This window comes from Jaculus jaculus, chromosome 7 (assembly GCF_020740685.1).
Source record: "Jaculus jaculus isolate mJacJac1 chromosome 7, mJacJac1.mat.Y.cur, whole genome shotgun sequence".
NCBI lineage: Eukaryota > Metazoa > Chordata > Mammalia > Rodentia > Dipodidae > Jaculus > Jaculus jaculus.
The window spans coordinates 121804095-122074138 of NC_059108.1; the positions used below are offsets into that span (position 1 = coordinate 121804095).

The 270044-nt window shown below is 42.1% G+C and overlaps 4 protein-coding genes across 14 annotated transcripts; 2 read left to right on the plus strand and 2 right to left on the minus strand.

Moving 5' to 3' along the window:
* The first annotated feature begins 2972 nt into the window (after positions 1–2972).
* On the plus strand, positions 2973–101678 carry Pals1 (protein associated with LIN7 1, MAGUK p55 family member). 9 transcript variants are annotated; one of them, XM_045154526.1, is made up of 18 exons: positions 2973–3060; positions 3414–3483; positions 16606–16683; positions 48100–48201; positions 52089–52181; positions 55681–56219; positions 71087–71295; positions 75386–75463; positions 76502–76648; positions 78780–78941; positions 79344–79421; positions 86053–86236; positions 87320–87391; positions 87722–87793; positions 91284–91451; positions 92075–92277; positions 94327–94437; positions 98229–101678. In XM_045154526.1, the coding sequence occupies exons 6-18, from the start codon at positions 55853–55855 to the stop codon at positions 98403–98405; spliced, it is 2028 nt and encodes a 675-aa protein (XP_045010461.1). In that variant the 5' UTR covers positions 2973–3060; positions 3414–3483; positions 16606–16683; positions 48100–48201; positions 52089–52181; positions 55681–55852; the 3' UTR covers positions 98406–101678. The 9 variants fall into 9 exon arrangements, with proteins under 9 accessions (XP_045010461.1, XP_045010466.1, XP_045010460.1 ...); XM_045154531.1 differs by having other exon boundaries at positions 55932–56219; XM_045154525.1 differs by lacking the exon at positions 48100–48201 and having other exon boundaries at positions 3414–3525.
* Positions 101679–104652: 2974 nt separating this feature from the next.
* Atp6v1d (ATPase H+ transporting V1 subunit D) lies at positions 104653–123138 on the minus strand. Its single transcript, XM_004649270.3, has 9 exons — positions 122909–123138; positions 117542–117659; positions 112812–112891; positions 110924–110991; positions 110082–110126; positions 107062–107165; positions 106470–106536; positions 105564–105642; positions 104653–105327 (listed from the first exon to the last, which is right to left on the minus strand). The coding sequence occupies exons 1-9, from the start codon at positions 122947–122949 to the stop codon at positions 105186–105188; spliced, it is 744 nt and encodes a 247-aa protein (XP_004649327.1). The 5' UTR covers positions 122950–123138; the 3' UTR covers positions 104653–105185.
* Positions 123139–123508: 370 nt separating this feature from the next.
* Positions 123509–144911, plus strand: Eif2s1 (eukaryotic translation initiation factor 2 subunit alpha). Its single transcript, XM_004649271.3, has 8 exons — positions 123509–123666; positions 128588–128829; positions 133455–133534; positions 135695–135846; positions 139578–139684; positions 140902–140999; positions 142416–142559; positions 144369–144911. Exons 2-8 carry the CDS (start codon positions 128589–128591, stop codon positions 144492–144494), a joined length of 948 nt encoding a protein of 315 aa, XP_004649328.1. The 5' UTR covers positions 123509–123666; position 128588; the 3' UTR covers positions 144495–144911.
* Positions 144912–147565: 2654 nt separating this feature from the next.
* Positions 147566–176265, minus strand: Plek2 (pleckstrin 2). Of its 3 annotated transcripts, XM_045154477.1 has the most exons (10): positions 176179–176265; positions 167947–168111; positions 164411–164592; positions 163382–163473; positions 162929–163116; positions 162609–162710; positions 152791–152874; positions 150661–150872; positions 150112–150190; positions 147566–148686 (listed from the first exon to the last, which is right to left on the minus strand). In XM_045154477.1, the coding sequence occupies exons 1-10, from the start codon at positions 176218–176220 to the stop codon at positions 148648–148650; spliced, it is 1185 nt and encodes a 394-aa protein (XP_045010412.1). In that variant the 5' UTR covers positions 176221–176265; the 3' UTR covers positions 147566–148647. The 3 variants fall into 3 exon arrangements, with proteins under 3 accessions (XP_045010412.1, XP_004649329.1, XP_045010413.1); XM_004649272.2 differs by lacking the exon at positions 150661–150872; XM_045154478.1 differs by lacking the exons at positions 150661–150872; positions 152791–152874.
* Between the last annotated feature and the right edge of the window lie 93779 nt (positions 176266–270044).

Consider the following 270044-nt stretch of genomic DNA (forward strand, 5'->3'; position numbering starts at 1 on the left):
CCCTATTACAAATCTGCTAAAGTCTCTCACAAGGGAAGGTTGGGGCTTCTCAATGAGACTTTTTTAATGTTTTATATTTTATTTTATTTTGGAGGCAAGCCCAACAGACTGCCCTTTTAAAAAAAAATTTATTTATTTGCAAGGAGAGAGAGAGAGAGAGAAGAGAACCAGAGAAAGAATGGGCGTGCCAGGGCCTCCAGCCACTGCAAACGAACTCCAGACACATGTGTGTCCTTGTGCATCTGGCTTATGTGAGTATTAGGGAAATAAACCTGGATCCCTTGGCTTCACAGGCAAGTGCCTTAACTGCTAAGCCATCTCTCCAGCCCAGACTGCCCCCCCCCTTTTTAAATGCAAGAGTGAGAAAGAGAGAGAGAGAGAGAGAGAGAGAGAATTGGCACGACAGGGCCTCCAGCCACTGAAATTGAACTCCAGACACATGTGCCCCCTTGTGAGCATTTACAACCTTGTACACTTGTGTCACCGCATCTGGCTTACCTGGGACCTGGAGAGTCGAACATGAGTACTTAAGACATTGAAGGCAAGCACCTTGACTGCTAAGCCATCTCTCCAGCCCCAATGTTTTATTTTTTATTTATTTATTAGAAAGAGAATGGATGCGCCAGGGCCTTCTTGCCACTGCAAATGAACTCCAGACACATGCACCACCATGTGCATCTGGCTTATGTGGGTTCTGGGGAGTTGAATCTAGGTCCATAGGATTCACAGGCAAGCACCTTAACCATTAAGCCATGTCTCTAGCCCTTCCATGACAATTTGATAAGAGTCATATATATTTGCTTCTGCTCTTTTTCCAGAAGTTCCTATTCAAAATGATCTCATACCTGATCTGCAATTCTACATGCAATTCCTATCCTCAGCTTGACTTCTAGTTTGTTTCATGACAGTGAAACTGACACAACGAAAAAGTTTTGAATGCTTGGTTCTGAGCCGGTGGAAATTTGGGAATTGGTGCCTTGCTGGAGAAGGTGTGTTTTGGAGAGAGGGCTTACGGGTGTTATAGACAGCTTCCCCTTGCCAGGGTTCAGCTCACTATCCTGCTGCCGTTTCCACCTGCTGTGACCGAGGTGAACCCCACTCTCTGCTCATGCCATCCTTTTCCCTGCCATCATGAAGCTTCCCCGTGAGACTATAAGCCAAAATAAACAACTTTCCTCCCATCAGCTGCTTTTGGTCAGGTGCTTTCTGCCAGCAATGAGAAGGTAACCACAGCAATTTGAACTTCATTACAAAAAATTCCAACTTCCAAATTTACCTACTTCCTTCCTCCAGAGTTAAATTTCTCATGAACCATGTTTTATTTATCTAAACACCTTCAATCTGCCACAGGGCTACTCAGAAAGGTATAAACAAAAGTGTGACAAATGACTGACACACTGAATATTGAATATCCTGTCTTGAGGTTATAATTCATTTTGTAATCAACCCAGGTATCTTATTTCTATGTACTGCCACTCAAATTTAGGAAAAGGATTATGCCCGTTATGGTTTGAATATGAAGTGCCCCTCCTCCCAAATTTTACGTGTTGAAGGCCTGTCCCTTGATGGTGGCACAGCCTGGGATAGAGTGAGACCCTACCTCGAAAAAAAAGTAAAAACAAAAAACAAAAGACAGTTTAGTTATGTAGATTTGAGAGTAGTCATCCATCTGTACTCAAAGTCTGTAGAACACTTGGTGGCAGGAGGAATAAGGCCTTTAGTAGTCCTTGGCTCTGTCTTATTAAACACTAATAACTTTGAGAACCATTTGAATAGACTGCTGATTAGACTTGAGGGCGATGATCCAAGAAGGGTAAGGACAAAAAGATCCTGAGGAGCTGGAATGATGGCTTAGTTCAGAGCACCACAGTCCCCTGGGGACTTTAACAACTTTCAGGGTCAGAGGAGAATAAGGGATCGGTGGAGAATAAGAGGACGAATGCAAGATGCAAAGGACCTGAGGATATTGAGAATGATGATTCAAAGACAACCAAACCCGATGTGAGGAAATAAAGACATAACTGACTTTACCAGGAGGCTCTGAGAGGGTGGGTTGTCTATTCAGTGTGTCCTGGGGGAAACTCAACAGGCAGAAGTCATGGATTGGGGCCCGATAGGACATTTACAAACAGAACTGTCAAGGCGGGATAGGAGGCCTCGGAAGGTAAAGTTCTTGTTATTCCAACAGACTTCAACATGGACTTCTATAGGAAGCGCTGAAGCAAATGAGCTGTACAGGATTTCTGCTTGGAGCATATTTCAGGCTGCTCATTCTCTCGTTCAGTCGCTTTCCAGCACCTTCGGTGTCGGGCCCTCTTCCAGGGCCTAGCGCGAGGTGGGGAGGTGGGTGGAAATGGGTGGGCGTCTGCCATGTCGATCCTCTGCTTTGTGAAACAGCACCATCCTTCCTGGCAGGTTTTCAGGAGCTGCGTTTGGAGTGGTCTCGGTGTGGCGGGGGAACCCATCCAGGTCGGAAGACGTGTGACTCGACAGGACGCGAGGACCTTCCCCGGGAGCTGCCACCTAGGGCAGCAGAACCGTAGTCTACTGACCGACTCCCAGGCCCAGCGGGTTCCCAGGATCCCGCGAGTCCCAAGGCAGGGGCGCTTTCGAGTTGGCGGCGCGCCCGTGCGCGCGCCCGAGGGCCCACCCCCCCTTGGAAGGGCGGACCAATGAGCGGGCGTTCTCTGCGCGTGGGCTTCGGGATTGGACGAGCCGCGCCGGGGGCGGGGGTGGTGGGGGAGGAGCCTGGGCTGGGCGCGCTCGCTGCGCCAGTGTCCCGCGGACGCGTGCGCGGTCTCGCGTCGGCCGCGGGGTGAGTGGTGGTGTGTGTGCGTGTGTGTGTGTGTGGTGGGGGCACCGGTCTCGCGCACGCGCGCTCCCGAGGTGGAGTTGCTGGAGGCGGCGACGGCGGCGACGGAGGAGGCTGGCGGTGGGCAGGGGGGTGGGGCGGGGACTAAGGCTTGTGAGGTGGGGAATCGAGAGTTTCGGGATCCTTTATCCGCCGGAGGGCTGGTCGCCTCTGCGGCGTTGAGGAGCGGCGACCGCCGGAGCGCGGAGGTAAGGAGGTGCGCCCGGCGCGGCTGCGGGTGGTGCTGGTGCTGGAGGTGGAGGTGGAGGAAGAGGACGAGGAGGGGATCGTAATCAACAGGTCCCCGCGAGCGTGGCCCGTCCCCTCCCTTCCCCCACGCGCCGCGCGTCCCCGGGGCTGCTTGGGCGCGCTGCCCGGGACAGCGGGATCGGTGGTGGCCGCGTTAGCCCAACCTTTGTCCGTGCGCGCGGCGCGGGGTGGGGGGGGGGGACGCACCGTGGCGCGGTGTCGGAGTTAGGAGCCCGGGGACTCCCCTCCGGGCGAGGTTGGGGAAGCAGCCGGGGAAACACACTTTTTTTTTTTTTTTCTTCCCTTTTGCAAGGAGGAATGTGCTCGGCGTTCCTGAGCTTGAGTCAGCGCCTGGGATTCCAGTCGTGGCGTTCTCTAAACAGGTCTGCTGCAGTTCCTGCTTCCTTGTGGCTTGACCACTTGCTGTAAGAAAATCCAGTGTCCCCCGACACTCTTTCTCTCCCTCCCTCCCCCTTTCTCTCTCTCTCTCTCTCTCTCTCTCTCTCTCTCTCTCTCTCTCTCTCGTCCTTGTCACCAGGATGGCAGGTTGTTGAACTTGGAACAGCCTGTAAATTGTTGGCCAGTTACTTTCAATGAAAGCCCCTTTCAACGATCTTGGTTGCAAAATTATGTAACTTCCTAAGGATAAACTCACCTTCTCTGTAGTTGATTGACGCACAGTTAATGTGCATGGAATTTAGGGTTCGGTCTAAAGGGTTTTCGAAACAGTTGGCGCTATAGTGTACCTAAGGAGAGTTTTTTAGAACCGGTACGTAGTGTGTTTCGTCTCTCGTAGAGTTCTAAGGAATTTGGATTGGGAAAGCCAAGTATAGAGCAAGAATTCTGAAGTTTTAATATGTCAAGTGGTGTATTAGTATTTCTGATAAAAACAGTGTCGTGTTTTAATGATAGTGTTCTGGTGATCCCTTTTTAATTAGAACACGTTAATAACCTATTAAAGTCTACAATACGAGCAAATGATGTGTTTGTTTTTGGTGCCTTTGAAGTGTAAGTACTGGTGGAAATGAAAATTATTTAGTAAGTTTCTTGAATATGAACTGACTTTTTTATGCCTGTGGTTATAATATCTTAGGTTGTAAAAAGCTAGCTAGACTATTGCACAGGCTGACATTAAGATTTAAGAGCTTTATGGATGATACAGACAAAAATATAGAAAGGTTTTCATAATACTCGGTTGTAAAGATTGAAAACTGGGCGTGGTGGTGTACCCCTTTAATCTCAGCACCTCCAGAGACTGTGGTAGGAGATGGCTGTGAGTAGAGGCCAGCCTGGTCTACAAAGTGAGTTTCTGGTCAGGCTAAGCTAAAGTAAGACCGTGCTTCAAAAAAAAAAATTTTTTTTAAGGCAAAAAATAAAAAGAATCATTTTTGCCATGCCTTACTTGAACTACTAAATATAACTCCTGCTCTTGAAATTGACAAGTAAATGTGGACTCATACTAGTAATTTGTTTTGGAATGTCAAAATAGGAAATATTTATATAAATTCTAGTGAGAGTAACCCAAAGCAGTACAGTGGTTTGGATATCTGTATGATCTCCCTGAATTATTATTTTGATTAAAAAATATCATCATAGTTCCCTTGTAAATTTTTTAAAAATGTTTATTTATTTATTTGAGAGAGGGGGGACAGATAGAGACAGAATGGAAATGCCAGAGCCTCTAGCCACTGCAAACGAACTCCAGACGCACCTTGTTTGTCTGGCTTAAATGTGAACTGGGGAATTGAACCTGGGTTCTTAGGCTTCACAGGCAAGCTGCTTAACTGCTAAGCCATCTCTCTAGCCCTTAAAAAAATTTTTTTAACGCATTTTTGTTTGAGAAAGAGAGAGAGAGTGTGTGTGAATATGGGCACACCAGGGCCTCCTGCCACTGCAGATGAACTTCAGACACATGTGTCACCTTGTGCATCTGGCTCTATGTGTGTACCAGAGAATTGAACCCTAGCCATCATTGTGCATCTGATTTTATGTGGATACTGGGGAAATCAAACCCTATCCATTAGGCTTTGCAAAGCAAATTCCTTTAGCCATTGAGCTTTCTCTCCAGCCCCACAACTCCCTTTATTGAAAGTAATACTGTTAAAGCTAATTGATCATAGATGTTAGTCACATCTATGAAGTACCTTCATTGCACTATGTAGACTCATGTTTGACAAAACTCAGTACTGTAGTCTCATCACGTTAATATGTGAAATTCAGCTATTGCAGCATTCAGACTTAAACAAAATTCATGATTAATAGTTATTTCCATTCTATAATTTAATACTAAATTTATGATTATGTTGTCATTTATAATTTTTCCTCAAGTAAAATTTATGTTGTTATTTTTGATATTGGAAATGATGCAGTAAACAATATATTGAAAATTTTCTCTAAGAAAAATCTCATAATAGACATACTAAGAAATTTGGTCTGATTTATGTATCAGTACAGGAAGATATCCTATTTCTCTGATTTCAGAATGTGTGGAAAAAAAGTAGTATCTTGATATAGGTGCTTTAGAATAAAACCTTTTTACATACCTACTAGTAATCTTGCTCTTTATATAATCTGACCTCTTCATTTGCAGAAGAGCTGCTTGTAGTCTACTTGCTTGTCTCTGTGCTCAAAGTTCAGTGCTGTTCTCATTATCCATTCTACAACGCTGCTTCCCACAAGGTCTTACTATTTAGGTAGCCCAGACTGGCCTCTAACTGGTGTTGGTATAGTCCAGACAGGCCCCCAATTCTTGATCCTCCTGCCTCAGCTCCCAAGTGGTAGTACTACAAAAATGTGCCACTACATCCAACTCTTCACTGTATCTTATTGCTAGATCAATTAATAAGCTGCTTTCTTCAAATCATATAAATAACTGACAGTTTTTTCCCCCATGCATCTCCCCCCCCTTTTTTAAACAACTACACAATTCATTCTCCTTTTTTGTTTTATTTTATTTGAGAGTGACAGACAGACAGAGAGAGAGAGAATGGGCATGCCAAGGCCTCCATCCACTGCAAATGAACTCCAGATGCGTGTGCCCCCATGTGCATTTGACTAATGTGGGTCCTGGAGAATTGAGCCTCAGACCAGGGTCCTTAGGCTTCATAGGCAAGGGCTTAATCACTAAGCCATCTTTCCAGCCCTCATTCCTTTTTTGAAGGGTTGCTTTCAGTTTTCAACTTTTCAGTCTGTGTTTAATGAATATCCTTGTATGTGTTTCCCTGAAAGAATGTGGTTTCTGGGAATCTATACAACCTAAAGGAAAATAATAGGTTAGTGTACATTTTCAACTTTACCATCTGCAGCCAAATTATCTTTTTATTAAGGTGTAATGATTTGTATTCCTGCCAATAGTATATGAGCGGCAGTGATTTCTCATCCTTGTCCAACATTGGCATTACATTTTAAATTTTATGCTAATTTGTATGAAAAATTATGTATTTGTTTCCTTTCTTTAAAAAATAATGAGACTTGGGCTGCAATGATGCTTAGCAGTTAAAGGCACTTGCTTTCAAAGGCTGACAGCCCAAGTTCGATTCCCCAGTACCCACATAAAGCCAGATGCACAAAGTGGCGTGTGTGTCTTGGGTTTGATTACAGTAGCAGGGGGCCCTGGCACATGCATTTATTTATTTCCTTCTTTCCTTCTTTCTTTCTCTCCCTCCCTCCCTCCCCTTGCAAATAAATAAAAATATAAAACTATTTTTAAAAAATGATTTTAACATTATATGCTTCTATAGTCAGGATTACATAGTTTCATGTTTGTTGTCTTAGGCAACCTTCCTCCACTCTTTATCCCTGACAACCAGTGATCAGTTTTCTTTCCATATAATTTGTCATTTTTAGTGTAGCAGTAGTATTTAGTTTTTATGATTGCCTTTTATTTGAAGTTTTTACTTTCTTACTGTTGTGAAAAATTCACATATTTACTGCTCATAGGATGTGCAGAGTCTTTTTATGTTCATGTTGGTGTTGTTGAGAGTCTGGCGATGTTAGCTGGGTTGGCCTTGAATTAGGTACTCTTACCTCAGGTTATAATTCGTCATGCTCAGATCACACCTCTTGACCAGCATTCGCAGTGGTCTTTGCAGTCCTCCAGATTTTCTCAATTCCATTCATGCCTTCCCTTCCCTTCCCTCTTGAGCACCTTCTCTTCTTGTGAGTCTGTACAAAACTACGAAATGCTTTTACATGCCATCCTTGTTTAAGGACCATGTTAACCTCTGCATTGTTCTGGCTTTAGTATATGGACTGCCAAAGGAAGCACTGTGTCTGCTGTATTTTCATTTAGCACGCTTGAGACTCACCTCTGTTGAGTGTATTTACAGTTCCTTATGATTTGGTTATTCCTTTGTATGAATAAATATATCGCTATTTATTTATAAAACACTGAGTTATTTTCAGTTTTTTTGTGACTATGGGCAAAAAGCTTTCATAATCTTGTGAATACGTTTTTCTGTGAACATGTCTTCATTTCTTTTGGGGAGGTACGCATAAGTGGGAATCCTGGGTCATATGAGCATATGTGTGTTAAATTTTTAAAAAATGTTTTATTTATTTACTTGAGAGAGTGAGAGAGATAGAGAGGTAGACACAGAGAGAATGGGTGCGCCAGAGCCTGCAGCAATTGAACCGAGGTCCTTTGGCTTTGCAGGTAAACACTTAACCACTAAGCCATCTCTCCAGCCCATGTGTGCTAAATTTTATTTAAAACAAAATAAAAACCTATCTATGGTTGGCAGCATAATAGTTTTTAAAGATGTTCTAATGATTAGAACCTATGAATATCTTTGATTACTGACAAAATTGAATCAAGTTTGTTAATCAGCTGGCTTTAAGATAGGAAGATTATCCAGGTAGGCGTATTTATAACAAGCAAAAAGAGAAAGGCAGAAAAAGAGTCAGAAAAAAGCAGAAAGAAAAAAGCACAAGAGAAGAATCAGAAAAAAGTTGCAGCAGTAGAAAGGCAGCCAGGGAATGTGCTTGGGCCCACACAGGCTCACAGGTGGAAAATGGTAGGAAGTGGACTAATCTTTGGCACCTGCAGAAAACAAAGCAGCTCTGCTAACATCCAAAGTTTAGCCCAGGGAGATCCGTGTCAGGCTTCTAACTTAAAGGACTGTATATTCGAAGTTGTGTTGCTTTAAGCCAGTAGTGAGGTGGAGGTAATTTATTACAGCAGCACAGGAATTTAATGCACCGGCAGGCTCTTCTAAGTGGCTGAACTTTGCATTCCTGCTAGTAACGTATGACAGTTCAGGTAGCTTTACATCCTTGTCAGCACTTGCTGTGGTCACTCTTTTTTTCTTCTTACTGTGTTCGTGCACATATGTGTGGAGGCCAGAGGACAGCCTTAGGTGGGTTGACTCAGCTCTACCTTTTTGAGATAGAGTCTCTTACTGGCCTGGAACTTCCCTGATTAGCCCCCTGTTTGCTTCACTCCCTACCACTGGGTTTACAAGCATACCAGCCCATCAGGCTTTAAAAAAATTATTTTATTGTGCATTCTAGGGAGACAACCTGGGATCCTCAGGCTTGTATCCTGTTGTCTTTTCTTTTTAAAGCTTTTAAAATTTATTTGTATATTTGAGAGAGAGAGAGAGAGAAAGGCAGATAGAGAATGCGCACACCAGGGCCTCTAGCCACTGCAAGTGAACTTTAGATGCATGTGCCACCTTATACGTTTGACTTATGTGGGTCCTAGGGAATTGAACCTGGGTCCTTTGGCTTTGCAGGCAAGCACCTTAACCACTAAACAATCTATCGGCCCCTGTAAATCTTTAATTTTAGCCATTGTTATAGGTGTATCTTATTGTATTTTTTTAATTGAAGTTCTTTTATGTAGTGATGTTGAACATCCTTTTATGTGCTTATTTGCTTTATTACATCTTTGTGAAATTTCTCAATCATTCTGTTTGTATTTATTTATTTCTTTTGGGATAGCATCTTACTTTGTTACCCAGGTTGGCCTTGACTTTCTGGTCTTCCTGCCTTAGCTTCCCAAGTAGCTGGGACCCTAGTATACACTAGCTTGCCAGATTTGTTTTATTTTCTTGTTGAGGTTTGAGCATTGTTTTTATTTGTTTTATAGTATACTAGGACTCAAACCCAAGGCTGTGCTCATTGTAGGCACATGCTTTACTGCTGTGCTACATCCCAGAGTGAGTTTTGCAAGTTCTGTGTGTGTATGTATGTGTGTGTATGTATGTATGTATGTATGTATATACACACACACACACACACACACACACACACATATATATGGAGAGAGAGAGAGAGAGAGAGAGAGAGAGAATGGGCACGCCAGGGCCTCCAGCCACTGCAAACAAACTCCAGATGCGTGTGCCTCCTTGTGCATCTGGCTAACATGGGTCCTGGGGAATCGAGCCTCAAACCAGGGTCCTTAGGCTTCACAGGCAAGCACCTAACTGCTAAGCCATCTCTCCAGCCCCTGTGTAGTCTTTAGTAAAAAAGTTTGCCACGATTTTCTCCTGTCTGTGACCTACTTTACATGTTTATAACAGTGTCTTTTGAAGTATTGGCCTTTTAAACTTTGATGCAGCCTAAATTACCAATTGTTTATTTCATGGATCTAATCTGTGGTTTATCTCTAAGGAATTCTCTGTGTTACCCAAGGTCACTGAGGTTTTCTTCTACAAGTTTTATATTCTTGTATTTTTGCCATCAATCTCTGTTTCACTTTGAGCTTTTACATAAAGTGAGGGGTACAAAGTAGTTTCTTTCATTTGTCCATTAGTCCATGACCACTGCAAAGACACCTTGCTGATTGAATTACCCCATTGTAATTGGTCTTGTGTTTTACTGATTGTTTGCCCTGTTGCTACTAACACATTGTCTGGATTATTTTTTAAAATATTTATTTGCAAGCAGAGAGAGAGAGACAGACAGACAGACAATGGGTGTGCCAGGGCTTCTAACCCCTGCAAATGAACTCCAGGTGCACGTGCTACTTTTGTCCATCTGGCTTTACTTGGGTACTAAAGAATTTAACAAGGGTTATTAGGCTTTGCAGGCAAGTGCCTTAACTGCTGAGCCATCTCTCCAGCCATGTCTGATCATTATATAACAGCCGGGCGTGGTGGCGCACGCCTTTAATCCCAGCACTCGGGAGGCAGAGATAGGAGGATTGCCATGAGTTCGAGGCCACCCTGATTCCATAGTGAATTCCAGATCAGCCTGGGTTACGGTGAGACCCTACCTCGAAAAACAAAACAAAACAAAAAAACAATTATTATATAACAAGCATTTTTTAAAATTATTATTATTATTTTTATTTTAGAGAGAATGGGAGGGGGGAGAGAATTGCCATGCCAGGGCCTCAGCTACTGTAATTGAACTCCAGATGCTTTCTCCACCTAGTGGGCATGTGTGACCTTGCACTTGTATCACCTTTGTCCCTCTGGTTTACATGGAATCTGGAGAGTGGTACATGGGTCCTTAGGCTTCACAGGCAAGTGCCTTAACTGTTAAGCCATCTCTCCAGCCCACAAGTGTGTTTTAACATCCGTCAGTGTTAACATACTCTTTTTTGAAATCATTGTAGTTATTTTAGTTCCTTTGCCTTTCCATATAACACCTAGATTTAGCTTAGTTGATATTCACAAAAATACTGAGTCTTATAATTTATATATTTTAATTTTATGGCACTGGAGGTTGAACTCAGGGTCTTGCAACGCTGTGCAAGTGTTTTGCCACTGACCTGAGTTAGTTTATAATTTAGCATTTCTCTTCATTTATTTTGGTCTTTTGATTTCTTTTGTGATAGTTTCAGAGTTTCCAACACTTTATTAGATCTATACCTAAGTATTTCCATCTTTTGGTCCTATTGTAAAGTGAGTTTCTTACTTATCATTAATCTTATATAAGCTTTAATACTATTGATTTAATTAATTTTCATATATTGACTTTATGTGTTGTTTTTGTGCATGTTTTGAGATAGTCTTGCCCAGATTGGTCTTGAATTCAAAGTCTTTTGTTAGCTTCCCAAATATAGGGATTCAGGCATGTACCACCATTCCACCCAGCCTTTTCTTTATGGGGGCTTTTGTTTGTTTTGAGACAGAACTCTCACTATGTAATCATGTGCCCTGCCTCTATTTCCCCAATGCTGGTATTGCAGGCTAGAATGGAACCTAGGGCTTCATGCATGCTAGGTGGACACTTTACCAGTTGAACTACATCTCCAGCCCATCTTTGTATTTTCCAAGTAAATAACTGTATCATAAAGAAATTTTGTCAGGCTTGGTGCCAGCACTTGGGAGGCAGAGGTAGGAGGATCTCCATGAGTTCCAGGCTACCCTGAGACTGCATAGTGAATTCCAGATCAGCTTGGGCTAGAGCGACACCCTACCTTGAAAAACCAAAAATAAATAAATAAATAAAAGAAATTTTATTTCATTTTCAGTCTGTGTTGCAGTTACCTTCTCATTGTTGGGACAAAACACCTGACTGAAAGCAGCATCTGGAAGGAAAGGGTTTACTTTCTAAAAATCATTTATTTATTAGAGAGGGTGAGAGTGAATATGAATATGGGTGCTTGGGGCCTCCTGCCAGTGCAAATGAACTCCAGACACACGTGCCCCTTTGTGCATCTGGCTTTATATGGACTCTAGTTTATAATTATCAAGTACAGAAAATGTGTTTTCACTGTAATCACACATTCCTTATACTGGGTTTATTTACACAAGTTGTTTGAATGGATTTGGATAATGAATTGTGTTTTTTTATTTGCTTCATAGATGTTTTAATAAAAATCCACATATCTTTCTATGGAAGAAAACATTAAGCTAGCATACTCATTTTGTGGAATAATATTCAGCAGTAAAAAGAAGGAAATTGTTAATGTATGTTATACCCTGGATGAATCGTCAGAGATAATGTGAATTGGAAAAAATATTTTCAAGAAGTTATTGTGATTTCATTTGTAGAGCATTCTTGAAATGACACAATTACGAAAATGGTAGGGATAAGGGAGTATGTGAGACCATATAAGGTGATATGGAGGTCTTCATGATAGAGATGTGTGCGTGTGTGTGTGTGTGTATGCATGCATGTGTGTGCAGGCACGTGTATTCGATGACACGTGTGGGTGTCAGTCTTCACTTTCCATCTCCTTTGAGGCAGGGTTTTTCTCTTGTTTTCTTTGTTCTTTGTTGTGCACATTGGGAGCTTCTGGGAAATTCTCGGGTCTCTGCTCCCCATCTCACTGTCTGCTTTCTGGGATTACAGAAGCCCACCACGAGCTTTTTCACCCAGGATCTGGGGGTGTAACTCAGGTACTCAGGCTGGAGTGGCAAGCCCTTTCTCCTTTGAGTCATCGCCTCAGCCTCGACCGTCTGTGTCTTGACTGTCACCTGTCCGCATGATAGTTGTGATTCTGTTCTGTAGACTTCAGTGCCATGCCACTGGGGGAAAGTTAGTAAAGGGTAGGTAAGATCTCTGTTATTTCTTACAACCACATGCGAATTTAAAGTTATCTTGGCTGGAGAGATGGCTCGAGCAGTTAAAGGCACTTGCTTGCAAAGCCTGATGGCCTGGGCTTGATTCCCCAGTACCCACATAAAGCCAGATACACAAAATGGTGCATGTATCTGGAGTTTGTTTGCAGGGGCAAGAGGCTCTGGCATGCCAAATCTTTCTCTCTCTCTCTCTGCCTCTTTCTCTATGTTTCTCTTTATCGTAAATAAATAAACAAAAATAGTTGAGGTTATCTTTAAATGTCTAATTTAGGAAAAAGAAAACACCTGAATAAACTTAGATAGAATGATGTCTCACTGATTATATCTCCAGATATAGAATCTGGTGAAGTGCCTAAGAAAAACTGTTTTCCCTGCAAAGGATGGGGCCTTACAAAGAATTACAGGGAGATAAGGAGGATAAATTGAATTTGCATGCCTGAGAATTTCTGGAGGTACTGCAGACTTTTATCTCTCGGCATGGTTACACTACCATCGGTGTTAGTCTATAAGCATTCCCTATACACACTATCTCTTCTATTCTTCCATTAGCATTACTGCCTAAAAGAGACAGTAGATTAATAATTGGCAGAGATCACCTACATAAAAAGGTAGCTTATACTTACAGCAGCCAGTGTCCTTACCATAGGTCAGGAGGGTTGACAGTATCCAAAAAGGGGAAGAGGTATAGAACAGGATTATAACCATGTGGTGTATGCTCTGAAGGAAAGGAACAGTGTTTTTATGTGAGTAGAGCAAATGGACCCTGCCTCTAACGGTGTGAGGAAAAGCTTCTGAGAAATTCAGTTGGGGGCTAGAGAGATGGCTGAGTGGTTAAGATGCCAGCAAAGCCTAATGACCCTGACTCAGTTCCCTGGTACCCACATAAAGCCAGATGCACAAAATAGCGCATGCATCTGGAGTTTGTTTGCAGTGGCTAGAGGCCTGGAAGTGCCCATTCATCGCCTCTCTCTTTTCTCTTTCTTTGCTTAGAAATAAGTTAGTTAATGAAGCAATTCAGTTGGAACCACATATGATGACTCTCACCTAAAATCTCAGTACTTGGGAAGTTGAGGCCATAGTTTGAGGCCAGCCTAACCAAAGTGAACCCTATCTCAGAAAAGCAAAAAAGTAACACACAAGGCGTTTACTGGGAAAACAGAGTCTTAATAAGATGATAGGGGCTGGAGAGATGGCTTAATGGTTAAGCGCTTGCCTGTAAAGCCTAAGGACCCCTGTTCGAGGCTCGATTCCCCAGGACCCACATTAGCCATATGCACAAGGGGGCGCATGCGTCTGGAGTTCGTTTGCAGTGGCTGGAAGCCCTGGTGCGCCCATTCTCTCTCTCTTTCTCTCTACCTGCCTCTTTCTCTCTCTGTCACTCTCAAATAAATAAAAATGAATAAAACCCATTATGTGAAGGGAAAAGCCTTTAAAAAAAATAAGATGATAGATTGTGTAGCAGTCTGGGGACCGAATGTGTGTCTGAAAAAGTAAAAAGATCACTGTGGCTGCAGTATTGAGAAATACAATTTGAGAACAAGTTTTAAGTTCAGTCTGTAGATAAGGATAAGATTCTCTAGAGATCAAGTATATAGCCAGGAGCTCTCCATTTACAATAGTGACATGTTTGGTGTTTTGTTTTTCTACTATACAGCCTAACAAACCAGGCTAGCCTAGAACTCACCATCCTCCTGTCTCAGTTTCCTGAGTGCTGGATCTACAGGAATGCAGTACTGTATCCAGCTAGTGAATTGTATTTTGAAAAAAAGACAAACTGATATACTTTGGGGTTTTTGTTTGGGATAAAAGATAGAAGTTAAAACAAAAAACCATCTTCCTTCCTTACACCAGAAGATCAACTGAAGGCTCTTAGTCACATAAATGTTGGGTTGGTCAGAGCAGTATGATCTTCAGTGACTGCATTAAGACATGTGAAGTAAATATAAAATAAAAAGCCAGCCTTTTTCTTTTTTTCTTTTTCTTTTTCTTTTTCTTTTTTTTTTTTTTTGTTGGTTTTTCGAGGTAGGGTCTCACTCTGGTCCAAGCTGACCTGGAATTAACTGTGTAGTCTCAGGGTGGCCTCGAACTCACCGTGATCCTCCTACCTCTGCCTCCCAAGCTCTGGAATTAAAGGTATGGGTTACCATGCCCAACTGTCAGACTCTATTTTATTTTGAACAATACCATGATGATGATTAAGGTTTCAACCACTTCATAATCAAGCTGTTTAATTTGTTCATTTTAATAAATTTGAATCTGTCAAACCACTTAACATTATGTAAATTCCAACATTTGGTCTTTTTGTCTTCTTAAGTTTTTATAGTTCCTTTTCAGCTAACAATTCCCAAAGACCCTAAAAATTAAGGTTTTGAGACCTCTTAGATTTCACTTTTTGATCTTTTAAAGCAAGGGTGGACTACTTTTTGTAACTATTTTAAACTTTGTGCTCTCTGTCATCTTTGTTGCAGGTACTCTTGCTGTTAGAGTACAAAGGTAGCTACACAAATGAACATGACTGTGTTTCAATAAAACTTTATGGTTATATATCACTTTATGACAGGAATATATTCTGGGAAATGTGGTGGGTCATTAGATGTTCCTTTTCACTGTGTGAACATTATAGGGTGTACTTACAGATGCCTAAATGGCAGAGGTCAATCATTCAGTGAAGCTTCTTGATATAGTCAAGAGATACAGAAAACATGAGGTGTATGCTGCCAGTTTAACATAGCATAATGTTACACAGTATCTTTAGTAAGTCAAAGTACATGCTAAAATAATGATTGAAAGTATAATATAGGGGCTGGAGAGATGGCTTAGATATTAAGGTGCTTGCCTGCAAAGCCTAAGGACTCATGTTTGACTCTGCAGGCCCCATGTGAGGCAGACGCACAGTGACACAAGTCTATAAGGTCGCACATGCGCACAGGGGGCACATGCATCTGGAGTTCAGTTGCAGTGACTGGAGGCCCTGTGTACCATTTCTCTCTCTTGCATAAAAAGTATAATATAATAAAATATAATCCACTGATAGTTCATTATCATCAAATGTTAAGTGCTGTACATTATTGTATGCACTATATTTTTATACGCAGTAGGTTTTACTTACATCAGCATCACTACAGACATGATCTATAATAATATTTGGGATCACTCTCTTAATGTAATCTATCTTTTGGGCTGGAGAGATGGCTTAGTGGTTAAGGCGTTTGCCTGCAAAGCCAAAGGACTGGGGTTCAGTTCCTCAGGACCCACGTAAGCCAGACGCACAGGGTTGTGCATGCATTTGAAGTTCACTTACAGAGGCTGAAGGCCCTGGTGTGACCATTCTCTCTCTCTCTCTCTCTCTACCTTCTCTCTCAAATAAATAAAATAAAAATAAATATTTACTGTGGTCTGGCACTGGAAAGTCTATGCAGGCATTACTATACTTAAAAAGTACAGAGTGTGTCAAACTTGACCTTTGGGCTTTGTTTACATATATCTTCTTTAAGGCAAAAAAAAAAAAAAAAGCACTGGGGGAAATGACAATATAGTAATAGTAATAGATGTTTAGTTTAAATTTTTTTGTTTGTTTGTTTGTTTGTTTGTTGTTTTTGTTTTTGTTTTTCGAGGTAGGGTCTCACTCTGGCTCAGGCTGACCTGGAATTCACTATGTAGTCTCAGGGTGGCCTCGAACTCACGGCGATCCTCCTACCTCTGCCTCCCTAGTGCTGGGATTAAAGGCGTACGCCACCACGCCCGGCTTAGTTTAAATTTTGATGTAGTCTAATTTTGTTAATTTTCTAAATGGATTTTGGGGGGCTTTGTTATTACACACAAGGACTATTTGCCCAATCAAACATAATCACCCTTATTTTCTTATGAAAGAGTCATAGTTTTATATTTTTAGATTTAGATATCCATTTGGGGTGAATTTTTGTGTAAAGTGTCAGGTATGAGTTGAGTTGGGTTTTTCTGGTCGTTTATAATCATTTGTTGAAGAATCATGTGCTCGCCGGTGATTGGTCCTTGTCTGTTTTCCAGAAACCGCTGGCTGTGTCTGTGAGGGTCTGCTTGGGGCGCTCCTGCAGTCGTCGCGGCTGCCCGGGCCTCGTAAGTCAGGTAGTCTGAATTTTCTAGCTGTAGTCTCTTTGAAAACTGCTTTGACTTTTTTAGTCTGTATAATTTTTAGAATATGTGTATTGACCTTTATAAAGTTCTTTTCTTGGTAGATTTTTAAGAGGAATTGTACAAAACCAGAATATTTAAGAAAAACAAACATTCAGTAAAATGAAAATCTTCTGAGGAATGTAGAAATAAGATGAAGAGTGAAACTATGTCAGAACGTATAGGTTTTTTACTCTTGCAGCACACAGTGTTGTATATGCTTACTTAAATATCTGAGGAAGCAACCTTTCTCTTTTTTATTCTAATACTTCATTTTGTTAAGTTAAACTTTATTCAAAAGCCTAGTAGTAGCTGTTGAAGCCTCAGTCACTAAAGAACTATATCCTACTAGTTCACCATCTTTTTGGTTGTTCCTTTAATGTATCATGTGTGAGATCAAATCTACTCTTTGTGTATAGTGATCCTTTGACATCCACAAGGGATTGATATCTACAATCTGTAGTTACTTGAATTCTTTATAGAAAATAGTATCTGCACATAACTTCTATACATCTTTGTGCTTTAAATCATCTGTAGGATACTTTTAAAACATAATACAGCCAGGTATAGTGGCATATGCCTTTAATCCCAGCATTCAGGAGGCAGAGGTAGAAGGATTGTTGTGAGTTCAAGACCAGCCCAAGATTACAGAGAGAATTCCAAGTCAGTCTGGGCTACAGTGAGACCCTACCTTGGAAAAACAAAAGAAAATGCATGGTAAATGCTATGTAAATAGTTGTTACACTGTATTGTTCAGGAAATAATGAGAAATCTGTACATTTCAGTATAGACAAAATTTGTCTTTCCAGTACTTTTCATCCATAGTTGGTTGAATCCATGGCTGTGGAACCTGTGGATTGCCCCTCCCTCTCAGGCTTTGTTTATGCCGTGTCTTTACATAGAACTTTGGCATTCTAACTCTTTTTATTGCATCTTCAGTATGAAATACATCTTCATTAGGAACAAATATAATTACATATTTTGAATTTGTGTTTCTCAGAGACCCATTTGCTATTCTTTGTATGCTCTGATTTGTGTCTATATGCATATATATTTATCTTTATATTTATTTATTTATTTTTGTTTTTGTTTTTTGTTTTTTGTTTTTTCGAGGTAGAGTCTCACTCTAGCCCAGGCTGACCTGGGATTCACTATGGAGTCTCAGGGTAGCCTCGAACTCACGCGATCCTCCTACCTCTGCCTCCTGAGTGCTGGGATTAAAGGCGTGTGCCACCACGCCCAACTATCTTTATATTTATATAGACACATATGGTGATTTATACATACACACGCATACATATTCCCCTCTCTTTCTCTTCCTCTCTCTACCTTTTTTGGTAGCATTGGGGATTGAACCCAGGGCCTTAGCATATGCGAGGCAAGTGTTCTGTCACTGAGTTTTATCCTCAGCTCTTCTGTTCTGTTGTTTTAAAAGTTGGTTGACGAGGCTGGGAAGGTGGCTCAGTGCTTAAAATGCTTGCCGTGCAATCTGAGTGAGTACCTGAGTTCGATCCACAGAACTCATAAATGTGAAGGCTGTAGTGTTGGCATTTTAATCCCAGTCTACCAAAGGTAGGAAGGGAAGTGGAGACAGGAGAGTAACTGGATGCTTGCAGGCTTGCTAGCCTGGTGAATGTGGCGGCGAGCGACCCTGTCTTGCCCAAAGTGAAAGGTGAGGACCAACAACCAAAATTGTCCTCTGATCTCCACACGCAGTCAGTGGCATGCATGCACGAACACACCCACAAACATAGGCTGAGATCCAGGAAATCCATTTCATGGCTCACAAATGGATTCTATCCTATTACATCTTGAAAATTTCTGATGTGGTATAGAGTAATCCCTCTCGAAGACTACTTTCATCATTTCACTGAATAGCCTGTCAGGCTGTGGTTGTGGTTCTGTGAGAGAATGCTTCCTTGCTGCTTCCAGAAACTTTTCCATTACGTTTATACGATGCCTGACAAAAGTAAGCTTTAACTGTTTATATGCTCTTCCTTTGTAATAAACTTGTAAGGAGAAGGTAGTGACTATTGTCTTGTGTTCATTTTACTGTGCCCTGTACTATCAGACACACAATATTTCCAGCCCCCAAAAAATCTAGAAGAAAATAACTTATGTACCAAATGGCCTTTCTTTTTCTTTTTCTTTTTTTTTTTTTTTTTGGTCTTCGACATAGAAATTAATTTGAGGTTGGAAATGTAGCTCAGTTGGTGGAGTGCTTGTCTACCATGGACAAAGCCCTGGGTTTGATTCCCCAGCATTGCCATATTGGCACATGCCAAAATTCCAACACTGGAAAGGTGAGGTGGAGACAGGCCCGCCTTGCAGGAAACACGAGACCCTATCTTGGAAAAAAATACAATTAAGATGGGGGATAAAGTAGAACAGAGGAAGTGTTGAAAAAGGATTATGATCAGGGTATATTGTTTATATGTATGGTGGTTATCAGTTTAAAAGTTAAAAAGAAAAATGGCTGGAGACATCACTTAGCAGGTAAAGCACTTGCCTATAAAGCCTAAGGAACCAGGTTCGATTCCCCAGTACCCATGTAAGCCATATACACATAGAGGCACATATGTCTGGAGTTACTTTACAGTGGCCATTCTCTCCCCCTACTGCTTCTTTTTTTTTCTCTTCTCAAATAAATGAAAACAAATATAAAAAGTTTAAAAATAAAGAAAAAATAAAAATAAATTTGTCTCACCTTGAAAACTATATAAACTCAACTGTATTCTGGACATTAATTTAACTGTTTAACATGAGACAAAATATCCTAGTATGGGCTGGAGAGGTGACTTAGCGGTTAAGGCGCTTGCCTGCAAAGCCAAAAGATCCCGGTTCAACCCTCCAGGATCCATGTAAGCAGGATACACAAGGGGACGCATGCATCTGGAGTTCATTTGCAGTGGCTGGAGGCCCTGGTATGCACATTCTCTCTCTCTCTCAAATAAATAAATAAAATGTATTTTATAAAAATATCCTAGTGTTAAACCAGTTTTATTAATCAGATGGTCCTTTGACCCCATGCTCTGAAACACACACACACTGTACAATCAGAGGGATTCACGGGAATTAGGTCAAGATTTATAAATGAGGAAAATGAAACTCTGATTATTTTATCCAAAGTTCTGTTGTAAGTGGTAGCAAAGATTAGAGAATTGGGGCTGGAGAGATTGCTTAGTGGTTAGGCGCTTGTCTGTGAAGCCTAAGGGTCCCGGTTCAAGGCTCAATTCCACAGGACCCACATTAGCCAGATGCACAAGGGGGCACATGGGTCTGGAGTTCGTTTGCAGTGGCTGGAGGCCCTGGCGTGCCCATTCTCTCTCTCTCATTCTCTCTCTATCTGCCTCTTTCTTTCTCTGTCTGTTGCTCTCAAATAAAAATAAGCGAAAAAAAAAATTAAAAAAAGATTAGAGAATTGGAATTTAAATGTATTTGATCCCAAACCCTGTTTTTTTGCTTTGTCTTAAATATAACCTTAAGATTTATTGCTTTTTTAAAAAATATTTTTTAATTTAAGAGTGACAGGCAGAGAGAGAAAGAGGCAGATAGAGAGAAGGAGAGAGAATAGGCATGCCAGGGCCTCCAGCCACTGCAAACGAACTCCAGATGCGTGCACCCCCCCTTATGCATCTGACTAACATGGGTCCTGGAGAATCGAGCCTTGAACAAGTGTCCTTAGGCTTCACAGGCAAGCGCTTAACCGCTAAGCCATCTCTCCAGCCAAGATTTATTGCTTTTAATATTTGCTTTTTGGTACGATAAGAATCATTTTGAGGAAAGCCATCTTCAACTGTACTTAGTGTTTGAAATATATGAATGAAAGTGAAAAATCCTGATGAAATTATTGTAAACAAACTGCTTATGGGTAGGAGCTTTGTCTTTAATCTTAGTAGCTCAGTACTTGATATGACTGTGATGTAATGTTTCTCTTTGCCCTCTGTTCCTGACATGCAGCTTCCCAACCCTTTGGAATTTCCGTATTGATAAGAGTGATAGAGACACTTCCTCCCCCAGTCTCTACTTAGCTATAGGTGAGGGCTGGTCACCGTGCAGATCAAGATATGATTAGAAGTTACCTCTACCTCTGGAGAGGTAAGAGAGAGTAGAGAGATAGTCACTGGTGAGCAGTGATTACATTAACCATGCCTGCAATGGAGCTTCCTTCAAAGGCCATAAATGATAGTATTCCGGAGTTCTTCAGATTTGGAGAATCTATCAAGGTGGACCTGGAGAAGGCTGGGAGCTCCACCTTCCTTCCCTTGTGTTTTGTCATTTGGCTGTTTCAAAGTTGTATCCTGTAAAATAAACCAGTTATAGTAAGTAAAGTGCCTTTTTGTATTCATGAGCCATTTTAGCAAATCACTGGAGGAGAGGATCATGGGACCCTCTGATAATCGCTGTATGGTCAGAATTAGAGGAGGCTGAGGACTGTGGTTGGCATCTGAAATGGGGCAGTTTTGTGACAGCTGAAACAAACTCCAGGTAGATGGCGTCAGAAGTGGATTATATTGAATTGTAAGAATTCCCACTTGCTCTCTGGAGAATTGGAGATTCTCCAGGAATCCCCTCCAGGTATAAGAAAGAGACTCATCTTTTTTAAAAAAATGCTCTTATTGTCAGTGTCCATAACATACACATAATATACCCTGACCATAATCCCCTCCCACCATCCTCCTTTGTTCCCCCTTCCCTTATTCTCTCCCCACTGAACCCCTTTTTTCCAACTAGTTTCTCTCCTTTTTTTTTTCTTGGTCTTTTGAGGTAGTGTCTCACTCTAGTGCAGTCTGACTTGGAATTCACTCTGTAGTCTCAGGGTGGCCTTGAACTCATGGCCATCCTCCTACCTCTGCCTCCTACCACACCCAACTCTCTTTTATTTTGATGTCATCTTTTTTCCCTCTCCTATTATACACAAAACTGCATCTTTGATGTCAGAAGTATTGATTGCAAAACACCTGGATGGCACAATCAATATATTTGAATCCAGTTTGCACTTTTATCACTTGTTTAATCTTTTGCTTTAATTGTGAGTTTAATATCAGAGGCTCTTCAATCTAATTGCCTCTGATGAGCTGAGAATTTGAAATTTAAAAACACAATTCTGTTTGGGTTGGTCATAAATTTGAATGGAGAGGAAGTCTTTCATATGTTCTGAATTAATGTTCTCTACAAAGATAGAAACTTGCATTGTTGGTTTGCTAATGACTTTATCTTTTGTACAGGTACCTGTTAAGAGGTAGCATGATTCAAGTATAGGGCTTGCACTAGTTGACAGTATTGTCACATACACCAGAGTCAGACTTTACTGAAATACCTTCTAGACTTCTCGGTGAATCTGAGCAAGTTAACTGTCATAGCCCGTTATCCACAGAATGAGACTATTAGTGCCTAACTTAGTGTGCTTCATTTGTGAGTTAATTGAAATGGTATGTCGGTGTTGCAGTCCGGTTCACATTGCTGGTAGAAATCACCCAAGCAAGAGCAACTTCTGGGAAAAAGAGGTTTATTTTGGCTTATAGGCTCGAGGGGAAGCCCTACGATGGCAGGGGGAAACGATGGCATGAGCAGAGGCTGGACATCACCCCCTGGCCAACATAAAGTGGACAAGCAACAGGAGTGTATGCCAAACACTGGCATGGGGAAACTGGCTATAACACCCATAAGCCCGCCCCCAACAAGACACTCCCTCTAGGAGGCATTAATTCACAAATATCCATCAGCTGGGGAACTAGCATTTGGAACACCTAAGTTTATGGGAGACACCTGAATCAAACCACCACAGTCAGTAATACTAGGCACAGTGTCTGGTATATATTAAGCACTCCATGAATGTTCTGTAAGTAGATAAGCTCCAAACCTGATTTGTGAAATTAAAGTGAGTAATGAATTTATAAAATGTATTAGATACATTTTAAAATTATAATTTTTTGTTGTTGTTGTTGGTAGTGGTGGTGGTGGTAGTAATTTTTATTTTTTGGTTTGTTTTTTTGAAACAGGATTATCCCTCTGTGCCCCACACTGGCTTCCAACTTGCTATATATAGCCCAGGCTGGCCTCAAACCTGTGATCCTCCTGACTCAGTTTCCTCACTGCTAAGATTACTAAGATTTCTGGTGACTATATTTAACATATATGTGTGTGTTTATATTTAAATATATATTTTTTTATTCTTGAGAGAGAGAAAGAGTGAGTGAGTGAGTATGGGCATGCCGGAGCCTCCTGCCACTGCAAATGAACTCCAGACACATGCACCACTTTGTGCATCTGGCTTTACATGGGTACTGGGGGATTGAACCCAGGCTGTTAGGTTTGTAAGCAAGTGCTTTAACCATTGAGGCATCTCTCTAGCCCCTATTAAGTTATATTTTGAGTAGATCCTTAACTTGACTTAACAATTTTATGCAAGTATGTAAGTTGGTTATCATAGAGTCAAGGGTGAGTATTTATTATTGTACATGAAGCTAGCCTTTTCATCTCTGCAGCAATAATGAAATCAGTGGGGGAGAATACTTCAAACAGCTTAAGTAGTGAGTTCAAGTTCTATTCAGCTTTATCAGCTTCTTTAGCAGACGCTCAAGCATTATTCTAAGTTGCTTTTCAATATATTATTTTCATTTCTTTTTTTTCTGCCGTGCTAGCAATGAACTGAAGGCCTTGCACATACCAATGAACTGTACCCACAGCTTACAGTACATTTTTAAATGGGAGAGCTGAATTTCATTGTGATAATTTCAGTCATTATTTGGATAAAGTATTTGGCTAATTTTACCAATGCTAATGTGTTTGTGTTCATTTTTTAAAAAAATCATTTGGGGCTGGAGAGGTGGCTTAGCAGTTAAGTCACTTGACTGCGAAGCTGAAGGACCTAGGTTTGATTTCCAGGAACCACATAAGCCAGATGCCCAAAATAGTGCATGCGTTTGGAGTTTGTTTGCAGTGGCTGGAGGCCTTGGCGAGCCCATTCTCTCTATCTGCCTCTTTCTCTCTTTCCATAAATAAATAAGCTATTTAAAATATTTATTTATTTATTGTTTATTTGTGAGAGAGAGAGAGAGAGAGACAGTGGGCGACAGAATCAGCATACCAAGGCTTCTATCCACTGCAAATGAACTCCAGATGAACTCCAAATGAACTCCACTGGCTTGGGTACTGGGGAATTGAACCTGGGTCCTTAGGCTTTGCAAACAAGTGCCTTAACCACTAAGCCATCTCTCTAGACCTTGTTTGTGTTGATATTTCTCTCCTTTTGTTTTTCTTTGTGTAGTGGATGTCTTGGGCCTGATACTCATTTTCCTTTATATAAGTTTCCTTAGGGTGCTCTTCCTCTGCAGTTAACTCTTGTGGCATTTTTATAGTTCTGGAATAGCACTTAACAATTAACATTGTATTGGTTTTTTTGTTGTTGTTCTTACTTGATTTCCATGCTACATTTTTAGTCCAAGCTGATCTGGAAGTTACTGTGTAGTCTCAGGCTGGCTTCAAGCTCACAGTGATCCTGCTACCTCTGCCTCCCGAGTGCCGAGATTAAAGGTGTGTGCCACCAGACCCTGAAGTTTTAAGTTTCTTAAAGATAAGGACACAAGGTAATAACATTGCTGTAAGTTCAGAGCTAACCTGAGCTATATAGAAAATATCTGACCACCCTGGCTGAGCCACTTGAGACCTTGTCTCAAAGAACCAAAACAAGGACTTGAGAAATGGCTCAGTGGTTACAGTGCTTGCCTACAAAGCTTACAGACCTGGGTTCAATTCTTTAGTACCCGTGTAAAGCTAGCACAGTTGTGCGTGCATTTGGAATTTATTTATAGTGGTTGGAGGTCCTAGCATGTCCATATTCTCCCTCTCTCTCTTTCTGCTTCTTCCCCCCTCCCTCTCTTTCCCATATCTCTTTCTGCTTGCAAATAAAAAAAAAAATAAAAATATTTAGGGCTGGAGAGATGGCTTAGCAATTAAGGTGCTTGCCTGCAAAGCTAAAGTACCTCGGTTCAATTCCACAGAACCCATGCAAGCCAGATCCACAAGGGGGCACATGCATCTGGAATTCATTTACAGGGCTGGAGGCCCTGGCATGCCCATTCATTCTCATTCTCATTCTTTCTCTCTACTTGCCTATTTCTATATCTCTCTGTCTCAAATAAATAAAAATAAAATATTTAAAACAAGAGCATAATTGCTGCACCTTACCAATCTTCTCCCACCTTAAAAAAAACATATTTTATTTACTTACTTGAGAGAGCAATAGAGGCAGGCAGAGTAAGTATGGGTGAACCAGAGGCCTAAGTATGAGTGCACCAGGGTTTTTTGCCACTGCTAGTGAACTCCAGGTACAAGTGCCACTTTGTTCATTAACTATGTGGGTGATGGGGAATTGAACCCAGGCTATTTGGCAGGCTTTGCACACAATTACATTTAACTGCGGAGCCTTCTCTCCAGCCCCCAAATAATCTTTTTCTTGCCAGTGACTAGCCATTGTTTTATACCAAGTGAGTACTTGTTAGAATAAAGGCATAGCTTGCCCTTTCTAACTATAGTGTTTACACAGTCGTAATCTTCTAGATGGATTTAAGAATGCTATTTAGAATAGGCTCGTATATTCTCCTCTAGGACTGTGTGGTCAGAATCAGAACATTCTCTTAGCAATACTGTGGTACTAAAGGTTCCTTGGATTCTAAACTTGGTGACATTTGTATTCTCATTAGTCTTCATTGGCAGGACTCTTCTTTCTAGTTCTGGACAAAACCCTATTTTGAGTCCTAAAATGTTACTATCACTGCGTGGATCTAATTTGTAGATAACTTTGGATATGTCTTTATTGGTTTTAGCTTTGGTTAACATTTCTGTCTTAGCAAATCTAAAATGGGTAAATGTAATTAATAGATAACTTTGGATGTATCTTTATCAGTACTAGTTTTGGCTAATATTTCTGTCCTGGTACCTCTAAAGTGGTTATTTGATATTTCTTCAGTGACAAAGCAATCCCACCGTCTCCTAATGTTTTTATTTGTATGCCGGTTATCTGGGCAGAAGTAAGTAATCATCTACTACTTTGCTGACCTTTGAAGCATGTTTTAAACTCTAGTAGGTTATAAATCACTCTGTGGCTTAAGTTGGAATATCTGTACTGTTGTTATAGAGACCTGGAACTTTAGACTGGCATGTGTTAGGCAAAGTAATTGATCAGGGAAACAGAGGAAATCTCTACTGAATACACCCAGGACAAAGCAGTAGCTCTGTGAGTTTGATAATTGGCATTATCTGACTATTGGTCATCATGAATTATTAACATGATGAAAGAATGACAGAATTATGAATCTGACATGGTTTTTCTCTTGGTGCTATGAATTCAAACGAAAGGCCTCATGCATACTAGGAAATGCCTTCTCACTGAGCCACATCCCCAGCTTTACATTTTACATATATTTTTCAAGATTTTTAAAATTTAAGATTTATTTATTTATTTACTTGAGAGACAGAGAAAGAGGCAGATAGAGAATGGGCATGCCAGGGCCTCCAGCCACTGCCAACAAACTCCAGATGCATGTGCCACCTTGTACATCTGGCTTATATAGGCACTGGGGAATCAAACCTGGGCTTTTTAGGCAAGTGCCTTGTCTGCTTAGCCATTTCTCCAGCCCATACATTATATTTTTACCATGTTGGTTGTGGTGGTTTGATTCGGGTGTTACCCATGAACTTGGGTGTTCTGCGTGCTGGGTTCCCAGCTGATGGAGATTTGAGAGTTGGCGCCTCCTGGAGGGTGGTATGTTGTAGAAGGCAGGCCAGTTTCCCCCTGCCAGTGTGTGGCACACTCTCCTGTTGCTGTTGTCCACCTTATGTTGGCCAGGAGGTGATTTCCTCCCTCTGCTCGTGCCATTGTTTTCCCCTGCTGTGGTGGAGCTTCCCCCAGTCTGTGAGCCAGAATGAATCCTTTTTTCCCACAAGCCGCTCTTGGTCAGGTGATTTCTGCCAGCAATGCGAGCCTGACTACAACATTGGTATTCCCCTCAAATTTAAAACCTCTATGTTTTGATGTGTGTATTTGGTATGTGTGTATATGCATGTGCATCAGTGTGGAGGTCAGAGAACAACTTTGGGTGTCAGTCCTTGCCTTCCACTTTTTTTTGAAGCAGAGATTCTCATTTAGCACTGCATTCACCAGGCTAGCTGGTTCATGATCTTCCAGGTGATTTCCTGTGACCACCTCACTTCTCTTCCTATTCTCATTGGGATTATAGATGTTAGTGTGCCAGTGTCCAGCTCTATGTAGGATCTGATGACTGAACTCAATCATTCACTCTTATGCACCAAGTATCTTTTCCACTGAGCCATCTCTCCAGCCCAAAGCCTCTTGTGGTTTTTTTTCTCAATTTTTATTAACATCTTTCATGATTATAAAATATATCCCATGTTTTTTTTTAAGCCTATACATATATATTGCATTCACAGCACATGCTTTTTGGTGTGAATTTTGCAAGTAATGCAAATACTTGAAATTGAAAAGTAGGAACTATGTGATCTGTTATGCTCACTTCTCAGAGTTACTAGTTGAAACAATATTTTGTATATTTTGTTTTTGTTAGTAATTTAATAAACAGTGGCTTTTGCATTTTTAAAAGTGGACAATATAGAAATACTGTTTTTAAACTTGATTTTTTCACTTGCCTTTGCATTATATTAACTCAGATAGAGCTTCATGCTATAACACCCACATTAAACAAAAGTAAAGAGCTGCATGTGTAGCTCAGTGGAAGAACGGTCTTTGGGAAGGAGAGGTGAAATTAATTGTAATAATATATTGATAATGAATCCTTCAGATTCATTGTATATTTTATACTGATGGCACACCTCAGTTAGAAAAGTGAATTTTCATTAGAAATATTCATGTACTGCAAAACAATATTTTCGTTAGTGATGGACCACATATTAGTTGTCTTGTAAGATTGTAATAGAGCTGAAAATTGTCACCTAATGATATAATGTAGTAAAACTGGCTACTGATAGGTTTGTGGTGATACTAATATGAGCAACCTACTGCAATACCATTCATATAGAAGTATAACACAATTATGCAAATGAGAATAAATTATTGCTCCTGGTTTACTATACTATTCTTTATGATTTTAGGATGTATTTCTTTTAAACATAAATTCTGGTAATGTCTAGAGAGATGCTTAAGGTGCTGGCTTGCAAAGCCTGAAAGCCTGGGTTTGATTCCCCAATACCCACATAAAGCCACATGCACAAAGTGGTGCGTGTGTCTGGAGTTCATTTGCAGTGGCAAAAGGCCCTGGCATGTCCATTCTCTCCCTTTCCCTCCCTTTTCTTTCCCCCTCTTCCTCTCCATCCCTCCCCTCCCTCTTTTCTTGCAAATAAATAAAAATATTTATTTTAAAAATACGGTAGACAGTATGTCATCATTTAATAGCAGCATCCTCTCATATGTCGCATGTTTACCATGTGTCCTTGATTGGATCAGATGTCTTCATTGAACTAACCTTTACCGTCTGAGCCAGTGTGTATGCTTTTTGATGTCTCCATTACAACAAAACTGCCTAATGACATATTTCTCAGAACCTAATCTCCTCATTAAGTGAGAAATGAATGTGACTGATCTGCATTTACATTTAATTAAGTTTACACTTAAAAAGTAGATCACATCCAATTTTCTCCAAAATTATTTAAAAGCTAATAATTGAATCAAGGGTAAATTATTAAATTTGAAATTTAGTTTTTCAGTGTAGCAGTTATCTTCTCATTCCTGGAACAACACACATAGGCAGAAGGTGCTTAGAAAGGATTTATTTCAGCTTACAGTTTCAAAGGGGATCCTTATCATGGTGGAGAAAGCTAGGCAGAGCAGACAGCAGACACCCTATCTTGTCACATCAGCTGGGAGGAAGCAGCAGGAATGAGCTAGCTGGCATTGGCTAGTGGGGCTAGATTATAATATTCTAAGGCCCATCCCCAGTGACACACCTTTGCAGTAAGGCTTCACGTCCCAAAACTCTACCAGCTGGGAATTAAGTATGAGGCTTAATCACAAACATTTGAGGCTATGGCGGACACTCTGCATTCAAACTATAGCATTCAGTTACTCTAGCCACAGTTTTTTTTTTTTTTTTTTTGTTTTTTTGAGGTAGGGTCTCACTCAAGCCCAGGCTGACCTGGAATTCACTAACTAGTCTCAGGCTGGCCTTGAACTCACAGTGATCCTCCTACTTCAGCCGCCCAAGTTTTGAAATTAAAGGTGTGTGCCACCATACCTAGCTGTAGCCACAGGTTAGAAAATACATTTATTTATCAATAAATTGAATAAATGAGAATGGGTGCACCAGGGTCTGTAGCCACCTCAAATGAACTCCAGACACATGTCCTACCATGTGCATCTGGATTAGGTTCTGGGGAATTGAACTGGGGTCCTTAGGCTTTGCAGGCAAATGACTTCTCTCTTCAACTCTCTAACCACATTTTAAATGTTCATTATCCACCTATGGCTAGTAGCTATTGTGTTTGACAGTATGACTTTTAGCAACTTTATGGTATAATATAATGTAGATTTCTGTAGTTTATTCAGTTTCCTATTGATGGGCATGTAGAACCTTTTCCCAAAGTAGCAAACAATACTTCAGTGAGTACCCGTATAGAAATATATAGGGTAGATTTCTAGAAGACTAATACATCAATTATTTTACCACTTTTGTAGAAATCTTTTCCAAAAAATTAATATAACGTAAAAAGTATATGTCTGCTTCCCTATATAGTTCACAATACATTATAGATCATACCAAAACAAAAACCACATATGAAAGTATTTTTGTATATATGTATTGCCAACCTTTTAAACTATGATTTTTAAGTTAGTATATATATTAGTATATATTTTAAGTTACTATATATTTTTTTGAGGTAGGGTCTCACTTTAGCCCAGACTGATCTGGAATTCACTATGTGGTCTCAGCGTAGCCTCAAACTCTCAGAGGATCTACCTCTGCCAAGTGCTAGGATTAAAGGAGTGTGCTACCACTCTTGGCTGGCATTTTATACATAGATGGCATATTTTGTTCTATTTATCCACCTTCCCTGCTGTCCCTACCAACCCTATTACCCCTTTTATTTATATCACCCTTTTAAATTTTCTACAGTTGAAAGAAAAGCTTTGTTCTCACTAAATATTTCTTTGGTGTGAGCAACAGCCAGAACTCATTAGGAACTGTCAATGAATGTAGTAGCTCAGTTGGTGAAGCTCTTGCCTAGCATAAGCCAGTGTAACCTAAGGAAGTAGTTGTGAGAAGTTCAGATTGGAGGCAAAGAGCCAATATATCCAGGGTGTGAGCTGCTTTAGTACCAGGGAAATCAGGGTCTCAAAAAACCTACTCTCAGCTGGGCTTGGTGGTGCACGCCTTTAATCCCAGCACTTGGGAGGCAGAGGTAGGAGGATCGCCGAGAGTTTGAGGCCACCCTGAGACTATACATATATACATATTGAATTCCAGGTCAGCCTAGGATAGAATGAGACCCTACCTTAAAAAAAAAATTACTCTCATGTACCCTTTCTTGGAAGCTATTAAAGGACTCTGAAGAAGAGGTGAATTGATGAGGAAAGAACACAGATGTGGGGCTGGAGAGATGGCTTAGCAGTTTAGGCATTTGCCAACAAAGCTGAAGGACACGGTTCGATTCCCCAAGACCCACATAAGTCAGATGTGCAAGGAGACGCATGCGTTTGGAGTTCCTTTCCAGTGGCTGGAGGCCCTGGTGTGCCCATTCTCTCTCCCTCTCTGCCTTTTTCTCTCTATCTCAAATAAATAAAAATTTAAAAAAACTTAAAAAAAAAAAACCAAAAGAACAGAGATGTGAAGACAATTTTCCAGGAAGCAGAGATGATAATGGTTCTAACCTATACACTTAGAGAAGGAATTGAGATTGGAGTGTGGTTCTGTAGGCGTCCATGTAGCAAACATTTAAAAATTAACCTTACTCAGGTGCTAGAAAGATGGCTTAGCAGCTAAGACATTTGCCTGCGAAGACTAAGTACTCAGGTTCAATTCCCCAGTACCCATGTAGGCCAGACATTTACAAAAGACAGATATCCCTAAGTTGATAAGAATTAGAAAGGTATTTAATGGCTTACATTAAGTAATCAGTAAGAGCAGCTCCTTTCCTACCCCCTTTTTTAAAAAAAAGTAACCATTATTTTTACTTCATTCAGTTTGGGCTAAAGTAAAACTAACAGTATGGTAAACACAAAATTTAGGTGTAGAAATAAGTAAAGCAGGGCTGGAGAGATGGCTTTGTGGTTAAGGTATTTCCCTGTAAAGCCTAAGGACTTAGGTTTGATTCCCCAGTACCCATGTAAGCCAGATCCATAAGGTGGCACATGCATCTGGAGTTCATTCGCACTGGCCAGAGACCCTGGCACACCCGTTCTATCTGCCTTTCTTTCATTTTTTCTCAAAATATATAAAATAGGGCTGGAGAGATGGCATAGTGGTTAAGGTGCTTGCCTACAAAGCCAAAGGATCCAGGTTTGATTCCCCAGGACCCACGTAAGCCAGATGCACAAGGGGGTGCATGCATCTGGAGTTCATTTGCAGTGGATAGAGGCCCTGGCATGCCCATTCTCACTCTGAAATAAAGAAAGAAAAATAAAATTTAAAGAATATATAATTTCTTTTTTTAAAAAAGAAGGCATATGGCTGGCCTTAAGGCTCTTTTATTTTTAACCCCCCATTTGTTTCTTTATCAGATTTATAATTCTCTCAGACCCTTTCAACATTTGACCTGGACATGATGGTAGACATCATTAATTCCAGCACTCAGGAGGCTAAGGTAGGAAGATAGCAGTGAGTTCAAGGCCAGCCTGTGCTACCATGTTTCAGGTCACTCTGGACTAGAGTGAGACCCTGCTTCAAAAAACAAAGCAGTAATGATAGCACATACATATATATAACATTATTGCATGTTATATGTTGTATGACATACAACTACATGTATATCTGCAGACTGTAAGGATGCTACATATGGTCCTCAGGAGAGATTTAAAAACAATCTTCCAAGCCAGTTATGGTGGCACATGCCTTTAATCCCAGCACTCAGAAGACAGAGGTAGGAGAATTGCCCTAAGTTTGAGTCCAACCTGAAACGGCATAGTGAATCCCAGGTCAGCCTGGGCTACAGCAAAACCCTACCTTGAAAAAACAAAAAATAAAAACACAATCTTCCTTCTCAGTACTTTATTATTATTTTGTTGTTGTTTTGTTTTTTGAGGTGGGGTCTGACTGTATAACTCAGGCTAACCTGGAATTCACTGTGGAGTCTCAGGATGGCCACAAACTCACAGCAGTCCTCCTACCTTTGCCTTCCAAGTGCTGGGATTTAAAGCGTGCACCACCACACCTAGCTCAGTGCTTTATTTTTGTCATGTTTAGGATTACTCCTCATTACTTTAAAGGAAAATTGTGTGTGTGTGTGTGTGTGTGTGTGTGTGTGTATGTGTGTAAATCTTTAAAAAAAAATTATTTACTTGAGAGAGAGAGAGAGAAATAGGCAAGTAGAGAGAGAGAGAAAGAGAGAAAATGGGTGCGCCAGGCTTCCAGCTACTGCAAATGAACTCCAGATGTGTGCGCCCCCTTGTGCATCTGGCTTATGTGGGTCCTGGGGAGTCGAACCTGGGTTCTTTGGCTTTTCAGGCAAGCGCCTTAACCGCTAAGCCATCTCTCCAGCCCCTGTAAATCTTTTTTTTGAGAGAGAGAATGGGTGTACCAGGGCCTTCAGCCTGCCGTGAATGAACTACAGACACATGCACCCTCTTGTGCTCATGAGCGACATTGTCTGCGTCACTCTGCATCTGGCTATGTGGGACCTGGAGATTTGAACATGAGTTCTAGCTGGGTGTGGTGGCACACACCTTTAATCCCAGCTCTTGGGAGGCAGAGGTAGGAGAATCGCCATGAGTTCAGGGCCACCCTGAGACTACATAATAAATTCCAGGTCAGCTTGAGCTAAAATGAGACCCTGCCTTGGAAAACAAACAAAAAACAACAACAAAAACAGTTGAACATGAGTTCTTAGGCTTTGCAGGCAAGTGTCTCAAGCGCCACGCCATCTTGCTAGCCCAAAACTATATATTTGATCTAAGGAATGGCCGTATCTCAATCTCATGGTATATCTCTGATAAATGATAATATTCTTAGAATAAAATTTACATATATGACCCACTTCTCCATTTCCTGGCAATCCATGTTGATGTAACAACTAACTATATTTGTAACGAATGAGAACATTCATAGTAAGGAGATGTCCCTTCTGAATAAGTGTTTTGGGGCTAAAAGATACTCATTTAAAAATATCGGGGCTGAACTGGGGAAATGGCTTAGCAGTTAAGGCACTTACCTGAAAAGCCAAAGGACCTAGGTTTGACTCCCAGGACCCACGTAAGCCAGATGCACAAGGGGCACATGCATCTGGAGTTTGTTTGCAGTGGCTAGAGACCCTGGCGTGCCCATTCTCTCTTTCTATCTGCCTCTTCTCTCTCTCTCTGAAATAAATAAATAAAAATATTTAAATAAAAAATACAGGGGCTGGGTGTGGTGGCGCACGCCTTTAATCCCAGCACTCGGGAGGCAGAGGTAGGAGGATTGCCATGAGTTCAAGGCCACCCTGAGATGACAGAGTTAATTCCAGGTCAGTCTGGACCAGAGTGAGACCCTACTTCGAAAAACCAAAAAAAAAAAAAAAAAAAAATACACACACACACACACACACACACACACACACACACACACAGGGGCTGGAGAGATGTAGTGATTAAGGCACTTACCTGCAAAGCCTGAAAACCCAGGTTCAATTCCCCAGGTAAAGCTAGATGCACGTGGTGGCACATGCATCTGGAGTTCATTTGCAGTGGCTAGAGGCCCTGGCATGCCCATTCTCTCTCTAATAAATAAATTATAAATATATATACATATATATTTATATATATATAACATATATATGTATATATATGTATTTTTTTTGTGGGGCTTTGTCCCACTCTTGCTTTCGCATGGGCAGGGACTCTATATTCTCTTTATCTATTAAAATCTCTGTATTTATGTATGTAACACAGTATACAGATATTTCTCTCTCTTTAGGGTACACAGTTTAATACCTCTGTGAATGCCTCAAGAAGCTGAAGATGGTAACAAGCCTGACAAATACTCTATTTTGTTTTGTTTTTGCCTTATACATATGCCTGTAATAAAGTTTAGTTTATAAGTTAGGCACAGTAAGATATTAATAATGACAAAATAATTATGATAATTATTATTCTAATAAAAATTATGTGAGTGCTTCACCATTGATAAAACATACTTAATCACAGTGGGTAACTGAAACTGCAAAGCGAACCTGTGACCTGTGGCTAAGGGATAACTAATATACTGCCCAGAGTATGAGCTCATCAGATACAAATTAAACACTTAATTCTTCTTCAAAGAGTTTGAAATCGACTTGGTTCAATAATAACCATTCTGATTTTAAGGTAGAAAAATCAATGGTACAGCAGAACACACACAGATTAAGTACCCTTGAAAGTTAGGTTGTGAATTTCTCACTGGGTGGACCTGTGAAAGGGGACCAGCTTCTTCCAGCTTGATGGAACTTCCCCTGGATCTGTAAGTTTAAGTAAAACCCTTCCTCCCATAAAATAACAAACAAGCAAGCTGGCATGGTGGTGCACACCTTTAATCCCAGCACTGGAAGGGTGGAGCAGAGACAGGAGGATTGTCATGAGTTCGAGGCCACCCTGAGACTACATAGTGAATTCTGGGTCAGCCTGGGCTAGAGTAAGACTCTACCTTGAAAAATAAAAAAATAAAAGCAAGCAAACAAATTGAACAGAGATTTTTTTTTCCCCTGGGGGTAAGAAACAATGCTGTGGAGAAAAGAAAATGTCGGGTTTGCATAGGAAATACTAAGTAGCTTGATTTGGGATACAGGGGAGAGAGAAATAAGGTGGGAAAAGCATTCAAGGATTAAGTCCAAGGGAGTCATAAACATCAGGCTAAAGAATTTCAAATGAGTCCTAGGGAATAATTGTTAACAAACAGACTTCAGGCTCAAGCAGATTTTGTTCCCTGTAAAGAACGATACAATTGACCAAGAAGATTTGGAGATTTGGGAGACTTAAATGAGATTATGCATGCAGGTGCTTAGTCCAGTGAATGAATGCTGTCTAGTAAACCCTTTTTTAAAAAGGAAAAAGCAGCAAAACTTACAAAGAGGCACTGTCATGGGTGCTTTCAGGAAAGTTTATTCGGCTGTACTGTGTAAAATGACCCACAAAGAAAGAGACTGAGGTTGGGAGAGACTTAGTTAGGCAGCCCATAAGAAAATACCCATGTAAGGCAGAGTGTGTGTATGTATATATACATAGACATCTGTGACTAAGGTACTACCATGAAAAGAGGGAAGCTAGTTGTATATCAGATGACGTGGAGGTGAAATAGATGTTAATATATATAACTAATCATAAATATATTTAGGGGGCTGGAGAAATGGCTCAGCAGTTCAGGCACTTTCCTGCAGAGCCTAACAGCCTGAGTTCCATTCCCTAGTGTCCACATAAAGCCAGATGTACAAAATAGTGCATGCATCTGAGTTCATTTGCAGCGACTGGAGGCCCCGGTGCACCCATTCTGTCCGACTCTCTTCCATCTCTCCTGCTAGCAAATAAATAGAAAAATAAGCTGGGCGTGGTGGCACATGCCTTTAATCCCAGCACTCGGGAGGTAGAGGTAGGAGGATTGCCATGAGTTCAAGGCCACCCTGAGATGACAGAGTTAATTCCACGTCAGCCTGGACCAGAGTGAGACTCTACCTCGAAAAACCAAAAAAAAAAAAAAAAAAAAAACCAAAAAAAAAAAAAACCCGAATTTTAAAAAAAGAGTTAAAAAATGTATTTAGGGCAATTAGGTATGAATTTCTAAATGCTGAAGATTTTCCACAGGAGGATAGCTAATTTATCTAAATGGCTGGTTTATTGTACTTTAGGGTTTTCATTTATCCAGTTATAAATCATACGGCTTATTTTGGTAGCACATACTGAAATTGGGATAATACAAAAATAAAAATTCATATTACTATATAATATCACTTAGAAACTAAACATTGAAGCATTGTTTCATTTTTCAAATATAGTAAGGAAATTCACACACCTTTCTGTCATTTTGCACCTGGAGTGCCTCTGCTCCCTTATTATTCCAGTTTTTATGAACAATAAATGGTACTGCAATCAGATAAAATAAATAGTAGCCCTTTAACATATATAGTATGAAGCTGTCAGTTTAGGGAAATGTTAATTTTCTCTGGTCATCTTTGAAGGCAACAGAGTAGTATACTTCTGTGGCTTTGGAAGGAAGCATGTATTTAGCATGGTGTCATTCTTGAGAAATGTACCCTAGCACTGTGGATTCATGTACGTGTTCCCCATCTGAATTGTAGTTTCTGTCTGTTACTTCTAGCAGTGTAGCTCCCAAAAGGGAGATATCTGGCTTGCCTGTTTTTTTTTTTAGAGAAATTATGGCGCTCAAACTAGGAAATGTACTTTGGTTTCTGCTGTAGGAACTGAAACATTTAAGATATGAATGCATAAGTTACTTGGAAACAAGCATTTCTGGCCTGTTTAGTATCCTATCCAGCGGTTAGCAGTCTGGTAAGACTTTTGCTTGAAATACAATGCTTTAGTGTGTGTGTGCATGTGCATGGAGATCGGGGGACAGCCTTGGAGTCTTGGTCCTCATTTCCCATCTTGTTTGAGAAAGGGTCTTGTTTGCTCCTGCAAACACCACACTAGCTGCTCCTTGAGCTGTAGGGTTCTGGTTAACCTGCCTCCCATTGCCTTGGGTGTGTTGGGATTATGGATTTGTGTGTTTTTGCAGCTGGCCTTATGTGGGTTCTGGGTGGCAAAGCAAATGCTTTAAACCACTGAGCTATATCCCCAGCCCCACATACAATACTGTGAAAATAGAATTTATCATCCCCTTTCCAATACTTTCAAATTCCCCTGTCTTCCCGACTCCTAGGATGTGGGTCGAAGGTGACCTGATTCTCTGTGTTTTCTTACTTTTAAGGTTCTGTAATTATCCCAGGTTCAATTATTATACCCAGTATTTTAAAATTGTATTTGACTCCTGGTCTTAATATCCTATCAAATCATTCTTTGCAATAACCATTGTTGAAATTATCCTTTTCATTCCTTCTGCTACTACCTTTATCCTCCCATGTGTAAAGTATTATAATATTGTCTTCATTGGGCTACTTACATTTTCCTCTAGTTAATTGTGGTTGCTATATGGATTTAGCGTCCTCAAGAGACATTTTGTTCTTTTCTAGGATACATATAGTCAGTCTCTTATTGCTTGCAGGAGAAAATTCAAACAATTTAGCTTCGTATTCAGAGGCAGCTCTGACTTTATCTCCTATCTCTCACATTTACTCAGGTCTTTAGACTATTCTTATTCCCTAAGTCTTATCATTCTTGATTGGTGGCTATGTATACATACACAAGGAAAAATACATTGCAGATCATTTTAAGCTACACGTTTAAAAATTCACATTTATAGCCAGTTTGGAAATGGCATAAATTATCTTTCTTCCTACTTCTTTTCTTTTCCTTCTACTCTTTTGGATACACTTAATCTTTTATTACTAAGGAGTTGAAGTTGATAATGGGGCAGTTCAAGTAACCAACCATTTGATACCTTTGATGCTGTTTGGCTCCCAACCAATTCCTACTTATAGTGTGTGGTCTTGGATATCTCCATAGGCCTTGAACTTTGTGTTTGATATTAACAAATGGAAATTTTCCCATTGTTTAAAAACAAAATACTAGTTACCATTTTTGTTCTTACTCACTTTGTTCATTTGAAAGTGAGAAAGAGAGCCCATGCATGTACAGGTGAGTGAGTGTATGGATGTGCCAGGGCCTCTTGCCATTGCAGATGAACATAGGTGCCATTTGTGCATCTGGCTTTACATGGGTACTGGGGAATAAAACCCTGGGCCAGCAGGCTTTGCAAGTAAGTGTCTTTAACCACTGAGCAATCTCTTCAGTTCCAAAGTACATTTTTTAAAATAAAATTTATTTTTTATTTTACTTTTTTTGTGGTTTTTTGAGGTAGGGTCTCACTCTGGTCCAGGCTATCCTGGAATTAACTATGTAATCTCAGGGTGGCCTCAAACTCACGGTGAGCCTCCTACCTCTGCCTCCCAAGTGCTGGGATTAAAGGTGTGCACTACCACGCTCGGCTTATTTTACTTATTTTTTATTTTAATTAATTAATTAATTTGAGATAGGGAGAGAGACAGAGAAAGAGAGAGAGGGAGAGAGAGAGGGAAAGAGAATAGGTGCACCAGGGCTTCCAGCCACTGCAAATGAACTCCAGATGCATGTGCCATCTTGTGCATTTGGCTTACATGAGTCCTGGGGAATTGAACCAAGGGCCTTTGCAGGCAAGCACCTTAACCACTAAGCCATCTCTCTAGCCCCTGTTTTTGGTTTTACAAGGCAGAATTTCAATCTAGACCAGGCTGACCTGGAACTCACTCTGTAGTCCCAAGCTGGCATCAAACTCATAGTGAGACTCCTACCTTAGCTTCCCAAGTACTAGGATTTATTTTATTTCTGGGGGGGGGGGAAGGGAGGGAGGGAAGGAGGGAGAGAGAGAGAGAGAGAGAGGGAGAGAGGGAAGGAGAGAGAGTGAGTGAGTATGGGCATGCCTGGTCCTCTTGCTGCTACAAATAAATTCCAGACACATGTACCACTTTGAGTGTCTGGCTTTACCTGGGTGTTGTTAAGCCTTGCAAACACGTGCTTTTAACTGCTGAGCCATCTATCCAGCCATTAAGTTAATTTTTATGTATTTATATGTATTTTATTAAGTAGGAATTTTGTATGGACAAATCATGTTTTGGTACCATGATTTCCTTCCTCCCTGCCCCCATTCCACTGAGGGCCTTCCTGAGTGGGATTGCTGGTATCCACCCTGGTGTGGGTTACGCGTTTTGAGAACAGCATTCAGTCATTGTCTTTTTGTCCCCTCTTCTGCAAAATTCCCTAAGCCTGTGTGGGAGTATTTTAAGTCTGCTTTAGTGTTGAGCTCTCAGTGGCTTCTGGGTTTCTGCTTTGGTATGTTTTGAGTATTCTCAGTGTCTGTCTCCATCACCCTGGCACAGGTTGTCAGACTCGCCATGGAAGCAGCTCTGTTGCCCATCTCACCAGTTCCTCTGTGATTTGCTTTTAAAGACTTTGTTAGATTAAGAGAAGAGAAGAGGAGAAAGTACAGAGAGCTCCTGCCCATGAGAAGGCCAGAGGGGGTGTTTTTTAAATTTTTTAAATGAGAGAGAGAGAGAATTGGCATACCAGGGCCTTCAGCCTCTGCAGTCATACTCCAGACATGTGTGTCTGGAATTGTCTCCTGATTCCCCAGTAATTATTAACTGCCAATAACTCACTCCCCAGGAAAGGGGAGAGGCCCCATGGCCCTTCTCCATCATCCATAATTGTTGCAGTTAGCTTTGCATTGCTGTCAGAAAACACCCAACCAAGAGCAGTTTGTGAGAAGAAAGGGTTTCTTTTGGCTTACAGACTCAAAGGGAAGTTCCATAATGATGGCATTAACAGGGGGTGGACATCACCTCCTGGCCAATGTCAGGTGGACAATAGCAGCAGGAGAGTCTGGCAAAGGGAAGCTGGCTGTAACACCCATAAGCCTGCCCCCAACAATACACTGCCTCCAAGAAGCTCCAGTTCCCAAACTACCACCAGCTGGGGACTTAGCATTCAGAACACATGAGTTTATGGAGGACACCCTAATCAAACCACCACAATGGTAGAATGTTGATGAGTCTAATGTCGTACAGGTCTTTTGCAGGTAACAACAGTCACAGTGAAGTCATGAATGCAACAGCTGAGGGTCATGTTCAAAAGACAGAATTCACAGCACTCCTCCCTATCCTGTGACTCAGAACATGAGAATCATGTATGCCATACTTGTCTTTTTGAACCTAACCTATTTGCTTACCATGACAATCCTAGGTCTGTCCATTTTCCTGTAGATGACATGATTTCATTCTTTTTAAAAAATATATATATATTTATCTGGGGCTAGAGAGATGGCTTAGCAGTTAAGGTTGCTTTCAAAGTCTAAAGACCTATGTTTGACTCCCACGTAAGCCAGATGCACAAGGTGACACAAGCACACAAGTCCACACATGCGCACAAGGTGACACACGTGTCTGGAGTTTAATTACAGTGGCTGAGGCCCTAGCATGCCAATTCTCTCTTTCTCTCTGTCTCCCTTACTCTTAAAAAATAGGCCAATCTTTTGGGCTTTCCTCAAAAAATTATTTATTTTTATGTATTTATTTAGAGAGAGAAAGAGGCAGATAGAGAATGGGCTCACCAAGGCCTTTAGCTACTGCAAATGAACTCTAGACACATGTGCCACCTTGTGCATCTGGTTTATGTGGGTCCTGGAAAATCGAACCTGGGTTCTTTGGCTTTATAGGCAACTGCCTTTACTGTTAAGCCATCTTTCCAGCCTGTGATTTCATTCACTAATAAAACTCTGTTGCCTTTGTGTCATATGTATGTGTATTACACTTTCTTTATCCTTTCCTGTTCCTCTATTGATGGCACCTAGGTAGATTCCATTAACTGCACTATTTGTGAATAGGGTATAGTGCTATGATAAACAGATACACAGGTATCTCTATTAATGTTGACTTTGATTCTTCAGCTGTTATACCCAGGATTAGTGTAGCTGGATTGTATGGTATATTTTAGGGTGGTTGTTTTTGTTTTTGTTTTTGTTTTTAAGAAAGCTCCATGCCACCATTAGTATGTAAGTGTTCCTTCCTGAAACCTCCTTAATACTTAAAGGTAGTCATTCTTACTGAGGTGAGATTACTCTCGGTGTTGTTTTGATATACATTTCCTTGATGGCTAAGGATGTAGAACTTTATTTTTTATTCATTTATTAGCAGGTTGTACTTATTTAGAAATGTATATTTAGGTCATTTGCTACTTATCAATTGGATTGCTTTTCCTTTGATGCTTAATTTTTTGAGTTCCTATAACAGGTGTGCATAGATACATATTCTATACATGTATAAACAAATACATTCTGGATATTATCTGTCAATGAATAAGTGGTAAAGATTTTTCTCCCATTTTAAAGGCTTCCTCTGTATTTTTTTATTTTTATTTTTTTACTTTAAATGAATGGAAATAACTTTGATGCTATGACAACATATTCCCAAGAAGAATATTTTTCAGTTAATTATACTGTGGTGGTTTGATTCAGGTGTCCCCCATAAACTTAGGTGTTCTGAATGTTAGGTTCCCAGCTGATGGAGATTTGGGAATTAACGTCTCCTGGAGGGAGTGTATTGTTGGGGGCGGGCTTTTGGGTGTTATAGCCAACTTCCTCTTGCCAGTGTTTGGCACACTCTCCTGTTGCTGTTGTCCACCTTATGTTGGCCAAGAGGTGATCTCCACCCTCTGCTCATGCCATCGTTTCCCCTGCCGTCGTGGAGCTTCCCCTTGAGCCTGTAAGCCAAAATTAACCTCTTTTTCCCAGAAGCTTCTCTCGGTTGGGTGATTTCTACCAGCAATGTGAACCGGACTGCAACATATACATTTCAATAAAATAAAGAGTAATGAATTATGTGGAAGTCAGGTATCTCTTTAATCTGATAATTTTTTCTTTTGCTGTGCAGAATCTTTTTGAATTTCATTTGATGCTATTGTCAGTTCTTGCTATGACCTCCTGAGCTTGTGGAGTTCTGTTTAGAAATTCATTGCTTATGCTTAGATCTTGAAGTGTTTTTCCCTGTGATTTCCTTTAGTAGTTTTAGAGATTTAGGTCTTAAATTAAGATCTTTGATCTATTTCAAGTTATTTGTACAGGGTGAGAGGTAGGGATCTAGTTTCATACTTCTATTTGTAGATGTCCAGTTTTCCTAGCATCATTTGTTGCATAGGATTCCCCCCCCCCCCATGTATGTTGTTGGTACCTCTGTTAAGAATCTGGAGAGATAGCTTAGCTTTTAAAGGTACTTGCTTACATACAAAACCTCATAGCCTGGGTTTGATTCTCTAGTATCCACATAAAGCCAGATGCACAAAGTGGTATATTGAGTTTGTTTGCAGTGGCTAGACCCTGGTCATTTATTCACACCCTCTCTCCCTCCCCAACTCCTTCAAATAGATAAATAAATTTAAAAAAGAAAGCCAGGCATAGTGGCACATGCCTTTAATCTCAGCATTTGGGAGGCAGAGGTAGGAGGATCACTATGAGTTTGAAACCACCCTGAACCTACATCGTGAATTCCAGGTCAGCCTGGGCTAGAGCAAGACCCTACCTCAAAACAACAACAAAAACAAAACAAAATTAAAAAAAAAAAAAACAGAATCAGATAAGACTGAGGAGATGGCTCAGCTGTTAAGGTACTTGCCTGCAAAGCCTAACAACCCAGGTTTGATTCCCCAGTACCCATGTAAAACCAGATGCACAGAGTGGTACATTTGTCTGGAGTTCATTTGCAGAGGCTAGAGGCCCTGGTATACCCATTTTCTTTGCCTGCTTGTTTTCTATCTCTTTCTGCTTGCAAATAAATAAATACATACATAATACATTGTTTAAAGGAATCAGTTTACTTCTGAGTCTATTTTATCAGTGTCACACTCTTTATGCCACTACCAGGCTGTTTTAGCTACTGTGGCTCAGTAGTGCAATCTGACATCGATATTGTATTGGTGGTTTTTGTCATTATTACAAAATACTTGACAGAAGCAACTTAAGGAAGGAAAGGTCTATTCTAGCTCACAGGTTGAAGATACAGTTATTGGTGGCAGGAAGATCATGGCAGCAGGAGCATGAAGCACCTGGTCAGATTGCATCTACAGTCAGGAAACAAGAGATGAGAGCTGGTGTCAGCTCACTTTCTCCTTTTCATTCCATTCGGGATCCCAGCCCATGGAATGGTGCTGTCCACAGTTAGATGGGTCTTGCCACTTCATTTAACATAATCTAGACACTCATGGACAAGCACAGAGATTTTTGGCTGCTAGATGATTCTAAGATCCACTTACAGTTCATCACAGTTACTGTAACACTTCCAACATTGCTTCTTTTTTCTTTTACCCTCAGGATTATATTGAGTTTGGGGCTGCTTGCAATTCCATATAAATTTTAGGATTCTGGTTCTATGAAAAATATCATTAGAATTTTATTGGTGATTGTGTTGAATCTTTAGGTCACCTTCAGTAATATGGTCATTTAATGAATACCAATCCTGCCAGCTCATGAACACCAAATGTTACTATCTTCTAGTGTAAAGGTCTTTCACCTCCTTGGTTAGGATTACTCCTACATATGTATTTTTTTCAAGGTAGGGCCTCATTCTAGCTCAGGCTGATCTGGAACTCACTATGTAATCTCAGGCTGGCCTCAAACTCACAGCAATTTTCCTACCTCAGCCTCCCAAGTGCTGGGATTAAATGTGTGCACTATCACACACAGCTATTCCAACATTTTATTGCTGAGGCTAGTGTGAATGGAATTGTTTTCCTGATTTCTCTCTGCGTAAATTCATTATATACATATACATGTATGTATGTACACATGCATATAAATTGTGTATATATATCTGTGTGTGTGTGTGTATATACGTGTGTACGAAAGCTACTTATTTTGTCGTGTTGATTGTTTTTTTTGTCCTCGGCAGAATTTATTAGAGCTAAAAGTTTAACATAAAAATTTTCAGGGTCTTGTATTGTATAGGATCATATGGTCTGCAAGCAGGGATAGATGTAACTATCCATTCTCTATTTGTATTCCTTTATTTCTTTTGCCTTATTGCTCTGGCTAAAATCTCAAGTACTCTGTTGCCTGGCTTCTGAAGCTGTACCTTGCAGCCCTACGTGGATACTCTAATTGAATATTCAGGGTTATGAAAAATTGGGTAACAGGAAGAGGTTTTGGAATGTGCAGTGATCAAAAATTAATTCAGGGACTGGAAAGATGGCTCAGCAGGTTTTAAAGGCACTTCCTTACAAAGCCTGATGGCCTCGGTTCAGTTCCCAGTACCCATGTAAAGTCAGCTCCACAAAGTAGCCCATGTTTGGGGGTTCATGTTTGCAGTTGCAGAAGGCCCTGGTACACCCATTTTTTTCTCTTTCTAATAAATATTTTTAAAAATAATTCAGAATCAAATTTGCAATGAACTCAGGGTGTTTGTGGTTGCACTGGTCTCTTGCATTGTGTGATACCACTGTACCAAACACACAACATGTGTCTTTGCACTGTGTGTGCCAATTTGCCATGTAGCATGGAGAGATGCTGCCCAAAACACCTCAGCTCAGACTCAAGACTGTTGTATGGTATGAATTAGATGGTATTACTTTAGAAAGTTTGATTTTAAATAGTTGTTTGAGCTTGATTCAAAAAACTCATCAAATAAATTTTGATTTGAGATTAGGGCATAAGTTCCAACAATTTCTAAAATGGTCCTAACATACTTCTGCCATTTTGTACAACCTATTATGTGAAAACAATGTTCTCAGCATTAAAGACTATTTTTAATTAATTAATTTATTTTTTGAGGCAAGCCCAACAGGCTGGCCTTTTTATTTTTTATGTGTGTGTGGTAGGGGGGAGGGAAGAGTGGGAAGGAGAGAGAAGTGGTATGCCAGGACCTCTAGCCACTGCAGCCAAACTCCAGACATGTGCACCTCCTTGTGCACAGTGTGTGACATTGTGTGCTTACATTACTGTGTGTCTGCCTTAAGTGGGATGTGGAGAGTCAAATGTGAGTCCCTAGGGCTTTCAGGCAAGTGCCTTAACCACTAAGCCATCTTTCCTGCCTGGAGACTATTTAAAGCCAAAATATTATTCAACTCTGAAAAACATTGATACTGTGCATCCTACAGTATCAAATATTCAGCCAAGATTTAATCCTTTATGTAAAAAAAATTGCATTATCTCAGTATATAATCTTGCTTTTTATTTAATTAGTTGCAAAATTATATGCATAAAGAATTATTTTTAAATAAACTTCTTCATGATTTATTACCAGTGAAAATTTGATTTATGTACCTATTTTATTTACTTACATGCAGAGGAATGATGGTAGGAAAATACAGGTGGTCTCTAATTAAGCCATTGTGTTTCTATAAAAGTAAAAGTATTTTGTTGCAGAGAGCAAAAACACTGCAAATCATAATATTCAGTGGTCTACAGTCTGAGTTCAGGTGTTTCAGGTAGTTTTCCTGGATGTTACGTCAGCATGTTCAGTGCCAGGTGAGCATGCCGTTTATTCAGAATAAGACTACAGTGAAGTCATGTGATGCAACATAGATTAGCTGTTTGATTTTGAATTCATTTTTGGTCACCGCCCTTGTGAAGTCTTTTGTTGCTGCCAATTTTTTTGAGACTTCCACATTTGGTTATGTGAGCCCATATGAGTTGCAGTCACAGGGCCCCAGTGTGATATATCATATTGTTGTGAAGTATTGAATATTTTTTCACTGGATTTTGTAGTTTAATTTTCTTGTTACTTTGGTCGGGGTTAGTGTATTTTGACACATTATGTAGCAGGTTGGAACCTTCCAGCCCTGCTTTTTCTTTAGGTGTCACAAAAGTGGGAAAATAGCTTAGACGATAACTTGTCTTGTTAACATGGGGACCTGAGTTCAGTTTCAGGTCCCCACATAAAGTGCCAGGCATGGAGCATACCTGTAATCCCAGCACTGGGGCAGTGGGACAGAAGGATCCCTGGAGCTGCCTGGCTAGCCAGTCTAGCCTATGTGGTAAGCTCCAGGCCCAGTGAGAGACCTGTCTCAAAAAGAGATGCCTGGCATTTCTGAGGAAAACACCCACAGTTGTCCTCTTGCCTCACACACACATACATACAGAAGGGGGAAAGTGGGGTACTACTAGATCAGGCATATTGTTGTGAACAGTGGCGGAGATTGGATATACCTTTTTTAAAATATTTTTTGTTCATTTTTTATTTATTTATTTGAGAGCGACAGACATAGAGAGAAAGACAGATAGAGGGAGAGAGAGAATGGGCGTGGCAGGGCTTCCAGCCTCTGCAAACGAACTCCAGACGCGTGCGCCCCCTTGTGCATCTGGCTAACGTGGGACCTGGGGAACCGAGCCTCGAACCGGGGTCCTTAGGCTTCACAGGCAAGCGCTTAACCACTAAGCCATCTCTCCAGCCCGGGTATACCTTTTATATTTATTCCTTCTTGTCAACAAATTGAAGTGGGGTGGGAACAAGTGTTGTGGCTCCTTGTAGTCCATGTCCAGTTTGTGTTGTTGACACAGGCATTGATAGCTGGGAGTAGGTTTTCAGGTACCCCCGCATCCCCAACTGTGCCTGCTTGGAGCTTTGAGCTAGCTTCCTAATCTTCAAGTATTATCCACTGCAGTTGTGCGAGCATCATTGGAGGTAGAGCAGCATGCTGCCGCCTCCTAGCTGGGCTGGAACTGCAGCTCAGCAGCAGAGCACTTACACAGCGTACTCAGCGTTGTGCTCGTTCCTACCACCTTGCAGAACAAAAAGCAACAAGTGTAGTAATAGCAACAAACAACAGTGAATCATGTTCAGAAATAAAGTGAAACCTATATGCCAGCTACATTTACAACAGCAGCAGCAGCAGGGATGGTGTGGGCAAAACTAATATAACCAAAACTTAACAAGATGATAAGGAAAAATAAATAACACAGAAGAAAATTGAAAGCAAACAGCATAAGTTCAATAGTCAAAATGTGGAAAGAGAAGGTTGGAAAGTAAAGGCTATAATTCCAGAGGGAGTGAGTAAGGAAATTTTACTTTTAGAAGGAAAGGAGACAGACACACACACATATATCACTGTATCAGCAAATGTTAAAAAGGAGGAGGGGGAGGAAGGGAAAGATTTAATAAAATATATTTTATTTATTTATTTATTTATTTATTTATTTATTTATTTATTTATTTATTTATTTGAGAGAGACAGACACAGAGAGAAAGACAGATAGAGGGAGAGAGAGAGAATGGGTGTGCCAGGGCTTCCAGCCTCTGCAAACGAACTCCAGACGCGTGCGCCCCCTTGTGCATCTGGCTAACGTGGGACCTGGGGAACCGAGCCTCGAACCGGGGTCCTTAGGCTTCACAGGCAAGCACTTAACCGCTAAGCCATCTCTCCAGCCCCATAAAATATTTTTAATTGAGAGTTTTAATACATGAACATACTGTAATATAATCATAATCCTCTCTCATTACCATCTTTTACCCCTTTACACACTTGAGCACTCTTGTCTGTTCCAAGTAGTTCTGCTTTTGTTTGAATGTCTCTTTTTTTGTCCTCCTCCATCCTTTTTGTCATAATGTTGATGAGCTCAGTAATGTGCAGGTCTTGTGCAGGTCTACTAAAAAGCGCCGTCTGTGCATGGTTGGTTTTGGAGCCAAGAGTAGGCACTCATTACTTCTACCAAGCTGCTGGCCTCCTTTCTGTGTCGTCTTGGGCTGTGAGCTCCTTGGAAAAATCAAAGGCTGGGAGATGGATGTTCACTCCTTTTTGTGTATGTGGCTCACCCACCAGCCACTCCTTAGGTGTGATTTGGGTCCAGAATTGGTTAGAATGGCTTTCAGTTTTCCTTTCTGGCTAGTACAGGTTAGGACTAAGCCAAAGTTCCCTTTGGTTTACTCTAGATGGATTAATTGGACTTAATCCCAAGGGCTGAGCTCTCCCGACTTCCTGCATCATAGACACCCCTGAGAAGTCCACTCAGAGCATTCCCTCTGTAGTCTACCTCACTGAAGAGCTGTTTCCATTGAAGTCACTGAGAAGCTAGAAGATGCTATTTGCTTCTTTTCAATCAATCATTTGTTTTCTCAGCTCTCTGATCACAGGACTCCCTGGAATACCTTTTTTAAAACACAATACTGATTGTTTTACATCATAAATTTCCTACTTTATAATTGAGTATATTTATGGGGCACAAAATGACCATTATAATATTTGAATACAATGTGAAATAGTTAAATAAATCTAAGTAACATGTCTGTCACCTCAAATACTTAACATTTTTCTTTTCTTTTTCTTCTCTTTTCTGTTCTTTTCTTGGTTCTAGAGATTCAACCCAGGGTTGAGCATGCTAGGCAAATGGTCTCATAGTAAGCTAACATCCAGTCTTTAATGGTGGTGGTAAAAGCATTTGAAGTAATTATCTTAGCAATTTTGAAATGAATAAAGTTCCATTGTTTGCTATACTCACCATACTATACAGTAGATCTCACAGAAAGTATTCTGTCCTGTTTCATTCTGAGGTTGTGTGCCCATTGGCCATCGTCTTTTATTTGCATCTTGCCACCCAGCCTCTTTAGCCACCGTTCCTACTCTGCTTCCTGACTGTTGGATTTTGCATCTAGGTGAGAACCTGTGATATTTCTCTTTATCTTACTGGTTTATTTCAGTTAGTATGATGTTCTCCATTTTTATACATATTTATAAAATAGCACAAATTGTTTCTTTTTAGAGGTTGACTAGTTTTTGCAGTGTATATGTGCATGCACAATGATTTTTTTTTTTTTTTTTGAGGTAGGGTCTCCCTCTAGCCCAGGCTGGCCTCGAACTCACAGTGATTCTCCTACCTCTGCCTTCCGAGTACTGGTATAAAATTAAGTGTGCCACCACACCTTTAATTTACTATTTTTAAACTTATGTGCACATGTATGTGTGTATACATGTGCCATGGTGTGTGTGTGTGTGTGGCTATTAGAGGACAACTTTAGGGTGTCTGTGCTCTACCTTTTTGAGACAGTGTCTCTTTACTGTAAATAAATTGTCCCTCTGGCTCCCATTGTCACAGGCACATGCACTACTTTGCGTCCAGCTTTATGTGGGTGTTGGGAAATTGAGCCCCGACTTTTTAGTGTGTGTGTATATAGTATATGTGGTATGTAGCAGACGTACTTGCCCCAAATGCATGTGTGTAGTGGCCAGGGACAGATGTTGGTGTCCTCTTCAGTAGTTCTTAGGTCTTATTTCTCTGGTACAGTCTTTCAGTGAACTTGGAACCTCTCCTTTTTCAGTTAGATTGATTGACTAGGAAACTCCAGCAATCCTGTTTCTTTCCTCTTAGCACTGGGGTTACCCTTGCCTCCTGGGCCATTTCCCCTGTTTTTTATTAAATATTTTTATTTTTATTTGTTTACTAGAGACAGAGAGAGAGACGGAAAGAGAGAAAGCAAGAATGGGCATGCCAGGACCTATAGCCACCACAAACAAACTCCATATGCATGCGCTACCATGTTCATCTGGCTTATGTGGGACCTGAAGAATCAAACCTGGGTCCTTAGGCTTTGCAGCCATGCACCTTAACTGCTAAGCCATCTCTCCAGCCCCATTCCCCCTATTTTTAAATGAGTTTTTTGTTTTGTTTTGTTTTCTTACCGTTGAGTTGGGCTCCTTATACATTTTGAATATTAACCTGTTTCTGATGTGTGCATTGTAGATGTTATCTTTCCATCTGTTCAATGCCTTGTTGCTTTTGCTCTGACAAGCTTTTTACTTTAATGTATTTGTCCATTTTTGTTTTTGTTGCCTGTGATTTTAGGGTCAGATCCAAAAAAAAGTCATTGTGACTAATGGATAGCTTTTTCCTCATATTTTTTTCTAGAATAGTTTTGCAGTTTCTGCTCTAACATGTAAGTCTTTTATCCATTTTGAGTTGATTTTTCTGAATGGTATGAGATAAAGATCCATTTTCATTGTCCTGTGTGTGTAGGTAGGTAGGTAGATAGATAGAGATAGGTAGATAGATAGATATCCAACTTGGGAATTTATAAAATTTGATAAATGACTTTTAGGATATTGCTGGTTAGTGCATTATAAATGCAGCAATATCTTTATTAGCTATTTTGCCCATGTTATCTTTATTTTTATTTTAAGTTAGTTATGTGGCCTGGAATCACAGGATGAGAGTAGGAACATGTCAGCTAAGGAATGCAGAAAGTGCTAAATCTTTGAGAGGTAAGCCCAGAAAGACAGCTCTTCTAAGCTGATGGCACTGCCTTATTGCTATCCAGCTGTCAAGAATCTTGCTTTTTCTGTCCATTGAGACAGGTAATTTACATGGCTTTAAATTTATACGCTGCTCTTAGTCCTCTGAAATCTGTGGTTACTGGATTTTTACTTTTATCTTTCTTTCTCTCACACCGTCTGGCCTAGGATGTCCTGAAACTCACTCTGTATGCTGGCCTCCAACTCACAAGAGATCTTTCTGCCTGTCTCCTCAGTGCTGAGATTGCAGGCAGGGCTGTCACCACATCCCACCAGTTGTTGCTTGATTGGTTGGTTTCTTTCTCTTTCTCTCTTCCTTCTTCCCTCTCTCCGTTTTTTCTTTATTTCCCTCCCTTCCTCCCTTCTTTCCTTCTGTTTTTTGAGGTAGGGTCTCACTCTAGCCCATGCTAACCTTGAATTCAGTATGTAGTCTCAGGGTGGCCTCAAACTCAAAGAGAAACCCCTACCTCTCAAATGCTGGGATTAAAGGCATGCACCGCCATGCCCAATGATAGATTTAATATTCTGTAGTATCAACATATTTTATTGATGCAATTTGTTTTAGAAATTTTTAAAAGTTGAATATTTTTATTTATTTATTTTTAAGCAGAGAGGATGAATGAATGAATATGGGCTCATCAGGGCCTCCAGCCACTGCAGACAAACACCAGATGCATGCACCACCTTGTGCATATGGCTTTACATGGGTACTGGGGAATTGAACTCACCTTGTTAGGCTTTGCAGGCAACTGCCTTAACTGTCAGGCCATCTCTCTTGCCCCCTAGAAAATTTATATTTTTGTGGAGAATGCTTTCTGCCTTTTTGCATTTCCTGAGTAATCACCAAACTGGTTTATTTTACAAAGCCCTAATTTTGCCTTTTCTAATTATTTCATATGAGTGAAGTCATAATATATACTCTTACATGGCATGTTTTTTAGACCATCCATGTTGCATGTCAGTAGTTCATCCTTTTTTTTATTAAGTAGTGTCCAATATTTACTATGTACACTATTAAGCATTATTAATAATGCTGCTGTTCACCTTTCATTTTTAGAAGTAAAAGTATATGTCTTGTGTGGAAGGTGGAAGGGCTGTGGATCCTATAGTAAATGGATGTTTAGCTTTTTTTTAGATGTTTAAATTTTTGAGAAATTGTGAAAATAGATTTTGCCATTTTACATGCTTAGTAGCAGTGTTGTATGAGGTTTCTACACATCACATCTTTTCCAGTACTTAGTGTTGACAATCGTTTCAATTTTAACCATCTTATTGTTTTTAGTGGTATTTCATTATGTTATTATTTTAAAAGTTTTATTGTGATATAATTCACATGCCATACAATTTACCCATTTCACATGTATAATTAAATAGCTTTCAGAATCATATGACCATTACATCAATTAATTTATAGCACTCCCTAAAGAAACACAGATCCTAGCTATAATTCTTTTACCTACCCATCTCCCCCCCCCAACCCTAAGCAACCACTAATTTGCTTATGTATTCTGGGCATTTCATAAATAGAATCATATAATATGTGGCCTTTTGTGACTGGTTTCTTTCACTTGTTTTTAAAGTTTATTTCAGTTGTATCCTGTTATAGTACTTCATTTTTTCTTCTTTACTCAGTTTCATGTACCTTTTTATTTATGCATTCATGGACATTTGGACTTTTCTACTTTGGCTATTATAAATATGACTGTTATGGATATTTTGTGCATGTGCATGTATGTTTGTGTTTATATGTGTATGGTTTTCATTTGTCTTGCTGTATACCTGAGATGAATTGCAAGGACATATGACTTCTTGTTTATTTAGCCTTTTGAGAAATTGTCAGACTATGTTTTATGTGACTGAACTATTTGACATTTCCAACAGCAGTAATATACTAATACACACACACACACACACACACCTTTTTTTTTTTTTTTCCCAAGGTAAGGTCTCACTCTAACTCAGGCTACCTGGATTTATGTAGTATCAGGGTGGCCTTGAGCTCACTCACGTTGATCCTCCTACCTCTGCCTGGGATTAAAGGCCATGCTGGGCAACATGGATATTGATATTTTAATTGATGTTCATTACAGACAGACATGGTGATAGTGAGGTTTCCAACTTTGTACTAAGGAATCCTAGCTAACTGCAAAAAGAGTTAGATATCAGTGGATTAACCTTTCTCTCCTTCCCATCTCTCTCAAAAACACTGAATTCTTTTACACTTGGTGAATTGTTTCCTTTTTCTGTTTTGCAGACCTAGAAAGCTAGCTTGAGCACTGAAAAAAAAGAAGAAAGACCACAGAAGAGAATCAAGGATAGCAGACAAGATTTTTCTATTTTGCATAATGTAAGTTCTTTTCACTATTCTTGGCTTGAATCCTATGTTAGCTGACAAAGCTGTTTCTATGGAAATAAGTAGTCTAACCTCTCAGAATGTCCAAGGAATGCTGATCACTTAAAATGAGACTTCCCAGCTGCTGGTCAAAGGGCATTACTGGCTGGAGACAAGGAGGAAGGATGGATTGAAAGAAAAAAAGTAGGATTCTAAACTCTAGTATAGTCAGTGGACATGAAATGCATCATCTCTATCACCCTCTACCTAAAAAGTGAAATTATATAAAAAAATTATGTTCCTACTAACCTATTTGTTATCTAGCTCTTACAAATGGTTCTGTTTCTTGGTATTGAATTTTCAATGGGCCTACACCTGTTGGATTATTTCCTGAGTCATAAGCTACCCAGAGCAGAGCTTTCTCACTGTGGCTGATTTGTAACTAGCCTTTGAAATGCATGTAGCACAGAGCAGTATTCTCGTATTGTCAGTGTTCTCTGTCACTCCACCACAGACTGCTTTAGATGCCTGCCTCCTCTTTGTGATTATGATACCCCAGATTAGTTGAACATACACTTCTTGGACATTTTTACATGACAAATCTTGTGCTAAGGACTAGCAATATAAAGACCTGTAGCTTGAAAAATTTGCAATCTGAGGAGGAGAGATCAGCAGGAGAGGAATAATCATTTATTGTCTTTGTTGTCTTTCCTATTAAACTGAACACTGCAGAGGAGATAACCAGCTTGGCATTTTAAGTGAATTAATATCAGCTGCAGAAAACTTTTCGAGTTAAAGTCTGAATCCACATAGACAAGTATGGTATGATAATCCAACCATGAGAATTTTGACCCTAGTCACCCAGCCCAGTCTCTCTTGTATGCTTTGTAAAGTTCTTTCATGATTTAGTGCAGTGACTGTGCACCCATTCTTATGAGTTTCTAAGCAGTTTTAGTTTCAGTTCATAATTTTCACAGACTGCTATATATTGAATTAAAAACATTAAGCTTAATTTTAATATGTAGTAATTGTAAATAAAGAAGGTTACGATTTCATTTTCTGGAAATATGTACACTGCTAGAGTTTTTAAATTAAGCATAGTACTGCAGCAACTCCTATACAGATTTCTGCTTAAAATGAAAACATTAAACAAGCTGAATTTGCATTTGTTTCTAATCAGCATATAAAGCTCAAGCACACCCAGTAGAAATCTAATAGTTTTCATTTTAATGAGAAAGAAGACAAACTGATAGCAAGTAGGTCCGTATGTAGAGAATATAGTTATAAATAAAAACACTAAAATTTGAATGGAAGATAATAATCTACTAGAATTCTTTTGAAAATACAATTTTAGTAGCTCATGTAATTTGTATCTGTTTTCCTCATTGTTGACCCTACTGGTTTACCTGGTAGCCTATTTAAGTTTTTATTTTGCATTAAGCAGTTTAATCTTCTGTCCTTGATTTCCTTGTGATTTCACATTTGGAAGAAGCTTGGCTGGTTTTAGGAGAGCTGCCTAAAAACTTGGACTTTGCTTAGTTGGCATTGTGCTTTAGCCATTTTATTTACTGAAATGGTTAACTCAAGGAGGTACTAGGTTTATTATTGTAAATATTTTTAAAGTCTGAGCAGAAGAAGGCTAATTAAATTTAATGTGTGGGTTTGCACACATAAACAATCTGCCTGTTTATGCCTAAGACATGGCCTGATAAAAAGGTAGTGCCATTGAATAAAATACTTTCCTTGTTTAATGTATGTTGGAAGACTTTTAAGGTAAGAGAATCAATACTAATAATATTAGTACATGTATATTTATTTTATAACTTGCATATATTATCTTATTTGTAATTCAATCTTGTGAATAAATTTTCTAAGTAGTACTGATACTGAGATTCACAGAGAGACTGCCTGACCTTAAAAAAAAACAACACTTGACTGCAAAGCCTAACAACCTGGGTTCGATTCCCCAGTACCCACATAAAGCCAGATGCACAAATAAATTTTTTTTTTTTAAAGTGGCTATTGGGGATGGTGGCACACACCTTTAATCCCAGCACTCAGGAGGCAGAGAGAGGTGGAAGGATCGCTGTGAGTTCAAGGCCACCCTGAGATTGCATAATGAATTCCAGGTCAGCCTGAGCTAGAGTGAGACCCTACCTCAAGGGAAAAGAAAAAGAAAGTGGTAGGATCAAAATGAGATTCGGTTTTCTTGTTCGCATAATCTTAGCAGGACAGTATGGATTTTTTAAAAAAATTTTTTGTTCATTTTTATTTATTTATTTGAGAGTGACAGAGAGAGAGAGAGAGAGAGAGAATGGGCACACCAGGGCTTCCAGCCACTGCAAATGAACTCCAGACATGTGCACCCCCTTGTGCATCTGGCTAATGTGGGCTCTGGGGAATCGAGCCTCGAACCAGGGTTATTAGGCTTCACAGGCAAGCACTTAACTGCTAAACCATCTCTCCAGCCCTGGATTTTTTTTTTAAAGAGTACTAACATATATTTGCCATCTAAATAACTCCTGATAAAGTTAATTTTAATTCTTTTAAAATGTCACCAGTTATAAAGACTGATAAACTACATGGTTCTTTTTTCACTTGTATACTTTAATCCTTAGGCATCTTTGCTTCTGAACTTTCTTGTTCTTTGGGCATCATTATCATCATCATAAAGCTTCCTAAAAATGAATTAATTTAACCTTAAATGCTTTCTCTGTTTCAAGCTAGGCATCAGCTTGGCTTGTTATATTGCATTATGATTGTCATCACTTGTCTTAAGAGTTAACTAATCCAATGTGTATTGATTAAGCATAAAGTTGAGAAGTTTAGAGGGGTATTTTAAATACCTGTTTATACTAAAGTATGTATTCTCTACAGAATTAATACCCAAGCATATTGTTTTTTCACTTAGCTAAACTTTCTAGTATATCATTTTTTCTAGTTGTAAAATTGGCTAGTTATACTTCAAATTGAGAAATGAGTTTTATTTATTTATTTATTTATTTTTGAGGTAGGATCTCACTCTAGCTCAGGCTGGCCTGGAATTCACTATGTAGTCTCAGGGTGGTCCCGAACTCATGGTAATCCTCTTACCTCTGCTTCCCAAGTGCCGGGATTAAAGGTGTGCACCACCACACCCGGCTCTAACTTTTATTTTTTAATACTTTAAACCTAATACCTAGCATTGGTTTTATTTAAATTCCATTTTAAAATGAAGGCACAATCAGAAAAAGGGTGAATGATGGGAAAATGTAGGTGGAGGACAAGAGAGGGTAATGGAAGTGTGAATATGGGCAATGTATAATGACATATGGCATGAAATACATATATGAAACTCATTAGTTTGTATGCTAACTTAAAAAAATTAAAGTATAGTAGCTTTTACCAAACTTTTTTTTTGCATCTTTCATAGCAAATTGCATTACATGTATTATGTGGTGATTGGAAATAGGCTATGTAAAGTTTGCTTTTGTATTATCATTCTTAACTTTCTTTCCCCTATCTTTCCCCTTAGATTTTCCTCATGGACATTTTTCATAGCATTTTTATGTGATGTGAGAAGTTTTTTTTTTTTTTTATTCTTTCTTTCTTTGAAGTAACATGGATTTTTTACTACAGAATCAAGAGAATTGGCTATATAGGAAAAATTGATATTTAAAAAGTGGTACAGGTTATTATAGATAACCATGACAACATCCCATATGAATGGGCATGTTACAGAGGAGTCAGACAACGGAGTAAAAAGTGTTGATCTTGCATCACTAGAGGAGCATCAGAAGCACCGAGAGATGGCTGTTGACTGCCCTGGAGATTTGGGCACCAGGATGATGCCAGCACGGCGCAGTGCACAGCTGGAGCGCATCCGACAGCAACAGGAGGATATGAGACGTAGGCGAGAGGAAGAAGGGAAGAAGCAAGAACTTGACCTAAATTCCTCCATGAGACTTAAGAAACTAGCTCAAATTCCTCCAAAGACTGGAATAGATAACCCTATATTTGACACAGAAGAAGGAATTATTTTGGAAAGTCCTCACTATGCTGTGAAAATATTAGGTAAGGAAAATTGTAAAATAGTTAAAAATGTTTTTACTTTAGTTTATGCCTTAGTATAAATGCATACGAGGAGGAACAGGGCTAAGTGAACATAAATAATGACACGTTGTGTGCGTTTGTGTGTGTGTGTGTGTGTGTTTCCAAGGTAGGGTCTCACTCTCGCCCAAGCTGGCCTGGAATTCACTCTGCATCCCAAGCTGACTTTGAATACATAGTGATCTTCCTACCTCTGCCTCCCTAGTGCTGTGATTAAAGGCGTGTTGCTGACAACAATTTGATTTTGAGACTAAGATCAGTTCTTTATAGCTTACTATTGACTTTTATTCATATAAAGTGAAAAATGTGATATAAATGTTCAATTACTATATGATTTTAGATAAAAAATATATATACACACACACAATTTTATATAAACTCAATTTTTATATTAAAATACTAGAAAGCAACTTTCATATTCTGAATTTCTGATTTCCTTACTTATGAACATAATAACCATAATTGAAATATTACTTGATTTTTTTGTTTGTTTGTTTGTTTTTTTGAGGTAGGGTCACTCTAGCCCAGGCTGACCTGGAACTCACATCGATCCTCCTACCTCTACCTTCCAAGTGCTGGGATTAAAGGCGTGTGCCACCACACAAGGCTGAATTCCTATTTGATATTTAAATAGCTGTTAATTAGATAAATGAAACTGTTCATATGGCATCATACTATACTATTTCCAAATTCTGATGCATTAAAAAAATAAAAAACTGAAGAGGCTTACTTATTTATATATAAAAGAGTTTTGTGACTATAGCTTGAGACCATTGGGTTAAATAGTTCTCACTAAAGAACTTCTTTGAGAGCTAGAGACATGGCTTAGTGGTTGAGACACTTGCCTGCAAAGCCAAAGGACCCAGGTTCAATTTCCCAGGACCCAGGTAAGTCAGATGCACACAGTGCATGCTTCTGAAGTTTTTGCAGCAGCTAGAGGGCTTGGGACACCCATAGTGGCATACTCCTTTAATCCTAGCACATGGGAGACTGAGTTAGGAGGATTGCCATGTGTATGAAGCCACCTTGAGATTACATAGTGAATTCCAAGTCAGCCTAGGTTAGAGTGAGACCCTACCTATAAAAACTAAAAAACAAAAAACAAAAAAGAACTTCTTGAGCTGGAGAGATGGCTTAGCAGTTAAGGCACTTGCCTGTGAAGCCTAAGGACCAAGGTTTGATTCCCCACTACCCACATAAGCCAGATGCACATAGTGGTGTGCCCATTCTTTCTCTTTTTCTCTCTGCTTCTTTCTTCCTCTCTCTCTTTTTATTTTTATTTTTTGTTGTTTATTTTTATTTATTTGAGAGTGACAGACAGAGAAAGAGGCAGAGCGAGAAAATGGGCACGCCAGTGCTTCCAGCCACTGCAAACTCCAGACGCGTGCGCCCCCTTTTGCATCATCCTAACGTGTGTCCTGGCGAATCGAGCCTTGAACTGAGGTCCTTAGGCTTCACAGGCAAGCGCTTAACTGCTAAGCCATCTCTCCAGCCCTCTCTCTCTCTTAAATAGATAATAAATAAAAGAGGCCAGGGCAACCAAACTGCCCTCTGAGCACTTAAAAAAAAAGCTGCTTTGAGCCTTTATAATGTTAGTAGGCATTATGAATCTAGTGAGATTGATGATAAATATTCCCAAAGCTAGAATATTTGATAAGTGAATTTACTGCCTGCCCTCTGTTTTTTACTAGTGCTTACTGAACTAGTGTTAGAAGCCAATAGAAGTCAATTTGGGAAGTGTTCTTTTACACAATAATTCACGTTCTCTTTAAGAGTAGACAAAGTCAAGCTGGGCATGGGCCTTTAATCCCAGCACTTGGGAGGCAGAAGTAGGAGCATCACTGCGAGTTTGAGGCCACCTAGGTCAGCCTGGACCAGAGTGAGACCCTACCTCTAAAAAGAGTAGACAAAGTCAAATGAAGTTCCATTTATTAGTAGTTACTATTTTTGGCATGTGCAAACAGAAATACTTGTTTGATTTTTTGTTTTTATTTTTAATGGAAGGAGGGTTTTGTTATCTGTTACCATTTTCCATCCCTTGTGTCTGTCATGCTAAGTGCTTTAGAAAACATTGTTCCTGTAGTAATCCTGTTAAGAAGGATTCTGTAATCTGTTTGGGAAATTTAAAATATTAAACCTCGAATAAAAAAAAATTAAACCTCAGTAGCAGTGTGAGGGTTCACATTTGTAGTCCTGGCTGCTGGAATGCTGAGGTGAGGTGGCAAATGGATTTTAAGTCCAGGCCCGCCTGGGCAACATGATCTCAAACAGCACCAACAACCAAAAGAAAAAAGAAAAAAAAAAAATGAACCTTAGTACCAAGATAATTATTTAATTAAAGTACCAAGCTAATAATTTGTAGAGCCAAATATGAACTTGACAAATCTAATGTTTATACTTAGTACAAAAAATGGAGGATTTGGGCTGGGGTGATAGCTTAGCAGTGAAGATGCTTGCCTGTAAAGCCAAGGGACCCAGGTTCAATTCCCCAAGACCCACGTAAGCCAGATATACATGGTGGTGCATGCATCTGGAGTTCATTTACAGAGGCTGAAGGCCCTGGCGTGCCCATTCTCTCTCTCTCTCAAACAAAATAAAGTTTTTTTAAAAAAATTTTAATGGATGGTTTGAATAGAGTGGCATCTAGTATGTACTTCATCCATCAGGCCAGGGCTGTAGCTGCCCAGAGTACCATCTTAATTTGTCCACTGACCTTTGTGTATGCTACATTTGTTTCCATGGAGTCTTTTTATTCCAAGACAGTTTTCAATGTATCTCCTCATTTGCTTTTCTTTGTTAAAATTTATTCAAATGCATATTTAAAACATTCATGCTTCTCTGTTTAAGAAATCATAGGTAATTTCTAATTAAAATTTGTTTTATATTTTTAAAATTATTTTTATTTATTTATTTGAGAGAGAGAGGCAGATAGAGAATGGATGTGCCAGGGTCTTCAGCTGCTGCAAATGCACTCCAAAAGCATGTACTACTTTGTACATCTGGCTTAGGTGAGTCCTGGGGAATCAAACCTGGATTCTTTTGGCTTTGCAGGCAAGTGCCTGAACTGCTAAGCCATCTCTCCAGCCCTAGGTAATGTTTTTAGAGCTAGTAAAGTTGGATAAATGCCTTCAGATACTATAATTACAGTGAAAAACATGCATATGAAGGAATTTTAAAGCTTTCCCCTGAAGGTTTTGTTAGAGTAGAAATACTTTATTCCCTGTTGCCTCTTAACTTTCCCTTTGTTTCCTACTGCCCTCACCCTCCCTACTTCTTCCTTCTCCTCCCCTGATTCCTTCCTTCCTGTCTAAAATAGTCTTTTAATATCTTTTAAAATTTTTATTTTATTTTATTCATGTAGGTTTTTTTTTTTCTTTCCCAAGGTAGTGTTTCACTGTAGCCCAGGCTGACCTGGAATTCACTCTGTAGTCTCAGGGTAGTCTCGAACTCTCGGTGATCCTCCTACCTCTGCCTCCCAGTGCTGGGATTAAAGGAGTGCACCACCACGCCTGGTCTGGCCCAGGCTGACCTGGAATTCACTATGTAGTCTCAGGCTGGCCTTGAACTCACAGCCGTCTGAGTGCTGCAATGAAAGATCTGCACCACCATGCATGGCTGTTAATATCTTTTTTTTTTTTTCGAGGTAGGGTTTCACTCTAGTCCAGGCTGACTTGCAATTCACTATGTAGTCTCAGGGTAGCCTCGAACTCAAAGTGATCCTCCTACCTCTGCCTCCCATTAAAGGTGTGCGCCATGACGCCCAGCTCTCTTCTTTCCATATTGTTTTCATTTTTTAACTTTTGAGGTGTGTTCTCATTGTGCTGTTCAGTCTCAGACTACTTCTTGAGTTCATGTTATCCTTCTCCCTCAGCCCACTTGTGAGTTGCTGTCCCTCCCTTTCTGCTCGTCCTGCTTCTGGTTCTGTTTACGTATTCCAAAGCAGACTTTTCTGTACGTTCAAAAGGTAGCTGCTGTTTTTCTTCAATTTCTAATACGCTATGGTTTTCATTAATAACTGTATGCCCTTTGAATTTAACACTATTTTACATATTTTAAAATAATTTGAAAAGTACTGGAAGATTTGCTATTTTGAAAAAAATAAGTGATAGGTTTAGTGTTAATACATTCAGTGCAAATGTCAACTATAGGTTATGTGAAAAACTAGTATAAGTTGTTAGTTACAGTCTCAGTTTTTAGATATATGTGTTTTAAATTTTTATTTAAAAATAAGACATCAAATCAGAAAGGGGTGACTGGATAGTAAAACAGGGAATTGATGGGAAAGTGGAGGTGGAGGACAAGAGAGGGCAATGGAAGTGTGAATGTGGGCAATGTACAATGACACACGGCATGAAATATATGAAACTCATTAGTTTAATAACAAAAAAAAATCAAATCAAAGAAGTGGGGTAGCTTTTACCATTTTTTTTTCTTATTCATAATCTGCTAACACATCAAAATTGCAACAGTCATACTCCCTTAAAATTGTGTCTCCTTGCCAGTATTTTGATTAATATCCGCATGACAGGAGACAACGTCTCAGCCTTTTTCACAGCTAGAAACAGCAACCTTGTTTTAAACGAGAGAAGGATGGGATAGCTGATTTATTGCTTTGAGAGGGAGCCTTCAGTTACCAAACGAGACATCATTTATCTGTGAGTAGACAAGGTTCTTGTTAAGAATTTAAAATGAGACTAGAAAATGAGACTTTAAATTGGGTGGTTTTTAATGCAAGTGTTTGTAAGTTTAGCAATGTATAATAAATACAAAATGGAATTGATATAGCAAAGATTCAGAAGGAGTAAATGAATTTTGTTTAAAAGCAGTCAATATCTTTTAAAAATAGCAACTTAGAAACTTAATTTCAAATAAATAGTACTAATGTAATAAGTTGTAAAAATTTTAATAGATTAACAAGAGGTCTTAAAATTTTCAGTTTTAAACTTTGCTTTATTACAGATGAATATTGTCTTTTCTCTTTTATCATCAAAACAAACTACTTGTGAAAGAAATCTGAAAAACAAAAAATACAGGTTAGAGTGAGATGAGATGAGATGAGATGAGATGAGATAGAAAAGAATAATTTGCAAATATTTCCAGATTATAGATTCCTGCTTTTGTTTGCTCTTTTGCAGACAATTAAATGATTTGGAGCCAAGGGTATGAATAGGTAAATATGTAGACAGAATAAAGGAAATAAACTAGAGATTTGTTTTCTGTTCTGTGTAATTGTATAGTTGTTAAACCTTCGAAAAGACACCAGCATACACACAGCCAGGGTGAACTGTTTTATGGTTATTAGGACACTCCTGAAATTTGTAGCTCAGGGCTTTCTAGTTTATGCCATATACTTAAAGTATGAAGAAAATGAAAGACAGAGGGTAAGAAAGCTAGGGTGAATAAAAAATAAGGCATTTCCTAAAAATAATAGCATGTTTCCGTCTTGATTAGTATGTCTGTGTGGATTTTTGCCAAGTGTCTTTGAATATTAAAATTGTTCAGTAAGAGTATTGAATTTTACAGGAAAACATCTTTTGTACCTTTCTTTCTAGCAGTAACTGAATTTTTTGTTTGTTTGTTTGAGGTAGAGTCTTGCTCTAGCCCAGGCTGACCTGGAATTCACTATAGTCTCAGGGTGGCCTTGAACTCACAGCAATCCTCCTACCTCTGGCTCCCAAGTGCTGGGATTAAAGGTGTGTGCCACCACGCCTGGCTACATTAACTGACTTTTAATTTTTTCAAATTTTTATTTTTTTTTATTTGAGAGCAAAAGAGGAGAGAGAGAGAGATAGGCAGAGAGAAAGAGAAAGAGAATGGGCATACCAGGGCTTCCAGCCACTGCAAATGAACTCCAGATGCATGCACCCCCTTGTGCATCTGCCTAACATGGCTCCTGGGGAATCAAGCCTCGAACCAGAGTCATTCAGCTTCACAGGCAAGCACTTAACCGCTAAGCCATCTCTCCAGCCCTTAACTGACTTTTTATTGACCATGGGGTATACTAGAACTTTGTCTGAGTGTAATAAGCACTTTTTTTGTTTTTGTTTTTGTTTTTTTACATTTTTTTAAAATTTTTATTAACATTTTCCATGATTATAAAATATATCCCATGGTAATTCCCTCTGGTTTTGGTTTTTCAAGGTAGTGTTTCGTTGTAGCCCAAGCTGGCCTAGAGTTCACTATATAGTCTCAGGGTGGCCTCTAACTCACTTCAATCCTCCTACCTCTGCCTCCCAAGTGTTGGCATTAAAGGTTTACACCACCACGTCCAGCTTTTTTATTTATTTTTTGTTTTTTCGAGGCAGGGTCTCTAGCTGAGGCTGACCTGGAATTCACTATTTATTCTCAGGGTGTCCTCGAACTCACAGTGATCCTCCTACCTCTGCCTCCCAAGCGCTGGGATTAAAGTCATGAGCCACGATGCCTGGCGTCTACCTTGTTTTTTTGAGGCATGGTCTCACTTTATCCTAGGCTATTCTCAAGTTCACGGTGATCCTTCTACCTCAGTTTCCCAAGTGCTGGGATTAAAGGTGTGTGCCACCATACCTGCCTAAGTTGTTTTTTTTTTTTTTAAATAAAATTGATATAACGCTAACAAAATTCCACATCCAACAAATCTAGAATTTTACTTTAGCCTGCTTCTGCAGAGGTATTTTCACTGTCAGATGTTTACTTAACTATTGTAGATACTTTTTTTTTCTTTTTTTGGTTTTTCGAGGTAGAGTCTCTCTCTAGCCCAGGCTGACCCAGAATTCACCACGTAGTCTCAGGGTAGCTTTGAACACATGACAATCCTCTTACCTCTGCCTCCCAAGTGCTGGGATTAAAGGCATGCGCTACCATACCCAGTTTGTAGATACTTTTAAACAAACTTTATTAACTGCTCCTTCATGGATTATTTTTTAAAATTCTTGCAAATGAAATGATTAAATCTACTAGTATTAGATTTAATGTTGGGACCATTTGAGATATTTCTAATTTAGTCAGATTGTTCAAATTAGAGCTTATTTAATGATTCAAAAATTTATAGGAATATATGTATAGTTGTATGAATTTTTTTACACGTAATCTTATTAAAATCAATTGAGTGGGTAGGGAAATGGCTTAGCAGTTAAGGCTTTGCCTGTGAAGCCTAAGGACCCCAGTTTGATTCCCCAAGACCACATAAGCCAGATGCACAAGGGGTGCATGTGTCTGGAGTTCTTTTGCAGTGGCTGGAGGCCCTGACACACCCATTTTCTCTTTGTATCTGTTTTTAACTCTCTCTCTTAAATAAATAAAAAATAAAATGCATTTTTTTCTCTTTTTGAGGTAGGGTCTCACTCTGGTCCAGGCTGACCTGGAATTAACTATGTAGTTTCAGGGTGGCCTTGAAATCATGGTGATCGGAGCTCCTACCTCTGCCTCCCGAGTGCTGGAATTAAAGGCATGCACCACCACGCCTGGTCTCCCCATCATTCTTTTAAAAAGGTTTTATTTGCCGGGTGTGGTAGGAGGATCGCCATGAGTTTAAGGCCACCCTGAGTCTCCATAGTGAATTCTAGATCAGCCTGAGCTATTGTGAGACCCTACCTCAGGGAAAAAAAAAAAAATGATGGGGGCTGGAGGGATGGCTTAGTGGTTAAGGCATTTGTCTGCAAAGCCAAAGGACCCAGGTTCCATTCCCCAGGATTCACGTTAGCCAGATGCACAAAGGGGGCACATGCATCTGGAGTTCATTTGCAGTGATTGGAGGCCCTGGAGCACCCATTCTCTCTCCTCCTTTCTCTGTCAAATAAATAAATAAATAAATAAATAAATAATAGAATATTTAAATAAAAAATTGGGCTGGGGAGATGGCTTAGCAGTTAAGCGCTTACTGTGAAGCCTAAGGACCCTGGTTCAAGGCTCCATTCCCCAGGACCCACGTTAGCCAGATGCACAAGGAAGCACATGCGTCTGGAGTTCGTTTGCAGTGGCTTAGAGGCCCTGGAGGGCCCATTCTCTCTCTATCTGCCTCTTTCTCTCTTTGTCTGTCACTCTCAAATAAATAAATAAAAATGAACAAAATAAAATTAAAAAAAGATTTGAGTGCTACATCATTCTGTCTTTGACACATATACTAACCCTTCATTCCACTTATTAAGTAATACTAATTTAACTTTTTCCCTTTTGCAAAGACTTACTTCATTGTTCTCTGGTGTGGTTAAAATGCTTCACTTAATTGCAGGGGTTTCAGAGACAACTGAGTTTAAATAATTCATATCATCACTTAATCACTGTTTATTTATGTATATGTATATGTATATGTATATGTATATGTATATGTATATGTATATGTATATGTATATGTATATGTATATGTATATGTATATAGATGTTGGGGATCAAGACTAGGAGCTTGTTAATATTAGCCAAACACTGTACCACTGAGCTGTATTTACAAATCTAGCATTAAATTTTTATTAGACCTGGAAACAATCAGAGAGCACCTAATGAAATTTATTTATGGCTATTAACCAGTCATTTTGTCTCATTTTTAAAATCGCAGTTTTGTTACTACATAATTCACACACTATAAAATTCATACTTAAGGTATAATTCATTGACTTTTAGTGTACTCATAAGCTTTTCTGTGTATTTATTTTGTATCCTGCTACATTGCTGTAGGTTTTGATCAGCTCTAACAGCTTGCTAGTAGAGTCTTTAGGGTCCTTTATGTATAGAATCATGTCATCTGCAAATAATGATAACTTGATTTCTTCCTTTCCAATTTGTATCCCTTTTATGTGTGTCTCTTGCCTTATTGCTATGGCTAAGACTTCCAAAACTATATTAAATAGAAGTGGAGACAGTGGACACCCTTGTCTTGTTCCTGATTTTAGTGGAAAAGCTTCCAGTTTTTCCCCATTTAGTAATATGTTGGCTGTAGGCTTGTCATAAATAGCCTTTATTATATTGAGATATGTTCCTTCTATTCCCAGTCTCTGTAGGACTTTTATCATGAAGGGATGTTGGATTTTGTCAAATGCTTTCTCTGCATCTAATGAGATGATCATGTGATTTTTGTCCTTCAACCCATTTATGTAATGTATTACATTTATAGATTTGCGTATGTTGAACCATCCCTGCATCTCTGGGATAAAGCCTACTTGGTCAGGATGAATGATCTTTTTGATATACTCTTGTATTCTGTTTGCCAATATTTTGTTGAGAATTTTTGCATCTATGTTCATGAGGGAGATTGGTCTGTAATTTTCTTTTTTTGTTCTATCTTTGCCTGGTTTTGGTATCAGGGTGATGCTGGCCTCATAGAAGGAGTTTGGTAGGATTCCTTCTTTTTCTATTTCCTGGAAAAGCTTAAGAAGCAATGGTGTTAGCTCTTCCTTAAAAGTCTGGTAAAATTCAGCAGTGAATCCATCCGGGCCTGGGCTTTTTTTAGTTGGGAGATTATTGATAACTGCTCGGATCTCCATGTTTGTTATAGGTCTATTTAAGTGATTAATCTCATTTTGATTTAATTTAGGTAGGTCATATAGATCAAGGAAATCATCCATTTCTTTCAGATTTTCATACTTTGTGGAGTATATGCTTTTATAGTATGTCCCTATAATTTTTTGAATTTCTCTGGAATCTGTTGTGATGTTACCTTGTTCATCTCTGATTTTATTAATTTGTGTCTCTTCTCTCTTTCTTTTGGTCAGATTTGCTAAGGGTTTATCAATCTTGTTTATCCTTTCAAAGAACCAACTCTTTGTTTTATTAATTCTTTGGATTGTTCTTTTTGTTTCTATTTCATTAATTTCTGCCCTAATCTTTATTATTTCTTCCCGTCTACTACTTTTTGGTTTGCCTTGTTCTTCTTTTTCCAAGGCTTTAAGGCGAAGCATTAGGTCGTTTACTTGCGACCTTTCTAATTTCTTAATATAGGCACTTAAGGCTATAAATTTACCTCTTAGAACTGCCTTCATTGTGTCCCAGAGATTTTGGTATGTTGTGTTCTCATTATCATTTGACTCTATAAATTTTTTGATTTCCTTTTTGATTTCTTCATTGACCCACTCATCATTTAGTAGTGTTTTGTTTAGTTTCCTTGATTTTGTGTATGCTCTATAGCCTTTCTTGCTACTGATTTGTAGTTTAATTCCATTGTTGTCAGATAGAATGCAAGGAATTATTTCAATTTTCCTGAATTTGTTAAGATTTGCTTTGTGTCCTAATATATGGTCTATTTTAGAGAATGTTCCATGTGCTGCTGAAAAGAATGTATATTCTACAGCCTTTGGGTGAAATGTCCTGTATATATCTGTTAGGTCCATTCCTTCTATGACCTCATTTAGTCCAGATGCCTCTCTGTTTATTCTTTCCCTGGATGACCTGTCAATTGATGAGAGTGGAGTGTTAAAGTCACCCACCACCACTGTGTTTGGTGTTATCTGTGACCTTAGTTCTAATAGTGTTTGTTTGACGAATTTGGGAGCCCCCATGTTAGGTGCATATATGTTTAGGATTGTAATGTCCTCCTGTTGGAGTGTGCCCTTAATCAATATAAAGTGACCTTCCTTATCTTTTTTGACTAACGTCGGACTAAAGTCTACCCTGTCTGATATTAGGATAGCAACCCCTGCTTGTTTTCTAGGCCCATTTGCTTGAAACACCGTCTTCCAACCTTTCACCCTAAGATAATGTCTATCCTTTGTAGAAAGGTGAGTTTCTTGGAGACAACAAATTGTAGGATCCTGCTTTTTAACCCAGTCTGCAAATCTATGTCTTTTCATTGGGGCATTGAGACCGTTGATATTAAGAGATATTATTGAAAGGTGTGTATTTATGTTTGCCATTTGTGTGTGTGTGTGTGTGTTACTTGTTCTACCTGTGCTCTCTTCTGTTAACTGGTATTTGAGTATAGCTGGTTTTTTCTAGGTTCCTTATATGTGTGCTTTTCCTTTTGTTCAGCATGGAGGATTCTATCAGGTATTTTCTATAGAGCTGGTTTTGTCTTCAGATACTCCTTTAACCTGCTTTTGTCATGGAATGTCTTTATTTCTCCATCTATTTGGATGGATAACTTTGCAGGATAAAGTAACCTTGGTTGACAGTTGTTATCTTTCAGAACTTGGAATATATCACTCCAAGCCCTTCTGGCTTTAAAAGTTTGTGTTGAATAATCTGCTGTAATCCTGATGGGCTTGCTTTTGTAGGTAACTTGATTTTTCTCTCTAACTGCTTTCAATATTTTTTCTTTGGTTTGTGTGTTTGGAAGTTTGAGTATAATGTGGCGAGGAGAGTTTCTTTCTGGGTTTTGTCTGGCTGGGGTTCTAAAGGCTTCCTGTATCTGTATTGGCACCTCTTTCCCAATTTGGGGAAAATTTTCCTCTATGATTTTGTTGAAGATGCCTACTATGCCTCTGGAGTGGAGTTCTTCTCCTTCTACTATGCCCTGAATTCTTATATTGGATCTTTTCATAGTGTCCCGAATATCTTGAAATTCCCACTCATACTTTTCTATAAGTTTGTCTTTTTCTTTGTTGGACTGCATTAGGTCTGCCACCTGATCTTCTAGCTTAGATATTCTGTCCTCTCCCTCATCCATCCTACTGGTGAGATTTTCTACAGAGTTTTTTATTTCATTAACTGTGTTCTTCATTGCTAGTAATTCTGACGGGTTTTTCTTTATTATTTCTATTTCCCTATTTATGTCTTGTATTGCCTTCTTTATTTCATTAAATTGGTGTCCTGCCTCTTCTTTGATTCCTTTGATTTCCTCTTTGATTTCCTCTTTGATTTCTTCTTTGATTGTTTTCATGTGTTCTTTGACCTCTTTGAACATATTTATAATTATTCTTTTGAACTCTTTCTCAGGCATTTCCTCTAACTCTTTCTCACTGGAGGACATTTCTGATGCATTAATACTTTTAGGTGGATTTATATCGTCTTGCTTTTTAGTGTTTCTTGTGTTATAATGTATATATTTTTGCATCTTGGATTAAGTTAATGCTTGGATTTTCTAGCTAGCTGTGTATTCTTAGCTGTATCAATTGATTTGATGTAATATATTTTCAGGGTAGGACCTTAAGGCATTAGGTGTGGCTCTTAAGACTCTCAGAGTATCTACAAAGATGTTCTTAGGGGTTGAGTTTCCCTGCTATAGGAGTATTCAAGCAGGCTGAGTGGAATAAAATACTGGTAGATTCTAAAATTTAACTAAACACTGTACACATTCAATCAAAAACAGCCCCGAGTATGTATGCAAGAGTAGTTATTATAATGACCAGATCCTCTATCAACAAAGAGGTTTAGATTTCTGGTCTGTTGAGGTATCCAAGTCAGCTTGTGACCAAGTGAGACCCTTCCCTGGTGCAATCCCAGTTACCTTGGGTGATTGTGGTCTCAGTCAAGTTGCTGCCTGGGTCGTCGGGCTGCTGTTCTGTTTTCTGGAGCTGGGCACTTGCTTTTCCTACGGGGCAAACTGAGCCGCTGCTGCTGCCTCTGCTGCTGTTGTAGCTGCCACCACCAGAGCCACCACCGCTGCTGAAGCTGCCGCTGCCGTGTCCACCGCCGCTGCTCCCCCGAAGCCGCTGCTGCGGGATCTGCCGCCGCTGCCGCTCCTGGGTCCGCTGCTGCTGGGGCCACTGGTACCGGTGCTGGAGCCGCTGAAGTTGCTGCCGAACTCTGCTCCTGCTTGGGTCCTGCTGTCAGCCCAAGTTGGCGTGGCCGGTCCCAGGCCGCTGCTGTGTTGGCTGGAGCTGGGTTCAGGTGGTGGGGGAGGGGAGGGAGCCGCGGCTGCTCTGGTTGTATCGCTGTTCCACGTGTGCTTCTACCTCGCGGTCTGCTCCTCCCTCCGTTGCTCGCTGCCGCTCTCCCCTCACGTTTCCCGAGTTGCGGAGAGCGCGGTGTGAGGGGAAAATCCCGCACCTGGTTTGTCCTGCGTCTCGAGCCGAGAGTCCGGCGGCTTTCTGCCGCTCCGCGGCTGCGGCGGGTGGCCGAGCCGCCCCGGAGCCGCTGTTCCCGCCTGTGCAGGCTCTGGATGCTCTGGAACTCTTCTACTTCTCCGCTGCCGCCTCAATTTCCTATACACCTCACTTTTTAGTAAAAGTGTGTGTTTTGCTGAGTTTTTTTGGTCTTTTTCCCCCCTAGGCTGCTTTGGCGTGGTACCTACGCCGCCATCTTAACCGGAACTCATAAGCTTTTACACAATCACCACTATGCACTTCTAAAATGTTTTCATAACTAAAAGATATTATGTACCCATTAATCACTCATTCTTCCTTCTTCTTAGTCCCCAATAATCATGAATATGCTTTCTGTCAGCCTGGACTAGACTGAGACCCTACCTCAAAAAAACAAGCAAGAAAAATTTTTGAGATAAAGATGAAGGAATAACAACTTTTATTCAGGGTTTATATGAGCAAACTTAACTAAAAGTGTTAAAAAGGGATTTTATTTTTCCATGTGATTGTGTATAACACACTCTAATTTTTCCCAGTTCATTTCCAGGTTTAATTTTAGCCAGAACTTCTGATAGGACTTTTGTTTTTGGAAGAATGGGGGAAATGGAATGCCACATATACCCCTCCAAAAAAGGTTTATAAATAACTTTAAAAGGCAAGATAATTTTCAACTATATATTTATTAGTTATTTGAATGTGGTGAGAGGTATGGGGTGCACCAGTGTCTTGCAAATGAACGCCCATCTGGCTTTATGAGTGGCTGGGGAATTGAACCCAGGCCAGCAGACTTTGCAAGCAAGTGCTTTTAACTCCTGAGCTATCCCTCCAACCCTGTAAGATGATTTTTTAAAGTAGTGCCTCTTAATTTTAATTAATTTTAATGCCTTTTAAAATAATATTAATTTGAGAGGGGGAAGATAGAGAATGGGCATACTAGGGCCTCTAACCACTGCAAATGAACTCTAGATGCATGTGCCACCTTGTATATCTGGCTTACACGTGTACTGGGGAATCGAACCTGGGTCACAGGGAAGCACCTCAACTGCTAAGCTACCTGTCCAGCCCAAATTTAATGTTTTTACACACACAAATCAGTTGGGGAACAGGAAGAAACTACCAATGGTTATTAATCACTTTAGGATAACCATTTCCTAGAAAAATGTGTGTGCTGTATATACATCTTAATAGGCACAAAACATATACAAGAGGCCAAAAACTTTCAGTACATTTTTTAGAGGTGCACATATTCATTACAGTTTTATGAATAACAAAAATGCTCATTTTCTGTAATTAAAAAAAAAGGTCATGAAAATAATATTGGATATTGTTAATGATATTGCTAATATATTAGAACCTTTTTGCAAAAGTTCTAGTTCTAAGAATTATATCAAGAAAATGTAGCCTCAGACAAATTTATGTACAGCAGTGATTATTCTGAAATACTTATTATTACTTATGGCATAAAAGTGGAAGCATACTAAATGTTTAACTTCAGTGTGCTGGTTATTGTATTAGCCATGTAAAATATTATAGAACAATTATATGTAATATCTTAAAAGACAGTGTTTTGGGAAAGCAGATAACAATGTACTATTAAATGAAGAAAAGATACTTAAGGAGAAAATAAAATCTTCCTAGGTGATGGAATTATTGATAGTTTTAACTTTTGAGTATTTTCTCCATTTGTTTTTACAGCAAGACATATATTTTATAATTAAAAATTAAAGTTCTATAGTTTTTAGAATCCTATTAGATATCAGTAAAATGAACTTCACTGATGCTAAAATGTATGCACTTTTTTTCCCTAAAACTATAGGTTTTTACCAGTTCAAGAAATTTTACCTTAAAACACATGTTATGACCAAAACAATTAACTTTGGGATACCTTTCTTCTCCTACTAGAAGTTGAAGATTTGTTTTCCTCACTTAAACATATCCAGCATACTTTGGTTGATTCTCAGAGCCAGGAGGATATTTCACTGCTTTTACAACTTGTACAGAATAAAGATTTCCAGAATGCATTTAAGATACACAATGCTATCGCAGTACATATGAACAAGGCCAGTCCTCCATTTCCTCTTATCTCCAATGCACAGGATCTTGTACAAGAGGTATGTATCGGAACATCTCGTTGACATTTACTAGGTAATTACTAGTGATAGTAAAGCAGGGTTAGTAGAAAATGTTGATGTGGTTGCAGGGCTTGTTGGAAATAATTGCTACTGATCACATTAATAATTTATTATGGTAGGAAAATTTAGCTGCACTTATTGGAATATACATATATAAGTTAGTTAGAGCATGAAGAGAGTTTTGTTTATAAAATTATAAGTTTATACAATTATGAGCTGAGGTAGTAATCAATATGGCTTTATTAATATGCATTATAAACTCATACATAAATAATGGTGAAATAAAATTATAATCCCTAGTAATCAAGAATCATAAATATATAACTCTTAAGGTTTTCATCTTTAAAAATGGTGTAAGTGTTGAAAAATACTAAATTTCTCTTTGTGTGTATGGAGTGCAGTGTGTGTTTGTCTGGTGTGTATACACATGTATATGTCCTTGGCACGCCTCCTGTGCCTCCGTGTGGCAGGCTGTGCTTATCTGTGGTGGCTAGAGCAGAATGTCAGGTGTCTACTGCATTGCCCCTCCTCTTGCTGCTTTTTTTGACCTGGAGTGGTTTGCTGATCCCATAATTTGTGGTTTTTCCATGAGCTCTGCTGATCTCAGGTCTTTGCTCTCCTGTGGATCTTGGGCTATAGACATATGTGACCATGCCTGGCTGCTTATATGGGTCCTGGAACTTGAACTCAAGTCCCCCAGGCCTGTTTTGCATTGAAGATTTAATGGCTAGAGAGATTGCTTTGTGGATGAGCAAATTTATCTTCCAACTCTGAGCACCTGAGTTTGGATTCCCAGTCTGTAGCTTCTGTAGAAGAGAGACAGAGACGGGAATTTCTTGCGAACAGAGCAAATGAATATCAAAAGAAACCCTGCCTCACATAAGAAGGAAGGTAATGAGGACCAGCATGAAAGTTGTCCTCTGACTTCCATGCTCTCTCCATGGCACGTGTGGGCCTGCACTCACAAATGAATACACACCAAATTGAAGATTTAAATGGATTACAAATAAGCCATCTCTTATTCTGAATCTCACATATTATGTCATGTCATTATTGTAGATTTTCAAGTTATTTTTGATATAAAAAAATTCTGGGGCTGGTGAAATGGCTTAGTGTTTAAGGTGCATCCCTGCAAAGCCAAAGAACCCAGGTTCGATTCCCCAGGACCCATGTAAACCAGATGCACAAGGGGGTGCACACATCTGGAGTTCACTGGAGGCCCTGGCGTGCCCATTCTCTCTCTCTCTCTCTTTTTCCCTGCCTATTTCTCTCTCTGTCTCTCAAATAAAGAAAAATAAATATTAAAAAAAAAAATTCTGGGGCTGGAGAGATGGCTTAGCAGTTAAGGCGCTTGCCCATAAAGCCAAAGGACACAGGTTCAATTCCCCAGGACTCATGTACAGCCAGATGCACAAGGTGGCACATGCATCTAGAGTTCACTTGTAGCAGCTGGAGGCCCTGGCATGCCTATTTTTTTTTTCTCTTTCTCTCTCTCAAATAAATAAATAATAAAGATTTTTCTTTTTAATTCTGGAAACCCAACATCATTGGCTCATTGGATTGAAGTAGAAAATGACTGGGGAGGGGTAGGACTTCAAGAGGTATGACCTATAAAAATGGTGGTCCCAAAGGGAGATATTTTCCTCATTGAAATATCTCAGATGGCAAAGATACTATATGCAAATGTGGTAGAGAGAAGTTTAGTGTAAGTTGAAGGAATCATTGTCTGTGGTTGTAGCTCAGTGGTCTAACATATGGTCACACATGGCCTAGCATATGTGAGGCCCTAGGCTCAATCTCCTGCACCACAGGAAACCTGCAAAAATTATCACTGTAGTTTTTATTTAAAAGTTTATATTTTATAAAATTTTAAATTTTATATATTTACGTAGGATACTTTAAATGATTTTCCTGAATTTTTTTAAAATAGAGATTGAAATAACGAGCATTGTTTTGATCTTGCATTGATTGTGGGGAGACATTGTGGCAAATGTAAGGTGCACTGATTTAATGCTGGACCTAAAAGGCATAAATAATGGCAGTACTAGCAAAGAGGCAAGAATCGGGAGATAACCCACTGCTGGGGAGCTTAGACTTTGTCCCCTAAGGGACAGAGAGTGCCAGTGAGAACTGAAATGCTCACATTTCTGTGTTAGAATTGGAAATATTTAATGAAATAGAAAAATAAAAGGTGGACTGGGGAGAGATGGCTCAGCAGTAAAAGTGCTTGCAAAGTTTGCCAGTCTGGGTTCAATTCCCACTACCCACATAAAGCTAGACGCAAAAAATGGCCCATGCACATGGAGTTTTTTGCAGCAGCAAAAAGCCCTGGCCCACCCCTCCACACATATGCACCACATACATGCAAATAAATTTAACAAAAAGAAAAATAGGTTATAATGATTTATTAGTACCAGATCAAAATGTTATACAGTACTTTTATTAAACAGCTTAAATACTATATCTCATTTTGGTAAAAATAAGTTTAAAAGACATAAGAAATACAGGGCTAGAGATTTAACTCAGTATTAGAATGCTTGTCTAGCATTTGTGAGGCTCTAGACTTAATATCCAGTATTATAAATAATGACAATAATAACAGTAATAGTAATAAAGGCAGAAAAACCCTCTATATCAGTAGGTTTCACATCCTCAGATTCAGCCAGTTTTGCTTTAAAAAAAATTGGCATCTGTACTGAAAACACCATTTTTTCCTTGTCATTACCTAAACAATACTATAGTTTAAAATCATAACTCTTGTCCATTGTATGAGTTTCATGGAATTAGGAAAATAACATTTGCAGTACCATCATCTACTTACATATAGAACTCTAGTATTAGAAACATTTTTTTTTTTTTTTTTTTTTTTTAGTTTCTAAAGCCTAGGGGATAGAGTAGTTTTAGTACATTGCTTTAACACACTTATGGTAAAATAAATCCTCCAGTTGTCTCATAGGTTTAACTGGGAATTACTGTTAAAATAGCCTTAAAGTGTATAGAATTCTTGTTTTCATCATGGGTTACTGTTACTAACATTTCTATAAATAGCTTTACTTCTGTAAAATTTCTTTAATAGTGACAATTTTGGTTTTATCTACAGTATTGCATAATACTTTTTTAGGGATGTAATTGGGTTTGGGATGGAAAAGTGGAAAAACAGGAATTGACAATAAGCACACAGCAATCTTTAGAGGAAAATAGTATGCTGAGAAAATTTCCTATTGAAATAATTTTGATAGAAGCAAACAAGATGCAAATAAATGAACTTGCAGCTCATGGGATTAGAAACTAAAATATGAAATAAACTAGAGTAGGAAGAGAAGAATGAAATGACCTAATAGAAGGAATGCTATATTTCATGGTACTAAAAGAATAAGAAAAGTGAAATGAATAAGGAAATAGACAAAGTGTTGATTACTTAAGCTAACCCAGAATGTCAGGAAAGAAAGAAGGAACTGGAATGCAAACCTAGACTGAGGGTATCTCACCAGAGTCTTTGAACAGCTTTAAGTGATAGGTGCCATCCTGTAGATAAGGATGACACTGCTTTTAAAAGCCAGTGTAATCATGGGAGTTTATCTTAGGAATGCAAACATTGGCCAATTTGAGGAAAAATTTTATTGCAACTTACTGTATTATGGTGACTCATAGAAATTTCTCTTGTTAATTTATAACTGTTTAAATTGTTATCTTGGACTTTAAATGTAGTTGTGTAAAAATAGGATTATAGTGTTTATTCTCTCATGTAATCAGTGTTAATATATTTTAAGAAACTTTTAAAATAATTAGTTCATTCATAGGCATAAATATTACAATCTTACGTAGTGTGTTTTTTTAATAAGGAATGTTGTTTTTTATCCATGACAAGGTTGAAAGTTCCATAGGAAAAAGTACACTGTTTTTTTTTTCATTTTTTTTGCTTTCTTACAAGTACTTAGTGCAATTTTGATTTGTACTAATATATATATATTCATTTATGCACACATATATATAGACATACATGTATATGTAATGTACTATCGATATTTCCTGAAACCTAGGAAGAATACTTTTTGTTTTTATTTCTTAGGTACAAACTGTTTTAAAGCCAGTTCATCAGAAGGAAGGACAAGAATTAACAGCTTTGCTGAATGCTCCACATATTCAGGTAGAAATTGGACAGAATATCATATAAGTATGTGTTTTCTGTAAGTTATCTTTTTTTTTTTGTTTGTCATGCTTAATCTAGGGTTGGAAGAGACCTCAAGTATCAGCTATTCTTGATACTTATTTTCCCTGCTGAAAAGTAATTATTATTGCTGAATTATACATTTTCATATATAAAATTACGCAATTTTTTTTTTTTTAGGCAAGCTCAACAGACTGACCTTTGTTTTTTAATGAGAGAGAGAGAGAGAATTGGCACACCAGGGCCTCTAACCACTATAGTCAAATTCTAGACGTGTGTGCCACCTTGTGCACATGTGCAGCCTTGTGTGCTTGGATCACCATGTGCTTCTGGCTTACGTGAGACCTGGAGAGTTGAACATAGGTCACTAGGCTTTGCAGATAACCTCCTTAACTGCTAAAGCTATCTTACCAGGCAACAAATTATTTTTAAAACGAATTTGCTCTTTAAAATTTTGTTTTATTTTTATTTATTCATTTGACAGAGAAAAGAGGGAGAGAGAGAGAGAAAAAGAAAGAATGAATGGATGCACCTGGGCCTCCAGCCACTGCAAATGACCTCCAGACGCATCCACCCCCTTGTGCATCTGGCTAATGTGGGTCCTGGGGAATCGAACCTAGGTCCTTTGGCTTTGCAGGCAAAGCCATCCCTCCAACCCTAAAACAAATTTTCTTAACCAGACAAAATTTCCTTGTTCTTTCACCTATGTTTTATAAATTTTATTTAGGGTATTTATGTCTTTAAATATACTTTACTTTTTTGAAGTTTAATAAGCATTTTAGATTTCATAGTTCATTTCAGATTATGTCCTGATGTCAGTACATCAGTTATCAGTAGCTCTAAAAGAACAATTACATTTGTACTTGCGTTAGAAAGTTTGGAAATGTGGGCATGCAGCAGTTGGTAGCACATTTAAAGATTTATTGATCGTAATACTGTGTCCTTGATGAGGTTAAAATTCACATTAGAAAAATAAATCATGCTGTTACTCAAAATGTGTGAATTTTGTTGAAACAGGCACTTTTACTGGCCCATGATAAGGTTGCTGAGCAGGAAATGCAGCTAGAGCCTGTTACAGATGAGAGAGTTTATGAAAGCATTGGCCAGTATGGAGGAGAAACTGTAAAAATAGTTCGGATAGAAAAGGCTCGTGATATTCCGTTGGTAAGTGTTCTCATGTCTGATTTGAGGGTCTTTCTATTATTAAAAAAATCTCTTGTATGAAACATGGTTGAATATTGCTTATTTACATATTTTTGTGTTTGTTTGTTTGTTTCTTTGAGGTAGGGTCTCGCTGTAGCCCAGTCTGACCTAAATTCACTACGAAGTCTCAGGGTAGCCTCGAACTCATGGTGATCCTCCTACCTCTGCCTCCTGAGTGCTGGGATTAAAGGCATGTATCCCCACACTCAGCTTATATTTTCTTGTTTTAAATAGTTTATTTATTTAAGAGAAAGGCAGATAGAGAATGGGTGAACCAGGGCTGCCAGCCGCTGCAAACAAACTCCAGACACATGTGCCACCTTGTGCCTCTGGCTTATGTGGGTCCTGGGGAATTGAACTTAGGTCCTTTGACTTTAGAGGCAAACACCTTAACTGCTAAGCCGTCCCCCCAGCCCAATCATTTGAATTAAGTTCTTTATAGTTATACATCATGTGTATTACTTATGAATAAATGTTGTATAACCATTTAAATAGGGTCTAACATGTAAAAAACAAATTTAGAGCTGGAGAGATAGCTCAGTGGTAAATGTGCTTGCCTGTGAAGCCTAAGGACCCAGGTTCAATTCCCCAGAACCCATATATAAGCCAGATGCACATGGCAGCGCACGCATCTGGAGTTTGTTTACAGTGGCTAGAGGCCCTGGTGTGCCCATTCTTGATGTCCTTTGCTCCCTTCCCCTCTCTCTATGTCCCCCCCATAAATAAAGTTTTTTTCATTTTATTTTTATTATTGAGGGAGGGAAAGAAAGGGAGAAAGAATGGGAGCGCCGGGGCCTCCAGCCACTGCAGACGAACTCCAGACACGTGTGCCCACTTGTGCATCTGGCTAACCTGGGTCCTGGGGAATCAAACCTAGGTCCTTTGGTTTTGCAGGCAAACTCCTTAACTGCTAAGCCATCCCTCTAGCCCAATAAATAAATTTTTAAAAAATTAAAAAAACACAAATTTGATTATACACTTTAACAAATTGAATACATTTTTCTGCTGTGTGCTTCAAGAATCTGTGAGCTTAGGGGCTGGAGAGATTGCTCAGTGGTTAAAAGGCTCTTGCTTGCAAAACTTGATGGCTCAGGTTCAGTTCCCCAGGACCCACATAAAAAAAAGATCCACATTCTTTCTCTTTCTGCCTCCCTCTCTCTGTCTGTTGCTCTCAAATAAATTTAAAAAAATAAAAATTTTTTGAAAAGGGCTAGAGAGATGGCTTAGTGGTTAAGCACTCACTTGTAAAGCCTAAGGACCCCAGTTCAAGGCTCAGTTTCCCCGGACCCACATTAGCCAGATACACAAGGGGGCACACGCATCTGGAGTTTGTTTGCAGTGCCTGGGAGCTCTGGCGTGCCCATTCTCTCTCTCTCTGCCCCCTCCTCTCTGTCTATTACTCTCAAATAGATAATAAAATAAAACAAACAAAACAATCCACAAGCCAGGCATGGTGGTGCACGCCTTTAACCCCAGAACTCGGGAGGCAGAGGTAGGAGGATTGCCATGAGTTCGAGGCAACCCTGAGACTACGTAGTGAATTCCAGGTCAGCCTGGGCTAGAGTGAGACCCTGCCTTGAAAAACCAAAAAAAGGAATCTGTGATTCTGTGATTTCAGTATTCTAGTGAGTAGAGTGTATCTGAAGCAGATAACATTTTTGGAAAAATGGCCAGCTTTCAAGTTTAATTATGAATGTTACTATAGCTGTGTATGTATATTTTTTTCTCAAGATAATTGAAGGCTAACATTACTGAATAGAAAAAAAAAAGGTAGTTTTTTTTTTTTTTTTTTCCATTGCTGGGGATTAAAGCTGGGGCCCTGAGCATAGTAGACCAATGCTGCGCCTCTGAGCCCCATCTCCAGTGTGAAGTGATAAGTTAAAAATGAAGACATGGTTAGAAAACAATTACATGCTTGTCATTTAAAATTTTTATTGATAATTTTTGTGTTTTGGTTATAATTCCCTCCTGTTGCCCTCTGTTATCACCCCTTTCCCAATCCCTTTCTGTTGAACCACTTCTTTCTCCCTTCTACTTTGTTATCTTCTTTTTAAGTTTAATATTTAAATTAGATGTTGGGGTTTTATTTTAGGGTGCTACAGTTCGCAATGAAATGGAGTCTGTCATCATTAGCCGTATAGTGAAAGGAGGAGCTGCAGAAAAAAGTGGTCTCTTACATGAAGGAGATGAAGTTCTGGAGATCAATGGCATTGAAATTCGAGGAAAAGATGTCAATGAGGTTTTTGACTTGCTGGTAAGTTCAAACAAGTAGATGAATAATTCATACCTTAATAAAACCTCCTTTTAAAAAATTAAACATAAAAAAAACAAAATGTTTTTAGAGCATTTTAAAAGTCAACTAGGAGCCAGGCATAGTGGCGCACGCCTTTAATCCCAGCACTCAGGAGGCAGAGGTAGGAGGGTCACCATGAAACAGAGGTATGTTGGACAATAACAGCGAACCTAGTAGTGAGGCTGTGTACAGTTAAAAAATAGAATGGGAAGCGTAATGCAGAAAGCATCTGGGAGTCAAAATGTTTGCACATAGGACTGTGGCAGAGTTGTAGAATAATAGTCCAGGGTGGGGAGATTGATCCTAAGATCATGGAATGATTGTAATAACGATTTTAAAAATAGTTCAATCTTTTCGTTGCAGTCCGATATGCATGGTACTTTGACATTTGTTCTGATTCCTAGTCAACAGATCAAGCCTCCTCCTGCCAAGGAAACAGTAGTAAGTGATTTTTTTATTTTGGCTACTATTAACTTCTCCCTTTCAGAATTGTCACTATTTCGTGTGTTCAAAAAGAAATTCACTAAAGAAATTCAGTGTTTTAACTTGAATATAAAATATCAATATTTCTGGATGGAGAGATGGCTTAGCGGTTAAGGCATTGCCTACAAAGCCAAAAGATCCCAGTTTGACTCTCCAGGGCCCACGTAAGCCAGATGCACAAGGGGGTGCATGTGGCTAGAGTTCCTTTGCAGTGGCTGGAGGCCCTGGCATGCCCGTGTCCCCCCCCCCAAATGAATAAATAAAATATTTTTTAAAAATCAACCTTTCAAATTTAGTAAATTCCAAACTTTCTTAAAATGTACAAATACTTCAGTTTCAGAATTTTTTTTTTTGTTTTTTTGAGGTAGGGTCTCATTCTACCACAGGCTGACCTGGAATTCACTATGGAGTCTCATGGTGGCCTCGAACTCATGGCAATCCTCCTGCCTCTGCCTCCTGAGTGCTGGGATTAAAGGTGTGCGCCACCATGCCCAACATTTTTATGATTTGTGACATAGCAGCCACTCTGGAAACCCCAGGCAAACAGCTCAAGCACTCTGCATACCCTGGGTTGGAATTCAGGTCCTCCCCCAGTGACACCCCCCCCCCCCCAGCAGGAGTCTACCTGCTAGACAAATGAGCTGCAAACTCAATTAGGGGACATATATTCAAACTACTGCAGGCATATATCCAAGAGAACCAAAAACATACATTCATGGTAGAACTTGTGCATATTGTGAATATTTCTTAGAAATATTCGTAAGAGCCATGAAGTAGAAATAACTCAAACTTGTCACTAGATGATGAATATTATTTGATTAAAAGGACTAAATTGTGAATAGATGCTAGCACGGATGTACTTGAAAAACTTACACTGAATAAAAGAAGCCATTCAAAAGGCCATCCAAACTGGGCATTGTGGCACACACCTTTAATCCCTGCAACTGGGGAGGCAGAAGTAAGAGGATCATGAGTTCGAAGCCATCCTGAGACTCCATAGTGAATTCCAGGTGAGCCTGGGCTAGAGTGAGATCCTACCTCGAGGAAAAATAGAAAAGGTCATATACAGGTGTACTTTACATAAAATACTCAGAAATAGATAAATCTGTGGGAGCAAAAAGTTGGTTTGTGGTTCGTGAGATGAAGAGAGGATGGGAGTAATAAGTACTGGATTGGATTGGAAGGTAAAATGTTTTAAACTTCTGGTGCTAGTTCAATTCTGAGTATACTGAAAGCCATTCAGGTGTGCACATGGGTAAACTATAGCTTATGAATTTTATCTTAAGCTATTAAACATTAGCTTTTGAAGTGCTGGGTTGACATGGAAGCATGGAATCTTTTTTTTGTTGTTGTTGAGCTAGCATACAACATAATGGGTTTTCATTCTGTTTTTCATACATGTGTGCCATTGTACTTTGCTCATGCCCATCCCTAGATGTGTTATTCCTAACTGTATAAAAGCTAGTATTTTGAGAAAGATTGCAATTTTATTTTTCTCAGTATTTTACCACAGGTGTGGTTTATATGTTGGCTCTCTGTTTTCTTGGATTTTTTGTTTGTTTGTTTGTTTGTTTGTTTGTTTGTTTCTTGAGGCAGGGTCTCACTCTAGCTGACCTAAAATTCACTATGTAGTCTCAGGGTGACCTTGATCTCATGGAGATCCTCCTACCTCTGCCTCCTGAGTGCACCACCACACCCTGCTCATATTTTCCTGGTCTTTGTGGAGCATGTGGAAGTGGATGTTGCATCTGTGGCCTTACTTCTATGCACAATTCTTTGTAGCATGAGAAATAGGGAAATGGCCTTGCTTTCCAAATCTAGCAGCCTAGTTCTCTGTGTGCTGTCTTTCCAGCTCTCTCTCTCCCCTATGAATAAGCCTTGAATTCAAAAGCAGCTCTGTAAACAGATACTTGCGCTGATACTTTTAAATGCTTATGATCATCTCTCCTGGAGAAAATGATTTTTGTTTTTTGCAAATAAATGCCAGAGGTTGAGATATATTAACATTGATTTTTTGCTATTCATATAGCCTAGAATTCTCTAAAATTCTCCCGGCCTGGTTTGTGGTGCCAACCTTTAATCCCACACTCAGGAGGCAGAGGTAGGAGGATCACTGTGAGTTTGAGGCAAGCTTGAGACTACATCATGAATTCCAAGTCAGCCAGGGCTAGAACGAGACCCTACCTCAACCACCCCCCCCAAAAGTCTTAATGGATAAATTTAACCTAAGTGTTGATGCTAATATACCTATTATTTTTAGTTAATGTTTTGTGTTGATATCTGTTGCTTTTCAATATTTCCAAAATCAGAGTAATGAAATAATAAGTTGACAACATAGGTTTTTGTTTTTTTTTTTCAACATCAACATGAAATAACCATCTGGGCATGATCTTTTGCCTATAATCCCAGCCCTAGGGAGTCTCAGACAGAATTTACTGTGAATTCAAGGCTAGCCTGGATCAGTGACAAAAAGAATGAAATAACTTCTACCTTTAGTAATTCAGAATAAAAAGCTGGCTTACTCGGAGGACCAAATAAATGTTTCTTGGAAGGTTTGTAGAAGAAAATACAGATCCATTGTCATGGGAGATACTTAAAAAAAAAAGAAAGAAAAAAAGAAAAGAAATAGCTTAAAGAAAGAAAAACTGATGTTAGACTTAACCTTTTTTTTTTCTTTAAAGATAATCTCATATAACCCAGGTTGGAATTCAAATTTACTTTATAGCCAAGCGTAACCTTTAATTTCTAATCCTCCTGCCTTCATCCCCCAAATGCTGGGATTACAGGCATCTGCCACCATACCTGGTTTATATGGTGCTTTACCCACGGCTTTGTGCATGCTGGCAAACACACTGCCTAAGCCTCTCAAAGTGCAGCATGTGATTAATCAGAGTCTTTTCAGAATAAAATAAGTGATGTTCAGTTCCTCCACCACCCTTTTATCAATGATTCTCAAACTGTAGCACCTCTTGCATGTTTTTATGATATAGGTCAGTATTACAGGGGTAGAAAAGATATCTTTCTGGTTTATTGTTTGCTTAAATACATGTATTTAAGATAAATGTAAAATAGACTGAGTTGTACTGTTACATATGACAAAAATATGACATATCAAGAGAAATATTTGGAGTTACTATGTTTCTTTTGCATGAGACACAGCAAATACTTGTCCTTTCATAGTGGAGGACAAAAGCCTTAAGTGCGCACTCTGTTCACTTCCTGGTGGGACATTTGTCCTAGGAAGCCTCCAGATCATTCAGATGGTGTGATTCCCTTCTCTCGAAGATGTCTTTAAAAAATTAGAACTTTCCAAACCAGTCTAAAATTTCAGGATTATTCCTTTCTGTAATTTAACACGGGGGAAGGACATACTGGATTTTTTTGAGCTGAAAGGAACTCTTCGTTAAGTTCAGTGCAGTGCTCTAATCCAGCAGAGGTGCGAATTGAAATGAAAGGGAATCACATTGTTATTAGTGGTGGGATATGCACAGAAAATTAATAGATTATTAAATACTAATAAATGTTAGCTATTATTATGATTCCTTATTTCATGTCAGGCACTAGAAAGATCACTGGGTTATAAGGGAAAGTGAAAGACCATTGCAGTCAAATGCATTTGTGTTTAAGAGCACAGCTTGGGGGGAAAAAAAAAGAGCACAGCTTGTAGTGTGTTCTTAAACTTCTCTCTTGTAAGAGATGAAAGAGAACAAATAATCAAGAAAATTCTTTTCATTGTGGGTGAAGGAGAGGAGGAATCCCATAGTTGGAAGGCGATAAATGAAAAATGACATGAATTAAGAGCCTTTCAGTTGCATTTTAGTTTCGGTGAGATAAAGCTGTGCTATGAGCACAGTGTGTCCTCTGTATTCCTCTCCCCTGCCTGTACAACGCAGGACTTCCTGTTGCTAGCTATTTAAATCAGGAGAGTCAGTGGGCAAGAGTGGATGGAAGCTTCTCTGGATGATATACTTGCCTTTAGCCAAGATCATAAAATTAGATACTCCTTTTAATCAAAAGTCTATCCTTAAATCAAGAATAAAGCTCCCTAGGGAACTCTAGTTATATGAACAAAACACTCATGTTGGCAAGGTGTCTTTATCAAATTTGACTCAAGGTCATATTCAATTCCATTCATATAAAATAAAATACAGAGGAGTCAGTGTTTCTGGAAATCAGGATAATGTTCATCCTGAAGGAGGTGGCTGAAGGGCACATGAGGTAGGGATTCTGTAGTCCTGGTGATACTCTGGTTCTTTAATTGGGTGACAGCTACACAGGTGTATTCAGCCTGTGGAAATTCATGCTCTGTGTGCACATATGATTATTAGCAACTAAAAGTAAAACCTAACATTTATATTCTACTACTTAACTATTTTACATTTTCAACTGGATCACATTTTAAGCCTCAGTGATATTACTTTTTAAAATATTTTTTTTATTCATTTGCAAACAGAGAAGAGGGACAGAGAATGGGCACACCAGGCCTCCAGCTGCTGCAAACGCACTCCAGATGCATGTACCACTTAGTGCATCTGGCTTTACATGGGACCTGGAGAATCAGACCTGGGTCATTAGGCTTTTCAGGCAAGCACCTTAACGGTTGAGCCATCTCTCCAGCTCCAGTGCCACTATTTGTATATTGTTTTCCTCTTTTCTTTTCTTTTTCTTTCTTTCTTTCTTTCTTTTTTTTTTTTTTTTTTTTTTTGAGGTAGGGTCTCACTCTAGCCCAGACTGACCTGTAGTTCACTAGGTAGTCTCAGGGTGGCCTTGAACATATGGTGATTCTTCTGCCTCTATCTCCTGAGTGCTGGGATTAAAGACGTGCATCACCATGCCCGGCCTTTTTAAAAAATTTATTTTTATTTATTTATTTATTTGAGAGAGGGAGAGAGAGAATGGGCGCGCCAGGGCCTCCAGACACTGCAAATGAACTCCAGACTCATGTGCCCCCTTGTGCATCTGTCTTACATGGGTCCTGGGGAATCAAACTGAGGTCCTTTGGCCTTGCAGGCAAAACACCTTAACAGCTAAGCCTTCTCTCCAGCCCTGTTTTCCTCATTTCTCATAGCAGTTAATAAAATGTTTTTGATGGCAAATATTCTTTAAATCAAATTTTCCAAAGTGGCTTGTGTTTTCATTAGCATTATTTGACTCACTAAGCATAAATCTGCAATTTAACCTATGTGGGGTAGAAACACTCCTTGCATATAGTTGCTTGATTACATTAGGCGAAGGTAGATTTCTTAAAGACTTTGGAAGTATTACATGCCAATTGTCCAGATTCTATAAAATTAAAAAGAGAACATTAATTCTTTTATACTGCCTTAGATTATTACTTTATTATATTTTAGAAAGGCATATTGGGGAAATAATATCAGAAATCATGTACATTTCTATAAGTTCATTTGAGGATTTTTGTTTGTTTTCTTTTTATTTGCTTATTGAGAGAAAGAGAGAGTGCGTCTCTGGCCCACTGCAGATGAACTCCAGACACATGTACCACCATGTGCATCTGGCTTACATGGCTTCTAGGGAGGAGTCAAACCTGGGTCCTTAGTCTTGTTGGGCAAGAGCCATTACCACTAAGCCATCTCTCCAGCCTCTCATGTGAGTTCTTAACTACTTCTGATGCTGAATAGCATTTCTATTATCTTCATTTGCAAAACCATATGCTTGGGGCTGGAGAGATGGCTCAACCGTTAAGGTGCTTGCCTGCAGAGTCTAAGGACTGTGGTTTGATTCTCTAGTTCCTACATTAAGCCAGATGTACAAGGTGGCACATGCACATGGAGTTTGTTTGCAGTGGATAGATACCCTGGTACACCCATATGTCCACTCATCTCATGCATGCATAAATAATAATATAAACTTTAAAAGACACATGCTTAGGAAATACTTGAAATGTTAACAATATATCAAGGCCTACTTAGTTTAAAAATAGGAATTACAGTCTTGATTTAGAGGAGCATAAAAACTAAAGTGCAGTTGCATTGATTTTGGATCAACAAGCTATGACAGCTCTAGGGAACTGACATTCACCTAAGATGAGGGGTGATGATGTTTGGCTTAGTGGTTAAGGCACTTGCCTGTGAAGCCTAAGGACCCATGTTCTGCTCTCCAGATCCTACATTAGCCAGACGCACAAAGTTGAGGCAAGGACAAGGTCGCACATGCCCACTAGGTGGTATAAGCATCCAGAATGCAATTTCAGTGGCTGAGGCTCCAGTATGCCAATTCTCTCTCTCCTCCCTCCCTCTCTCTCTTTCTAAATAATAAAAAAAGTCTGCCTTTTCTTGTCTTGCATACTTTATTGTAGTATCACTGTTTTCATAGGATAGACCATTTCTGTTTCTTCTGATTCTTGTAGCTGCTAACAGTAAGGTAGTTTGAATACTTTCGTATATATTTGCAACCAATAGAAATGACAACAGATGAGCCTGAACAAATACTGCTCCAAAATACTGTTACTTAACTAACACTTTTAGCTCATTTCTCTTTGCACCATTGAAAAATTATATAAAATGTACATATTTATGTTAAATGTTTTACTTTATTTTATCATTGTTTTATTTTTACCTTTTTGTTTTAGATCCATGTAAAAGCTCATTTTGACTATGACCCCTCAGATGACCCTTATGTCCCATGTCGAGAGTTAGGTCTGTCTTTTCAAAAAGGGGATATACTTCATGTGATCAGTCAAGAAGATCCAAACTGGTGGCAGGCCTACAGGGAAGGGGATGAAGATAACCAGCCACTAGCTGGGCTTGTTCCAGGTAAGAGGCAGTATAGTAAAGTGTGTAGTATTGTGTAATATTGAAAGGCTGAGGGTTATAGCTCAGTGACAGAGTATGTACTTGGCTATGTAAGGCCCTGGGATCCATTCTCTGCACCCCCCCCCCAATTTATTTTAAGGTAGAGACCTGAAAAGAAGATGAAGGCCAATTACCTTGAAAGCTTCACATTAAAATCTTAATCCTGGGCTGCAGAGATGGCTCAGCAGCTAAAAACATTTGTTTGCCAAACTTGACAGCACAGGTTCTATTCCCCAGTACCCATGTCAAGCCAGATGCACAAAATGGCACATGTATCTGGAGTTTGTTTGCAGAGGCAACAGGCCATGGTATGCCTGAACTCAGTCTTACCTGTCTTTCTATCTCTGTGTGTATGTCTTTGTCTCTCAAATAAGTAAATTAATAATATTTTTAAAAGCTTGTCCTGTGAGGAAAAGCCATGTTTTTTTTAACCACATACTTGTGTCATTGATAACAAAGGTAGAAAATTTAAAATATCAATATCAGTCACACATACACACAAAAGGAGAAATTATGAATAATAAGTGCAAAGGAATATGTTGAATGGTGTCAGTATTGGTTTTTGATTATGTTTTATAAGTAATTAATAGTTCTTTAATATATATGGTAGGATTGGTTGAGCAGGGTTGAAACTCAAACATTTGTAGCCTCATATGTAAAATGATGTTAGTCTTATGCTGGCAGAGCGGCCTGGAATACAGTATTTGAAGAATTACTGCTAAGCTTTCCCTTGATTAAAAATACTCCTCTCCTTTTGTATTCAATAGTTTTTTTAAAATATTTTTCTTTGTTTGCGAGAGAGAGAGAGAGAGAGAGAGAAGGTGTGTGTGTGTGTGTGTGTGTGTGTGTGTGTGTGTGTGTGTGTGCATGCACGCATGCGCAGTGTGCATGTACCAGGGCTTCTTGCTGCCTCTGGCTTTACGTGGGTACTGGGGAATTGAACCCTGGGCTGACAGGCTTTACAAGCAAGCATCTTTGACCTCTGATCTCCCCAGCCCTATTTTTAAATACTTACCAGATTTTTTTTTTCTTTCTTCTGTTAAGGAAAAAGCTTTCAACAGCAAAGAGAAGCGATGAAGCAGACCATAGAAGAAGACAAGGAGCCAGAAAAATCAGGTTAGTTAGGAAGACATGGCTTGAGTTTTCACCTGTAATATGTTAAATTCACATACCACGTAGAACTGTCAAGAAAGGTGTATTATTCATTGAAAAAGTGATAATAAGAGGACACATTTTCGTCAGATGGTAAGGAAATACTAAAATGCTAAAGATTATGTTTCTATATTATGTAATTAAAGGAAGGTAAGTACCTTGTTGAACCTATGTGAACAGTATAATAAGTGCTCATACATCTTTAATAATTGGAGTTCTTCAATTTGAAATAAAGTAGAAATGTTTAAGGAAATAAATACCACACTTACAGTTTTTTGTTTGTTTGATCAACAGGAAAACTGTGGTGTGCAAAGAAGAATAAAAAGAAAAGGAAAAAGGTTCTATATAACGCCAATAGAAATGATGGTAAGCTGTACATTTATATATAGGTAGGATTTTATATATATAAACAGCATCTGATTGATGATTGAAATTAAACTAGTATTTTCAGGAAGTGTTGTTTCTAGTCTGGTTTTGAACTGTAATGTTATACATGTGTTTAAGGAAGTAATTTACTAGAAATTATTTTCTTTAGTAACTTTTTAAATTCTGAGAAAGACTGGTATGAAAAGTAAATACTATTTAGTACATAGAAGAAGTTTTAAAATGATTACTTGCTCCTCAAATTTTTTTTCAAAACAGGTGTATTGGTTGTAAAAAATAGTTTGTCTACTATATCACATGTCACAGAGGGAACTCATGACCCAGTTTCTAGTTTGTTTGTTTTTTTTTTTTTTTTAATAAATTCAGTCTGATTTTCTGATTTCATTACTTCTTTATGAGGGAGAGAGAGAATATTGATGTGCCAGTGCCTCCAGCCACTGCAATCAATCTCCAGGCATGTACACCACCTGTGAGCACGTGTGACCTTGCACTCTTGCATCACCTTGTGTGTCTGGCTTATGTGGAACCTGGAGAGTCAAACCTGAGTCCTTAGACTTCGCAGGCAAGTGCCTTAGAGAGACAGAGAGAGAATTGGCAAGTTAGGGCCTCAGCCACTGCAATTGAATGCCACCTAGTGGGCGTCTGCTACCTTGTGCTTGCCTCACCTTTGTGCATCTGGCTTCATCGAAAGTTGAACATGGATCCTTAGGCTTCACAGGCAAGCACTTTAACCATCCATCTCTCCAGCCCCCTACTTTTTTTTATATAAATAATTTTATTTATTTATTTGAGAGAGAGAGAGTGTGTGGGGGGGATGGAAAAGGCATATATATAGAGAGAGAATGGGCACACCAGGGCCTCTAGTCACTGTAAATGAACTCCAGGCATATGTGCCAACCTTGTGCATCTGGCTTATGTGGGTACTGGGGAATCAAATCTGGGTCTGTAGGCTTCACAAGCAAGTGTCTTAACAGCTGAGCCATCTCTCCAGCCCTCATTACTTTTTATTTTTATTTTTATTTATTTTTTTTTTTTTGTTTTGTTTTTTATATGAGCAAGAGAGAGAAAGGGGCAGATAGAGTAAGAGAGAATGGGTGTGCCTGGGCCTCCCGCCACTGCACACTGAGTCCTGGAGAGTTGAACCTGGGTCCTTTGGTTTGCAGGCTAATGCCTTAGCCACTAAGCCATCTCTCCAGCCCCTCATTAATTTCTTGACTGCTCTTCATATTATTTGCATTTGCTGGCCCTACTCTGGTTCACATTAGAAATGAGCCAAAGAATAAATCAGAGATATTCCTTCTTTTAAGGGCTAAGGCTTGTCTCAGTAATGGGAAGCATTTGAGTCTAGCATAAACTAAACTAATGAAGATAAAATGTTTTAGATTACTGAGATATCCTTATAATGCTAAATCAAAGTGCTACTATTCTGGGTGTACACATAAGATGAACTCAGAGTAAAGACAATGGTTTTGAGAAAAGAGGGAACTACAACCACTATTCATAATTGTATCATTATTGTTGAGGTTTATTTTTTCTTTTTAAAAATATTTATTTGAGAGGGAGAGAGAGAGAGAGAGGCAGATCGAGAAAGAATGGGCACACCAGGGCCTCTAGCCACCACAAATGAACTCCAGATGCATGCACCACCTTGTGCATCTGGCCTTCTTGGGTACTGGGGAGTCAGAGCTGGGTCCTTAGGTTTTGCAGGCAAGTGCCTTCACAGCTAAGCCATCTCTTCAGCCCCAGAGAGATTTTTAATAGCTATCATTTACAGTACCTGTTTCATTCCATGGCAGTAACTGTAGGCTTTAATTCTCACAGTAAATGCTTTAATGTTACAGATTAATATATCCAAGTTTTAGATATTAAAATTTTTTGCTTAAATTCTTACAGCTGATTAAACTATTGAGCTGGAATTTAATCAAGTGGAGTTTGAGTTCCTGCTCTATGCTGAGCACTGGCAAAACTAAGATGTGCCCCTGACGTCTTGGAATTTGTAGCCAAGAGTCTGCTTGCCTCCTGCTGCCTCTGGTCAGGATGCAGCAAGCTGCTAGCTGCCTGTGTGCCTCCCACCTGATGGCTTTGGTTTCACCTGGAATGTGAGCTTTAGAAGTGCTACCTACCTCTTAGACAATTTGTATCCTGAGTAAAGACTCTGGGTCAGTTTCTAGAATAAAGTACACATAAACGCAGAAAGGGTAGGTAGCAAAGGACGGCTTACTGTCAAGTTGGATAAGGACAGGAAAGTGTTCCTGTACACTGATGCACTTTCTGTAGCCACTGTATGAAAATATTTACCTAAACCATGCTAAGTATATTTATGATGTCTGATCCTTATAATAATCCCAGCAAGTAGAAAACTGACAGTTATTATAAGATTATTCTCTGAATACCCTGCACTGTAGGTATTTTTTAGCAAGACATGGTAGCTTGATTCTTTTAATCTGCTTTTCAAATCCTAAGATTGTATGAATTTATTTATGAGAGAATAGACACCTCAAGGCCTCTTGCCACTGCACATAAACTCCACATGCATGTGCCCATTTGCACATCTAGCTTTACATGGGTACTGGGGGTTCCACCCTAGGCTTGACAAGCTTTGCAAGCCAGAGTCTTTGACCGCTGAGTCATCTCAGCCCCATCATGATAGCTTTAAACAGCTATAATCCTAGCATTTGACGCAGTAGGATTGCAATGAACTTGACCAGTCCTATCTCAAAAAAAAAAAAAAAGCCGGGTGTGGTGGTGCACAACTTTAATCTCAGCACTTGGGTGACAGAGGTAGAAGGATTACCATGAGTTCGAGGCCAACCTGAGACTACATTGTGAATTCTAGGTCAGTCTGAGCTACCGTGAGATCCTACCTCAGGAAAAAAAAAAAAAAGAGCTAGTTATGTAAAAATCAGTCTAATTGTATTAAGACATTTGCACACAGTACGAAACAAGATAAGCAATAAAAATTTCTAGAAGGATCCATTGTATTGCTGGTTTGGTTTTTTTTTTTTTTTTTTTTTCGAGGTAGGGTCTCACTCTAGCTCAGGCTGACCTGGAATTCACTATGGAACTCTCGAACTCACGGTGATCCTCCTACCTCTGCGTCCCAAGTGCTGGGATTACAGGTGTGCGCCACCACGCCCGGCTTCCCTTTTTTTTTTTTTTTTTTTTGGAGGTAAGGTTTAACTCTAGCCCAGGCTGTCCTCAAACTCACAGGGATCCTCTTACCTCTGCTTCTACCCCAGTGCTGGGATTAAAAGTATGCACCACTCCACCCAACTAATTACATTGTTGACTGGTTCATTTTCATAATACTTTGGAGAGAACATAAAGATACAGGAAAGTGTTCATGATATACTCATGATGCCAAAACTTAAGCTTTTTAATGATAATAAATTGTACTTTTTTCCCTTGGGGGTATCTTTATGATATGGCAATGATTATGTCTAAAAGCTTTAACTTTTTTTTTTTCCTAAAGATTATGACAATGAGGAGATCTTAACTTATGAAGAAATGTCACTTTATCATCAACCAGCAAATAGGAAAAGACCCATTATCTTAATTGGGCCACAGAATTGTGGACAGAATGAATTGCGTCAGAGGCTCATGAACAAAGAAAAAGACCGCTTTGCATCTGCAGTTCCTCGTAAGTTTGGATATAGTCCCATTTTGTTGTACTTTTCAATGTAACCACCTCAGAGCTTAGCTATACAGGGAAAATGGTCAACTATTTTATTGAAACAATATTGTCAAGGGAAGAGGAACTTGGTTTAAACAGATGTGTTGACAATGGTTTTTTTAATAAAGATAGCTATGGAGGAACTTAAGTTTTCTCTAAAAGCATGGTATTATTATTTTCTAAATGAATTTCAGATTGGGTCCTTTTCCAAATGGAATCAGTTCCTGGTTCTTTGAGCTGATACTGAAGATAAAAATTTAGGCCTAATATCTGTAAACAAGTTTTCTTTGAAGATAATATAGTACTTATTCTTAAGGAAATAAACATTAGGAAAAGATGAATTGACTGAGTTTAAAATACAAGATAAAGTAATTAAAAGTGGAAGCATAAAATGGATTAAGGTAACTATTAAGATATTACAATTTTTTTGTTCATACTCATACCTCAGTAAAAATGTTAAACATATGGGCCCTTGACATTTCTTCAGTTCATTATTCATAATTTGTGTTACAAAGTAAAAATTATTCCTGATTAAATGAATTTTCTCACTTCCTTACTCTGATCCCATGCACCTGATTGTGTTTGCTTAGATACAACTCGGAATAGGCGAGACCATGAAGTGGCTGGTAGAGATTACCATTTTGTTTCACGGCAAGCATTTGAGGCTGATATAGCAGCTGGAAAGTTCATTGAACATGGTGAATTTGAGAAAAATTTGTATGGAACCAGCATAGATTCTGTACGGCAAGTGATCAACTCTGGCAAAATATGTCTTTTAAGTCTTCGTACGCAGGTAAAACTAGGAGTGTGGTTTAGAGTGTTTAATTTAGAGGGCATATTTTGCAAAGTAAGCTTACAAGAACTGTTTGGGTCCAAGAATGACTCCTAGTTAAGTTCTTATGGTTTTCTTGTTCAGTCAAATAAATAGGTGGCTAAAATGAAGTATTTTAGAAACTAAAAAAGAATTTTCGGGCTGGAGAGATAGATGGCTTAGCAGTTAAGGCATTTGCCTGCAAAGCCTAAGGACCTCGGTTTGATTCTCCAGGATCCATGTTAGCCAGATGCATAAGAGGGCGCATGCATCTGGAGTTCAAAGGTTGGGGTTTTAAGTACCATTCTTCCAAGAATTAATAAGTGTCAGAATGAATGTTCAATTTTATGTAAATAATGAAATCTCAACTAGTTGGTTATTTGGTAGATTAAGCAAAAACATAAAATTACTAACTTAGTGGTCTTACATTTACATTTTTAAAGAAAATAGTTTTGAGATTAAAAAAAAATTTTTTTTTTAATAGTCAGTGAATACATTAAGTTGGTACCATTGTTAGCCTCCTCCCTGTCCTCCCCCTTCCACCGGGACCCTCCTTGTTGGGGTATATGGGTCATGCATTGTGGGGTTAGCCTTTAGTTTCGGGTAGGAGGAAATGTCTGTGTGTGTGTGGCTCTGACATTCTTTCCACCCCCTCTTCCGCAAATTTCCCTGAGCCATGTTGGGTTCATATTAGGTCTGCTTCCCTGTTGAGATCTTGGGTGCCTCTGTGTCTCTGAATATCTGGTTTGGTAGGGGGTTGATTGTTCTCTTGTCTGTCTCCTTCACCGTTGTGCTCGTTCCAGGTTGGCTAAGAAAACAGCACTCTTGCATGTTTTCCCAATTATTCTTAGTTTCAGCTGGGGCCCTTTTGAGGCATAATAGGGTTGTTCTCTCCTTAGGATCTGCATCTGTCTGAAAAAAGAGAAGTGATTCTCTTTTTGTTTCTCTGAGATAGAGTCTCACTCTAGCCCAGGCTGGCCTGGCTTTTTACTCTGTAGTCCAGGTTAGCCTTGAACTCACAGTGATCCTCCTACCTCTGCCTCCCAAATGCTAGGATTAAAGGCATGTGCCTTCATGCCTGGCCTGATTTTGAGGTTTTAAAGATTGTGTTTGTTGTGAAAAAGTTTTGCTTTTCCTGAATTACTCAGCTTCACTGTAGGACTTTCATTTAATGTGGTTGGATCCATTGCTGATTACAGTTCAAGCCCATAGTCAGTGGTCATTAAGTAAATATACACAGAAGAAAATTGCTTCTAAAATTGCTTCCTAAAACAGTAATTCAGTAAATTTAGTTTTTCTAGCACTAGGTTTGTGCTGTTTCAATTATAAATTTTTGATTTAAGAAAACTGTTTTTACTTCTTTCATAATTATTTATGTTATTTGGGGTATTGCCCTAGGACTCTTGACTCATATTGTTTCTTTATATAGAAAAGGGCATGGCTCTATAATCTCGACTTTGGTAGAGTGCTTCAGTTTGATGTTAGTAGTAACTAATGAAAAAGTTAGTGTGGAGCCCATAATCTCTTTAATTCATATAGTCTGTCTTCCCTTAGATTGGCATGTCCAGAATCTCCTTTGGCCTATGTACATGAAGGTTGTTTTTTTTTTTTTTTTCTGATTTTACTTTTTAGCCCCTGTCACATAGCCAGTTGTCTTGATTCTAATTACTTCAAAATGGATTGTAATATGGTTATAATAAACATTGGGCTGTTATATTTTTACATTTTATGTTATGTATTAACATGATTATATATCTATGCGATCTTAAGAAGGTATTTTAATACCATACATTTGTAGTACCTTAAATGTCTTTTAACTTATATTTCATTACATAAAAGATTAGGCTAACATAATATATATGAATTTATACCTGTATAGTACATTCTTACAGTGAATAATACTATCTTAAAATATTGTGAATTGTTAGAAAATGTTTGGGAGCATTTATAGACAGGTTTTTTAAATGACACAAATTATTGAAAAATAGCTAAATAATAGGAGTTCTTGTTTAAATCCAAATATCTTCACAGTCTTTGAAGACCCTGCGGAATTCAGATTTGAAGCCATATATCATTTTCATTGCACCTCCTTCGCAAGAAAGGCTTCGAGCATTGTTGGCCAAAGAGGGCAAGAATCCAAAGGTAAACTTGTCATGCTGTTGTCCTGCTTCACTGAAGAGAAACAGTCTTGATCTGATCTGTCACAGGATTGAAAAGCTGCATCAGCTTGAGTGTTCAAAACAGTTGTTCTTCCTGGGATTTCACTTGCCGTAAAAGTGCTGTAGTTGCTACTGGTGGAACTGTGGCAGCTTGTGCATCTGGGTCATGTGGGTTCTGCAGAGTTAGACCTAGTTCCTTAGGCTTTACAGGCAAGCACCTTAGGCACTAAACCATTTCTCCAGCCCCTAAAAATATTTTTATCTATTTGCAAGCAGAGAGAGAGAAATAGATAGGGAGAGAGAATGGACATGCCAGGGTCTCTAGTCACTGCAGATGAACTCCAGATGTATGTGCCACTCTGTATATCTGGCTTTACATAGGTACTGAGGAATCAAATGTCAGTCATTAGGCTTTGCAAGCAAGTGCCTTAACCACTGAGCTATCTCTCCAGCCCCAAGATTAAAGCTTGAAGGAACTTCAGAGGTTGAAAGTTTGGGAGTAATTACAGGAAATGTTTGGGCGCAGTAAGAATAGCCTTCTGCTTTGAAGAGCTGCCATAGCCACTGAGCTGTCTCCCCAGCTTTATGCTTTTATATATATAGTTATTATTTAATGACTGATAATACACTATTGATATTTTAATTGAAAGGTATTGGCTTTCTACTTAAATGTGTAAAATGAAAAGAACTTCATATTTTAAAGTAACAAATGTTATTCCTTGTTTTTGGCTACTTTATTTTTGGTTTTGTTTTGTTTTGTTTTGTTTGAGATAAGAGTCTCACTCTAGCCCAGGCTGACTTGCAATGCACTATGTAGTCTCAGGCTAGCCTGGAACTCACAGTGATCCTCCTACCTCTGCCACCCGAGTACTGGGATTAAACGTGCGCACTACCACGCCCTGCCCAAATCCTTTTTGGAGATAGGGTCAGCTCAGGCTGACCTGGAATTCACTATGCAGTCTCAGGGTGGCCTCAAACTCATGGCAATCCTCCTATCTCTGCCTCCCAAGTGTTGGGATTAAAGACATATGCCACCATGCTTGGCTGTCCAAATCTTTTTTTAACTTCATGAAAATTATGCTACTTAAGAAACTGATAGTGTTACTTACTGGATGCAAAATGTATACCACTTTGTTAACTAATTATACTCTAAACTTCTGAATCTGTTTCTGTAATATGGGGACTCAAGAGTGGGTTGAGACAAAGATTGAATGCAATGATAGACAGTTTTGCCTAGAGGCTAATTTTTCAATTGAAAAACTTTTGTAAAAGAACTTCTGAACTAAAAAAAAGTTTTGTCCCATCTGAGTCATGCCTTGTAATTAGAAGAAGAAATTTATATGTAAAGTAGTAATTAAAAATATAAGCTATTTTGTCATAATCAATGCCTTAAGTATGGTTAAAAAAAAAAACTAAGCTCAAGCTCTGAAAGATACAAGTTTCAGCAGAAATGTCAGTGTGGAGTTAGGATGGTGAAGTTGAGTCCTTGCTGCGAAGGACCATATTTACAGCATTCCAGAATGAAGAGTAGATAACTATATAAGAAACTGTCTTAAAATAAGCCAAAATTGGCACACTTTTGATGTGTTTTCCTACTGTTAGAGAAGTATGATGTAGTGATATGAATTTTTTGTAGTATTGATGTGTGACTTTTATATTTGAGATATTTGTCTTCAATGTGTTACTAGCTATTTTGATTGACAGAGGTGATTTGGAACAGTTTCATTTTCATGAACATGCCTGATGATCATAGGGTTTAGGATGAATTTTGCACATAGCCTCATCACTTGCATATCTGTAAAACAGCCATTTATTTTTAATTTTTTTTTCTGATTTATATTTATTTATTTGAGACAGAGAAAGAAAGAGAGAATGGGTGCGCCAGGGCCTCTAGCCACAGCAAATAAACTCCAGACACATGCGCCACCATATGTACCTGGCTTATGTGGGACCAGGAGAATCGAACCTGGGTCCTTAGGCTTCGCAGGCAAACGCCTTAACCACTAAGCCATCCCATCAGACCAAATAGCCATTTCTTTACTCAGCATGTTAAAGTATTTCTGCTCTATAGTTTCCCAAACTCTGTTAGGGTCCTTTTTTTGCTTTTTTTTTTTTTTTGCATCTTAAAAATACCCTTTTTGGGGAGGTGGATCAGTGGTTAAAGGTGTTTGCTTGCAAAGCCTGCCGACCTGGGTTCAATACCACCCAAATAAAGCTCAGCAGGTTCGATTCCCTAGGACCCATGTAAACCAGATGCACAAGGTGACAAATGCTTCTGGAATTTGCAGTGGCAACTGAAGGCCCTGGCATGCCCATTTTCTGTCTGTCTGCCTCTTTCTCAAATAAATAAATAAAAATAATAAAATTAAAAATATATATTATATACATTATATTAATATATGTATATATATTTGTATATTATAAATTATATATATGTGTATGTGTATGTATATGTATGTGTGTGTGTGTGTGTGTATATATATAAAATTTTTTTAAGCCCAGTTTGGTGGTCCACACTTGTGTCCCTGTGCTTGGAAGATTCACAAAGCCACCCTGGGATACATAATGAGATTTGTTTCAAAAAAAAATTTTTGGGATATTTTAAACAATTAAGCTGCATATCTCCCTCCTCGGTATATATTGTTAATGGATCTTGGACTGATCCAGTTTTCTAAGAATAAAACCTATTGTGCTGGACGTGGCAGTACATGTCTTTAATCCCAGCACTTAGGAGGCTGAAGTAGGGGGAGCACTGGGAGTTCAAGGCCAGCCTGAGACTACGTAGTGAATTCCAGGTCAGTCTGGGCTAGAACAAGGGAGACCCTACCTTGAAAAAGAAAAAAAAAACTATTATATCCCTCCCCCATAATGTTACTCCTACCTTAACCTGCAACACACACACAGAGCAGGCATTCTCCCTCTCCCCCCACTTCAGTAAGATTTCACTGTAGCCCAGGCTGATCTGGAACTCACTGTGTAATCCCAGGCTGGCATCAGACTCAGTGATCCTTCTATCTCTGTCTCCCAAGTGCTGAGATTAAAGGCATGCACCATGTTACCCAGCTAGAGCAGGCATTCTTTTTTGTTCAGGGTCTCCCTCTAGCCCAAGCTGACCTGGAATTCACTATGTAATCTCAGGGTGGCCTTGAACTCATGGAGATCCTCTTATCCCTGCCTCCCGAGTGCTGGGATTAAAGGCGTGCACCACCGCCCAGCTTAAGCAGGCATTCTTTACAAGAGCCAAGAGAAGAAGCACTTAGTCCAACCAGAAGGGTGGACTCTTTGTCACATACTGCTTTTTAAAAATTATTTTTCATTTATTTATTTGAGGGAGACAGAAAGAGGTATATAGAGAAGCAGAGAGAATGGGCTGCCAGAGCCTTTAGCCTCTGCAAATGAGCTCCAGATACATGCACCTCCTGGTGCATCTGGCTTACATGGGTCCTGGGAACCTGAGTCCTTTGGCTTGCAGGCAAGTGCCTTGACCATGATGCCTGAAATGTTTAAAAATGAATGAATGTAGAAAAATCAAAGTAACTGTGCTTTTCAGTCATATTAATGAGACAAAATGGAAACATGAAAACAAAAATACTAGTTTGAAAACTGTTAAGATGCCAAAATAAAGGTGGCCCTATTATGAGCCTATGATGGAAAGAAGCTCTTGTGGTTTAGAGAAAGAGAAAGAGGGAAAGCTATGTAAGGGCATGCCTGAGTCTTCTGTATTTTGATCAGTATAGTATGTTTTTAATTTTATTTATTTATTTATTTTTGTAGCCTGAAGAATTGAGAGAAATCATTGAGAAGACTAGAGAAATGGAGCAGAACAATGGCCACTACTTTGACACAGCCATCGTGAATTCAGATCTTGATAAAGCCTATCAGGAATTGCTTCGGTTAATTAACAAACTGGACACAGAACCTCAGTGGGTGCCGTCCACTTGGCTGAGGTGAAGAACAGTCCTGTGGCATGGTTGACTTTATCTGGCCAAGTGCCAATAGGAAGACGGCCTCCCCAGTGCCTAGGCAAGAATGAGGACAAGGTGGAAGGCAGCAGGGTAAGCTGCGGACCTGTTCTTTGTGCTCTTAAGCTAATAAATTCCCTTAGGTACTCTGTGTACATTCTTTATTCCCAACACATGGCTTTAGGGCCCTTGCCTCCCTCACTCTGGAGGTTTAAATGAAAGTGTTGTTCAGAGCATTTCCATTTTATCCTGTTAAAATCTTTTTTTTTCACCTAGAGCTTTCCCTCTTGATCAGATGTCTATGAAAAGTTTGTATGTATATACATAATATTCCATGTCTCACATAGATATAAATATTGATCTTATTTAACATTTAACTTAAGTGACTTGGTGGGAAGTTTGAGGCAGGGGCATGCTGTGCTTCTGTGCACTGGGAGAAACAGTATTTCTTTAGGATACTAGTCTACTCATCAGAAATATTTCCCCTAAAAAATACTGTGCCACTTTAGTTTGGAGCTACTCATTAGGCTTGAATTTATTTGTATGTCCTTTAATTCTAAAAATAAATAAATAGACATTCCATTAGAAGTAAGCTTTTTAGCTTAAGCCATTTTGGAACAGACTACACACTCAGCAGCCGCAACAAAACATACTGACCTTTTAAAGATATAATTGTCTGAATTATTTTCTTAAATTGTTGCAAGTGATTTTGATAGCCTTGGTTCCTTGCTCTAATCTGCATAGTACAATAGAATGTTATATTTTTATGAATGGCAGGAGTTCTAATAAACTGTGTTGATTGTTAAAAAGATTTCTTCCACAAGATGCAAATAGTTTTTTATATCCATGGAAGGACTTAGGACATTTGACAGTTTTTGCATTTTTTATATGAGCACAGTATTAGTTTATTACTATGCTGTGTGTGTAGGTAACAAACTGGAATTCAGCTGTATGTACTGTATACTAATAGTTAATAGATCAACAAATAGTTGTATTTGAGCATTGGAATAAAATTTTATAACACACACACACATATACTTGGGGAATATTATGACAATTGACTTTGAGATCAGAAGGAAGACCTAAAAGTTATTTGAACATTTTAGGAAAAGGACATTGGAGGAAATTTTAATAAGCATGTACAGCCAGGTTTTGTACCAAAAATGGTCTGCCTCATGACCAGATTGCCACCTCTTGATAAAATTATAAATGTTTAAGCTAATGGGAGTTTTGCACTCTCTATAGCGCTAGCTTTAAATGCAGTGTCTTGAGACTGGCATGGAAAGTTAATGCATAGGCTTTACAAAACTTTCAGGATAGTGTGATGTGTAACAAACAACCTCAAATGTGAATGCCTTGTTTTATTTTTATGACTTTAGCTACAGCAGTTTATGTTCTCAAAGCTAAACACTGGAGCGATACTAACTTGTCACTTAATGTAACAGAAACAACTGTTATCAGTAGTGCTTCCTCAGTGTCATGTACATAGTTGATTTCTCCTCAACATGATTTTATTGAAACAAACGTGGTTAGTTTGTGTTGTCTTCTTTGGTTGTTCAATTTTGCATGACTTCTTTAGTTAGCTGACAGATGTGTCTTATGCAGAAAGATTTTTCAAGATAATTCTCCTTAGGAAGAAAGTAACATTCCTAGGTTGAGGGAAGGAATGCTGTACTGTCTCCTCAGGTTTGATACACTCCAGCTTATACCAGAAAAATAGTGAAAAGTTGCATCCATTATCAGCATTCAAAATTAATATGCTTAGCACTTAAATATTTCAGTTTTTCTCCTCGGAAGTAAATGGTAGTTTGTGGTCAACAACAGAATTTTTCTTTTTTTTTTCAAGGCAGGGTCTCACTCTAGCCCAGGCTGATCTGGAATTCATTATGTAGCCTCAAACTCATGGTGATCCTCCTATCTCTGCCTCCCAGGTGCTGGGATTAAAGGCATATGCCACCATGCCTGGCTTCTCAACAACAGAATTTTGTTCTCTGCATATTAATTGAAAAAATAGACCTAGATGTGCGTATCTGTACTCTTGGCTCCTGGGAGCCTTAAGTAGGAAGATCAAGAGTTCAAGGCCTGCCTGACCCATATAACAAGACCCTGTCAAAAGTAAAAAATTTAAAAAGCAAAAAGAGGAACACTTGCGTTTGAGTGAAGTTTTGAATAGTGTCCTTGAGTAGTAGTAGTGACTGTTGTGCCCTGCTGACTGCAGGGCCATGTTGCTGTTGAGACTCAGACTCTTGACTTTCATAGGCAGATCCATGCCAATTGTTCTTTAGCAAATCTGAAATGAGTTATTTTCATCCTCATTGAGGTCCTAGCTTTCTCCTTCCTCATTAGCAGGGGTCGGGGGGTAGAATATGTCCTGAATTTTATTAAATCCTGTGATGAATGTACTGATATTTTAACATAGTGTGTTGACTTCCTGAAAAAACTACTTTGCTTTTTAAGGAAAAAGGCCTTACTATGTACATCTAGTTTTACAGCCACTCTGGCCATTTCTGTTTCCTGTCTGTCTCTGGTTAATTGGGAGCTATAGTATTGGAAATCTCCTAACCACTTGCTGCGGATGGAACGGTAGAGCACTGGCCTGAGAGTATACCAAGCCCTGGGTTCAGTCCCCTCCAACACACCAACTGGGCATGATGGCACATGCTTATAATCCTGGCACTTGGAAGAGGGGGGCAGGAGGATTAGGAATTGAAGGTCAGCCTCAGCTACATAACAAGTTCAAAGCCAGCTTATAGGGGAAGGAGGTACATAATAGGTAAATTAACCTTACGGGTAGCCAGAGATTTGAGGGCACTGAGGACAATATGTGAGATGCTCTGTTGGCATATATGTCACATGGTTATATGAGACCTTATCTCAAAAGAAGAAAGAAGAATGGTTAATGAATTGTCCCTGGGAAATTCAAACAAGGATGTACCTTCATTTCCTAAATTTTCATGTGTCAGAATAATAAGTAAGATATAAGTGTTTAGATTAATCCAGATTTGCTTTCTATGAAAATCTAATGTCTGGATTGTTTTCCTTTTCTCGTGGCTTAAGGAATAAGTATTGGTAAGGAATGATTTGAATGTAATTCTGTAAATGTGTGTGGAAAATAGAAACCAGGGATTTAGCCTTAATAAGGGTAATTATTCTGACATATTGTTAATCTCCATTTGTATTCTCGTGTACCTGCACTGTTATTTTGAGATGTCATACTGCACACTGTATTGTAAAAATAAAAATTATATTTCAAATTTAAAAAGCTACTGCATACTTTCTCCTGCCAGGTTTAATTCCACTGCTATTCAAGGTTTCTATTCATATGAAGACCATTCCTTTTCCAAGTGTTTGTCAAAGCAAGACCATTAGAACCTTTGAGTAGAACACAAATTGCGTTTTAATGTGTTGTTTACCATGGAGGAGGGTCCCTTGTTGGTATAGATGTTGTTTGGTATTATTTCTTTATTCACTGAAAGCATGCAACTATTTAAGACTAAACATACAAGTTTTCAGGTGGAGAAAATATTTACCCTAAGTACAGCCAGAGACTGAAGGCTACTGAGGATGGTGAGTTGGTTAAGTACTTCATTTTTCCCATCCCCTGTCTCCCAAGAAAAAGCTCTGCTCGTTTACACAACCTGCAGACCCACCCCAGCTCTACGTCCTATTCCCATCTTCTCCTTTGGATCACATCCACCCACAAGCTATTTGGCTGCTATTTCCTCTTGATTTCTTTTTACTAAATGCTAAGCCATAAAGTTATCTGCAGTGTTAGTTGGACATAATGCACATGGGCCTGTCATCTCAGCACTTGGGAAACCAAGGCAGGAGGATCATGAGTTCAGGACCAGCCTGGACAGAGACCATGTCTCAAAAATCATCTACAAATATATCTATAGGCAGCTTAAACAAGAAAAATAAAAGCAGAGCTCTACTAAAACTTCATAAGAAGCCGGGCGTGGTGGTGCACGCCTTTAATCCCAGCACTCAGGAGGCAGAGGTAGGAGGATCTCCGAGAGTTCGAGGCCACCCTGAGACTACATAGTGAATTCCAGGTCAGCCTGAGCCAGAGTGAGACCCTACCTCGAAAAAACAAAAACAACAACAAAAAAAAACTTCATAAGAAATAGAAGTTCCTCTGATTCAGTGCTTTAAGGTAAATGTTGAAATTGAAACCTGAAAAACAATTTAATGATGTCGCTCCCTACCTTGACCTTCAAATGACCATGCCTCTGACATCAAGTTCATTTGATTTGACCTATCTAAGCCACAACTACCCTGCAAAATGAAGGTGGCAAAATTTACACCTAACCAAGGTATTAAGAAATGTAAGTGCTAAACAGTTCAGTGCCATCCAACTGGGAACTCAGGTCCAATCACTGCTGAAATGACATTGAATCTGGGTTTTATTCTGTGAGCCACAAAGGTTTCCTACAAAGCAACTCCTCTGGAACAGCCTCTTGTATTCTACCCTTAAATACCTAAAGGGTTAAGTATATGGGAGAGTGAAAGGAGAAGTTATATGTGTAAAACTGTGGAGGAAGACTGACTACTTGAATTTAAATTCTGGTTTCATCACTTTCCAGCATTTTACCCTAAAACCAGTTGCTTAAGCTCCCTGTGCCTCAAAATTTTTCCTCCATGAAATGGGTTAAAATATACTTTTGGATAGCCGGGCATGGTGGTGCACACCTTTAATCCCAGCACTTGGGAGGCAGAGGTAGGTGGATCACTGTGAGTTCGAGGCCACCCTGAGACTCCATAGTGAATTCCAGGTCAGCCTGTGCTAGAGTGAACCCTACCTCAAAAAACAAAAAAAAAAAAAAGAATCTAAGAGCCAAAGAAAGGGAAACACTCCTTACATACAACTGCCTGGACAGAACTTGGCTTTGATGTCCAAGACCTCACAATACCTCAAGACCCTCATAATAGAAAAAGATGACGTCAAATTAAAAATAGACTAATGGAAAGAGGGAGGGGATATAATGGAGAGCAGAGTTATGAAGGGGAAAGTGGGGGAGGAGAGGGAAATACCATGGTTTGTTGTCTATAAATATAGAAGTTGTCAGTTTAAAAAAAAACTTATTTAAAAAAAATCATTCTCTTGGGAAAAAAAAAACAAAAACCTTCGACTGTGGTGTTAATCCTAGTGCCACAATTTCACAATTTAATCACTAAGAACCATTTCATGCCCAGAGTGCCTAGAACTGACAGTAGGACAGTTGAGTCACCAGATTGATCTTGCCAATTCAAATAGTACTAAACATTCCAGCCACCATCTGCTATGTCCACTCAAGTACCTCACCTCTGTAAATGAGACAAATTGCTTATAAAATACAAGCAGCTGGGTGTGGTGGCACACAATGCCAGCAGGAGGAGGCAGAGGTAGGAGGATCACTGTGAGTCCGAGGCCAGCTTGGGACTACATAGTAAATTTAAGGTCAGCCTGGACTAAAGTGAGACCCTACTTTGAAAAACTAAATAAATAAAGATAAGCAATCTCCCTATTATTCCAAATTAGGTATTCTTACCTAAAATTCCCCAATATTACGAAGACCACTTAGCTCACTGGCAATCATTTATCTATAGCTGTCTTAAACCTTTTAGAAAAACATTGAAATAGAGGATTGCAAAATAAAGATGGGGCTAGGCAGACAGGATAAAGTGCTTGCTTTGCAAGCCTAAGTACCCGAGTTTAGAACCCCAGTACCAATGTAAAACCTGGACAGTGTGGTGGGCTTCTGTATTCACATCTGTATTGCACACCAGCAAGATGGGAAGCAGAGTCAGGAGAATTTCCTGGAAGCTTTTGTAGACCAACTAGCTGGCAAACAGCAGTGAATGAGAAATAATGAGACTGTCTCAAAAACAAGGTGGACCAACCCTTGAAAATTGTCCTGTAACCTCCGCACACATGCCAGGGCATGAATGTGTCCACACTCACGCATCACACACATACACTGGAAAACATTTTAATTAAAAAGGCTCCTCTTGCCGGCCATGGTGGCACATGCCTTTAGTCCCAGCACTTGGGAGGCAGAGACAGGAGGATCACTCTCAGTTTGAGGCCAGCCTGAAACTACAAAGTGAATTCCAGATCAGCCTGGGCTAGAGTGAGACCCTACCTCGAAAAGAAAAATGCTCTTCTGTCTTCAGAAAGCAAAATGGTGACTGACCTGAACATAAGAACACAACTAACATTGCTGGCAGTAAATTAATATGAAAACAGAAAAGACTTGTTTTTTAAATCACTTTACTATTTATACATAGTCATATAAATTGTCAGAACTGATCTCATTACAGATAGCAACCTGTCATGCAAGGGGAAAAAATGACAGTTTTCCTAAAGCTTGAGAAGAGAAAGGCCACAGTAACAAGGATGTCCATGACAGGTTCAGCAACAGTGCCAAGGATTATAAGTGGGTAGGATTGAAGGCTGCTCCGCAGTTGGCCTGAGACCACTGAGGTTTCCTAAGGAGTATTTCCTACAAGGTTTACTAAACATCACATGTACCTGCTGCAAATGGAATATGATGCTTCTGCAGAGTCAATGCTGTAAATTACAGGCAAGTTTAACAAATCTCATTCACCTGTCACAAATGGCTGCTGAATCATGATTTGGGAAAAGTAGCCCCAAAGGGCATGCTGGTAAATTTTACAGCCAGTGAAATTCTTAGGCCAAAAAATAAATAGCCACACATAACAAGGCTACACACTGAATTGGAACAGTTAGTGCCGGGGTGTTCTGAAAGAAGCCGAACAGAAAAGATTACTCAAACAGGAGATCCTCATCCTTTTCCTCAGCCAGGAGGTTAGCAGGCTCCATCACCTCTCCAGCTATTTTCCGCTGCTCCAAGTCCTTCTCAGATTTTTCCTTAAGAATCTTTTTCTTCTCCTGTATCTTCTTTAACCTGCAATACAAGGGAGAATTCTCTGCTCTTTCAGTGCCTCTAAGAAAATTTAATTTCTTCAGGTTTTGTAACAAAAATAAAACATAAAAAACTAGAATTGAATTTGATACTCCCATTAAGTTTCAATTTTAGTAACTTATAACTAAAAAGTGTAAGTCCACTAGTTCCTCAGCAAACTTTAAGCCTTTAGAATATGAAAAACAAAAAATGATCAGTAAGTACCCATTTCAACAAACCTATAGAACTCTTCTCGCTCTCTCTCGTCCAGCTCTGTGATGATATAAGCAAGGGTACGTTCAATCCGAGGAATGATGACTACAGTTAAAAAAATATATATGTGAGAACTTCAATATCCCTTTTCTTCATTTGTTTAATCTTCATTTGTTTAATACTTTTTTTTTTTTTTTACTGTAGAACTAAAAAATTGAAGCAAAGAACATGGAAAACAGAAAATTACACAAAAAAATGAAGTACAACCCAACTACCCAAAAGTGATTATAAATATTTTGGATCACTTCTCGGCCTTTTGGCTAAGATCAAGTGTATAAATATTTTGGCATATACCCTCCTATTACCTTTCCTGTATACAAAAAGCATACTGCACCCTAATAGATTCAACACGGAATATGCTATAGATATAAATGGATAGATAATCCTGACTCACCGATGTTATCCATGTAGTTATTTTTTTTCAAATAATAAAACAAAAGATAGAAAATAAAATGCAACAGGCCAGACATTTACTTTTGGAAATCAAGAAGAATGGCCTAAAGAAAAGGGATTAAAGTTAAGTGTTGAATATATTCAAATATTAAATTGAATATTTATTTTGAATAAATTGTTCCATCAATAGGAGGAACTAAAGGAAACACTTGGGCTTTTGAAGAATAGAATTTCTTCATGTGTTCCCTCAGTGCATGAAACTCAGAACATTCTATCATCATTCAGCACTGTCTGTCATACGCGTAGATCCCTCTCCTCTTTACGTATTTCGTACTGCTGACAGCTTACGCTCTACACATTCTGGACAGGACAGTCTCATTCACCTTTCAGTCTTGTCCTGTGCATGAGTCTGAGCAGTTGCCTAACAGTGGGAAGGAACAAGTGAGTGAACAAAGCATTTCACAGCAGCTTTGACTCACCATGTTCTATGGCATTTACACGCCTGTTGGTTATCTTGATAGCTTCATCCAGTGTAACAAAGGAAGTCTAAAAGAAGAATACAAATTAACAACAAAGTCTTCCTTAGATCCCTGTTTGCTGCACTTGTAGAAAATATTTGGAAACCCCAAAAAACTTATTTTCAGCCTACTTTAAAAACAGAAAATTCATGTGGGATTTCTACAGAGCTAGCAATACTTCCATCCTATTATAATTGGTTTACTTCAGACAAGAAAATCAAATCACTCACTAATAACCTAGCTATATATTTACTAGTCACTAAGGAAACAAATGACTCGTGCGCACAAGCCAAGTTATATTCACATTGAAGTCTAGTAGGCGTGACTGTTGGTGTTCTCACCTAACAGTGAAAACATACCACTACACAACAGCGTGTTAATAAGTAAGGTTGGGAACAATTATGGTTGAAGCCATCTCAGACATGAGATCATGAGACTTGTTTCTCACAGGATCATAGGCACAGATGCAAATACAAAACGCAGAATGCTCCAACAAAAGCCCGGAACGTCCTCCACCTGGCTAGCTGCAGGAGTCTGCTGCGCGGCTGCTCACCTGCAGAGAAGCTAGCTCCACCAGTAGTTCCACTGCCTTGGCATAGTTCCTCTTTAGTTTAGCCAACTGTTCCCCACCTCTGGCTAAACCAGTCAGTTCATAGCCTGAAAGAACCAGTCAGACAACATTTGTGATTAGGAATAATCCCCCATGAAATTCCCAAAAGGGTGACAATTCAAAAAATATCAAACATGGAGAGACAAATTCATTAACCTGTTAAATGCAAACACCAAACACTTAGTGACCGCTTCCTCCCAGACTCTGTAGGAGCATGCCACTTGCTACATTAACTTTTCCTTGGCAGATGTGAATAGACACTTACATACCACATAGGGCACCACAACAGACCAAGATTTTACTCGTCTGGCTTGATGGACCAACCAGTTTGTTGGGCTTACTTATAGAAACATGGGTGAAAAGTTATTTATAGGTGCACTGGTGACCAAAAAACAGTTTCATCACCAAAAAACTTCACTCCAGTGTGGATGACAACTTCCACATAACTGCATAGATAAGAATGTACCCCTCTTCAATTAAACTTCCACGCTGAGCATCTCCTGAGACCACGGGCAGTGGAGACAGAATTACATACAACCGTGAAGTGGGCACACAAAGGTGTGACTAGCATCTCAAGTGAGGGTCTCGTGACTCTCAGCCTCCTGTCAGGTAGTGTCAACAAGCTAATCTTACTGAGGGCTTATTGTAGGTAATCACAGTTGCTGCTATTAAAATGATTTAGGCTGAAATGACAGCATTCTACAACATTATTAAAGTTTTTCACAAGGATACTAGTGAAATTATAACTAGAAATTTTCTTCCCCTCTTCCCCTTCCCTTCACTCCTTTCCTTTCCCTCTCCCTCCTCTTCTCTCCACCCCTCCCTCAGTTACTGGGGATAGAATCTAAGGCCCAACACATGCTAGAAAAACCTCTCCAGAAACTTCTCTTGCTTGCTGGATTAGCTAATGTACCCATATGGAAACTATGTTGCATGATGCTGTTAGTGCAATGAAGCTTTCCATTAGCAGTTATTTCTTGCTAAGCACCTTAACCACTGAGCTCTCTCTCCAGCCCACAAAAGAATATTACTACATGGAAAAAAGTTACTTACTTTACTCTGAAAAGACTGAATTAATATTATTCTCAACGCTTACTGGCAAATGAGTGCAGTGGGTGAGAATTACAAAAACACCAGAAATGGGCTATAAAAATCTGTAATTCAGCCAGGCGTGGTGGCACAAGCTTTTAATCCCAGTATTCTGGAGGCAGAGGTAGGATTACCATGAGTTTAAGGCTACCCTGAGACTACATAGTGAATTCCAGGTGAGCCTGAGCTAGAGAGTGACCCTACCTAGAAGAAGAAAAAAAAATGTAATTCAGATTGTATCACAGAATTTTTTTGTATAATTTATTGTACAAAAATCTGCATTCAAGCCAGATGGGGTGGCACATGCCTTTAATCCCAGCACTCAGAAAACAGAGGTAAGAGGATTGCTGTGAGTTTGAGGCCATCCTGAGACAACATAGTGAATTCCAGCAAGACCCTACCTTGAAAACAACAAAAAGTATGCATTCAGATTGTATCATAGAATGTAAATTTCCTACTTTAAAAAGACACAAATTCATGGATGGAGAGATGGTTTAGTGGTTAAGGCACTTGCTTGAAAAGCATAAGGACATGAGTTCATTTCCCCAGTACCCACATAAGCCAGAAGCACAAGGTAGTGCATGCCTCTGGAGTTGTTTGCAGTGACTAAAGCCCCCATTCTCTCTCTCTCTGTTCCCCCTTTATCTCTCTGCCTCTCTCAAATTAATTAAAAAAAAAAAAGACACAAACTCAGCTGGGTGAGGTGGCACAGGCTTTTAATCGCAGCACTCAGGAGGCAGAGGTAAGAGGATTGCTGTGAGTTTGAGGCCACCCTGAGACTACATACTGAATTCCAGGTGAGCCTGGGTTAGTGAGACCCTACCTTGGGGGTGGGGGGGGGGAGATAGGGGAAAAAAAAAAAGACACAAACTCAGGCTAGAGTGATGGCTCAGTAGTTAAGGGCACTTGCTTGCAAAGCTTGCCAGCCTGTGATGGGTTCCCCAGTAACCATGTAAAGCCAGATGCAAAGTGGTACATGTGTCTGGAGTTCATTTGCAGTGGAAAGAGACCCTGACACACCCACTCTCTCTCTCAAATAAAAATATTAAAATCTTATTATAAAAAATAGACACCAACTGGGGATGGAGAGATGGCTTAGCGGTTAAGCGCTTGCCTGTGAAGCCTAAGGACCCCAGTTTGAGGCTCAATTCCCCAGGACCCACGTTAGCCAGATGCACAAGGGGGCACACATGTCTGGAGTTCTTTTGCATTGGCTGAAGGCCCTGGCACCCCCATTCTCTCTCTAACTGCCTCTTGCTCTCTCTGTTGCTCTCAAATAATAAATAAAAATAAATAAAAATAAACAAAAAAATTAAATAGACACAAACTGAAAATTATAAATACTGCATCCTGTGTATAGTTTAAGCCAAAGATAACACAGAAGTCTAATTAGTGAATTTATAGTAAAAAAAGAAACTTCACTTTTAAAAATGGCAAATAGAATCAACACACATTATAACAGAAATACAGAAGGTCCAGAGAACTCAACTCTAAAACAAACTGCTAACATACCCTCCAAGGCTACTTACTGAGGAGGGCCAGCAAGAGGGAATATAAGATTATAACCTATGTAAAAATAACTACTTTGATAAAAAGAATAAAATGGTAAATAACTATTACCAACATATTTCTACATTTAAGTATCTTGGTCTGGAGAGATGGCTTCATGGTTAAGGTGCTTGCCTGCAAAGCCTAAGGACCCAGGTTAAATTCCCCAGTACTCACCTAAACCAGATGCACAAGGTGGCACGTGTCTAGAGTTCATTTGCAGTGGCTGGAGGCCCTGGTGCATTGATTCATTCTCTCTCCCCCCACCCAAATAAAATAAAATGAAATACTTGAAAAAAAAAGTATCTTAAGACATTCACACTTACTGTCAGTTCCTTCATGGTAATGTTCAAATACTGGCAAAGTAACACCTGTTCACGAAGATAATAAAGATGCACATTAAGATTCACAAGCTTGGCTTGAAATACTCTGGGGGGGGGGTGGATTTTATTGAGCTGGGATCTGACTATTCTGAAACATCCTAATAGTCCAGGCTGGTCTTGAACTTTGAACTCACAATCTCCTGCTTCAGGCTCCCATGTGCTGGAGCTGCACACACGCAACACCACACCTGGCCAAATATTGTGCTTTAATCACTGTTCCTCTGAAGTCAAGAGATTAACTCTGGAATTGTAACCAGTTTCAATTAATGAATTTAAGAACTTGGTTTCTCAAGTGCTCACTTCTACTCAGAAGTCAAACTCTCTTGAATAGTAAGCACCTGGCTGGTAATGGTTTTACCATCCATGAAGTTATTCTAAGTAGGAGAAACTGGATGTAAGTGTTCCCCAGCCTCAAGTGTCTGTGTTTATGCTTACTCCTTAGTCCTCAGCTTGTGGAGCCTTGCTAGAGGAGGTGCTGCTGGGGTGGACCCTGGGGTTGGTCATCAACCTAACCCACTGGATGTTGATAGCCCGCTCGCTCTTGCTGTTCTCTCCTGTAGATGTGTAACACTGTGAGCGGGTTCATGATCAAACTTCCTCTTGAAATTGTAAGCTCGAAATACACCCTTTCCTCCCATAAGCTGCTTCTGGTCAGGTATTTTGTCCCAGTAGTGAGAATGTGACTGTTACACTAGAACATCAAGACGTTGTCAGTAAAGTGACTAATTTTAAAATACCACTTTTTTTTTTTTTTCAGCAAGGATTTTGTGAGGGTTGAAATTTACCTGCTACATTATCTTTCTTTGCTCGAATCTTCACTTGGGCTTTATTTACATTTTGGATAACCGTGGTGCTGCAAGGAGAAAGAAAACAAAAAACCTTACTTACTTTTTAAAAGAAATAAGATAGGGGGCTAGAGGGATGGCTTAGTGGTTAAGACATTTGCCTGAAAGCCAAGGGACCCAGGCTTGACTCCCCAGGACCCACGTTAGCCAGATGCACAAGGAGGCGTATACATTTGGAGTTCATTTGCAGTGGCTAGAGGCCTGGCGTGCCCATTCTCTCTATCTCCCTCTTTCTCTGTCAAATAAATAAGTAAATATATTAAAAATAAATAAACAAATAGGGCTGGAGAGAGATGGCTCAGCAGCTACAGTGCTTGCCTGCAAAGCCTAACAACCTGGGTTCAATTCCCTAGTACCTATGTAAAGCCAGATGCACAAAGTGGCACATACATCTGGAATTCATTTGCAGTGACTAGAGGCCCATGTATGCCCATCCTATATCTCCTTGCACAAAAAAAAAAAAAAACCTCTATTGGGACCTATTGGATAGTTTAAATGAAACCAAGAGTGAGATGCCACAGCTATGTTGTGGTTAATGGTCCTTTGTTCCAGGAAAAAAAAAAAAAAAATCACTGCTGCCAGAGGAGGGCCTCAGAGAGCTCAGAACAGCTAAACCGTCAGCCATAGAAAGCAGAGTGGTTTTCAAATTTGTGGATTGCTTGTGTTTTCAGTCAACGTGGGAATATGACTTCAGGGGTTCTTATTATATTAAATTTGGAGAGAACCTTCTAGGTTTGCTGTTCAGCTGGTTAAGATGGTGTTCATAATCCTTTATCCTAATTTCCTCTTATTCATCCAGCTCCCCATCTGTTATCAAAGAATAAAGTGCTTTCTCCTTAACTACCCTAAAACATACACTAATTCCCCTCTCTACAGGACAAGTCAAAGCACCCACAATCAACAGCACTGGCAAACTGTAAAGTCTTCACTGCAGCTGGCCTCATGGCCTGAAGGCTGTTGGGCCTCCAGAGGTGGGGAAGCTCCTATAATAAGGAAGCCTGAACAACCCCTGTTCCTAACTATGTAACTTCCAGGAGGCTTTTCACTCAAATAGAGAATAACAATCTTTACTTAGCTCACAGGGTTAGAATGTGACTAGAGTAACAGGTCAGCATAGCCCATTTGCAAACCATTGTGTATGCTTTGCATAGCATGTACTCTTATGATGTAAGCATAAAGCTCCTGACTTTTAAATAATGGATTCATTCTCAAAAATGTATCCTAGCTGGGCGTGGTGGTACATGCCTTTAATCCCAGCATTTGGGAGGCAGAAGTAGGAGAATCAAATTGAGTTCAAGGCTACCCTAACACTACATAGTGAATTCCAGGTTAGCCTGAACTAGAGTGAGATCCTACCTCAGAAAAAAAAAAAAAAAAATAGATAAAGTATCCTAGGAGAAAATGTTAATGTACCCTATAGTGCTACCATGGGAAGAAAAGGCAAAAGGTAAAAAATCAAGGATAGCTGGGTGTGGTGGCACACACCCTTTAATCCCAGCACTCAGGAGGCAGAGGTAGGGTGGATTGCTTTGAGTTCGAGGCCACCCTGAGACTATATAGTGAATTCCAGGTCAGCCTGGGCTAGATTAGAGCGAGACCCTACTACAAACCCCCCCCCAAAAAAAATCAAGGATACTGTCCTTCCTTCCAACTATGTAAAAACACATGTGGAAGGCAATGGATAGTGGTATTAAGGCATTAGTGTTCCAAGTGTTTTCCCTTATTATAAATCCGTTGTCTTTAATGTTTATGTATTTTAAAATTAAAATGGTTTTTAATAAAATGAAAGAACCTTGTTATTTTTTAACATCCTGTTCAGTCTTCTTACCTGAAGTCTCCTGCTGTGAACTTGGCCTCTGCCAGTGAAAAGGCAGCTTCTCTCATCACTTCACCCATCAACATTTTAGTCTGGACAAGTATAAACTAACATCAGATTCAACCAAATTTTTATAGAGAAATATATCACAATTAAGTTTCTTTAATAACTTTCAATATTTTATGCTAGATGTGAAGTATCAGGATTAAATGTCAGTTTAATAATGACAAAACATTCAAATTTTGAATGGTTTTTGGTTATGGACATCAACAATGTTACGAAGCTATAATTTTGCAGGGTGGTGCGTGCCTTTAATCCAAGCACTATGGAGGCTGAGGTAGGAAATTGAGAGTTCAGGGCCAGCTTTGGGTTGCAAGAGTAAGTTCCAGGTCAGCCTGAGCTAGAATGAAACCCTGCCTCAAAAAAAAAAAAAAAAAAAGAGGAAGGAAAAAAAAAAACATAATAAATGTGTTAAAAAATAAAAGTCAGAAGAGGTGGCCGAAAGAATGTAAAAGCCAAAGGAAGGGTAGGACTCCTTACAACATGCTTCCCCCAGACACAAAATGGCCTGGATATCCATGACCTCACAGTGCCTGACACTACCTACACAAGACCATCATAATAGGAGGAAAAAAGATCATGACATCAAAATAAAAGAGAGACTGATTGAGAGGGGGAGGGGATATGATGGAGAATGGAGTTTCAAAGGGGAAAGTGGGGGCAAGGAGGGCATTACTATGGGATATTGTTTACAATCATGGAAGTTGTTAATAAAAAATAATTTGGAAAAAAAATAGAAAAATGTAGCTGGGCATGGTGGCATACACTTTTAATCCTAGCACTTGGGAGGCAAAGGTAGGAAGATCTCCATGAGTTCAAGGCCACCTTGAGACTACAAAGTAAATTTCAACTCAGCCTGGGCTAGAGTTGAGACCTTACCTTGAAAAACCAAAAAAATGAATACAAAAATAAAAATAAATGAATCTAAGAGACTTTTGTAATTTTTAAATGAGTACATACTGATCTGCTTAACTTAAATTCATTGCAGTTAGAATTAAAATCCTAATGTAAGGCCAGGTGAGGTAGCACATACCTTTAATCCCAGCACTTGGGAGGCAGAGGTAGGAGGATCACCATGAGTTGGAGGCCACCCTGAGACTACAGAGTGAATTCCAAGTCAGCCTGAGCTCAAGTGAGACCCTACCTCCAAAAACCCAAAAAACAACAGCAGAAAAAAAAAAAAAAAAAATCCCTAATATAGGCTAAAAGAGATGGCTTGCCACTTAAGGTGCTTGCCTGAAAAGCCTAATGACCCAGGTTCGAGTCCCAAGTACCACATAAACCCAAATGCACAGAGTGGCACATGCATTTGGAGTTTGCTTGCAGTGGCTGGAGGCACTGGTATGCTCCTACACTCACTCACTCTGTACCTATGTCTGTGCTTGCAAAACTAAATAAATAAAATCCTAATGCGTTCTGACTTGAAAGTACAGCTAGAAAATGTTAATGCCTGAGAATATATATACATGTATTTTTGGTTTTTCGAGGCCTCACTCTACCTAGCCCAGGCTGACCTGGAATTCACTATGTAGTCTTAGAGTGGCCTCAAACTTTGAGCAATCCTCCTACCTCTGCCTCCCCAGTGCTGGAACTAAAGGCATGCACCACCACAGGCGGCCTAATAATTTTTTTTTTTTTGAAAGATAATAAAAAACTGAGTCAAGTAAACAGGTAACCAAATATTGAGCATCTGCTAAAATAGTGAAATTTATCTGGTATGGAACATGTAAAAAACAAAACACAGGGGCTAGGGCTGGGGAGAAGACTCAGTCATTAAAAGTACTTGCTTATAAAGCCTGCCTGTCCAGGTTTGATTCCCCAGTACACACATAAAGCCAGATACACAAAATGGACATATGTCTGGAGTTTGCTGCAGCAAGAAGCCCTGGCAGACTCATACCCACTCACTCATATGCTCTCTCTGCTCACAAGTAAGTAGTTTTTTTTTTTTTTATTTTAAAGAAACAACAGAGAATTCAGAAACAAGCCCAGGTCTGTGAGATTTTTAGTACAATTTAAAAAACCATTCAGGGAGAGAGAGAAAGGGGAAGAGAATTAGCAGGCCAGGGCCTCAACCACTGCAATCAAAGTCCAGATGCTTGTACCACCTAGTGAGCATGTGCGACCTTGCATTTGCCTCACCTTTGTGCTTCTGGCTTACGTGGGATCTAAAGACAGCTTGAACACGGGTTCTTAGACTTTGCAGGCAAGTGCCTTAGCTGCTAAGCTCTCTCTCCAGACCCTCATTCTCTCTTCCTATCTATCTATCTATCTATCCATCCATCCATCTATCTTCTTTCTGTCTCTCTCTGCTTGCAAATACATAAATAGACAGAACTTTTTTGTAGAGGGCCCAAGAGATCGCTTAGCAGTTAAGGTGCTTGCCTACAAAACCTAAGGATCCAAGTTTGATTTCCCAGTACCTAAATAGAGCCAGATGGACAAAAGTGATGCAGTTTGTTTGCAGCAGCTGGAGGCCCTGGCATGGCCATTCTATCATTCCGTCTCTCTTCTCTGACTGCAAATAAATAAATTTTTAAAAGTTTAAATTAAAAAAATTATTTTAGCCAGGTATGGTGGTGCATGCCTTTAATCCCAGCACTCAGGAGGCAGAGGTAGAAGGATCACCATGAGTTCGAGTCTACCTTGAGACTACATAGTGAATTCCAGGTCAACCTGGACTAGAGTGAAACTCTACCTCAAAAGCAAAACAAAAGAAATTCTTTTAGAAAGGGCTGGAGAGATGGCTAAGTGGTTAAGGCCTTGCAGTGCCCATTCCCTCACTTTCTCTCCCTCTTTCTCTGTCAAATAAATAGATAAATAAAAATAAAATAAATGAAAGAAAAATAAGCTGGCCATGCAGTTCCATGGGATAAGGGAAAGAACAGGATAGAAAATGTTACTGAATTTTAAATATTTTATTTCTTTATTTGTTTATTGGGGGGGGGGAGGCAGACAGAATGGGGCACCAGGACATCCAGACATATGTGCCACCTTGTGCATCTGGCTTACGTGGGCACTGGGGAATCAAACCAGGGTCTTTAGGCTTCATAGGCAAGTGCCTTAAGTACTGAACCATCTCTCTAGCCCTAGAATTTTATGTATGTATATAACCACTACATGTTTATTATTTTACAAATTCATGTGGAGGTATATACTTACAGCATATACTTTATAGTCACAATACTTTCAGCATCTGTACAAAGTGGATGGGCAGAACTAAAAGGCCCACAAACCAAAGTGTCAGGAATAGATTCAGGAAATGAGAGATGGGCTGGGCATGGTGGCACACGCTTTAATCCCAGCACTCAGAATTGATGTGAATTCAAGGCCACCCTGGGACTACAGGCCAGTCTGGGCTGGAAAGAGACCCAACCTCAAAAAAAAAAGAGAAAAGAAAAATTAAAAACAGGAAATAAGGGATGTAATTACTTGTTGGGGGAAAGAAGAGATATAGCAAAGAAACTTCAATTTTTATAGTTTATTTTTGTTTTTGTTTTGCTTTTTGAGGTAGGATCTCACTTTTGCCCAGAATTCACTCTGTAGTCCCAGGCTGGCATTGAACTCACAGCAATCCTCCTACCTCTGCCTCTCAAGTGCTGGGATTAAAGCCATGTGCCACCACAACCAGTTTTTAAATTCTATATAAACACACAATTTACCCCAAGAAAGTACTGAATTAGAATCTACTATGTGCTCACACTACTTTGGGCACTAGAAATGTAGTGCTAAAAGGACAAAGTCCCTGTTTTCTGAACTTATATTCTCTAGTGGAGGACACTATCATGCAGTAGTACATGCTATATTTTTAAAAAGTAAGATAAGCAAAAGTAAAAATGGTGGTCACTTCAGATTGGTTGCTCAGCAATGGCCTCTCGGAACTCAATGGCCAGAACAGCCAATCAAAACAAGTTCTGGAGAGTCAAGCATGAGCTTATGCTTGCAATCCAAGCCCTTGAGAGGCTGGAGCAGGAGGACTGCAGTAAGTCCAAGGTCAACCTGAGCTACAGAGAGTTCTATCTCAAAAAAAAAGTAATAGCTGATCATGGTGGCTTTACTTTAATCCAGCACTGGGAGGTTAAGGTAGAAGAATCACATTGAGGTGGGGTACTTCCTGTTTTCTCATGGGTAGAAGCGCTTAATAATTTCATTCCTTTCCTTTTCTGAATATTAAAGTCTCTCAGTCTCTTAAAAAAAAAAAAAAAAAAAAAAAGCCTGGGCTAAAGTGAGACCCTGCCTCAAAAGGAAAAAACGGTTTGCAGAAAGAGCATTTTAGGCAGAAGAAAGGCCCCAGAAAAGGATTTAGCAAGGGTGTTCCATATGAGGTTAAAGAGGCAGACATGGTCTAGATCAGATCAAGTGGCAGGAACATGGATTTTATTTAATGAACTATGTGAAATTTAAATCCTTATGTTTAAATGCTAGCATTTCTTTAGTACTACATTTTTGGGGATATTTGTTTTTGAAAGAAGAAAAAAATAATTTAAATAATACAGAGAAAAACTAGGGAGCGTGGGTTTGGAGTGTACTAAGTACACATGAGGCCCTAGGTTTAATCTCCTGTGCCATCAAGAAACACAGGGTATGAGGACAGAGGAGGGGGCAAGGAAGGAACCAAAAAACAAACTTTTCTCCTTAGATATTTGTTCAATAAATACTGCTCTGAGCAGAATTTATCCTACCTCTATTATCTTCTTTAGGATCTGTCGAAATCGAAGAGTTAAGGCATCAGATTTTTTCTTCAGGAGGTTTCGACCTGTCTGTGCTCCTTTTAAACGAGCCTTCATGATGGTCTGTGCCCTATAACGTAAACAAAAATATATGTTTATTGTCACTGTTCAACAGACACAAACACCTCTGCAACAGTTTTTTCTCTGTTTGTTTGTCTTTTGTTTTACCAGGCAGAGTCTCACTCTAGCCCAGGCTGATCTGGAATTCACTATGAGTCTCAGGGTAGCCTCGAACTCATGGTGATCCTCCTACCTCTTTCTCCTGAGTGCTGGGATTAAAGGCATTCGCCACCACACCCAGCTCTGTAGCACTTTTATATGCTGTCTTATTTACATGAAGAAGACAAAAGGAGTGTATACAGAGGCACAGAATAGCTGTACAAAAGAGTCACTGAATTGGGAAATAGGGCTGAGTAAAAAATAGGAACTTACAGGCTGGAGAGATGGCTTAGCAGTTTAAGATACGTGCCTGTAAAGCCAAAGGATCTCAGTTCGATTCTCCAGGACTCACAAGGGGGCGCATGCGTCTGGAGTTCATTTGTAGTGGCTGGGGGCCCTGGTGTGTCCATCCTCTCCCTCTCTATCTCTTTCTCTCTAATAAATAAAAGATAGGAACTTACTTTTTGACTGCTAGATTTCTTGTATTTTATTCCATAACCACTCATTATATTTTCTATTACCAGTATGGCATTGAAGTGCTTCATGGTCATCAGTCAAGACACTAGTATTAGTAAATGTATTAATTTATAAGTGACTTTAGGTAACAAATTATATGTATAGCCAGGCGTGGTGGCACATGCCTTTAATCCCAGCACTTGGGAGGCAGAGGTAGGAAGACTGCTGTTAGTTCGAGATCACCCTGAGACTACATAGTGAATTCCAGGTCAGTCTGAGCTACAAAACAAAAGTATGTATGAGACCTGTGGTATATATAACATTATAAGACTTCTAAGAAGTGACCAGTTAAACTTACAATTTTATTTCCCTACTTCACCCCCACACCCAGGCACCCCAATACCAAAGTTAAATAAACACCAGAAGAAACTGACATTTCTATTTTCATTGCCAAATAAAATTTAATTTAAAAGTGTTTGAAGAACGTAATTTCTCAACAGCACAGTGTATAACTTAGGCACAGAGCTTTTGGTTTGGTGGATATTTCATTTGCTGGTGTATAATCAACTGCAATGCCACATGTATTAGTGAGCCTTTTGGTTTTCACTAATGTATCACATATATTGAAATCTTCTCATAAGATTGAGGTAGCTCAGATTCTAATTCTATAGGTGGAAGAAACTTTAAACATTCAAGATTACAAAAAGGAGGCTTGGAAAAGTAAAATGACTTTCCTAGTGAAGAAAAAAAGGGCAGAAATTTAAACCAGATTTCTGACTCCAGTGACCCACCCAAGACTCAGACCCAGAACCACTATACCCCAACCACATACCACACGGCCTCCCATGCACAATGTCAAGTTCACACTTTGGAAGGCCATTGCTGACTCTGCATGGACCCAGTCACACCAGAGATATAATCTATTGAAGCTGGTTCCATTTCCACCCCAAACAAGAGCAATCCACTCCAATGTGTACATTTAACATTCTGCATTATTGACACTAAATATCACAATTAGGGCTCCAAGAGGTGGATAAAATTTAGGGGAAACCTTAGTTAGTACTGTAGATTCCAACAAGCTTACAGCATATGGATAAATTGATTAATAAATAAAGCTTTTTGTTTTGTTTTGTTTTGTTTTTTCAAGACAGGGTCTCACTCTGGTCCAGGTTGACCTGGAATTCACTATGGAGTCTCAGGCTGGCCTCAAACTCACAGCAATCCTCCTACCTGTGCCTCCCGAGTACTGGGATTAAAGGTGGGCACCACCATACCCGGGTGATAATAAAGCTAAATTTACCACGTTGAGGGACTTGAGCTAGGCATGGGGTGGTGCCCACCCGTATCCCAGCATTTGAGAGGCAGTGGCAGAAGAATCACAACATGATAAAGAGTGACGTGCCAAAGCACTTCCAGAAACCTTGATCTGCCTGACTTCTGTGGACTCCAAATCTCTTGTGCCTCTTTTGTTTCTACTTGAAATTTGTTTTCTCTGGTGGTAAGTAAATGAAAACATTTCAAGTATTTATTTATTTGGGTTGCGGGAAGCATGTCAGGGCCTCTTGCCACTGCAAATGAACTCAAGGCACATGTACCACATTATGCATCTGGCTTCATGTGGGTAACAGGGAATCAACCCAGGCTAGGAGGCTTTGCAAGCAAGAGCCTTTAACCCCTAAGCCATCTGCCCAGCCCTGCAAACAACATTTTATAGGACAGTATCATGAAGTGTACGGCAGGTGAGACCGAAGTCAGTACTGCATTTTCTAGCTCACTGCTTTTAAAAGCTGCTCGGCCCTATCAAAGAAAAAAGAATTATGACCTTCAGCTAGAACAACGACTTTGTTCCCAGCTGAATCAAAAACACATGACTATGACAAAGAACCTGCTGTCAAGCTTTGAGGAAAATATTTACTTCCTGCACCTGATTTTCCTCTCAATCAGCAAGCTAAGTGCTCTCAAACAGTTTTCACCTTTAATAAACCTATCATTTTTCTTGTCTAAGCCTGAAGAAGCCTATTTTGAGTTGTAATCTCAATTTCCCCTCTCCCCCAAGGTTAAGGTCTTGGGCTGGAGGGATGGTGTAGTGGTTAAGGCGCTTGCCTGCAAAGCCAAAGGACCCAGGTTCGATTCCCCAGGACCTACGTTAGCCAGATGCACAAGGGGGTACACACGTCTAGAGTTCATTTGCAGTGGCTGGAGGCCCTGGCGCACCCATTTTTTTCTCTCTCTCTCTTCCCCTCTTTCTCTGTCAAATAAATAAATAATCTGTTTTGGAAAAAAAAAAAAGGTTAAGGTCTCAGGCTGACCTGGAATAGTTTCTGGGTGGCCTTGAACTCATGCCTCCCTCGTGCATGCGCCACTATGCCCCTGCTCATAATCTCAAATTTAAATTTCCAAAGTAGAAGCAAAAACGTATTAATGTCCTCACCACTAGTTAATGCAACCAGACATTAATTAAAACTGGGCAAACAGGGCTGGAGAGATGACTCAGCAGTTAAAGTATTTGCTTGCAAAGCCTAAGGACCCAAGTTCAATTCCCCAGTACCCACATAAAGCCAAATGTCCAAAGTGATGCATACACCTGGAGTTTGATTGTAGTGGCTGAGGCCCTGGGGTGCCAATTCTTTCTATCTCTTACTCGGTCTCTCTAAAATAGAATTTAAAAAATTTTAAATTATTTTTAATAATTATGGAAAAAGATTTTATGCAGTGACGACTGACAGAAAGTCCTGAATTCTGCTCAAGGCCTACAGAGACAACGGGACACTGTAAAGAGAATGAGGGAGCAGGACTCGAGCAGAGCCTGAGGAGTGAAAATTTAGAAAGTGCTGCTCAGTGTTCATGTGGTTAGGTCAGGTATGTCTGCTAGCTGACAATTATAAAAGTTGGGATTTTATCCTCCCACAGAGCCTGGGAGACAGAGACTCTACCCTTCCTCATGCCTACATTTTAAAGAAAAGTTCTCACATCCTTGAGGCACTTATGAGTTATACAAGATACATATTCGCAGTTGTAAAGAAAGCCCTTTTAAGTAAATACTGAAAGACTGTCAATGATCTGTCAATTGGGTGTTGACTAGAACAAATATTTAATTCTCCTGACACCTTTGAGTTTTTTCAGGCAGGCATTTTCCTTTTATTTATTTCCACAGAACTAAGGATTAAACCCAAGGGCCTTGCACATGCTAGGCAAGAGCTCTAGTCACTGAGCATTTTACTCTATGGCATTTTACTGGAAAGCTACAGACATCCTAGGAACATCCTAAGAACACAGCTTTATACTTCTAGAAGCCATGTTGGAATGTGGTGTCTCATTAACGAGACTTAAAAAAAATTTGTTCATTTTTATTTATTTATTTGAGAGTGACAGAGAGAGGAAAAGGCAGGTAGAGAAAGAAAGAGAGAGAGAATGGGCAAGCCAGGGCCTCCAGCCACTGCAAACGAACTCCAGACACGTGCGCCCCCTTGTGCATCTGGCTAACGTGGGTCCTGGGGAATCGAGCCTCGAACCGGGGTCCTTATGCTTCACAGGCAAGTGCTTAACCGCTAAGCCATCTCTCCAGCCCATTAGCCAGATTTAGATGGAGCTATTATGTGGTAGGAGTTTAGCAATTACCCCAGGCTAGTCTCGATCCTTATCTATTTCACAGGCATTGCTTGTCTTCAAAACTAGCTTGTTTCCTACTTGCCATTAGAAAGTCAGTGGAGTAAAAAGTATTTTTTTTAAAAAAAGATAAAAACCTTTTATACCTTTTTCATTCAAAGCTACACACACCTGGCAGAGACAGACATCTGGACCAGGAATTTGAATATAACCTGTTTTAAGCGACTTCAGATTCTAGGAGGAAAAGGAAAGGATGAAGGAAAACACAATACCTCCCCCAAAACGGGGCCACAAGAAAAGGTGTAAATGTCAGAGTCAAAACTGATTTTTTTTTTCATTCACTAACAAATGTAAATAAAAAGAGGAAGAGGGATCCCGCGGGTGGCTCAAATGGCTAAAAGCGCTTGCTTGCAAAGACTGCCCAGGTTCAATCCTCCAGCCACTCACATAAAGCTGGCCACACACACAGACACACACACTGTGGAACAAGCTTCTGGTGTTCTCTCTGCAATGGCCAGAGACCCACACACACGCAAACCGATACTAAAAGGAGGACGTAGGAGGGCAGCAAAAATAACAACAATCTCCGCTGTCCCCAGTTTATGCACACTTGATCTTGGGACATGAATAAGGGGATCCAAGATTGGATCCAACTCTGGAGCGACTTATTCAATACCCACTCTGGCTTAGGAGCCTATATGCTCCCATCATCAAGGCAAGCCTCTCGGAGCAGTTATCCAAAAAAAAAAAAAAGAGCGCCTTTGCTTTACGTTGTCACCACTGTACGGGGGGCATCCCCGAGACAGAGATGGCGACGTTCCCGTGACGTCAATACACGCAGCGCGCGGCCCCACGAGTGCCCCCTCGGAGGAATGAATGACGCGACGAAGCAGGGCAAGGCGGCCAGGGGCTGCAGGGTCCAGTCGGATTCTCTCGGAAGGAATCAAACGAGGGGCGCTGCGGAAGCCTCGCCCCGGGAACCCCCCGAGCGGCCCAGGCAAACACGGGAGCCCCTGGGCATGGAGGAATCGCGTTCCGAGCAGATTGCAGTTTCAGAACCTATGACCGCCGCTCGTCGTCCCAATTCCTTTAACTTACATTCGCGAGGGAAAGATCTCAATCCGGTCCTTGCCCGACATTCTGACGCAGGCTGTAGGGCTCGGGTCCGCAGCCGGGCCAATCGCGACCGTACCAGCAGCTCCGCGCCTCCTCCCCGCCGGCCGCAGTCAGCTGATTTTGGTCAGCCCGACCCTTGGCGTTGCTAAGAGGCAGTAGGGACACCCATGTCCACTTCCGCTTCCTGCAATGCCTGCCTGAAGAGAGGGGCCACTGAGAAGTGCCCGGATGTCGAGGCGCGCGCATCGCGGAAGTCCGGTTCGTCTCGCGGCTCCTCCCCTCGCGGCTCCTTCTGCGGCTGCGCCAGTCGCTGCACGTGCTGGCTGGAAAGGCTTGGAGACGGTGGCTCTCCTTCTCTTCCCGTTTTCCGTCTTTAGTCACAGCGCCACCTCTTGGTATAACCGCAACTCTTGAGAAAGGAGTCGTTCTGGAGCAAGGAATTAGAATCCTGCCCCTTCCGGAGCCCTTCGCGTTTACTAAGAAAAGTCTATAGCTAGCTAGAAGACGAGATTGGCGCGCTTGCTCGTTTTCGGAGGACCCAGACTCTATGGTCGGTGGTGAGGAAGGGCGCGTCCCGTCGGCGCTTGCGCAGTGAGAGGAGGTTCCGCATGCGCCGTGGGGCTGGGCGAAGCGCACGCCGTGGAGGGTCGGCGTCCGGTGCGGGTGTACCCAGTCGGGCGGCTGCGACTTTAAAGAGCACGGCGTGGGACCCCAGCGCGGGATTCTCAGAGACACCTCAGGTGACCAACCCCGCGGCTCGGTTTCCCCACGGAGCCCCTCTCTAGCTGCCGTCCGGTTGACAGGAGTGGGCGACCGAGGGCAGGCCCGGGCTGGCAGCCCTCCCTCCCCTTCCCTGCGCGGGAAGTGCCTGGACACCGTCGCCACCACCCGCGCGCTCCGTCCTGCGCCTTCTCCGTGGCTGGGTGTCCCTTCCTGGGTGCCAGAGGCGAGTGGGCCGAGCGCGCACAGAGGATGCCCTGAGTGGGAAGGCCTCTCGAGAACTCTCTGACAGCCCATTGCCCCACCATACTGAGCACTCGGTTTTGTCCCAGCCTGAGGGTTTTTTTTTTTTAACCCCCTTTTTCCGCCACACCAGTGCAATCAAAACTTCCCTCTGTTCCCCGTGGAAACCAGACTGACCTCTTCTCCAAGGAACCATTAGGACAGGCCACCATGTTTGAAAAGAGCTGCGCCCAAGAAGAGTTTATTATTAATCTGATAAAATTGAAGCTCGTTGCCTTTTTGTTCTGGTTTTGTATTTATGTAGAGTGAATCACCCCTTGAATTTAAACAGTCATACTGCTGAGGGTTTTTTTTTTTTTTTTTAGTATCAGTCTTCATTGGTAATAGAATGAGATCTTGTGCATAACAAAAAGCCTAAAATTAAGGAATCTTTTAGAGTTAGGTGCAACATAAGTCTTGGTTTGCCTCCAGACTGAATTGTTGTTTAAGGGAGAAAACACTTGTCAAAAGTTTGTTACTTAAATGAAATTTTAGCTCCTTTTCTCAGTTCATCTGGTGACAGTTGTTGATTCTCAAAAGATCTAGTTGTAAGGAGGAGGGTTTTCTAGTAAATCTTAGAGCTGAACTATTCTTCCCAGGACATGGATACACCATTTTATTTTGAAATGAGTACTTCCTATATCCAGCGTCAGTGATTTGACCATGTGCTGGTTTTAGAAGTCATACCTGCCATTAGTAAGGGCAAAATTACTAATAATGAAAGGTATTTGAAATCTTAGAAATCCAGCTTTTGAAACGTGAATGATTTGGTTTTGTTTTACATATAACAGAGTGGGTGTAGTGCATACCTGCCTGTAATCCCAACTATAAAGGCAACAGTAGGGACTCTTGAGTTTGAGGACAGCCTGGGCAACATAATAAGACTCAAAGAAAGAGAGGAAGACAAGAACACAACATATAACAATATTGTAGTGCTCTGATATATTGAGGCTCATCCGTATACAAAAGACACTCAGATTTAGAAAGCAGACTAGGAACTCTTGTCTTTAGTACTTACTATTTGTCCTTGAGGATGTGTTTTTTGTTTTTTTAACATTTCTGTTCCTTGATTACTTGTTTGTTTCACTGTTGCTTTCATTAGCACCTTGTAGTATTGCCAGTTTTTTCCCCACTCTGCTCTTAATTCCATAAGCAAGACTTTTCCTTGTGTATGTAGTATTTAGTACCTACTAACAAGTGCAAAAATAATTTGTTCAACAAATTAAATTATAAAATGAGACATAGTACCTCCTTTGTCATGAAGTATGTGTAGAACATTACACCTTCCATAATGCTAAGAGCTGGAGGTAGATGGCTTTCCCAGGCAACCACAGCTCCTTAGTAGGAAAGCAAAGGTTGGAAAACAAGACCAGGGCTTTCTCAGAGTTCAGAAGTGATTTGCTTGACTAGATACTGTTGAAAGTCATAAAGCTTTGAAAATTATAAAAAGGGCTGAGTTAATACTTTGTGTGGTTTCTTTTTCCCTGATAGAAAAGGGGGGGGAGGTTAAGTAATTTGTTTTTTTAAAGTTACCAGCATTTCATAAGGTGATGTGTTCAAAGTCTTACTGACCAATTCACAAGTTATGTGTTAGGAATTCTTTCGTAGTTACTACTTTTTAGCTTTACTGTGAGTAAAATACCATTAGCAATAGTCCATTTTTTATTTCATATTTTGACAGCAGACTTATGCCTCTAAAGTAGTCATTCTTATTGAAAGTCTTTTTACATTCTCATGAACAAGTATTCTAGATACAGATGTTTGAAAACAGTTGCCTCCAAAAAAAAGCCCTATTTAAAATGAAACACCCAGTCAGCTGTTTCCTAATGGATAATTCTGGCCATTGAGTGTCTACTTTCTTTTGTTTACTGAATCCCTATTTTGTCAAGTCACAAGTAAAATACATCTCTACCTCATAAGTTGCTTTTGCTTGTGAAACAGTACTTTTAGTATTGTACAAATACTAATTTGGACTAATTTAAGATGTATTCTTCCAACACTGAATAAAAATATTAGTTACTTTTTGTTGATGTAAGATGTTTCTAATTGTAACATCTCTTAATAAATACTGGCTTTGAATCCAAATTTCATAGGTTCAAATCCTGACTTTAATCATATGTCATTATATAAAGGAATGAGTTCTTCAACCCTTGCCTCAGTTTCTTTACCTGTAAAAAGAGAACTAAGAAGAAGGTGGTATCTTGAAGAAGAAATAGGTAGTTGCCAGACATTGTAGGGAATGGAAAAATGTATAAATCTTTCATGTGTATCTTTCCAGTGGTTGGGAGGTATTTGTGGTTTCCAGGTAATAATTCTCATACCATGTTATGCTGAAAGTAGATGATCTAATTCTTTTGTGGTTTTGAGGCAGGGTCACGTTGTAACCCAGACTGTCCTTGAACTCATGGCTCTCCTACCTAAGCCTCCTAGTGCTGAGATTACAGGTATGAGCCACCTCTCCCAGCTAGATAATCTACTTCTAAAGTCAAGTATCAATGCCTTATTTCCCAGTTAACAAGGAAATAAGTGAATTTTCACATGTTTTTATTTATTTATTTTTATCATTTATTTGCAGGGAGAGAACATAGCCATTGCAAACAAACTCCAGATGTGTGAGCCACCTTGTGCATCTGACTTTATGTGGTACTGGGTAATCAAACCCCAGCTGGCAGGCTTTGCAGGCAAATACCTTTAACTGCTGAGCCATCATATTCCAGCCCCAAGATTTTACAATTTCTTCTTAGGCCTTTAGATCCTATTACTGCCTGTCTTCTGAATACTTGACAACAAATAAGCAGGTTAAGGTTAATGGGAAAACATGAAAGTCATCTCCACAATTAGTTTGAGTGCTTTTTTTATTTTTATTTATTTATTTGAGAGAGAGAGAGAGAGAAATCGAGGCAGAAAGAGAGAATGGGCATGCCAGGGCCTTCAGCCACTACAAACAAACTCTAGACACATGTACCACCTTGTGCATCTGGCTTATGTGGGTCCTGGGCAATTGAACCAAGGTCCTTTGGCTTTGCAGGCAAGTGCCTTAACCGCTAAGCCATCTGTCCAGCCCTTGAAAGCTTTTCAAATGTGCATAGTTACAAAGGGGATAGTGCTGAAAGCAGTTTGGGTGGATCAAAGGGAATAGTTTTAAATAATCTTGAACACTGGAGGTAAAAGCAAGTTGAACTCTATGGAGATTTATAAAGCTATTCTCAAGATTATGTATATCTGTTTAACAAAATAAAAATAGAGGAGCTCAGGCATAGCTCGTTGGTGATGTGCAAGGCCTAGTTTGTCAAAGTAAATAAATTCTGGGGAATAATAGAAGCTGGAAATAATAACAACTACAAATTAAACTTCATTTTTAAAGGAAACAAGTTTCATTGAGTTTTGATTAATGAAGTTTTATTTCCTTGGCATATGATAATAGAATTTTGGCTGTGATAACAGAATGAGGATACAGGTCATACAAGGCAAAGTATGAACACTTGCCTCATGTGCAACTAGGAACTCAGTTCAATCCCCAGAACCACAAAGAAAAAGGAAAAGATTGTATATAACCTTTGGTACATTGGTTAAGGTTTTGGTTAGCAGAATAATTCTTCCCTTGGGGCTGAGGTGATGGCTCAGAGGTTAAAGGTGCTTGCTTGCTTGCATAGCTCTCCAACCTAGGTTCAGTTCCGCAGTAGCCACGTAAAGCCAGATGCACAAAATGTCGCATGCGTCTGGCATTGTCTGCAGCCGTAAGAGGCCCTAGCATGTCCATACACTCAGCCTCTGTGTTTGTCTCCCCCTCCACATACACACGAAGTAAAACAAAAAAGAAATAATTCTTCCCTTTATATACTAGGTTTATAGCATGTGCTGACTTGGAGAGTGACTTAAATTTTGTTAGAAGATAGTATAAATTATAATACTCCTTTAGTAGTACTAATACCTTCATTTGGTATTTAAAATGTTACTGGAAGGCTTGAGTGAGATGGCTTAGCAGTTAAGGCACTTGTGTACGAAGCTAAGGGACCCAGGTTCAATTCCCCAGAACCCACATTAGCCAGATGCACAAGATGGACATGCATCTGGAGTTTGTTTGCAGTGGCTGGAGGGTCCGACATGTTCATATTCGTATTCTCTCTCTCTTTCCCCCTCTCCCCCTTCTTCCCTCTCTCCTTTCAAATAAAAATAAAATGTTTTTTAGAATTTTATTGGAGGATATTTATAAATTGTGTTCGGTTGGTTTTCCTCATGTGTTTTGAAACAGTATCTTCGAAAAAAAAATTTTTGCCCTCAAAAGTTGATCCTCCTGGTTTAACTTCCAGGGTGTTGGGATTACAGGTGTGCATTGCCACACCTTACTTAAGTAGTAGCATTAAAATAGTATTTTCTTTTAGTATTCCTTTAATCCCTCGGTCCCATGGTACTTTATAGGTAGTCATTATTTTTTATGATTGCTCTAAAAGTGGTGGCAAAGAATCACTTAAGCTTCATAGAAATGTAGAGCAAAATGAAAACAAGCTTCGGTCCTAGATAGCCATCCATTTTCTGGTATTTAAGAAGTTGAAAGAACTGAGATGACAAATAACTTTTTTTTTCTTTCAATGGTAAGGGATATAAAGTTGACTTTTATTTTAACCTTAACTAGATACTTGATTTTTGTTTAAATTGCAGAATGCCGGGTCTAAGTTGTAGATTTTATCAACACAAATTTCCTGAAGTGGAAGATGTAGTGATGGTGAATGTCAGGTCCATTGCTGAAATGGGGGCTTATGTCAGCTTGTTGGAATATAACAACATTGAAGGCATGATTCTACTTAGTGAGTTGTCCAGAAGACGTATCCGTTCTATAAACAAACTCATCCGAATTGGCAGAAATGAGTGTGTAGTTGTCATTAGAGTGGACAAAGAAAAAGGTAAGTGAGGAAAAAAAAAACTCTTAAAAATTATAGCTAAAAGTTCATGTCTTTAAATGGTTTGTTAAAGTGTGTCTACTGAATTTAAACTTTTTTTTACTTAAAATCTTCCATGTACAAAGTTACTAGAGAAGAATGCCAGTTCACCATCAGCAAGACCTCTTTAGGGCATAATTGGTATATCCCAGGATAAATCGTTGTAGGTCAAATAACTTGAATCCCCTCCCCCTAGTATTTATGAGGATAAATTGGCAGTAAGCCTATTGAGTGAATAGAAATGAGGCAAAAGTAATTAGGTTTTAGAAATACCTTACAACCTCTTTATTTTTGTTTTGTTTTTTTTTCCAGGTAGGGTCTCACTCTAGTCTAGGCTGACCTAGCATTCATCATGTAGTCTCAGGGTAGCTTTGAACTCTCCGTGATTGTCCTACCTCTGCCTCCTGAGTGCTGGGATTAAAGGCATGTGCCATCATGCCCAGCTTAACCTTTATTATTATTATTTATTTGAGAAAGAGGCAGATAGACTGAGCCCACCAGGGCCTCTAGCCACTGCAAAAGAACTCCAGATGCATGCAACCCCCCTTGTGCATCTGGCTTACATGGTTCCTGGGGAATCAAAGCAGAGTCCTTGGGATTCACAGGCAAAAGCCTTAACTGCTAAGCCATTTCCCCAGCCCCATTTTTTTTTTTTTTTTAATACGAAAAAACAAGAGCAAGGGAATGGGCATGCCAGGGTCTCTAGCCACTGCAAACGAACTCCAGATGCATGCCTCACCTTGTGCATCTGGCTTTACATGGGTACTGAGGAATGGAACCCAGGTTGTTAGGCTTTGCAGGTAAGCACCTTAACCATTGAGCCATCTCTCCAGCCCCCTTATTACATAAGCCTTGAAAAAGCAGTGTGTGCACAACTTAAATCAAGTATGTCTTTCAGTAATTAAAGTGCTTGTGTCCCCAGATCCTACAAAATCTTGGATTCTATGTCTGGCATTATTACCATTGAAAAACTTTTTTTCCTAAACAGTATACAATACTATTAAATGTTTTTTTAACTTAAACACTCTTACTCTAAGTCACTGAAAATCGTGTTAGTGGGTCTGGAGGGATGGCTTAGCAGTTAAGGCATTTGCCTGCAAAGCTAAAGGACCCTGGTTTGATTCCCCAGGACCCACATTGGCCAGATGCACAAGGGAGCGCATGCATCTGGAGTTCATTTGCAGTGGCTGGAGGCCCTGGTATGCCCATTCTCATTCTCTATGCCTCTCTCCCCACCACTTTCTCTGTCAAATAAATAAACATAAACTACTTTAAAAAAAAAGTCGTGTTAGTTAATTTTCTTGTTGCTGTGATAGAATAGTTAACAAGCAACTTGAGGTTTAAAGGTTTATCTCAGCTTATAATTCAGGGAGATGCAGTCCATCATGAAGAGGTCGTGGAGGCAGTAGCATGAAGCAGGTGGTTGCATTGAGTCTTTAGTCGAGGAACAGAGAGGAATGAATGCTCATGATCCACTTGCTTTCATCTTTTTATTCAATCCAAGATCCCAGCCTGTGGTGGTGCCATCCACAGTTATTGGATCCTCCCACCTCAATAACCTAACCTAGAAACTCCCTCTCAGACTTACCCAAAGATTTGTCTCCCAGCTGATTCTAAGATCATGTCAAGTTAACAATCAGTATTGACCATCACAGTGTTAGTTTTAGGTAACTAATTCTTGTCAAGATTGAACAGTTGCTTATCAGTGATCTTCATGTGACTTTTATTTCTGAATCTCCACCATTGAGTTGACTGGTATTCTCTCTCTTTTATATATGATTAATTTTTTATATGCTAGCATTTAAATACTTTTTCTCATGACCTTATATTGGTATACTTAGAAGATGTCATATAACCCACCCAAAATAAATACTTAATTTAAATAATTAAACTACTTGATTGTACTTAATATATAAACTTTCACATCACTGTCCAGAAAGGAACCAGAATAGTGTCTTTCCTCATAATTGTTGTTGTTTCAAGGAAGGGTCTCACTCTGGTCCAGGCTGACTTGGAATTCAGTGTATAGTCTTAAAATAGATAGCCTAGGGCTGGAGAAGTAGCTTATCAGTTAAGGCACTTGCCTGTGAAGCCAAAGGCCCCAGGTTCTATTCTCTAGGACCCACGTAAACCAGATGCACAGGGGCTCATGTGTCTGGAGTTTGTTTGCAGTAGCTGGATGCCCTGGCATGCCCATTCTCTCTCTATTGGTCTTCTCTCTCTCTCTCCTTGCAAATAAATAAATAAGTAAAAGATAGATAGCCTTGAACTCACAGTGATTCTCCTACCTCTGCCTCCCAAGTGCTGGGATTAAAGGTGTGCACCACCATGCCGAACTTCCTCATAATTTTTTATTATATAAAATATGCTTTCACTCTAGCCCAAGCCAGCCTGAAACTCACCCTGGAGCCCAGGTTAGCCTCCTATAATCCTTCAACCTCAACCTCCTGAGTACTGACATTAAAGATGTAAGATACCATGCCCATCTTTAAGACAAGACTTTTAAAGCAGATGTTATAATTGCTCAAACACAATAGAAAATATTCTTGTAGAGGGTGGAGAGATGGCTCAGCAGTAAGGTGCTTGCCTCAGTGCCTAATGACCTGGGTTTGATTCCTAGTCCCCATGTAAAGCCAGATGCACAAAGTAGCACATGTGTCTTGTAGTGGCTAGAGGCCCCGATGTTCTCATTCATATTCTACCCCTCCCCTTGCAAGTAAATTTTTAAAAAACCTTAAAAAGAGCTGGGTGTGGTGGCAGAGGTAAGAGTTAATAACCCTGAATTTCAATCCCCCCCCCTCCAAAAAAAATGAAAGCATGATATGGCCTATACTTACAATCCCAGCTACTTGGAAGGTTGGAGTTAGAGAATCACTTGAGGCCAGCACACATTTTATAGTGATTTAAGTGAAGAAAATGCATCTAAAATAGAGATGATATGTATTATTGATACAAGAAATATCATTTCGGGCTGGAGAGATGGCTTAGTGGTTAAGCGCTTGCCTGTGAAGCCTAAGAACCCCGGTTCGAGGCTCGGTTCCCCAGGTCCCACGTTAGCCAGATGTACAAGGGGGCGCACGCGTCTGGAGTTCGTTTGCAGAGGCTGGAAGCCCTGGCGCGCCCATTCTCTCTCTCTTCCTCTGTCTTTCTCTCTGTGTCTGTCGCTCTCAAATAAATAAATGAAATTTAAAAAAAATTACCTCTTTCTAAAAAAAAAAAAAGAAATATCATTTCGATAAATGCACTAATGCATTTAACAAAGCTCAGTACCCATTCATAATAGTTGTTATGCTAGAAATAATACTTTCTTAATCTGATGAACCTTTAGGAGAAAAGGCAATAGATATTTTCTTCCAATATGGAGAGTGAGGCAAGGCTGTTCACTCATTACTATTACCAGTTAGGACCAAAGTCCTAGCAAGGTGAAATTGTGGCTCTTTGCTGTGTTTTTGCTGCTTGACAAGTTAGTCCTTTCATTTCTTTAGATTAAAGAACTAGGTCTGGTCTCTGAGAAAGTATCATGCAGGATTGTTTTCAGGTTTCAGTGATATGAGACATGCTTAAGCATCTTTCGTCAATTTGGTACAGTTATCTCTTGGTATTTGTCATTTTTAAAATTTTATTTGTTTGCAAGCAGAGAGAGAATGAGTACACCAGGGCCTCCAGCCACTGCAAATGAACTCCAGATGCATGTGCCACTTTGTGCATTGTGCTTTACGTGGGTACTGAGGAATCAAACCTATATCATTAGGCTTTGCAGACAAATGCTTTAACTGCTGAGCCCTCTCTCCAGCCCGGTAATTGGTGATTTTAATATTACTTCTGTTAGGAGTAGTGGGGTTTTTTTGGTTGGTTGTTTTTGTTTTTGTTTTTGTTTTTTTTTTTAGGTAGAGTCTTATTCTGGCCCAGGCTGACCTGGAACTCACTCTGTTGTCACTGCCTGACTTCAAACTCATGGCGATCCTGCTACCTCTGACTCTGACTGAGAGTAAAGGCATAGGCTGCCACACCAGGCTTTTTTCCTTACAGAAAAAAAAAAAAAGCCAGGTGGGGTGGAGATAGAGATAGGAGGATCACTGTGGGTTTGAGGCCACCCTGAGACTACATAGTATATTGAAAAGCCAAAAAAAAAAAAAAAAAAAAGACAAGAAAATGACTTAATTGCATGCATATGTGCCAGTGTGTCTTGTCACTCCAGTCAAATGCCTGTCTGGCTTTATGTGGGTGGCTGGAAAATTGAACCCTGGATGGCAAGCTTTGCAAGCAAATTACTGCTGAGCCATTTCCCATGACCTCTTTTTGTTCTTGAGACAAGAGTCTCATGTGCCAAGGCTGGCCTTGAACTCTTGATCCTCCTGCCCACACCTTCGGAGAGCTGGGATTGCACCGTCACACCTGGCTTGAAGATGGTCTCTCAGTCAGACTATGGTGAATTCTTACTCTACAGAGGCATAGGGAGAGACATTTGTTTGATAGGGTTTTAGAGGATAATAAGCTTGGCCAACATAGTGAATTTGGTTTTAAAAATGGTTACACTAGCTCTCTGACACCTGAGCAAGTAAAATTTCTTTCAATATATTCTTATACAGGTTATATTGATTTGTCAAAAAGAAGAGTTTCTCCAGAGGAAGCAATCAAATGTGAAGACAAATTCACAAAATCCAAAACTGTAAGTTGATTTTTTTTTGTCTTCTTTGGTTTTCCAGGGTAGAGTCTCACTCTAGCTCAGGCTGACCTGGAATCTACTATGTAGGCTCAGCGTGGCCTTGAACTCTCAGCCATCCTCCTATCTCTGCCTCCCGAGTGCTGGGATTAAAGGTGTGTGCCACCACACCCAGCTAAGTTGATTTTTTTTTTAAGTCAAATTAATTCACTACACAAGTAATAGACAGTATTTCTCATTCTTGGCAGGAAAAAAAAGATGACAAAATCTGCCTTTTCTATAGTAGATTCTTTTGTTGTTATTTTTTGTTTTTCATGGTAGGGTCTCACCATAGCCCAGGCTGACCTGGAATTTCTGTAGTATATTGTTTCCCATTATTAAATGGAAACATAATTTGAACATTTGACTTCAAAAGCAAATTTAGTATTTTTTGTGTTCTAATATTTTGAAGTGTTTTTATTTTTTGAGAGAGAGGCACCAAGGTTGTAGATGAACTCCAGATGCATGTGTCACTTTGTCCACCTGGCTCTATGTGGGTACCAGGGAGTCAAATTGGATTGGTAGGCTTTGTAGCAGCACCTTTAGCCACTGAGCCACCTCCTCAGCCCATGATCTAATATAGTAAAATTGGTACTAGAGGTTAGTTGTGAGGCCATTTAAGGTTAAATTAACTATGGGGTGATTTCAGCTGGCTTTCTATTTATCAATGTCTTTTTTTAATTTTACTGCTGAAAATTGAACCCAGGACCTCACAAACACACTTATCACTGAGCTACACCCAAGCCCAAGTCCTTTAATTTTTAAAGGCATTGTTTGTGGTTTCTCCACCCTTTTCTAAGGAGTTTTGTTCTTTTCTGCCATGTGTATTCCTGTCCTCAAGATGAAATCTTAGTTAATCCCAATAAAAGAAATAATAAAAGCCAAAGTCCATTAGACCATTACCCAGATCTCTGCCCTGGTTTTTTTAGTAAAACCAGGCATTCTGAATTTAGTCTTTAGATGAATAGTTTTGGCATCATCTGACTTCATATTGCAAGTACAAAATTTTAAGCTGGCCATGGCGCTACCCACCTGTGATCTCAGTACTCAGAGGCAGAGGCACGAGGATCATGAATTCGTGCCAGTCTGACCTTCATATCTGACGCTGTCTCAGTCAAACAAGGACGGGGGATGTTCAGAGGCAGAGCCTTTACCTCGCACGCATAGGGCCAGAGTTTGATCTTCACGTTACAGATGAGGGAGGTGCGTGGCTTTAGGTCCCACTACGTTTGTGAGACTCCACTCTTGTTTGTTTTTGTCTTCTTAGGTATTGTTGAGTATTTACATAGCACAGTAATGTGCATCTAGAGTCCCAGGTATGTGGGGGACTGAGACAAAAGGATTAGCTGAGCCCAGCAGGGGCAACATACCAAGACTGTCTCAAAAAAAAAAAAGTATCTCAACAAAACTATAAAATGAAGTAGCTAATTTAGGACCTTTCTTTACTCAGTTTTGATATATGAAACTACCTTTTAAAATACTTTCTCTATTCAGTAAGCCCTGAATTGCTTTTGGATTAAAGAATAATTGTTAAAATGATAAAAGATCAAAAGAAAAGTTAAGATCTAGCCTGGTATGATAGCACACACCTTTAATCCCAGTAATTATAAGGATAGAAGGATCACCATGAGTTAAGGCCAGCCAGGGCTACAGAGTCAGTTGCAGGTTGCTAGAGTGAGGCTGTCAGAAAGAAAAGAAAAGGAAAGGGAAAAAGGAATATTAGAGGGAGGAAGAGGAGTGAGAGAAGGGAGGAGGCAGGGAAATTTTGAAATCTTGTATACTCATGATAATTTCTTTCTTAAGCGTGTTTATATATTTGATTATGCAAGAGCTCTCTGAAATAAAAGATTAAATTCTCCCTGTCACAAATAAGGAAACATGTCAAAGGTGGTAATTTATTCCATTGTCAAGACTTGATCCAAGTGCAAAGACTAAATGTGTAATACTTTGATTTGTTATACCCATTAGGGTTATTTAATATGAGGAAGGGAACATTTCTTTATGGAAAAATAACTTGTATTTAGATCTTTAATTGTTGAGTTTTCTACTACTGTCCACTGAAATGTAAAACTATCTGTTTATGGATCTCTTGTTTTGGAATTGTTGAGCTCTTCATTCTGTTTGTAGGTTTATAGCATTCTTCGTCATGTTGCTGAGGTGTTGGAATACACCAAGGATGAGCAGCTTGAAAGTCTGTTCCAGAGGACTGCCTGGGTGTTTGATGACAAGTACAAGAGACCTGGATACGGTGCCTATGATGCATTTAAGCATGCCGTCTCGTAAGAACACTTTTTGATTCTGTCTTGTTAGCTCAGCTTCAGGGTCTAGCTCACACACAAATGGTCTAACATTCAGTTGCACAATATCCTTACATTGAATCCTTGTCATATTTAGGTTAAAAAGTTTTTTTTTTTTCAATATGAAAGACCGATGGTGTAGGATAATCCTATTGTCAAGTGTGTCACATGACATTTATATAGGTTCATGATTTTATTTCACACTGTTCCCTTGGACATTTTCATTTTCTAGTTTTGTCATTATCCTAGATGATTTCAATACCAGTGTGGATGCCTCATCCAAAACTAACTTCATGTTTAACTCAGTTACACTGACATTGAACCCATGCCATGTTTGTCAGTCTTCCATGTTGTGACCTCCGTCTTATCACCAGGATTTTCTCACTTCTAAAACTTTGAATTCACACATTCTATTCTGTCACCACACTCTTCTGTCCTTCCAGCACCGACATAATCCAGTTCTTAAGAATTAGGTTGGATCCAAATCCAATTTTCTCTGACTGTCATTCTTTCCTGACTTTTTTATTCAACATAGATATAATAGGATCCATCATTTCAGTAATTTTCTTGCCATTGTTGTGAGCTTTTGCCCTCTTTTTCTTCTGTTAAATCCAGCCGTGGGTCGATGTTCCTGCCTTCTCTGAACTTATAGCCTGCTGGGTGCTGCTAGGAAAACCAATCTTACAGGTTGGTGTCACTGCATATTATCAGCCTCAGCTGGGCCTTTATTGCTGCCCACATTCTCTGGTCCTGGTCAGTTCTTCCCTCAATTTTTGTAATGTCTGTTTTAGAGTTTCTCCATAGTCTTCCCTTAGAAATCTATACTAGCCTCTTCCCTCACTTTTAGTTGACGTGTTCACTACACATCTTAGTTTAAAAAGAAAGAAGCCATTGCACAGGAACTCCTCCTTCCTTCCAGAGCATCTGAACTAACTTCTTTTTGTCCTACCTGTCATATCCTTCCAATCCTCAAAATACTCTTAAAACCTGTGCCTGTCTTCTGCTCAAGGATCTGTCTCCATTAGGTACTCCCTTCTTTTGAATCTCCATCCTTTTCCTTTATTAATTTTGCTGTATTAGAATAAAAATATTCTCTAGTTTTTCTCATTAATGCTAAAAACTACCTCTCAGCCTTCCCTTGACTTTGTCTTGTATGTTGTATTCTTCTAGTAACAAGATCCTTCAGTTCTCTGTGCATGTTATTTCTGCAGCTTTACCCACTACTCCTTCCTAAACATTAATATTGCTCTGAGGCTAGTTGCTAGTCCTTGTTTGTGCTAAGAAGTACTGGTTTCAACTCTAGAATGAGTGAGCAAGACCTGGGTCTGTTATGAATCCCCAGCACACCAAATCCATACTAGTTGGGAGAGAGAGAGAGAGAGAGAGAGAGAGAGCGCGCGCGTGTGCGTGTGTGTGTGTGTAGAATAATAATAGAAGGGCTGGAAATGTTGCTCAGTGGTTAAGGATACATGCTTGCAAAGCCAGCTGGCCCTGGTTCAATTCCCCAGCTTGCACATAAAGCTGGATGCACGTGTCTGGAGTTTGTTTGCAACAGTGAGAGTCCCCAGTGTCCCCATACATGTACACACTCCTGCAAATGAATAAGCAAATATTTTTTTAAAAAATAATATATGTAGATGTGTGGTAGTAACCCATCTTTAATCCCAACACTGAGACTAAGGTAGGAGGATCACTATGAGTTTAAGGCCAACCTAGCCTGCAAAGTGAATTCCCCAGTAAGCCTGGATTAGAGTAAGAAACTGCCTCAAAAATAAAGTAACAACCTAGGACATAATTGTTGTTATTATTCTTACCTTATAGTTGAAGAAGTTGAGGCAGAGGTCAAATAATTTGCTCAAGGTCACACTGCTGACAAATGGTGGCACTATTATTCAAGCCCAAACACTGAGCTCATTTCTAAGTGTTCACTGTTGTTCACCACTAACCACTGCTTTATCCATCTGTTCTGTACTCCTCAGCCAGTACTTTTTGTGTGTGTGACTCTACCCCTGAGCCACAACTCCAGCTCACTCAGTATATATTTGAACTTAGCTTACAGTCGAGCCCCCGTTTATATCCTTAACTTGTGTCTCCAGAACCACCCTCCATTATCGCTATGCCTTGACATGTTTTATCTCCTTTTCCTTAACACACTCTTGCTTCATCACCTATGTTGCAATTGTACACTTTTAAATAACAGTGATTCTTTGTAACATGTCCTTCATATTGCTCCTTATAAATAAACTTTTTGAAATAGTTGGAAATAATATTTTGCCTCCTTCATCCCCCTAACTCATCAGTCATAACTACTACCCAGAAACTATTAGTCTATATCATTATTCATATTTTAATAATTTTGCTATATGTACATGTTATGTATCCCTAATCAAAACTACAAAATGTCCTGAAATCTGAAAGTTTGAGTACCTATGTTATGCTATAAGTGGAAAAGTCCATGTCTAACCTAAAGATAATTATCTTGAAGATATGAATATAATGCATATATGAAGGACTGGGGAGATGGCTTAGCAGTTCAAAGTGCTTGCTTGCAAAGCCTGAGAGCTCATGTTTGATTCCCCAATACCCACGTAAAACCAGATGCACAAAACGACATACGTATTTGGAATTCATTTGCAATGACTCTGGCTTGCTCATTCCCTCCCTCATTCTGTCTCTGTTTGCAAATAAATAAAATGTTTTAAAATGCAGTTAACTTTTTTTCAAAGCATACATGAAACAAAATATTGTGTAAATTTGGATCCTCTCCCCAACATATCTCATTCTGCATATGCAGATACTCCAGTATCTGGTGTGGGGGGTAATCAAAAATATTTCTGGTCACAAGCCTATAGATCCACAAAGTATATGTATGATCATTTGTGTATACAAATTTTAATCCCTTGATTTTTATAGCTTGCAATTTGCTTTATAAGGCTGAGAAAGATTTAAATAAATTGATAGATATGCACTTCATGCATATTCTAAATCACTTTATTTTAATATGCTTATATATTCCCCTTTTAAGTACTTGGTTATTTTCCCCTTTGGTCCTGTTTTTCAAACAGTATTGTGGGTGGGTGGATGTTTCTTTCCCAACCCCTCTCTCTCTCAAACATGTGTGCGCGCACGCAAAGGGTTTAGATGTATTCTAGAAATGGAATTATGTCATAGGATTAATTTGACACCTATCTGTATATAACACACACATACAATTGCATCAGATGAAATGTGATTTCCTTCATGAAATCCTTCCTGACCCCAGTAGCTGCTCTGGCGTCCATGGGTATATTGTATTTCTACAAATTTTCCTAAACACTTCTTCATTCCTACCTAGATCATTAAGTTCCTTGAAGGTAGAAAATGCTGACTACATGGAAATGCTTAATTATTGTAGGATGTTACTTACAATAGGGGGTATGAAGTTGCTGGTTTTAGCTAGATATCTAAAATTTTTCTTTTGATAATCAGTTGATTGTTATCTGTTTGTTAGACACTGCTAAGTGCTTATATTGTCTCATTTAATATAGTAGTCCTGTGTGATATGTTATTTTTATCCTCAGTTTATATTTTTTAGGATATCATCATTAGTTATTGAGGTATATTCATTATTCCATAGTATAATGTGTTTGGTTTTACAGTTACCAGTAATATAACCTTGACCTTTTGTGTGTTTTTTTTGTTGTTGTTTTTGTTTTGTTTTTGTCTTAAATCAGAGACCCATCTATTTTGGATAGCCTAGATTTAAATGAAGATGAACGTGAAGTACTAATTAACAATATTAATAGGCGTTTGACCCCACAAGCTGTCAAAATTCGAGCAGGTAAGTTGCTGTTTAAATGATTTTTAGAATACTTTGCATTTATTGAAAAATCAGTTAAGTAATGATACTTCCAAAGTATATATTGCAACAAATATAGATTGTTCTAAATATTAATCTAACAGAAATTTGGAGTTTAGAGCTGGAGAGGTGGTTTAGCGGCTAAGTCGCTTGTTAGCAAAGCCTAAAGACCCAGGTTCAGTTCCCCACTACCTTCATAAAGCCAAGTGCACAAAGAGGTACATGCATCGGGAGTTTTTTTTAAAGTTTGGAGTTTATCAGTTCTGAGAGTCAAACCAAGGCTTCATAGATACTGGATTGATGGTCTATCATAGTACCATACTCTCACCTCAAGCTATTTTGGCATATACAGATTCATTATAAAAATGTATATTTTAACACAAGTAAAACAACTCATATGAGCTCAGGTAATTTTAATTTAGCCCTTTAAAAATTATTTTGTTTTAGACTGTAACTTTAGGATTCTTCTGTCTCAAACTCCCTAATGCTAGGATTACAGGCAGGTACCACCGTGCCTGGCTTAATGTTTTTACAAAAATGGGGCCATAGTAGCAGAATGGTTTCCAACTATTCTTTTTACTGTATATTTTGGTTACTCTTCCATGGAGATCATAGAAACTTTCTCATTCTTTTATCTTTTTGACAGCTGGATAGTAATCCAAAGAACAGATAAAATGCAACACAAACCAATGCCCTCTTGATGAACTCAAATTTGGCCAGTTTTTTCAATTACAAATGTACTTAACATATTTAACCCACAAGGGTTCTTCAAGACATTTCTAAAAGAATTTTGGGGTCAAAGGGTAGGGGATTTCTAAATCTAAAACAACTTACTGTTAAAGTAAGTCTCTTTGCTTCTTATAATTTTGTTACCAGGTGGTTTGATAAAATAGAAATGGTAGTTTGACGACATATTCAGATCTTACAAGGTTTTTGTTTGTTTTTGAGAGTCTTAATGTGTAGCGAGCACACTGGCCTTAAACTTGGTCCTTCTGCTGCAACTTCCCTATGTTCAGATCTCAGTTGTAAACCACCCTGCCCAGCCATATTCACATATTTGACTGTGAAAATAGGTGGGATTTATTTGTAATTATAGATTAAATCTTTGAATATGAGTGTACCTTCATACCTGTTTCATTTAAACTTTTAAATACTTAGCATGTTTTCAGTGGTCAGCTTTTGAATTTTTATACTTTTAGATATTGAAGTGGCTTGCTATGGTTATGAAGGCATTGATGCTGTAAAAGAAGCCCTGAGAGCAGGGTTGAATTGTTCTACGGAAACCATGCCCATCAAGGTGAGTCATCAGTTTTCTGCCATCCTGCAGAATAACCACCTAAAAACACCAGGATCTTGGGGTGGTGGGTGGGTGAGTTGGTTTGTTGGTGGTATATGTACTAGCAGTTAAAACAAGGGCCTTTGAAATATATTCCAGTCTTCTTTTCAATTATGTTGACTAGAGAATATGGTTCAGTGGTAAAGCACTTTCTTAGTATGTTCAAGGACAGGGTTTGATCCTCAAGGGAAAAAAATTTTGTGTCTCATAGTAAATGTGGTTTTGTTTTTGTTATTTGTTTTTTCTCTCCAAATTGAGCAATGGCTTTTTGGTGATATTGTTGGTGGATATTTGCAACTATGCAGTGGCCTTTTGATGTTGGCACTGTCTGCTGTCAAAATAGATAGGGATTCTTATTGTGAGTAGGCTGGCAATATTAAATGTACTTTACATTAAAGACTTGAATTAGCTAAAATGCTCATAGCACTCTGAAAGAAAGGCTGATAGTCTTTCATCAGCATACATACAACTTGACTGAAGTTAGGTTACTAACAATATGACTATTACTCAGAATCTCTGAGAAGGATTTATTCCCATCAATTTAGAGACAATTGCCCATTATGCTGGTATTGATTGATTTGGCCACCAAAAACACCCAAATTTTTTTTGTTTATTTTTGAGGTAGGCTCTCACTCTAGTTCAGGCTGACCTGGAATTCACTGTGTAGTCTCAGACTGGCTTTGAACTCATAGAGATCCTCCTACCTCAACCTCCCAAGTGCTGGGATTAAAGACATACGCCAACATGCCTGGAAGATTGTAATTTTTCATGTTGTAATACATTGGGAATATGCTGGATTAAGATCATTTTATCAATTAGCTGTTGCTTATTAACAAATACAGAATTAGGAACTGAGGTGGGATAACTTGTTAATAATGTATGAGATTATTATTATTTTTTTTTAAACATTTTTATTTTTTTATTAGAGAGAGACAGACAGAAAGAGGCAGAGAGAAAGAGAGAGAGAATGGGCGCGCCAGGGCTTCCAGCCACTGCAAACGAACTCCAGACGCATGCGCCCCCTTGTGCATCTGGCTAACATGGGACCTGGGGAACGGAGCCTCGAACCGGGGTCCTTAGGCTTCACAGGCCAAGCGCTTAACCGCTAAGCCATCTCTCCAGCCCAATGTATGAGATTATTATTTTTTGAACATAATACCTCCCTTTTTTATTAGTGGCTTTTTTCAAGTGGGGCCTTACTCTAGTTCAGACTGACCTGGAATTCACTCTGTAGCCCAGGCTAGCCTTGAACTCAAGGTGGTTCTCCTACCTCAACCTTTCCAATGCTGGGATTAAAGGCACGTACCACCACACCAGCTTGAACATCCTAGTTCTGTAGATACCAGTCATGACTGAATTTTTGTCTTTCTCCTCTAGATTAATCTAATAGCACCTCCTCGGTATGTGATGACAACGACAACCCTGGAGAGAACAGAAGGCCTCTCTGTCCTCAATCAAGCTATGGCTGTCATCAAAGAAAAGATTGAGGAGAAGAGGGGTGTGTTCAAAATTCAAATGGAGGTAAGATTAGTCTTCATTTTTACTTGGTTAAAGTTTTTAAGAAACTAAAACAATATGTGTTCTAAAATAACTGGATCGCTGCCTTTTTTTTTTTTAATTTGAGAGAGAGAAAAATTGGTACAATGGGACCTCTAGCCACTGCAGTTAACTCCAGATGCATGCGCCATCTTGTGGGCATGTGTCACATGCACATACATCACCTTGTGTGGCTGGCTCAAGCTATAGGTTCTGGGGAGCCGAACCTGGGTCCTTAGGCCTCTCAGGCTAGTGCCTTAACCTCTAAACCATCTCTCCAGCCCTCACTGCCTTTTAAAACATCAGATACGAACTGGCATGTTCCTCATATAATTATGACTGTTAATTCCAGCACTTGGGAGGCTGAGGCTGAAGGATTGCCATGAGTTTAAGGCCAGCCTGGGCTCCAGACTGAGGCCCTCTGCCTCAAAAAGCTCTCCCCAAAACAGTCATTGACTCAGAGGATTCCTAAAAGGTATTTTTATAGGTAAATATCTGTCAGCACTGGAATGTTATATTGTAGGATAGACATGCAGCGGAAAACAAAGGCAGGAGGGTATCAAAAGTTCAGAGCAGCCTGGAGTATATAACAGACTGGGGTGAAATAATTCATCTCAATAAGAACAGAATTTAGGGCTGGAGTGATGAGTTAGCTGTTAAAGGCACTTGGCTGTGAGTGAGGCCTAAAGACCCATATAAGCCAAACACACAAAGGTGAGGCAAGCGCTTACAGTCACAAATGCCCTCTAGGTGGCGCAAGCATCTGGAGTTCCATTTCAGTGTCTGAGCCCTGGCATGCCAATTCTCTCTCTTTCTCCCTCTCTGACTCTAAAATTTAAAAAAAAAAAATTTTTTTTAAACCAAAACCTAATTTCTATGTATATATGATGATTCATTCTCTGAGAACAAATATTAAATAAGTTATTTTGAGCTCAGAAGATGCATTTTTAAATTTTTTTATTTTATGCTTATTATTATTAGAGGTATGGTTTCACTCTAGTCTAGGCTGCCCTGGAATTCAGTGATTACCTTTGTTTACTGAGTACTGGATTAAAGGCATGTGCCCCCATGCTCAGCAAGGATCCCCCCCCCCCTTGTGATAGGGTCTCACTCAAGTCCAGGCTGACCTGGAATCCACTCTGTAGTCTCAGGGTGGCCTCGAACTCATGGCGATCCTCCTAACCCTGCCTCCTGAGTGCTGGGATTAAAGGCATGTGCTCAAGATGGATGTTTTTACAGAACATTCATTTTATCTTGACAATTAAGATTGCTACAGTTGCAAATTTTCAGTTTTAGCTTATAAGAGTAGCAGACAATATTGTTCCATTTTAATATACTCATTTTTCTTGCACTCTTGTAATTTATTCTATTTTTCAGCTAATAGAGTTTATTAATAGTAAGCCAGTACTCATGAGCAGGTGTGTCTGAACTAAATTCTCAGTTTTTAAACAAACTTAAAAATTGGTTCTGGGGAGATGGTTCAGTAGTTAAGCAGGTTTGCCACTTAAGCATGTGGACCTTTTTGGGACAGTGGCTGTCAATTTCAACTCCTTAGCACCTACATAAAAAGCTGGTCATGCAGATGTGTAACCCCAGTCCACAGTGGTGGAGACCAGGGGACCACTGGGGTGCACCGGCTAAGGGAGAGATGTCACTCAAGCAAGGAAATCGGCAGATGAGCCATAAGAAAGTCACCCTTCATTCTTAAAGTTAAAATAAGAACTCTAGGCAGTAGTAGTGTTGAAAATCTATTAACTGTTTGAGTACTTATTTTGAAATTATGCTCTTCCACAGCCCAAAGTGGTCACAGATACAGATGAAACTGAACTTGCAAGACAGCTGGAAAGGCTTGAGAGAGAAAATGCAGAAGTGGATGGAGACGACGATGCTGAAGAAATGGAAGCCAAAGCGGAGGATTAACTTGTGGGCAGCAGTCCAGTTCAAGGAGCAGGAAGCAGTCTTGCTGACCGGAAACCCTAGACTTAAAAAGTTTTCCAGTATTGAAAACTTCAAAGCTCAATATTTTTTATTTCCGAATATTTAAGTATTCAACAGACTAGACCATGAAAGGCCCTCCTAGATGTCAGCCATTTTCACATAGGAGCTCAAACACATCAAGCATTTTTAAGGGAGTGGCTTGATTTGACCAAAAACAAATTTTTAAGAACAAGTCTAAAATTGGGCTGATGATTTCCGTTTCTGATGTCTCCAGATTGGCTCCCTTTGTGTAGTTCAGGACCTCCATGAAATTTGCCAGGAGCACCCAAAACAATTCCAATCTTTCTATTAAAAAGTGTATCAAGCAAACATCAAATAAATTTCTGGGATATTTAACTATAGGCTGCTTCTTCCTTGTCACCAGTTGGAAGCATTCTGAATGCTAAGACCTTACTTCTGTTATCTTTGTAGTCTAGACAGAGAATATAAGCATGTGATCAAACCACACAATAGACCCTTTCAAAAAGAGAGTTTAGAGAAATTTTTTTCTTTTTTGGTTTTTCTCACTCTGGCCCAGGCTGACTTGGAATTGACTATGGAGTCTCAAGGTAGCCTCGAATGCACTGTGATCCTCCTATCTCTGCCTCCCAAGTGCTAGGATTAAAGGTATATTCCACCACACCTGGCTAGAGAAAATATTTTTAAATGTAACCATAGTGAAACTGACCCTTAATTGGGGAAAGCCTTAAAATGCAATTAAAGAATTACATTGCTAAGTGCCTTTTACCTATTTAAGGCTGATAACACCTTGTGGTATGAGACAGTTTATCACACTGGGTCCTTGTTAGTGAACTGAATTACTTGAATTATAATTTGCAATAATAGGTAATTGTCTCTAAATTGAGTAACATCACCCAACTCTTAGGAGCTTTTTTTATCTATCTGCCAGGTACCAGCAAATCTTCACTTTTTATAACAGGGATGTGGTCAAACATAGCAAGTTTCTCTCCATATTTCCACAGTTTTTCATCTTCAAGAACTAGTTCTTTTAAAGGCTTATGTACAAAATCAATTTTACAGGTAACACATTTGAATTTACAGATGTGGCACTTGGATGTAGGAAATCGAGTTACTTTGGCATGGCTAGTCTTAGGATACTGGAGCACTAGGTTTTTAATTGTATCTGTAGGCCAAAAAAAAACACCTTAGCCAGCCCATGACTAAACCAAAGGTTATGGAGTTAGGTGTGACCACATACTCCTATAATTTCAGTTACTTGGTGGAGGCAGGAAGATTTTTTGAATCCTAAATTTAGTGGTCAGCTTGAATAACTATAGCAAAGCTATGCCACTCAAAAAATTTAAAGGACAAACTTAGAGATAAGTCTGAGCCATTTGTGAAGACTGTACTTAGTTTTCTTATAGAGAGCTAACAACATGACCCACTTCCAAGAGGCAGCCATGATTACCAGTCTACATACCATACCACATTGGAATACTTAGAGAATCTGATGTACTCCAAATTCACACGGAATTTTCACTTCTATGTGAGGCATCAAGGAAAAAATTTGAAAAGCACACAGCATCAACATGTTACTAAAGCTGTACTCCAAATTCACACGGAATTTTCACTTCTATGTGAGGCATCAAGGAAAAAATTTGAAAAGCACACAGCATCAACATGTTACTAAAGCTGTGGGGTGGCACACAACTACCCACCCCTCCCCCAGCTACCTGGGAGGCAGAGACGGGAATACTGAAAGTTTGAAACCAGCAGGGGAATTTAGCCAGACTCTTGTCTCAAAGGGCCAGGGCTCTGGTAAAGTGCTTGCCTAGCACACTTACAGCCCTGAATTCAGTCTCTAGTACCATAGAAGAAAAAACGTTAACCAACGCGTCAGGTGCTCCTTTGGGAATTTTGTTACTTATGTTTACTGAAAACTTTTATACTTAGAAAGCCATAACTTTAAAACTACTTGTGATCTCCCTGGTGTTTATTTTTAACCCATGTGGGCTTTTTGCTCAATGCACATTTTTGTAAACTGATGACCTGAGCCAGAGAAGAAATCAGTACCTCACTTAACCAATACTATGATGAAAACAAACTGAACTAGAAGCATACAGGTAACCTGACCTAAAAGCAAGACCAAGACACACGAGAATAAGAATATACACCCCCCAGCCATGAGATACTTGGACAGCAGAATTTACCCTGATCTTGGCTCTCCCATCAAAGCCTTTTAGTAATGCTGACTGTGTTGTTTTCCACCCTCAGCCTTTATTAAGGGTCAAGTGAATATTAACCCACATAACAAAATCAGCAATAATTGGGTCTCATGTATGAGTTAACTGAAAATAATGACTAAAAGGAAGTAACATTCAAGCCACTTCTATCAGTTTTACAGCAAAACAAAGCAAACTACATGAATAATTCTCAATTATTCAATGGGCACTACAGAGACACCCTAATGACTGCATCGTGCCTAGCAAAAGTTAACTCACAGCTGTCAAGACTAGTCAGTCATGACCTGGCTACTTTTACACCAGGGGCAATTAAAATGGTTTGAAATCTATAAAGGCCTAGTACCTTGCCAACTTCACTGATTTGCCTTGAATTGATGGTCTTTTCTAACTCTGGGGATTCCTTGTCTCCCATATAAGAAAAGCAATTTGAAGGCAGGAAGCAATCAAACCAAGTGGCTGTGAGTTCCTGTGAATATTCTAAAAATGATGCCAAGTCAGACCTTGACAAGATGCAAAGTGAAAAATGGCGCTTTAAAAAGAAGCAGTCTCTGGGTGGGTGTGGTGGTCCATGCCTTTAATCCCGGGCAGGAGGACTGCCTGACTTCAATGCTAGCCTGGGATTACAGAGTGAGTGCCAGGTCAGCCTGCAGTGAGACCCTCAAAAAAAAAAAATAAATAAAAAAAATAAAAAATACAAGCACTCTTAAAACATAAGCAATAAAGGAAACACTAGCTTGGAATTCCTGACCAGCAGTTTTAAGAAGACAGATTTTTACTTGAGCACTTTGGAAATGCCTACTTCCCCTAAATAAAAGTTATGTATTTTATCTATTCATTAAAGTCGAGGCCCTGGTACTTGGCAAGAATGCTAGGAATAGCATGTGCCAGATAACTGTATAAACTTGAAAGTAATAAAAAATGTTTATAAAAATTCCTGTATGATGGAGACGTCACTACTTTGGATTAACCTCCCAAGTGGGGAAGGTCCTTGGTGCCTATTTCAGTTAAAAACAAAAGTTCATGCTTTGATTTAACCTTTCCCATTTGTATCATTGCCCTTTTAGAGAACTCTTGTTCTGCATCTCTTTCCTAATGCCATTTTTGTGTAAGAAAGCTGTGGTTGTACCTATTTTAATGTGTGATAAATTGCTGAGTCCAGATTTTTCTACAAAGTAGAACATTTCAACCAAACTTGTCAAGATCCCCACTTTAAGATAAAGTGTATTGACAGATCACTTGAAATTATTCCATAATCAATTTACATAATATGTATGGCCTTGTGGGCAGGAAACCTTTGAAGACATAACTGGTCAGGAGTTTTAACAGAAACAAATGTAAATTTTTTTATTAATTCTAGAGGTTGACATCACTTGACAGCTGCCTTGAGACTAATATTGAATATGATGGCATGCCCAGTGTTAATGTGAAAAGAAAAGGATACTACTGTAGTCCTTCCCCAAAGACCTCTGTCCGGAAGAGCAAACATCAAGATGCAGATACTGAATGGCTGTTCCAACTTTTCAGCTGGCAACGGGATGAGAGGGAAGGAAATAGCACCACACTTGTCCAAGGAACTAGCCCAATGGTCTCATTCCAAAGCAGTGCAAAGTGTACGTTGAAGTCTTTTTTTGTTTGTTTTTTTTAACAGTGTTGGGAATTGATCCTGTCACCTCTGGACTGCCAGGCAGTCTACTACCAAGGCACACTCCCAGCCCATGTCAGTCACAATGCACTCCCGTTCTCCAGGAAGTTTTATCTTTGTCATGAGGTAGAGAGGAACCTTGGTTCTCCCTCAGGTCCTTGTCATGTTAGCTTTTTGATAGCTTCAATCCACTCAGCTCGTTCAGCCTTGCTGCTGGCCTGAATATAATAGTGTGTGTCATCCTTTGTAATCACTTTGAAGAGATTTCCTTGGACATTCCCTTTAACCCCTGGGTAAGAAAAAAAAAAATCAACTGAAACACATTAAAACATTCTAAAGTATTTACCCCAAAAAAGTAGTTTAGTACCACCAAGCCAGGTATAATGGCACACACCTTTAATTCTAGCACTTGGGATACAGAGGTAGGAGGATCACCATGGAGCTCAAGGCCACTCTGAGACTATACATAGTGAATGAATTCTAAGTCAGCCTGAACTACAGTAAAACCCTACCTCAAAAAAAAAAAAAAAAAAAAAAAGCCACCAGATACATGCTTTCTCCCTTTCCCTCCTTCCTCTTCACACTTCTGAAACTTACAAACCTGACAGTCTGGACATTCTTAGAAGCTCTCCTGTTCCTACACAAGCCACAGACCTACAGTTTTATGCACATCAAAGAATCTAATCCAGGAGTGGTCATATATGCCTTTAATCCCAGAACTCAAGAAATACAGGTAGGATCACCGTGAGTTTGAGGCCACCCTGAAACTACATAGTGAATTCCAGGTCAGCCTGGGCTAGAGCGAGACCCTACCTCAAACAACAAAAGATGGAGGGGGGGAGGTGTGGAAAGATGGCTTTTGTGGTTAAGGCACTTGCCTGCAAAGCCTAAGAATCCATGTTCGAATCTCCAGGTCCCAAGTAAACCAGACACACAGTGACACAACTACAATGTCGCACATGCACACAAGGGAGGCACATGCGTCTTAAGTTTGTTTGCAGCAGCTGAAGGCCCATTCTCACTCACTCTCGCTGTCTCTTTCTCAAATTTAAAAAAAAAAAAAAAGTAATATGTTTATATAAAAAGCAGGCACAAAATTTGATGTTTGGCTTCAACTTGTTTTGAGTTTGAACCTCAACTCTGCTCCACAATAGGGGAATAATGCTATCTTCTCACCATAGCTAGCAAATGTGAAGTCATGAAAGCATGTATCAACATCACAGTGCTGTACTCCTTAACTAAACTTAGGGGAAATTTACGGACCAGCAGCACAGACTGAAAAGAACATTAACAATAAGGACTATTGAGTTATATTCCTAAGACACTTAAAAACATCCCATATACCCTTTCCCCTCCAAAATTGGCTTCAAAAAACCACTATCTTGGGTTGGAGAGATGGCTTAGCAGGTAAGGCCTGTTAAGCCTAAGGACCCAGGTTCAACTCCTCAGTACCCATGTACACCTGATGCACAACGTGGTGCATGCATCTGGAGTTCATTTGCAGTAGGTGGGGGCCCTGGTGTGCCCATTCTCCCTCCTCCCCCACCTTTTCTCTCTCAAGTAAGTATATAAATGACTAAAAAAAAAAAAAAACTATTTCAATAAGGGTAGCTCTGCTTGGTTCCCAAAGTGCAGTCTTTTTTCACAGGGGCATTACTGAGGTGCTGATGGGAAGCCCTCAGCTCTTTAGGCCAGGATCAAAGTTGCATCTTACCAGTGGGGACACCATTGTCCTCCAGAGCCGACACGAGTGACCCACGAAGAGAAAACCCTCCCACTGGTCTGTTCTCTTCCTGCAAAAGAAAGGAGATCTCTTCTATAACCAGCCTGGCAGGCTAGGTCACATCACGTTATTTGTAACGGGATGAGATGAACTTGGGCATGATGTGACTAAGTTCCATGAGCCCATGAGGAAGTGTTTCACAACCAGTAGCAGCAGTGCCACTAATGCTGTTACCAGATCTGGCTGAGCTGAACAACAAACTGATCCAATACTCTGCTTCCTTAGCTCCTGTGCATCTTACCACCCAAGGGGGGGGGAAGCCCTATATTGTTATAGTTGTCATTTCTGCAAAGCTGACAGATATTCCTGCATATTGGACATTGTTGTACAAGAATCTGTAATAACTTCATTATGAACAGTGGACCCAGTGAGAGACAGGACAAAAAAAAAAAAACAAAAAAAAAAACCCACGGGTATAGATGCCAAAGGAAGGAAGGTCCAGAGAAAAGAAACCCAGGCCTTGAGGGGTCCCTTACAAACCTCAGGGAGGAAGCTGAAGTGGCCTTGGGAAGCAAGCCCTGGGAGCAGGGTAGACAGCCAAGCAGTAGGAGGCCCTGGGAGCGGGGTGGACAGTCAGCCAAGCAGCGGGCAGTGTGAAGGCAAAGCCTGGCCCAGGAGCAGATGACAGCAAAGTGTCTCAGACGGTGGCAAGCTGACACCCTGGACTCATCAAGGGCACAAAATAGCTCAAGCTGCAGTAAACAGGAGTGTTGGTACTTTTCTTGCTTCACAGGGGAGTTGTTGTCATGAAGTATGACCCCTGTTCTGTAGCAAGGCCAGCATGACCCATGCGGAGGTCAGTGGGTGCTTTTTGTAGTCCTGTGGGTTTTGACCTCCTCAGGCAGGCCTTGTGCTATGCCTCTCTCTGGGCCTTGGTCTTCCCTGTGTCTGGCAGAGCACCCCTGGGCTCTTTTATGAGCTCTTGACTAAGGCCAGGAGCTCCTGACTGAAAACTCAGAAAGAAAGAATGAATGAAAACATACATGTATCAAGTCTGACCAACCCAACTCAAGAGCCATTTGTCTTCTTTTTTTTTTTTTTTTTTTGGTTTTTCGAGGTAGGGTCTTACTCCGGCCCAGGCTGACCTGGAATTCACTATGGAGTCTCAGCGTGGCCTCGAACTCACGGCAATCCTCCTATCTCTGCCTCCCGAATGCTGGGATTAAAGGCAACCACGCCCGGCTTTGTCTTCTCTTTTGATTAGAATTAGATTAACTGGGCATAAGTTAGCATTTTTTAAATTTTTGTTTTGTTGATTTTTATTTATTTATTTGAGAGTGACCATGCCAGGGCCTCCAGCCACTACAAATGAAATCCAGACATGTGCGCCCCCTTGTGCATCTGGCTAATGTGGGGAATTGAGCCTCAAATCAGGGTCCTTAGGCTTCACAGGCAAGCGCTTCACCATTAAGCCATCTCTCCAGCCCAAGTTAGCACTTTTTATCTGAAACTTAGGATAGTAATTCTTGGCTGGTTTTAAAAATAAATAACTAGGGCTGAAGAGATGGCTTAGCGGTGAAGCGCTTGCCTGTGAAGCCTAAGGACCCCAGTTCGAGGCTCGGTTTCCCAGGACCCACGTTAGCCAGATGCACAAGGGGGCGCACGTGTCTGGAGTTCGTTTGCAGAGGCTGGAAGCCCTGGCGTGCCCACTCTCTCTCTCTCCCTCTATCTGTCTTTCTCTCTGTGTCTGTCACTCTCAAATAAATAAATAAATAATTAAAAAATAAAATAAAATAAGTAACTAGGGAGGGAGAGTATTACCATGGGATATTTCTTATAATCATGGAAAATGTTAATAAAAATTGAGAAAAAAAATAAATAAAAATTTAAAAAAAGAAATAGTAAATAACTATTACATGATAAGAAACTACAAACAAGGCTGGAGAGATGGCTTAGCAGTTAAGGTGCTAGCCTGCAAAAGCACAATGACCTCAATTTGCTTCCCCAGTGCCCTCATAAAGCCAGATGCACAAAGTGGCCCATGCACCTGGAGTTCCTTTACAGTGGCTGAGACCTGGCACACCCATATTCATTCATATTTTCTCTCTCTCTCTCTCCTTGCACATAAATAAAAATGTATCTTTAAAAAAAGAAGTACGAAAATAACTGAAAGTTGAAGGAGAGCTGGGCATGGTAGCACACGCCTTTAATCCCAGCACTCAGGAGGCAGAGGTAGGAGGATCATTGCGAGTTCAAGGCCACCCTGAGACTACACAGTGAATTCCAAGGTCAGCCTAAGCTAGAGTGAGACCCCATCGCAAAAAGAAAAAAAAAAAAAATTGAAGGAGGCAGAATTCATAAGACCTTTGGGTGCCAAGAAGAGGCGGGATGCACCACTTAGGAGTCTCACCATTGGCACCCCTCACCACCTCTGCCCACACAGCAGGCTTTGGGAAGAGTAAAGTAATGAAGATCCTCCCCATAGGAAGTAGACACAGAAGGCCACTCGCTGAGCAGGCAAGCCACGTGAAAGAGTGGCGAAGCCTGCAAGCAGAGAGTCTGAGCAGCCGAAGCCACGGCAAGGCTGAGGGGTCGGAAGCACAGTGGCTGCCCGCTCTGCTGGAAGGAGGCCGGGAGGCTCACCGCATGGAGGGGGTGCGGCGCACTCACTTTGGAAGGGTCGTAGTAATGCAGGAAAGCTGGGTCCTTCCTCAGAACAAAGCGACGTACCTTCCAGTTTTTCCTCTTGTGCCCCTGTGACAAAGGAGGAGTCCAAAGCTCATTAGTGACAGCTCTACATGCCTTGTCCACTTCCATGCATCTCTGTAATGAAAAAAAAAACAAAACAAAAAAAAAAAAAAAACCCAACCAGCCTGCCTGCTCCAGTGGGACTACATTCTAAAGACAGACTTCAAGAAACATGATGATGACAGTGACATGTTACAGACTTCCCTGGATGCGATCACTTGCTCAATGACACCTTAGTAAAAACAGATTTATTTGATAAAGCTAAAGAGGACCAGCACTGAAAGAAAAAAGGCACTTTACGCTGACGCACAAGGCGGAAAGAACTATGAGGGGGCTGGCCAGGAGCTCTGTCATGAAGTGTTGACAAGCAAGCACAAGGCCCTGGGTTTAATCATTACCACTGGAGAAAAAAAAAAAACAAAAAGAAAAAAAGGCACAAACCTTTAATCCCAGCACTCAGGAGGTAGAGGGCAGGGGACTGCTATAAGTTCGAGCCCATCCTGGGACTACAGAGTGAGGGCCAGGTGAGCCTTGGGCTAGAGTGAGACCCTACCTCAGAAAACAAACGAACTGTAAGATAGTGGCATAGGAACCATGCCAAAGCATCCTAGGGGGAAAAAAAGCCAATAAAATAAAATAAAATCCCAGCAAAATATACTCTTCTACTAAAAAATGAGGTGTATAAGAAATTGCCAACGGCAGCAGAGAAGCAGGAGAGATCCAGAGCATCCAGAGCCTGCATAGGCAGGCAGAAGCGGCTCCAGCATTGGCGGCACCAGGTCCACATGGCTCCAGCTATAAGGCTCAGTCTGAGCCACAGAGAAAGCCAGGTGAGGAGACTCTCCATTCACACCAGAGCTCCTCAAAAACTCAAGAAACACGAAGAGAGGGAGACAGGAAAGAATGGAGGACAGCAGCGAAGAATAGAGGAGCAGCTCGTGAGGGAGACAATTTTGAGGACAAGTGGGAAAACATCAGTGCTCAGCACTGCAATATCTCAATCACACCTTCCATGGCCCAGGGGCCATTGTGGAAGACGTGGTAGAAAGAACGTAAGAGCCAAAGGAAGGGTAGGACTCCTTACAGCGTGCTCCTCCAGACACAAAATGGCCTGGATATCCATGACCTCACAGTGCCTGACACTACCTACACAAGACCATCATAATAGGAGGAAAAGATGATGACATCAAAGTAAAAGAGAGACTGATTGAGAGGGGGAGGGGATATGATGGAGAGTGGAGTTTCAAAAGGGAAAGTAAGGGGAGGGAGGGAATTACCATGGGATATTGTTTATAATTATGGAAATTGTCAATAAAAAATATGTACAAAAACAAGCAAACAAGAGACAGGAAGGGACTTCCAGGTAAGATGGAGGCATACTAGCCACACTAAAGCAGCCTAGGGAGGGAAATAAAGAGAAACAGCAAAATACACTCTTCTACTGAAAAGTGAAGGTGTGTAAGTTATTATCAACCACAGCAGAGAAACAGGAGAGACCAAGATCTTCCAGACAGGAGGAAACTGGCCCGAATCCCACCAAGGCACCAGCCACGATCCACAAGCCCACCCAGCAGCTCCGAGCTGCAGGAGCGGGACAAGGTGAGGGGCTCTTCTGCTCACCTCAGCCTCCCGGCAAAGTCAAGAAGCGGGAAGGGGAAGACTGCAGCGCAGCTGAGCGGCTCCGGTGCGACTCCATGACTCCCGCACCTGCAGAGCCTCCCGTTCCCCAACCGGCAGGGCCGTGAGTGTCCTGAGAACTCATTCACCCTCGGCTCCCCAGCACTGAGAGGGATCAAGGTGGGCACCAGCATTGGTGAGATCGGAAGCCATCCCCAAAGGCAACAGGGCCTGCTTAAACAAAGCCAGATACATAGGCCTGCACTGGAAGTGCTCATCTCTCTTTCCACGTCAGGAAAGGGTATGTGTTACATTTGAATTATATATTCTTGGCTTTACCTGTCTCAAATAAACTGTATTTTGGTGTTGACTATTGATGCCTTTGACATTTCCTGATTTTTAGGGCTTTTTTTTTCTTTTTCTTCTGTCATTATTGGGGCAGGGACTGACTGGCCCCAGGCTGACTTGGAACTTGTTTCAGACTAGAAATCTCAACCTCTTAGTTGACAGGATTAAGAGTGTTGAGCAACACACACCCTTAGGGACCTTTGGCATTATTAGAAGATCTGTTTAGTTTAATCCCCATGCTTGTATAATATCTGACAGTGTAGACTTCAGACCAACATTAGTGGGAAAGATAAGGAAGGTCACTTTATATTGATTAAAGGCAAACTCCAACATGAGGACATTACAATCCTAAACATATCTGCACCTAACATGGGGGCTCCCAACTTCATCAAACACTGTTAGAACTATAGTCACAGATAAGATCAGTACAGTTGTAGTGGGTGACTTCAACACCCCACTCTCACCAACTGACAGGTCATCCCAGCAAGAAATAAACAGAGAAGCATCTGAGTTAAATGAGGTCATAGAACAAATGGACCTAACAGATATCTACAGGACATTAATTCCAAATGCTGCAGAATACACATTCTTTTCAGCAGCACATGGAATATTCTCTAAAATAGAGTATATATTAGGACACAATGCAAATCTTAACAAATACAGGAAAACTGAAATAATTTCTTGCTCTCTATCTGATCAAAATGGGATTAAACTACAAATGAATAGCAAGAAAAGCTATAGAGCATACACAAAAGCATGGAAACTAAACAATACACTACTAAATGATGAATGGGTCAATGAAGAAATCAAGAAGGAAATAAAAAAATTTATGGAATCCAATGATAATGAGAACACAACATAACAAAACCTTTGTGACACAATGAAGGTAATCCTAAGAGGGAAATTTATAGCTTTAAGTCCTTATATTAGGAAATCAGAAAGGTCACAAGAAAACAACTTAATGCTTCACCTTAAGGCCTTGGAAAAAGAAGAACAAGGCAAACTGAAAATCAATAAATGGGAAGAAATAATAAGTATGTGGGCAGAAATTAATGAAATAGGACAAAAAAAAAATCCAAAGAATCAATGAAACAACTCTTTGAGGATAAACAAGATTGATACACCCTTAGCAAATCTGACAAAAGAGAGAAAAGACACAAATTAATACAATTAGAGATGAAAAAGGCACCATTACAACATATACCAGAGAAATTTTTTAAAATCGTAGGGGTATATGATAAGAACATATATCCACTAAGTTTGAAAATATGAAAGAAATGGATGATTTCCTTGATTTATATGACCTACTAAAATTAAATTAAAATGAGATTAAACACTTAGACCTTTAACAAGTATGGAGGTCCAAGCAGTTATCAAAAATCTCACAAATAAAAAAAGACCAGGTCCAGATGGATTCACTGGTGAATTTTACCAGACCTTCATGGAAGAACTGACACCAATGCTTCTCAAACTTTTTCATAAATTACTAAAGGAAGAAATGCTACCAAACTCCTTCTATGGAGCCAGCATCACCCTGATACCAAAACCAGACCAAGACAAAACAAAAAAAAGAACATTACACATCAATCTCCCTCATGAACATAGATGTAAAAATTCTCAACAAAATGTTGGCAAACAAAATACAAAAACATATCAGAAAGATCATTCATTCTAACCAATCAGGCTTTCTCCCAGAGATGCAGGGATGGTTCAACATATGCAAATTGATAAATGTAATACAGTATATAAATGGACTGAAGGACAAAAATCACATACTCATCTCATTAGATGCAGAAATGCATTTGACAAAATACAACATCCCTTCATGATAAAAGTCCTACAGAGACTGGGAATAGAAGGAACACATCTCAACACAATAAAGTCTATTTATGCCAAGCTGACAGCCAACATATTACTAAATGGAGAAAAACTTGAAGCTTTTCCACTAAAATCACTCAAGACAGAAATTGCAGAATGTACCAGGAAATGGAAAGACATCACTTGTTCTTGGATTAGAAGAATCAATATTGTGAAAACGGCAATCTTACCAAAAGCAATCTACACATTTAATGCAATCCCCTTCAAAATTTCAATGGCCTTCTTCACAGAAATAGGAAAAACAATCCAAAAATTCACATGGCAGCACTAAAAACCTCAAATATCTAAAAGAATTTTGAGCAACAAAAATAAGGCTGGTGGTATTACCATACCTGATTTTAACCTATATTACAGAGACATGGTAACAAAAACAACATGGAGCCGGGCGTGGTGGCACACGCCTTTAATCCCAGCACTCAGGAGGCAGAGGTAGGAGGATTGCCATGAGTTCAAGGCCACCCTGAGATGACAGAGTTAATTCCAGGTCAGCCTGGACCAGGGTGAGACCCTACCTCGAAAAACAAAAACAAAAACAAACAAACAAAAAAAACCAGCATGGTACTGGCACAAAAATAGACATGTAGATCAATGGAACAGAATAGAGGACCCAGTCCTGGTAGCTACAGCCACCTGATCTTTGACAAAAATGCCAAAAATATTCATTGGAGGGATGGAGAGATGGCTTAGTGGTTAAGCACTTGCCTGTGAAGCTTGAAGACCCAAGTTCAAGGCTCTATTCCCCAGGATCCATGTTAGCAAGATGCACAAGGGGGTGCACATGTCTGGAGATCATTTGCAGTGGCTGGAGGCCCTGGCACGCCTATTCTCTCTCTCTCTCTCTCTCTCTCTCTCTCTCTCTCTCTCTCTCTCTCTATTTCTCCCCCCTCTCTCTTTTTCTCTTTTGCTCTCAAATAAATTAATAAAAATAAACAAACAATTTAAAAATATATTCATTGGAGAAAAGACAGCCTCTTCAGCAAATGGTGCTGTGAAAACTGGACATGTGTTTGTAGAAGGATGAAAATAGATACTTATCCTTCTCCATTCACAAGAATTAAGTCCAAATGGATCAAAGACCTTAATATCAGACATGTAACTCTGAAGTGTCTAGTGGATAAAGTATGGGAAACCCTTCAACATATTGGTCTTGGCAAAAATTTTCTGAATGTAACCCTAGTTGCTCAGGAAACAAAAGCACAAATCAACCATTGGGACCTCATGAAATTACAAAGCTTTTGTACAGCAAAGGACACTGTGAATAGAGCGAAGAGACAACCTACAGATTGGGAGAAAATCTTTGCCAGCTATTCATCTGACAAAGGATTAATATCCAGGATATACAAAGAACTTAAAAAACTAAATAATAACAAATCAAACAACCCAGTTTTAAAAATGAGCTATGAGCTGGGTATGGTGGCACACACCTTTAATCCCAGCACTTGGGAGGCAGAGGTAGGGGAATCACTGTGATTTCAAGGCCACCCTGAGACTACATAGTAAATTCTAGGTCAGCCTGAGCTAGAGTGAAACCCTACCTCGAAACAAACAAACAACAACAACAACATAAAGAGCTATGGAACCAAATAGAGAGTTCTCAAAAGAAGAAATACAGATGGCATATAAATATCTAAAACATATGTTCTACATCCAGAGACATTAGGGAAATGCAAATTAAAACTACTTTGAGGTTCCATCTCACTCCTGTCAGAATGGCTATCACCATTAAAACAAATGATAATAAGCCAAGCATGGTGGTGCATGCCTTTAATCCCAGCACTCAGCAGGCAGTGGTAGAGGGATCACCATGAGTTTGAGGCTACTCTGAGACTGCATGGTGAATTCCAGGTCAACCTGGGCTAGAGCGAGACCCTACCTCAAAAAAACAAAAAACAAAACGAATCAAAAATGATAATAAATGCTGGTGAGGATGCGGGAAAAGAGAAACCTTTCTACACTGTTGGTGGGAATGCAATCTGGTCCAGCTATTGTGAAAATCAGCATAGAGATTCCTTAGACAGCTAAAAATAAATTTGCCATATAACCCACCTATACCACTCCTAGGCATATATCCTAAAGACTCCTCTCACTACCTTAGATATACTTGCATAAACATGTTTATTGCCTCTCTATTCTCAATAGCTAGGAAACGGAACCAGCCTAGATGTCCCTTAACTGATGGGTGGATAATGAAGATATGGCACATTTATATGATGGAGTTCTACTCAGTGGTAAAGAAAAATGAAATTATGAATTTTTCAAGAAAACAGATGGACCTGGAAAGGATTATACTTAAGGAGGTAACCCAGGCCCAGAAAGCCAAATGTCATGTGTTCTCTCTCAGATGTGGATCCTAGCTACAAATTATTGGACTTCTATGTGAGTTGGAATAAAACTCAGTAACAGAGGTCAGTAAGCTAGAAAGGGGGCGATAAAGGATATAGAAATGGAGGGAAGGGGGATTTAATAGGATGGTATTGTATATATGTAAATAGAAGAAGAGTTTAATGGGGGTGGAAAGGTCTAAGTGAGGTCAGGGGAAGAGATTGAGTAAAGGAAAGGTGGAGAGAGGGCTAATCAAAATCTAAGAGGGTATCAATAAGTCATATGGAAACCTACTTTTTTGACAATGGAATAACCAGAAGCCATAGATGGTTATTAGAAAATTTTCAATGTCAGAGATTGGATACCTTCCAGTGAGTTGTTGGCCAAGGATGTCCCTGATGCCCCCCAAAACATTACAGGCCATTGCTGAGGCTCTTGATTTCCCACCAGGAATAGATGGTAATACCCTATTGCTGAAGACTCCACATACTTGGGTGGCAAGGTCCCTGAGAATTCCTGCTGGAGCTGAGCTGAAAACCTCCTCCACGTAGACCAGCTGACAGAAAGCTGGAAAAAGCTATGCTGCATGCAGTTCAACGGAAGAAAGAGAAATACTCAACAGTGGACACTGCAAGCCTTAAACTTGGCTAGCCAGGGCAAATGAGCTAACAGGTGCAATAGTGGCATGTCTGTCTGTTGTGGGGGAAACCAATCATTCTCTAATTGGAATGGAGGCTCGCTCCATGGGAGGAAACGCATCTCTGATACTGAAAACCTACAACAGGGGTAATCATGAGCCCTAGGGGTGTAACGTCTGCCGCTGTCTGGCTAAATGTATACACTATGCTCACCAAACTGCCTGATAAGCACTTCTCTTAGTGTTCATACCCATGTGTGAATACTACTCCCACTTTTGTGAAGCTTCTCTTTTAGATGGTGGCGACCTTGGGATGACTCATAAGGCACCATGGTGCTGAGAAGTGACAGAGGAGTGTTCAGCACTGAAACATCTCTATTATACCTTCCAAGGCTCAGGGTCCATTGCAGAAGAGGTAGCAGAAAGAATATAAGAGCCAAAGGAAGGGTAGGACTCCTTACAACGCACTCCTCCAGACACAAAACGGTCTAGATATCCATGACCTCACAGTGCCTGGTACTACCTACACAAGACCATCATAATAGGAGGAAAAGATGATGACATCAAAATAAAAGAGAGACTGACTAACAGAGGAAAACATTTGATTGAGAGTAGAGTTGCAAAAGGGCAAATGGGGGGAGAAAGGGAATTACCATGGGTTTATGTCTATAATTATGGAAGTTGTCAATAAAGAAAAGATTTTTAAAAAGCAAAGGAAAAAAAGACAGGGAGCAGGAAGGTGACAACTGGACAGAGAACTCTCACAAGCCCACCTGAGGCCAAGAGCACCAACATTTTAAGGATCAACTGAGTCTGATAAAGCAAACCTGCAGCTGCATATGTATTTGTACATCTTATATGTGTGCCCACATATACAGTAAAATCATGATAGCATTCTACATCAAAAAAAGTAAACAAGGGCTGGAGAGATTGCTTAACAGTAAAGGCATTTGCCTGTGAGGCCTATTGACCTAGGTTCGATTTCCCAGTACCCACATAAGCCAGATTTACAAGGTGGCACATGCATTTGGAGTTTGTCTGCAGTGGCCGGAGGCCCTGGTGTACTCATTCTCTCTATCTGCCTCTCCTCTATGTCTCTGTCCATCTCTCTCTCAAATAAATAAATAAATAGCTTAAAAAAGTAAATGAGGGCTGGAGAGATGGCTTAGAGGTTAAGTGCTTGCTTGTGAAGCCTAAGGACCCCGGTTCGAGGCTCGATTCTCCAGGACCTACATTAGCCAGATGCGCAAGGGAGCGCATGGCATCTGGAGTTCATTTGCAGTGGCTGGAGGCCCTGGTGTGCCCATTCTCTCTCTATATATATATCTGCTTCTTTCTCTCTCTACCTGTCACTTTCAAATAAATAAATAAAAATTAAATTTAAAAAAAAAGAAAAAGAAAAAAGTAAATGAGTGCTGGAGATATGGCTTAGTGGTTGAGTCATTTGCCTGTGAAGCCTAATGACTTACGTTCAACTCTCCAGGTCCCATATAAGCCAGACGCACAGTGACTCAAGCACACACTATTGCACATGCTCATAAGGTGGCACACACATCTGGAGTTCGACTGCAGTGGCTGGAGGCCCTGGCACACCAATTCTCTGTCTCTCTCATAACAAATAAAAGGCCAGTCTATTAGGCTTGCCTCCAAAAAGTTAAATGATCAAGTATAGTTTATAATAAAATCTAAATGTATAAAATACTAATCTGTGTGGGTGGGGGGTGAGAGGAAGGTAGAGAGACAATTCACAGACTAGATCACAAACCTGCCTTAGCTTCTAGTCTGGAATACCCTCAGGGTCTCTCCCATTGCCTCTCTCATCCCCTGTAGGGGCTCAGCCCCTCCTTCAGTGGGGTCTCCTGTCAGGATTAGCAGAAGCAGGGCCCTTGGGGTGTTTTGTTGCATGGATGATAAGTGATCTAACAGATGGGGATTCTGATGCACAAGAAGTAGGTGACAATATGTGAAACTGTATAATTCTGTACAAGTTGTTTCTTTGTTGTTGATGTTTGTTTTGTTTTTGTTTTTGTTTTCTGAGGTAGGGTCTCACTCTAGTCCAGGCTGACCTGGAATTCACTATGTAGTCTCAGGGTGGTCTCGAACTCAAGGCGATCCTCCTACCTTTGCCTCCCAAGTGCTGGGATTAAAGGCGTGCGCCACCACACCCTGCCAAGTTGTTTTTTTAATGTGATAATTACATGTGTGTATGTTTTTCCAGAACAACTCTTGTGTCTGGTATACATATGTGAAAATGAGTATTATGTGTTTGACATTTTTCCTGTGACTGGGAGCTAGGGTTGGGGTAGTCTTCTGCTTCTATGGATACCACTTATTGCGGGGCTGGAGAGGTGGCTCAGCAGTTAAGGCACTTGTCTGCAAAGCCTAAGGACTCAGGTTTGATTCCCCAGTACCCACGTAAAGCTAGATGCACAAAGTGGTGCGTGCATCTGGAGTTTATTTACAGTGACTAGAGGCCCTGGAGCACCCATTCTCTCTCTCAGTCTCTCTCTTCCTCTCTGTGCATCTCTCTCTCAAATAACTACTTTTTATTTTTATTTTTATTTTTATTTTTTTTTTTTTTTAAATATTTTATTTATTTATTTGAGAGTGACAGAGACAGAGAGAAAGCTAGATAGAGGGAGAGAGAGAGAGAATGGGCGCGCCAGGGCTTCCAGCCTCTGCAAACGAACTCCAGACGCGTGCGCCCCCTTGTGCATCTGGCTAACGTGGGACCTGGGGAACCGAGCCTCGAACCGGGGTCCTTAGGCTTCACAGGCAAGCGCTTAACCGCTAAGCCATCTCTCCAGCCCTCAAATAACTACTTTTTAAAAAGAACATATAATGCTCTCAGCCCCTACCCCACTACACTCGGGGCTTATTCTTGCCCCCACCAAGTGTAACAACTGCTCGTTAACTCCCTGCTCAAAGGCAGCCATACCTGCTTGGACAGATAGCCTTGTTTGACCACTGTGCCGCTTAACTCCATGGTGCTGAGACTGATTTCCTCCCTGGAGCTAATCTTCTTCTTGTAGCTTTCAGCCTAGTGGGAAGGGGGAAGCAAGGGTTTATTATAAGAGACCCAGGCCCAGGTTATAGGGGTTATGAGAGGAAAGGGAAGTCTTCAACACAGAAGCCTCTTGGCCCCCTTGGGATGGAGCCGAACCCACAGTCCTCTTCCCCCAAAGACTCCCAGCTCCTGCACTTGCCACGCTCCCTTCCCTCGACGCTGTGGCAAGACGACTCCATTGCTGAACTTACAAAAGTGTACAGGGCAGTGGAGTCATCCAGGAACTGCTCGGCCAGATCCCCAGAACGAACAGCTCCCATGCTCCGCGCCCCTACGGGCCTGAGGTAGTTCTCCTCCATCAGCACAGAGGCCAGGGTCACGGCCTCCAGACGGCTGGCAGCGAAGCTGCTGGAGATGAGCCAATCCACCAGGGAGGAGCCTGTGTCAGGACAAGAGTAGCCTCTGTCACACCATGGATTACAGCCCAGCCTCCTCAGGGGCTCAATGACCACCCCCCCACCCCCCAACCTTAACCTCCTGGAGCAGCCTCAGACTCTTCCTAAAACCAGGCTGAAGGCCATATCTACTGCACAAAGGCACAGTCATAAGCACATGGTCATAACTACATTGCGGCCCATGCAGGTCAGCCCATTGCTCAGCAGGCAACTCTTAGCCCAGCCCACCTCTGGGACAGGCAGGCTCACCCAGGAAGGTTTTTTTGTAGGTGCTTCCCTGCTCCATGTTGGGGCACGGCCGGATTCCGCTGCTGCTGTCGTGCATCTTATCCACAATGCGGCTACATGGAAAGAAGGTTAGAAAGTTCTCTGACCACACTCTCCGCTACAGGAAGGGCTAGGACTCAGTGCTAAGGATGTAAAGCATGGTAGGCTACCACAGAGAGAGGAACTTTCAGACACTTTTCTTCTTGGTTGCCTAAATGTTCTAATCTGTTTGTTTGTTTGTTCGAGGTAGGGTCTCACTCTGGCCCAGGCTGACCTGGAATTGACTATGTAGTCTCAGGGTGGCCTCGAACTCACGGTGATCCTCCTACCTCTGCCTCCTGAGTGCTGGGATTAAAGGCGTGCACCACCACGCCCGGCTCTAATCTTCTTAAAATATTCTATTTACTTGCAAGCAGAGAGATACAGAAAGAGACGGACAGAAAGAGAACAAGAGAGAGAGAGAGAGAGAAAGAGAAAGAGAATGTGAGCATGGGTGCACCAGGGCCTTTAGCCACTGCCAAAGAACTCCAGATGCATGCACCACCCTGTGCATCCGGCTTTACTTGGGTACTGAGGAATCAAACCCAGATCATTAGGTTTTACAGGCAAGTGTCTGAACTGCTAAGCTATCTCTCCAGCCCCTCTAATATTTTTTTAAGTTATTTATTTGCACATGTGTGCATGAGCATGCTAAGTGTCTCCTGCAGTGGCCATGTTGATGTAGGTCACTGGGGAGCTGTGACATATCCCTGAGCATCCTGCCTACAATGGAAAGGGGGGGGGGGTGTCTCAACCTCATTCATTGAGGTAGACTGCCATGGTAGAGGCCCCAAGAGACTACACAGCAGCAGGACGTGCGGACGGGACCTGTCCAGGCAGAGAATGTCGTAGGACCAGGATAGGTGCAGGTGACGGCTCGAGAGCATAATGACAGAAGCGACCAGGCCTGCTGCACAGGACAGGCTGCAGCGAAGCCAGGCAGGGAGAGGGCCAGGTGCACTGGGTACTCACTGCAGGCTGATGTGGGGGGGCAGCTTGAAGGAGTTTTTCAGTATGTGAAGTTGCTGGACCTTCCCAGGCTGCCCTGCATGGATAGCCCCTGTTATCTCAAAGGCCCAGGCATCCCTCTCCTCTCGAGAACAGGCTTCCAGGAAGTACTCGGTGGAATTTCGGGTCTTCAATTTGATGAGGAGCTGTAAGAAAAGACAACTTGATGAGGCGCAGGCAGGAGCATGCTGGCAGCAGAAATGACAGGGCCAGAGTGGATCTAGGGAAACTGACTGCCTGATGCCCCAGGCTCATCCACTCCCAGCAGACGCTCTTTACACATGCACTTGGTCACATCCGGCACTGAAAGCCCATGGCCTCTGAAGGCAGCCTTCCCCTTCTGTACAGATTAGCACGGAGTGCTTCCACACACTCGGGCTCTGATTGCTCCTTCCAGAACTACGCTGGCACGCTCACCTCCTACAATGGCCTTTTGGCTGAAGGGGGAAATGCCCAGGCTATGCAGTCAGATGGAGCTGGTCCCAGAGCTCAACTCTGCTGCTTGGCTAGAAAAGCCAAGCCATGTTAGGAACCTCACTGAGCCTCAGATTCTCTGCCTGTGTCTACCTCGGCAGAATTTAACAGGCAAATCTTCCTTTCATCCTTATTGCCAGCTTGGGCATCCCCCAAATCTTTTACTCATTCTTCTTTTATTTCCCCCCTTTAGTGTTTCAAGGTAGGGTCTTGCTCTAGCCCAGGCTGACCTGGAACTCACTATGGAGTCTGAGGGTGGCCTCAAACTCACGGTGATCCTCTTAACTCTGCCTCCCAAGTGCTGGGATTGAAGGCATGTGCCACCACGCCCAGCACATCTCTATCCTTTAAATCGGCATTTAGAGGTTTTCTTAGACAAACAGCAAGACTGTGAATCGTGAGCCTATTAAATGTTATCTAAGTAGACTGGGTCTATCACTTCCACAACATTCATTTCATTCTAATTATTCTCAGTGCTGGAGATCAAACCCAGAGCCTCCATCCTGCTAGTTCCTTCTGATTGTGGTTTCCAGAAAATTCACTGCCAGTTTTTTGGTTTTTTGTTTTTTGCTTACAGACATAATATAGTTCATCTAAATTAATAGCAAAAATGGTGACTAAGATATGGTTGGTTCACTGTCACAAAGAATACCATGAAGATGCTTCAAGTTAACATTCACTCACCAGCATCATGGAAGAGTAGAGTTCAACCAGATCTTGAACCTGTACTGGCCTCCTGTAGCATGCTAGAAATTCCAAGTGAAACCCAGTCTTTTCATAGCTTCCCTAACCATAAGTTCAGGGACTCTGGGTTATTGAGACCCAGAATCTTAAATGTACTTAGAAAATGGAAATTTTTATCTTTCAAATCATCTTACATATCTGTCAATTTTATAAACACCTATTATAATTGTGCTGTCTGAAGATGCTAAAGAAAAGGGAAGGTGGAGTCAATCTTTGCTCATACTCAGTACCCTGTCAGTTCTGTCGTCAAACTCCCTGTCCCACTTTTCACTTGAGATTAAGTGACATCCCAGGTTTTAGAAATAACAGGATGGCATTTTATTTGTGCAGCCTCCTAGGCTAGATGACGTAAAAAATTTTAATTTATTTATTTATTGGAGAGAGAAAGAGAGAGGCAGATAGAAAGAATGGACATGCCAGGGCATCCAGCCATTGCAAACAAACTCCAGACTCATGAACCATCTTGTGCATCTGGTTTACAAGGTTCCTGGGAATCAAGCCTAGGTCCTTTGACTTTGCAGGCAAGTGCCTTAACTGCTAAGTCATCTCTCCAGCCTTGGATGACTTTTTTTCAAATTTTTAAAAAATTTTTATTCATTTGTTTGAGAGCAACAGAGAGAGAGAAAGAGAGAATGGGCACACCAGGGCCTCCAGCCACTGAAAACAAACTCCTGACATGTGTGCCCCCTTGTGCATCTGGCTTACATAGGTCCTGGGGAATCGAGCCTTTAACCAGGGTCCTTAGTCTTCACAGGCAAGCGCTTAACCACTAAGCCATCTCTCCAGCCCAACTTTTCAACAATACATTTATGTTAAATAACTCTTTTATTTTTATTTCTTTGGTTAAATTTATTTATTTGAGAGAATCAGAGAGACAGAGAGAGGCAGACAGTCAGAGAGAATGGGCATGCCAGGGCCTCCAGCCACTGCAAATGAACTCCAGACACATGTGCCACCTTGTACATCTGGCTTACGTGGGTACTGGGGAATCAAACAGAAGTCCTTTGGCTTTGCAGGTGAGTTCCTTAACCACTAATCCATCTCTCCAGACCCTATGTTAAATAAAAATTTTTAAAAATGTATTTTATTTATTTGCAAGCAGAGAGAGAGGGGGAGAGAGAAAGAATGGGCGTGCCAGGGACTCTTGCCACTGCAAACAAACTCCAGACGCATGTGCCACTTTGTGCATCTGGCTTACTGAAGATTTGAACTTGGGCCATCAGACTTTGCAAGCAAGTGTCTTTTACCACTAAGCTATCTCTCCAGCCCTTAAACAACTTTTATAATACTTTTTAAATTTTAATATTTGGGTTTTGGGGGGGTTGTTTGTTTTGTTTTGTTTTTCTTTTTCATTTTTTTTTTTTGAGGTAATAATAAAGCCAGATGCACAAAGTGGTGCATGCATCTGGAGTTGGTTTGCAGCAGCTGGAGGCCCTGGTGTACCCATTCTGTCTATCTGTCTCTTCTCTCTCTCACTCTCTTCTTGCAAATAAATAAAATAAAAACAACCAGACATGGTGGCATACGCCTTTAATCCCAACACTCAGGATTAGGAGGATGAGCTCAAGGCCACCCTGAGACTACATAGTTCCAGGTCAGCCTGGGATAGAGTGAGATCCTACCTTGAAAGAAAAAAAAAGCAGGAGCTGGGGAGATTGCTTAGTGGTTAAGGCACTTGCCTGCAAAGCCAAAGGACCTCAGTTCAACTCCCCAGGACCCGTGTAGCCAGATGCTCAGAAGTGAGGCAAGTGCAAGGTTGCACATGTCCACTAGGTGGCGCAAGCACCTGGCGTTTTACTGCAGTGGCTGAGGCCCTGGCATGCCAATTCTGAATTCTAAGAAAAAATAATTTTTTTTTAATTTTTTTGTTCATTTTTATTTGTTTATTTGATTGCAACAGACAGAGAGAGGAAGAGGCAGAGAGAGAGAGAGAATGAGTGTGCCAGGTCCTCCAGCCACTGCAAACGAACTCCAGATGCATGCACCCCCTTGTGCATCTGGGTAACGTGGGTCCTGGGTAATGGAACCTTGAACCAGAGTCCTTAGGCTTCACAGGCAAGCACTTAACCACTAAGCCATCACTTCAGCCCCAGAAAAAAAAATTTTAAATGAATGAATGAATAAATGAATCAATGGGGATTAAGAGAGGTTTAACTACTTGCCCAATCATATGTCTGGTCCTTTGTACAGTCAGGATTTGAACCCACATATTCAGTTATAACTTCGCTGACTAGGTAAGACGCTTGAGGTAGCTGGGGCTGGGCAGCAGTACGCTCACATACCGGTCGATTTTCGTACTCCAGGCAGGGGCAGGTAATGGTGCAGCCATCGAGGAGGATCCGGCCTTTAGGTGGGGTCACCCGCCGGCCTCCCTCCAGCTTGTAGTAGAGCAGTGTGTTCTGCCGAAGGACGAACCACCGTGCCTTCCAGTTGGGGACAATGTGGCCCTGAGGACAGACAAGAAAACCCTGAGGTGAGGAGGTGCAGGGAAGGATACTGTGCTTGGAGAGGTGGCCTGTGCCTTAGGCAATGGGTCTGGGCTGGGATACAATGTCCAACAAGGAAGAGAGCAGCATATGTGCATGCACATGTGTGGGGGTGCACAAGTACATGTGTGTGCATGCATGTGGAGGTCAGAGCTTGGCCATCAAACCCAGCCACATGCGTGTGGACGTTGGGGAGCTGAACCTCAAATCCTCCCGCTTTACCCACTGAGCCGCCTCCCCAGCCATGGCAGCAGAGGTCTTTGACATTAAGCTTCTCCACTTGGCCTTTTTCCTGTTTATACATCTCCACCTCCACCCCATGCTGGGCTAAAACCCAGGGCCTCTTATATGCTGGGCCAGTGCATGGCCCTTGAGCTATACCTCCAGACGCTGGTCATGAATCTTGAAAGACACTGCAAAGTGTAAAGAGGAGTTGTCCTGTAATCCTGTTAGTGAGAGACAGCTACTGGCTGTGGTTAATGTTTGGTATCCCCTTCTGCTCTTTTCCCTTTTGGAATTTAAATTGACATTTAAATTTTATTTGTTTATTTATTTATTTATTTTATTTATTTATTTATTTATTTATTTTGGTTTTTCGAGGTAGGGTCTCACTCTGGTTCAGGCTGACCTGGAAAGAACTCTGTCATCTCAGGGTGGCCTTGAACTCATGGCAATCCTCCTACCTCTGCCTCCCAAGTGCTGGGATTAAAGGCGTGCGTCACCATGCCCGGCTTTATTTTTTATTTTTTTTTTATGTTAGAGCGAGAAAGAGGGGGAGAGAGAGAGAGAGAGAGAGAGAGAGAGAGGGAGAGAATGGGTCTGCCAGCTGCTATGGCCTCCAGCTGTGGCAAACAAACTCCAGACATATGTGCCACCTTGTGCATCTGGCTTATGTGGGTCCTGGGGAATGTAACCTTGGTCCTTTGGTTCTGTAGGCAACCACTAAGCCATCCCTCCAGCCCTTAACTATTTTTTTTTTTAGACAAGTGTAACTATGTCATCCAGACTGGCCTGTAACTTACTCTTGCCTATAAGTTTTGATCTGCATCTCTGACTTTTCCCCCACTTAGGACACAATTCCTAGAAAGAATGTTAGTGGCGCCTCTGGAACCATTAGGCAAAATAAATCTTGCCTCCCTTTTAGTTGGTGTTCTCAGCTCTTTGGTCATACAGCAGAAGACTATTATCAGCAATTAAGAATCAGCAAAGAAGAGAAGGAAGAAGGTAGATGACAAAGGTTTGTAGGGAGAAAATTCAAAGAACTTCATTGGCATGTTCAAATAACGGGGCATGGTGGCTCACACCTTTAATCTTAGCACTAGGGAGGCAGAGGTAGGAGGATCACTGTAAGTTCATGGCCACCCTGAGACTACATAGTGAATCCCAGGTCAGCTTGAGCTAGAGTGAGACCCTACCTTAAAAAAAGAAAAGAAAAGAAATGTTCAAATATTGGGTCCAATAAGCCCACTGTGATGACTGTGATAAGTAAATTATATAGATAGTCTATGGAAAATGTTTTGTGTTTTAAGTCTCTTTTAGGATCACTGCTTATAGTTGTAGGGAACAAAGGGAAATAATATGAATGAGTGACAGTAAAGTGCCTGGTGAATGACGCTCCTGCGGACTGCGGTGGAAGGGTTCCAATGCCAACAGATGTTAGGCCACTAGTGGAGCCTGCAAGTCAGACTCAATAGCCTCAGCCACCAAGAGTGGGTGACAATGTGGCCGAAGAGATGGCTTAGAGTCAAGGTGCTTGTCTGCAAATCCTTCTTAGGTTCAATTCCCAAGTACCCACATACGCCAGATACACATGGTGGAACATGCATCTGGAGTTCATTTTCAGTGACTGGAGGCCCTACCATGCCCAGTCTCTCTCCCTCTCTCTCTGCCTGTTTCACTCTTAAATAGATAAAAATAAATTTTAAGGGGCTGGAGAGATGGCCTAATGGTTAAGGCACTTGCCTGCAAAGCCAAAGGACCCAGGTTCAAGTCTCCAGGACCCACATAAACCAGATGCACAAGATGGCACATGCACCTGGAGTTCATTTGTGGTGGCTGGAGAGCCTGGTGTGTCCATTCTTTGTCTGCATCTTTCTCCCTTTCTCTTTCTCTTTCTCAAATAAATAAAATAAATCAGTAAAAAATAAATTTTAATGGCTTGAGAAATGCTTAGCAGTTAAGGCATTTGCCTGTGAAGCCTAAGGACACAGGTTTCAATTCCCCAGTACCCATGTAAGCCAGATGGGCATGATGGCACGTGTGGCTGGAGTTCATTTACAGTGGCTAGAGGCCCTAGTGTGCCTATTCTCTCTGTGTGTCTCTAATAAATAAATAAAATATTAAAAAAATAAAAACAATAAAATTTTTTAAAAAGAATGAATGAAAAGTGGTCTTTGCCATGAGCAAAACATGGTGTCTATGCGACATCACATGATAACTAAAATAAATCCAGTGACATATTAGAAAATATTTAGAAATGTTTAGTATTTCTAAGTAGTTCTAGAATCTAAGTGTTTCTAGTATCTCTAGACATTTTCTGGAAACAAAAACAGCAGTCACCTTTAAGATGTGGGGCTAAAACAGGAAGATAAGAATGAAAACTTAACAGGCATGGTGGCACATGCTTTTAATCCCAGCACTTGCAGGTAGGAGGATCACTGTCAGTTCAAGGCCACTCAGGACTACATAGTAAATTCCAGGTCAGCCTGGACTAGAGTGAGACCCTTCCTTGAAAAACAAACAAAAAAAGAAAGAAAGGAAGGAAGGAAGGGGAAAAGAAAGAAAAGAAAAACTTATTTCCATTTTATACCTTTTTGAATTTAGTCTGTTATTTTATTTGTTTTCTTCCTTGCCTGTTTTTTTTTTTTTTGCGGCAGGGTCTCACTCTGTAGCCCAAGCTTGACTAGAATGCACTATGTAGCCCAGGCTGGCCTCATGCATGCAATGCATGCACTCTACAACTGAGCTATATCCACCCTAGCCTTTGCTGTATGTGTCAAGTGTTGAAAATTGAGCCAAGGACCTTGTAAATGCTAACTACTCTGCCGCTGAGTTATACCCCATAGAATGTGTGTGTGTGTGTGCATGCGTGCGTGTGTGTGTGTGTTTTGAGACAGCAGGGTCTTACTATATTGCTTAGGCTGGACTGGAACTCATAACCTTCCTGCCTTATGAGTACTGGAATTACAAGTGTGCATCATAATACTCAGGTTAGAATGCATTGTTTTTATAGTACACACATTTGAGTTCAAATTAGTAAAAATCTTAATGAGCTGATTAGGTTGGTCAGGTGAGGAAGGCTAGCACGGATGAGCACAAACCCATGGCCAGGGCTGGGGAAGGTGGCTCAGAGGTAGAGCCCTTGCCTCATACTTGCAAGACCTTAGGTTTGATCCCAGTACCAGAAACATTGCCATGCCTCCTCTTTAGAAGAGCTTCTCCAAGGCTTAGGCCCTGAGTCCTGTGGGGAAGGAATGGTTAATACTGATTGTCAACTTGACAGCATGTAGATGCACCTGGGAGACAAATCTCTGCTTATATGTCTGTGAGAGAGTCTGTAGACTGGGTTCACTGAGAAGACATGGTTAATTGAGGTGAGAAGATGCACCTTAGCTGTGGGCAGCACCATTCCATGGGCTAGAGTTCCTGACAGAATAAAAAGGAGAAAGGGAAGAGCACCAAACTGTAGGTACAGTGTGACCAGCTGCCATGACTTCCCCGCCATGATGGAACATACCCTCAAACTGTGAGCCACAATAAGCTATTTCTTCCTTAAGGCGCTCTGGGACCTGGGTCCGTAGGCTTTGCAGGCAAGCGTCTTAACTGCTGAGCTGTATTTCCAGGCCCTGGTGAACCTTCTTAAACCATAAACCTTCTTAACTATAAATCAAAATAAATCCTTTCCTTAAATTGCTTTCTGTTAGATACTTGGTCAAAATAATTAGACAAGTAATTACTACACCTATTTTTTTTTTTTGCTCTTTATAATTTTTATTAAGGATTTTATTGTATGAACATATTGCATGTTGGTCATATTCCTACCAGGTTATACTCCTAGGTGCCCCCTCTCCCTGCCTCCATTCCACTGAGGGCCCTCGTTGGTGGGGTTGTGGTATTCACTGTGGGGTCATGAATGCACCAGCCAGTCTCTACTGGGGAGACAATGCCTCAGGATATGCGTCCCCACCCTGTGGCTCTTACATTCTTTCTGCCTTCTGCATGTTCCCTGAGCCTTGGAAGGCATGTTCCCAGTCTCTTAGTGTTGAGCTCTTAACAGCCTCCGATTTTCTGCTTTGATGAGTTTTGAGTCTCCTCAGGCCTATTGCCATAAGCACGTTTAACATCTGTATGATCATAATTTCCTTAAAGATTTGATTATATGGGGAGAGATGTGGGTAGCTTATAAGGGTATGTGTGTGTCTGTCTGTCTGAGAGTGTATTAGGAGCAATAGTTAGAAGTAAAAATGGGGACCATTAGAAGCAATAGTTAGAAGTAGAAATGGGGCGGGCACTCAACAGTGACAAGATCACCATGGCAACCAGGCGCCAAGCCCATAGACTGACCAGAGACCCTCTGTGAGCTGATACGCGGATGAGCTAACCCTAAGGTGGCTATCAGCAGCCAGGATGACTGAGGAAAAAATGGGCATATGATTTCCAGCAAAGGCTCTGGAAATTTTCACTCAACTCAGACAGGCAGACTCCACGTCTCTCTGTGTTGACACCCTCTGCGAGGAGAAGCAGCAGCCTGTGGGACACCCCTCGGCGGCCTGGCATGGAGAGGAGCAAGGCCCGGACCCAGATGCCACCACCAGTGGACCAAGTGAGGTTGCATGTGAGTGCCCCAGGGGGTTAGGGCCTGGAGGCCGGGGTAGTTGAGGGGGTAAGGAAAAGGGGAACATGGGTGAAGAGTGAAGAAAGTGTGTAAACTGAATGAACATAATCCGCCTCTTGACAAATGAGATTAGCGCTCACGACAGGGTCTCCCTATGCCGTTTTAGCTAGCCTCCAGCACAGGATCTCCCTCTCTGGCCTCCCAAGTGCCAGGACAAACCCATGTGCTTGACTTCATTTGATTCATACATAAATCGTATGTTGTTCATAAAGCTTTCACAAAATTTCTTTGGAAGAGGGTGCTATGGATGAAATCCCTAGGCCAACGCATGTTAGCATTGCGATATTGTTCAAGATTTGGGCCTGGCAGCAATGCCTAAATGTGCTTCCTTCCACCTCTCCTCAGACAGACCCGTCCACCCCCCTGCTGCCCGCTGCCTTCGGTCTCTCACTCTTGCCAGACCTGGTATTGTACCCTGCGTTCTGCCTGGAGCTTCATTCTTTCTTGTCTGGGCAGGACTGGGAGCCAAATCCATCTTGCCCCTGCCTGCCTGCCTGCCTGCAGCGTGGCCCTCCCCCGATGACTGTTCTGCTCTCGGGCTTCCAGCTCAGGCCTGTCCCACCCCGGGGCTATGAACCTTCCAAAGCCTCCCAACTCCACTGCCACGGCTCCGTCACTTCCCCCACTGAACACCGGGGTTGCCCTTGCCGCCTGAAAGGCAGGGGGGCGTGGGCGTGGTGGCTGGGCGGGTGGTGATCACAGCAGGGGCCCGGGCAGCTCTCTCCCTGGGAAGGATGGCCGAGGCTTCCACCTGCCTCCGGGTCAGGCTGGAATGAGGTTTTGGTATTTCAGCCTAATCCCGGGCTGCTGACTCTCAGGCTTCTCAGCCCCACACAAGAAGAGAAGCGCCCTTCTTCCCAATGTCCCGGTGAGCTTCAGCCCCACCCACTCTACATGGGGGTATAGTGGGGGAGTCCTGTAGTTAACCCCCCCAACAGAAAGAAGTCCAAGAAGCCCTCTCTGAGGAGTTTGTCCTCAAGTTAACTCCACTTCCCCACAAGTCTCTACGACAGCTCACTGATCAACAGTTCCACCTTAAATCCCACCCAGTTCAGTCACCTCAGAGGCTACAGTACAGCGGAGACACAAGTTCCCCACAAGCTGCCACTCCGATGCAGCCTCCTCCACAGACCCGGATGAACCATCTTATCATTTTAGTGACAAAAGCACAAAGTGGGCATACAATTGTAGGCCTCTTGTATCCAGTCTGACCCATTTTCAGACACCAGCCTCCTACCCTCCTCACTTACAACCTTGAGCACAGCACGCTGTGCTCCCGTGGATCAGATACTTCCAGACATACTGCAGATATCCCAGAGGGCTGACGGGCTGAGCAAATGAAAAGGACAGTCCCTTCTTCAATCCCGCCTCTCCTCCTAGCCCCCACCCCAAGGCTGTAAATTCACAACAGCCAAAAGGCTCAACCCTGACTTTTTACATCTGTGTGCTATGCTATCAGAGAAACGTTCAGTGTGAATATCAGGGTTAAAAATTCATTTTTTTTAGGTGCTGGGGATCTTGTGCATACCTTCTCACAAGTGCTCTACCACTGAGCTACATCTCAGCTCTAAATTTAATTTTAAAGGTTGCTTGGGAGATGACTCAGTGGATAAGAACACTTGCCACTTAAGCATGAGGACTAGAGGCCTGACACTACCCCAACCCCAACCCCAAGTAAGAACGAAGCTGGGTGTGGTCATGATGTCCCCCGACCTGCGAGGGGGTGGGGCTAGGGGGGAGGAAAGATCAGAGAATTGCTTGGGTTCACTGACTTAAAAAAAAAAAAAAAAAACAGCAGTCCCAAGCCAGGCATGGTGTCAGACACCTTTAATTCCAGCTCTCAGGAGGCAGAGGTAGGAGGATCACAATGAGGTCCAGGCCATCCTGAGACTACATAATGAATTCCAAGTCAGCCTGGGCTAAAGTGAGACCCTACCTCGAAAGAAAGAAAGAAAAAAAAAAAAAAAACTTTGAGGGAGAGAGACTGTTTCAAGGAACTACGGAGATGTGGACACCCAAAGCTCTCTTCTGGCTTCCACATGTGTAATGGGGCATGCACATCTGCACACACATGACCATATGCCACACACATCACACCACACGCCACATACCATACATACTCTACATACACACACCAATTAACTTAAACATACCAAACTTTCTCTTGCAGGTGCTCTCTCATCATTCTCTCCTTTTAGCCCCGCATTCTGGGTTTGCTTGGATTCTTGCTTACTGTGGCGGTTACACTCTGGGAAAGCTATTCCGTCTTTCTGATGCTCAGTTTCCACACATGTAACTGCGATAGCAATATAGACAGAAAGGGGGCTTTGGACTCAATCCGAGTGGCTCCACCACTCACCACCTCCAAGACTTGACTTCTCTCCCTGGTGGCGGACGGGGAGGGAAGGAGTCTTTGCTACTGAGAGTAGGAAGGTTGAGAGGACTAAACAAGACAGCTAAGTGCTGTTAGAGACACAGCATTCCTCCTTCCTTCTTTCCCTCCCTCCCTGTTGTAAACTATACAGCTCATCTGTGCTGCTTTAAGTGAATTTTATTTAACCATTATATGCTATTTTTTTAAATTGACACATAATGACTATATTTTCAAGGGGTACAGTGTGACATTTCAATAATGACATAATGTGGAATAGCTACATCAGGGTAATGGGCCTATCCACTTCAAACACTCATTATCATTTCTTTGTGTTGGAAACGGTCAAAATCCTCTCACCTAACTATTCTGAACATTAGAAGTTATTCCTGCTTTCCAACTGCACTCCTGGGCCTGTTATCTGTTTAACCATCCCCTCTCCACACCCCCAAACTTTTATGGAAAAAAAAACAGACAGACAGACAGACAGTGACAGAAGGGGTTCGGTATTGAACCCAGAGTCACACGCATGCTAACACACTAAACTACATCCGCAGCCCCAGGAGATGCACATCAGCTCCCGGGGGCGCACCCGAAGCAAGCGGGATCCCCCACCCTGGCCAGCGCCGGGAGGACCAGTTTCCTACTGAAAGCTCCCCGCCGTCTTTCGTGCCTACGTCGGACCGCGATCAGCCGGGCTGTCCCCTCGGGCACACAGCTGGGCACCGTAGCCGCTGGGCGTCCCGGGCGCGCACGCACTCACCCTCTTCACCAGGAAGCCCTCCTTGAGCACGCCGTCCTCCATGTCGCCGCCGCCCGCCCAAGTCCCGGGCCACCGTCCCGCGCCTCGCTGCCCGCTGCGCCCAGGAAGCCGCTCAGCCGCGCCGCGGGGCTAGCGACGCCTCCCTGGCACGAGTCCAGGGCCCCCGAGCCGAGCCGAGCCGAGCCTGACCGAGCCTGGCTGGGACGAGCCGAGCCCAACCGAGCCTGGCCGAGTCTAGCCGAACACAGCCGAGCTGAGCCGAGCCTGGCTGGGACGAGCCGAGCCCAACCGAGCCCAGCCGAGCCGAGCCCGGACGAGCCGAGCCCAGCGAGCCGCGCCTGGCCGAGTCTAGCCGAGCACAGCTGAGCTGAGAGGAGCCTGGCTGGGACGAGCCGAGCCCAGCCGAGCCGAGCCTGGCCGAGTCTAGCCGAGCACAGCCGGGTTGAGCCGAGCCTGGCTGGGACGAGCCTGGCCGAGCCGCGGTGGCCGCGCGGGCAGGAAGTCAGGCGGGGTCAGGATTAATGTCGGGATATTCCCGCCCGCCCGGAGGGTGCAGAGTCTGCGGGCCTCGCCCAGCCCTCTCAGGGCCCGCCTAGAAGGGTGTCCCCACGGCTGGGAGGCGTCCCTGAGCGCATAGGAAAGGTGGGGGCCGGTGGGGTGGCGGGAGAAGATCTGGAGAGTGGAAGTGACTGGGAGGGCAGTTAAGAGGGCCCGTGAACTGGAAAGGCACACGGTCTCCTGGAGACTGTACCCCGCAAACACACACCACCCCGTCCCAGAACCAAAGAATCCAGCAGTTAGGGGCAAATTCGAAAAGTGGACTGGAGAGATGGCTTAGCGGAGCCAAAGGACCCAGGTTCGATTCCCCAGTACCGTACATGAAGCCAGATGTACAAGGTGGTGTGTGCGTCTGGAGTTAGTTTGCAGTGGCTGGAGGTCCTGGGGCATCTGTTCTTTCTCTCTCTCTCTCTCTCTTCCTCTCTGTTTTTTCGAGGTAGGGTCTCACTCTAGCCCAGGCTGACCTGGAATTCACTATGGAGTCTCAGGGTGGCCTCGAACTCATGGTGTTCCTCCTACCTCTGCCTTCCAAGTGCTGGGATTCAAGGCCACACGCCTGGCCCCGTTTTCTTCCTCTATCTGCCTCTCTGCCTCTGTAAATAAATAAAATAAATATGGAAGCTATGGAAAGCTGGGGTGCCCTTCAAAACTAGCCCATGCTGGCTCCCAACCCACTCTAGTGCTCTGCCCCAGTACTGGCCCTGTGGGTCTGTAACAGACAGGTACCCCCACTCACCTCCCCCCACCCACCCGGGAGATAAGGCAGGGTCTAAGGTATGGTGTTGCCAGGTCAAGAGCTCCTGGCTTTTGACCCTCTCAGCAAATGCAAAAGCAACGGGGTTTCCATTTTCTTTCCAAGAGTTTCATTTGCCAAACAGTAACTTCATGAGGTGAATTATTACATTTTCCAGCTGAAGAAACTGAAAGTTCAGATAATTAAATTCCTACTCAAGATTTATACAGCCCTAGGGTTTTGCAAATGTTTGAACTCTGAAACTTGGCTGGTCTCAAACCAATACAGGAGAGGCTGGGAAAGTGTGATCTCTCCATCCGCTGCCTTCCTCCTCTTGGGAGGCTTAGAAGTGTTGGCCTTTGCTTTGGCCAGAAGGGCTGGCTCCTGAGTAAGTTCATAGAAAGGAGGAAAGAGAAAAGATTGGTCCTCTTTCCAGATGGTGTCCCTGCTTCCTCTGAGGAAAGCCCCTGGTCCAGCCTACCCTTTCTGACTCACTACCTGCCTGGGAGTCCTCCCTCCTTTCTTCCCCAGGCTGTGTTGACTGAGCCACCAACCAACCAGAGAACCATGCTGACATAAGCTCAGCTCCACCGCAGAGAGGAGGGTGGAGGGAGACAGAAGGAAGCAGGCAGAAGTGAACAGCTCAGATTTGTCCAGGGGTCAGGATAAGAAGCCACAGACACAGGGACATGTCTTGCCCTTCCAGGCAGACATTTCTTCCCTCTCGGGGCTGGAGGCTAACATACAGGGGAAAAAAAAGGACCAGGTAACCCCGCCTCCCACCTACCACACCTTGTCTATGTGGAGAAAGCTATTAAGGTTAGCATGTGTGTGAAGGTGATTCACAGCCTGGTGTGAAAGTCCACCATTAGAGTCATCCCTTACTTTCAGATAAGAATTCTGTTTACATACAGTTGAGCCTTATTCACAAGGAATACAGTGAGTTTGTCAGAATGACTCCCTGCCTTCAGAAAACATCTAATTTAATCACTTCATTTTGTATATGAGGACCACTACCCAGAGAAATTAAATGACTTGTCTAAGGTCTTTAAAACTGAAGGGGGTATAGTTAGGGTGACTGAATTCCTGAAGATAAAAAGGGCAGGAAAGGTTTTTTTTTTTTTTTTAAATTTCTTGTCTAGTTCTAAAGAACTCTTTTTTCCAGTCAAGACCCCTCCTGGGAGGGAGGTCTTTCATAGTATTTAATCATTGTGCTGTGCCTCTGGAAAGACAGGCACATGGGAAAGACATGCCTGATGGTACTCACTAACTGGTATGATTTTCTGCTAAATTGCTCTGTGAAAAATACATCTTTATATAACTGTAAATCATTCATTCATGCAGGTATTATAAAGAGTAAAATGAGCTAGGCTTATTATCCTAGCTACCTGGGAAGCTGAGACAGGAGGATCTCCAATTTGAGGCTCCAGTGTGATAGCCTGATGCCACGTTTTTAGACCACATGACTTTTAAATTGCTTGGTAAAAATAAATACATAATTTTTGAGCTGGAAAGATGGCTTAGCGGTTAGGGCACTTGCCTGTGAAGCCTAAGGACCCAGCTTCCATTCCCCAGGTCCCACACAAGCCAGATGCACATGGTGGCACATTTGGAGTTCGTTTGCAGTGGCTAGAGGCCCTAGTGCGCCCATTCTCACTTTCTCTCTCGGTCTCTAATAAATAAATAAAACAGAAACAAATACATGATTTTAATTTAAACTTTGCCTGATACTTTCTCTTTTGTTTGGACCTTAAACAAATAAGATGTTGTTTATTGACACCTTTTGGTTTCTTTATTAATTCAAATAGTACAACAGGTCTCTCCTAAAGTTTTTGTTGGCATTTGATTTACTTCAAGGTTATTTTGATTTTTAAAAGTCAGATTTAGCTTTGGTAACCAAACCAGGTAAGAACTTTAAAATAGTTGCTCCAGGTGACAATTTCTGTTTTATTATAATCAGAAAGCCCCCCCACAAAAAAGGGAGTAGAGGGGGGAGGATGGATGTCACCAGAACATCATGATAGTAATGAAAGTTGCTCAGAAAAGAACATTTATGTTGGTGTTTTGTTTTGTTTTTCAGGGTAGGAGAATTGCCATGAGTTCGAGGCCAGCCTGAGACTAACGCCAAGGACTTATATCTTCCCTTTTATTTTTTTGTTTTTTCGAGGTAGGGTCTCACTCTGGTCCAGGCTGACCTGGAATTCACTATGTAATCTCAGGCTGGCCTCGAACTCATGGCAATTCTCCTACCTCTGCCTCCCAAATGCTGGGATTAAAGGCGTGCATCACCACACCCAGCTAGAAAAGGACATTTAATTGGATAAAATCTAAAATATGTTTACCTGATGCCAAGGTTTTAATCAGAAAAAATTGAATCTTATGGTTAAGGCCTCACTCATTTAACAGCTCACTGATGCTAATTTGTTATGGTTTGAGGGTTGTAAAAACTGGCATTAAGACTCTCAGTAAAGTAAATTAGGTTACTCTGTTTGTCAAAGTTTTAACTATTGGAAAGACTGAATCTTAAGATAAAGGTTCATGTATAAGTGTTTAATTTCCAAAGATGAGGAACTCATACCTAAAGACATTGTGACTTTAAAAGTAGCATCTGTTTTATTCTAAGTCTATTGAATGGTCATCACTAGGTTTAATCACTTAGGTTTAAGTGATTTCATTTCAGTTACTGTAATCTTTATGGTCCTGTTAGGTAAAATATGTTGAGATAGTTTGCTTAAATTTTATCAAATTTAAGTCATGTACAAAACATGAAATTGTTTTATGTTAATAAAAAGTTCTATGGTACCTAAGATCAATTACTATTGTTATGGGATCCGGTGTCACACAAGTAAGACCATCGACTCACAGAATGTGAGGCAAAGTTTTATTGGGAAAAAGAAAAGGAAAGGAAAGGAAAGGAAAAATAAAAGGATAGTCTGGTATATCAGGGCTCCCCACACTCCAGATCTGAGTGAAATGTCCTGAACTGTTCGGAGTGTCAATTATTATAGAAAAGAAACAGGATGGGAATTAAGCCATAAATCACAATTGACATGTGACAGTCATAAACGTCAATAAAGGAACTTGTAAACACATCTGTTGGTCAGTTACAGGAAGGGCCACCTGGGGGGTGTGAGGTAGGCCTGTGACCAGGAGTCCTGCTTATATTAAGGAGTTGGCTCAACAGCATAGGCCCCAGGAAATGCTGTTCATCCCAGCAGAGCCTTTTGTTTACCGGCTATTAGCAGAGCCTCCTGACTTATATTTCTCTAGGCGAGGTACCAAGAAATGTAGAGAAATATAACATTTTGCTCTCTTTACACTATCAAGATTAAGCTGAACACATTGGTTGTCAAATGGTGTTTTCTCTTGCAAAACAGATCTGTCAAGGGTTGTATTAGAACTTAGCTGTTTTGGCTCAACAAAGACCAGATTTTGCTCTATTGTATGTAAAGTAACTATCTCATTTCTGGCATCTCAAGACAATGGTTATAAAAAAATATTAACTATTAAGACATACTCCCTACTTTAGAGTACAGCCTCATGCTCAAACAATGGCCCTCATTTGAGAGAACTAATTTCAAGCTCTGTGGTTCTGTTCCAATGTTCCCTGGGTAATTGGCACCCACACAGGTATCTGGACTAATCAAAGATGTTTTCAAACACAGGTGCTAAGAAGATTTTATACTGTCTTACTTGTCCTTTTCTAACAATTTCTAGGTAAAATTAATTGGTTTAGATTTGTATTGTTTTCCAGACTGGTAACAGGTTCGGCCTGTGTTTAAAACAAATCCTGACACCAAAAATGTATTTGTACAGCCTTTAATGATACTCAGTGGCTCTACACTTTGGCCCTGGCTACCCCCAGGACAAATTTTAAAAGGTACACTCTGGAAAACTATTATACAAAATATTGTATCAAAGTTAAATGTTGTGTATATGTCTCTGACAACCCTGCTATTATCTCGACTGTTTTACAAGCCATACAAAACTATTCACACTATATCAGACACCACTGTGCCATTCAATAAACAGTTCCGAAAATCAAACTTCAGCCACCCTGTGCTCCAATGGTCCTGAGACAATCCAACTCCATCTACCTGGGTTTCCTCGAATGATCCCCAAGGCCTAGAAGTCCACAAAAAGGACAACCCTGAAGGTGATTGGTTTACTGTGTGCTCGCTTCTCATTATTTTCTCCCCAACATTCTCTTTTAAGACCATCTTCCTGCACTCCATCAATGCTCTTCCGGGGTCTTTAGGGTAGTTCCCCTCTCTGGGAGAGACTCTCTAATTGCCACTTCGTGTCCCATTCAGCAGAAAATAGCTAATGATCTGACGTCGTCGCTCCTTGTCCTCTAACAGCAGTTAGACTATCTTCTCATGAGAGGGGAAGATGAAAGGGATAGAGTTAGGGTACTGGACCCCTGAAGGTAAAAATGGCAGCAAAGTTTTTCTTATCTCTTGCCTAGTTCCAAAGGACCCCTTCTGGGAGGGAGGTCTCTCATAGGATTTAAACGTTGTGGTTGCTCAAGTTAGCTAATCTCATCCTGAGACAGCTCCTAGACCTAACCAACTAGCTGGTTCTCTGGTTCACCTGGGCCAAAAGACAGCCCACCACCCCAAGCTTATAAATGCCTTCGCAAGGGGAGGGCAGACGCTCACTCTCTTAAAATCTTCCAGCTGTGGGTGAGTTTTTTCCTTGGCTAGATCTGAACTGACTTGGCCCAGGCCCACCTGGAGGGGCCCCCTAGTCCTTATTCTCCACATGGGTTCTTTATCTCCTCCAGCTCCCCACATTGCAGGAGCTCCTTGAACTTTCTTTTTTCTTTCCACACTTCCCCCCCCCCCCCAGATCCATCTGGTCACATGGACTTCTGAGCTTCTCGTGGCCCACATGGAATTTTGGGCTCCATGTGGTGTACTTCTCCCCACTTTGATCTCCCCTTACCTTTCAGCCTTCCCCTTTCTGTACTCCTTTATAAAATCTAAATAAAATGTAATATCTTAAAAATTCTTTTAAATCTAAAATTGCCAATTCTAGGCTGGAGGGATTGCTTAGCAGCTAAGGCATTTGCCTGCAAACCCAAAGGACCCAGGTTCAATTCCTCAGGACCCATGTTAGCCACATGTACAAGGTGGCACATGCATTTGGAGTTTGTTTGCAGTGGCTGGAGGCCCTGGTGCGCTCAATCTCTCTCTCTTTCTCTCTCCCTCTTTCTCTCTGTCAAATAAATACATAATAAAATATTTTCTTTAAAAGTGCCAATTCTTTGGCTAGTTTGCAGATAAAAACTCAGGATTTGGGTTTCCAGAAAGCACCCCCGAATCCCAATTTCCCCACTACAAAACCAGAGATGACTAAGCAGTTAAAGGCACTTGCTTGCCTACCAAGCGTGAACGCATGACAACCTGGGTTTGATTTTCCAGTCTCTGAATGGAGCCATATTCACAAAGTGGCCATGTGTCTAACATTTGTTGACTGGAGTTCATTTGCAGTGGCAGGAGGCCCTGGCACACCCATGCTCACTCTCTTTCTGATTGTCTCCCTTCTTACCTTCCTCTCTCTCCCTCTCAAATAAATAAAATAAAATATTAAAAAACAAATGAAACCAGGACCAGAATCCTTCCCCCAGGAGTCCCCAGCATCAGTTGAGAGTGGCTGTGCAGGCCTGGAAGAGGTCTGTCTGCAGAACCAAAAAGCATTTCAAGAACTGTTCCTGTAGCCCACTGTGGAGGCAGAGGCAGGAAAATCAGGAGTTAGGAGTCAGCCTGGTCCACATAGTGAGATTCTGTAAAAGAAAGAAAAAAATTATACTTTTCTAACCATAAAAAATAAATTTGTTGGGCTGGAGAGATGGCTTACCAGTTGCACTCTTGCCTGTGAAGTCTAAGGACCCCAGTTCAAGGCTCGGTCCCCCAGGTCCCACGTTAGCCAGATGCACAAGGGGGCGCACGTGTCTGGAGTTCGTTTGCAGAGGCTGGAGGCCCTGGCGCGCCCATTCTCTTTCTCTCTCTCTCTGTATGCCTCTTTCTCTCTCTGTTGCTCTCAAATAAATAAATAAAAACAAACAAGCAAACAAATAAATTTGTGGAGTTAAGAGAGATGGCTTATAGGTTAAGGCACTTGTCTGAACAGTCAAAGGACCCAGGTTCAATTCCCCAGTACCCACATGAAGCCAGATGCACAAAGTGGTGCATGTGTATGTATTCATTTATTTATTTGGAGACAGGGTCTCACTCTAGCCTAGAACTCATGGTGATTTTTTTTTTACCTCAGCCTCCTGAGTGCTGAAATTAAAAGCATGAGTTTTATCTGTTTTTTTCCTCTGTGTGTGTGTGGTTGTGCTCTACATTTGTGTACGTCTGCATGTTCATGTCCCTGTGGGTGCACATGTGTGTGGAGGTCAGAGGTTGACATCAAGTGTCTTCCTCAGTTGCTCTCCACCTTTTTTTGAGAGCGACAGACACAGAGAGAAAGACAGATAGAGGGAGGGAGAGAGAATGGGCGCGCCAGGGCTTCCAGCCTCTGCAAACGAACTCCAGACGCGTGCGCCCCCTTGTGCATCTGGCTAACGTGGGACCTGGGGAACCGAGCCTCGAACCGGGGTCCTTAGGCTTCACAGGCAAGTGCTTAACCGCTAAGCCATCTCTCCAGCCCTCCACCTTGTTTTTTAAGACAGGGTCTCTAACTAACCTAGAACTCAAGAACTGAGTTAGACTAGCTAGCCAGAGAGGCCCAGGGCTTCCCTGTCTTCACTTCCCCAGTGCAGGGACTTGAGGTGCAAGCTAGCACACCCACCAATTTTACATGTTTACAGGTGGGCACTAAGGATCCCAATTTGTGTCCTTATGCTTATGTGAGAAGTGCTTGACCCACTGAGCTATACCTCAGCCTCCTGTTTTGAATTTTTTGAGACAAGGTCTCACTATGTATCCCAGGCTGGCCTTAAATTCAAGATCCTCTTCCTTCAACTACCCACATGCTGGGATTATAGACATGTGACACCAACAGCTAATATGTGTGTGTGTGTGTGTATATAAAAATATTTTATTTTAGCCAGGCGTGGTGGCGCATGCCTTTAATCCCAGCACTTGGGAGGCAGAGGTAGGAGGACCACTGTGAGTTCAAGGCCACCCTGAGACTACATAGTGAATTCCAGGTCAGCCTGAGCTAGAGTGAGACCGTACTTTGAAAAATATATATATATATATATGTATATATATTTTTATTTATTTGAGAGACAGAGGGAGAGATACAGAAATAGGCAGGTAGAGAGAGAGAGAGAATGGGCACGCCAGGGCCTCCAGCCACTGCAAACAAACTCCAGATGCATGCACCCCCTGTGCATCTGGCTTACATGGGTCCTGGGGAGTAAAACCTAGGTCCTTTGGCTTTATAGGCAAGTGCCTTAACCGCTAAGCCATCTCTCCAGCCCTAAAAATTTAGTTTTGGATTTTTTTTTTTTTTTTTTGAGGTAGGGTCTAACTCTAGCCTAGGCTGACCTGGAATTCGCTGTGTAGCCTCAGGCTGGCCTCAAACTCACAGCGATCCTCCTACCTCTGCCAAGAGGTAAAGAGAGAGAGAGAGAGAATATGGACATGCCAGGATTTCTTGCCACTGCAAATGAACTACAGGCACATACACCAGTCCATGCATCTGGCTTTACATGGGTCCTGAGGAATCAAACCCAGGCCATCAGGCTTTATAAGCAAGTGTCTTTAACCACTGAGCTATCTCTCTAGCCCCAGCTAAATTCTTTAAAATATTTTGTATTTGTTTTCAAGCAGAGAGGGAGAGAGAGCATGCTAGGCCCTCCAGTCACTACAAAAGAACTCCCGATGCATGTACCACTTTGGGCATCGGGCTTTACGTGGGTATCGGGGCATGGAACCCAGGTGGCTGGGCTTTGCGAGCAAGCACCTTAATGGCCAATCCATCTCTCCAGCCACCTCTCCCCCTTTTTTTGTATTTTTCAAGTTTCACTGTAGCCCAAGCTGACCTGGAACTCACTCTTTAGTCCCACGCTGAACTCGAACTCACAGCGATTCTCCTCTCTGCCTCCCAAGTACTGGGATTATAGGTGTGCACCACTGCACCCAGCTGTTAAATGTTTTTTTCAACTTGGGATATTTTAATTTATAGTGGATTTACCAGGACGTAACCACATAGTAAATCAGAAGGCATTTGTATTCATCCATCATCATTTTACTCATTCATTTATTCATTTGCTGAAGTAGGCTTACACTGAGTGTGCCAGAAACACAAAGCACAATACAGGGCTGGGATGTACCTCGGTTGGTAGTGCTAGCATTCATAAAGCCCTAAATTTGGGCTGGAGAGATGGCTTAGCGGTTAAGCGCTTGCCTGTGAAGCCTAAGGACCCCAGTTCGAGGCTCACTTCCCCAGGACCCACATTAGCTCGTTTCCCCAGGAGCCACGTTAGCCAGATGCACAAGGGAGTGCACGCGTCTGGAGTTCATTTGCAGTGGCTGGAGGCCCTGGCATGCCCATTTTCTCTCTCTCTCTCTTTCTCTCTCTCTCTCTCTGCCCTTTCTCTCGCTGTCTGTTGCTCTCAAATAAATAAATAAATAAAAATACCAAAAAAAATATATATATTAAGCCTTAAATTTAATCCTCAGCACTGCATAAAACTGGGTGTGGTATTACACATATCTAATCCCAGCATTGAGGAGATGGAGGCAGAAGGATCAGGTGTTCAAGACCATCCTCAGCTGCATGAGGCTGGTCTGTGCTACATGAGATCCTGTCTCCAAAAAAGGGTGGGGGGCGGAAGGGTAAGGCATTTGACAGGATCCAGGGTCGATTCCCCAGTACCCACATAAGGCAGATGCATGAGGTGGCACATGCATCTACAGTTCGTTTGCAGTGTCTGGAGACCCTGGTATGCCCATTCTCATTCTCTCTGTCTCTCAAATAAATACATAAAACATTAAGAAAAGAAAAATGGAGATGGGGAAGCCCAGCAGTATAAAGCACAAGTTGCAAGTTGTCACTGACAATATATAGACATCAGTGTCAACACGGTGTCACTCAGTGAAAGCTCACTGCCACATTCCCCTCTCCAGCCCTGCGCCCCTTCCACCTTGAGTCTACAGGAAGATGCCGGAACTCCTGGCTTTGAACATCCCCCTGACACCTGCCTTCCTGTTTTACTGACAAAGCTGGAACATCTCCAGAAGGATGTTCCTCTCTCCAAGTGCTCAGAAAGCCCCTGGCCAGGATCAGAGCCTAGACTCCCAGCCTTTTCTTACAGCCATCAATCCTGCCTATCCCCTAGAACCCAGCCTGCAAAGAGCCATTCCCCAAGCAGAGGTAGGATTCGGGCGGAGCAGGACGCTGATGACTCAGCCCTTTGAGCTGGCAGGACCCAACCTGTCGGAGAGAGATAAGGGCCCCTCCCTGCCTCTCATGCCCCCTTCCCTCCCTTTCCTTCCTTGACTCCCTTCCCTAAATGTTATTCCTGGAAATGTGGCTTTCCTTTTTGCTTATTTTGTGTGGGCAAAAACGAAAGGGGCAGAACCATGCTTTGGGCATGTCTGAGAAACCACAGGGCAGGAAGAGGTGGTGTAGCAGACAGCTTCAGGTTCACTGAGGTGAACTCCCAGACCCGGCACAGTTAGGAAGGAAGGGATATTTATTGAAACTTACAGATCCAGGGGGAAGTTCCGTAATGGGGGAAGAAATTGGCCCTGTTTTCACAGGTCCAAAGAGAGAGATAAGAAAAAACAAACAAACAAATAAACAAACAAAAAATACCCCACAAGCCAAAAGCCACACAGCGCAGCACACTTCAGGAACTCCAGGTGGATCTAGGCTCTTTGCATATCTTCAGACTGGAATTTCAAACCCACCTCCACACTTCCTCCAGCCCAAAGGCTGCAGATCCAAACTACAAGCTAATAAAACACTGAATTTATTGGGGGCCAGCTATTTAAACTGCCACAAGTGGCCATGGTGTTCAGTGCTGACCACTGGGTATACCTTTGGTCACATCTGCTCTCCGCCCCTCTTGGCATCCTCTTAACCTTCATGCTCTGGCCAGGCTACATCTCAGCAGGACGGCACGGACAGGCTTTTTCCTACTTCATGGAAAGGTAGCAGGAGCTGTTGTTACCAAACCCTTTCCAGCCCCACCAAACTAGGCTCAGATCCTTGTAGAGAGAAATGCAGAAAAAGGAAATTTATTCAATGTGGTAACATTGGGAGGAGGAACAGAGGTCCTGTGACTCCCCAAGCCCATCTCTGGGGTCCCAACATGATGTTCAGGTTTCAACAGAAGGGAAGAGGTACGCATAACTCAGGTCCCGCCCATCACCATGGCATCAGCTCCAGCTGACAGTGAGGAAGCCTTAGGAGCTGCCAGCGCTATGAAATCTCTCTCTGCAAGATAAGCTTCCCCTCTGGCTGGCACCAGGGTCCTGGCTGTTTCCTTCTCCCAGCATGAGATGCTCTGGGAAATTCCAATTTCTTGGGGTCCATTGTTTCAACAGTCCAGTAGTCAAAAGGAGGGTCACACGTGTCTCTTTAGGACATCTTCATTCTGGCCAGGACAGTGCAGAGCCATGTTGGTTCCCCAGGCCTTTTTCGTTCCTGGGTTGGGGGATCCTCGTCCTAAGAAGTCTCTTAGGAGAGTGGAGCTGGTTCTGGGAGCCTGGACAATCCCAAGCACCTCAGCCTTCCCCTGCAAGATCAGCCCCCTTCTGAGGAGGACCCAGCACAAATCCTGGGGTTCTTCTATTCCCAAGTGCTCTGTCTGGCTTGGCGGACAGCAGCCGGTTCAGCCTGGCCTCCACCTGCACCCTGAGGCTGACAGGACAACGTCCTGGGAGTGGTCCCCAAGCAGCCAGCCCACCCAGGGGACAGCGGGCCTGTTGCTAGGGTGGAAGTTTGCCGGGGAAATGAAAAGAGGGGTAAAGGACATCCCCAACAATCCCCAACGCGGAAATGGGGCCAAAGAAGCATGGAAAGTGTTGAGATGGTGGCAGACTTCCTGGGGCTAAAAAGAGGCTGGGGTGTAGGAGACAGACCCTGAGGACACTCAACACCTACCAAAGCAGAGGTCCAGAGGCACCTCTAAGAGCTCCTCACTGAAGTAGACTTAAAACTCACCCACGGAGGCTCAGGGAATTTTGCAGAAGAGGAGCGGGAAAGATTGTAAGAGCCACAGGTTGAGACATCATGCCCAGAGGCATCCCCCCCCCCCCCAAATAACTGACTTCTGCTCCCAAAATGCATAACCCACAAGCCCACGGGGAATACCCACAACCCCACTGAGAAGCATCCCCTACGGAATAGGGGCAGGGACGAGGGAAAAGAGGGTACCAACAAACACATGATGTATCCACATAAAACATCTTGTTAATAAGGATATAATAAGCCAGGTGTGGTGGCGCACACCTTTAATCCCAGCACTCAGGAGGCAGAGGTAGGAGGATTGCTGTGAGTTCGAGGCCACCCTGAGACTCCATAGTGAATTCCAGGTCAGCCTGGGCTAGAGTGAGACTCTACCTTGAAAAAAACAAAATAAATAAATAATGATATAATAACATTAAAACTTTCATACCCTTAACTATTATATTTTATTTATAGTTTTCAAACAATCAAAATATGTCTTAATGTTTATAAGCATTTGATAATGAAAATATGATTTAATTCTCAATGATAAATAGGAGACAACTTTCTGTCACTTGGAACTAATACACTGTATGCTTTAACATTCTAGCTAAGCCTGAAGTGTAGGTATTATATGGTTCATATACAACTATACCTTAACAATATATATGAATATATTTGATGAACAAAAAGGGAAGAGAGGATAGGAAGATTGCATTCTGGTTGATTCTGAGCGACTCCACCCCTTTACGGAGGCCCCACACCAAAGCTACTCTGATCAGGAATTCCCAAAAAACAAGTCCCTCTGTTTTTAAAAATTATTTTTATTTATGTATTTGAGAGCAACAGACAGAGAAAGAGGGAGATAGAGAGAATGGGCGCGCCAGGGCTTCCAGGCACTGCAAACAAACTCTAGACGCGTGCGCCCCCTTGTACATCTGGCTAATGTGGGTCCTGGGGAATCGAGCCTCCTCGAACAGGGGTCCTTAGACTTCACAGGCAAGCGCTTAACCGCTAAGCCATCTCTCCAGCCCAAGTCCTGCTTTTAAGGCCGAGGAGTTGCAGAACCCCGTGGGTGGGCATTCACCTGGGGCAAAAGAAGCTCCAGGAAATTGAGGCTTTGCCAAGTCTCCTACAGGGCCACGCAAGCCTGGATGCAAAATTTAAGGAGGCACGCCACTCCAAGCCATGCAAGTGCAAGCCTGAACCCTTGAGAGTGCGTGCCTCCTTAAGTTTTGCACCCATGCTCCTTGCCTAGTCACAAGCACAGTTGCAGGAGTGGGAAGTCTCAGTTTAGCCATGCTTTTGATGCCCTGTGGGATGCCCAGCCCCCCACTGTGTTCTGAAACTTGTGGGCTCTTAGAAGTCCATCTCCAAAGCTTTCAGTAAAGACCAGCAATTGAGGCCTTTCATGTGCAATTAAGGATGTTTCTAATAAAAGCAAATACCAAACAACTGGCAGTTACAGGCTTTCGATCTGACTCTAGGTCTGTGCTGAGCCAAACCAGGGACTTTGCATTTCTAACAAGCTCTCAGGTAAGGCTGATGCCATAAGTCAGGGACCACACCTTAAATGGCTTTAGATAACTATGGGCGAGTTTTTCAGCTCTAAAAGAAAGGACCTTGATAATTGCAGGGCCTGGGACCTGAAAGTGGCTGCCTCGGGTTCCAAATTGTTAAGAAAAGGCATCAGGGCTGGAGAGATGGATTAGCGGTTAAGCTCTTGTCTGTGAAGCCTAAGGACCCCAGTTGGAGGCTTGATTCCCCAGGACCCATGTTAGCCAGATGCACAAGGGGGCGCATGCATCTGGAGTTCGTTTACAGTGGCTGGAGGCCCTGGTATGCCCATTCTCTCTCTCTTTCTCTCTGCCTCTCTCTCTCTCTGTCTGTTGCTCTCAAATAAGAACAAACAAACAACAAGCAAAGATATAGGAGGGGGTGTAGGAAGATGGCTCAGGGCATTTGTTTGCAAAGCCTATAGGGTCAGGTTTAATTATCTAGTGCCCACATAAAGCCAGATACACAAAGTGATGCATGCATCTGGAGTTCATTTGCAATGGCAAGATGCCCTGGCATCACTTATTCTCTCCCTCTCTCTCCCTCTCTCCCTCTCTCTCTCTCTCTCTCTCTCTCTCTCTCTCTCTCTCTCCCCCCTCTCTTTCTGCTTGCAAATAATTAAAAATAAAATAAAGAAGGATGAGACCCTTCAAGGCATTGGGAACCCTGCCTGAACTTCCTAAAGTTGTTTATTTAGACATCTACAAGGTTAACCATGTACAGCTCTAAGTTTGGCATGAATGGTAGGTCCCTGAAAATATTCTGAGCTTGGGGCTGGAGAGATGGCTTAATGGTGAAGTGCTTGCTCGTGAAGCCTAAGAAACCTGGTTCAAGGCTCCCTAGGACCCATGGAAGCTAGATGCACAAGATGACGCATGCATCTGAAGTTTGTTTGCAGTGGTTGAGGGCCCTGGTGTGCCCATTCTCTCTCTCTCTCTCCCTCTGTCCCTCCCCCCCCCCCCCAGCCTCTTTCTCTGTCTGTTGCTCTCAAATAAATAAATAAAAATAAACAAAAATTAAAAGAAAATTCCAAGCTTCATTGCCCAGCCTCAGACAGCTCCTCCCTGAACATCTAGAATACCTGATTGTGAGCTTACACAGGAGGAAACAGCCCTGTGACAGGAGCTAGAAGAATCAACGTTGTGAGACTGTAGCCAAAGGCAAAGGGTTTGCATCTTGGGAGTGCAAAGCCTAAACACCGACATGTAGGGAAAGATTTATTACCTGCAGCCTAGTGTGATTCGCTAAGCAATGTCCTCAAACAAAGGAAGTGGGGGACTGGAAAAGCCTATGCAGTAGGGGTTAGTGCATTTCTGAGTATGCTCAATCTGAAGTCATAATTTAAGGAAATACAGTAGACATATTTGGGGACATGCTCAGCTCAAAGTTACAGAGTATCTGTTTAAAAGACTGCATCAGGGAGCTGGAGAAATGGCTTAACAGTTAAGATGTTTGCCTGTGAAGCCAAAGGACCTGGGTTCGATTCACCAGGACCCACATAAGCCAGATGCACAAGGAGAATATGCATCTGGAGTTCGTTTGCAGTGGCTAGAGGTCCTGGTGTGCCCATTACCTCTTGTCTCTTTTATATCTCTCTCTCTCTCTCTCTGCTTGCAAATAAATAAAAATTTAAAAATCTCTCACACACACTCAAGCACACTTTTAAAAAAGGGGGGCTGGAGAGATGACTTAGCAGTTAAGCACTTGCCTGTGATGCCTAAGGACCCCAGTTTGAGGCTCGCTTCCCCAGGACCCACGTTAGCCAGATGCACAAGGGGGCGCATGCATCTGGAGTTTGTTTGCAGTGGCTGGAGGCCCTCGCGCACCCATTCATTCTCTCTCTCTGCCTCTTTCTCTCTCTGTCTCAAATAAACAAATAAAACAAATAAAAGTGATTTAAATATTTTAAAAAAAGATTGTATCAGGACTGGAGAGATGGCTTAGCAGTTAAGGCACTTGCCTGCAGTGCCTAAGGATCTATGTTTGACCCTCTAGGTCCCACATAAGCCAGACGCACACGGTGAGACAAACATGCAAAGTTGCACATATGCACAAGGAGGCGCAAGCATCTGGAGTTGGATTGTAATGGCTGAGACCCTGCAGCCATTCTCTCTCTCTCTCCCTTTCCCTCTCTTCCTCTCTCTCATAAAAAAAATGCAGAAAATAAATAAATAAAAAGATTGCATTATAACCTTTCACCTGAACCTAAAGGAAAGGACACTTGGAAGCTGTGTTAGTATAGGCGTTTGCCCCTGAGCTGCTTCCCTTAGGGACTAAAAGGTCAACATGTAGTCACACTCATGTTTCCAGTCAGGACTGGAGGACTCTTCCTGCTGTGTTTCTAACTGGGCAAAACTAAGAGGTGATAAGAGCTAGCAGGTAACCCTGCTTCACTGAGAAGCGCCAGGAAGAAGCCAGGTGTGGGGGACACAAACCTATAATCCCAGCACGTGGGAAGCAGAAGGATCAGGAGTTCAAGGGCAGCCTCTGCTATGTACAGAGTTTGAGACTAGCCTGAGATACAGCAGACAGTGCCTCATAAAGAAGAGGAATCAGCAGCCAGGGACAGAAACTGACTGGACGCTAGCCTACGGTTGGTCCTGTAGGGATGACGATCATAACCAAGGAGTAGAGATTGATTCTGACCCTTTAGTAATGAGGGAGACTAGTAATGAGGAGAAAGCTAGCTTTAAAAATTTTTTTTTTATGTTTATTTATTTGAAAGTGACAGACAGAGAAAGAGGCAGAGAGAGAGAAAAAAAAAGAGAGAGAAAAAGAGAGAGAGAGAGAGAGAGAATGGGTGCACCAGGGCCTCCAGCCACTGCAAACAAACTCCAGATGCATGCGCCTCCTTGTGTACCTGGCTAACGTGGGTCCTGGGGAGTCGAGCCTCGAACCGGGGTCCTTAGGCTTCACAGGCAAGCACTTAACCACTAAGCCATCTCTCCAGTCCAAAGCTAGCTTTTTAAATGCAGCTTCAGAAATCAGAGCCCGTGACCCTCCTGGTTCTCCTGATCCAAGCTCTGGGATTATAGGCATGTGTCACCACACCTAGTTCTCCTTAACACTTCTCAGAGAAGCGGGGTTACCTGGCTAGCTGTCATCACCGCCCCACATGCCACCTTGCCCTGACACAAGAATAGGACACTTGGCACAAACGGAACAGTGTCTGGTCAAGACTGATCTCCAGCAGCCCCTGCTGCCCACAGTCTAGGGTGTTACCTAGGTAGATGGCCCAAATGGGCTGGCTCAGGAGGGCTGGCTCTGGGATCTACCGTCCAAACCTACAAACCAGTGGGGTCTCCCCCTTGCCTATAAAGGCTGCTGTCTTCTTCCTGAGGCTAGCTCCGCCCTGCTCCGCTCCACTGGGCTCTGCCCTTCAAGCTCTGCTCTGCCTTCGCTGGAGCCACAGGGGTACACGTGACTCTGACTCCCCCTCCCTCCCTCCTCTTCTTCCCCCTCCTCCTCCTCTTCCAGGAGCCGAAAAGTATAACACAGCTTCTTGGTCTGGGAGAGCATTTCTGCTGGCCTCTGTTTCATACCTTGGGGTAACTTCTCACTTTGATAACACGCATGATTTTCCTCTGGTATCTGAATCTACCACGTGTGTTTTCCCCTTACACTCCAGATCTACCAGATGGGGGTGTTCTCACTAACTCCAGAACTGCTACCTGTGCAATTTCCTTAAACTCGGGGTAACCATGAGTGTAACTCCCTTCATTACTCATTTCTCCTCTGGTTTTCTTGGTCTCTGCCTTAATAATTTGCCTCTTCTTCTTCCTTGAGCCTCACCATTTTGCCCTCTTAACTTCCCTCCATAGGAGAGCACACGGCAGATGCCACGTGTGTTCCTTCTAAAGCCTACACAAGCTCCTAAATTCTATCCTCCTCGTGTTTGTGGCTCTATTCCAGTTTTTTCTTAAAAACCTCAGTTTCAGGCTGGAGAGATGGCTTAGCGGTTAAGGGGCCTGCCTGTGAAGCCTAAGGACTCCCGTTCAAATCCTCCACATCCCACATATAGCCAGATGCAAGTGACTCAAAGTGTGCAGTGCCGTGCATGCCCACAAGGGGGTGCACAAGCGTCTGGAGTTCATGTACAGCAGTTGAAAGGCCTTGGTGTGTCCATTCTCTCTCTCGTTCTCTCTCTCTCTCTCTGTCCTTCAAAAATAGAATATATTTTAAAAAATAAAATAAATTGGCTGAGAAACAAAAAAAACCAAAGGTCCTCTGTTCAATTCTCCAGGACCCACATAAGCCAGATGTACAAGGTGGCACAAGCACCTGGAGTTTGTCTGCAGTGGCTGAAGGCCCTGGCATGCCCATTCTCTCTCTTCGTCTTAAATAAATAAAAAATAAAATATTTAAAACAAAATAAATGTCGATTTCCCTTAAGTGAACCTTATGAACTATACAATGTTTTCCACCCAAGAGCATGTTCCCTACTTCCCACATTTTTATGACTTTTCTCTAGCCTTCCTAGATCCCAATATCCCTTATATAAACCCCACAATTTGTGATTTCTCCTTAAATAAACTTAATAATTCATAATTTAACCTTATTGAGTCTGTCTTCATCAATTCTTTGTTAAAGGTAGGACAGAACCCAAACTTGAAGTTCATAAATTTGGAGAACCCCTCCTGAGCCCCAACATCCTGCATCACTAAGAACAGAAGATTACCCAGGGGCTGCACAAATGTTCCCAAATGCTGGGCCTCTGAGGTGGGCCCGGGGTTGTTGTGCTTTGTGAGTTCTGGAGGGCGTCCTTGCTCTAGCCCAGGCTGACCGGGAATTTACCCGAGAGTGCTGGGATTCCAGGCAGGGGCCGCCACACCTGGCCATGTGTTTGTAGCTTTTCCAATCTCTTCCTTGTTCTCAGCTGGCTATCAGAACATGCACCTTTAACAGCCATTGGGTAAACTGCTACTCTCTGATAGACTCAAAAAAAGAAAGAAAGAAAGAAAGAAAGAAAGAAAGAAAGAAAGAAAGAAAGAAAGAAAGAAAGAAAGAAAGAAAGAAAGAAAGAAAGAAAGAAAAGAAAAGAAAAGAAAAGAAAAGAAAAGAAAAGAAAAGAAAAGAAAAGAAAAGAAAAGAATATATTTTAGAATGGGCCTTAAAATGAGGATAAATGGCATCTGATGGAAGAGGCGGGATGCATTCTAGTCATGTGCATTTTTTAAACATTTTCTGAATCATGTTTTAACATCTTTAAGAGCCTAGCTGGATGGCTGGGGGTGTAGACCCATCTCTAGCATGTGAGGCCCTGGGGAGAGAACTCCTTTTAGGGACAGTTAATTCTTAGAAATAAATAAGAAATGCACTTTTTTCATTTTATTATTTATTCGTTCATTTCTTAGAGAGAGAGAATGAGTGTTTCTGGGCCTTCAGCCACTGCAAATGAACTCCAGATGCAAGTGGCCACCTTATACATCTGGTTTATGTGGGTCCTAGGGAGTTGAACCTGGCTCCTTTGGCTTTTCAGGCAAACACCTTAACCACTAAGCCATCTCTCCAGCCTGGAATGCACTTTTTAAATATATATATATTTATATATGTATATGTATGTGTGTGTATGTGTGTATATGATTTGTTTATTGGATTTGTTTATTGTTTTATTGTTATTTGTTTTATTTGTTTATTGGAGAGAGAGAGAAGGAGAAAGAAGCAGATAGAATGGGCATGCCAGGGCCTTCAGCCACTGCAAACGAACTCTCGATGCATGGGCTACCATGTGCATCTGGCTTTACATGGGTCCTGGGGAATCAAACCTGGGTCCTTAGGCTTCATAGGCAAATGCCTTAACTGCTAAGGTGTCTCCCCAGCCCCACAATGCACTTTTGATATGCATTCTACTCAATCCAGAGCAGTCTCTCTACAGTCTGATCTGTAGACCCCAGGAGTGGTTACTCTTCTACTTTAGTCATCCCTTAATGATCCCAGGGCCAGTTTCCAGGCAACTAGGGATGACCCTTAAACCCTAGAGCCTCTGGGAATTACTCAAACTAAGCACTCCAGACTATTCCTCCTACCTGCCTGACTTTTGCCCTGTGGATTGTGAGAGTTCTCTAGAGGAATGGAACCAAAAGCATGAACACGTGTTATAAAGGGAAACATATTATACAGGGATTTATTAGATTAGTTTCCAGAATACAAGCTGGGCAGTTCAAGAATAGCTGTCCACAGGCTGGAGCCAAGGTTACTTAGGTCTACTTCCAGATTCTGGGTTCTTAACCTCCGAGATGCCCTGACAGTGACTTTGTTTTTTTCTGTGGAGATGGTATCCCAAGGAGAAGGCTGGCGCTGGGGCCTTGTTGTACACCAAATGCCTGGAACAAAGGAAAGAAAGAAGGAAGAAAGAGAGGAGGAGAGGACATAGGCGCATATCAGAGGGGCATAAAAATTCAGTCCACAGCATCGACTGAACCTTTGTCTTAGCCCTGACCCAAGGAAGCAAATCAGTATTTACATATTCTTCTCTCTGTCCCAAGGGCTTGCGCCCACCATTGCATCTTTTAACCCCTCACTTTCTTTCTTTTAAAAATTTATTTGTTTATTTGCAAGCAGAAGGAGATGGAGAGAAGAGAGAGAGAGACAGACAGAGAGGATGGGCACACCAGGGCCGTCAGCTGCTGCAAATGAACTCCAGATGCATGCACCACTTTGTGCATCTGGCTTTACGTGGGTATTGGGGAGCCTGGATTGTTAGGCTTTCCAAGGCAGGCACCTTAACCACTAAGCCACTGCTCCAGCCAGTCCTCACCTTCTTTCTTTCTGCCTCTCCAGCAGTATCAGGAGGGTCTTTCCTCCCGTGTCTGGATGGGTTCTAGGGTGGTGGCCTCTTCCCTGCCTCCATCCTTGCTGGCTCCCAACTTTGACAGGTTCAGAACTTCTGTGACCCTCAAGGACCTCATGCTGTTCCTTTTTTTTTTTTTTTTTTTTTGTTCCTTTGCTGTGTGTGTAGAATATGTGTGTGGTATGGTGTGCATGTTGTGTGTGATGTGTGGGATATATGCATGTGTGTGCGTGCAAATGTCCAGTGTCCTGCTCATTGCTTCTCTGTGTGTTTTCTTTCTTTAAGATGAAGGTCTAGAAAGAGGGAACTCAACCTGGAGCTGCTGTCCTCTGGCCTGTACTCCTGAAAACAAGTTACAGACGAGGTGGCCATGCTCAGCCTTTTTTTCTTTGCATGTGTGTAATGTAGTATGTGCTGTACACAAGTGTCTGTGTCCACACCCGGTGTGCTTTCCTGAGGCGAGGTGCAGCGCGGTGACTGAATGCTCTCCTCCATTGCTTTTCTGCCCATTCTTACTTGAGCAGGAGTGATCCTTGGTGGTGGTGGTGGTGGTGTGTTTGTGTGTATTTTCCTAACAGTCCCTGCAATTCCCCAGGCGTTATGTCATGCCCAGCTGTTTATGTGGGTCCTAGGGATCTAACTCAAGCTGTATTTCAGACCTCCTCAGGTCCTCCTGCTTACACAAGAAGTGCTTTTTGCTCTTGAGCTGTCTCTCTAGCCCCATACTGGGCGGGTTCTGGGGAGTTGAACTTGGTGGGCTCTTACCACAGAGGCCCTCCTGCTTATCTGCTGAACCATTTCCTATCCCTTGCGCAAAAAAATTTTAAAGGAAGAGAAAGAAGATTCAAGTTAATAAAACTTAGGAATGAAAACTTCAACAATTTAAATTATTTAAATCAGAGGCCTATTAATATGATCTATTTTTAATCTCTACTATATGAAAGTATTGTCTCTTTATTGGTTTTTAAATTGGCATCCATAATAATGGGTTCAATTATTAAATTTTTCATGCATGTGTATCATTGTACTTTTCTTATATTCATCCTCCCACCAGTCTTTTCTATCTTCCCTCCCTTCCTGGTGCTGCTAATCATCTTCCTTTCCCCAAATGCTCTTCTTCCATTTTCCTGTCATTCATTCAGATAGATCTAGCTGTAGATGATATAGGTACAGATGAAGTTAGATGTGGTTCTGCATGTGAGAGAAAGCATACAATATTTGTCATTTTAAACTTTATTTTTATATTTATTTTCAAGCAAAGACAGAGAGAGCCAGAGACAGAGAGAATGGGCACACCAGAGCCTCTAGTCACTGCAAACTCCAGATGCATGCGTCTGGTGGTGGTTTGATTCAGGCGTCCCCCATAAACTTAGGTGTTCTGAATGCCAGGTTCCCAGCTAATGGAGATTTGGGAATTAATGCCTCCTGGAGGCAGTGTATTGTTGTGGGCAGGCTTATGGTTGTTATAGCCAGTTTATCCATGCCAGTGTTTGGCACATTCTCCTATTGCTGTTGTCCACCTGATGTTGGCCAGGGGGTGATGTCCACCCTCTGCTCATGTTGTCATTTCCCCTGCCATCGTGGAGCTTCCCCTTGAGTGTGCAAGCCAAGATAAACCTTTTTCCCACAAGCGGCTCTTGGTCAGGTGATTTCTGCCAGCAATGCGAACCTGACTGCAACACGTGGGTGCTGGGAAATCAAACCTGGGTCCTTAGGCTCTGCAGGCAAATGCCTTAACGACTAAGCCATATCTCCATCTCTAACATTTTTATTTAGCTATTTGGTGTGTGTGTGTGTGTGTGTGTGTGTGTGTGTGTGTGTGCATTTTCACATGTGTGAGTGTGGGCACAAGGACAACTTGAAGGTTAGGCTTTACCGTCAGTCTACTTTGAGGCATGGTTTCTCATTTTTGTTCACTGCTGCATTCATGAGGCTAACTGGGCCCTGAGCCTCTGGGACATCCTCCTGTCTCTATCTCCCTCCTCTCTGTAAGAACATCAGGACTCCAGAAACCCGACAGAGGTTCCAGCTTTTACACTGGGGTCTGGGGACCTGAACTGAGGCATAGGAGTTATACAGCAAGCACTTGGTCCTCTGAGCTGTCTCCTCAACCCCAATCTGTTCTATTTTGTTTAGTGAGTTCCAGTTCCATTCATTTTTGTGAAAAGGCCAAAAGTAGTTTGCCTAACTAAAACCCTGTTGTGTATACAAGCCACATTTCTTTTTTGTTTTGCTTTGTTTTCTTGAGGTAGGGTTTCTCTCTAGCTCAGACTGGCCAGAAATTCACTATATAGTCTCAGGGTGTCCTCAAACTCACAGTGATCCTACCTCTGCGTGCATCACCACGCCCGGCTATAAGCCACGTTTCTTTATCCACTCCTCTGCTAATGGACATGGGGTAGATTTCATGCCTTTGGCATTGTAAATAGTACCACAATAAACATGGGTGTGCAGCTTATTTATCATATGCTAATGTAGATTCCTTTGGCTATATACCCAGAAATGGTATGGCTAGATCATACAGTAGTTTTATTTTTAGATTCTTTGAGGACCTTCCATACTGATTTCAACAGTGGCTTCACTAATTTATGTTCCCGCTAGTAGTGTATAGAGTTTCTTCCTCCCAGAGTCTTTGCCAGAATTTTTCTTTCTTTCTTGATCAGAGTCATTCTGGCTGGGTGATACAGAATCTGTTTTTTAAAAAATTATTTTAAAAATTATTTAAAAAATTTTTAAGTGATGGAGAGATTCTTGCCTACAAAGAACCCAGGTTCTGTTCCCCAGTACCCACATAAAGCCAGATAGACAGGTTGGTGCATGTGACGGGAATTCAATTGCAGTGGCTAGAGGCCAATGTGCCCATATTCATTCTCTCTCTTTCTCTCTCTCTTGCATCTTTCTATCACTCTCTCTCAAATAAATAAATAAAAATAAAAAGTTATTTAAAAATTTTTAAAGTTTGTCTTTATTTATTTGAAAGAGAAAGAGAATGGGCATGCCAGGGCCTCCAGCCACTGCAAACAAACTCCAGACGCATGTACCACCTTGTGCATCTGGCTTATGTTGATACTGGGGAATTGAACCTAGGTTCTTAGGCTTCATAGGCAAATACCTTAACCGCTAAGTGATCTTTCCATTCCTAACTTATTTATTTATTTGCAAGCAGAGGGGGAGGGGAGGGAGACAGAAAGAATGAGAATGGACATGCCAGGGGCTCTAGCATCTGCACATGAACCCCAGATACATGAGTCACTTTGCACATCTGGCTTTACGTGAGTACTGGAGAATTGAACCTGTGTCCTTAGACTTTGCAGGCAAGCACCTTAACAGTTAAGCCATCTCTCCAGCTCTGAACATAGTTTTGATTTGCATTTCCCAATAACTAAGAATATTGGACTTTTTCATATACTTATTAGTCATTTGCATTTCTTTTTTGTTTTGTTTTTCAAGGTACAGTTTCATTCTAGTCCAGGCTGACCTGGAACTCTCAGCATGGTCTTGAACTCACGGTGATCCTCCTACCTCTGCCTCCTAAGTGCTGGAATTGAAGGTGTGTGCCACCATGCCCGGCTTCATTTGCATTTCTTTACAGAACAGTCTATTCAATCAATTTATCCATTTGTTGCTTGATTTTTTTAATAATTTAAATTTTTGAATTCTTAACATATTCTATATATTAATGCCCTGTCAGATGCTGTGGTGGTTTAAATGTAAAAATGTCTCCATAGCCTCAGGTGTTTGTGATTAAGTTTCCTACTTACTACAAAGTTTGGAGCACTTGGGAGGTAGATCCCTGCTGGAGAAGGTGTGTCACCAGGGGTGGGCCTTGAAGTGAAGTCCAGCCTTATGTGTTCAGAGTCAGTTTGTGCTTGCTGGGGCTGGCTCTTCTCTCTTTGCTATGGTTGTATGATGAAATGAGCCAACTTCTTCCACCATGATGAGGCTTACCCTGGAATCAGTAAGCTTAAAAAAAAAAAAAAAAAAAACCTTCCCTCTCATTGGCTGCTTTGTCCCAGCAATGAGAAGGTAACTGCAACAGAAAATTGGTACCAGGAGTGGGGTTATTGCTGCAAGGAACCTGTGTGACTTTTGACCTTGTGGAACTATTTGGTGGAGGGGTTGTGGAAGGATTTGAAACTTTGGTTTAAAAGATTCCTTGGGCTGGAGAGATGGCTTAGTGGTTAAGCGCTTTCCTGTGAAGCCTAAGGACTCCGGTTTGAGTCTCGGTTCCCCAGGTCCCACGTTAGCCAGATGCACAAGGGGGCACATGCATCTGGAGTTCGTTTGCAGTGGCTGGAAGTCCTGGCGCGCCCATTCTCTCTCTCTCCCTCTATCTGTCTTTCTCTCTGTGTCTGTCGCTCTCAAATAAATAAATAAAATATGAACAAAATATATATATAAAAAAAAGATTCCTTGCAGTGCTGTAAGCAGTGTTTGATGGATATTCTGGTCAGTTTGGAGTAATAACTGTGGAACGTGCAGCTTTGAATTATGAAGGTGTGGTAGTTTGAATGTACCTTGGATTTCCAGCCACCTAGCTGCAGGAGGTGTCACTGGGGTGTGGATTCTAGGGTCCAGCCATAAATTTGTTTGGGGGTGGATCTGATTTCCAGCCCAAAGGTATGCAGAGCAGTCTGAGCTCTGGCAGGGTCCCTACTGTTTGCTGCCCTTTTGTGCTTGCTGCTTTTGGTTTTTATGGGCTGTTTGTTTCTCTGCTCGATGTATGTAAACAGCTTCTTTTGCCACCAGTGGAACTCCCCCCAACACACACACATCCCAATCTGTAAGCTTGAAATAAATTCCTTCCTCCCATAAAATGTGTCTGGTTTGGATATTCAACCCAGCAATTTGGAGCTGACTACAACAGAGAAGAAGAAAGAGCTCTGTCCAGACTGGGCTAGAGGCAGTTAGTATGAAAGACTAGCTGTGCTCTTCCCTTGTCTTGAGAACTGGTTCAGGGCTGAGTTTAGAAGAAATGCATTAGTGTGAGCAGATGGATATGGCACAGGAACAAATGAAACTTTTGGGATGGAGATGTAAACTCTATTCAGCTACAGATGTTTGAGAAATTACCACCGTTGAGATTGGACCAGCTTTTCTGCATTGGGGCAACAGAAAGAATGATGACTTTTTTGAAGGGGGCCAGAATGTTGAAGTTTTTTTTTTGCTCTTAAAGTCAGCTTTATTCCTTTCCTGGATTAACAATTTGGGAGTGTACTTTGCACTATAGCAGCATAACAAATGAAGGAAAAAAGAGTCATTGGATTTGCAGTGTGGTTTGTTTGGAAATGACCACTTGGCAGTGTGAGGCAGGGTTACTAGAGTCCCTGCATAGAGGCCTAGAGGAGCCACAGAGATGAATCATGGTTGCATTGAAGACCATCAGGATTTAAAAAATATTTTATCTTTATTTATTTGACAGAGAAAGAAAGAGAGAGATGGGGGTGGGGAAATGTGCATGACAGGGCCTCCAGCCACTGCAAACGAACCCCAGATGCATGCACTCCTGTGTGCATCTGGCTAACATGGGTCCTGGGAAATTGAACCTGGGTCCTTTGGCTTTTAGGCAAGCACCATAACTGTTAAGCCATCCCTTTAGCCCAACCTCCCGGAATTTTGAAGTTTCCGGGAGTGTGGAACAGCCTCCAAGGAGAGCTTCTGGGATGATGTTTTCTCCCAGGCTGTGGGAAAACCAGCTGCAGGGGCCAAACTGGAGCCACAGAGACTTTATCACTGGTTAAAGATGTTGGACTTGGAACTACAGGATGTGACATTGCCTAGTTTGTTTTAGATCCTGCATTGGCTCAACCTCTCCTTGTAATGCCATCTTTTGCAGAGTGAATGTTTACTCAGTGCCTTTAAGTATCTTTGGTATTAGAGGCTCATAGCTAAGAGACCTTGGACTATATGGATGATTAAAAGAATGTTGGTACTGATTAAAAACTATGAGGACTTTTAAAGTTGAACTGAATGCATTGTATTTTATATTCTGAATGGCCATCAATTTATAGAGGCCAGGGGTAGAATGTGGCAGTTTGATATGTTCCCCATAAATTCATGTATTCTGAATTTTTGGTTCCCAGCTGGTGGCAGTTTGGGAGGTGGAGCATTGCTGGAGGAGGTGTGTTATTGGAGGGCTTAGGAGTGTTATAGCCAGCTCTTTCTTGCCAGAGTTCAACTCACTGTCCTACTGCTACTGTGGCAGAGGTGATGTCCAGCCTCTGCTCATGCCATGCTTTTTTCCCTGCCATCATTAAGTTTCCCCAGAAAACTCTATGCTAAAATTAAAAAAAAAAAAAAAAAAAAAAAAAACTTTCCTTGCTGGGTGTGGTAGCACACACCTTGAATCCCAGCACTTGGGAGGCAGAGATAGGAGGATCACAGGAGTTCGAGGCCACCCTGAGACTACATAGTGAATTCCAGGTCAGCCTGAGCTAGAGTAAGATCCTACCTCAAAAAAAAAAAAAAAAAAAAAAGAAAGAAAGAAAGAAAGAAAGGAAACTTTCCTCCTATCAGCTACATTTGGTCAGGTGCCTTGTCCCAGCAACAAGAAGGTCCTGAGTCACTGTAACAGATGTACAAGCTGGCCAACATTGTCTCCTGTCCTATAGACTGTCTCTTTATTTTGGTAATCATTTTCATTACCGTGTAGAAGTCTTAATTACATGTAATTACATTTGTCATGCTTGCTCTTATTGCTTGGCATAATAGATATCTTTTCAGAAACCCCTTACCTCTACCTGTATCTTGAAGTGTTTCCTTACGTTTCATCTAGCAGTTTCAAAGTTTCAGATCTTACTTTAAAGTTTTTGATCCAGTTTGAATTATTTTTTTGTAAAGAGTGAGAGGTAGGCTCTTAATTTCATTCTTCTACATGTGAATATCCAATTTTCCAAGCACCATTTGTTGAAGAGGATGATTTTTCCTTCAATATGTATTTGGGGTACTTTTGTTGATAACCAGACACTTGTAGCTGCACGGGTTTATTTCTGGGTACTTTATTCTATTCCACCATTCTGTGCATTTAGTTTATTTTTTATGGCAGTACCATGCTGGCTTAACTATGGCTCCATAATATCATTTGAAATCAGGGTGTGATATCTCCAGCATTTCTCTATCTTGTTCAGGATGGCTTTGGTTATTTCAGGCCTTTTATATTTCCATATGAACTTTAAGGCTGTTTTTTGTATGTTTGTGAAGAATGTCATTGATACTCTGATGTAGATTCCATTGCATCTATAGATTGCACTCAGGAATTGATTGTGCCTTATCCATGAGCATGGGAGGTCTTTCCATCTTTTAGTATCTTCTGTTTCTTTTCTCGATATTTTAAACTTTTCATTGTAGAGACCTTTTATCTTCATGATGTAAAGACCCCAGTTTGAGGCTCATTTCCCCAGGACCCACGTAAACCAGATGCACAAGGTAGCACATGCATCTGGAGTTTGTTTGCAGTGGCTGAAGGCCCTGGCGTACCCATTCTCTCTCTTTCTGTCTGTTGCTCTCAAATAAGTAAATAAAAATTTTTAAAAATATATGTTAGGGCTGGAGAGATGGCTTAGCGGTTAAGCGCTTGCCTGTGAAGCCTAAGGACCCCGGTTCGAGGCTCGGTTCCCCAGGTCCCACGTTAGCCAGATGCACAAGGGGGCGCACGCGTCTGGAGTTCGTTTGCAGAGGCTGGAAGCTCTGGTGCGCCCATTCTCTCTCTCTCCCTCTATCTGTCTTTCTCTCTGTGTTTGTCACTCTCAAAATAAATAAATAAAAAAAAATTAAAAAAATATATATATATGTTAAAGAAAGATTAGAGCAGAAACTAATGAAATAGAAACACACACAAAAAATACAAAAATATCAATGAAACAAAGAGTTGGTTCTTTGAAAAGATAAACAAATTTGATAAACCCTTAGCAAATTTTACCAAAAGACAGAGAGAGAATATACAAATTAATAAAATTAGAGACAAAGTTGGCATGGTGATGTACACCTTTAATCCCAGCACATGGGAGGCAGAGGTAGAAGGATTGCCATGAGTTCAAGGCCATCCTTAGACTACATAATGAATTCCAGGTAAGCCTGGGCTAGAGTGAGACCCTACCTCAAAAAACTTTAAAAAAATGAAACAAAGCCGGGCGTGGTGGCGCATGCTTTTAACCCCAGCACTTGGGAGGCAGAGGTAGGAGGATTACTGTGAGTTCAAGGCCACCCTGAGAATTCATAGTGAATTTCAGGTCAGCCTGAGCTAGAGTGAGACCCTACCTCAAAAAAAAAAAAAAAGAAAAGAAAAGAAACACACACAAAAAATCAGTGAAGCAATAAGTTGGTCCTCTGAAAAAGATAAACAAGTTTGATAAACTCTTAGCAAATTTGACCAAAATAAAGAGAGAAAATATACAAATTAATAAAATGAGAGATGAAGCTGGACCTGGTGGCACATACCTTAAGTCCTAGCACTTGGGAGGCAGAGGTAGGAGGATTGCCGAGAGTTTGAGGCCACCCTGAGACTACATAGTGAACTCCAGGTCAGCCTGAGCTAGAGTAAGAACCTACTTCAAAAAACAACAACAAAATTAGAGATGAAAAAGGCCCAAACAGATGCCAAAGAAATTCAGAAAATCATAAGGACATACTTTAAGAACATATGCTCCACTAAGTTTGAAAATCTGAAAGAAATGGATGATTTCCTTGATTTATATATATGACCTACCTAAATTAAATCAAGATGAGATAAACCTCTTAAATAGACCTATAACAAGTATGGAGATCAAAGCAGTTATAAAAAAGAAAAGTCTCCTGACAGAAAAGGGCCAGGCCAGGTGTGGTGGCACACATCTTTAATCCCAGCACTTGGGGGGCAGAGGTAGGAGGATCACCAGGAGTTCGAGGCCACCCTGAGACTACATGGTGAATTCCAGGTCAGCCTGAGCTGCAGTGAAACCCTACCTCAAAAAAAAAAAAAAATTTTTTTTTTAAAGCGGGTTCGGGGGCAGACCTAAATGGATTAATTGGTGAATTTTATAAGACCTTCACAGAAGAACTAAAACCAATGCTTCTCAAACTTTTCCATAAAATACAAAATGAAGGAATACTACCAAACTCCTTCTATGAAGCCAGCATCACCCTGATACTCACACCAGACAAAGACAGAACAAAAAGAGAAAATTACAGACTAATCTCCCTCATGAACATAGATGCAAAACTTCTCAACAAAATATTGGCAAACAAAATACAAAAATATATCAGAAACTTCATTCACCCCTACCAAATAGGCTTTATTCCAGAGATGCAGAAATGATTCAACATATGCAAATCAATAAATGTAATATACTATGTAAATGGACTGAAGGACAAAAATCACATGATCATCTCAATAGATGCACAAAAGGCATTTGACAAAATACATCCCTTCATGGTAAAAGTCCTACAGAAACTAGGAATAGAAGGAACATATCTCAACATATAAAGGCTATTTATGACAAACCTACAGCCAACATAATACTAAATGGGGAAAACCTTGAAGCTCTTCCACTAATGTCAGGAACAAGACAAGGGTGTCTACTGCTCCTACTTTTATTTAATATAGTACTGAAAGTCTTAGCCATAGCAATAAGGCAACAGACACACATAAAAGGGGAAAAAAAAAAGCCGGGCATGGTTGTGTACCCCTTTAATCCCAGCACTCAGGAGGCAGAGGTAGGAGGATTGCCATGAGTTCCAGGCCACCCTGAGACTGCATAGTGAGTTCCAGGTCAGCCTGGACTAGAGTGAGACCTTACCTTAAAAAAAATTTTTTTTAAAAGGTTTACAAATTGGAAAGGAAGAGATCAAATTATGATTATCTGCAGATAATATGATTCTATACATAAAGGACCCTAAAGACTTCTCTACCAGCAAACTGTTATAGTTGATAAACACTTTTAGCAATGTATCATGATACAAAATAAGTGCACAGAAATAAGTAGCCTTCCTGTATACTAACAACAAACATTCTGAGGATGAAATCAGGGAATCATTTCCATTCACAATTGCCTCAAAACAAACAAACAGAGAAAAGTACCTTGGAATAAACCTAACCAAAGAAGTGAAGGATATCTACAATAAAAACTTTAAAGCACTCAAGAAGTTGCAGAAGACACTAGGAAATGGAAAGACATCCCATGTTCGTGGATTGGAAAAGCCAATATTGTGAAAATGTCAATCTTACCAAAAGCAATCTACACATTTAATGCAATCCCCATTAAAATTCCAATGGCATTCTTCACAGAAATAGAAAAAAAAGATCCTAAAATTCATTTGGAAGCACAAAAACCTCTTATAGCCAAAACAATTTTGAGCAACAAAAATAAGGCTGGTGGCATTGCCATAGCTGATTTTAAGCTATATTATAAAGCCATGATAAGAAAAACAGCATAGCATGCCATAAGACCAACATGTAGATTAATGGAACAAAATAGAGGATCCAGATGTAAATGCAGGCAGCTATAGCCATCTGATTTTTGACAAAAAAAAATCCAAAAATATTTATTGGAGAAAAGACAGCCTCAGCTGGGAGTGGTGGTACACACCTTTAATCCCAGTACTCAAGAGGCAAGATAGGAGGATCACCATGAATTCGAGGCCACCCTGAGACTACATAGTGAATTCCAGGTTAGGCTGGGCTAGAGTGAGACCGTACATCAAAAAACAAAACCAAAAAACAAACAAACAAAAAGCCTCTTTAACAAATGGTGCTGAGCAAAACTGGATATCTATATGCAGAAAGATGAAAATAAATCCTTGTCCTTCTCCATGCATGAGAATCAAGTCTAAATGGATTAAAGACCTTAATATCAGATCTGAAACTCTGAAACTCCTAGAGGAAAACGTAGGGGAAACCCTTCAACATATCGGCATAGGCAACAACTTTCTGAATATAACCCCAGTTGCTCAGTAAATAAAACCACGTAACCATTGGAACCTCATGAAATTAAAAAGCTTTTGTACAGCAAAGGACACTGTGAATAGAGCAAAGAGGCAACCTACAGAATGGGAGAAAATTTTTGCCAGCTACACATCTGACAGAGGATTAATATCCAGGATATACAAAGAACTTAGAAAACTAAATAATAAGAAATCAAATGAACCAATTAAAAATGGGCTATGGACCCCGGGCATGGTGGCTCACGCCTTTAATCCCAGCACTCGGGAGGCAGAGGCAGGAGGATCACCATGAGTTCCAGGTCACCCTGAGACTACATAGTGAATTCCAGGTCAGCCTGGGCCAGAGTGAAACCCTACCTCAAAAAAAGGGGGGGGGTGGGCTATGGAACTAAATAGTTCTGAAAAGAAGAAATACAAATGGGATATAGACTTCTAATAAAAGTTCTACATCCTTAGCCATCAGGGAAATGCAAATTAAAACTACTTTGACATTCTATCTCGCTCCTATTAGAATTGCTGTCATCAAGAAAACAAAGGACAATAAATGCTGACCATATGGAAAAAGAGGAGCGCTTTTACACTTGGTAGGAATGTAATCTGGTCCAGCCATTGTGAAAATCAGTGTGGAGGTTCCTGAGATAGCTAAAAGTAGGTTTACCATATGACCCAGCTATACCATTCCTAGGCATATAGCTTGTTTTTTTTTTTTTTTTTTTTTTTTGGTTTTTGTGTTGTTTTTTTTTTTTTTTTTTTTTTGAGGTAGGGTCTTGCTCAGGCCAACCTGGAATTCATTCTGTAGTCTTAGGTAGCCTCAAACACATGGCAATCCTCCTACCTCTGCCTCCCAAGTGCTGGGATTAAAGGTGTGCACCATCATACCTGGCTCCTAGGCATATATCTTAAGGATTCACCTCACTACCTTAGAGATACTTGCTCAACCATGTTTACTGCCACTCTGTTCACAATAGCTAGAAAACAGAACCAGCCTAGAAATTCAACTAATGACTGGATAATGGAGATGTGGTACCTTTATTCAGTGGAGTTTTATTCAGCAGTAAAGAGAGATGAAATTTGCAAGGAAATGGATTGATCTGGGTTATACTAAATGAGGTAACGCAGGCCCAGAAAGCCAAATGACACATTTTCTCTTTCATATGTGGATCCTAGCTGCAAATGTCTAGATTTATATGTGAGTTGGAGTAAAAATTGATAGCAGAGGAAGCTAGAAAAGGGCTATGAGGGAAGGAGGAGGGGGTGGACTTAAGGGGATGCGACTATATATATGTGAGTCGATGAACAGATTACTGGGGTGCAATGGCCTAAGTGAGGTCAAGGGAAGAGATTAAGTAAAACAAGGGTGGGGGAAGAGTTCATCAAAGTTCAAGATGTTTTGAACAAACCATAGAAACCTACATTTTTGGATAATGGCATATCCAGAAGCCATAGACTGTTACTGGAAAAATTTCAGTGCTAGGGATAGAATACCTTCCAGTGAGTTGTTGGCCAGGGAGGTCCCTGATGCCCCCAAAACATTACAGGCCATTGCCAAGGCTCTTGGGTTCCCACCAGGAATAGACAATAAGACCCTATTGTTGAAGACTCCACATGCTTGGGCTGCAAGGTCACAGAGAAATCAAGCTGGACTTGAGCTGAAAATCTTCTCCATGTAGACCAGCTGACAGAAAGCTGGAAAAAGTTGCACTGCATGCAGTCATAAGGGAGCCAGAAGTCTTCAGTGGTGAAAACAATGGACACAGCAAGTCTTAAGTTTGGCCAGGCCAAATGATCAAATGACTGCAATAATGGCATGTCTGTTATGGAGGAAAACAACCACTCTCTAATTGGACTGGAGGGTTATTCCATGGCAGAGTATACATGCCTGGTACTGAAAACCTAATCAAAAGTCTGTGGCAGGGGAGGTCATGAGCCCAAGGGGGTGTAACACCTACTGATGTCTGGTTAAATGTATATATTATGCTCACCAAACTGCCTTATAAGCACTTTTCTTTTTTTTTTTTTTTTTAACTTCTTGAGGTATGGTCTCACTCTAGCCCAGGCTAATCTGGAATTCACTCTGTAGTCTCAGGATGGCATTGAACTCACAGTGATCCTTCTACCTCTGCCTCCCAAGTTCTGGGATTAAAGGCCACCATGCCTGGCTCCGGAAAGATAGGAATACATACAATGCAATCATTCAGACAGAAATTGGCTTGGATATCCATGATCTCACAATGCCTAGCACACCTTCACAGACCCTCATAATAAGAGGAAAAGATGATGACATCAAAACAAAAGAGAGACTAATTGAGAGAGGGAGGGGATATGATAAAGAGTGGATTTGTGGAGGGGAAAGTAGGGGAAGGAGGGAATTATTATCATAGTTTATTGCCTATAATTATAGAACTTGCCAATTAAAAACTTAAAAGAAGCAGAGAATAAGGCTAGAAGTAGGGGATCAGGCACAATGTTCAAAGTGACCTATCTCCCTGCCTTTTAAAGGTTCCATAATCTCCCAAAATAGTACCGCCAACTAGGGGGAAAATGTTCACATCATGAACTTGTCAGTGATATTTCAGGTTCAAACTACAGCAATGATCTTCTAAATGTGTTATTGAGTTTTGGTTTGCAAGTATTTTATTGCGAATTTTTGCATTTATGTTCATTACAGAAATTGGTCTATAGTTTTCTTTTTTATTGTGTTATTGTCTGGCGTTTGTATCAAGGCAAATATGGGCCTTGTGTAAAGAGTTGGTAGCATTCCTTTCTTTTCTGTTTTATGGAATAGTTTGAGAAGTATTGGTGTTAGTTCTTTAAATAGCTGGTAGAATTTAGCAGTGAATCTGTCTAGTCATGAATTTTTCTTTGTCAGGAGACAACATAATATTGCTTCAACCTTGTTATTCATAGTAAATCTGTTCAAGTTGTTTACATACTCTTGATTCAATTTTTGTGTCATATACATCTAGGAACTTATCTATGTATAGATTTTCCAGCCATGTAGAATATGAATTTTCAAAATTCTCTAATGATTCTCTAGATTTCTTTGGTGTCTATTGTAATATTCTCCTCCCCCCCCCCTTTTTTTTCAAGGTAGGGTTTCACTCTAGCCCAGGCTGACCTGGAATTCACTCTGTAGTCTCAGGGTGGCCTTGAACTTACAGTGATCCTCCTACCTCTGCCTCCCGAGTGCTGGGATTAAAGGCATGCACCACCACGCCCGGCTTTAATATTCCCTTTTCCACCTCTAATTTTATAAATTTGAGTCTTCCGTCTTTCTTTGGGCTAGTTTGGTTTAAGGTTTGTCCATCTTATTTATCTTGAGTCTGTTAAGTCCATTTGATGTGTGAAGTTCTGAAGCTCTGAAGTTCCTGTGTTGATTTTTGGAGCGTGGTATTGAAGTTACTCACCACTTATCTGTTTGGCTCCATCTTTATATTCAGTAGCGTTTCCTTTATGAAATCGGATGTGACAACATTTGATACATATGTATAATCATTACATCTTCTTGCTGGTCTGTTCTGTTAATATGAAGGGACAATCTGATTAACACTGGCCTCACGTCACGTGTGACTGACGGCTTGTCTTCAGCTCTCACTTGCTGGGTACATCAAATTCCACCTTTTCACTTTCAGCCTCTTACATGCCTGTTAGTGCATTCCATGAGATGTGTTGTGTTAAATATTTATTTATTGGCATGTGTTTATGTGCATGTGCATGCACACATGTGTGCATTGTGTATGTTTGTGTCAGAGCTCAGGTTCACTTCCCAAGCCACCCACATAAGCTATATGCAAAAAGTGGCATAGGCATCTGGCATTTGTTTGCAGGAGAATCTCTCTCTGATACAAACACATACATGCAACCAAGCACCTTTAACCACTGAGCCATCTTCCCATCCCCAAGATGTGTTTCTTGTGAGCAAAACCAGTTGGATCTTGTGTTTGAATCCAATCAGCAAGTCATCTGTGTATTTCAGTTGGAGAATTCACAATATTTATGTTTAGGACTATGAATGAGAGGAATCTGTTGATTCCTGTAATGGTGTTGGCTGTTTTCCTGGTTGGTTTGCATACTGTTTCTTTTTTCTTTCCTGATTGTACTGCTCTGCTTAGTTGGACATGGTTGGTTCTTTCCTACCTATGACTTGCTCTGGTGAAGTTTAATCTGTACAGAGCTCTCTTGTTTGGGATTGTCTTTCTTCCTTAGGTATAGGAGTCTTCTAAATATCTTCTTAAATGTTGGCTTAGTGATTGTGAATTGCTTAATTTGTCCATGCCTTGAAAAGTCCTAATTTATCCATCAGTTTTATTTATTTTTTATTTTTATTTTTTCTTTTTTTCTGTATTTCTTTTTTTTAGTTTTTTAATTTTTATTAACATTTTCCATGATTATAAAAAAATATCCCATGGTAATTACCTCCCTCCCCCTGACACTTTCCCCTTTGAAATTCCATTATCCATCATATTACCTCCCCATCTCAATCATTGTACTTACATATATACAATATCAACCTATTAAATACCCTCCTCCCTTCCTTTCTCTTCCCTTTTATCCATCAATTTTAAAAGATAACTTTGCTGGATACAGCAATCTTGGTATCAGTTATTTACTTTCAGAGCATGAAATATATATTCCATGATTTCCTAGCTTTTGGAGCTCAGATGTCTGATTTTACTCTGTTAGGTTTGCTTTTTTGTTTGTTTGTTTTTCGAAGCAGGGTCTTGCTCTAGCTCAGGCTGACCTGGAATTCACTATGTAGTCTCAGGGTAGCCTTGAGCTCTCAGCAATCCTCTTACCTCAGCCTTCCAAGTGCTGGGATTAAAGGCATGCACCACCACACCCAGCTAAATTTGCCTTTGTTTTCTAAGTGAGTTGCCTTTAATTTTGTTTCTTTATTCTGTAGTCTTGTTTGTGTTTTTTTTTAAGTAAATCCCAATTAATCCAGACTTTATTATGTATGACATGACAAATGAATACCACTTTTAGCCAAAAGGTAGCTTTTATTAAATTAAGAAGTGCACTGGGGGCTGGAGAGATGGCTTACCAGTTAAGGTGTTTGCCTGCAAACCCAAAGGATCCTGGTTCAATTCTCCAGGACACACATAAACCAGATGCACAAGGGGGCACATGCATCTGGAGTTCACTTGCAGTGGCTGGAGACCCTGGAGCACTCATTTTTTTTCTTTCTCTCAAATAAATTATATATATATATCAGGCATGGTGGCATACGCCTTTAATCTTAGCACTTGGGAGGCAGAGGTAGGAGGATCCCTGAGAGTTCGAGGCCACCCTGAGACTACATAGTGATGAATTCCAGGTCAGTCTGAGCTAGTATGAGACCCTACCTCAGGAAAACAAAACAACTAAACAAAAACAAACAAGCAAAAGATATATATATATATATATATATATATATATATATATATATATATATATATATATATATACACACACACACACACACATACATATACATACATATACATACATACATATATAAAAGAAGTGCGTTGAAGCCAGGCATGGTGGTGCATGCCTTTAGTCCCAACACTTGGAAAAAAGAAGAAGGAAAGAAACATTTTTTTTGTTTTGCTTTTTGAGGTAGGGTCTCACTCTAACCCAGGCTGACCTGGAATTCACTATGGAGTCTCAGGGTGGCCTTGAACTCACAGCAATCCTCTTACCTCTGCCTCCTGAGTGTTGGGATTAAAGGCGTGCGCCACCATGCCTGGCTGAGAAAAGTTTTTTAAAGTAACAAAGTTCTGGGTCAGCTTCCTTTCAGATGGGGTTTAGGTTTCTTTATTTTCCCACCATTCAGACTGGTGCTGACCCCAGACTAGGCAAGGGTTAGTTTTCCACCCGGGCTGCATTCACTTTAAGACGTTTCCTTTTTTGCACACGAGGAGCCTCTGCTGGCCTCACGCAGCTTTGCAGCCCGTGGGCTGGACAGGTTGTCACTTGCTGCCGAGACTTCCTGCGTGTACACCCTGTGGTAGCTGACGTCCAAGCCCTGGGGTGTTCCCCACATTCGCTGGAAATGGAAGCAGTGGGCAGAGCACGGAGACCTTACTTCTCCATTCTCAGTGCTTGCAAACCCCACCCAACATTACATATCCTGCAGGAGGAAGGAAGCTGCAGAAATCCAGTGCTTTGCTGGATGGGGTTTTCAGCATTCCCAGTACCCCCCCCACACACAAACCCACAGCTAACAACACAGCAAAGAGACAGCTCTGGAGTGGCCTGCTAACCACAGTAATGGTGCTGTGAGCCTCCATGCTTCCTCTCAGGTGATGAGGTTTGCACCTCACCACAGAAGACAGGACCGCCGACCACCTCACAGCCTGAGACTTTCTGCCACCTGAACTCACGTGTCCACATCCAGCACCCCCTCTCCAAGACTGCCTCCTACGGCCATGTCCCATGCAGAAATTGTGACAAGATGTCCTCCACCTCACCTCCTTAATCGTTCCTTGTGCTTGGGTTTGTCTGCCCCCAGAGCTGCTCAGTCTCAAACCAACAGTCTCCCTCTCAAGCTGGCACCTGGCTGTATTGCCTTCATAGATGGGGAGTGACAAAACAGATTTCTTCTCCGCGCTATCTTACCACACAGGCCAATTTTATCCCCCATATTCTTTTTCTGTTTGTTTATTTTTATTTATGTATTTCAGAGTGACAGACAGACAGAGAGAGAAAAAGGCAGAGAGAGAGAGAGAATGGGTGTGCCAGGGCCTCCAGCCACTGCAAATGAACTCCAGATGCATGCACCACCAGTAAAGTTGCAGGATACAAAATCAATACCTAAATATCAGTGGCTTTCATATATACCAATAGCACATTGACAGAGAAAGAAATCAAGGAAAACATCCCTTCTTCCTCTACTCCAGGCCTTCATTAACTTCTGCCCAAATCTTTCTTTCTTCCCTTCAGCTCTCAGCTTAGGGGCCACTTTCTCAGGGTATGAAGGCTTTCTGGCTCCTAGCCTTTATTTCATATATTTAGTTGTTACTCAGTATCTATGGGGTTAGGGAGGTTGGTTCCAGGATCCCACTCAGGTCCCCAAATCTATGGACGTTCAATTTCTTTATGTAAAGTAGTACATTTGTATATTAACCTATTGATGTCTTCTCTTTTCCTTTAAATTATCTCTAGATTATTTTTAAGACCTAATATAATGTACATGCTATGTAAATAATTGTTATACCCTGTTGTATCTTGGGGATGATGACAAGGAAAAAGTCTTAACATACCCAGTGTAGTTTTTGACTCATAGTTGATTGAATCTGACTCTAAAGGCCCCACTTTATTATATGTACCCATACATACATTTGTTCTTTTCCTCGAACTGCTTAGCTAAGCTTCTAATTATATAATTGTTGGGATTACTACGAGATCGTTGGAATCTTTAGGCTCCATGAGAACCAGAATGATGTATAGTTTTGCTGATGTTTTTAGCCACTCACTATGATGCCTGGGGCAGACATGAATAAGTTAAATGAATAAAGCTGAAAGGGGTTACGTGCACCCCAAGACTTTCTTCCCCTTTCCATAAAGAAGCTGGCCTTCCCAGAACTATCGTCCGTCCATCCTAGTACACCCTCAACTTCTCTCATACATGGAAAAAAATGTGTATCAGTTGAATGTTTTGGGTTGCAAGTAAACAAAAAATCAGCTGGCTGAACCCAAGAGAGATTGTTGTTTACTTAGCAAGCAGTGTAGAGGCAGAATTGGAGGATTCATTCAGTGGTTCTTTGTTACCTTCAAAACTCAAGCTTTGGGCTGGAGAGATGTCTCAGCAGTTAATACACTTGCCTGCAAAGCCTAATGACTCAGGTTCGATTCCCCAGCACCCATGTAAAGTCAGATGCACAAAGTAGCACGTGCATCTGGAGATCCTTTGCAGCAGCTGGAGGCCCTGGTATGCCCATTCTCTCTGTCTCTGTTCTATTTCTCTCACTCTGTCTCTCTCTGCTTGTAAGTAAATAAATAAAAATTTGGAAACTCAAGATTTGCTAGAAATGTAGCTCTGTGGTAGTGTGCTTGTCCAGTATGTGAAAGGCCATAGGTTCAATCCCCAATACTGGTGAATAAAGGAAGAAATGTCAGGCTTGTCCCATTCTTCCTTTCCATCATTATTAATATATGGACGCCACACCCATCTCATTTGTCCTAAGCAGAAGGGAAAGAACAAAAGAGGGTTTAGATGGGACATTAACTTGCAAAGCTGAATTTAAAAAAATTAGGAGGTCAGACTGGAGAGAGATGATTCAGAGGTTTAGCTTGTGTGCAAAGTCTAAAAACCCAAGTTCTATTTCCCAGTACCCATGTAAAGCCAGATGCATAAAGTGGCACATGCATCTGGAGTCCGTTTACAGTGGCTGCAGGCCCTAGCAAACATATGCTCTCTCTGCCTGTCTTCTGTCTGTCCCTGCTTGCAAATAAGTTAAAAAAAAATTAGGTGGTCATCTGTAGAAACGTCTAGAACAGACCTTACAGCATGAGTTTGTAATTGTTCTTGACTTGTGGCCTACCCGCCCCTGAACCTTCTCCAGGCAATATCTTCATAACAGAAGTCTTGTTTTGGCTCTGTGCTTCTAGCACAGCCCAGGAACCCATGGTGCAGCAGAAAAAGCTCTGAAAGAACCAAGGGTGGGAGGTAGAGAGAGGCCATGTGATCCTGGCCAGAGCTGGGACCCCAAAGGCCAGGCTGACTCCCAAGACCCCATAGTTCAGCTAGGGTGTGCCACTGCTATGGGCCCACATGTGCCTGCAAAGAGACTCCTCCCCACCCCTGGATCTAGCCCCACTCCTGCCCTGCACAGCCTTTCTTCATCCTTGAGGTTCCCTCTCATGGTCTTCCTTCACCTCAAGTCCCACTTAAAAGCGAAGGACATTGTCTTTGTTGCTCAATTGCTCTGTCTGGCTGGGGGAGACCAAGTCAATACTGACATCATTCTAATAGCTGGCTTATGCTGCCTGAAACCAAACATCTCTAAGTGGTTTACTCAAAACAGTGCATTAAAAACCCAAACAGAGTATCTAATATCTAAAATATTCAGTGTGACTCTCTGATTACCTTTTATAGACAGATCATAGCAACAGCAACCTTGAGGAAATTCTCCGCACAGAGAGAGAGGATTGTTGGGTCTGACCTGCTCTCTGGTTGTGTTAGGAAAGGAGGGAGAGGACTGGACCTTGTCCTTGACCCCGGCCATGCTGATGTCACGGAAAGCTGAGAGTCAAAGGCTGGAGACCTTGGCTACAAGACCTGTGAAAGCATTGCAGTCTCTGGAACTCATCCTGTTGTGGGGATGGTGTGGGTGATTGGCAGTTCACAGACTCCAAGGCCCGTGTAGCTGGCAGGCGGAGAGAACCAAGGGCAGTTTGCAAGGGAGCTGGGACCACACTGCGTGAAGGAAGATGCGAGAGAATGAGGGAGGGCGGCCGAGCTTGTCTTACTCTCCGGCTGCACCTTCCAGTCTTCTCACCAGACAGAGTTTGATCGTCAGGGGCAAAGGCTTAAGGGCCTGGAGAAGTCAGAGCGTCACCTACCCTCCCATCCTCCCTAGCCCCCTCTGGGTCCCAGGATCCATTCCTCTGCCCATTAGGAGAAAACAGATGTGCAAAAGGAGTCAGAAAGAAGAAGTGTTGAAGGTTGGTGGAAATGTGTTGTGCTGAACAAAGGACAGGGAGGGTGCTGCGGGAGGTGGGTGGCTGACTCCAGACAAGCTGCGCTACGTTTGTGACGGTGCCGCTTCACTGGAAAGCACTATAAAAATGCTATTGTAAAGTCATTGTAGGGGAGTAGGGTAAAGTGCTCCCCTGGCACCAACAAGGCAAAGCAAAGGAAAGAGACAGCAGAGGAAAAGAGAAAAAGAGAATGCTCAATAATAGCCTGTTGTTGCCAATTTGAAGAGAGCTTCTGGCAAACAACCAGTAGGGGGCGGACAAGTCCTATGTGGTGGGGATGGTCACTTGGCCAGCAAGAGAGGAGGTTGTGGCTGGTAGAAACGCTACCACTGCAGGTTTAGGGGTTCCAAAGAGAAGCTGAGCAGGCAGCCTCCATCCACTGCTTCTCTCCTTATTGCTCCAGACGCCCCGCCCTACATCCAAAACACTCAGAACTTTCTACCACATGCCCAGTGCCCCGCAAGAGCTCCATTTTCACATTGATCTGCCCCATCCATTTTTAGTTCTGAGTCCTCTGGGGTCTACTAAAATATTGGCTTATCTGAGAAACTCATTTACACGGAGGAGCTGATGGCTAATTTAGTCCTTCTAGGTATATTCAGACTTGAGGAGATTTGATCGCAAAGAATGGAGTAAGTCTCAGGTCTGTGCTTGGAGTTTCATACTAACTATAAGATGGTATTTTCTGCTCGTTACAGAACCGTTCCTAAAAGACTCTTGCATGTGTTTCCCAGGCTCAAAAGGGTACGGGGATTCCTTTTCAGCTTCCACTTAGGCTTCAAACCTCCCCGTCAGTTCCGAGGTGCCTCTGACTGCTTCTAGGACATCCGAAGAGCTATCCTCCCCTCAACACCAAGTACAGAGTGTCCTCACTGAACAACCAGGTTGTGTCTTTCTTCTCAAGATCATAGTAAAATCCACAGCCAACACATACCCCTAATCATGGGGCCTGGCACTTTCGAAATGTTTACTCACGTTTAATCTCCACAACAGCCCTCTAAGAGGAGCTACTATTATATGATCTCTGTTTCACAAATGAGGAATTGGGGCTCACAGACCAGGGTCACACAGCTGATAGTGGAAGAGCCAAGATTCAGACTTGGGCTGTCTGGCCCCTCAGCCTGGCTTCTGAACTAGACAACAGAGAACTGCATTAAAAAATGTACATAACTTATTTATTTATTGGAGAGAGAGAAAGAGACAGGCACAGAAAGAGAGACAATGGGCACACCAGGGCCTCCAGCTGCTGCAAACAAATTCCAGAAGCATGCGCCACCTTGTGCATCTGGTTTACGTGGGTCCTGGGGAATCAAACCTGGGTCCTTGGGCTTTGAAGGCAAGCACGTTAACTACTAAGCCATTTCTCCAGCTTGAGACCTACATTTTAATCTATCCTCACAACCTTCTCTCTCACCAGGTCTCAATCAGTGAAAGACACTTGGTATACTCAATGCTTTTCCTTCCTTCCAGCCGGTCTCAGGGCCTACCCTCTCTTTAGGATTATCTGCCTGGCTATCCACCAACACGCCCCTCTCCCCACTCACTGAACATGAGCCCCAGAGCCTGCTGGAGGCACAGGCTTCAGTTGGAGGAGCTAGGAAGAATCTGGCAACCTCTGGCCATTCCCTGTGGGAAGCTGGCCACCTCACCTGATGATTATAATGTTGGTCTTCATGGCCGATGGATTTATCCCACGGGAGTCACAGGGACGGGAGGACCATAAAGTTGGAAGGGATATGGAGACTCAAGACCCATCTCATTTTATATAAAATAAAAGCCTACAGAGATGAAATGCTTTGTTCAAACTCAAAGAGCTCGGTCAGGTTAAAACCGTACTAAAAATGGATCATTCTACTAACAACGTTAGCAATGATGATATCTAACACGAATATAAGACTTAACCACCTGCCAAGAATGAACAATACGTCCTTTATACTACCTTATCTTTTAGCAGACCTGTAAGTTGGAATGAGAGCACAGAATTTTAGACTGGGCAGATGGCTCAGCAGTGAAAGGCACTTGTTTGCAAAAGTCTGACTGCCCAGGTTCAATTCCCTAGTACCCACGTAAAGCCCAATACACAAAATGGCACATGCATCTGGAGTTTGTTTGTAGTGGCAAGAGGCCCTGGTGCTCCCATACACACTCTCTCTGCTTCTAACACACAATTAAAAGGTTTTTTTGTTTTGTTTTGTTTTTTTTGCCAGGCGTGGTGGCACACGCCTTTAATCCCAGCACTCGGGAGGCAGAGGTAGGAGGATTGCAGTGAGTTTGAGGCCACCCTGAGACTCCATAGTGAATTCCAGGTCAGCCTGGGCTAGAGTGAGACCCTACCTTGAAAACAACAACAACAACAAAAAAACCAAACAAGTTTTTCTTTACTTTTATTTATCTATGAAAGGGTGGGGGGAGAGAGAATGGGCTTGCCAGGACCTCTAGCCACTGCAAATGAACTCCAGACAAAAGTGCCACCATGAATATGCACTCCTTAAAATATTTTTTAAAAATCTGGGGGAAAGAATTGTTGAGGCAAAGTCTCACACAAGCCCAGGCTGACCTTGAACTCACGACGATCTTCCCACCTCAGCCTCCTGAGTGCTAGGATCATAGGTGTGAGCCACCACATCTGTCTCAATCCTTAAACTATTTTCAACATATTCTTCCAATAATGACATAGAACTAAGCTATGGGTATATGGCTTAATGGCAGGGTGCTTGCCTAACATGTATAAAATTCTGAGTTCAATCCCTAGCATTCACCAAAAAAAAAAAAAAAAAAAAAAATTAAGACACAGAAGGCATGGATGGATGGCTCAGTTGGTAAAATGCTTGCTCTGCAAGCATGAGGATCCAAGTTCAGATCCCCAGCACCTGTGTGAAAAGACAGATGCGGTGTTGCGTGGCTGTAGTCCTAACACGCGGGAGGCAGATCTGGAGCTCGCTGGCCAGCAGGTCTAGCCGGATCAGTGTACTCCGGGTTCCGTGAGAAACCCTGTCTCAAAATGAGGTGGAGAGCGGTGGAGGGAGACCCCTGACGCCCCACACACGTGTGCACGTGCACCTGCGTGCACATACGAGGCCCAGACTGACTCAGAGAACAAAGAGGATACAGTGCACTGTCCGTCTCTCCCCGCCTGGTCCTTTTGCTCCGTGAGCCACTATTATTGATTGGTGACCTCTGCCCAGGACTTTACAATTTAAACGATGTTTCTTTTTTCATAAATTATCTCATCATATCCCCGCAGCAACTCCCTGAAATGCACTGGCCTAGCAGACAATTGTGTCCGTTACAGATAGGGAGGAGGTTTAGAAACCTGCCCGAAGTTAGTCCTCTGGAGAACGGCAGAATCAGGATCGAGAGCCTGGTGGTCCGACGCCTTTGAATTATGTCCTACCACGTGCCCTGTCCAGAAAACAAAACAAAAAAAAAGCCTTGGGTGCTTGAGGCTGGAATGTGCCATAAATAGTTTGCCTTCTACAAAGAGACACTCACTGTTGGTCAGGAAACAGGAAGAAAAAAATCTCATCGTTTCTTGAGTGTTTACATTCCAGGGTGGGCTGTTCGTTCTCTGCTCTGCGCAGCCTTGCAAGGACGCCTCTCCTGTGTGTCTTGGCAGATGGACGGTGAACGGGCAGCAGCAGAGGAGTGTTCTGGAAGCTGTGGATCCAGGCTGGACTGGAATCCTAGAACTGTCCAGCAAGAGAGAGACGTGTCTGAAGTCAGGGTGGCCCCCATGGCAGCTGTGGGAGGTGCCTGCTCCTGGGTCTCTGCTAGCCTTTGCAGGTTGCTTTTGTATAAGGGCTCTAGTTAGTAGGGTTAGGGCCTACCCTAATGCAGGTACAACCTCACTTTAACTAATTCTGCCTGCAAATGTCCTATCTTTTAAAATGATTTTTATTTTATTTACTTATGAGAGAGAGAGTGAATGAGAGAATGGGTGCACCAGGGCCTCCAGCCACTGCAAATGAACTCCAGACACATGTGCCACCCTGTGCGTCTGGCTTATGTGGGTCCTGGGGAATAGAATCTGGGTCCTTAGGCTTCACAGGCAAGCATCTTAACTGCTAAGCCATTTCTCCAGTCCAAATACCCTATTTTGAAATAGGTCACATTCTGATATTCTGGGTAGCCACCGATGTTAAGGAGTCTGGTATATTGTCTTCCTATCCAACAGATAGGGATGACACCTCTAAAATGTTGTGTCTTTTTAAAATATTTTAAGGCTGACAAGTGCCTTAAATGGTGAGCCATTTCTCCAGCTCCCGAGTCCTTTTTTAATGAGTGATGTCCTAATCTAGGAAGGCAATGCAAAGATAATTCTTCCCATTTACAGGAAAAGGTGGTTGTAGGTACCCTCAGAACAGTTCAAAGACTGCGGCTGGTGCCAAGAAACAACATCTATTGGAGCCAGACAGCAACAGTGTATCGTTTTTAGCTGCATGGCTTTGGATCAAAATGCTTTTCTTTTACTAAGCATGGAACTAAAAGTGGTGTGGAGGGAAAGGAGAAGGCAGAGAACAATGGCTTATTCAAAATTGAGACAAAAAGTAAAAAAAAAAAAGTTGGGAATTTAACTTAGAATGAATGATACTTATTCATATTCAAAGAAAAATTGAAAGTGGGAAGAGCAAAGTGAAACATGTGGTGAGGGGCTGAAGAGATGGCTTAGCAGTTAAGGTATTTGCCTGCAAAGCCAAAGGACCCAGGTTTGATTCCCCAGGACCCATGTAAGCCAGATGCACAAGGTGGCACATGTGTCTGGAATTTATTTGCAGTGGCTGAAGGCCCTGGAATTCCCATTCTCTCTCTCTTTCCCTCTTTCTCTCTCTCTCAAATAAATAAAATAAAAACAAGTAGTGATACATCTTTTTAAAAAATATTTCAGGGCTGGAGGGATGGCTTAGTAGTTAAGGTGCTTGCCTGTGAAGCTTAAAAACCCAGGTTCGATTCTCCAGGTCCCACATTAGCCAGATGCACAAGGTGGCCCTGGAATGCCCATTCTCTGTCTCTATCTCTAACAAATAAATAAATGAAAATAAAAATATTGTACATGTGTATGTGTAGGCACAGGAATACCAGTGTTTCTTGCCACTGTAAATGAACTTCAGATGCATTCACCACTTTGTGGCTTTATGTGGGTACTGGGGAATCCAACCCAAGTTGGCAGGCTTTGCAAACAAGCGCCATTAACTGCTGAGCCATCTCCCCAGCCCTAGAGTAATGCATCTTGATCCTGACTGTGAAGTCTAATTAGAGTTAAGACTAAAATGGGAAATAAGACAAAATGAAGTATATTATACAATTTAACAAATAAATGGCAAAATTCACTTGGAACGTGAATGGGCAAAACCAAAAAATGTGATTAGTTTGCTTATTAGAAACAGGAGCTCACTGTGTAGCCCAGGCTGGCATAAAGCTCAAAATACTCATGCATTGGCCTCCTCAGTGATGGATTATAAGTGTTTGCCACCATGCCCTTAAAAAAAAAAAAAGCTGGAGAGATTGCCTAGTGGTTAAGGCACTTGTCTGTGAAGCCTAAGGACCCAGGTTTGATTCCCCAGTACCCGCATAAGCCAGGTGCACATGGCGGCACATGAGTCTGGAGTTTGCATGCAGTTGCAGAGGCCCTGGTATGCTCATTCTCTGTCTCTGCCTTCTTCTCTCTATCTCTTAAATAATAAAACTTTATTTTTTAAAAAAAGCTTTCTGAAGCAAAAGAAACTTACTGGTGAACTTAAAATCATTGGCCACTATATTTTATAGAGGACAAGATAGAAAAAGTTAGGAACTAGGACATACTCGTGAAAACAGATTCAAGGGGCTAGAGGGATGGCTTAGCCGTTAAGGCATTTGCCTGCAAAGCCAAAGGACCCAGGTTCGATTCCCCAAGACCCATGTTAGCCAGATGTACAAGGGGGAAGCATGCGTCTGGAATTTGTTTGCAATGGCTAGTGACCCTGGTGCATCCATTCTCTCTCTCTCTCTCTCTCTCTCTCTCCCTCCCTCTTTCTCTGTCAAATAAAAATAAAATATTTTTTAAAAAACAGATTCAAGTTATTTAAAGATTTGATGTGAAGCCGGGCGTGGTGGCACACGCCTTTAATCCCAGCACTCGGGAGGCAGAGGTAGGAGGATCACCATGAGTTCAAGGCCACCCTGAGACTACAGAGTTAATTCCAGGTCAGCCTGGACCAGAGTGAGGCCCTACCTCGAAAAACCAAAAAAAAAAAAAAAAAAAGATTTGATGTGGACTGGAGAAATGGTTTGGCAGTTAAGGAACTTGCCTGCAAAGCCTAACAACCTGAGTTCAATTCCCCAGTAACCATTTAAAACCAGATGCACAAAGTGGTATGTGCATCTGGAGTTCATTTGTAGCAGCTGGAGGCCCTAGCATGCCCATTCTCTGTTTCTGTCTCCCGCTCTCTCTCTCTCCTCTGTATCTCTCTCTACATGCAAATAAATAATTTTTTTTTTTCAGAAAAACTTGAGGCCTGGAGAGATGGTTAGCAGTTAAGGCACTTGCCTATAAAGGTGAAGGAACTTGGTTCAATTCCCCAGGACCTTCAAAGCCAAATGCACAAGGTGGCACTTGTGTCTGGAGTTCGTTTGCAGTGGCTGGAGCCCCATATCTTTTCTCTCTCTCTCTCTCTCTCTCTCTCTCTCTCTCTGTCTGCCTCATTCTCTTTCTCTCTCAAATCAATAAGGAAAAATAAAATACAAGGTGAAAAGGCATCAATAGCAGGGCATGGTGGTGCATGTCTTTGATCCCAGCACTCTAGAGGCAGAAGTAGGATTGTCAAGATTTCAAGGCCAGCCTGATACTACAGAATGAGCTCTAGATTCTAGGTCAGCTTGGGCTAGAGTGAGACCTCTAAAACAAATTAACCCTAACAACAATGACAAAAGTATCAACATAAAGCTATAAAAAGAATCACTATTCAACAGATATCACAGAGGGACACTAGTGTGGATCAGAATGAATATCCATATTTTCCTTACCATGTACCACAATACATCTCAAATGGATTACACAATAAAAACAGAGAAAGAAGTGGAGAAGCAGAGTTTTTCCACTGTGGTAAGGAGAGAACATTTTCACTATAAATGCAATAGATATCGGAGATGGAAGGAGATGGAGCTAAATCCTGTTCTTAAAAGCCTTTCGTTCCACTGAATGTAAGGAAGCTAACACCAAAATGAAAGCCGCAGAAGGGAGAAAAACATGTGTGGTTAATAAAGCTTTCTATCCAAAATAACTAAAGAACTGATCCAAGCATTTAAAAAAACCCATATCTTGCTCCTATTTGACAAATAATCAAAGGAAAAGAAGAGTTTATATGTGTAACATAGAAAAATGAATCTTGAATTTTTATGTTGTTTTGTTTTGTTTTGTCTTTAGAGACAGTATCTCACTATATATCCATTCCAAGCTGGCCTTCAACTCTCTGTCCTGCTTCAGTCTCCAGAGTTTTTGAATCATGAGCATGAGTCACATGCCTAGCTAACTTTTATGTTGTTATAAAAATCCATTTAAGCAGGGTGTCGTGGCGCACGCCTTTAATCCCAGCACACAGGAGGCAGAGGTAGGAGGATCACCATAAATTTGAGGCCACTCTGAGACTACAGAGTGAATTCCAGGTCAGCCTGTACTAGAGTGAAACCCTACCTTGAAAAACAAAAACAAAACAAAACAAAACAAAAATCTATTTAAATGATAAAATTCCGCTTTTGGTAGTTCAGATATGCTGAATGATAATGTGATAAGACGTACAAAACAGTCCCTAGCCTTTGATTCCACAATCCTAATTCTACAGACGTGATCAAAGAAAATAAAATAAAACCGGTGGGGGGTGGAGCCATTTCTATATAGTACTCATTGTCATATTATTTAAATAGAAGAAAATGCCAGAAGCCAACCACTTGCTCCATGATTCCTCCTAGTCGGGGCCCAAGGACTCCACATCTGAATACGTTGGAATACTTGTGGAACTGAGCCTGAGATGCCCACAACAGGGCATGATGGCCAGTCACTGTATGTTCATGACATGCCTTTAGTTATATCAGTTGCTTTTAAAAAAAATAATACAGGGTTGGAGAGATGGCTTAGTGGTTAAGCGCTTGCCTGTGAAGCCTAAGGACCCCGGTTCGAGGCTCGGTTCCCCAGGTCCCACGTTAGCCAGATGCACAAGGGGGCGCACGCGTCTGGAGTTCGTTTGCAGAGGCTGGAAGCCCTGGCGCGCCCATTCTCTCTCTCTCCTTCTATCTGTCTTTCTCTCTGTGTCTGTCGCTCTCAAATAAATAAATAAATAAATGAAAAAAAAATAATACAGCATGGGGGTTGGAGAAATGGCTTAGCAGTTAAGGCATTTGTCTGCAAAGCCAAAGGATCTCAGTTAGATTCCCCAGGACCCACGTTAGCCAGATGCACAAGGGGGCGCATGCGTCTGGAGTTCGTTTGCAGTGGCTGGAGCCCTGGCATGCCCATTCTTTCTCTCTCTCTCTCCTTCTTTCTCTCTGTCTCAAATAAATGAATAAATAAAATATATTTTAAAAAATACAGCAGGGCTATACATGATTTTATTTATGAAATGTTTATGGTGATATTTGTCTTTTTTAATATTTTATTTTATTTATTTGAGACAGAAAGAAAGAATGGGCATGCCTGGGTCTCCAGCCACGGAAAACAAACTCCAGACACATGTGCCACCTTGTGCATCTAGCTTACGCGGGCCCTGAGGAATAGAACCTGGGTCCTTTTGGCTTTGTAGGCAAATACCTTAATCACTAAGCCACCACTCCAGCCTGAGCTTTATTTGTTAAATGCCACTTGAAGATTTAATAGAACACTTGCAGCTGAGTCAGTGAGCTTCAGGCTCAGTAAGAAACCCTGTCTCAAAAATAAATAAATAGCCGGGCGTGGTGGCGCACACCTTTAATCCCAGCACTCGGGAGGCAGAGGTAGGAGGATTGCCATGAGTTCAAGGCCACCCTGAGATGACAGAGTTAATTCCAGGTTAGCCTGGACCAGAGTGAGACCCTACCTCAAAAAACCAAAAAAAATAATAATAATAAATAAATAAATAAATAAAAGCTGGGGGCTGGAGAGATGGCTTAGCAATAAGGAGTTTGCCTGTGAAGCCAAAAGATCCAGGTTCAATTCCCACGTAAGCCAGATGCACAAGGGCACATGCATTTGGAGTTCATTTGCAGTGGCTACAGGCCCTGGTGTGCCTGTTCTCTCTCTGTCTCTTTTCTCTCTATCTCTCTTGCTCTTTGCTTGCAAATAAATAAAAATAAAAAAATAGGGCTGGGGAAATGACTTAGCAGTTAAAGCATTTGCCTGTGAAACCTAAGGACCCTTGGTTTGATTCCCCAGGACCCACGTAAGCCAGATGCACAAGTTGGCCCATGTGTCTGGAGTTCCTTTGCAGTGGCTGGAGGCCCTGGCATGCTCACTTTCTCTTTCTCTCTGTCTCTTCCTCCCCTCAAATAAATAAATAAAATATTTTTAAAAAGAACTTTAATAAATAAATAGATAGATAGATAGATAAAGTGTGGGGAGGGGCTACAAAGATGGCCGCCAGTGGTTAAAGGTACTTGCTTACAAAGTCTGATGGCCCAGGTTCAATTCCCAAGTGACCCATGTAAGCCAGACACAAAAAGTGGCACAGCCATCTAATGTTTGTTTGCAGTGGCAAGACACACATGCACGCACACACATAAATAAATGAATCAAAACCTCCAAAACACGTAAGGCGGGTGGCCAGGCTTGGTGGCGCATGCCTTTAATCCCAGCACTTGGGAAGCACAGGTAGGAGGATTGCTGTGAGTTTGAGGCCACCTTGAGACTATAGAGTGAATTCCAGGTCAGCCTGAGCTAAAGTGAGACCCTATCACGAAAAACCACAAAAAAAAAAAAAAAAAGAAGACACCCAACAATCCAACATTGACCTCTGGCACACATACACCCACATGCATGCACACGACACATATCCATGCAAAAAAAAAAAAAAAAAGAGGTTAGGGGCTGGAGAGATGGCTCAGCAGATAAAGCCAGCAAAGCCAAACAACCCGAGTTCATTACTCAGTGCCCATATAAAGCCAGATGCACAAAGTGGCACAAGCATCTGGAGTTTGTTTGCACTGGGCAACAAGAGAATGAGAGAATCAGGGCCTCTAACCCCTGCAAACAAACTCCAGATGCTTGTGCCACTTTATGCTTCCGGCTTTACATGGGCACTGCACTATGGTGGCACATGCCTTTAATTAAATTACTTAAGAGGCAGAGGTAGGAGTGTGGTGGTTTGATTCAGGTGTCCCCCATAAACTTAGATGTTCTGAACGTTAGGTTCCCAGCTGATGGAGATTTGGGAATTGATGCCCCCAGAAGGCAGTGTATTATTGCGGGCGGGCTTACGGGTGTTATAGGCAGTGTCCCCATGCCAGTATTTGGCACACTGTCCTGTTGCTATGGTCCACCTTATGTTGGCCAGGGGGTGATGTCCACCCTCTACTCATGCCATCGTTTTCCCTGCCATCATGGAGCTTCCCCCTCAAGCCTGTAAGCCATAATAAACCTCTTTTTCCCACAAGCTGCTCTTGGTTGGGTGATTTCTACCAGCAATGCGAACCGGACTGCAGCAGTAAAGTGGTACTGAGGAGTGGGATTGCTGCTAGACAGCTGACTGTGTGGCTTTGGCCTTTTGGAGCTGATTTTCAAGAGGAATGTGGGAGGATTTGAAACCTTGTCCTAAGAGATGTCTTGCAGTGCTGTAAGTACAGCTTGATGGACTATTCTGGTCAGAGTTAAAAGACCTGAATGCAGTAAGAACTATAGACTGTGAGGTTTGGCTTATGAGGGTGAGAAAGAGCTTTGCCTGGACTGGGCTAGCAGTTTGTATGAAAAGCTTGCTGTTATGCCCATGTCCTGAGAAGATGTGCAAGGTTGCTTTGTGTAGAAATGAACTGGCGTGAGCAGAGAGAGATGGCACAGAAAGAAAAGTCTTTGGGAGAACTGCTGCCCATTCAGCTGCAATTGAGAGATTACAACCTTTGAGATTGGGCTAGCTGACCTGCACTGGGCAACAGGAAGAATGTAGACTCTTTTGAAGGGGCCTGAATGTTGAAGGAGTGTCCTGTTTTTCAAAGTCTGCTTTATTCCCCCCTGGATTAACAAATTGGCACCCTATCTGGTATTGTGGAGTATAAGAAATGCAGGAAAGAGAGGGTCATTGAGTTTGCAACAGGATCTTGTGTTTTGGAAATGGCCATGGGCAGTGTGAAGCAGGTTTGCTGGATGCCTGCATGGAGACCCTATGGAGCCATGAGGATGAACCGTGGATATCAGTGGAGACCCAGTAGAGATGCCAGGACCATGAGATGGCTGCTAAGGAAAGCTACTGGCCCTGATGAAGTTTTCTAGGATTGTGATTAGCCTAACTGGAGGGGCAGAATTGGAATGCCAGACTTTTTGCTGGTTAAAATTATTAGACTTGGAGATTTGTCACTGGCTAGAGTTGTTGGACCTGAAGCTACAGAGTTTGATGTTTGCCCTGGTTGTTTTAAATCTTGTATTGGCTGAATGTTTCTTTGCTATGCCAAATGCCATCTTTTGCAGTGTGAATGTTTATTCTGTGTCATGATGGGATTTTTGAATATTTTTTGGCATTATGGCTCAATTAAAAGACCTTGGACTAGGGGGATGTATGAACATCATTGGAATTGATAAAACCTATGGGGACTTTTAAAGTTAAATTAATGTATTGCATTTTACATCATGTATGATTATCAGTTTATGGGGGCCAGGGGTGGAATGGGGTGGTTTGATTCAGGTGTCCCCCATAAACTTAGATGTTCTGAATACTAGGTTCCCAACTGATGGACATTTGGGAATTAACACCCCCAGAAGGCAGTATATTGTTGGGGGGTGGGCTTATGGGTATTATAGTCAGTTTCCCCTTGCCAGTGCTTGGCACACTCTCCTGTTGCTATTGTCCACCTTATGTTGGCCAGGGGGTGATGTCCACCCTCTGCTCATGCCATCGTTTCCCCCTGCCATCGTGGAGCTTCCCCCTCAAGCCTGTAGCCATAATAAACCTCTTTTACCCAGCTGCTCTTGGTCATGTGATTTCTACCAGCAATGCGAACCTGACTGCAACAAGGAGGATCGCTGTGAGTTCAAAGCCAACCTGAGACCACATAGTGAATTCCATGTCAGCCTGGACTAGAGCAAGACCATCCTACATCAAAAACAAAACAAACCAGGGCTGGAGGTAGGGCTCAGTGGCTAAGGCACCTGCCTGCAAAGCCAAGAACCCAGGTTCAATTCCTCAGGACCCGTGTAAGCCAGATGCACAAGGTGGTGCATGTAACTGGAGTTTGTTCCCTTGGCCAATGGTCCTGGCATATCTATTATCTCTCTCTCTCTCTTTCAAATAAATAAATAAATAAAAATAAAATAATTTAAAAACCAACAAATGCTTAGCAGGCATCTTATGAAGGAAGCTTCTGGGTATTTCTTTTCCAGAGCGGGGAGGGAGATAGGTGGGCGTGTTGCTAATGCACTTCTGAGCCTCTCTGCCTCCCAGGGGGCTTCCCTCTGTGAGTGCTGACCCCTGGGCAAAGGCATACCACATCCAGCTCTGCTTTCCACTGAAGACTCCTTCCTGGAACCTATAGATGATCTTTTCCTGTCTAGAGCCTTGGGGCTCCTTGCCAGGACCTGTGGATGTCACAAGATACCACTGTCCAGCCAAAGTGGCCAACTTCCCCCAATAAGGCTGGGCCAATGCCCAGAAAGCCAGGCCACTAGGCGCCTGTGTGGGAGCAAAGAGTCCATTCTCTATCAGGAAGTCACTGGGGACATTGGGGTAGCCAGACCTACCTCAGCAATATGCCCAACGTTTTGTTCTCGGCGCTTTACGGCCCTGGGGGAGATAGGCACACTTCTCTTTCAAACGGACACATGCCCAGGCCTGGCTCCCACCCCTTGCGGGTGATTCTTCCAGCCACTCCCTCAGGTGGTGCCTGCTCTTGGCAGCCTCGCATGGCCCAGCAGAGTGAGCCCCTTTTCCATAAGGGAGGCCACATTTAGGAAGGTGCCTTCACGACATCACAGTGGACACTAGGTAGTCACTCTGTCACTCTTGTTGCCACATTCTGCTCCTTTGCAAGCCCTTTCCATAGCATCAGAAACTAGCCCAAAGAACAAAGTCAGCATCCTTGTAGCCCCTTATGCAGTGCAGAGGAGAGAAATGCAGAGGATGCTGGGCCTGGGGTCCTGTGGTCCTAGGGTTGTGGGGTCCTGGGGTGTGTGAATGTGTGTGTGTGTGTATGAGAGAGAGAGAGAGAGAGAGAGAGAGAGAGGGGGGGGGGGGAGACAGAGATCACACCGGGTCCTCTTGCCACTACAATTGACTGCAGAAACTGCAGACGCAGACACCACTGCGGTGCGTGTGCTTTTACGTGGGTCCTGGGGAATCAAACCTGGGCCAGCAGGCTTTGCAATCAAGCGCTCTTAACCCCTGAGCCATCTCCCCAGCCCTTGAGAGCCTTTTGTATGCCAAATGCTATGCTGGGAAGCTACAGTCATAAGCAGATGGACATGACCTTGCCCTCATGGAAATCACAGACTAGTGGAGGAGGCAAAATAATAAATAAATAAGCAAGCAACCAAAGTCCCCAAGTAACAAAATCAAATTGTAATGAGTACTCAGAAGGAAATATATAAACAGGTGCTGTGATCGAGAACAAGTTGGGTTCTGCTGCAGTGAGAGGGTCAGGGAAGGCTTCTTGGGTTAAACTAGGTGACAGGGAGGAGCATTAGGCTGAAGGAACAGAAAATGGAAAGACCTTGGGGGTTGCTTGACGCGTTCAGGGGACTTCGAGTTCACTGGGGTTGGAATTCAAAGAGTAAAGGGGCAAGGCCTAGGGCAGGAGATGGTTGGAGGGCTGCCTAGGGGTCTGATCAACTAGCCAAGTTGAGACCTTTTTTGAGATAGGGCTTTGCTGTGTAGCCTAGTCTGTCCTGGAACTTGAGATCCTGAGTGCTGGAATGACAGGCATGCACCACAATACCTGGGAGAATTTTGATTTTTATCTGAATAAAATGGAAAACTATTGGTGGACTTAAGCAGGTGATTTAAATGTTCGGGTGGTTGCAAATCTGAGAGGAGGCTGTGGGGCAGACCTAGGAGGCAGGAGGGCACAGTAGGCAAAGGAACTGGCTTAGGGGTGCTAATGTCTCAGGTTGCGGGCTGGAATTGAATTCACTATGTAGCCTTAAGCATAACCTTGAACTCCTGATCCTCATGTCTCTACCTTGTATTGGGATTAGAGGTGTGTGTCATCACACTCAGTGTATGACCTGAGAGTTTTTGAGATACAAGTTTAAAACACTGGGAGCAGTGCCAGTCTATGTGTGATATTTTCTTTCTTTCTTTCTTTCTTTCTTTCTTTCTTTCTTTCTTTCTTTCTTTCTTTCTTTCTTTCTTTCTTTACTTTCTTTCCTTTCTTTCCTTTCTTTCCTTTCTTTCCTTCTTTCCTCCCTCCCTCCATTCCTTCCTTCCTTCTTTCTTTCTTTCTCTCTCTCTCTCTTTTTTTTTTTGTTTTTTGTTTTGGTTTTTCGGGGTAGTGTCTCACTCTAGCCCAGGCTGACCTGGAATTCACTATGGAGTCTCAGGTGGCCTCAAACTCACAGTGATCCTCCTACCTCTGCCTCCCCAGTGCTGGGATTAAAGGCTTGCGCCACCACGCCCGGCATGTGGTGACATTTTCTACAGTCTAGGCTAAAAAGGGAAAAACACAATCTAGTAGTTTTCTTTAAAAAAAAAATATATTTTAAAGATTTTATTTTTATTTGTTAGAGACAGAGAAAAGGTGAGAGAGAGAACCCGCACACCAGAACCTCTACTCACTTGGAAACGAACTCCAGATGCATCTGGCTTACATGGGACCTGGAGAATCGAACCTGGGTCCTTAGGCTTTGCAGACATGCACCTTAACCACTCAGCCATCTCTCCAGCCCCTAAAAAAATATTTCAAATGTGTTCGCAGCCGCCGCCATGGCTCTCTAACGCCAGCACCACCTTCTAGTTCGCAGAGCTCGCAGCCCTAGGAGAAGGGGTGAGGCGGTCCCTACACCACCCACGGCTCAAACGAAGCAGCTCGCAAGAGTGCGCCCTCTACTGGAGAGGTGAAGAAACCTCACCGTTTCGGCCTGGTACTGTCGCCCTCGGTGAAATTAGACGCTATCAGGTGGACTTCTGATACGCAAACTGCCCTTCCAGCGTAATTGCTCAGGACTTCAAAACAGATCTACGCTTTCAAAGTGCTTTGCAGGAGGCAAGTGAGGTCTATCTGGTTGACATTTTTAAAAATATTTATTTTTATTTACTTATTTGAGAGAGAAAGAGCATGAGATAGAGAGAGAATAGGTAAGCCAGGGTCTCCAGCCACTGCAGACGAACTCCAGACACATGCACCACCTTGTGCATTTGGCTTATGTGGGTCCTGGGAAATTGGACCTGGGTCCTATGGCTTTGCAGGCAAGGGCCTTAACTGCTAAGCCATCTCTCCAGCCCAACCCCTTTCTTTGTTTTCACAATTTTTATTAACATTTTCCATAATTTAAAAAAATATCCCATGGTAATACCTAAAGCCCCCCACCCCGCACACTTCCCCTTTGAAATTCCATTCTTCATCATATTACCTCCCCATCTTAATCATTGCTGGTTGACATTTTTGAAGATATCAACCTGTGTGCTATCTATGCCAAAAGTGTAACAATTATGCCAAAAGATATCCAGCTAGCACGCCGCATACGCAGAGTGTGCTCAAGAGTCCACTATGATGGGAAACATTTCATTCTCAAAAAATAATTTTTTTTCTCTCTTCCTGTTATCTGTAGCTCTGAATGTTAGATTCCCCCCCCCCACCCCCCCGCCATGGGGTCAGAAGGTACCTAAGTATATGCGAGTGGAAAACTACGGAACAGGAATCAAGTATTGGCAGTTTCTTCATTTTCACTTGTGTGTGGATTTTAAATATAAATATGGGATTTAAAGCATTAATGCAAGTCAGAATGCTTCAATGAACAAGATTCAACAGTCCAACTTTACAACAATTATAAATTATAAATAAACCTGTTAAATTTTTCTGGACAATGCCAAATGCTTGTGCCATCTTATGCATCTGGCTTACATGTGTCTTGGGGAATCGAGCCTCGATCTGGAGTCCTTAGGCTTCATAGGCAAGAACTTAACTGCTAAGCCACTTCTCCAGCACTAGCATTTGGATTCTTTTGTTTGTTTGTTTTGTTTTGAGGTAGGGTTTCACTCTAGCTCAGGCTGACCTGGAATTCACTATGTAGCCTCAGGGTGGCCTTGAACTCATGGCGATCCTCCTACCTCTGCCTCCCGAGTGCTGGGACTAAAGGCGTGCACCACCACACCCGGCTAGCATTTGGATTTCTTAAAGTAAATTTCTTATTGACAGCAACGAAATGGTGTTTGTAGAATTTTTAGCATACAGTAGGTTCCATCCAGTCACTATACTTTTCTAACTGAGTTATTCTACATGCAAGAACATGTTTTTAATGTTATCTGTCTTCTGTGCCGTTCCCGTAAGGTTGCTATTAAAATACATTAAATTATTAAAAATATTTTAAATTTATTTGTTTATTTTTATTTATTTATTTGAGAGTGACAGAGAGAGAGAGAAGGAGAGGGGGAATGGGCAAGCCAAGGCTTCCAGCCACTGCAAGCTAACTCCAAATGTGTGCGCCCCCTTGTGCATCTGGCTAATGTGGGTCCTGGGGAATCAAGCCTCAAACCGGGGTCCTTAGGCTTCAAAGGCAAGTGCTTAACTGCTAAGCCATCTCTCCAGCCCTAAAAAATATTTTAAACGAGGCATGGTAGTGCACACCTTTAATCCCAGTACTCAGGAGGCAGAGGTAGGAGGATCGCCATGAGTTCAAGGTCATCCTGAGACTATATAGTGAATTCCAGGTCAGCCTGAGCTAGAGTGAGATCCTACCTTGAAAAACCAATATACACATATATATTTAAAGGGCTGGAGAGATGGCTTAGCCGTTAAGGTGCTTGCCTGCAAAGCCTAAGGACTCATGTTCTACTCTCCAGATCCCATGTTAGGCAGACGTACAAAGGCAAGGCAAGTGTAAGTTTGCATATGCACAAGCGTCTGACGTTCGATTGCAATGACTGAAGCCCTGGCATGCCAATTCTGCCTCTCCCCCTCTGTTTTTGTCTCTCTAAAAATAAAATTGTAAATAAAAATAAATAAAGAAAATATTTTAGAATATTTAAGAGACAGAGAGAGAAGAGAAAGAGAGAATAAAGGGAGAAGAGATGTGACTTGCACTAAGCCGCAAGTCTGCTTTATTACAGAGTCAGGACTAAAAGCTAGCTCTCTGGACTTGCAGCCCAAGCTTTTGCACTGAACTCTCTTCCTATGAAGGTTTACATTGATTGTCAACTTGACAGGACCCAGCGAGATATTATCTAGATTAGCTTAGTCTTCCTGGGCATGCTTGTGAACGATTGTCTAGATGATGTCAGTCTCTCTGCATGCCTGTGAGGGGTTATCTAGATCAGGTCATCCTCTGGGCAGGCCTGGGAGGGGTTCTCTAGATCAGGTTAGCCGCTGGGCACATCTGGATCAGGTTAGCCTCTGGGTATGCCTGGGAGAGGTTTTCCACCCACCTTTACTGTGAGCTTCACTGGCTCCTGGGCTGGCGTCCCAGCCGGCAGCAAAGGAGAGAGCTGGCTGAGCAGCAGCCTTGGTCTCTGTGCCGCCTCACTGTGGCCTGGATGTGAGCAGCTGCCTCACGCACCTGCCGCCTTCCCTGCCACTGTGGACTGCGACCTGGAACTGTAAACTGAAAGAAGCCCTTCTTCCCTGAGTTTTGTCAGGTATTTAGTCCCAGTAATGGTGAAGGGTAACTAACACACTTTCATAGCCCCTTTGAGCCTCTTCCACTTGAAAGTCATTTACTTAAGTCAGTTGCGGGTGGTTTCGCTTGGAACTGGCTTAAGCAAAAGGAAAATTCAAGCATTTTAGCCGGAAGAAGAAAGATTCTTGGTAGGAAAACACTCTGGATGCCCATTAATCCCCTAGCATAGAGTGCCTCAGGACCAAATTCTCCTCTCTGTGTTTGCCTAGGGCTCGTTCCAGACATGCTAGTGCGCAGAATCCCAGTGCTTCAGCCCAGAAGGCCGAAGACATTGTGAATTTGAGGCAAGCACGCTGGGGTTATATAATGAGACCCTGCTCTCTCCCGTCCCCTGACAAAAAAGCAGCAGCAAGATGTTTTCCATCCCTTCCATTTTTTTATTATTATTTTTTTTTTTTCGTTTTTTCCAGGTAGGGTCTCACTCTAGCTCAGGCTGGCCTGGAATTCACTATATAGTCTCAGGGTGGCCTTGAACTCACAGCCATCCTCCTAACTCTGCCTCATGAGTGCTGGGATTAAAGGCGTGTGTCATCATGCCCAGCTTTCCATATTTTTTAAAAAATATTTATTTGTAAGGAAAGCTAGAGAAAAAAAGAAGGGGTACACCAGGGCCTCTTCTCTTTGCACACCAACTCTGGATGCATACTCTACTTTGTGCATCTGTCTTTACGTGAGTACTAGGGAACTGAACCCCGGCAGGGAAGCAGGCTTTGCAAGCAAGTGCCTTTAACTGCTAAGCCTTCTCTCCAGCCCCCTTTCCTGAGCAAGCTTGTCGAGATCCATTCTTTGGCTCATTTCACACTCACAGCTTCTCTCGGGATCCACCTGTGTAGAGGACCCAAACACAACCCCAGCCTAACTGATCTCTCTGCCTTGGGGGAGGGGCATCCTCCCTGGCACCAGTCAGAACACATGCCGCCTCTCAGGCATAACTTCTTAGCCGAGTAATTCCAGGAAGCATCTGTATCTTCTGAACTACGGTGCTGAGGATGATCCGCATGTATTAAAGAACTAAAATGAGGCCAGGTGTGGTGGCGCACGCCTTTAATCCCAGCACTGGGGAGGCAGAGGTGGGAGGATCGCCATGAGTTCGAGGCCACCCTGAGACTACATAATGAATTGCAGGTCAGCCTGGGCTAGAGTGAGACCCTACCTCGAAAAACAACAACAACAACAAAACTAAAATGCAGGAGGTCTAACTTGTTTGAAGCTGGGGAAATGTGTATCTTTTCAAAGATTACATGAAGTATGCCTTAGGTTGGTCCGTGGACTGTGGTTCGTGATTCCAGTACTCGGGTGGGCAAGATGTACAGTGAGTTATAGCTGTGAAATTTCGGCTGGCTCATCTTGTCCCATTCCCACAAGGTGCGATGGCAGGGAACGCACCTCTCTGCCCCGTTCCCCTCCTCCCCCTGCCTTACCACTGCGCAACTGGGCTCCTTTCCCACACCCTGCCTCCGCCACCAGACCTGTGGAGGTGGGATGGGGAGGCAAGCCAGAAAAAGAAGACAGATATTGATCCTAACAGCTGCAGCAATGTTAGGCCCTCACAAAGACCCTCAGAGATTGCCAGGCCTCAAATCCATTTTTCCAACTAACGGCTCATTATCCCAACAATATTGAAGCCGCAGGAAGAAAATAGAACACCACCTTTTATTGTGTGTGTGGGGGGGGGTGTTATTTATTTATTTATTTTTATTGACAACTTCCATAATTGTAAACACTATCCTATGGTAATTCCCTTCCTCCCCTCACTTTCCCCTTTGAAACTCTACTCTCCATCATATCCCCTCTCCCTCTCAATCAGTCTCTCTTTTATTTTGATGTCATGATCTTTTCCTCCTATTATGATGGTCTTGTGTAGATAGTGTCAGGCACTGTGAGTCACGGATATCCAGGCCATTTTGTGTCTGTGGGGAACACGTTGTAAGGAGTCCTACCCTTCCTTTGGCTCTTACATTCTTTCCGCCACCTCTTCTGCAATAGACCCTGAGCCTTGGAAGGTGTGATAGAGATATTTCAGTGCTGAGCACTCCTCTGTCACTTCTTCTCGGCACCATGATGTCTTCCGAGTCATCCTAAGGTCACTGCCATCTGAAAAGAGAAGCTTCTCTAACCAAAAGTGAGAGTAGCATTAAGATATGGGTATGAACATTAAGAGAAGTGCTTACTGGGCAGTTTGGTGAGCATAGTATATACATTTAGCCAGACAGCAGCAGACATTACACCCCTAGGGCTCATGACTACCCCTGTTGTAGGTTTTCAGTATCAGGGATGTATTCTTTCCCATGGAGAACACCAACTTTTATTTATATATTTTGGGGAAAAATAAATATGAGCAGAGTATGCAAAACTTAGATGAACATTTTAATTAATTATTTTTAGCTTTTGTGTATGTATGGTGTGTGTGTGTATAATATACATGTTTATGTGTATCTTTTTTCTTCTTTTTGTCTTTTGAGGTAGGGTCTCACTCTAACCCAAACTGACCTGGAACTCACTCTCCAGTCACAGGCTGGTCTTAAACTCACAGAGATCCTTCTACCTCTGCCTTGAAAATGCTGGGACCCAGCTTCTTTCTTAAAAAAAAAAAAAAATTATTTACAAGCAGAAAGAGACATAGAGACAGAGAGAATGGGCACAGCGGGGCCTCCAGATGCATGCACCACACCACTTTGTGCATCTGGCTTTATGTGGATACTGGGGAACAGAACCCAGGTCGTTAGACTTTACAGGCAAGTACTTTAACCACTGGGCAATCTCTTCAGCCCCCAAATGTGTTGTTCTTGCTTTTTATTCACTTTCTTCCTTTGGGGGGTGTTGGGGTTGAGGTAGGGTCTCACTCTAGCCCAGGCTGGCCTGGAATTCACTAGGTAGTTCCAGGCTGACCTCAAACTCAACAACAATCCTCTTGCCTCTGTCTCCCCAGTGCTGGAATTAAAGACATGGAATTAAACACCATGCCCAGTCCATGTGTGTCTTTCCTATGTTCTGAGGCAGGGTCTGTCGCTGAACCCAGCGTTCGTGGATTCAGCTGGACTGGCTAGTCAGTGAGCCCGTGGGTTCCTCCTGTCTCTGTCTTCCCGGGGCTGGGATGACAGGTGCACACTGCCAGGCCTCACTTCCACGTGGGTGCTGCGGGTCCAAACTCAAGTCCTCAAGCTGGCACAGTGAGCCCTTTGCCAACTGAGCATCTCTCCAGCCCCTTGTGGTAGTTTTCATTTTATTTTATTTTTATTTATTTGCAAGCATAAGAGAGAGAATGAGAGAAGATAATATTCTTATTGATTTATTTGCAAGGGGCAGGGAGAGAGGAGAGAGAGTGAGTGAGAGAATGGGTGTGCCAGGGCCTCTTGCCACTGCAAATGAACTCCAGATGCATATGCCACCGATGGGTTTACATGGGTACTAGGGAATTGAACCCAGGCCACCAGGCTTTGCAAGCAAGTACCTTTAATCACCATGCCATCTCTCCCCCACCACCCTTGTATGAGTTTTTAAGACACAAATTCTCACTGTTTCCAAGAATGACACTAAATTCCTCCTCAACCTTAGGTAGTAGGGCCTACAAGTATATACCATTTTTAATTAAAACACTTTTAAATTAAAAAAGAAATCCAGCAAGGCATGGTGGCACACGCCTTTAATCCCAGCACTAGGGAGGCAGAGGTAGGAGGATTGCTGTGAGTTCGAGGCCACGCTGAGACTACATATTGAATTCCAGGTCGGCCTGAGCTAGAGTGAGACCCTACCTCGAAAAACTAAAAAAGAGAAGAAAAGAAATCCAGGCTGGAGAGATGGCTCAGCAGTTAAGCTGCTTGCCTGCAAAGCCTAATGACCCAGGTTTGATTCCCCAGTACCCATGTAAAGCCAGATGCACATAGTGGTGCATGCATCTGGAGTTGGTTTGCAGCAGCTAGAGGCCCTGGTGCACCCATTCTCTCACTCGCTCTCTCTCCTCTTCTCTCTCTCTCTCTCCCTCCCCTTGCAAATAAATCAATAAAAATATTTTTTTAAGTCCACTGAAAATAAAGATTCCAGTTGTGGCTATTGTAGGCCAACCTAACATAACCAGTGTCTAAGTTCACGCTTCTGTAGCTCAGAGGAAGCCAGATTGCTGCTTCAAATCCTACAAGACAAACTTCATCTCCTGAAGGCATAGCATAGGCCAGAAATACTTGGCAATGGATGGTGACAGAGAGCAGATCAAAAGCCAGTCCCTCAAGGTGATAGTTCATTTCCTTTCCTATTTCTCCCCCACTGAAAATTAAAATGTGCGTCAACACTCAGGATCATTCTCAGTGAGCCCAGGCATGTTGGCTAGATTTCAATCACTACTACAGGCACTTGAGATAATCAACTTATAAAAAGGAAGAGGGCTGGAGAGATGGCTTAGCAGTTAAGGCACTTGCCAGCAAAGCCAAAGGACCCAGGTTTGATTCCCCAGGACCCATGTGAGCCAGATGCACAAGGAGACACATGCATCTGGAGTTTGTTTGCAGTGGCTAGAGGCCCTGGCTTGCCCATTCTCTCTCGCTTTCTCTCTCTGTCTCTTTTTCTCTCTCTCTGAAATAAATAAATGAAATATTAAAAAATTAGGATGACAGTTAGCTATGGTAGTACATGCTTATAATCCTAGCACCGATGAGGCCAAAACAGGAAGACTAACACCAGTTTGAGTTCCTTGGTGAATTCAAAACCAATTTTGTCTCAAAAAAGTAAGGCAGGTCTTCCAGGTAAGATGGTAGTGTAGTAGCCATGTCAAAGCAGCCTCGGGTGAGGGCAAGCAAAAAATCAGCAACATACACTCTGCTATCAAAAAGTGAAGGTGGGGGCTGGAGAGCTGGCTCAGGGGTTAAGTGTTCAGAGGTTAAGCACTTGCCTGTGAAGCCTAAGGACCCCAGTTCCAGGACCCATGTTAGCACAAGGCGGCGCACACATCTGGAATTCGTTTGCAGTGGCTGGAGGCCCTGGCCCACCCATTCCCTCTCTCCCCCTCCCTCTCTGCCTCTTTCTCTCTCTGTCTGTTGCTCTCAAATAAATAAATTAAAAACAAACAAACAAACAAAAAGTGAAGGTGTATAAAGAATTATCAACCACAGCAGAGGAACGGGAGAGACCCAGAGCTTCTAGCAAGCAGGAAACTTCAGCCGCAGGTGCAGAAGGCAGGTGAAGGGATTTTCCACACCAGCCTCCTCAGAGTCAAGAAACATGAAGGGGAAGACAGCAGGGACCAGCTGAGCTGCTCCAGTACAACTCTAGTTACCCTGCGCAGCCTCCCTTTCCCCAACCGCCAGTGCCATGAACCACCGGAGATCTCATCCACCCCCCAGCCACACAGTATCCAGCACAGCCGATTAGAACGCCAGATCCAGTAATCCAAGCAGCCTAGCAGAGTCCACAGCACAACAAAGAGGGACTGAGGTGGGCACTCAGCATGGGTGAGATGGGAAGCCATCCCAAAATGTAACAGGGCCTACTCACACAAAGCCAGGGACATAGGCCTGCACTGGAAGGGCTAATCTCACTTTCCATGTGAGGGCAGGTTATGTGTCAGATTTGACTGATGTGTTCTTAATCAGTTTTCCATATATATATTTAAGTAGAAGAATGGATTGCTGGGGGTGGGATGGCCTAAGTGATATCAGGGGAAGAGATTAAGTAAAGGAAGGATAAGGGGGAAGGCAAATCAAAATTTAAAAGGGTATGGATAAGCCATATGGAAATCTACATTTTTAGACAATGGCATACCCAGAAGCCATAGATTGTTACTAGAAAAATTTCAAGTGCCAGGGATGGAATACCGTCCAGTGAGTTGTTGACCAGGGAGGACCCTGATATCCCCAAAACATTACAGGCCATTGCCAAAGCTCTGGGTTTCCTACCAAGAATGGATGGTAAGACCCTATTGCTGAAGACTCCACATACTTGGGCTGCAAGGTCACTGAGAAATCAAGCTGGAGCTGAACTGAAAACCTCCTCCATGTAGACCAGCTGACAGAAAGCTGGAAAAAGCTACACTGCATGCAGTTCAGTGGAAGAGAGAGAAGCCATCACTGGAGATAAACAGCTTTGGACAATGCAAGCTTTAAGTTGGGCCAGCCAGGCCAAATGAGCCAATGGGTGCAATAGTGGCATGTCTGTTATGGGGGAAACCAACCACTCTCTAATTGGACTGGAGGCCTGCTCCATGGCAGGGGATACATGCCTGGTACTATGATGGGGGAGGTCATGAGGCCTGTGGGTGTAACACCTGCTGGTGTCTAGCTAAATGTATATGTTATGTTCACCAAATTGCCTGGTAGGCACTTCTCTTAATGCTCATACCCATATATTAATGCTACTCTCACTTTTGGTTAGAGAAGCTTCACTTTTCAGATGGTGGTGACCTCTGGAATGATTCAAAAGGCATCATAGTGCTGAGAAGAAGTAATAGAGGTGTGCCCATCACCAAAACATCTGTCACACCTTCCAAGGCCCAGGGTTCATTGCGGAAGAGGTGGCAGAAAGAATGTAAGAGCCAAAGGAAGGGTAGGACTGCTTACAATGCATTCTTCCAGACACAAAATGGCCTGGATATCCATGACCTCACAATGCCAAACACTATCTTCACAAGATCCTCATAACAGGAGGAAAAGATGATGACATCAAAATAAAAGAGAGACTGATTGAGGGGAAGGAGATATGATGGAGAGTGGATTTGTGAAGTGAAAAGTGGGGGAAGAGAGGGAATTATCATGGTTTATTGTTTATAATTATGGAAGTTGTCAATTAAAAAAAAAAAGTAAAGCAGGCCAGGTGTGGTGGCACATGTCTTTAATCCAAGCACGTGGGAGGCAGAGGTAGGAGGATCACTGTGAGTTTAAGTGAATTCCAGTTCAGCCTGGGCTTAAGCAAGATGCTACCTTGAAAAACAAAAACAAAAGTAAAGCAATGAACAATAGCAACAAAATTATTAGGAGATAATGGCTATACTAGTGATAATAATATTATAAAAATGAATAATGTTTGGATTTTCTTTATGCCAATAAAAAGTCATAATTAGGGGCTGGAGTGATGGCTTAGCAGTTAAGGTACTTGCCTGTGTAAGACCCCCAGAACGAGGACCCCTCGCTCTGCCCGGATATGGCGACACCCCAAATCACTCACGAGAAGCGGTCTTGATGTAAACTGCAAGAGGATTTTATTCTAAGTGCACTGGGGCCCACAGTCGTACACCGCACAGGGGTAGAGGACTGCAGAGCCCCGAATGCAGGAACGGGACAGTTTTTATAGGGTTTCTAGCAAAGCCTGTGCATTAGACCAATCATTTTTTTTAACATCAGGAGCCCGTGGGGTGCAAGCCAGTCAGTTTGTGCCACGCCATAGTTTCTAAGCCAATTAGTTTAATTTGTTCAAGCCCTTCGTGGACCAATCATTCTCTTATGACCTTGGTGGTCAGCATTTGCACAGGTCCTTGGGTGGGAGTAGCAGAGCGTGGTATCAGTCTCCTATGACCTTGGAGGTCAGCATTTGCGCAGGTCCTTAGGTGGGGGTAGCAGAGTGTGGTATCAGTCTCCTATGACCTTGGTGGTCTGAGGCAGGCTGCTACGGCTTATGGTGCAGGCTACTAAGGTGCAGGCTATTAGGGCTTATGGTGCAGGCTATTTACAGAAACCAAATAAGTGGTTCACTTCATAACTCATTTCCCATCCTTGAAGGCTATCTCATGCCCTTTTTACCTAGTTTTATATTAGGAGCGGGCTCTGATATAATGAGAAGAGGGATTCTTTACTTGCTTCCAACAGAGAGTAAAGCCTGGAGTTTGAGGTATGCAGGGGCTCGCTTAAGCTCCCTTTGGAGCGTGATAGTATTTCTGGGCTTCTGAATTCTTGGGCCTTTCACCTGCAAAGCCAAAGGACCCAGGATTCCCCAGGACCCACTTAAGCCAGATGCACAAGGGGGCACATGCATCTGGAGTTCGTTTGCAGTGGCTGTAGGCCCTGGCACACACATTATCTCTCTCTCTCTCTCTCTCTCTCTCTCTTTCTCAAATAAATAAATAAATAAAAAGAAAATGTCATAATTAATCATCTTGAATATATGTTTATGAAGAAATGGGTCTACAAAGCTATATGCCTAAGATCCATGTAAGTCTTTTAAAAATATTTTAATCTATTTATTTTTATATTTTATTTATTTATTTGAGAGAGAGAGAAAGAGGCAGAGAGAGGGAATGGGTGCATCAGGGCCTCCAGCCACTGCAAACAAACTCAGGACACATATGCCACCTTGTGCATCTGGCTTATTGGGTCCTCGGGAGTTGAACCTGGGTCCTTTGGCTTTGCAGGGAAGCACCTTAACTGCTAAGCCATCCCTGTAGCCCAAATATTTTGTACTTTTATTTATTTATTTGAGAGATAGAAAGATGGAGGGGAGGGGGGAATGAGAATAGGGGCTGCACAACCTCCAGCCACTGCAAACAAATTCCAGACACATGTACCCCCTTGTGCATATGGCTTGTGCCTGGGGGTTGATGCCCATCTACTGGTTCTATGAGTGGGCCACGTTTGTTTCTGTGACCTTCCACTGACCTTGAAGACGTTATTTTTGGAGTTGTTATCTTGAGCTTCATTTATTAATAGAGAGAGAGAGAGTGTGTGTGTGTGTGTGCATGTGCGTGCAATGGACGGTACAGAAGGCCTCACGTGAGCCAGGCGCAGGGTAAGTAATAGCTTCTTCCAACCCCGTGACTATTAAGGCACTTCCTGCTTCCACCTCCAGTCTGTGTCCTGTTCTGCTTCTTGTCTAATTAGGTTGACTTCTGTCTCCTATAGACCAGGACCAAAATATTTAGTGAACATACATATGATATCAGATACTGTTCTGGGCAAAAAATAAACAATTAGATGCCTGTGGCCTTCTCAGCAAACAGCTTTGTAAACAAGCGTCTCTCTTCGCCACTCACAGATAACTTCACTTCCTGCAGAGGCGGAGAGATATATATGAATTTGAGCAAGAAAGTGATCTCAAAGGAAGTGGGGGGTAGGAGGACAGGCAGATAACCCCTCCAACCTCCCACAGGGAAGGATTTGTTTGTGGTCGTCATAAATGTGATGGAACTAACAAAGTTGCAATCAATGAGAAGCTAAAAGGTGTACATCTATTCGTTTTGTGACAGCGTGGGAAGCTATTTCTTCCAGCTGCCTCCTCCCCCCGCAAAAAAAATGGAAACAAAGGCAAACTATAGAGCAGTATGTCATAGAAAATGTACCTTCACGACAAAGTAGTCTGTGCCCCACAGCCTTTTGAGTCACCTACAACTTTGACAGGAAAAGAAAGGAGGTGTAAGCAGGCTCCTTTGAAATTGCCCTTGCTACCCTGTCCCCTTTCCCTCCTCCCTCTTCTAGTTTTTCTTTTTTTGAGATGGGGAGACAAAAAAAGAATGGAAGCCCCAGGGCCCCAGCCACTGTAATTGAACTCTGGAAGCTTGCGCCACCTAGTGGGCATGTGCCACCCTGCACTTGCCTCACCTTTGTGCATCTGGCTTATGTGGAATCTGGAGAGTCAAACATAGGTCCTTAGGTCTTGCAGGCAAGCGCCTTAGCCACTAAGCCATCTCTCTAGCCCTTCTCCCTCTTCGTAATCCTTTGGCTGACAAGAAGCCCTGCCTAGGTGTTTAAGATGAACTGTCAAATCTTTCTTAGAATCACAGAACCCAGGCTATCTGACGGCCTTGCCAGCACTCCAGCTTGACAGTTGTACTGCCATATTAAAACAGGTAGCCATTTTAGTCAGTATGCTCAGCTTAAGTTCCGAGAAACCCCGCTCCCTTGCAGATACTGGGAACTCGAGGGGGACATTTTACCACAAAAAGCCCCGGCCCTTGGGCTGGAAAGATGGCTTAGCGGTTAAGCACTTGCCTCTGAAGCCTAAGGACCCCGGTTCGAGGCTCAACTCCCCAGGACCCATGTTAGACAGATGCATAAGGGGGCACATGCGTCTGGAGTTCACTTGCAGTGGCTGGAGGCCCTGGCGCACCCATTCTCTCTCTCTCTGTCTGTCTGCTGCTTTCTCTCTCTCTGTGTTGCTCTCAAATAAATAAATAAACAACAACAACAACAACAAAAAAAATTTTTTTAAAGATTCCTTAAAAAAAAAAAAAGCCCCAGCCCAACTTGGTAGTTAGATCTGTAAAACACCAAACAGCCTAAGTAAAAAATCCCTAACCATGGGACCCCAGACACCCAACCAGTCTGGCCATGAGCAGAAAGTCCCTAACCATGGGACCCCAAATACCCAATTAATGCAAAGGTCGTGTTGTTATGCAGAATTGTGGTTTTTGCCTTTATAACCCCTGACCCTGCCCCGAGTCGGGGCTCACTCTCTCACACCCACTGCGTGGTCTGTGTGGAGACTGGGTCAAGGCTTGGCTTGCACTACAATAAAGGAAACTTGCTGCTAATTGCATTGGAGTGACCATCTCGGTTCTTTGCGGCGGATCTCTGGGTGACATCCTGAGGGTCTTGACCCCGGGTAGGGGGTCTTGGCACTTCAGCTTGGCTAGAAAAATTGAAAAAGATCATACTCGGCCTGTAACTGGCTTGCCCTGCTCTTTCTTTAAAAGCCCTTTGCGCTCCTGAGCCCCCAGATGGAACTATCTCCTCTGTCTTCTCCAGGGGTAGCTTTAAATAAACTCAGTTCCTTCTTCCTAGCTCTCATCTTCCTAATCTTGGTCCCTGGAGCTTCGGGCAGAAGGACATTTGTAACAGGAGGAGGACATTCCACGCAGGTGGCTTTTCACAGGCAAAGGAAGGAGGCCTAGTGTTCTGGGAATGGCAGAACAGGCTCAGCACAGATAGTTCCCAGGACTCTGTGAGGACTAAGTTTACTGGTTAACCTGACTGTCCACATGTCTGGTTAAACAATTACTCCTGCAGAGTCTGAAAGAGGGACACGAAACAGCCTGGCCCAATGAAGAAACAAAGGAGAGAAGAGAGGACTTCGGGTGGTAAATGGGAGTATAACAAGGGCTTAGAAACTGTTTTTGCCAAAACAAAAAATCTCCACTTGGTCCTGATGGTGTCCAGTGAGTGACTGAAAGCACAATAATGTTTGGCATCTGTGGTGGTTTGATTCAGGTGTCCCCCGTAAACTTAGGTGTTCTGAATGCTCTCCTAGAGGTTGTTCTAAATACGCACCCTGGACTCGATGCATTGTTGGAGGTGAGCTTATGGGTGTTATAGGCAGCTTCCTCTTGCCAGTGTTTGGCACACTCTCCTGTTGCTGTTGTCCACCTGATGTTTCCCAGGAGGTGATGTCCACCCTCTGCTCATGCATCATTTTCCCCTTCCATCATGGAGCTTCCCCTCGAGTCTGTAAACCAAAATAAACCTTTTTTTTCCCCCACAAACTGCTCTTGCTGTCTTTTGTACCTTACGCTTTGGGTTCGATTCCTGTTCAACTCGGCATTTAGACACGTTCATCATGTAAGGATGGTTCTCTTAAATCTGGTAGCCTTTCCCTTCAAGGCTTATGTCATAACCACCAGATTATTAACTATCAGCTTTTGTGTGTGTGTGTGTGTGTGTGCGCGCACATATTTGAGTGTGTAGACTTGCGTGCATGTGTGGAGGCTAAGGGACAACCTCGGGTTTTGCTCTTCTCTGGACTGGCTGGCCATGGAACCCCAGGGATCCGCCTGTCTCCTCCCCTCCCCGATCCCAGCACTGTATTACAAGTGTGTACCCTCACACCTAGCGTTTTCTGGTGAGTTCTAGGGATTGGATTTAGATCCTCATGCTTGCAAGACAAGCATGTTGCTGACTAAATTATCTCTCTAGTCCCATCAACCACGAGCTTTTATGACAGTCTGTTCCAGACCATCAGGGTACTGCCTAGAAGTCTCTAATCATTGCACTAAACCTGAAGAAATTCCCCAATTGTTCGTCTATATTGCCTCTCTCCCTCTCTCTCTTTTTCTCTGTCCTCCTACCTCCTTTTTTTCTGAGACATGGTCTTACTGTATAACCCAGCTGACCTCAAACATGTGGTCCTCCTGCCTCAGCTCTATCCTGCCTCTCGGACTCCGGTCATCTCGGATTCCAGGAACAGGTCTGACCAATAAACATGTTGTAACAAGAGTTGAAAGCACTGCTCCAGGCAGCAGAACTTTCTTATCTGAGACAAGCCTCCTAGGTTAGATCCCGGCACACTGAATAAGTTCCTTTCCTACTTTCCTACCTTGACCATTTTCTCTTTGTGGCAACTGTCCTGATCCTAGTCTGTTGAGACCCCCAGAGCTGGGCCTCCAGCCTACAACTCAGGTGACATGATAAAGTGTGGCTTTTGGCCTTCAAGCTATAACATCCTAGCTGCTTTGGGAACTAAATAGTTGAGGGTGGTTTGGCACAAATAGAGATTTGCTGTTTGCTTTGGTTTCTGTCACAGAGCTCCTTGGGGATTCCTGGGTGACAGGATTTTGTTGTTATGCACAATGCACTCCTTTCTGAGCACACCTGAGTTTAAGCTAATAAGGTGAAGTTCAGGACAGTTTCAGCATGAGGGCTCAGGGCTGGTTACCAGGAAAACCAGCGCACGGTTCAACAGCAGCAACTCTCAGCTTAGTTGGCACTGCCTGCAGAGGTGGCCGCCACCTTCTGCTGGGCATCATGGCTGCCCTCAGACCTCTGGTGAAGCCCGAGGCTGTCAAAAAGAGGACCAAGCAGTTCATCCGGCACCAGAACGATATGTCAAAATTAAGCGTAACTGGTGGAAACCCAGAGGTATTGACAACAGGGTGCGGAGAAGATTCAAAGGCCAAATTGTGATGCCAACATTGGTTATGGGAGCAACAAAGAAACGGAGCACGTGCTGCCCCGTGGCTTCTGGAAGCTCCTGGTCCTCAAGGTCAAGAGCTGGAAGTGCTGCTAATGCGCCGCAAACCTTCCTGGGCTGCGATCGCTCACCGCAAAGCCATTGTGGAAAGAGCAGCGCGGCTGGTTATTAGAGTCACCAACCCCAACGCCAGACTGCGCAGTGAAGAAAAGGAATACACAGCTCATGTACATCTTATATTTAAATAATAAATAAAACCAGGAAACCCACAAAAAAAAAAAGTACCTTGACTTCAGTTGGTAAAGTACTTGCTTTGCAAGCATAAGGAGCTGACTTCAAACCCCAGAGCTCTCTCTTTGAAAAGGTGGCTTTTTGGGCGTGGTGGCGCATGCCTTTAATCCCAGCACTCAGAGGCAGAGGTAGGAGGATCACCTTGAGTTCGAGGCCACCCTGAGACTACATAGTGAATTACAGATCAGCCTGGGTTAGAGTGAGACCCTACCTCGAAGAAAAAAAAAAAAAAAAGATGGCTTTTTTCCCCCAGAACATTTAACCAACTATAATGTGTTTTACATAAAAAAAAACTTCTTTTTTTTTTATTTGAGAGAGAGAGAAAGAGGCAAATAGAAAGAGAGAATGGGCACAGGGCTTCTAGCCACTGCAGGTGAACTCCAGACACATGCACCGCCTTATACATCTGGCACTACGTGGGTCTTGGGGAACCCAATTCCAGTCCTTAGGCTTTACAAGCAATTATCTTAACTGCTTAACTCCATTTTTAAAGATAATTTTGTGCTTTTATTGTGTGTGCGTGTGCATGCCACAGCATGTGTGTGGAGATCAGAAGACAACTTTGAACTATTAGATTGCAAAGGAACATCAAACTAGCCAGCCATCAAGCTTGGGATTCTCTTGGCTCTGTCTCCCCTTGTCACAGGTGCACTGGGGCCACTTTGTACATGGCAGAGCCACAGAACAACAGGCTGTTAGGTCCCTGAGTTACCATGTGCAACAGGGCTTCTCAGGAGAACTCTCCTGCTCCACCAAATTTTGCATAAGAAAAAAAAAAAAGAAACTTTTTGTTGTTGTTGTTGGATTAAGCTGCTAACATATCCAAATGGGTTGGTTTTCAAGCATTGGTTATTCTATTTGTTTGTTTTGAGATGAAGTCTTGATATGTAGCCCAGGCTGGTCTCAAACTTAAGATACTCCTGTCTTAGCCCCCATGGCCCACCCAGAAACTAGGGTTATAGACATATGCCCCCATGCCCAGATGATGCTAAATTTATATCTTCCTGTTTACATCACCGGAGAGGCACTAGAGTTAAAACATCCTAGGAAATAGGGCTGGAGAGATGGCTTAGTGGTTAAGGCACTCACGGCAAAGTCAAAGGATCTCTGTGTGACCCCCCAGGACCCACGTAAGCCAGATATACAAGGTGGTACATGCATCTGGAGTTCGTTGGCAGTGGCTGGAAGACCTGGCATGCCCATTCTCTCTCTCTCTCTTGCTCTGCCTCTTTCCCTCTCTCAAATAAATAAATAAAAGCAAACTATATATTTAAAAATTCCAGGAAATAACTTGCTTGGACCAGCTTACACAGAGTGCCAATCTCAGCTCATCAATTGGCCTTGGGAGTAGTCACAGACAAAACTTCCCTAGTAAGGAAGCCCCCTCCTAGGATCACAGACATAGTTTGGTGAGGAGAGTGCTATTTCTGGAAGGAACCTGAGGAGTTGGAGGGAGGCCAGGGAAAGAGAAGGCCAAAGAGACCCAGATCCTTGCTGGCCTGTTGAATATGTACACTGGAGAGCTGCGCCCAGGGACAGCACTGGGAGCGAGCGTGAGTCAGGGTTCCTGGCAGAGCCGTTAGCGCACACCTGGAGTAGAGCGTGCGCTGCGGTGAGGAAAAAGCCTCGCAGATCCTTGGCCTACAAGGAAAGGGGGCATTTAGTTTACAAAGAAAAGAGTTGGCAGGGAAGTCAAGATTCCCTTCTAGGATGTGAAAGGCATGCTAGACCCATGTGGAAGCCCATGTTCAGGAAGAACTTGACCAGGCCAGCTAACCAGAAAGGCTCAGGCTCCCCTAGGCGGGGAAGAGCTGGCGCTGGCTGACCACACTAACCACTTCCTGTGGGACTGCTGTGGATGGGATCTCTGCTTTGGGCCTGCTTGCTCTTCCTGCACATTCCCCTCCAATCCCGAGTCTCAGAATTACCTCCGATTGATCATTCCATTTGGACAAGAGGATCCAGAAGAAGAGAAGAGTGACTCAGGCCAAGTAAACCACTGCTGAGGTGGGATCTGACCTATGTTAGGTTTGATCTACATTGTCCAGAAGAGACCCTGGGATCTTTCTCTATCTCTCTCTCTCTCTCTCTTACACACACACACACACACACACACACACATATCAAGGTCTTACTATGTAGCCCAGACTAGCCTTGAACTCGGAGCAATTCTTCTGCCTCTGTCTTCCTAGTGCTGGGGTTACAGGCATACACCACCATGCCCAACATTCACTGGGCTCCTTTTGCTGATCCTTGGAGCCCAGGCCAGGAGGGACAAACCATCGGGACAGCAGAGGAAGAAAGTGTCTCCCTACAATTGTCCCCAGCACCTGTGGGCTGACAGGCAGACCACACTCACTCAAGAACAAGTTGGAGGCCAGGGGATTGTTAGGTAGCACAGCATCAAGGTCTTCACTCCCTTGACAGCTGAGGCCCAAGGGGCCACGAGCCTTAACTTACTGGCCGGCAGGGCCCGGATTGGAATTCTGTTCTTCCAGGTTTGATGAGAGCAGGGCAGTGTGAGTTAATGGTAGGAGCACAGTCCAAAGCCGGAGGCCTCCCAGGTTTGAATCCGGACTCTGCCACTTAACAGGCTGTGTGGCGTGAACAAATTTCTTTACTTCTCTGTGGACCTACTTCCTGATCATACATTGTAACTAACAAGCTTTTCTGAAGATTGAATTGCTTCTTATTTACAGGGCTCAGAGACGGGCATTTGTCCAAGATCACATAGATCAGAAGATGCAGATCTAGATGTGAACCCAGATCTGCCTGTTAATGGAACCTGAACTCCCTCCTGCCCTTCCAAACTTCCTCCTTCAGCCCACTGAAGGAGGCCTTCTCTGTCGCCTCAGAAGGGGCTTCCTCAGGCCAGCTTCTGTGTGTCAGCAGCCTCAAGGCCTCACTCGTAGGGAGAGTGAGGCACTGTATTGTCGTTAGGACAGCAACCCCAGGGAAAGGAGACCTGAACTAAAGCCTGCAGATGTCCTTCGAGTCAAGAGTTGGAGGTGCAAATAGCCGAGCAGTGAGCTCCTGAGCTGCTCCAGTTACCCTTTGGGGCTCTGCTTGGTCTCGGCGCTCTGTGTCAAGGAGACTGAGTTGATGGGTCAAATTAGTCCTTTCTTGTGGGACACGCTTATAATAAGTCTGAGCACTCAGGAAGCTGAGATGGGAGGATCACGTGAAGCCAGCTTAGGTCCCATAGTGAGACCACACACACACACACACACACACATTCAAAAATAAATAAATGAAAGCAAAACTGTGAGCCATTCTCTGGCTGAGCCCTTGTGCAAAGGAAACCCCAGAGGGATGTGGGGCAAGAGCATGATGAGGTGGAACCAGGAAGAGCATCTGTGGCAAGCAAGCACACAGGCGTGCACCTAGGGCCCACGTCCTGCCCACCTGGCTGTCTTGCATCAGGTACCTGGGATGCTGACTCGTTGAATCCCTGAGCAACCTTTTCTTAGGTCGGTCAGGCTGTCGCCATCCTGCCCGTCACGGATGTATAAATAGATTTTAGCTGTACCTGTTGTTTTTCTTTCCCCCAAAAGTTGCTGATTGTGTGAGTTGTTCCTCATCCTGTGCCAAGTCAGGGTGCCCCTGACTCCATCATAGTGGGGTACAGGTTCTGAGCTGAGCTAGGGGGCTGGGGACCAGAGAGTCATAGGTGTATATGCAGTGGGGCCATCTGCTGGGCCTTGCTGATTCCCAGGCTGCAGAGGGTGGCAGAGGTGATGGGGCTTGTAGCTCAGCTGTGCACATCTGTAAGACACAGGAACCGGGGGCGGGGGGGGGGAGTTGGGGGAGGGCTGTAATTGTAGATTACAGCTTTCTTGCTTATTGGCTAAATGTTGACCACCCTTAGCCTTGGCCTTCTTATCAATAAAATGGGGGAGAGGGAATGTCCCATCCTCTTAAGAGAGCTTTTGAAAAAGTACCAAAGCTGGGAGTGGTGACTTAGGACTGTCATCCCAGCTATTCAAGAGGCTGAGGCTGGAGGGCTGAAAGTTCAAGGCTTATTTTGGGCTAAACAGGAAGGTCTAAGCTAGTACAGGCAACTAAGTGAGACACTATCTGTGAGATAAGAATGCAAAAGGGTGGCTGGAGAGATGGCTTAGTGGTTAAGCGCTTGCCTGTGAAGCCTAAGGACCCCGGTTCGAGGCTCGGTTCCTCAGGTCCCATGTTAGCCAGATGCACAAGGGGGTGCACGCGTCTGGAGTTCGTTTGCAGAGGCTGGAAGCCCTGGCGCGCCCATTCTCTCTCTCTTCCTCTATCTGTCTTTCTCTCTGTGTCTGTCACTCTCAAATAAATAAATAAATAATTTTTAAAAAAAAAGAATGCAAAAGGGGTGGGCATGGTGGCGCACGTTTTTAATCCCAGCACTCAGGAGGCCAAGGTAGGAGGATTGCCATGAGTTCCAGGCCAGCCAGGGCCAGAGTGAATTCCAGGTAAGCCTGGACTAAAGTGAGACTCTACCTTGAAAACAGCAATAACAACAACAAAATACAAAATGGGCTGGGGATATAGCTCAGTGGTAGTATGCTCATCTTGCATGTTTAAGGCCCTAGGTTTAATCCCAAGTAGTATACCAGGCAGGGAGGGTACTAAGGCCTTAGTATCAGCAGCAAGGCCAAGGATGGCTAAAGAGCAGCACCAGGTGGGGTAAGAGCCTATTTCCAGAATCATACTGCTGGGTTTCAAAGCCTGGATCTCTGTCACATAGCTGTGTGCTCTGGGAGTGTGTGTGTGTGTCCTCTGAGCTCCTCAATTTCCTGATCTATAAAGTACACATAATAATTATCAAATATTTTGTGCAGTTGAGAATTTAAGCTCAACACTTAGCAAAGCATTGACACTAATACTTGGCCTGTAATTTATGAGCGACAAACACATAGCTGACGTTCTTGTGAACGCTTACAGACCATACCACCTGACCTGTGGAAATTCTTCCCCAGCATCTGCATCTCGCAAACAGGCTCTCCATGAAGCTGTCATCTTTCCTTCCTTCTAAGAACAGCGCCTTGGGGCTGGAGAGATGGCTTAGCAGTTAAGGCATTTGCCTGCAAAGCCAAAGGACCCGGGTTCAGTTCCCCAGGACAAGACCTACATAAGCCGGATGCACAAGGTGGCACATGGGTCTGAAGTTTATTTGCAGTGGCTGGAGGCATGGCCATTCTCTCCCTCTCTCTCTCTCACTCTTTCTCTCTCTCTGTCACTCTCAAATAAATAAAAATAAAAAAAAAAAACCCTCTTTAAAAAAATGCTGACACTGGTTGTGGTCACTGTTAGGAAATTGCTGAAGGGACGGAGGCAGAAGGATTAGGAGTTCTAGGCCAGCCTAGACTACACATTTATCAGATGCACAAAGTGCCACATGCAGCTGGAGTTTGTGTGCAGCAGCTTAAAGCCCTGGTGCACTCATTCATTCCCTCTCTCTCTCTCTCTCTCTCTCTCTCTCCATATAAATAAATAAATAAAAATATTGAAAAGCAAGGGCTGATGGCATAGCTTGGTGTTCGTCTAGCTTGAGCAAGACCCTGGGGTTGATCAGAGCACCGGCCAAACAACAACAAAACCAGTTGTGTAATTAGAGGAAGCCTTGGGCCCCATGGGATGACAAAGCAGCAGGAAGAACAGCCTCTCCTGGAGGAGTTGACGCTTCCCAGCGAGGGCAGTGCTACTGGGTGCCTCTGGCCTTGTGGTGATGCTCTGGCCTCACGAAGGGACATGTAGACCCCACCTGATCTCACTCACACCCTCTTTTCAGCATGACTGCCCCTCAGCTTCTTTCCCCAAGGCCTCCCCCTTCCGCGGACCTTTCCCTATGTTTCCCCTCTGTCTGCAGGATTCTTCTGCCCCCAGTTCATTCATTTTTCTTTTTAAAAATTATTATTATTATGTTTTATTTTTGGTGGTTTTTTTTGAGATAGGGTCTCACTCTAGCCCAGGCTGACCTGGAATTCACTATGTCATCTCAGGATGGCCTCGAACTCACGGCAATTCTCCTACCTCTGCCTCCCAAGTGCTGGGATTAAAGGCATGAGCCACCATGTCCAGCTTAAAATTATTTTTATTTATCCATTATGAGAGAGAGAAGGAAGGAGGAGGAGGAGGAGGAAGAGGAGGAGGAGGAGGAGGAAGAAGAAGAAGAAGGGGCAAATAGAGAGAGAATGGGCATGTCAGGGTCTCCAGCCTCTGCAAATGAACTCCAGACACATATGCCACCTTGTGCATCTGGCTTCCATGGGTCGTGGGGAATGGAACCTAGGTTCTTAGGCTTCATAGGCCAGTACCTTAACCTCTAAGCCATCTCTCCAGCCTGTTGTTGTTTTTTTTTTTTTTTCCAAGGTAAGGTCTCACTGTAGCCCAGGCTAACCTGGAATTCACTCTGTACTCTCAGGGTGGCCTCAAACACAGCGATCCTCCTACCTCTGCCTCTCAAGTACTGGGATTAAAGGTGTGTGCCACCATGCCTGGCCCGGCCCCCACTTTGGCTCATAATTAAAGTCTCCTTTTATTTGTGACTTCCTCCTGTTGGCCTTTTATTTATTTATTTTATGGCATTTTTGAGGTAAGGTCTCACTCTAGCCCAGGCTTAACTGGAACTCACTCTGTAGTCCTAGGCTGACCTTGAACTCACAGTGATCCTACTACCTCCCAAGTGCTGAGATTAAAGGCGTCTGCCACCATACCTGGCCTTCCTGCTGGCCTTTGCTGACTTCCTTGGCTAGATTGGATTCCTCCCATTCCAGATGCATCTAGAATTATCCAACCCTATTTTGTAGTTCTAGCATATATATTCTGTGATGATATAATTCTCATCTCTTTTATAGACCAAAAGAAATGGATTGAAGGAATAATTAAATGTATATGTAATAAGTGGATAAGGCAGGACAATGTGTTCGTTAGTCCTAAAAGACTATAGAAATTGCTGCTCCCTTTACAAATCATGAATAATAATCACTTATTTGTAATAATTGTTTATAATAACTATCATTTATTAGCTCTCATAACATTGGAGCAAGATTCATGTGTTTCATTCACTCATTCATCCAGAAAATATTAATTAAGCACTGGCTCTGGGTTAAGGCACAGTACTCGGCATTAGGAAGAGAAAGCAGGGGCTGGAGAGATGGCTTAGAGGTGAATGCACTTGCCTTCCAAGCCTAAGGACCCAGGTTTGAATCCTCAGAACCTATATAAGCCAGATGCACAAGGTGGCACATGCATCTGGAGTTTGTTTACAGTGGCTAGAGGCCCTGGTGTGCCCATCCTCAATGTCTCTCTCTGCCTCTCTCAAATAGATAAATAAATAAAATATTTTTTGAAAAAAAGAAGAGAGCTGGGCATTGTGGCACATCCTTTTAATCCCAGCACTCAGGAGGCAGAGGTAGGAGGATCACCATGAGTTCATGGCCACCCTGAGACTATATACTGAATTCCAGGTCAGCCTGGACTACAGTGAAATGCTACCTCAAAAAACCAAACCAAATGAAGAAGAAGGAGGAGGAGGAGGAGAAGAAGGAGGAGAAGAAGAAGAAGGATGAGAAGAAGAAGAGAAAGCAGGGCTGGAGAGATGGCTTAGTAGTTAAGGCATTTGCCTGCAAAGCCCAAGTTCAGCTCCCCAGGTCCCACATAAGCCAGATACACAAGGTAGCACATGCGTCTACAACTCATTTGCAGGGGCTAGAGGCCCTGGTGTACCTATTCTCTCTCTCTTGGATAAATAAGTAAAAATATTTAAAAAAGAAGAAGAGAAAACAACGAAATTTAGACATGCTCTTTTCCCCATGCAGCACGTAGGCTGCTGACAAAGATGGGAAACGTAAGAGACCACTGTGTGCGGAGGCCCAGGTTGGGAGCAGCGGCTGTCACAACCCCTGGCTGCAGGAACTTCCGAGCTTGTGCTGCCCTGTGAGCGCTGAGAATGAGGATGGCTCTGGCACGGGGATGTAGACATCTCTTTGGAAGAGTCGCCATTGGTCTGGACTGTAGCTGCGTTGACATGACTTCCCAGTTTGGGGTGAGGAGTCTGTTGTTGGTACCACAAGCAGAGTGGCTGGGCTCAGCGGGACGTCCGGGACCCTGGTTTTTGGTGGGTAAGGGCATGGCTATGTCTGGCATCCTGCAACCTTCTCAGTTGATCAGAACGTTGTTGGCTGATGTCCCCCTGGGGCCTGACAGTCCCTGCCTCAGCAGCCAGGATTGGGAAGTGATGGGAGAGCTGCCCACCAGCCGTGGCAACAATCCCTACAGCAGAAGGCACCTGAGGAGTTGGGCTGAGGACAGCTTCCCCCTCCCCTCCCCTCCCCTCCCCTCCCCTCCCCTCCCCTCCCCTCCCCTCCCCTCCCCTCCCCTCCCCTCCCCTCCCCTCCCCTCCCCTCCCCTCCCCTCCCCTCCCCTCCCCTCCCCTCCCCTCCCCTCTCCTCTCCTCTCCTCTCCTCTCCTCTCCTCTCCTGCCCTGGGATGAACTTTTGGCTTCAGATATTTATTGTCCTGGATGAGAAACCTGTTACAGTAGAAGAAGGTGGCAGGATGGCCCGGTAGGGAAGAGGTGGTTGGGGAATAAAGAGCCTGCCCTTTATGAATTCATCACCTGTAAAGTCCCTGGTTCATCAACAAATGCTTATTGGGCTCCTACTATGTGCGAGACCCACACTGTACTGGGTGCCCAGGATACGGCAGGTAATAAGCCATGGTCCCCAGCTTCGTATAGATCATTTGGGCAATCTTTTTTTTTTTAATTTTTAAATTTTTATTAACATTTTCCATGATTATGAAAAAATATCTCATGGTAATTCCCTCCTTCCTCCCTGACACTTTCCCCTTTGAAATTCCATTCTCCATCATATTACCTCCCCATCATTTGGGCAATCTTGATAGAACTAGCCTCCAGACCTTTTTAGTCCTTCCACTGAGACCCAACAGGGAGTGGCGGGAGCTGCTGGTATTTTATAATTATTTTTCTTTCTTTATTCTCTTCTTCAAACTTTTATTTTTTTAATTAATTTCCTTATGTATTATTAAGATACTTTGGTGCAACAATAGCTGCTCAGCTTGCTGTGTCTGTGGGGAGAATATCACCAAAGGCTCTTAACTTCCCTGAGACTAATTTTTGTTTTGTTTTTTAGTTTTTGTTTCGTTCTCGTTTTTGAGACAAGATCGTGCTATGTACCTAAGCTGGCCTTGAACTTGCAACCCTCCTCTTCAGCCTCCTGAATGTTGAGATTACATGCATGACTATAGTAATTTTTTTGAATATTTTTATCTATTTGAAAGAGAGAGAGAGAGAATGGTCACTCCAGGAACTCTAGCCACTGCAAATGAACTCTAAATGTATGTGCCACCTTGTGCATCTGGCTTTACATGGGTACTGGGGAATTGAACCCAAGTCCTTAGGTTTTGCAGGCAAGTGCCTTAACCTTTGAGCCATCTCTCCAGCTCTAAGCTATAGTAATTTTAAAATGTTTTTCTTTTAATTTTTATTTATTTATTTGACAGAGAGAAAGAGAGAGAGAGAGAATATGGGTGTGCCAGGGCCTCCAGCCACTGCAAACAAACTCCAGACACATGCACCACCTTTTACATCTGGCCAAGGTGGGTCCTGGGGAATCAAACCTGGTTCCTTTGGCTTTGGAGGCAAATGCTTTAACTGCCAAGCCATCCCTCCAGCCCCGACTATAATAATTTTTAATGATTCACCCAACCATTAGAGTCTGACCTGACGAATTAAGGAAGGCTTCATAGAACACATGACCTTACTGTCCCTATTTATTCTTTCATTTTTAGTACCTTGTGGAATTTTTGTTCAAAAACTTCTTACAGGTGAGTGGGTAGACCAGAGGCTGTTTTAAAGTTCTTGTCTTCACCACACATCACACCCTGTAGCAGTTTGAGTGTAAATGTATGTCCCCTATGATCTCAGGTATTTTTGATGTAAATTTTTCTTCCCCCCCCCAAGGTAGGGTCTCACTCCAGCCCAGGCTGGCCTCGAATTCACAGTGATCCTCCTATCTCAGCCTCCCAAGTGTTGGGATTAAAGGCGTATGCCACTACAGCCGGCTACTCAGGTATTTTTGATTAAGCTTCCTACTTAGTCTTTAGCAGGTGGAGCCCTGCTAGAGGAGATACATCACTGGGGTTATCTTGAGTGCAGCCCTACGATGTGCGTAGACATCCATCTTGAGCTCTGGCTGCTTTGCTTGCTGCTGTTGGTTCTCTCTCTCTCTCTCTCCTGTGGGATGTATAATAAAGTGAGTCAGTTTTTTCCACCATGACCAAGCTTCCACTGGGATCTGTTAGCTTGAAATAAACCCTTTTCCTCCAACAAGCTGCCTCTGGTCGGGTGTTTGTCCCAGCAAAGAGGAGATAACTGCAACAAACCCCAACACCCATCTGGACAAGCTCAGCTTAGCAATCCTTACTGGCTGGATGCGCACACACTGAAAGACCTCCATGGTTACATATAAGCTCCTCAAGGGCCACACATACAGCCGATACCCCCTCATCTCCAAGCAGAGGAGCAGAGCATGGTGTTCTCCACTTAGGCGCTCAATAAACCCTAATTGATTCGTTGATTGGGAGCAACAACTATACAGTCAAAGTGCCTGGCAAGACGAGCTCCTGAGGGCTGCCAGGCAGTGGAAGGGGAGACTCGGGGGACAACTGATTTCTAATCAATGTGCTTACCCATTCCCGAGGCAAAGTTTAAAGTGAGTGACTGAAGCATTATTTTAGAACAGTGCAAACTTGCAAAATGTGAACACCCAGCACTGGCAGAATAGCTAAGCTAATTCTGTTACATTAAGATTCTGTAAGGGTCTGTAGTTATTTAAAAGTAAGTAGGTTGTCTATTTAAATGCAGAGAAATCAATACCAGATACCAAAATGGAAAAATTAGAATCTGAAAGAATGTAGAAATTATATATGCATATACCTATTATATGCATATATATCTACACACATACACACACACACATATATATACACACATATACATTTATTGTTTTTATGAGAGAGAGAGAGAGAGGGAAGGAAGGAAAGAATTGGTGTGCCAGGGCTTCCAGCCACTACAATGGAACTCCAGACACTTGTGCCACACGTGTGACCTTGTATGTGTGCATCACCTTGTGCATCTGGTTTACATGGGACCTTACAGGATCACCATTAGTTTGAAGCCAGCCTGGGATTACATAGTAAATTCCAGGTCAGCCTAGAGTGAGACTCTACCTTGAACAAAAAAGAGACAGAGAAAGAAAACCAAGAAGAAAACTTTACTATGTTTCTTCCTACTCACACAGAAGTCCAGTCGTCTGTAGCTAGGATCCACATATGAGAGAGAACATGCAGTGCTTGGCTTTCTGGGCCTGGGTTACCTCACTTAGTATAGGAAGAAAGCTCAGTAGCAGAGGCCAGTAAGCTAGAAAAGAGATATAAAGGGAAGAGAAAGGAAGGGAGGGGGGTACTTAATAGGACGGTATTGTATATATGTAAGTAGAAGAATAGATTAATGGGGGTGAAAAGGCCCAAAGTGAGGTCAGGGGAAGAGACTGAGTACAGGAAAGGTGGAGGGAAGCTAATCAAAATCTAAGAAGATATAAATAAATCATATGAAAACCTACTTTTTTGGACAATGGAACACTCAGGAGCCGTAGATTGTTGCTAGAAAACTTTCAGTGCCAGGGATGGGATACCTTCCAGTGAGTTGTTGGCCAGGAAGTTCCCTGATGCCCCCAAAACATTATAAGCCATTGCTAAGACCCTTGGTTTCCCACCAGGAATACATGGTAAGACCATATTGCTAAAGAATCCACATACTTTGGCTGCAAGGCCACTGAGAAATCCTGCTGGAACTGAGCTGATAAGCTCCTCCATGTAGACCAGCTGACAGAAAGCTGGAAGAAGCCATTCTGCATGCAGTTCAATGGGAGAGAGAGAAATCACCAATGAAGATACTCAACAGTGAACACTGCAAGCCTTATATTTGGCAAGCCAGGCCAAATGAGTCAACAGGTGCAATAGTGGCATGTCTATCATGGTGGAAACCAACTGCCCTCTAATTGGACTGGAGGCCCGCTCCATGGGAGGGAATACATCCCTGATACTGAAAAGTTAAAACAGGGGTAGTCATGAGCGCTAGGGGTGTAACGTCTGCTGCTGTCTGGCTAAATGTATATACTATGCTTATCAAACTGTCCAGTCAGCACTTCTCTTAATGTTCATACACTTATATTAATGCTACTCTCACTTTTGGTAGAGAATCTTCTCTTTTCAGATGACAGTGACCTTGGGAAGACTCCAAAGGCATCCATCCTGGTGCTAGAAAGAAGTGACAGGAGTGCTCAGCACTGCAATATCTCTATCACACCTTCCAAGGCTCAGGGTCCATTGTGGAAGAGGTGGTGGAAAGAATGGAAGAGCCAAAGGAAGGGTATGACTCCTTACAACGTGCTCCCCTGACACAAAATGGCCTGGATATCCATGACCTCACAGTGCCTGACACTATCTACACAAGACCATCATAAGAGGAGGAAAAGATCATGACATCAACATAAAAGAGACTGATTGGGGGGGGATATGATGGAGATTGGAGTTTCAAAGGGGAAAGTGGGTGGAGGGAGGTCATTACAATGGGATATTGTTTACAACCATGGAAGTTATTAATAAAAATAAATAAAATAAAATAAAAACTTTATATTTAAAAAAGGAGCCACTACATAGTAAAGTTCATGAAGCAAAGAGAATGGTTACAAAGGGTCCAATGTCATGGGCAAAGTCCTTGGGCCAGATCACCATGTGACTCAGAGATCTTGGATTATGTGACCTTGAGTAATCTTGATTCCTGGTTTATTACTTTGAAGTGGAAATATAATACCTGCTCCGCCTACCTTACCAGGTAAGGTTGTAAGGCAATTTAGAATCTTTATTTGCCCCACATAATATGATATTCATAGATGTAAAATTATCTTTGACTATGAGGTCTTCACTTATACATGGCTCAGAAATTATAAAGCACATGGTGATTTACCTCTGAAATCCTAGTACTTGAGAAATGGATGCAAGAGGATCAGAAGTTCAAGGTTACCTTGGCTACATAGCAAGTCTGAGGCTAGCCCGGATTACATGAGACCTTGTCTTAAAGAAAGAAACGAAAAACTCTAAAACAAGCAAACAAAAGATGTATATTAACATGTGAGTACCCCGTTGTAATCCAGGAAGTCTTATAATATCCAATAAGTTTAGGTAAGAGATCACAGATATGTAATAAGTAGACTAGACCTCTGTTGCAGTCTGGGTTGCATTGCTGTTAGAAATCACCCAATCAAGAGCAGCTTCTGGGAAAAAGAGTTTTATTTTGGCTTGCAGGCTCGAGGGGAAGCTCCACGATGGCAGGGGAAAATGATGGCATGAGCAGAGGGTGGACATCACCCCCTGGCCAACATAAGGTGGACCACAGCAACAGGAGGGTGTGCCAAACACTGGGATGGGGAAACTGGCTTTAATACCCATAAGCTCGCCCCCAACAATACACTCCCTCCAGGAGGCATTAATTCCCAAATATCCATCAGCTGGGAACCTAGCATTCAGAACACCTAAGTTTATGGGGGACACCTGAATCAAACCACCACATTCCGCCCCTGGCCCCCATAAACTGATATCCATACATGATGTAAAATACAATGCTTTCAGTCTGACTTTAAAAGTCCCCATAGTTTTTATCAATCTCAATGATGTTCATACATCCCCATAGTTCAAGATCTTTTAACTGAGCCATAATACCAAAATATAACCCCCAAAAAAACCCATAATGACACAGAATAAATATTCACACTGCAAAAGATGGCATTGGGCATAGCAAAGAAACATTCAACCAATACAAGATTTAAAACAACCAGGGCAAACATCAAACTCTGTAGCTTCAAGTCCAGCAACTCTAGCCAGTGACAAATCTTCAAGTCCGATAATTCTAACCAGCAACAAGTCTCTGGCATTCCAATTCCGCCCCTCCAGCTAGGCTACTCACAGTCCTGGAAAACTTCACTGGGGCCGGCAGCTCCTCGGCAGCCATCTCATGGTCCTGGCATCTCCACTGGGTCTCCACTGCAAGCCACGGTTCATCCTCATGGCCCCATGGGGTCTCTATGCAGGCAACCAGCAAACCCGCTTCCACTGCCCATGGCCATTTCCAAAACACAAGACCGTGTTGCAAACTCAATGACCCTCTTTCCAGCATTTTTTATACTCCACGATAGCAGGTAGGGTGCCAATTTGTTAATCCAGGAGGGAATAAAGCAGACTTTGAAGAACAGGACACTCCTTGAGCACTCAGGCCCCTTCAAAAGAGTCGACATTCTTTTTGTTGCCCCAGCGCAGGTCAGCTAGCCCAGTCTCAAAGGTTGTAATCTCTCAGTTGCAGCTGAATGGGCAACAGTTCACCCAAAGATTTTCCTTTCTGTGCCATATCCCTCTGCACACACCAGTTCATTTCTACGCAAAGCAACCCTGCACAACTTCTCAGGACATGGGCACAAAAGCAAGCTTCTCACACAAACTGCTAGTCCAGTCCAGGCACAGCTCTTTCTCACCCTCATAAGCCAAACCTCACAGTCCATAGTTGTTACTGCATTCAGGTCTTGCAGCTCAGACCAGGATAGACCATCAAGCTGTACTTACAGCACTGCAAGGCATCTCTTAGGCCAAGGTTTCAAATTCTCCCACATTCCTCTTGAAAATCAGCTCCAAAAGGCCGAAGCCACACAGTCAGGTGTCTAGCAGCAACCCCACTCCTTGGTACCACTTTACTGTTGCAGTCCGGTTTGCATTGCTGGTAGAAATCACCCAACCAAGAGCAGCTTCTGGGAAAAAGAGATTTATTTTGGCTTACAGGCTCGAGGGGAAGCTCCACGATGGCAGGGAAAAACGATGGCATGAGCAGAGGGTGGACATCACCCCCTGGCCAACATAAGGTGGAACACAGCAACAGGAGGGTGTGCCAAACACTGGGATGGGGAAACTGGCTATAAAGCCCATAAGCCCGCCCCCAACAATACACTCCCTCCAGGAGGCATTAATTCCCAAATATCCATCAGCTGGGAACCTAGCATTCAGAACACCTAAGTTTATGGGGGACACTTGAATCAAACCACCACAACCTCATATTTTTAAACTTTATTTATTTTTATTTATTTGAGAGTGATAGACAGAGAAAGAGGGAGAGAGAGAGAATGGGCACGCCAGGGCCTCTGGCCACTGCAAACAAATTCCAGATGCATGTGCCACCTTGTGCATCTGGTTTACATAGGTCCTGGGGAATCAAGCCTCGAACTGGGGTCCTTAGGCTTCACAGGCAAGTGCTTAACTGCTAAGCCCTAGACATAATATTTTATTACTTAACTTTCACAATAATCCTATAGAGTTAGTATGCTCATCTGTATTTTACCGATGAGAAAACTGTATGTATAGTGGCTAAGCAATTTGTCTACCTATTGTTTTGTTTTTTTCAGGTAGGGTCTCATTCCAACCCAGACTGACCTAGAACCCACTATGTAGCCCCCAGGCTGGCTTAGAACTCACAGTGATCTTCCTATATTAGCCTTCTGAGAGTGGGGATTAAAAGTGCACAACGCAGGGTGTGATGGCACACGCCTTTAATCACAGCACTTGGGAGGCCTGAGCTAGAGTGAGACCCTACCTCGAAAAAAAAAAAAGTGTACACCACCACACCTTGCTTCTAATTTGCCTTCCTATTAAGAATAAGTGGTCTTGCCAGGCGTGGTGGCGCACGCCTTTAATCCCAGCACTCGGGAGGCAGAGGTAGGAGGATCGCCATGAGTTCAAGGCCACCCTGAGATGACAGAGTTAATTCCAGGTCAGCCTGGACCAGAGTGAGACCCTACCTCGAAAAACCAAAAAAAAAAAAAAAAAAGAATAAGTGGTCTTATGCCGGGCATGATGGCACACGCCTTTAATCCCAGCACTCGGGAGACAGAGGTAGGAGGATCACCTTGAGCCAAGGCCACCCTGAGACTACATAGTGAATTCCAGGTCAGCCTGAGCTAGAGTGAGACCCTACCTCGAAAAAAAAAAAAGTGTACACCACCACACCTTGCTTCTAATTTGCCTTCCTATTAAGAATAAGTGGTCTTGGGGCTGGAGAGATGGCTTAGCTGTTAAGCGCTTGCCTGTGAAGCCTAAGGACCCCGGTTCAAGGCTCGGTTCCCCAGATCCCACGTTAGCCAGATGCACACGGGGGCGTACGCGTCTGGAGTTCGTTTGCAGAGGCTGGAAGCCCTGGCGCGCCCATTCTCTCTCTCTCCCTCTCTCTGTCTTTCTCTCTGTGTCTGTTGCTCTCAAATAAAAAAAATAAAAAATTTTTAAAAAAAAAAAGAATAAGTGGTCTTGCCAGGCGTGGTGGCGCACGCCTTTAATCCCAGCACTCGGGAGGCAGAGGTAGGAGGATCGCCATGAGTTCAAGGCCACCCTGAGATGACAGAGTTAATTCCAGGTCAGCCTGGACCAGAGTGAGACCCTACCTCGAAAAACCAAAAAAAAAAAAAAAAGAATAAGTGGTCTTATGCCGGGCATGATGGCACACGCCTTTAATCCCAGCACTCGGGAGACAGAGGTAGGAGGATCACCTTGAGCCAAGGCCACCCTGAGACTACATAGTAAATTCCAGGTCAGCCTGAGCCAAAGTGAGACCCTACCTCAAAAACAAAAACAAAAAAAAAAGAATAAGTGGTCTTGGCCAGACCAGGAACACTTTTGGTTGCTTGTTTTTTTTCAAAGAGGGTCTCACTCTGTCCTAGGCTGACCTGGAATTTACTATGTAGTCTCTCAGGGTAGCCTTGAACTCACAGTGATCCACTTAGCACTGTCTCCTGAGCCCTGGGATTAAAGGTTTGTGCCACCATGCCGGCGATTAGGAACATTCTAATGTCCATAATTTTGGCTATATGATCACACCAGCTGGCAGCAGAAATGCTTGCTAGCATACCACATGCTCGCATTTTACTTGTGAAACTAAAGAAGTAGATTTTCTTTTCAACACAGAGTTTGTAGATTGCCTAGCTCGGGGCTGGAGAGATGGCTTAGCAGTTAAGGCACTTACCTGCGATGCCTAAGAACCCATGCTCAAATCTCCAGGTCCCACGTAAACCAGACACAGTGACTCAAGCATGCAATGTCACACATGTGCCACAGGGAGTGCACGCATCTGGAGTTCATTCACAGAAGCTGAAAGGCCTGGCATGCCCAATCTCTCTCTCTCTCTCTCTCTCTCTCTCTCTCTCTCTCCCTCTGTCTCATTCTCAAAAATGATTTTTTTTTTTAAAAGATATATATTGCCTAGGTTGGCCTTAGTCTTACAGTCCTACCTCAGCTGCCCAAGTAGCTAGGATTACAGGCACTGGCCACCCTCAGCTCTGAAATTACAGAAGGAGATTTTTTTTCTTCCAGTTTCAAACATTGGCGGCATGCTGGGCGCTTGACCATCACAGTCTCAACTATCCTTCACTACTCTGGAAGGGCAGACTAATATTGACTCCAGTTTTGGATGATTGACAGGTTATGTAGTATGCCTCCGTGAGTCAGGGATCTGGGATTCAAACTCAGCTCTAATGATTCCAAATCCTGGGGTGCCAAGTCTTTGGTTGAGTATAGTCAGGAAATGTTGGGGGGGGAGGAGCACATGGGGTGTATCTAGATGGCAAAGACTGACAAAGAAAGGGCTGGCTGCGAACACTTGTGAATGTGGAGCAATCTGGCTCCTTCCAGTTCTGGCTCCTTTGGCTTTCCTTCCTCTCATCCTCACTCCTCCCCGACCACAGAGTCAGCTGTCATCTCCAGGGGGGCAACGCAAGACAGGACTGGGTCAGGCGCCTTCGGCAGAGTCACAGGAGGGGTCTACACTCAACTAGAAGAGAAGTACGGATATGTCAGTGGGAAGAAAACGAGCCGTTTCTTAGGCTGTTCAGGACCCACACAGAGGCAGACGTCATGAGATATCCCTGCAAAAAAAGCTGCCATCTGGTCCTGCTGGTCAGCAGGCCTGAGATCCTGCGGGAACAGATTGAGTGAAAGTCAGCAAAATAGCATCCAATGTCATTTTGTTGTCACTTCTGAAGGAATCCAAACAAAAGGCTCTGGCCCTTTGGGGTTGAAGAGATCCAGACAAGCCTCTGCCTCTGGCCTTGACCTTGGCTTCTGCTCCGCAGGTCAGACCATTGCAGGGGCCACCATGGGGGAAGAGGGGGCGGGAGGTGCTGGCCCCTAGCTGGCCTCCACCATCTGCCTCTAAAGTGTTCCTGGGTGCCCCACTGCAGAAAAAGACAGCAACTGGGTTGAATTTATCCCAGTTGGATTGGGTCCGCATCCTGGGAGATATGTATATATGAAGTTTGAAAGGTCGGAATATTTTCCAGTTTACAAAAACAAGGACTTCTTCTGAGACCCTCCCGTGTTGGAGCTGCCTTCAGCTTTCAGCAGAGTCAACCAAGAGCTGAGGAGCAGGCGGAGAGAGCTGCGCCGAGCAGCAGAGAGCAGGCTGTGGCGGGTCATGTGGACAGGCCACGGGGAGGAGCAGTGGGCATTAGACGGGAGATCGTAGCGCAGGGCACGAGCAGCTGCTACTGAACGTGGAGAGTTTGAAGGCTGAAGGAGTAATCACGGGAGATGATCAGACGGTTGGAAAGAAGTGAGGTGCGCTGCAGGGATATTGGCTGTTAACATGGGCAGGGTTTTCAGCGCTATGCAGAGTTGGGGAGCCAGGCTGCTCGTCAACGTACACGAAAAGGGAATTCACCTGGGACCCACGAGAGCCGCTCCACAGAATCAACGAAAAGGCTGAAAAACAGGACTGGAAAAGTAATCATAACCCAATCATCTCCAAGCATCCATCCAGGTAGCAGGAATTATGGGGCAGGCTGCCTAGGCTTTGTGTTGAAGTTCAAGGGAAGGAGGAAGAGGCAGATTGAGCTGGCTCAGGTCAAGAACCCATTGTTGGCCTGAGGAGCAGGGCCACCAAGACCACGTCCAGCGGAAGGGAAGTCATTGCAATTAGTAAGGATATTTTGTATCTTCCAATTTTGCCCAGTTTGGGCATAGAAAGGTCTCATGTCCTAGGAAACTCCTTAGCCTCAAGCATGGTCAAGAATGGCTGGTCGCTCTTACAGCTCACAGAGTGGCGAGCCAGTGCAAACTTCCCCCATAGAATTTGCCCACAAGTCATTGAATCACATGGATGCCTCATCTCCCATTTTAAAGTGTTTGTTATGCTAAGCTGGGACCTAACACACCCTTGTGGCTGATGTAAACTTTCACCTTGGTTACATTTTCCCTCGGCCAGCCACCAGAATGTGAAATAAGCGAAACTTACTAAATCCGAACCAAATCTACTGAATGAAGGAAGGCTCAGTGTTAAATGTCATAGATAGCAAGTGGCTGGGCGAGGGGTTAGAACTAAAGCTTGTGTGGCTCAACGTAAGTGCTATCTGCTACCCTGGTCCTGCTTGGGAATGCCCTGACCCGACGAAGACCTCTGTACTCCAAGGGTCTGTACGTGGGATAGGACTCGGGCACCCAGATGGCTTTACGTAGGGCGTCAGTGGCTGGTCTCATAAAAGTTCAGATGCATGAGGTGGAACGGGTACATTTGTAGATTGGAAACCCCTCAGGACTCACAGCTGCTATCTCTCCTGGCCCAGGAGTGCATATGTGGCCTGTAGAGAAAGAGCTGCAGAAGTCGAAGAGACCTCCCTTGCAGTTCCGCTGACCTCAACCCCGACCCGGCCTCTGGGAGGACAGGACAGGTGCTAAAGGTATGAGGAAGTCCAGGCTCTGCTGAAGCCTTTGCTTACCTGGTCCCTGTTACAACACCAATGTAATCACCTTAAGAGGCCAAATGCTGCCCAGGGCCCAAGGCCAAACAGGAGAGCAAGACCAGCCCCTTGTTGCTAGGGGCCCTAAGGCCACTTGAGTTATAGCCTCGGGTCCTACCTAGTGCCTTCCTGACTGGTCTGCCGCCCCTATCCAGTGCCCTGTGGCTCCTAGCATGTGGGCCAGGTCACATGGTATGGAGCTTTCCTTTTCCCCTAAAAACTTATAAACAGGGACACTTTGCTTTTTTCCTCAGATCTGAAGCTCTCTGTGGATGGGTCAAGCTCTTCCATGGCATAATAACCCTCCTCCCCAATATACCTCTCCCTCAAAAGACATCTGTCTCAGCCTGGAAAGATAACTTAGCGGTTAAAAAACTTGCCTGCAAAGCCTAAGGACCCATGTTCTATTCTCCAGATCCCATGTAAGCCAGATGCACAAAAGTGAGGCAAGCTCCAGGTCACACATGCCCACTAGGCGGTGCAAGCATCTGGAGTTCAATTACAGTGGCTGAGGCCCTGGTGCACCAATTCTTTCACTCTTTGTTTCTGTCTGTCTCTAAAATAAAAAATAAAATAAAATAAAAAGGGAGCCAGGTGTGGTGGTGCACACCTTTAATCCTAGCACTTGAGAGGTAGAGGTAGAAGGATTATTGTGAATTCGAGGCCACCCTGAGACTACATAATGAATTCCAGATCAGCCTAGACCAGAGTGAAACCCTACCTCAAAAAACATTAAAAAAAAAAAAAGTTCAGCTTGTGCCCCAAAGGCCTGGACATTGTAAAATAGATAAATAGATAAGTAAAAATGGAAAACAGATCTGTCTCAACAGAATCTTTCCTTTAAAATCTAACAATTCGCTGGGCGTGGTGGTGCATGCCTTTAATACCAGCACTCAGGAGGCAGAGGTAGGAGGGTTGCTGTGAGTTCAAGACTTCCCTGAGACTCCATAGTGAATTCCTGGTCAGCCTGGGCTAGAGCAAGACCCTACCTTGAAAAACCAAAACCAACCCCACTCTCCCCCCCTCAAAAAAACTAACAATTCTACTTCTCAGAAAGTATTCCCTGGAAAAGTCTAGGTAAGGCCTCATTTCTCCCTAGAAATCCACTATGGCTTGGATACGTGACCCTAGCAGGCCCAGAATTAAAGGCTTGGTCAGCACATTGTGATGCTATTGGGAGATGGTGGACCTTTAAGAGGTGGAGCCCAGTTGGAAGTCTCCTATCATATGAGGATGTACTCCTGAAGGGAATATTGGAACATGGGTCCCTCCTCTTTCTTTATTTTGTACCTGGCCATGAAGTGACAGGCCTCCTCTGCCATGTACTGCCAACCATGATGGCCTGTGCTGTCACAGTTCCAAAGCAAAGGTGTCAACTGTCCATGGTTAGAGACCTCCGAAGCTGTGAGCCAAACTAAACAGTCTCTCCACCATCTGGTGAATCCTTATAAACCAAAAAATGCCCTTCCTGCTCAAAGGTGTTGATTATAGAGGAGGCCATATCAGATGCTCAGTGGATCTTCCTTCTCTGTA

What these genes read in the sequence shown, in the direction of transcription:
- Pals1 (XM_045154525.1), top strand. Translation starts at nt 55,853, where the DNA reads ATGACAACATCCCATATGAATGGGCATGTTACAGAGGAGTCAGACAAC. An exon ending in CTATGCTGTGAAAATATTAG is followed by an intron (nt 56,220 to 71,086) that starts GTAAGGAAAATT and finishes TTCTCCTACTAG; the next exon opens with AAGTTGAAGATTTGTTTTCC. An exon ending in CTTTGCATCTGCAGTTCCTC is followed by an intron (nt 91,452 to 92,074) that starts GTAAGTTTGGAT and finishes GTGTTTGCTTAG; the next exon opens with ATACAACTCGGAATAGGCGA.
- Atp6v1d (XM_004649270.3), bottom strand. Translation starts at nt 122,949, where the DNA reads ATGTCGGGCAAGGACCGGATTGAGATCTTTCCCTCGCGAAT. An exon ending in TCCTAAAGAAGATAATAGAG is followed by an intron (nt 112,892 to 117,541) that starts GTAGGATAAATT and finishes ATACTTGTCCAG; the next exon opens with ACTAAAATGTTGATGGGTGA. An exon ending in TTACCATGAAGGAACTGACA is followed by an intron (nt 107,166 to 110,081) that starts GTAAGTGTGAAT and finishes TGGTTCTTTCAG; the next exon opens with GCTATGAACTGACTGGTTTA.
- Eif2s1 (XM_004649271.3), top strand. Translation starts at nt 128,589, where the DNA reads ATGCCGGGTCTAAGTTGTAGATTTTATCAACACAAATTTCCTGAAGTG. An exon ending in TAGAGTGGACAAAGAAAAAG is followed by an intron (nt 128,830 to 133,454) that starts GTAAGTGAGGAA and finishes ATTCTTATACAG; the next exon opens with GTTATATTGATTTGTCAAAA. An exon ending in CGGAAACCATGCCCATCAAG is followed by an intron (nt 141,000 to 142,415) that starts GTGAGTCATCAG and finishes TTTCTCCTCTAG; the next exon opens with ATTAATCTAATAGCACCTCC.
- Plek2 (XM_045154477.1), bottom strand. Translation starts at nt 176,220, where the DNA reads ATGGAGGACGGCGTGCTCAAGGAGGGCTTCCTGGTGAAGAGG. An exon ending in AAGGCTATCTGTCCAAGCAG is followed by an intron (nt 152,875 to 162,608) that starts GTATGGCTGCCT and finishes CCTTTGTCACAG; the next exon opens with GGGCACAAGAGGAAAAACTG. An exon ending in ATTACTACGACCCTTCCAAA is followed by an intron (nt 150,873 to 152,790) that starts GTGAGTGCGCCG and finishes TGTTTACTGCAG; the next exon opens with CTTGAGCTATTTTGTGCCCT.